The sequence below is a fragment of the Hypanus sabinus genome, unplaced genomic scaffold, assembly GCF_030144855.1.
Source record: "Hypanus sabinus isolate sHypSab1 unplaced genomic scaffold, sHypSab1.hap1 scaffold_419, whole genome shotgun sequence".
NCBI lineage: Eukaryota > Metazoa > Chordata > Chondrichthyes > Myliobatiformes > Dasyatidae > Hypanus > Hypanus sabinus.
Window position 1 is genome coordinate 114,249 of NW_026781298.1, and position 261,880 is coordinate 376,128.

Below are 261,880 nucleotides of genomic sequence, written 5' to 3' on the forward strand. Positions count from 1 at the left end.
TCCGATTCTGTTCCCCGAAAACGTCCGCCCCACCCCCCATACCCAGACGCCACACCGCACCATCCCACGGATGCATGGGACCACACAGCTCCGGGGTCGTATCTCCGTTCTGGACGGTCAGCTCAAAGATCAATGGAGCTGCTACATTTCAGAGTTCACAGTAATAAACCTGGATCACACTGCCCAACGTTTTGAACGTATGCTTCTTCTTTCTGGTGCATAATACCAACATATTCTGTAAAGGTGATTGGGTTGTGGATAAAGCAGAAGACTGCATTAGAATTCAACGGGACATTGATGGGGTGCAAAGTTTTGCTGAGAAGTGGTAGATTGAGATCAATCTAGAAAAATGTGAAGCGGCACATTTTGCAAAATATAAATTAATGACGGTGTACAAAGTGACGGGCAAGATTCTTAGCATTGCGGAAATAAAGCAGAATGATTTTGGGGTGCAAGTCCATGAACCCCTCAAAGTTTTCCTGCATCTGATGGTGGTTAGAAAGATGAGTGGTGTGTTGGCATCAGTTAGTAGGGAAATTTAGTTCAGGAGCCGCAAGGTAATGCTGTATCTCTATAAAACACCGTGCTGTATGCCCAGTACATTAGGATTATTGTTTTCAGTCTGCTAGTCCCAGTACAGGAGGGATCTAGAAGCTTCAGAGAGAGTGCGGAGGAAATTTATTATGATGCTGTACGGGGTAGAGAAAATACCTTGTGAAGAAAGTTTGAGGGAGCTCTGGCTTTAGTCTCTGGAGCGAAGGAGGATAAATTGTGCAAACAATAATAAGAGGTATAGTTAAAGTGGACAGCGAGCGCCTTTTTATCCTGGGATGGACACAGCTGTTATAAGGAGACATACATTGAAGTTTATCGGCAGGAGGAATATGACGATATCAGAGGTAGATCTGTTTTGTGGGATAAGGGCAAAGAATGCACCAGAAGGATAGTTAAGGATAGTTACGTACATCAGGGAAATTTGTGAAACACTTACATAGAGACACGGATGAAGGGAGATTGGAGGGCTGTGTGGTGTAGATGGATGAGATAGACATTGCAGTGGAACAAAGGATGTTAAGACAGAAGAGACAGAGAGTCAGAGAAGATGAACGGGAGAAAATAATTTATTCTGAATTCACACCGTGTGTCAGGGACAATTAAAAATGAAATATTAAAGTGTATTAATTTAATGCAAACGCTTAACAGATAGTGATAGGACAATACGCTGTTTGGGACCCAGGAGGAATCCACGTTGGTCTGTTGGAATAGTAGACTGCTGAGCTGGGTAATGTTCTGCACACGGCCTCAGTGTAGCAGGAGCATGACAGGTGGCTCACTTATAAGTTCCAAACGATAATGGAACAAATATATCACAGATATGGAAGCACTGCACGCAGCACATCCGGTCCAAATATCTGCTAAGTTTCCTTTACCATCACGCATTTCATTCATAAAAATATGGTCTTAGGTGGGGTGATAGAATAAACCTTCTCCAACACTCTCACCATTGCAGTAAGCCGCGCACTGTATCAAATAGGAGTGTTGTTGTCCCCACTCATCACATATAGGCACGTCTGAGGAAAACCTTCTGGACTGTAGGCATACCTCGAGACGTAAGAAGTACATATTAAAGGAGATGGTACACTTGAAATGTGCGTTCAGAGATATCTGGTTGCTACTGCCTCTTCATCACTGAAAGTATACAGAACAGCACCATGGGTGCGAAACTGTTGCTGACTCACTGCACCGCATTCTGCTGCCGTGCTCCGAGCTCAACTTCTTTTGGGATCAACAGTTCATATTCAACTTGCACTCTGTAATTGAATGGTTAAATCGCTCTGTCGAGCAGTACGCTCAGAGAGGTTCGGTGGAAAACAATATTTTTTCCAGAGATAAACCATCCTATGTTTTATGTCAGTAAACCAGTACTGTATCACCGGGCCTTCCCATATTATCTCGCAAATTGCACTTGGACGCATCAAGATATTCCTCTGATCTTCAATTGACAGAAGAAAATTCTTACAATATAGATCCAGTGCACACCTTCATGAAAGAAGAAGAGTGTGATGGAAAGTTTGATCAGAAGTTTCTGATGGAGCAACAAACGACAGGACAGCCACATCACTAAATGCACTCGAAATAAAAGAAGTTGTTCAGTAAGGGAATCGGCAGTTGATGGGCGTGCATCTCTGAAACTAAAAGAATTAAGCTAAGCTGTTTTCAAAAAAAAAGTTTTTTTTCATTTAAGTAAACGTCGATCTTTTTGTTTCAAATAAAAAACGTTTGAGATGATTCTTCAAATGTCCAGTCAATAGCATAGTTGATATCAAGTTCACAGGTTGCGATTTATTCTGATAACTGATTTTCAGAAAAAAATAAAGGACTTTTACATGTTCAGAGAACGAGGTTCGTTAGTTCCGAGAAAGCGTTAAGCTGATTATATTCCAGCAAATAGTGTAGGGGCGGAGCTCACAGAGCACCATTGAGATCAAATTCTTTACTTGGAATTTACTGAACAAAAAACACCTCTCCATGGGTCGTAATGGGATCTCGCGGAATTTACTTGTAAAAAGCAGGAAGGAATCGAGCTCGAAAATACTTTCAAACATAAAATTGAGGACGGCACAGCCCCTGCTGCAGCTGTCGGGACGGCCTGGTATATGATATTTCGATTGACCATCTCCTTACAAACATTTATGCTTCAATGAAGATAATTGCTCGAGCAGAATGGCCATGCGGCTGGCAACTAACAATTGTTCTGTAGCATAAATGCTTGTGTCTAACATGACACCAGCTCTCTCTTCCTTTGAGCAGGGCGTGTATTCCTAAACCAATTCGGATTTGATTTCAGCAGAACCGCTGTACCCTGATTGGAGAAGTGTTTGTTGCAATAGATCACACAGGGCCGGAGTTCGTTGTTTCCCGGATACGCAGATTCCAATTGGATTAAAAATCCCGCACCGAATTGATTGAAGAAACAGGCCCTTCGACCATTCTTGTTGGTGCCGAAACATTTCTCTGCCTAGACCCACTGACCTGCATGTGGGCCATATCTTTCCATCCAACTCTCATCCATGTACCAGTCCAAGTTTTTCTTCAATGTCAAAAGTCAGCCTGCATTTACCACTTCATCTGGCGGCTCATTCCACACTCCCACCACTCTCTCTGTCAAGAAGTCCTCCCTAGTGTTCCCCTTAAACTTTTCCCCCTTCACCCTTTACCGATGTCCTCTGTTCATTTTTTCTCCCCTAGCCTCAGTGTAAAAAGCCTGCTTGCATTCACTTTATCTGTACCCATCGTAATTTTATATACCTCTATCGAAACTCCCTTCAATCTTCTACGCTCCAGGGAAAAAAATCCTAACCTATTCAACCTTTCTCTGTAACTCAGTTTCACAAGTCCCGGCAACATCCTTGTAAACATTTTCTGCAAGCGTTCAACCTTATTAATATCCTTCCTGTAATTAGGTGACCAGAACTGCACACAATACTCCAAATTCGGCCTCACTAATGTCTTATTCAACCTCACCATAACATTCCAGCTCTTATACTCAATACTTTGATTTATAAAGGCCAATGTACCGAAAGCACTCTTTACGACCCTATCTACTTGTGACACCACTTTTAGGGAATTATGTATCTATATTCCCAGATCCCTCTGTTCTACTGTACTCCTCGGTGTAGTACCATTTACCTTGAATGTTCTACCGTGGTTTGTCCTTCTAAAGTGCTATACCTCACACTTGTCTGCATTAAAATCCATCTGCCAATTTTCAGCCCATTTTTCCAGCTGATCCTAATCCCCCTGCAAGCTTTGAAAACCTTCCTCACTGTCCACTAAACCTCCAATCTTTGTATCATTGGAAAATTTGCTAATCCAATTTGCCACATTATCATCCAGATCATTGATATACGTGGCAAATAACAATGGACCCAGCACTGATCCCTGTGGCATACCACTAGTCACAGGCCTCCACTCAGAGTAGCAATCCTCCACTACCGCTCTCTGGCTTCTTCCATTGAGCCAATGTCTAACCCAATTTACTACCGCACCATGTATACCGAGCGGCTGAATCTTCCTAACTATCCTCTCACGTGGGATCTTGAGAAAGGCCTTACTAAAGTCCATGTAGACAAAATGTACTACGTTTCCATCATCCTCTTTCCTGGTAACCTCCTCGAAAAAATCTAATAGATTGGTTGACCATGCCCACCACGCACAATGCCATGTTGAATCTCCCTAATAAGTTCCTGTCCATCCATTTTTTTGTAGATCCTATCTCTTAATACTCCTTCCAATAATTTAGTTGCTAATGACGTCAAATCTACCGGCCTATAATTTTCCGGATCACTCAGTTCAACAATCCCCACCTAATTAATTGATATGTAGTAACAGGAGAACGATTTAAATATACACGCAAAAATGATCATTGGGCTCTCTTCCATGGAAGCTTGGGCTGTAGAGAAGAAAATGTGTGGATTTGAACTGAACAGGGACTGATAAGCTACAGGTTGTGTTAGTGGTCCCCGTGGTTGTGCAGACAGATGTTGTTAAACCTACATATAATGTTGGAATCAGACTGCGGTGAATAAAACCCCTGGGCTGACGAGCTGTACCCTCGGGCCCAATGGGAGTTTAGTGCAGACATTCCTGTGGCCTAGCTAATATTTAACTACTCCCAAGTGCAGGTTTCCCTTATGAGAGGCAATTAGAGAAATCCTGGTGAACATAAACAAGGGATGGTTTATCTCTGGAAATTTTCATTTTGCTCACCGAATAGCTCTGCGCCGAACAGACGAAACCAGTTGTAGATTCTCGACCTGGTCGACACAGAGATTTAACTCATCAGTGGCAGAATGTAAATTCAATATAAACTGTTGAATCCAATTGTCATCACTTGAACAGGAACAATTTCGCATCCAAGTTGCTGATCTGTAAGTGATGAGTAGGGATGACAGATACCCAGATCTCTTTGAACGCCCATTGAAACGACATCATCTCGTTTAATTTGTGTTTCTTCAGGTCTGGATCTAGTTCAAGATGGCGCCGTGTTGCGAGCTCAGTTCCACTTTATACAGCAAATTTCTGCGATTTCCTTCGTTTTTCTTGTTCAAGTAGCTGATCGTCACATCCGATATGATAACTATGTTATATGGCTGTCATGTTGTTCAAACCATTTATTATAATTTACTGTAAGTTGCATATTTAGACAGAGACCTTGCACATTTAAACGGAGACGTAACGTAAAGATTTTTACTGCTCATTTATATGAGGAATGTAAGTAATAAATTCATTTCAATTCAATTCAAACCCTTGCAGCGCAGCTCTCCCTGGAGACTTCCTCAGACGTGTCTGTATTTGATGAATGGAGACCACCCAGCTCCCCAGGATGTTACAGTGCGCTGCTTCCTGTAATGGTGTAAGTCCTCACGCAGACTTATTCCATCACCCCACCCGAGACCACATCTGTTAGAAAGAAATACGCGCTGGTGAAGGCAACTAATTGGGAAATTGGTCCACATTTGATATGTACAAACCTTCCATATTCGTGAGATGCCTGTACCATTCTTGTTTGGAAATTATAACTTAGGTATTTGCACACTTTTGCTTCTTTGAGAGGGTAGTGTACAGCATTACTATCGGACAGCAGACCACTATTCGAACTGCACAATGCCCCTGTACTGACACACACAAGAACGACCTGAACCAGGCCTGGAACTGGTCAGCGAGTGGGTAAGCGTAGTGTGGGGGATGAGGGGGAAATACAGAAAGGAATCACAGAGGTTCCGTCAACCTAATTTTATGGCAGAAAACATTTTCTGACTCGATTCCTTTGTAGTTTTTGCAAGTTATTACAATCCACTGAGCGATGTTGTTTGTTTAATAAATTCCAAGCTGTGAATTTGATCTCAACACTGCCCTGCGAGCTCCGCCCCGATACTGCTTGTTGATGGAATTAAATCAGATTAAATCTTTCTCGGAACAAAAGGAACCTCGCCCTCTGAACTCATGTGAGAATCCTTTAACTATGTTCTGAAAATTTCTAGTTGCAGATATCTCGATATTGAACAATTTCCTTACCCTCCATCCAGCAGCTAGTTCGCTACGTTCCCAACAACTGCCGGTTCCCCTGTCAAACAAGTTGTGTTATTTGCAGCGCATTTAGGGACGTGGCCAACCTATCGTTTCTTGGTCCATCAGAATTTGTAATCAAGGTTCCCCTCATGCTCTTCGCTCGTTTCATTATGAGGTGCACTTGATCATACGAAAACTTTTATTTGATAACTTTTATGGAGTGGGTTCAGAGAAGATTCACTAGAATAATTCCGGGAATGAGAACGTTAACACATGAGGAACGTTTGACCGCTCTTGGAATGTACTCCTTGGAGTTTAGAAGAATGAAGGGGAACCTCATAGAAACATTTTGAATGCTGAAAGGCATAGACAGAGTGGATGTGGCAAAGTTGTTTCCCATAGTGCAGGAGTCTTGTACGAGAGGACAAGACTTGAGAATTGCAGGGCGCCCATTCAGATCAGAGATGCGATTTTTGTTTTTAGTAAGAGGTGGGTGAATCTGTGGAATTTGGTGCCACCGGCCGCAGTCATTCGGTGTATTTAAGGCAGAGATTGATAGGTATCTGAGTAGTCCGGACATTTAAGGTTATGGTGAGAAGGCGGGGGAATGGGACTAAAGGGCAGAGTGGATCAGCTCATGATGAAATGGCGGAGCAGACTCGATGGACAGAATGGCCGACTTCTGCTCCTTGGTCTTATTATCTTTATTTCGTAGCAATTGAAGTTCGTGCGAATATGTAGCTGTTCCAAGTTCAAGTTTCCCCCATGAAAGATATGATGAGAACGTCTGGTGGAACAGTACACATTTATGAACACAAAACAAGGGATGGTTTATCTCTGGAAAAAAATATTTGTTGCCCACCAAATCACTCTGAGCCGAAGTGAGGAAACCGGATGCAGACTCTCCGCCTGGTCTACAGAAAGATTTAACCATTCCGTGGCAAACAGTAAATTCAAAATTGAACTGATGATTCAAACTGTTAACACTTGAAGGAAATTGAGAACGGGCCTTGAAACACGGCAGCGATCAACTGACATGCAGTGCAGTGAGTCAGGAACAGTTTTCGATCCATGCTGTTGAGCTTTAAGTGACGAGGAAGCATAATGGATACCCAGATCAATCTGAACGGCTAAATATCTAAGTTATAGCTTAGATATTTGCACATTTCTGCTTCATTGAAGTAGGGTGCACAACATTACTCTCGCACAGCAGGCCGCTATTCGAACCGCCTGGGGGTATACACATCATAACTTTCTTTTTGCTGTCGATTAGTTTTTGCATTAAATTTATACGCTTTAATGTTCCATATAAACCGGTCGAGCATCCTGTTCTTGACACGCAGGGTGAATTCAGATTTTGTTACATTTAATCCCCTGCATTTTCTCTGCTCTCAGTTACATTTTGAGAATGAGGTTTATTAAGTCCGACACTGCATAGAATATAGCGGAGTATCTGGGTCACGATATTGTGCCGAATATGTACTCTAATGCCAATCTAGCCCATCTATGCCACATAGCCCCGAACTTTCCTTCATCCGTGTGCCTATTTAAGAGGTTCACAACTGTCGCTGATGTACGTATCTTTCGCTAACTCCAACCGCTCTGGTGCTTTTTTTTCCCCGTACCTCACTCTACGGAAGGAAAAATAAACGATCTTCCTTTGACATCGTCCATAATCTTCCTCTCAGTCACCTTAAACGTGAGCCCTCTCCGAAAAGCTATGTCGATTTTAGGAAACAATGCGCCCATGCCCACTATCTATGCCACTTATTATTGTTTATACCTCTGTCATATCTGCGCTTATCCTTCTTCGCTCCAAAGATAAAAGCCGTAGCTGGCTTACACTTTCCTCCAAAGGTGTTTTCTCTCACCCTGCAGCATCCTGATAAATATTCTCTACACTCTTTCTAAAGCTGCTCTATCCTTCCTATAACGGAGCGACCAGAACTCAAATCAATTTCTCGACCTGTCGTCTAATCAGTGTTTTATAGAGGTCCAACATTACCTCGCGACTCCTGAACTACTTTCCCAGTCTAACGAAGGCCAAGACAACGCACACATTTCTAACCATTATCAGCTTGCGTGACATCATCAAGGAGTCTAGGGACTTAGAGCTGTTTCCCGGCGTTACCAAGCATCCTACCAATCACTTTGTACTCTCTCAGTAATTTGCATTTTGCAAAGTATTCTACTTCACATTTTTCCAGACTGATCTCCATCTGTTACGTGCATCCTGACAATGTCCTGTTAAATCCTAATGAGATCGTCTATATTATCCAATCTAAACCTCCTTTGCAGAATAAGTTGGTGTTATGCACAAAACCTCAACGGAGAGCCGGGTAGGGATATTCGTGTGGGGAAAGAATAATAGAGATTGGAAAACTTGATCTTACGTCGTGCATCGACATACTCTCGGAAATATCCTAACACACGAATCACCTTTTGCTGTTAATATGCTTAATGATTTTCCTAAAGCTTTTCCAGAAATAAAACATTTCGTGCCCCGCTCTACCCTTGCAACTACTCGCTAATACTTTCTATACTCCGACAGGGTCTCCTGTGCTTTCAATTCACTGAAACTTTTTCAAGAATCATCAAAATTTCATGACTAAATTTTTCATATCTCTTCTCAAATGCTAGGAGCCCTGTGACAGAGAAATGGGAACACATTGTAGCCCGGCTCACATCTTGTAGCTTTGAAGGATTATCACCTGTTGGGTAAACACTTGCCCGTACGTTGCTGCTCCAATACGACATTAACCATGTTTAATATCGGAGTATTGAAATCGCCCTCACTGCAATTCAGAATGATAATTATTTAAAATTTTAATCCTTTCCATTAGTCATGTGAAATGGCGTTATCTCCAGTGCAGGCACAGTACTGTCCCTCTGAGACTTAATACGTCTACCTTGCTACATCAACATCAAGTCAGACTCTGTCCTGATATGACTATAAGACCATAAGACATAAGAGCAGAATTTAGGCCATTAATCCTATCGTGCCTGCTCTCCCATTCTATCACGGCTGATCCGGTATCGCTCTCAAATCCATAACCTACTTTCTTACCAAATGTTTTGGTTCCCTGCCCGATCAGGAAAGGATTACATTCCATTTTACCAATCATTGAAAACGGAGTGAAGAGTAGCGGTGTCAATACTGACCCATGGCGAACACCACTAGTCAATGGCATCCAACCATAATAGACCTCTTTTATTCCCACTCTCTGCCTCCTGCCTGTTAGCCATTCCTCTATTCATGCTGGCATATTTCCTATAATGCCACAGGACGTTATCTTGTTCAGCAGCCTCATGTGTGGCACCTTATCAAATTCAGGTGAAGGACATCTAATGCCTCTTCTTTGTTCGCCCTGCTTGCTAACTTCTCGAATATGACACGATGGTGGGCGTGTATGCTTACTGGCTCGGGAAATTACCCTGGTCACACTTTCAAGATGTCAGCATCTCTGAAACATTCATCAAAAACAATCCCTGTCACTTTCGCTGTAACTGGAACACTATTACCGCTACTACTGTGTGGGATTTGACAGCACCCACACTTCCTCGCTGCCCCACGGCCAATGGAAACACATGCATTTTCCCAAGCTCTCATTTGTACCTCAGGATTATTCTCATCATGGAACAGCTGTAATGACACGCAGTGTCCCGCGACGAGACGCAAGCGAAGATTGAGTCATGCTACCGGGGCATAGCTCGGTCTGAGACACCAGTAATGTCACCAGTATCCCAGGACAGTGCGCAGAACGGGACACCTGTGATCAAATTCAGTATCCCAGAGAGGGCAATGTCTTTACAAGACGGCTAACCCCAACATTATCAACACTCTTCCCAGACCGTCTGCCTAGCATCGTGGTGCATCACTGGAACTTGTGAATGGGGGTCTGTGGTACAAAGTAGATGTTACACTCTCACAGCGGTGACCTGCAAACTAGTGGAAGAAGGAATGCCTTACACCTCATTTGGTGCGGCCGACGCAATAGCCATTAAGATTGTATTTTGCCGAAAATTTAGAAAGGAACTGTTCTGAGTTTAGTTTACAATAACAGTGATGAAATCTATAAACCGTTGTCCGTTCTTGACGTGGTGTCTAACCTCTGGTGATTTCAGAACGGCACATGTCCTCCTTAAGTTAGAATGTGGGGATCCAGGCTGAAGTTACACCTTTAATAGTCAAAACCCTGTCCCAGGATGTCAGTCTACCGTTCCTACTCCTCTCTTATACATGAACACGGTATTCAGAAAACTCTGTGGGATCACACCTCAAATTCCGACGTCCCAGGGATCTATCCTGTGTTGTAATCTCTGAACATAATGAATTTCTGGGATGCCGGGAATAGCTGGTGAATGCATTCCGAGGCTGGGTCTCTTTCACCTGCCGTGGGTCTGTGCACGGCTCCTTGTACCCGCGGTGGGCAGGCCGAGGATTTTGATCATGGAAGCAGAGGCTCTGAGGTATAGAGTCACCAAGCCATACGGTGTGACTTCATTACCGCCGGAACTATTGCAAAATCGTAGTGCACGTGCCTCCAAATCACTCTAATAGCCTGAAGAAGCGGACATTCAAAGCGTTGGGCAGTGTGATTTCGGTTAATTATTCTGAAATCCGAAACGGAGCAGCTCCTTTGAATCAGAATCAGGTTCATTATCAAGGCATGTGAAGTGAAATTTGTTAAAGCAGCAGCAGTTCAGGGCAATATATAATCTAAGAGAGAGAGAGAGAGAGAGAGAGAGAGAGAGAGAGAGAGAGAGAGAGAGAGAGAGAGAGAGAGAGAGAGAGAGAGAGAGAGAGAATAATAGTAAATAAAATAACGCATAATAAATAAACAAGTAAACCAACTAATTATATAGAAACATAGAAGATATGTGCAGGAGTAGACCAGTCGGCCCGTCGAGCCTATACCGGCATTGTATGATCATGGCTGATCATCCAACTCAGAACCCTGTATCTGCTTGCTCTCCATACCACCCGATCCCTTTAGCCACAACGGCCATATCTAACTTCTAAAATATAGCCAATGAACCGGCCTCAACTGTTTCCTGTGGCAGAGAATTCCATAGATTCACCACTCTCTGTGTGACGAAGTTTTTCCTCATCTCAGTCCTAAAAGGCATCCCCTTTATCCTTAAACTGTGACTCCTCGTTATGGACTTCCCCAACATCGGAAACAATCTTTCTGCATCTATCCTGTCCAATTCCTTTAGAATTTTATACGTTTCAATAACAACCCCCCTCAATCTTCTAAATTCCAGCGAGTATAAGCCTAGTCGATCCGGTCTTTCCGCATAAGAGTCCTGCTATCCCGGGAATCAATCTGGTGAACCTTCTTTGCACTCCCTCTATGGCGAGAATGTATTTCTCAGATTAGGGGACCGAAACTGCACACAATACTCTAGGTTCGATCTCACCAAGGCCTTGTACAACTGCAGTAGAGCCTCCCTGCTCCTGTACTAGAATCTGTTTGCTATGAATGTCAACGGACCATTTGCCTTTTTCACCGCCTGCTGTATCTGCATGCCCACCTTCAATGACTGGTGTACAATGATACTCAGGTCTCGTTGCACCTCCCCTTTTCCTTATCGGCCATTATATATACTAATTGGCTATATTATTCAGATAATAATCTGTTTTCCTGTTCTTGCAACCAAAATGGCTAACCTCACATTTATCCACATCTGCCATGAATTTCCCCACTCACTTAACCTTTGCAAGACACCTTGCATCCTCTTAGCATCCTCCTCACAGCTAACCCCGCCGCCCAGCTTCGTGCCATCCGCAAACTTGGAGATGCTGCATTTAATTCCCTCGTCAAAATCATTAATATATATTGTAAACAACTGGGGTCCCAGCACTGAGCCTTGCGGTACCGCACTAGTCACTGCCTGCCTTTCTGAAAAGGTCCCGTTTACTCCCACTCTTTGCTTCCTGTCTGCCAACCAAATCTCTATCCACATCAATACCATACCCCAATACCGTGTCCTTATGCTTGCACAATAATTTCCTGTGTGGGACCTTGGCAAAAGCATTTTGAAAATCTAAATATACCACATCCACTGGCTCTCTCCTATCCACTCTACTAGTTGCACCTTCAAAAAATTCTATATTCGTCAGAAATGACTTTCCTTTCACAAACCCATGCTAACTTTGTCTGATGATTTCACCGCTTTCGAAATGTGCTGTTATCATATCTTTGATAACCGACTCTAGCATTTTCCCCACCACCGATGTCAGACTAACTGGTCTATGGGATAGATTATTAAAAAGATATGCAAAACAGAAATAATGTATAATATTAAAAGTGAGGTAGTGTCCAAAGCTTCAAAGTCGAGTTAAAATCAGATGGCAGAGGGGAAGAAGCTGGTCCTGAATCGCTGAGAGTGTAAATTCAGGGTTCTGTACCCCCTACCGGAGTGTAACAGTGAGAAAACGACATGCCCTGGGTGTTAGAGGTATTTAATAATGGACTCTGCCTTTCCGAGACACCGCCCCTTGAAGATGTGCTGGATACTCTGTAGGCTAGTACCCAAGATGCAGCTGACTAGATTTAAAACGTTCCGCAGCTTCTTTCGGTCTTGTGCAGTAGCCCCTCCATACCAGTGATGCAGCCTGTTAGAACGCTGTCCACGGTGCAACTATATACGTTTTTCTGAGTATTTGACGACATGCCAAATCGCTTCAATCTCCTAATTGTCCGGGTCCTTGCTGAGGCAGGAATTCAGTCTAGTCATAACCAACCTCTTAAAACATTTCACCACTGTTGATGCGAGTGCTACCGGGCGATAGTCGTTAAAGCAGCCCACATTTTTCTTCTTTGGCACTGGTATAATTGTTGCCTGTTTAAAACAAGTGAGAACTTCTGCCCGTAGCAGTGAGAGGTTGAAAATGTCCTTGATTATTCCCGTTTGTTGGCTGGCACAGGTTTTCAAAGCCTTACCAGGTACTCCATCGGGAGCTTCTGCCTTGCGAAGGTTCACCTCTTTAAAGACAAGTCTAATATCGGCCTCTGAGACAGAGATCACAGCGTCATCTGGTGCAGCACGGAGCTTCACAGCTGTAGTTATGTTCTCCCGTTCAATGCGTGAATAGGAGGCTTTCAGTTCATCTGGTAGTGAAGCATCGTTGCCATTCATGCTATTGGGTTTCGCTTTGTAGGAAGTAATGTTTTGCAAACCCTGCCAGAATTGCTGTACATCTGATATCGCCTCCAATCTCGTTCGAAATTGTCCTTCGCCCTTGATATGGCCCTCTGAAAATCATACCTGTTTTTCTGGTACAGGCCTTGATTGCCGGACTTGAATGCTACAGATCTAGCCTTCAGCAGACGCTGTACCTCCTGGTTCATCCACGGCTTTTGGGTTGGAAATGTACTGTAAGGCTTTGTAAGCACACACACATCCACACAGGTTTTAATGAAGTCGTTAACAACTACACCATACTCCTCTAGATACACAGATGAATCCTTGACTGCAGTCCAGACCACCGATTCAAAGCAACCACGTGGGCGCTCCTGCGCTTCCCTTGTCCTGACCTTCTCGGTCCTCACTACTGGCGCTGCAGTCTTCAGTCTCTGCCGAAACTCAGGGAGCAGACGTACAGCCAGGTGATTAGATTTCCCCAAGTGAGGGTGTGGTAGGCATTCTTGCTGGTGGAGTGGTCCAGTGGTGGACATTTGACATTGAGCTGAACTTGCACAGTAGAACTACGGCCCCTAAGCTGTGGGGAAATTCATCCGTGGGGTGTTGATGTGTGCAGGGTGAGAATGGAGGCCGTTTCATGGAAATGAATCGGACTGACGTGTAATAAGATTTCAATGGCCTGGGATTAAATACACTGTTTTCTCTTTGTTTCATACAGGGTATGAAGCCAGAGAAACTCGACAGTTCCAACAACAGCCGTATAGCCAAAGGTTTGTTCGATGTTTGCAGTCCAGCACTTAATCAAGACTGGAGCGTCCAGGGCGGTGATGGCAATGCCCGAAACCGAAGCGGGAAGGGATGGGGCGGATATGTGGTGGGGTAATGGACATGATAGGCTGTGATGTGATTAATGCTGGAGGAAAGCCGATTAAGTGGCGAGGAGGGCCACATGACGACGCAGAATTCAGGTCACCAACAGAGTCTGTTGGGAGTTCAATTTTCTGCAAAGGAACAAAAAGCTCCTGAATTAGACTGAATGAAGTAGTCTGGTTCCTGATTTGTACACTGTGTCTGGCCTTTCAATGAGCTTGTGGGGGCAGCGGGCTGGGATGAGCAGAGATATCGGCGGGAGGCAACAGTCGCAGATCAACCCCACACTCAAGAACAACCTGAACCTGGCCGGGAATTGTCCAGCGAGTGGGGGATGATGTGAAATACAGAGAGAAACCGCAGAGGCTGTGTTGAGTTTATTCTGTGTCTGAAAAGATTTTCTGTCTGGATATCGTGAGATATTTCCGTGATATTCCATTACAATCCCCGGAGAGATTTTCTTTGTTTAATGAATTTCAAGCTGTGAATTTGATCTCCACTTTGCTCTGTGAGCTCCGCCCCGATGCTGCTAGAGGTGGAATGACATCATCTTTAACTTTTCTCCGAACGAAAGGAGCCTACTCCTGTGAACCCGGACTAAATCCTTCAATTACTTACTGAAAAACACTTTTCACAACATTTCTGGTCGCAGAGAATCTCAGTAAAAATATGAGTAACCCAGGTGGAAGGAAAGAGTAAGGAGGCTGAAGACGCTGTGCCAATTTAGCTTGTTCCATGCCGGATGTTTTCCATTTCTCCATCTGAATCTGGTCACTTCCCTCCATTGTACCTCAGATCTCTCGATTTCTGTCCGACTGTATGCTGCTCTCCTTGTTACGCTCTCGCCGTCACTCCCGCTCTCTCTTCTTCTCTTCTCTCTCAATCGCTCTATCTTTCTCTTTCTCTGTTTCCCCTTTGCGTTCCCTCTTTTACCATAGCCTCTTTCCTCTTTCTCTTTCTGTCCATCTTGATATTTTTATCACTCTCCCATTCTGTCTTTCACTCTCCGCGCGTCCATCTCTATTATCTGTCCTCCACTGACCTGATCTCAATCCCCTCTCATCCATTTTCCTATCCCAGTTTCTGAAACAGAACTCAGACGAAGCCAGAAATCGAAGGGTAACCATGTTGTGACTAATGATCTGAGCTGCGTATATTTCAGTGCAAGAAATATTGAAGGAAATGCAATTGAACTCAGGACATGGATCACCACATGAAATTATGATATGGTAGCCATTATTGGAACTGACTTACAGATAACTGGCTGCTCAATATTCTGCAGTTCCGTTGTTTTAGACACGACTAGCGTCAGGGACTAAAGGGGTAGTGGTGACTTCTCTACTCAGGGCAGTTATCACGGCAGATGGGAGAACTCATCTAGTGAAGCTTTATGGGTAGACCGGAGTAATAAAGATTGTTTGAACATGTTAATGGGTCTGTCTTATAGACCACCCAGGAGTCCACGAGGTTTCGAGGATCAAATTAGTAGACGTCGCAGAATATTGTTATAATTTGTTATAATTTGATTTTAATGTTACACATATGGACTGGAATTCTCATACTGTAAATTGAGTAGACAAACGTCTTCAGAAAAGTTTCCTTCAAATGCGCATTGATGTCCCAGACACAAGGTGTGTGATACTTGATCTCCCATTCGGGAAGGAGACAGGACAAACGAAACAGAAGTCTGTATACGGAAACTCTTTGAATCTTTTGATCACAATGTAATCAGATTCAAAGGGACTATGGACAAAGATAGCTCTGCTCCGTTGGTTGAGAGTTTAAATTATAGAAGGACCAGCTTTGATGGTATCAGAACGGATCTATCTAGTGTGGATTGGGACAGCCGACAGTATGGCAAATGCGTACTTGCTAAGTGGGAGACCTTGAAAGATAAAACTTGTAGAGTTCAAGCTCTATCAGAATAAAACTGAAATATACCAGTATTTGGAAACCTTAATTTTCAAGAGATATTGAGGCCCTTGTAAAGACAAAAAAGGTGCATAATAGGGTTAGGCAGGACGGGGAAAATGTGGTACTTATGGAGTCGAGGAAATGCAAGGTAATAGTGGAGAAAGAAAGCAGAAAGGCTATGAAGTGGCATAAGGTTGTCCTAGCAGACAAGGTGAGGGATTTTACAGATATTTTAATAGCAAAAGTATTGCAGGGGACAAAATTGATCGCATGAATTATCAGAATAGTAATGGATGCACGGAACCAAAAAAGATAGGAGTTCTTAAGTGGACTTTTGTTTCTGTGTTCACTCGGGAAAACAATCTATAGAAGTGAGGCAAAGGAGAAGTGAGGCCATGGGTGTTATACTGATTATGAATGAGTAAGTGTTTGGCATACTAGGCAAGTCCGAGTGTATACATCCTCAGCGAATGACAAGTTGATCCCTCGGACCCCGATGGAGGCGAGTACGGAAATTGTAGGGTCGTAGCCGATATGTTAGTCTTATTCCCAAAGGCAGGAGAGGTACCAGAAGATTGGAGGATAGCTAATTTTGTTCCACTGTTTAAGGAAGCCTCCAAAATTAATCTAGGAAATTAAGGCCGGTGCACCTGATATCCCTAGTGGGAAGTCATTGGAAGAACCGGAATTGGTGCTGATATCCGTTGTTGTTTTACATCTATCTCAATGATCTAGATGACAATTTGATTAACTGGATCGGCACGTTTTTCGAGGTTACCAGGAAAGTGGATGAAGGGAAGGCAGTGGATGTTGTCTGCATGGACTTCAGTAAGGCCTTTGACAAGTCCCGCATGGGAGGTTAGTTAGGAAGATTCAGTCGCTAGGTGTAAGTGGAGAGGTAGTAAATTGGATTAGATAACGGCTCAGTGGGAGAAGTCAGAGAGTGGTAGTGGAGGATTTCTACTCTGAGTGGAGGCCTGTGTCTAGCGGTGTGCCACAAGGATCAGTGATGGGTCCATTGTTATTTGACATCTACACGTTGGAAGGACAAACCAAGGTGGAATGTACAAGGTAAATGGTAGGTCACTGAGGAGTACAGTAGAACAGAGGGATCTGGGAGTACATATACATAATTCCCTAAAAGTGGCTTCACAAGTAGACAGGTTTGTAAAAAAGCTTTTGGTACATTGGCCTTTATAAATCAAAGTATTGAGAATAAAAGTTGGAATGTAAAGGTGAGGTTGGATAAGACATCAAGTGGATAATGTGGGCTCACTTTTGACATTTAAGATATACCTGGACAGGTATATGGATGAGAAGGGTTTGGAGGGATATGGCCCAGGTGCAGGTCAGTGGGTCTAGGCAAAAAAAAAAGGTTCGGCACAGACAAGAAGGGACAAAAGGTCTGTTTCTGTGCTGTAATGATCTATGTTTATTTAAGCAAATCACAAATTGAGATATTAATACTGCTATTGTTGGGAGTTTGTGTTAAAATGAATTACTGGAATCCCACAAGTTCTGGTAGCAATTATAACAAATAGATATTGTGTTTGGAGACTCTAGGAAAATAAATCCTTCTGATATAATTAACTTTTCATAGTTTTGTTTTTCCTGTAATGGAAGTGTTTAAATATAATATTAAACCAACTGTGTTGCCAGTTGAAACCGAGCCTGGATTACTGAACTGGATAGATTTGCATTCAGTAGAAATGGTACTGTCTAATCCAAGGACTTGCTTGCACACAGGCAAGTCCCGAAGAACAACAACCCGCCCTCTAAATCCCCTAAATATCTCTCGCCGGATTCGTTGGAAATAAGTTGGAAGAAAACGACCTGAAAATGTATCCATACGTAGAAAGAACATTCTATTGAGTGGAGAATAGTTTAAATTTTGACATTTCTGATTTTTATATCCAGTAAACCCATTATCTGTGCTTTGGATCAGTAACCAAGAAAGACAGTTGCTCAAATTTAAGCCTCTTTAGCTGATGGTGGTATCTGTTTTCCTGCGGTTTCCTGTCTGCACATTTGAAATATTATATAATTTATTTTAAGATTAAAAGATTAAGATTAAAAACAGGCCCCAAACCAGGGCTACGGTTCGGCCGGCGGCATTGTGGAACGAAAGTCTTGATTTTGCTGTGTGGGGTAGAAGGCTTGATGGGCTGAGTGGCCAATTTCTGCGTGGTACGTTCATAAAAATAGCTTTGATTTCGTAAACCAATTTAATTACAGACCATTACGCATTCAAATTATTTTTCGCTGAACCAAAACCAAACATTGTAGAAATTAAATCATCCAGTTAGTTGACAGAGATGATAGGAAGCAATGAATTAATTATCGATCCATACGGCACTCGTCTAGTCACCGGTCTTCAGTCAGAGAGTCAAAACATCTTCTACAACTTATAGGCTCCTTCTGCGAAGTTGATGCCAAAACCAATTTACCTCCTCATCTAGAATGTGAAATCCCTGAAAATACCTGACTAACTACCCATGTGGATCTCGGAGAAATGTCCTGCAGAATTCTTGTAGAATATTGTGGGATAGTTTTAATCGGGTGAACTAACTGTTGTTTCTCCCAGAGCTGGATTTATCACCCACTTGTGCCACAGGAATCTGTTCTGGAACCCTTACTCCTCATGATTTTATAAATGACCTGGATGAAGAAGTGGAGGGATGGGTTAGTACGTTTGCTGATGACAGAAAGGCTGGGGGTAGTTTAAATAGTTTGGAAGTCTGTCAGAGGTTACAGCGGGACATTGTTAGAATGCAAAACTGGGCTGAGAAATGAAAGATGGAGTTCAACCCAGATAAGTGTGAAGTGGTTCATTATGGTAGGTCAAGTATGATGCCAAATATTAATGGTAAAACTCTTGGCAGTATGGAGGATCAGACGGATCTTGGGGTCTGTCCATAGGACACTCAAAGCAGTTGCACAGGTTGACTCTGTGGTTAAGAAGGCCTACGATGTATTGTCCTTCATCAATCATGGAATTGAATTTAGAAGCCGAGAGGTAAAGTTGCAGCTCTAAAGGACCCTGATCAGACTCCATTTGGAGTACTCTGCTCGGTTCTTGTCGCCTCACTACAGGAAGGATGTGGAAACCATGGAAAGAATGCAGAAGAGATTTACAACGATGTTACTTGGATTGAACATGCTTGTTGAAAACAGGTTGAGTGAACTCGGCTTTTTCTCCTTGGAGCGGAGGAGGATGAAGGGTTACCTGATAGAGGCGGATAAGATGATGAGAGGCATTGATCGTTTAGATAGTCAGAGGCTTTTTTTTCCAGGGCTGAAATGGCTGCCACAAGAGGGAACATGTTTAAGGGACAGAAGAGATGTTAGGCGTAAGGTTTTTATGCGTGGAATGGGCTGCCGGCGACTGTGATGGAGGCAGATGCGATAGGGTCTTTAAGGAGAATTTTTAATAGGTACATGGAGCTTAGAAAAATAGACGACTATGGGTAACTAGTAATTTCGAAGGTAGGGACATGATCGGCACAACGTTGTGTGCCGAAAGGCCTATATTGTGCCGTAGGTTTTCTATGCTCTATGTTTTTTTTTATTTCACCTGTTTGCACGATTGACATTTTACACAGGTTTAGTAAAGACTAAGAACAGCTCTGGAACAATGGCCACCTGTTTCAAAGCAAGGGTGCGGGATCTGCACAACAAACACATATTCCGTTTTCAGAATTTCTAATTTCAGACGAATACATCTATTGTTCTTAGAAACATAGACAACATACAGCACAATACAGGCCCTTCGACCCACAAAGCTGTGCCGAACCTGTCCCTACCTTAGACATTACTAGGTGTACCCACACCCCTTTATTTTTCTAAGCTCCATGTACCTATCCAAAAGTCTCTTAAAAGACCCAATCGTATCCGCCTCCACCATCGTTGCCGGCAGCCTATTCCATGCGCTCACCACTCTCTGAGTAACAAACTTACCCCTGACATCTCCTCTGCACCTACTCCCCAGCACCTTAAACCTTTGCACTCCTGTGGCAATAATTTCAGCCCTGGGAAAAAGATTCTGACTATCCACGCGATCAATGTCTCTCATCATCTTATCCACCTCTATCAGGTCAACTCTCATCCTCCGTCGCTCCAAGGAGAAAAGGCCGAGTCCACTCAACCTATCCTTCTAAGGCATGCTCCCCAATCCAGGCAACATCCTTGTAAATCTCCTCTGCACCCTTTCTCTGGTTTCCACGTCCTTCCTGTATGAGCCGACCAGAGCTGTTCCTGTTGTTTGTGTGTTAAAAGAAGAGCAATATCCAGACTTCAGGATGTCCCGGCGGGTGTTGTAGGGACCGGTGCTTCGAGCCCAGTTGTTCGCAAATTGTGTCAGCAATTTTACTGACAGACCAAATTCCAAATTTATAAGTTTGTTAATGACACAATATTTATATTTATATATTGCTCATGTCAAAAAACTCGATATTTATATTTATATATTGTCACTCACATAGAAACGATATTTTATAATGTTACTGACCGATATTTTGTATAATTTGTGTTCCGTGTGTTATCTGAATGTACTTACCTGTGATGCTGCTACAAGTCAGTTTTCTCTGTACCTGTACCTTCCCGTTCTTGTGCACTTTGCAATAAATTCAACAGGACCCGAGAAATCTCAGTGAAATTTGATTAGTGATGATCATCTGGGCAGCTCGGTAGGTCGAATTTAAAGAGACAGTACACTGTTAAACGTAAAACCATAAACTGTGTTGATCAGAGGGATCTTAGACTCCAAGTTCATCGCTCCCTGAAAGAGACTGCACAGATTGATTAGGTGGTTAAGAAGGCCAATGTCATGCTTGCCTTTATTAGTCAAGATATTGCATTCAAAATTCATAAAACCCGAGATAACCATATGACCATATAACAATTACAACACTGAAACAGGCCATCTCGGCCCTTCTAGACCGCGCCGACGCTTATACTCACAGAGTCTAAGTGGCCCTCCATTCCTGTCCTGTCCATATGCCTGTCAAATTTTACTTTAAATGACAATACCGAACCTGCCTTTACCACTTCTACTGGAAGCTCATTTCACACAGCCACCACTCACTGAGTAAAGAAATACCCCCTCGTGTTACCCTTAAACTTTTGTCCCGTAACTCTCAAATCATGTCCTCTTGTTTGAATCTTCACTTCTCTCAATGGAAAAAGCCTACTCACGTCAACTCGATCTAACCTCCTCATTATTTAAAATACCTCTATCAAGTCCCCCCTCAACCTTCTATGCTCCAAAGAATAAAGACCTAACTTGTTCAGCCTTTCCCTGTAACTTAGGTGGTGAAACCCAGGTAACATTCTAGTAGATTTTCTCTGTACTCTCTCTATAATTCAGTGACCAGAACTGTATACAATACTCCAAATTTGGCCTGACCAATGTCTTGTACAATTTTAACATTACATCCCAACTCCTATACTCAATGCTCTGATTTATAAAGGCCAGCATACCAAAAAAATTCTTCACCACCCTATCCACATGTGGAGATAGGCCACATCTGGAGTATTTCATTCAGTTCTGATCGCTCCCATTCTAGCAGGGATGTCGGGGCTGTGGAGAGGGTGCAGAAGAGGTTTACCAGGATATCGCCTGGATTAGAAGACATGAGCTATAATGAGAGTTTGGACAAACTTGAGTTGTTTTCTGTAGAGCCGTGCAGGCTGGGGTGAGGCTGGATGGACGTTTATAAGATTATGAGAGAAATAGATAGAGTAATGTCTTTTTACAAAGGTAGCAATGTTTAACACCAGAGGCCATGCATTTAATGTGAGAGGGGTCGTTTGAAAAGAGATGTCAGGGGCAAGTTTTTCTTACAAAGAGAGTGCTTTGTCGCTGGAATGGGATGCCTGGAGTGGTGGAATTTAAGGCACATCGGGGACTTCTCGTGGACGTTTTGATAGGCACACGGATGTGAGGAAAATAGAAGGATTGTGAGCATTTTGTGGGCAGAAGGGATTTGACTGGTCAACATTTTGGCAAGAAATTGAATAGTTGGAGCACAACATTGTGAGCAGAAAGGCCTGTCCCTGTGCTGTACTGTTCTATGTTCTGTGCCTGTTGTCGAGAGATTTCAGCGTAACGGAGGCAAAAGGAGTGAGTGGGAACAACAGGTCAGCTGGAGCCCAGTGTGTGAGATCACACAGTTCTGTAGGAGAAACAGAAACACTAAATGGATTAAATGTTGAGGGACTGAGATACAGTGGAGATCAAAAGTACATTGTATTTACTGTAAAAGTTATTGGACATCAGAGTGAAATGACTTTAACAATTATTTATGCTTTGTTGAGATTGTAGCTGGGATATGTTTTTAAATCCAGCTCCCCATACTAACAAGGGTTATACAGACTAAAGAACAAACTGCCGGAGGAACTCAGTGGTCGGGCAGCATCTGTGGAGGGAAATGGACCGTCAAAATTTCGGGCCGAGTCCCTGCCTCTGGACTGAAAGAGGACGGGACATAGTCAGAGAAAAGAGGTGAGGGGTGGGGATGGGGCAAGAGCTGGGGAGTGAGAGTTGGATCGTGAGGGTGGAGGTGGATGGTGAAAATAGTGACAAGGGTGGGAGGTGAGTAGTTGGTGCAACACGGGGCTGCAGAAGTCGGAAATTAATACCATAAAGGATGAACAAAGTGGTTAGAGAGTATTTGTTATAGAGAGTGCAATGAAGAGTCACCTGACTGATCCCTGGAGTGTTGGGAACCTGAAGAAAGATCAAATGTGATAACTCTAAATGTCATTTAGAGAGTCGAGGACTGAGAGGAGAACACATTGAAATTCACAACATCATTACCGGTTGAACCAGGGATTCCAGTCTCTGAAAAAGAGGGTGAATTGTCCGGGACTGAGATGAGTAGAAACGTCTCCACTCTGAGGGTGGTGAATGTCTGTAAATCCCCACCACAGAGGGCGGTGAGGACTCGGTTATCGTCCTCCCATAAAACAGATGCCGGCAGATGTGTGGCGACCGAAGGGATCGAGGAGATAGGGATCGGGCAGAAACACATGGCTGAGATGGGAGAGCAGCCACCACTTGTTGACGGTTAGAGGGGCTGAATGGCCTCCTACTGCTGTTTCTCACTTGATGTTTCAGTGTTCCTGTCCAGTGAGGCCGGAGGAATGTGAATAGAAATTAATGTTTATAAATATAGACTGATTTAAATGAAACCTGCACAATTCTGGCTTGGCTCTGAATTGTGTGCCGGACCGGTATAGAATTCAAACCCGTAACTGTGAGCCGGAGGAGGAATGATGGGGACGGCGAAGATAGAGAGGAATAATTTAAAATATAGCTAGTGAAATGCGGTGGAAGTCGGGCAGCGTGTGAGGGGCGAGGAGCGCAGTCAAGGAGTCACGTGGGAGATCCTCCACCCGTCACGTGATACCATTTTTCCGTGGATCTGTGGCATCTGCAAGGTTTGTTTCCGAGGCCCCGCCCACCGCCCTGAAGCCACGTGGACGACATCGCGCATGCTCAGTCTTGGGTGGGCTGTGTTTCTCGTTCTTTTTTGCAGCGGGTCGGCTGTGGGTTCGGGAGGGGTTCCTCGCCCCCCTGGGGCGGACTATTCTCTGCGGGGCAACACCAACAATTTCCCTTCGGTGAGTGTTGAAGCCTGTCCCGAGCGGGGAGGTCTGATGTTCGGCAGTAAGTCCCTTTAACTTTCCCGAACAAGAGAAAATCTGCAGTTGCTGGAAATGCGAGCAACGCGCACAAAATGCTGGAGGAACTCAGCCGGCCGGGCAGAATCCAGGAAAAGAATACAGTCGACATTAGCGGCCGAAACCTTTCGGCAGGACTGTAGAATAAAAGGTGGGGGTGGGGAGGGAGAGAGAAACACAAGGTGATCGGTGAAACCTGAAGGGGGAGGGGATGAACTTTCCCGAACTGGCGGCCTCGCCTCACTTCCTTCACAGAATCTGCCGGGGTCGGTCCGGGTTGTGAGACCTTCACACCGAACCGTCTGAGATGAGCCGCCCCTCAGCCCCTGTTGTTCTGGTCCTATTAGCAGGATGAAGTAAACATATTTCCATATTGTTACTGACAGAGAATGGTACAATTTATGTTCCGTGTGTTATCTGAATTGTCTTCCCTGTGATCCTGCCACAAGTCAGTGTTGATGATCAGAGGGATCTTAGACTCCAAGTTCATCGCTCCCCGAAAGAGACTGCACAGATTGATCTGGTGGTTAACAAGGCAAATGGTGTGATTATCTTTACTAGTCGAGACATTGAGTTAAAAAGTGGGGACGTTGTGTCGCAGCTTGATAAAACAACTTAGACCACATCTGGAGTGTTTCATACAGTTCTGGTCGCCCCCATTCTCGGAAGGATGTCGGGGCTTTGGACAGGGCGCAGAAGAGGTTTACCAGGACACTGCCTGGATTAGAGGGCATGAGCCATAACGAGAGTTTGGACAAACTTGTGTTGTTTTCTCCTGAGCGGCGCAGGCTGGGGTGAGACTGGATGGACGCTTACAAGATTACGAGAGGAATGGATAGAGTGGATAGACGATATATTTTCCCAAGGTTGAAATACCTAAAGGAAGAGGCCATCCATTTGAGGTGAGAGGGAGTAGGTTAATGGAGATATCAGGGGAGTGTCTGTTTTTCCTCACGGAGTCTGCTGGGTCAGTCACTGGAAATTGCTCCCCAGGGCAAATTCTGATTGAGAAATAATCACTCTGCACATGCTCACAGCCTCCGGATGGGCGGTGGTTTTTCTCCCTGGTCGTTGTTGGAGCGGATCGTCTGCGGGGAAGAAATCAGATTCTTATCAGTGAGCACTGAGACCAGTGTCGATTCTGGAGGTCTGACGTTGGGCACTGGGTCCCGGTAACTTCCCGAACTGTCGGCCATTTACTCATTTACCAACTATCTGCGGTCCTCAAAGACGGACACACACTCACTGAACTCTCCCTGCGAACTAGCAACCCAGGCGTTCAATCTCCACAAAATTAACATGGCGAATTAGTCTCAAGGCAAAAGGACGCCTATTTAAAACAGAGATGCGGAGGAATTTCTTTAGCCAGAGTGTGGTGAATGTGTGGAATCAGCAGAGAGGGATGTGGAGGCCAGGTTGGGTGTATTTAAGAGGGAGATTGGTAGGTTCTTGAGTGGGTACGATGAGAAGGCCGTGGAGTGAGGCTGAGGAGGGGGAAAAAAAGATCACCCTGATTGAACGCCAGAGCAGACTCGATGGGCCAAACGGCCTAATTCTGCTCCTATGTCTTATGGAGCCGGTTTATTGTCGGGGAGACGCGCCCACCGGTCACGGTATCCTGTATTCCGCTCTGATTTTGCCGCAGATCTGCCGCCTGCGGGTTTTTTTTTCCCCGAGGCCCCCCACCCCTTCCGGCTGTGATCTGAAAATCACATCGCGCATGCTCACAGTCCGCGGAATGCAATGATTTCTGGCTGGCAGAGTCCAGTCACCATTTTGGGCTGATGTGGATTTGCAGAACCAACATATTTTACCGAGGGATGGGAAGTCCAGAAAGAGTTCATGTAGGGGAGACTGTTTTCTGTGATGAGCTGATCTGTGTTCCTAACTTTGCAGTTTCTTGCAGTCACGGGTAAAGCATTCGCCATACCAAGGCATGAAGTGTCCGGATGGGAAATATTTTATGATGCATAGATAACATTTGGTGATGGGAAAAGTGTAAATGCCAACGTTCTTACGGTTTGTTCTAGCCTTGCTATTTTGGGATCTTTTATACAGTAGTATTGTGGTGGGCATTTGGTCCATAATGACAGACAAGGCAGCTCATTGAACTCAGCAGTTTTATTGTGATAAACAAAATAGACCAGCCAGCACGACCCGGAGACTGAACTCAACCAGTCTCCGACAGACGGGAGGTGACCATCACACAACCCGGTTACAGTTATGGGGACCCACAAATACACAAGCAAGTAACTGTATAATCCAAGCGAAAACGTAACAATAAATGAACTGGAACATCCCATCATAATCCCACAAAAGCATTTTAACACAAGAACAATAAACAATGATGTTCATTAGAAATGTAATGGCGCGCTGTCGACCACATCCCCTCCACCCCCGCGAGAGCGTCATAGTATGTATCATTAATGCAATATCTGTGCCTAGCTGGAGCACCATCAGTGATCGCCCTTGATCCCTTCTCCCGCCTAGTTCCATCTGCTCATCCCTGCCCATCTGGGTCAGCCTCTGTCCAGTCTGTATCCCATCGACTCAATGATATATATCAACCATCTTTTTCAAACTCTGTCCAGTCTGAATTCCACCACCTCAAAGATATATATCAACCATCTTGTTCAATGTCTGTCCAGTCTGTATCCCACCACCTCAATGATATATATCAACCATCTTGTCCAACCTCAGTCCAGTCTGTATCCCACCACCTCAATGATATATATCAACCATCTTGTTCAACCTCAGTCCAGTCTGTACCCGACCACCTCAATGATATATATCAACCATCTTGTTCAACCTCTGTCCAGTCTGTATCCCACCACCTCAATGATATATATCAACCATCTTCTTCAATCTCTGTCCAGTCTGTATCCCACCACCTCAATGATATATATCAACCATCTTGTCCAACCTCAGTCCAGTCTGTATCCCACCACCTCAATGATATATATCAGCCATCTTGTTCAACCTCAGTCCAGTCTGTACCCGACCACCTCAATGATATATATCAACCATCTTCTTCAATCTCTGTCCAGTCTGTATCCCACCACCTCAATGATATATATCAATCATCTTGTTCAATCTCCGTCCAGTCTGTGCTGCCTGGGGTGATGGTAGTGGCAGGTACATTGGGAGTTTTATTTAGATCAGCACATGAATGCGAGGAAAATGGAAGGATACGGACATTGTTCTGGCAGATGGGATTAGTTTAGTTTATTTGGCCATGTCATTAATTGAATAGACTGAGCACTGTCCTGTACTGTTCTATGTTCTGTGTCTCTATCAAGAGGTTTTGGAGCAATGGGGGCTAAAAGAGTGAGTGGGAACAACAGGTCAGATGGAGCTCAGTGTAGTAAATGTGAGATCACGCACTTCTGTAGGTTGTACTTCTGTTCGAGAAACTGAAACCCTGAGTGCGTTTAAATGCAGAGTTTACGTGCAGTGGGTAGAAACCGAGGTGAAAGTTACATTGTATTTATTGTAAGAATTATTGGGTATAAGAGTGAAATAACAGTAACAATTATTTGTGTTTTGTTGAGATTGTACCTGGAATATGGTGTAAAATCCTGCTCCCCATACTAACACGGATTATACAGACCAAAGAACAAACTGCCGGTAGAACTCAGTGGGTTGGGCAGCGTCTGTGGAGGAAAATGGGCCGTCAAAATTTCAAGCTGAGACCCGCCCTCTGGACTGAGAGTAGACGGGAAATCCGTTCGTTGTTGAAGCATATTGTCAGCGTGATCGGGAGAGGAAATGGGTCCTCCGGGGGAGAGTTCCGATTCCCACCGGTGAGTACTGAGATCAGTGTGGAGTCGGGTGGTCTGATCTTGCGCAGTGAGTCTCGTTAACTTCCCCGAACCGTCGGCCATTTATTCAGTGATTTTCCAAATATCTGGGCCCCTGAAAGATGTAAACATTTCACTTAACTCTCCCTGCGGAAGGTCGCAATCAACAACCCAGGTGGTCAATTTCCACACAATTAAAATAGTGAATCACGCTGAGGATAGATTGGCGTCTATTTAAAAAAGAGATGCAGAGAAATTTCTTTAGCCAAAGTGTAACGAATATGTCAAATTTTAGAGGCATCTGTGGAGGCCAGTTTTGGGGTATTTAATACTGAGAATAGACGGCAAATTGAGAAGATACGTGAGGGGTGGGTGGGTATGTGGCAAGAGCTGGGGAGTGAGAGGTGAATCCATGTGAGAGGCGAGGTGGAAAGGTGGAAGTAGTGACAGGGGGTGGGAGGTAAGTGATGGGGGAAACACAGGGCTGCGGTCATAGAAATTAATTCAATAGAGGATTAACAAAGAGGCTAGACACTGCAATGAAGATTCACCAGACTTATCCCTGGAGTGGGAGGGGGAGGTGTCACCATATGAAGAAAGATCAAATGCGATAACGCTTTCACTTAGAGAATCGAGGACTGAGAGCTGAACATTGAAATGTACAACATCATTACCGGTTGAACCAGGGGTCCCGCTCTGTGGAAAAGGGGGTGAACTATCCTGCACTGTGATAAATTAAATTGAATTGATTTTATTTCTTACATCCTTCATATACATGAGGAGTAAGTATATTATTGTTAAGTCTCCGTCTAAATGTGCAATGTGCAATCATAGTAAGTTAAAGTACTTTATAATAAATAGAGCGGTTAATGTTATATAGAGTAGACTCAAGTCAGCAAAGGTTCATCAGACTGTTGGCATGGTGGAAGAAGCTGTCCCGGAGCTTGTTGGCCCTGGCTTTTATGCTGCGGTACTGATTCTTAGTTAGTAGCAGATGGAATAAACTGTGGTTGGGATGACTCTGGTCCCCAATGATCCTTTGTGCCCTTTGTGCACAATTGTGATGTACATGTCCTGAATAGTGGCAGGTCCACAGCTACAGATGCGCTGGGCTGTCCGCACCACTCTCTGCAGGATCCTGCGATTGAGGGAGGTACAGTTCCCATACCAGGCAGTGATGCAGCCGGTTAGGATGCTCTCAATCGTGTCCCTGTAGGATTGGGAGCCCCATCCCAAACTTCCTCAACCGTCTAAGTTGGAAGAGGTGCTGTTGTGCCTTTTTTCCCCACACAACCGGTATGTACAGACCACGCCCGGTCCTCGGTGATGTGCGTGCCGAGGAAATTAAAGCTGTTTACCCTCTCAGCCCTATATCCAATGATGTCAACAGGGTTTAGCCCATCTCCATTCCTCTTGTAGTCCATAAACAGTTCCTTTGTTTTGGGAATATTGAGGAAAAGGTTGTTTCCTTGACACCACTCTGTCAGAGAGCTAACTTCTTCCCTGTAGGCCATTCCGTTATTGATTGAGATTAGACCAATCAATGTTGTTTTGTCGGCCAATAGAATTAGCAGATTGGAGCTGGGGGTGGTGATACAGTTAAGGGTGTACAGGGAGTAATGGAGAGGACTCAATACGCAGCCCTGAGGGGCTCTTGTGTTGAGCGTCAGAGGGTGGGAGATGAGGGAGCCGATTTTTACAACCTGCTGGAGATCTGACAGTACGTCTGAGATCCAACTGCACAAGGCAGAGTCAAGGCCGAGGTATCTGTAGATTTTTGTTGAACCTGAATGGAACTATGGTGTTGAATGCTGAACTGTACTCCAAGAACAGCATCCTGCTATAAACGTCCTTCTTCTCCAGATGTGTAAGGAAGGTATGTAGAGTTGTGGCTATCGAATCAGTTGTCAATTGATAGTTTCAGACTAAACACATTGATGAAAGGAGTGCCATAGATGTATATGGATTTCAGCAAGGCATTTGATAAGGTACCCCATGAAAGGCTTATTGATAAAGTAAGCAGGCATGGAATCCAAGGGGTCATTGCTTTGTGGATCCAGTATTTGCTTGCCCACAGAAGACAAAGTGTGGTTATAGATGGCTCATGTTCTGCATGGAGGCCGGTGTCCAGTGGAGTGCCTCAGGGATCTGCTCTGGGACCCTTACTCTTCGCGATATTTAAAAATAACCAGGATGATGAGAAGGAGGGACGGTTAATAAACTTATGGATGACTCAAAGGTTGGTCGTGTTGTGGATAGTGTGGAGGGCCGTCAGAGGTTACAGCTGGACATTGATAGGATGCAAATCTGGGCTGAAAAGTGGCAGTTGGAGTTCATCCCAGATTAGTGTGAGATGGTTCACTTTGGTAGAATAAATATGATGGCACAATATTGTATTAACGGTAAGACTCTTGGCAGTGTGGAGGATCAGAGTGATCTTGGGGTCTCAGTCCATAGGACACTCAAATCTGCTATACAGGTTGACTCTGTGGTTAAGAAGGCATACGGTGCATTGGCATTCATCAATCGTGGGACTGAGTTGAAGAGCCAAGAGTTAATGTTGCAGCTATATAGGACCCTGGTCAGACCCCACTTGGAGAACTGTGCTCAGTTCTGGTCGACTCACTACAGGAAGGATGTGGAATCCATAGACAGGGTGCAGAGGAGATTTACAAGGATGTTGCCTGGATTGGGGAGCATGCCTTACGAGAATAGGTTGAGTGAAGTCAGCCTTTTCTCCTTGGACCAACGGAGGATGAGAGCTGACCAGATAGAGGTGTACAAGATAATTAGAGTCATTGATCATGTGGATAGCCAGAGGCTTTTTGCCCAGGGCTGAAATGACTTGCACGAGAGGGCATAATTTTATGGTGCTTGGAAATACGTATAAGAGATGTCAGGGGTAAGTTTATTACGCAGAGTTGTGTGTGTTTGAAATGGGCTGCCTGCGGCAGTGGTGAAGGCGGAAATGATAGGGTCTTTAAAGAAACTCCTGGATATGTACATGGAGTTTAGAAAAAAAGGTAAACCTAGGTAGCTGTTAGGTAAGCACATGTACGGCACAGCTTTTTTGGCCGAAGGGCCTGCATTATACTGGGAACCATTTCAGCCTTGGGAAAAAGCCTCTGACTGTCCATACGATCAATGCCTCTCATCTTCCACACCACAATCAGGTCACATCTCATCCTCCGTGGCTCCAAGGAGAAAAGGCCGCGTTCACTCAACCTATTCTCATAAGATATGTTCCCCAATCCGGGCAACATCCTCGTAATCTCCTCTGCACCCTTTCTATGGCTTCCACATCCTTCCTTTAGTGAGGCGACCACAACCTAGCACAGGCTGACCAGGGTCCTATATAGCTGCAGCTTTACCTCCCGGCTCCTAAAATTAAATTCCACGATTGATGAAGGCCGATACACCATACGCCTACTTAACCACAGAGTCAAACTGCGCAGCTGTTTTGAGCTTCCTATGGACTCAGACCCCAAGATCACTCTGATCCTCCACACTGCCAGGAGTCTTACTATAAATACTATATTCTGCCATCATATTTGACCTACCAAAATGAACCTCTTCACACTCATCTGGGTTGAACTTCATCTGCCACTTCTCAGCCCAGTTTTACATCCTGTCAATGTCTCATTGTAACCTCTGATAGCCCTCCACACTATCCAAGCATTTAGCAATCACGTGGGGGTGGGGTTGGTCAAGAACATTCATTTGCATCACGTTCCAACTTAAGGAAGTAAATTGGAGTAGACAATGACGTTTTGGGAGAAGATGGAATGTGATGGTAGATGATTGTTTCCATTAATCGGTGCTTATGACCAGTGGAGAGCCCCAGGAATGTAGTTGGGTCCGTTGCTGTTTGTCATCTTTGTCAATGTTTGGGATGATAACGTTTTTAGCTTGATAAGCACATTTGCATGTTACACCAAGACTGGGGGCGGAGTTGACAGAGGCAAATTTTCATCGGTTATAGTGGGATCTGGAACAGCTTGAAATACTGCGCTGAAAATTGGAGATGGAATTTAATGCAGGCATGTGCGAAGTGTTGTACTATGGTAGGTCTTACACAGAATTACTTTGTGCAGGGGTGCAGGAACAACGCCGATCCCGATGACTTTAATCAGGTTTACCTCACTAGTGGCTGTCTCATCACTACACTTTAGAACACTTTCTAACATAAGTGACTGAGAAGCCCCAGTGTCACGAATAATTTTCACCTGTACTGGGGTTGTCGCTTCTTTCACTGACACAAACATATTTGACATAAAATGATTGATTCCCTTCATAGCTCGTTCAGACCTCTTAGCCCCCGATAGTGTTTCTTCAGAATGTTCAGAAACCCATGAGTGTTTCAACACGTTGAACGGAAACATCTGGAACTGCCTCCTTTTCCTTCTTTTTCTTCAGAAGCAAACAGTTAGCCATTACATGACCAGCTCTCCTACAATAGTGACAAGTAAGACCAGAATATTTCTCCTTCAATTGCTTTCCTTCACCCTTACTTTTGTCACCAGACCCAAACTTATTTTTTGGTTTACCCTGACCGTCCATGCTGCTCTTTTGTAAGGTCTTACTCGGGGTAAACTTAAATTTGTGTGTTAAGGCAAACTCACCGCTAACTTAGCAGACTCTTGCAAAGTGGCAGCGTCGTTCTCATCCAGATATCTCTTTATGTCATTAAGGACGCACCTTCCAAATGTTTCAATTAGAACCAACGCTTTCAAGTTGTAAAATTATCATTCACACTTTCATATGTATACCGTCGCTGGAAAAATGCAGACATTCATAAGCAAATTCCACATGTCTGATTCACAGTTTTCTTCAACTTTCTAAACCTTTGTCTATAGGCTTCTGGAACCAGTTCATGGGTTTTAAGCAAAGCCTGTGTCACTGTCACATAATTAGCTTCATCTTCAATTGATAGGGCCGAGTAAGCTTGCAAAGCCTTACACTTAATTACACTCTGTAAATGGGGTGTCCAGCATTCGTCCGGCCACTGTAGAGCCTTAGCCATCTTCTCAAGATGCTGAATGGACTTATCAACCTCAGCCTCCATCAATTGGAGGGACCCGTTTAACTTCTTGACTGGCCACAAACGGTATAACCACGTCCCTAGAGCCAGGCGTTTGCCTCCCGAGACCTACCCTCTCTATATATATATCCAACTGCCTTTCTTTGTCTCTTTCTCTATCCTCAACCTCTAATTCGAATCATCTAACTTCATTTGTTCCAGTCGTAACAGGGTCTCAAGTTAACTTTCAGGAAACCTCTCTAACACATCTCCCTCAAGTTCCTCCTTGTGTATGTAGTGCTCAGCTATTATCCACTGAATCTGTACCTTTTTCATGGACCGTTTTACATCAGTAAGTTTTAGCTCCTAAGCAATGGCCGACAATTCATCTTTTTCGGCATTCTATAATATCTCAGGGTCTGGTGTTGCCAGAAATTCCCCACCATCTATTTCTACTGATCTCCACAAACAAGTAAATCAAAAGGAAATGGGTATTTCCCTTTATACTATCAAATAGATATTTAATCTTTCAGTAAGCTACATTTGTTCACATCGTGGACGAGCCCCCAATTTTTGTTACGAATTATAAGGGTTTATAAGAGAATCCGCAGCAATAGGTTATACACTCAGTCAGGTTTGAATGTTCAAACTGTTATATTTATTAGTATCTACTCATAATATAGTAACTTAACGAGATAAACAAAGTTAACAGTGTTATGTGTATATATGTATAACGATCAAGCTTAAGAGCAGTTATTAAAGTCTTAAGGTTCAAATGGTAAATTAGTAAATTTCAGTAATCCACGGATGAACTGATGATTGGAGAGATATTTTGTTATGCAGAGTGGAATGTAGAGAGAGGTTGATTCGCGTCGAGTTCCACAGGTTTCACGTTGGTTTAAAGAGATAACAGTCACCAAAGATTACGCCCGTCGAGTCGCTCCGAATCCCCATACGAATTATCACCAAATGTGACCTGTCACAGGAATATGTCTTTCAGGGGCTGCCACACAACAAACCTAGGCAAGGGTCAACACTCGAGAGATCCCACGGGATATTGGGAAAAAAAAAACACTCGTATGGATTATACGAAGTGGCGGGCACTTTTCCGTTAAATGATCAAAACACCTTTGTGGACATAGGAGAGTTCCAAACCCCAGCTCTTACTCTCATCCTGTCCTTCTGTGTATAATCTGCACAGGCCACGTCATCCTGTGACTGACGTCATAGCCCCGCCTCACTCAGGTGCTCTTAAACGAACAGTCAGTAACGACCATAGGTTCGTAACATTACAATTATCTCAATCAATAATTTAATGGCATATTGTAGACGAGTTCGCAAGAAAATCGATAAGATTCTTATATTATTTATGAGTAGGACATAAATCGAATAGATTCACGCTCTGGTTCACATTAAGGAATGTGTGACAGAATCAGCAAACGTAAGAGAGTCCAGAGACACACGGTGAAGGGCGCAATTTCGAATTGATGAGGGAAATGTATTCATACAAATAATGCTGATACATGAAACAAGCTGCCTTGGTGGGTTTTATTTCAATCAATTTATGGAATTAGTTACGCACTTATTTATTTAAATTAATTAATGCAGTTATTTTGTTTATTTTAATTCAACATTTCAGAAGTTGTGTTGCCAATCCATAGAGGTTTACGGATCAGATGCTGCTCAATTGGCGCTGTGTGGTTTAGCAACGTATAGCATGCAGAATTACGTCGGGCCGAATTGTCTGTTTGCCAGATGACCCTGAGGCCTCGAATGTGCTGCACAATACAACCGTCATTGTTCACCAATGCACTGTCTCTCTCACATTTTTAACATCATCCAAATGCAGAAGGCTATTCTAGTAATATCTCAGTGAATATAGAATCTATTTTAAGAGTATTCACTAGATTGGTGAAACAGCGGGAAAGAAGGAGAAAAGTCCTAGCGGCTCACATTGAGTCAGATATTCACAGGTACGGGACTGAGAAAACATCCATAACGCTGGAGCAGACAGATACAGAATGAAACCCACAGTCTCACACTGTAGCAGAGACTGACAGATACAGAATGAAACCCACTCTCTTACCCTGTAGCAGAAACTGACAGATACAGAATGAAACCCACACTCTCACACTGTAACAGAGACAGACAGATACAGAATGAAGCCCACACTCCCACACTGTAACAGATACTGACAGATACAGAATGAAATCCACACTCTCACACTGTAGCAGAGACTGACAGATACAGAATGAACCCCACACTCTCACACTGTAGCCGAGACTGACAGATACTGAATGAATCCCACACTCTGACACTGTAGCAGAGACTGACGGATACAGAATGAAACCCACACTCTCACACTGTAACAGAGACTGACCCATACAGAATGAAACCCACACTCTCACACTGTAGCCGAGACTGACAGATACTGAATGAATCCCACACTCTGACACTGTAGCAGAGACTGACGGATACAGAATGAATTCCACACTCTCACACGAGAGCAGTGACTGACAGATACAGAATTAAGTGCTTAAGAAATATTCAAAACAATCAAGTAATGATATTGAACCGGAAGATTTTAATGCTAGCAGATTGGAGATTAGGAACGAAATTACGAGAGCCTGAGAAGGCCTTTGCCAGCACTATTAAGGAAAACGTTAAGGCGGTCTAAAAGTATGTGAAGGCGAAGAGGAAAAGATGTTAGAGAATAGTAGCAATCAATTGTTAGCGCGGAGAAGTGTGTATGGAACCGGAGGAGATAGCAAATGTACTTAATGAATACTCTGATTCAGTATTCACTACGGAAAAAAGGATTTTGGCGATTGTAGAAATGACTTGCAGAGGACTGAAAATATTAAGTTTGCAGATGTTAAGGAAGAGGATGTGCTTGTTATAACGAATGACACGAACCCACGTGCAGGGCACAGGCACGGAGATTTATTTAGGATGCAGACGTGAAGGGCAAACAGGAGGGAGAGCTGGTAGGCAGGAGACGTCGGATAGAAACTATGTTGAATCAGAGCGTCGAGAAAGAAACGGTCGACAAAATTCTTCTTAGTACGGAGAGACAGAGTTACACTGAAGTAAAACTTGAGAACACTTATCTTGGCGCAGAGAGGCGGGGTTTTTGTTTGTTATGCAGAGCGGAATATAGAGTGAGGTTGATTCACGTCGAATTCCACAGATTCCACGCTGGTTAAATCAGGCAACAGTCACCAAAGATCGTACCCGTCGAGTCGCTCCGAATCCACATACGCATTATCACCAAAAGTGACAGTAATATCATCTTCCGGGGGCTACCACACAACGTACCTAGGCAAGGGTCAACGCACAAGTGGGCCCACGAGATATTCGCATAAATCCACTCCTATGGATTATACGACGCGTCAGTCACTTTTCCGTTATGCTTTGCGTACCGATGATCAATCGTCATCTGCAGAAAGTGATTCCTTATGCGTCCCATTCCCACGAATAATACCAAATGTATTGGGTGAATCACGAAAAGCGATTGTCAAGGGCTCCAGGGCAATATCAAATATTAAAGGGCTTAAAGGACATCCCTGTCTGGTATCTCGAAAAAGCCGAAAAAAAGTGATCTCTGATTATTGGTAAATACAGCCAAAGATATTATCTAAGATATAATTTTTGGCCTAAAATTAAATTTCACAAGTATATTAAATAAATATTCCTATTCAAGTCTTTCAAACGTCTTCCCAATGTCAAGCGAAATAGCACATTCTGGTGTATTTGATGAAGTTGTGTATGCAATGTTCATTAACCTCCTGACATTAAGATGCGAAAAACGATTTTTAATAAATCCTGTCTGATCCTCGGAGACAATTTGTGGCAATACCTTCACTAATCTAATTGCTAATATTTTGTAATTATTTTTAGAATTCACATTCAGCAAAGATACTGATGTGTATGATGCACATTCAGTGGGATCTTCGGACTTTTTTGAGGAATTAAAGAAATAGATGCTTCATAAAAGTATTGTGGTAATTTACCTACAAATAAAGCGTCTTTAAAATTCTACATAACCATGGAGAAAGTAAATTTGAAAAAAGATTTTAAAAATTCAGTTGTATACCCATCCGGGCCAAGTGCTTTACCAGAGGTCATCGAAAAATTGCTTTCTTTATTTCTTCTAATGTAATGGGTGCATCTAATGCTAAAAGTTCATCAGCTGGTAATTTCGGAATATACAGTTTCCGTAGAAATACATGCATTATGGTAGGATCATCAGGAAATTCTGATTGATATAAATTGCTATAAAATTCTTGAAAGAAATTATGAATTTCATCATGTTCAACCGTCAAAATACCATCCGTCTACGATCTTTGTTAATCCGACGTTTCAGCAAAGCAGTTATCAATTGGTTAGCCAATAATTTACCCGAGTTATTACCATGTATATGAAATACCTCTTAGTTTTAAGTAATTGATTTTAAAACGGGGATGTTAATGACAATCTATTTTGCACCTGAATTCCAATTCTCTGTTTATAAAGCTCCAGATTGGGAGCAACAGAATATTTTATTTTATCAATTTACTTGATATTATCAATCAATGTACATATTGCAATATTAATTCCGTTTTTCAATCCAGCAGAGTATGAAATAATTTGCCCATGAATATATACTTTAAAGTTATCCCATAATGTCCCACTGGAACTTGCTTCCATTGAGTTAGTTGAAAAGAAAAATGCATTTTGTTCTTCAATGTAATTAACAAACTTTAAATAATAAAACAAAATAGAGTTGAAACCTCCACTGTCGATTGGACCTCTGGCGAGGACTAGGCGACGTCTCCACGCGGGCTTTCGAGTGTCCGAAGTTTTCGTATCGGGCGGGTTCGATTACTAGCCTCCACGTTGTAAATTGCCCAGTGTTCCGTTACTAACATGACTCAGTATAAGAGCTTCATCATACCACTCTGCGCTTCTTTACAGCAGCAGTGTGTTGTGGTCACAGAGATGGGGAGGGAGGATGAATATCGTGATGAGTGGTTGGGGAAAGTGAGATCGCGGATACGGTGTGGGAAGGAATTAGGTCAAGTAAAAGGGGAGGCAGAGGTTAGCGAGATGGCACAGGCTGCTTAGGAGGGGCTATAGAATCTAAGCGCTGTAATCCGAGAATGCTCCGCAGGCAGCTAAATCCTCTAATCGCTCAGTGCATGTACGGAGAGTGTTCTCCAACTAACACTTCCCTACTCATCCCAGTCTCTCTCTTTCAACCCTTGGTGTCTATTTCCCTCACTAGCTCTTATAATGTCCCGCCTCTTTGTATTCACCAGTCTCCCGAACCCCTCCGGCTATCAGTGTCTAAACCTACCTCTGTCACTCCCTCCATTCACTCCCCAATCCCTGTCTTTCTCTCCCCACCTCTCCCTCCCGCGTGTTTCTCTCCCTGCCCGCCGTCACTCCTACCCCACCCATCACGCAGCCGCGTCTCCGGTTCTCCCCTTTCGAGTTCTCTTCCAATCTCCCTCCTTAGTCCGATTCCCAAAAACCTCTCCTCACCCCAGATCTCTCGACTTCCCTGATCTCTCACGACTTCACCGGTCTCACTCCCAGACTCTCCCCTCAGTCTCTCCGTCCCAAGTCTCTGCCTCATCTCTCTACACTAGCTCTGTCATACAATTCTCCCTCTACTCCGCCCCCAGCCTATCTCGCTCAGTTTCCCTCTCCCTCTGCCGTTACTCCTCTCCTAGAATCTCGGCTGCGTCTCTCTCTCTTTCCCGTCTTCTTCTCAGACTCTCGCCGCCATCTCTCTACATTCCCCAGTCTCTTTCCCCGCCCACTAGTCTCTCACATTCTCTCTATCCTGTCTCTCCGTAACCCCTGCCTCTCTTTCCCAGCATCTCCCTCCCTACCGACTGCACCCCTCACCCTCTCGCTTTCTACCGACACCAAACTCCAGACTCCATTCTCTCTCCCTATATAAAATCTTTTCACAACCCACGATCTCTCTCCACACCAGATCCCTCGACTTCTCCGGCCTCCCTCCCCATGGTCTTTTTCTACCCTTATCTTTCTCTCGCTACCTCACGAGTCTCTGTCCCCGTTTCTTTCTCCCCAGTCCCTCTCTCCCGTCTCTCTGGCCAGAGTCGACTCCTTTCCCCGGTAATACTTTTTCTCTTCATTGACTGTTCATGGAATGTCATGGAGTGAAGATGGCGTCTGAACCTAGGTGTTTTATCCTCGAAGTAATAAAATTTACTTGCTGATAAGTGCAGATTCTCTATACCTCACTGATCGCTTTTGCAAGGGTTGATTCTTGTCGCAGTGGCGTTTGCCCACCAACAGGATACGTCCTCCATACAGTGTGACCATCGGCGGGGGGTGGGGGGGGGCGGAGATTAATTGTACTGCCTCCGTACAGGGATCAAATTTCACGACGTATCCCTGTGATATGAAATCTAGTTCTGCTTCTGATTCAATTGCAGTGGGGATGTGTCAGTTTGATTTAGTTGAACGTCTGTCAGAACCTCGTGAGACGATGGGCCGTACTGTGCTGTAATATTCTATGTTCTATGCACTATCTTGTGCAGCGTATCTCACTATTTAACTCTGTTGCTTCATCTGTTGTAATGGGGATCTTTCGCCTCGATACTATACTACAGTGGGTTCATTTAATCCGAATCCTATCCTTGGTCAGAAACTGGAGGCCAGAAATACTGGAAGTCGTTGGAGGTTTGGAGTTGTGTTGAATATTAACTCGTGGAGAATACGGTACCTTCTGTGTCTCTTTCTCTGAGAGTCGAAAGGGTTTATTAAATGTTGTATGATTCCAATTACAGATGTTTGTTAACCATTGAACAAATAAGAGCATGTCTTTTTCTGCGATATTTTGAAAATGTTAATGCATTGCTGTTTTAAAATATAGCACGATGTTTGGACATTAGTGAGTTCAAATGCAAGACAAAGAGAAAGATTATGGCCATGAATGGCTTTATGTGAGTTGTGTGTTTCTATCGTTTGTGATGGAGGGGGGTGACTAAATTAATCATTTTCTTCTCTATGCACGTGACAAAAATTTGTGACACCTTGCGAGAAGTGATTTCCAGGAACTGATGCGAAATTCGAAGGATGCATATCTTTCCGAAATTCGATGAAGTGCTGATGTATGCTACCTTCAGCTCCCCACATCTCACACTCCCAAGTTCGTTAGAATACGCGCTGAAGCGTTTTGCTTTGAGAATTGTTTATTCTGTATTCTCCAATTGCCTGCGATGGTGTTGAAGGAAGACAATTGTGAGACCGGTATTTGCTTTGTTCGCTGTGTTATTAGTTTGGGTCGTTTTGTATATTTCATTTATTATTAATTTCAGAGGGAGACACGGATTTCACACCGGCTAAGTGGACTCAGGGTTAAATGGATCGAGGTTTGATCGTATCTATCCCCGATATCAAAACACCACGATTGAGAGGTATTGGGATAAATTGTCATTCTGGAAGGCTGGCTACTTTAATGAGCACCAGAAGCTGTTCTGAGCAGTTTTAAATGCTGGTTTTAAGTTGTAGGTCTCAACTGGAAAGAATTGTTTTGAGGTCATTGTAGCATTTGCCCTGTCATATGCAAATGGCAGGTCAGTTCAGATAATGTGGCGTTGTAGTCGATAGCTCGGCGATTTGTTTACATCATCAGTCCTAATTCAATAAATCATCCAGTTGCTGCTGTGTGGTCAGATTAAGTCGACTACTTCTCGGAGCACAATAACTGTAGAGTCCAATTGTTGTAAAATGTTTTAAAATTTTACAACTTTTGGAGTCTGCAGTTACCCTCCCAGTTATCCTCCTAGCGGGACGCGGCTGCCCGCTGTCTTCCAGCCAGTATTCACTCTATCTACTACATTCTGTGCCTTCTGTTAGGAAGCCAATTCTGAATCAACACAGGGTTACCTAGATCCTATGTCCCTGACTCTCGATGTTAATACACCGACTATTCAGATTCCTCTGTTTGTTTTATTTTCACTTTTACAAATAATTCAATCTGGCTCATATAGGACAACATACCTCTCAAAGAGCCACGTTACCTCTCCGTCGCAAGACTACGTTTCTCCAAATACTCATTAATTCCATCTTCAGTTATCCTTTACAATAGTTTACCCACTACTGATGAAAGACTCACAGCTCTGTAGTTCCAACGAGTATCCCTATTAACTTGCTTCAACAAATGAATAACATTTGCCAACCTCTGATCTTCTAGTTTTACTTCCTTGACCAGGGAAAACACAAATACCCTGTCCAGAATCTCAGCAATGCATTCGTTTCCCTTCCTAATTCAGATGGACTATATCCCTTCCGGCGCCGTGGAATCATCTATCATAATGTTTTCCAAGTTTCCAGCACATCCTCTTTCTCAGCGTCGGCATGTTCGAGCATATCCGCCTTTTTATGCTGTGTTCACATTCCTTAATGTATTCAGTGAGGAGCTTCACTGCCTCCTTGGACTCCAGACACAAGTTTTCCTCTTTTTCCTCTGATCTGCCCACACACTCCCCAGTCTCCTCCTGTTTTTCACAGTGCAACTCGTCAAGGACTTCTCAAGTCCCCTTCTAACTCTTCTAAGTCTATTATTAAATTATCTCCTGTCTGTATTGTGACCTTCCATAATCCTACCTGATCCTTTCTCTCTAAACCTTATGTACCTTTCTTTCTTCCGCTTGACGAGTTGTTACAACTTTATTGTCACCCAGGGTTACCTTATGCGATTATCATTGCCCTGCGACAATGAGATAAGCCCTTAGTGAACCCCATGACAGTGCTCCCTAAACAATCTCCACATATTCTGCACAGTTCTGGTCACCGAATTATAGGAAAGATATCAGCAAATTAGAGAGAGTACAGAGACGATTGACTAGAATTTTAGCTGGGATACAGCACCTTAGTTACAGGGAAAGATTGGACAAGTTAGGTCTTTATTCTTTGCAGTGTAGACGTTTGAGGGTGGACTTTATAGAGCTATTTAAAATAATGAATGGGATAGATCGAGTTGACGTGGATAGGCTTTTTCCATTGATAGTAGGGGAGATTCAGAAAGGAGATGAGTTGAGAGTTGGGGCAAAAGTGTAAGGGTTACACGAGGGGGAATTTCTTTACTCAGGGAGTGGTAGCTGTGTGGAAGGAGCTTTCAGTAGAAGTGGTTGAGGCAAGTTCCGTATTTTCAATTAAAGTAAAATTAGATAGGTATATGGACAGAAAAGGAATGGAGGGTTATGGGTTGAGTGCAAGTAGGTGGGACTAGGTGAGTGTAAGCTTTGGCAAGGACTAGAGGGGCCGAGATGGCCTGTTTCCGTGTTGTAACTGTTATGTGGTTATATGGTTATATCAATCGCGTATTTTCCTGAGTGCATCATTTCCTAAGTTCCTGTCAGGTAGCACTACACGTCGCAGACACCCAATTAAATACATTCCATGCTTCCTGGTCCTATACTTGTGCAAGGTAAATGTCGGGGAGTTCTGCCCTATCGTTCTGAAATGCTGAACCGCGGAGAGATCTGTCACCTGACCGGTTACTTATTTTTGCAATATAAGATCGGGTATGAGCTGTTCGCTAGCCCGCCTTTCTTCTGATAGTGACATAAATTCTTCCTAGACACAACTGAGAAATTATGCCATGACTAAATATTTTACCCTGGGGAGGTACCGAAGAATATTACGGAACTTTCAGTTACCCATGTGAATAACATGGAAATTACCAAGTCCCGCTTCCCGATCGGTTCCTCACTGTTCCCGTTGAAGATTTTTTTTTTGTCTGAGAGGCGGCTGTACAGAATACTACAAATGGGGTGATCACGTTTCTGCGTTCGTCTCACAGTCTATTAACAAAGAACGCTCCACGTTTTCCTCCCTTTCTGCAGCTGCGATACTATCCCTGTTTTCCCATCGCACTCCCTTTAAACTCCGTACCCGACCCTGTCTATTTTGAAACATCTAAAACCCGGAAGGTCGTGCAGCCGTCCCTGCCCTTTGATAGTCGAGTGCCTGTCATCGTTTGGAACATAGTTCAAATAGTGTAACAATCACGCCAGAAGCATTGAGCGTTTGTATTGCTACATACCTGAACTGTATGAAGCAAACAATCTTCCGGCAATTCTGCAATTTCCGAATGACCAGGAATATGATTGTTTGAATTAATGACATATTTGTCAAACCTGCTCATTGTAAAACGGCTTTATTTGAAAACTCAGCTAAATTGCCATTAGATAAGGGTGTTATCTACACAGGTGGACATTTAATGTAAACACATACTTCATTCCATTCCTCAGGTCTTCTCTGAATTTCCTCTGTGTCAGTGTATAGATACAAGTATTGGTGCACACGCTGAGCATTTGCAGCATGAACCCAAATTGCTGTAGGATGTACACCGGGGTACTCAAATATTTGTCCTCGTAAAAATAATTTTGTGCTTGCCATTTCAGGGAATGGACTACATTGGGCATCCAAAGTAATATGAAATTAGCTGATACAGAAAACAACAAAATCATCGATTTTCTGCGTTTTTCCACCTCGGCATCTTTCTGATTGTCGCTGCTGTGCCGAAGCTTTCTGCGGACTCTATTTGCCACAACGATATGTCTTACTAACGCGTTAAAGACCAGGATTAAGCCAATTGGTAGTAATGGTGTTAAAATGCTGTCCAGTAATTCGTATCCTCTCCACACGGGTGAAGTAGCGTATTCATATGTGCCAGTGCACCGCCACGGCGTGTTGTCAATGATGACGTAAGGCTCAATGGCAAAGTAAATCGGGACACTTCTCCCGAAGCTCACTATAATCACGGTCACGATAACCACCGTTGCTGTTCTCTCGGTGCAGTATCGCTCCCGCAGCTTTTGGCAACATATTGCGATGAAGCGATCACAGGTAAAACTGACCGTAAACCAAACAGAACAGTCCGACGTTACCTGGACAAATACAACTGTCAGAGCGCATACAGGAGTGATGAGCAGGGATCTAGAATAAATGTAGATATTGTTGGTCTGTTCCACTAAGCCAAAAACGATAATCACCATCAGATCTGCTGTTGCCATTCCAACCAGGTAACGGCTGATACATTTGGATAGTCCGCATTTTCCCCTAGATAGGATCAAAATCGCCATTAAATTAACTGCAACAAATTGGGAAAAAATGGAAAAATAATTTGAATAAATGTAGATATTCCACTAAAGCAACAACGACAACCACCATCGGATCCGTTGAGGCCATTCCAGCCAGGTAACGGTAAATTAACCTCACAATCGCCGGTAAATTAACCTAAGAAATTGTAAAGCAGAATAGATATATGGTAAACAGCAACTCTCTGAATGCATCCATGGAGATGCATTGGAAGTGGCAAGCGGGAATCCAGTGTGTGCGATCTCGGTCGCTGCACTCCGGCTGGAGGACAATGACGGATGTGAGTGTCAGTGGATTGGCGACCTTCCCACAGTTTAGAGCGAGGCATCCGAGTTCAACGACTCACGGACCGGTGAATGGAAGATTGTAAACAAAACCATTCCCATTATTAGGGGAGAAACATTTGAAGGGATTGTTTGCAACGGTGAGAAAGTGGAATCAAAAGATACAAAACACATTTTCTCATTTACACATTGTATGAACAGACCTACGTGTCGAAAATAGACTGGACCGTCATTTAAATAATCTGCCATGCTGTTATAAGGTCGAAGTGTCTGCACTGATAGAGACTCCGACCTAGAAAAGCAGAGACCAGCATCACTTCAGGAAGGCTCGCATCAATTCAGAAATTGACAAAAATAATTCACGACTATCAAAGTACGAAAATGAAACTAAAACAATCAGATGCCTGAATCCTCCATTCCGGAAACACATTTCAGCCGATGGTAGCATCTGTGCTCAGTAACAGTGCGGATCCCGCAGCAGAGTAACGACGGCACCGTACATAAAGTAACAAGCTCCGGCATCTTACCGGGGACACCAACCGCTACAATTGTGGGATAGAAAACGGCCGCGATGTGGTAAATCGTCGAATATCCCATATTCCGTCAGAAGCAGCGTTCAGTTGTACGGAGCGTTTCAGCTGCTCAGATGGACTGGTGATCGGTTTAGCAGACTTTTATTGAGGAGAAAGCAATTCCACTGAGGCAATTAGTGTGGCTATCACGTCAGGGACATTAGTGACAACCAAATGCACAATTACTTACTTCAAACGATTTAATCTCACTGTCATTAATCTGATACCCCAAGTGATATTGCAATCTATTTACTTTCAAACAAAATACAATGTGAATCGTCCATGTAATTTTCCATGATACCTGGGTTTAGGTGTTTAAATAGCGTATTTGTTAGATCTGTGTTGCTTTTAACATTTGACGAAGCACATTCGCTTCCGAAATTAAGCGAAGGTGATTGTTTTGATATGAAAGATAGAGAAAACTTCTTTATTAAAGGGGAACTTTCGTTCATCGTTTCGTTCGTTCGTTCCAGTCATTCTGGACTGTTTCAGTGATGGAAATCACAGTGACAGCTGACATATGTTACAATAAAATACACTGCAGCTATATTCCTCCAAACACTTTAAAAGATCCACAGCGATATTCCCCAGAGACCTGTGATCAAAAAGGGAGCATGTCTTCGGGAAATTAGCGAGCGCTTTGGATAGTGTATTTCAGCGCACACAATGTCCGTTTGGCAGGAACCTGACCTCTGCCACTGAATGACCTTACCACTCCATACCCGTGACGTGCGATGCATTCTATTTAGCTTTACAAATATTCTCAAATCTGCCACAATTCTACCAGTCTTTCCCATCCATTCGCTCTTTGAACAAAAGTAGCTACTGAAATCTGTGAACCACCCGCAGTTTCCCAGGCTGTTCTGTTATTTGCCACGAAGTTGTATTTTTTATTGCCTTTCTAGCGTCACCATGAGTATGGGCATAACAGCGGATGTGTTCAAGTTCATCTTTCAATCACACTTCCTTCTGCTCCTGCAGTGAACCGCTTCGTGACGATTGTGGTTCTCGTACAGATGAGCGGGCCTCGGCTTATTGGAGAGAGTCTCATCACTCCGTTTCCATTGTGGAACTCGTACTAATGAGCGGCCCTCGGTTTATTGGAGAGAGTCTCATCACTCTGTTTCCATTGTGGAACTCGTACTAATGTGCGGCCCTCGGTTAACTCGATAAAGTATCACCTCCGCCTTCAAATTCATCTTTCCAACGTGAATCACTCCGTAACTTTCCTCGTTGAACACCTGTAACTTCTCAGCGCTGGTCTGCGTCCTGTCACTGTCCTGTTGTAATCGGTACTATCCATAATTCCGCCATCCTCCACATAATCGCAAATACAATAAATCACCCTTCCTCCTCCTCATCCAACTCGTTCATAAAATCCGAGGTTCTCAACTGATTTCTGCAGCACGCCGTTGGTCACCGAATTCCAGGGAGAAAACACTTCATCCACAACTATCCTCTGCCTTCTGTGGGCGTCATTTCTGAATCCACCAGCCAACTATCCCTGGATACCAAACCTTATTTTGGCTAGCATTGTCTTTAAAGTCCCGCTCATCCATTCAGTAATTGCACTCTGTTGTGTTCGATAAGGGACACCAACCTGTGTTTTACATTTTGTATCACATCTTTGGAGTAGCCAGGACCATGAATGATTCTAGAGCTTAGCAATCCCCAAACGGTGGAAATTCCGTCCAAAATAATCCTGGCTGTAACGTCGGCGGTTTTCATCATCTAGTTGGTTAAGCCTCTATCCACTTGGTGATCGCATCCACCATCTCGAGGATATAGTTGATTCCTCCAGGGCATGGGGTTGAAAATCTAACTAAATAATCCTACAAATTAACATATGGACCTTCTACGGAGCGGGTCTTAAAACTGCTTCAATTGCCGGTTTATCTGGGTTATCACTGTTCACAAATCAAACAATTCTTACAATAATGTACATCATCTCGCAGCTTTGGGCACAAACATAGATTCTTCAACTATTCCATAGTTCTAACTGCTCCTGAGTGCCCACGAATGTCACGGTGCTAGTGCATCATCTGATTTATTTCACAATGTCGCACCTCAAATTTACCACTTTCAAGTATAATCCAAATCCGTGCCTGTATCCAACGATACTTCCAATAATCTTCAGAGTCCTCTCCTGTTTATACCTTTGCTAACCCCTGATCCTGTTGCTGGGTCATGACTAAGACTATATCTGTACAGTCTGCTGGTTTTTCTGTCATTCCTGCCTCTATATCTAGTTTCCATTTCACCATACAACTTGATTCTAGTTTGGCTATCTCACCAGCCCTCCCACTCCCTTCCGGGGATGTCTCTAAGTGAGCCTCCACTTTTTTAATCCATCAGTGTTTTCTCTTGCCTTCTCAAATATATACTTCATCAAGGGAACTGATGACAAAGGTTTGCCTTCGATTGGGATATAACGTCTCGATTCGCATAACGGTAAATATTTAGTAAAAGCACATGAGCATCCAGTGAATGAATGGAGATGGGTCATGTGCAGACCTCCAAGTTTAGTCTCATTTGGCATCTTGTTCAGCGCAGGAGTGGTGAGTCACAGGGCTTGTTCCTGTTCTCTACAGTTCCGTGATCCCAACACGTCCAGGTGATGTGTTCACATTTTAATGTCAGTCTATTCATCATCTGCTGTCCATTCACCTACATTCATCTGGTTCTTCTGCACTGACGGGGGTAACATAGGGCACGGTGTCATGCAACACCGGAATAAGCTCTCCCGCCGGCCATGTCAACCTCCTGCTGCAATGCGGATCTTTGGATAATTCCAAACGTCAAACCTTAGCTTCCCTCGCAATCCTGCTCACAAACTCTCTCGGTGCAGCACCGAACAACGTAGTTACTATTTCCTCAATCAAAATGTTTGGCATATCGCAGACAGTCCAGAACTGTCATAAGAAAATCGAAAAGACTCATATTATTTATGAGCGCGATATAACTCGAATAGATCAACGCTCTGGTTCACATTGAAGAATATGTGACAGATTCAGCAAACGCAAGAGTGCAGAGATACACGGAGAAGACAACAAATTAGAATTGCTGAGGGAAATACATTCATTTAAATAATGCTGGTATACTCAATAGGCTTTCTTGGTGGTTTTTATTTCGATCAATTTATGAAATTTATTACGCACTTAATTATTTAAGTTAATAAATATATTTACCTTGTTTATTTTCATTCAACCTTTCAGAAGTTGTGTTGCCGAACCACAGAGGTTTACGGATCACATTCAGCTCAGTGGGCGTTGTGCGTTTTTGCAAAGAATAACATGCAGAATGGTCTGTTTGCCATATGACCCTAAGACACAACCGTCATTATTCATTAGTGCATTGTCTCTCTCACAATTCTAACATCATCCAACTGCAGAAGACTCTTGTTCTAAGAATAGCTCAGTGAATACAGATTCTATTTTAAGAGTATTCACTAGATTGGTGGAACAGAGGGATAGAAGGAAAAAATAAAACATCGGCTCACACTGATTCAGATATTCACAGGTACTGGACTGAGAGAATAACAATAACACTGGAGCAGATAGACTGATACAGAATGAGAGCCACATTCTCAAACTGTAGCAGAGACTGACAGATACCGAATGAAACCCACACTGTCACACGGTAGCAATTGACTGACAGATACAGAATGAAACCACACTCTCACACTGTAGCAGAGTCTGACAGATACAGAATGAGACCCGGATTCTCACACTGTAACAGATACTGACAGATACAGAATGAAACCCACTCTCACACTGCAACAGAGACTGACAGATACAGAATGAAACCACACTCTCACACTGTAGCTGTCTGACAGATACAGAATGTGACCCACACTCTCACACTGTAACATATACTGACAGATGCAGAATGAAACCACACTCTCACACTGTAGCAGAATCTGACAGATACAGAATGAGACCCGGATTCTCACACTGTAACAGATACTGACCGATACAGAATGAAACCCACTCTCACACTGCAACAGAGACTGTCAGATACAGAATGAAACCACACTCTCACACTGTAGCAGAGACTGACAGATACAGAATGAAACCCACACTCACACTGCAACAGAGACTGGCAGATACAGGATGAAACCCACTCTCACACTGTAACATGACCGACAGATACCCGATGAAACCCACACTGTCACACGGTAGCAATAGACTGAGAGACACAGAATGTATCCCACACTCTCACACTGCAACAGAGACAGACAGATACAGAATGAAACCACACTCTCACACTGTAGCAGAGTCTGACAGATACAGAATGAGACCCACATTCTCACACTGTAACAGATACTGACCGATACAGAATGAATCCTACACTCACACTGCAACAGAGACTGACAGATACGGAATGAAACCCACACTCTCACACTGTAACGGTGACTCACAGATACAGAATGAACCCCACAATCTCTCATTGTGGTAGAGACTGACAGATACAGAATGAACGCTACACTCTCACACTGTAACAGAGACTGACAGATACAGAATGAAACCCACACTCTCACACTGTCACTGAGACTGACAGATACATAATGAAACCCACACTCTCACACTGTCACTGAGACTGACAGATACAGAATGAAGCCCAAACTCTCACAGAGTCTGACAAATACGGAATGAAACCCACAATCTCACACTGCAGCACAGATTGACTGATAGAGAATGAAATGCTTACGAAATGTCCAAAAGAACAGGTAATGATAATGAACCAGAAGATTTTAATGCCAGCAGAATGGCGATTATGAACGAAGTTACGAGAGCCTGAGGTGCTCTGCGAAGGCTTTTGCGAGCAGTATTAAGGTGAACCCCAAGCCGGACGAAAAGTATGTGAAGACCAAGAGGATAAGATGTGAGAGAATACAACCAATCAATTGTGAGCGTGGAACAGTATGTACGGAACAGCAGGAGATCGCAGAGTTACTTAAAGAATACTTTGCTTCAGTATTCACTACATGAAGGAAAATGATCCTGGCGATAGTAGATATGTCTTGCAGTCGACTTAAAAGATTAAGTGTGTAGATGTTAAGGAAAAAGATGTTCTTGTTACAATCAATGAGGCGTATGCAAGTGCAGGCCACAGGCACGGAGATTTGGTCAGGATGTAGATTTGAAAGGGTATCAGGAGGGAGAGCAGGTAGGCAGGAGACGACGGACAGAATTTATCTTGGATCGGAGCGTCGAGAAAGAAACGGCGGATGAAGTACTTAGTATGGAGAGACAGAGCTATACTGAAGTAAAACTTTAGATAACTTATCTTGTCGCGGATAGGCTGGGTTTCTGTTTTGTTATGCAGAGTGGAATGTAGAGAGAGGCTGATTCACGTAGAATTCCACAGGTTCCACGCTGGTCAAACGAGATAACAATCACCAAGGATCGTGCCCGTCGAGTCGCTCCGCATCCACCTAAGAATCATCACCAAAAGTGACCTGTCTCAGGAATATCTTCTTCCAGGGGCTGCCACACAACACAGCCAGGCAAGGGTTAACACACACGTGGACTCACGGGATATTCGAATAAATCCACTCCTATGGATTATACGAAGTGACAGTCCCTTTTCCGTTATGCTTTGCGTACCGATGATCAATCGTCTTCTGCATATAATGGTACTTTACGCGTCACATTCCCATGAATTGTCACAGATATATTGGGTGAATTACGAAGAGCGATTGCCAAGGGCTCCAGGGCAATATGATATAGCAAAGGGCTTATGAACAAACCTGTCTAGGACCTCGAAAAAGCCTAAACAAAAAAGGGGGATCTCTGATTATTGGTATATACAGCAGCCAAAGCTGTATGATTTTTCAATTTTACCTAAGATATAAATTTTGGGGTAAAATTAAAATTTTCAGGTATGTTAAATAAATATTCCCATTCAAGTCTCTCAAACACCCTCTCGGCGTCAAGCGAAAAAGCACATTCTGGAGTATTAGATTAAATAGTGTATACAATGTTCACTTACCTCCTAACATTTAAATGTGAATAACGATTTTTAATAAATCCTGTCTGATCATCGGAGGCAATTAGTGGCAATACCTTCACTAATCTAATCGCTAATACCTTGTAAAAGATTTTACCATCCACACTCAAGAAAGATACAGGACTGTATGATGCATATTCAGTGGGATCTTTGTCGTTTTTAGCAAATAAAGAAATAGATGCTTCATAAAAGGATTGTGATAATTTACCTACAAATAAGAAACATCTTTAAAAAAATATACGTAACCAGGCAGAAAGTAAATCTGAAAAATATTTTTAAAATTCAGCTGTGTACCCTTTCGGGCTAGGTGCTTTACCAGAGTATGTCTATAAAATTGCTTTCTTTATTTCCTCTTCAGTAATGGGTACATCAGATGCTAAACGTTCATCAACTAGTAATTTAGGAATATTGAGTTTCTTTAGTAATTCATGTATTATGGTAGGATCATCAGGAAATTCTGATTGGTATAAATTGGTATACAATTCTTGAAAAGATTTATTAACTTCATCATGATCAACCGTCAAGATACCATCCCGTCTACGAGCTTTGTTAATCTGACGTTTCGCCAAAGCAGCTATCAATTGGTCAGCAAATAATTTATCACCATGTATCTAAAATAACTCTTCGTTTTAAGTAATTGATTTTTAATCGGGGATGTTAATGACAGACTATTTTGCATCTGAAGTTCAGTTCTCTCTTTCTAAAGCTCCAGACTGGGAGCAATAGAATTTTTTTTTTATCAATGTCTTTAATCTTAACAACTAATGTACATTTTTCACTATTAATTCTTTTTTTTCCAATCCGGCAGAGTATGAAATAACTTGCGCACGAATATATTGTTACGTACACCATAACTGTGGTGTGACCAGCAGAGAGAAGAATCCATTGCAGTCTGGTGGTATTATATTCAAAAATGTTTATTAGTAACTTAAGCAAAACAATACCAATAATGCAAATATACAAATAACACAGGTTAGCAATAATAAACCTAAAAGTGTGGGAATAATAATAAACAATAATAAACAAGCTCTATCGATGTCTAGGGGTAAATCAGTTTGTCACAGAAAAGTATAAAGTTCAGTTCAATCCATGAGTGCTGAGCTAGATATGGTTATTGTGTTGTATTCGCTAGAGAGAGAGATACAGCGAGCGAGACGGAACAGTTGCAGCAACAAGCAGACCATTCTGTGGCTTTTGATTCCCTTGCACCCTTGTGGTCATTCGGCTATCGCCCCTCTGTCCTTCAGCCAGACTGTTCTTCTGTGGTGGACTCGTCACTCTGGAATGAGCGGACACGCATACAAGTCCCCACCGGCACTGCTGTAACACGGATAGCTTTACTGATCGGATCTCCTGGTTCGTTCTCCGCAGCCCCAACCTTCCCGTGAGGTTTACCACACTGATCAGGGTCCACTGGTGTGGCTGAAGGGTGTCTCTCCAGACCTGTCTTTTATCCCTACCAACGGGGTCTCAGCTCTCCGTCAATTCTGAATGACTGTGTCCATCAAATCATGTCACTCCTGCAGTCCACTGAGGAATGTTAACGAGCAAACTACTGTCCTTTCAGCGAAAAGAAAAATAATCCAGGAAGAGTCACAATGCATTCAATCAGCAGTCTCCCTCTCTCTCTCTTGTCTGTCACAGATGTCCTTGCCTGTTTTTCGTCTCTCTCTCTCTCTCATGAGCAGCATAGTAACAGTAATAGTTCCTGGTTCTCGGGAGGGGGGGGGGAGGTAACTCTGCACCCCATTGTCCATCAGATCTGTTCATCACTCATAACAATATACTTAAAAGGTATCCCATAATGTCCACTGGGAATTTCTTTTTGAGTTTGTTGAAAAGAAAAAATGCAATCGGTTCTTTAATGAGATTAAAAATATTTAAATCCTTAAGCAAAATAGAGTTGAACCATCAACTGTCGATTGGACCTCTTGAGCGTACTGGGCGCTGTCTTCGCGCGGGTTTTCGAAAATCCGTATTTTTCGCCTCTGGGTTGGTTCGGTTCCTAGCTCCCACGCTGTAAATTGCCCAGCGTGTTCCATTTCTAACATGACGCAGTATAATAGTTTCATCATACGCCTCTGCGCTTTCCTTACAGCCGCAGTGTTTTGTAGTCACAGAGACGGGGAGGGAGGATGAATATCGCGAAGACCGGTTGAGGATCGCGGGTACGGTGTGGGAAGGACTCCGGTCAAGCGAGAGGGGTGGGGGAGGTCAGTGAGCTGGCTTGGGTTGTTTTTTTTTCAGATAGACTATAGAATGGAAGCACTGTAATCCCAGAATGCCCTGCAGGTAGGGAAGTCCTCTAATCGCTCAATGAAATTATGGACAGTAGTATCTCCCTCACACTTTGCTACCTCATCCCAGTCTCTCTCTCTCTCTCTCTCTCTCTCTCTCTCTCTCTCTCTCTCTCTCTCTCTCTCTCTCTCTCTCTCTCTCTCTCTCTCTCTCAACCTCCCGTGTCTATTTCCCTCCCCAGCTCTTATAATCACTCTCCCTGTGTTCACCCGTCTCTCGATCCCCACCGTCCACCAGTGCCTAAACCGCCTCTCTCTCTCCATTGTCTCCCCAATCTTGTTTTCTCCCTCCCACCTCACCCTCCCACGAGTTTCTCTCTCTACCTGCCGTCAATCCTACCCTATCCATCAAAGAGCCGCGACTCGGAGTCTCCCCTTCCGAGATCTCTTGTAATTTCCCTCCTCACTCAGATTCCCAGGTAATTCTCTTCACCCCAGAACTCTCGACTTTCCCGGCCCCCTCCCCCTCGTCTTTCTCTAACCCGTCGATCTCTCTCTACTTCACCGGTCTCTCTCCCAGACTCTCCCCTCAATCATTTCTTCCCAAGCCTCTGCCTCATCTCTCTACCCTAGCTCTGTCATAGAATTATCCGTCTACCCCGCCCCCACACTGTCTCACTCAGTTTCCCTCTCCCTCTGCTGTTACTCCTCTCTTAGAATCTCGGCCGTCTCTCTCTTTCTTCCCTCTCCTCCTCCCGTCCTTCTATTCTCAGACTCTCGCCGTCGTCTCTTTATATTCCCTGGTCTATTTCTCCCTCGACCCGTCTCCCCCATTCTCTCTATCCGGTCTCTCCATAACTCAGACCTCTCTCTCTACCTACCTCAACCAATCGCCCTCCCTCCGGACTATCCCTCTTCCATCTGATTCTCATCCAGACACTCTCTTGGCCCCCGGTCTCTGCAAAGTCCCACTCCACGTTTCTTTGTCCCGACTATCCCCCTCTCGTTTTCTACCGACACCAAACTCCCGACTCCGATCTCCCTCCCCATCTAACATCTTTCCCCAACCCCCACTCTCTTTCCACACCAGATCTCTAGACTTCCCGGACTTCTCTCACTTCACCTTTCTCTCGCTACCTCACCAGTCTCTGTCCCCGTCCCTTTCTCCCCAGTCCCTCTCTCCCGTCTCTCTGGCCGGCGTCGACTCCGTTCCCGGGTATTATCTTTTCTCTTCATTGACTGTTCATGGAGAGTCACGGAGTGAAGATGGCGTGTGAACCTACGTGCGTTACAGTTGAAATAATAAAATTTACTTGCTGGCAAATACAGATTCTCTGTTCCTCACTGATCATTATTACTGGGGGTGAGTCTTGTAACAGCTGCGTCCATCATTAAAGTTGCCCACCAACAGGTCCCGCCCTCTGCACAGTGTTACCACCGGGAGGGAGATTAATTGTATTGCTACCGCAAAGTTAACAAATTTGACGACGTATGCCTGTGATGTTAAATCTGGTTCTAATTCTGATTCTGTTGCAGTGGTGAGGCGTCATTCTGAATTAGTTGAAAGCCTGTCAGAACCTCGTGAGACGAAGGGTTGTACTGTGCTGTAATATTCTATGTTCTGTGCTCTATCAAGTGTACCGCATCTCACTATTTAAGTCCAGTCGATTAATTATTCTTTAGTAGTTAATTGTTAATTAACTACCCTCAATAAGCCTGATAACATTGCAGGATAATTTAACAATACGACGTAAATGTGAATGCCGGCCACAGGATGATAATGATAGTTTTGCTCAGAATGGAGTCGTCAACTATTATGCAATCAGGAATTGTCCTCGGAGTTCAGACTACGCTGGTCCTGGGCTATGAAGGGAAGTATCCAGACAAACAGGATCATTAGCGATCGTCAGGAGTCGCCAGCGCCTACTGACTGGGGAAGCGAGAGTGTGGGAATGGCCGGTTGTCTCTGATTGGAGGCCAGTGCCGAGAGGAGTGCCGCAGGAATCGTCGCTGTGTAAGTTGTTATTTGTAATCTAAATCAACGATCTCGATAATAACGTCGTTCACTGGATCAGCAAATTTGCCGATGACACTAACACTATGGGAGTAGTCCACAGCGAGGAATACTACCGGAGCAGGAGGCGGGGTATGGACCAGCTGGAGAGATGGGCTGAAAAATGGCCGATCGGTTTTAGCCCAGACAAGTGTTAGAATTGGCACTTTGGGAAGACCAGCCAGGGTTGGTCTGACACAATGAGAAATGGGGCACTGAGGAGTACGATAGAACAAACGAATCTGGGAATGCAGGTCCATAATTCAATGAAAGTTGTGCCGCAGTTACAAAGGGTCGTAAAAAAGGAAGCATTTCCCACATTGGCCTTCACAGACCAAAGTACTGAGTACAGGCGTGAGGATGTTGTGCTGATGTTGTTTATTGGTGCTTAATTTGGAATATTGTGCGCTGTTGGGCTCAACTACCTGCAGGACAGCTGTAAATAAGTTTGAAAGAATACAGAAAAATATTACACGGCTATTGCCGGGACTAAATATTTTGAATTAAAAGGAAAGATTACATTTGTCAGCACTTTATTCCTTAGCAGGTAGACGACTGACGGGAGATTTGATAAAGGTAGCCAACATTATGAGGAGTATAGAGAGTGTAAATGCAAGCGGGATTTCTCCACATATATTGGGCTAGAATGCATCTGGAGATCATGGGTGAAGAGTGAAATGTGAAATGTTTAAGGGAAACATGAGGGATAACTTCTTCACCCAGAGGGTCGACAGAGTGCAGACAGTGCTGCCAACGCAAATGGTAATTCAGTTTCCGATGTCAACGTTTAAGAGATGATTAGATGATTACATGGTTGAATGGGTAATGGATGGCCATGGTCCGGGTGCGGGTCGATGGGAGTAGGCAGATTAAATAATTTCTCCCGGACCTGACGGGCTGAAGATCCTTGCTCTTTGCAGTGGTTTCCTACAACTGTCTCACTGTCTGTCTGTGTTAGAACTTCAGTGTCTCACAGCACCGACCGATCTAGAAAGACGTTGATACTGTTCGATCCCTCTGTCGTTGCACACACTGAAGCATGGAGACTGAGTAAAATGGGTGGTTATAGCAGGAGAAGAGTGAAGTGCAGATGTGAGATGATGAAGGGATTATCACACTACAGGTAAGGCGGTAGAGACAGTAGTTCCGGGATGGAGATGAGTGTGACAGTGGTCCCAGTACAGTAAACAAATCTGTTGCTTCAGAGGTGGTATTAGGGATCATTCGCCCTGGTACTATACAACAAACGGTCATTAAATCCGAATCCTATCCTTGATCAGAAATTGGTGGTGAGAAGCCCCAGAAGTCGTTGGATGCCTGGAGTTGAGGAGATGTCATATTTTAGTCGTGTTGAATATTAACTCGTGGACGATATATTACTTTGTGCGTCTCTTTGTCCTGGAATCGAAAGGCTTTATTAAATGTTGTCTGCTTGCCATTACAGATGTTTGTTAACTGTGGAACAAATAAGACCATGCCATTTTCTGTGATATTTTGAAAATATGAATGCATTGCAGATTTGAAATGCAGCATGCGGTTTGGACATAAGTGATGTCAATTGAAAGAGAGAGAGAAAGATTAGGGTCATAAATGGCTTTATGTGAATCGTGTTTTTCTTTAGGTTGTGTTGGGGGGGTGATTGAATTAATCTTCTTTTTCACCATACACTTGACAATAAATAAGTGTCACCTTGCGAGAAGTGATTTCCAGGAACTGATGTGAAATTCGGAGGCTGCGTAGATTTCCGAAATTCTGTGAAGTGCTGATGAATGCTCGCCTCAGGTCTCCACATCTCACTCTCCCATCTCCTCTGCAGAATACGTGCTCAGGCCTTCTGCTTTGGAAGTTGTTTATTCTGTATTCTCCAATTTCCTGCGATGGTGTTGAAGGAAGACAAGTGTGAGACCGGGTGTTTGCTTTCCTCGCTGTATTTAGTTTGTGTCGGTTTGTATATTTCATTTATAATTAATTTCAGAGGGAGACACGGATTTCATACTGGCCATGTGGATTCAGGGTTAACTGGATCGAGGTTTGTGCGTACCTACACCCGATACGATGAAACCATGATTCAGGGGTATTGGGGTAAATTGGTGCGTACTTGAATTGTCATTCTGGAAGGTCGGTTCTTTTAATGAGAAGCTGCTCTGAAACCTTTTAAATGCTGGTTTCAAGATGTAGGTCTGCATTGGAAAAGATTGTTTTGAGGTCACTGCAGCATCTGCCCTGTAATATATAAATGACAGGACAGTTTAGATAACTTGGCGGTGTAGTAAATAGCTCAGCGATTTCCTTACGTCGTCAGCCCTAATTCCATAAGTTATCCAGCTGTCGTCCTGTGGTCAGATTTAAACAATTATTTCCCTCAGCCCTATTTCTCGGAACACTGTAACTGCAGAGTTGAAACTTCGTAAATTTCCCGAAATTTCCACACTCCTAGCGGGCGCGGCTGCCCGCTGTCTTCCAGCCAGTATTCACTCTATCTACTACATCATCTGCCTTCTGTCAGGAAGCCAATTTTCAATCAACGCAGGGTTACCTAGATCCCATGCTTCCTGTCTTTCTGAATTAATGCACCTACATCGAGTATTCAGATTTTTCTGTTTGCTTTATTTCACTTTAACAAATAATTCAATCTGGATTATATAGGACGTCATACCTCTCAAAGCCACTTTGTCTCTCCTTAACCAGACTACGTTGCTCCAAATACTCATAAATTCCCTCTTCCATTACAATAGTTTACGCACTACTGATGAAAGAGTCATTGGTCTATACTTCCAACGAGTATCCCTATTATCTTTCTGCAACAAATGAATAACATTTGCCAACCTCTAGTCTTCTAGTTCTACATCCTTGGCCAGGAAAAACACAAATATCCTTTCCAGAAGCTCAGCAATGTTTTTGCTTCCCTTTCCAAATCACCTGGACTATATCCCTTCCGGCAGCGGGGATTCATCTATCATAATGTTTTCCAAGTTTCCAGCGCATCCTCTTTCTTTGTGTCGGCATGTCCGAGCATATCTGACTTTTTACCCTAAGTTCACATTGATCAATGTATTCAGTGAGGATCATCACCGCCTCCTTGGACTCCAGACACAAGTTTTCCTCTTTTACATCTGATCTGCCAACACTCTCTGCCATCTCCTCCTGTTCCTCACAATGCAACTCGCCAAGGACTTCTCAAGTCCCTTTCTAACTTTTCGAAGTCTATTATTACTTTTTTTTCCTGTCTGCATTGTGACCTTCCATAATGCTACTTGATCCTTTTTCTATAAACCTTAAGTATCTTTCTTTCTTTCTCTTGACGAGATGTTCCAACTTTATGGTCACCCAGGGTTACCTTATGCTATTATCCTGTCCTGCAACAATGAAACAAGCCCTTACTGAACCCCATAACAGTGCTCCCTAAAGAATTTCCACATATCTGTTGTGTGTTTCTATAGGTACATCATTTCCCAGTGTACGTTCCTGACAGGTAGCACCATAATTCGCAGACTTCCAATTAACCACATTCCGTGCTTCCTGGTCCTATCCCTGGACAAGGTAAATAGAGGGCAGATCTGCCCCATTGCTCTGAAATGCTGACCCACCGAGAGATCTGTCAACTGATACGTTTCCTTTTCTAATATTACATCCGGTATGGCTAGTCGCTAGTCCGCCTGTCCGCTAGTCCGCTAGTCGCTGTTCGCTAGTCCGCCTGACTTCATATAGTGACATGAAACCTTCCTGGACACAACTGAAAAATTATGCCATACCTAGACATTTAACTCTGGGGAAGTACCAAAGAATATTGTGGAAGCTTCAGATACCCGTGCCAATAACATGGCCGATGTCCAATATCGGCTTATCCAATATCCAATATCCAATATCCAGTCGGCTTTACTGTTCCCGTTGCACTTATTTGGTTGATCTGGTGGGCGGCTGTACAGAATGCTCCAAATGGGGAGATCGCGCCCTTCGTGTTTCTGTGTTCGTCTCCCAGTCGACTAACAACCGAACGCTCCACGTTGTCTTCCCTTTCTGGGTCTGGTTTCCCATCGCACTCCCTTTACACTCTGTTACCCGACCCTGTCAATTTTTCAACATTTAAAACCCTGAAAGCCCTGAAGTCCTCCAGCCATTCCGGCCGTTGTGAGAGAAGAGTATCTGTGATAGTTTGGAACATACTTCAACCAATGTAACAATCAAGCCAGCAGCATTGAGCGTTTGTATTGCTACCTACCTGAAATGTATGGTCAGCAATCTTCCGCCAATTCTGCAATTTCCGGATGACAAGTCATATGATTATTTGAATCTATGACGTATTTGCCAAACTTGTTCATTGTAAAACGGCTTTATTTGAAAACTCCGCTGAATTGTCGTTAGATACGGGAGTTATCTACACAGATGGCCATTTAATGTAAACACATACTTCATTCCATTCCTCAGCTCTTCTCTGAATTTCCTCTGTGTCAGTGTATAGATACAAGTATTGGTGCACACGCTGAGAATTTGCAACATGGACCCAAATTGTTGTAGGATGTATACCGGGGAACTCAAATATCTGTCCTCGTAAAAATAGTTTTGAGTTTGCCATTTTAAGGAATGGGCTACATAGGGCATCCAAAATAATATGAAATTAGCTGATATAGAAAACAGCAATATCATCGATTTTCTGCGTTTTTCCACCTCACCATCTTTCTGATTGTCGCTGCTGTGCCGAAGCCTTCTGCGGACTCTATTGGCAACAACGATATGTCTTACGGTTAACCCGTTAAACACCAGGATTAATCCGATTGGTAGCAGTGGTTTTAAAATACTGAGCAGTAATTGATATCCTTTCCACACGGGTGAAGTAGCGTATTCATATGAGCCGGTGCACCGCCACGGCGTATTATCAATGATGACGTAAGGTTCAACGGCAAAGTAAAAGGGGACACATTTCCCACAGCTGACTATGACCACAGTTGCCATAACCACCGTTGCTGTTCTCTCGGTGCAGTATCGCTCCCGCAGCTTTCGGCAACATATTGCCATGAAGCGATCGAAGGTAAAACTGACCGTGAACGAAACAGAACAGTCCCTCGTTACGACCCGAACTACAAGTGTCAGAGCGCATACAGGAGTGACGAGCAGGGTTCTGGAATAAATGTAGATATTGTTGGTCTGCTCCACTAAAGCAACAACGATAACTACTATCAGATCCGCTGTTGCCATTCCAACCAGGTAACGGGTGATGCATTTCGACAGTCCGCATTTTCCCCGAGACAGGATCACAATCGCAGTTAAGTTAACTGCAAGAAATTTGAAAACAGAATAGAAATATGGTCAGTTCCCTGACTGTCCACATTTTACCGAATCTATGCAGAGATGGTCTGTTTGGAAGTGGAAAGCGGGAATCCGGTCGCTGCACTCCGGCTGGAGGACAATGACGGATGTGAGTGTCAGTGGATTGGCGACCTTCCCACAGTTTAGAGCGAGGCATCCGAGTTCCACGACTCACGGACCGGTGAGCAGTCGATCGCTCCTGTAAACAACACCGTTTCCATTATTAGAGGTGAAATAGCTGAAGGGATTGTTTGTAGCGGCGAGAAAGTAAAGTCAAGGAGATATAAAGCACGAGTTCTCATTTACTGACACAGAAGAACGGACCTACGTGTCGAAAATAGACTGGACAATTATTTAAATAAACTGCCACTTTGTTATAAGTTCGAAGTCTCTGAACTGATAGAGACTAGGACCTAGAAAAGCAGAGACCAGCATCACTTCAGAAAGCCTTTCGAGGTGAAATTATGAATCAGTGACGATATCGGCATCAACTTAATTAGCAAAAGTACAAAACACTGCGATGGAAGTATGGAAAATGGAAATAAAACCATTAGATGCCCGAATCCTCCATTCCGGAAACACGTTTCAGCCGACGGTAGCATCTGTGTTTAGTAACAGTGCGGATGCCGCAGCAGAGTAACGATGGCACCATACATAAAGTAACCAGCTCCGGCATCTTACCGGGGATTCCAACCGCTACAAGTGTGGGATAGAAAATGCCCGCGATGTAGTAAATCGCCGCATATCCCATATTCCGTCAGAAGCTGCGTTCAGTTGTACGGAGCTTTTCAGCTGCTCAGATGGACTGGTGATCGGTTTAGCAGACTTTTATTGAGGTGAGAGCAATTCCACTGAGGCAATTAGCGCGATTATCACGTCAGGGACATTAATGACAACCAAATGCACAAACACTTACGTTAAACTATTTTTACTCACAGTCCCCGTGTCCTTAATTTGACTCCTCAAGGGATATTGCAAATTATGTGCTTTTAAATAAAATATGATGCGAATTTTCCATGTTATTCTCCATGATACCCGGCCTCAGGTATTTAAGTAGGATTTTTTTTTTTTAATGACTGTGTTGCTTTTAAAGTTGGCATTCATCTTGAAGTCGATTTATTTTGTAACATTTGATGGAGCACATTCACTTCTGAAATTGAGGGAAGGAGTTTGTTCTGGCAGGTGAAATGGAGAACATTTATTTATTTAAGGGGAAAATTCGTTCATTCTTTTCTTTCGTTCGTTCCAGTCATTCCAGGCGGTGTGAGTGATGGAATAAACAATGACAGCTGACGTGTGTTACAACGACACGGCACTTATATTCCTCCAAACTATTTAAAAGATCTACAGCGATATTCCAGAGGTCTGTGGTCAAAGAGGTAGCGTGTCCTCGGGAAAATAGCTAGGGCTGCGGACACTTTGAAGAACAATGTTTTCCAACGCACACATGGGCCTTTGGCAGGAACCTGACCTCTTCCAGTGAATGACTTCACCACCCCATACCCGTGACGCGCCATGCAGTCGATTTAACTTTAATGATATTCTCAACCAGGCATAATTCTACCAGTATTTCGCCATCAATTCAATGTTTGAGCAAAAGTAACAGGTAAAATCTGTGAACATTCCGCAGGTTTTCAGGATATTATTTGCCAGGAAGTTGTCTGTTTTTCTCCAGATTTGCTTTCAGGTATATTGTCTTCCATACAAACATAGAAACGTGGAAAACTTACAGCACAATACTGGCCATTCGGCCCGCAAATCTGTGCCGAACAGGCCCCTACCTGAGAAATTTCTAGGATTACCCATAGCCCTCTATCTTTCTGAGCTCCATGTACCTATCCAAAAGTCTCTTAAAAGACCCTATCGTATAAACCTCCACCACCGTTGCTGGCAGTCCATTCCACTCACTCACCACTCTCTGCGTAGAAAACTTACCCCCGACATTTCATCTGCACATACTCCCAAGCACCTTAATACTGTGTCCTCTTGTGACAACCATTTCCACTCTGGGAAAAAAAGCCTCTAACTATCCACATGATCAATGCTCATCATCACCCCGTACACCTCTGTCAGGTCACCTCTCATCCTCCGTAGCTCCAAGGAGAAAGCGCTGAGTTCACTCAATCTGTTTTCTTAAGCAATGGTCACTATGAGTATGTGCAGAACAACGGAAGTTTTCAAGCTCACCTGTCAATCACACTTCCTTCAGCTCCTACAGTGCACCGCTCCGTGCCGATTGCGGTTCTCGTACCGATGAGCGGCCCTCGGCTTATTGGAGAAAGTTTCATCATTCTGATTCTATTGTGAAACTCGTACCAATGTGCGGCCGTCGGTTGATTCAAGAAAGTATCACCTCTGCCTTCAAATTCATCCTTCCAACGTGAATCACTCCGTAACGTTCCGGGTCGAACTCCATCTGTAACTTCTCAGCGCTGTTCTGCGCCCTGCCACTGTCCTCTTGTAGTCTGTGACTACCTTCTATACTATCCATAATCCCATCAACTTCCACATCATGGCAAATACAATAAACCGATCTTCCACTTACTTATTCACATCCTTTTTAAAGCACAAAAATCAGGGGGTCTCAGAACAGATCTCTGTAGGACGCCACAGGCACCAGCATCCAGGGAGAAAACGCTCCATCCACAACTATCCTCTGCCTTCTTGGGCATCAGTCCTGAATCCACAAGCCAACTTTTCCAGGATACCAAGCCTTCTGACGTTCTGAAAGTTCATGGTTAACCGAATGATGACCGTCACATCCTCACAGAATTGAACCAGTCTCATGAGAGATGATCTGCCCTTCACAAAGGCAGACTGAGTCTCCAAATGTTTTACTGCTTCTCGAAGTTCTTGCAGATCCTGATTCTAAGAATGTTCTCCAATAATTTTCCCGTCACTGAAGTAGGACTCATCGCTTCCCGCAGTCACCCAGGGTTTCTTCCGATCACACAAAAGGACTTATCTATCCTAAAAAACAATCAAAAGTTCCAGTACATTTTCTCCTTAACCTCGACATGCTGTCGCAATCGGCCTGTTTAACGCTCTCCTCACAGATGTCCCTCTCACTGGTGAACACTGAGCTGAAGACGTCTTTCAGGACCTGCCCTTCTACCCACCCCCCCCCCCCCGAGTTCAGGGGCCTGTTTCACCTTCTTCTCCCGACCGGTCCTACACTCACTCTAGTCATATTTTTCTTCACATACATTTAGATTGGTTTGGTGTTTTCCTGAAAGTTACTTCAGTCCTTCTGTAGAAGTCTCCAGTTATCCTAATTCCATTCTTCAGTTTGTCCCCGGCTACTTTGTAAATCTACAGTCATGTCTGATCCTTGCTTTCTAATCCTGAGGTCAGCTTCCTAAAGCTTCTTTCTTCCTCTTGACCAGATGTTTCACATCTCTTGACAACCATGGTTCCTTTATCCTACCGTCCTGTCGCTGCTGAATGAGGCAAATCTGTCCTGAACCCCATGTAAGTGCAGCATAAAACACACTGACATTTCTTGTGTATTTTCCAGGACATAACCATTCCCGATTTATGCTTCGATGTTCCAGTTTAATATCATCGTAATTCCAGTTACACATTAGTTACATCGGAAACTGAAACAGGGCTATGGGACAGGACCTGGTAGATTGCTTAAATTGGACCCTGACACGGGTTTGTTGGCAGAGAGTGTGGCAATGCGATGGGTATGGGGAATAACACGAGGTTGAGGGGACACAGCGGGGCATTGAGATTACTTGGTGACTGACACGGGCCTGTGTGATTAGTGTATGTAACCCTTTTACGAAAGGAGGGTGCTGGACACCTTATAATTTGCCTACCGACACAACCGATCCACAGACGGCGCAATGGCCACTGCTCTGCACACCGTCCTTACACATCTGGAGAAGAAGGGAGCATATGTAGAATGCTGTTCCTGGACTACGGTTCAGTATCCAACACCATCATTCCCTCCAGGCTCGACGGAAAGCTCAGAGATCTCGTCCTTGACCCTGTCTCTCAGATCTCCAGCAGGTAATGAGAGTGGGCTCCGTTACCTGCACCCCTCTGACTTTCAACACAGGAGCCCCTCAGGGCTATGTATTGATTCCCTTCCTTTACTCCCTGTATACCCATGACTGTATCGCCACCCACAACTCCAATCTGTTTATTAAATTTGCCGACAACACTACATTGATTGGCCTAATATCAAAAAATAACGAAGTGGCCTACAGGGAAGAAGTTATCTCTCTGACACAGTGTCGTCAAGTAAACAATCTCTCCCTCAGTGTCGCAAAAACGAAGATGGTTGTGGATTATAGGAGGATTGGATACGGGCAAACCCCTATTGACATCAATGGATCTGGAGTTAAGAGGGTAAACAGCTTTAGGTTCCTGGCATCCACATCACCGAGGACCTCACGTGGTCTGTACAGGCCAGCTGTGAAGTGAGAAAGGCACAACAACACCTCTTTCACCTCAGACGGTTGAGGAAGTTTGGTATGGCCCAGAAATCCTAAGAAATTTCTGCAAACGCATAATTGAGAGCATCATGGCTGGAGGCATCACTGCCTGGTATGAGAACTGTACTTCCCTTAATCGCAGTACTCTCCAGTGAGTCGTGCGAACAGGCCAGCACATCTCTAGAAGAAATTAATTCTACCTTGCCCTTAGCCACCTGTATTTATCCGTCAATATATCATTGAAATTAGAATAAAACTTAATCGATCTACTTACTGAACAAATAAGAACCAAGAAACGCAAATAATAACAAAAATGGCAACGAACTCGTGATACCAAGGCTGAGGTATCTAATAGATGACCCTGCATTGAGCTAGAGGAAACGTCTAGCTGTGGAGGATAACCCCTCCTACCTGTGAGTTGAGGGCCCCCAGTGCAGTATTCATAAAAGTCAGTGAACGAATCCACTACACAGAAAAGATTTCCCTGTGTACTCCTCACACACACACATATATATACACACACATATATTACATACATATATACATATTCTCATTTTGGTGGGGAAAAGGGAGTAAGTGAGCGAATAAAGAATAACAACTAAGTAATATAAAATCCACATTATAATAAGTATTTCTCGAAATAGGTATATCACCGTGTACTTCTGCTTCCGTTTAGCTTCTTAACATTTTTAAAGTTAGCCAAACCTTATGGCTCTTCTGAACGGGGTGAGGACTGTCTTTAGGAAACTCCCGGTCTCTTTCTGATAGACTTCTCTCGGCCTTCTCCCGTCTCATGCCTTCTAGATTCTCGCACTATTTCCCAAGCGGAGCGGGATAATTCCTCAGTCAGGCTTTCCCTCGTTTTGGTCACGCTGACGGGCAACCCTCTGTCCTTCATGTCTGTAGTCGCCTCTTCCACTGTCTGGTACAACCGCGTCCCGTTGTGATAAAACACTCGAAGCTTAGCAGGTTACGGAGTCTGAAATCTGATCTTATTTTGCTTTAGTGCTCGCTTTACTTCAGAGTATTCTTTGCGTTTCTGCAGGACCGCGGCGGGGGGGGGGGGGGGAGGCGTAATCTTAGTCGAAATATTTTAATTATCGTCGAAAAACACTTTCTTCTTACCCCAGGACCTTCGTAGAATCTCCGCCTTGGTGCTGTAACGAAGTAATTTAATTATTATTAAGCGTGGCTTTCTATCCCGGGTAGGTTTCTGGACGAGCGCGCGGTGGACTCTTTCGAATTCCAGCTTCATAGCTGAGGGAAGATCCAACGCGTCCCGCAGTAACTTTCCGACAAACTCCGTCATAGACGAGCCCGCCGCTCCTTCGGGAACGTTGTAGATTCTGATATTTTTCCACCGTGATTTTCTGTCCAGGTCAAGCAGTTTACCTTGTTGGTGATGTAATATTTTTATTGCCTTTCTCAGTATACGTTGCACGTTTTGAACGAGATCTTCCTCCTTATCAATTCAAGTCTCTCCCACCGCTAATTTTTGATCGACGCTGGCGAGCTCTAATTTACTAACACGGAGCTGCTGCTTTATATCTTTTTGGACCTCCATTATTTCTTTCAGGATTTCGAAGATATTCGCCGCTTCGCCTGAGCGAGGCCCAGCGTCCGCCTCGCTAGCACGCATTCGGGTTGGAGAGCCACTCGCTGCACTCCTCTCGGATGCAGGCTCCGCAGTGTCGCTTTTTTCATTTCCATTCCTTTTCCCCATTCTTGCCCCACTTTTCTGTTCAAATATTTTTTTTATATATATTACATTGGACGGGTTAGCGGGGCTGAATACGTATTTTTCCGGAGGAGCTAGTGACTTAAGCTGCCATTCACGACGATGACGTCATGGGAACCACCGAACTTTAAAGATATTCTCAAACCTGCAGTAGTTCTACCACTATTTCTTCATCCATTCTCTGTTTGAACAAATATAGTTAGTAAAATCTATGAACAGTCTGCAGGTTTTTTGGCTGTTGAATTATTTGCCAAGAAACTGCCTTTTTTTTCTCCTGATTTACTGTCAAGTATATTTCCTTTCAAGCGTCAGTATAAGTACGTGAAGAACGGCGGATGTGTTAAGCTCACCCGTCAATCAGACTTCCTTCTGCTCCTGCAGTGCACCGCTCCGTCCCGATTGTGGTTCTCGTAGCGATGAGCGGCCCTCGGTTTATTGAAGAAAGTCTCACCACTCTGTTGCCATTGAGGAATTCGTACTAATGTGCGGCCCTCGGCTGACTCGCGAAAGTATCACCTCTGCCATCAAAACCATCCTCCCAAAGTGAATTACTCCGTAACGTTCCGTGTTGAGCTCCAGCTGTAACTTCTCAGCGTTTCTCTGCGTCCTGTCACTGTTCCGTTTTAACCTGTGGCAAACCTTCACACTATCCATTTCACACCAACCACCACATCATTGCAAATGCAATAAACCATTTTTCCACTTCATTATTCAAAACACTTTAATGCACAAAATCCTTGGGTATCAGAACAGATCTACTTTCACCGGCATCCAGAGAGAAAGCACTCCACCCACAACCATCCTCTGTCTCCTCTGGGAATCAGTTCTGAATCCACAGCCAACTCTCCTTGGATACCAAGCCATATTAAAGTCCATTTCTACCATGCCTTGGAGATCTTCTTAAAGCTACAGAAAATCTTCTGGTTGAGGTGAATGCTTACCCTCGACCCCGCGGGAACAGGTCACGGAACGGATGAGAGGCTGCTCTGTACATAGTCCCGGCAAGGTCCCTCTACGTTCGTTCCCTTTGCGGCAGGCCTAAAATGCTAGGCTGGAGCTTGGGGGCATTTTGAGTCCCAGGAGGAGACCAGGCACCCCGGGGTCTTCGTTTCGAAGAGCAGGTAAAAGAGAGAGGAGTGGGGAGCCGGATGCTCCGAGGTAAGGCCGACTACGTCCAGCGCCAGTTTCTCGCTCAGGGAGGGGAAGATGCCTCACGGACACGCCTCCAGCCTGCACTGAGCTCCAGCTGCGGCTCCAACCAGCTGACGGGACAGAAGGCCGCTGTGTTCAAGGACTGCAGGGATCACTCAGGGGCCGAGCCGCCCGGGAACGGCAACAGGCACCGCACAGGGCAGGTAGGGCTATCTCTGCGGAGTGTAGGAGAGAGAGAGAGAGAGTGAGGGTCAGGTCGGAGAGACAGGAAGTCACGGAGGTTGAGATTGTGGAGCCAGGAAGGGAGGGTGAAGCTGGCGAAGACGGATTGGGGAGGGAGATCGCGATACGTATTGGAATGTGTGGATTCAAGGTGACGGGGAGGGAGGGGTCAACCCGGTGGAAAAGTGTGGGTGTTTCACAGGGATTTCTCAATGGTGGGAGTGCAATCCCATAATGCCCTGCAGGTCAGAAAGCCCTCTGTCCTTAATGAACATAAGCCTTTTCACTGACTCACAATGCCCCATGCTCCCTCATCCCAGTCTCTCTCTGTCAGTCCCCAGGCACCCTGTCTCTACCCCAGACTCTTGGTCTGCCATCTCTCTCTCTCTAAACCGTAGTTTCACCCCTACACCTACCAGGCTCGTTCATAATTACTCCTCCTTGTCTCTCGCCCGCTATTCGCTCTCCAGCCCTGGCGTCTCTCCCAGTCACTTCCTTCCTCCATTGTCCCTCTCTCCTCCCTCTCGCCAGTGTCCCACTGATCGCCACTGGTTGTCCCCGAAATGTCTTACTGCTGTCTCACTCGCCTCCCACTTTCCCTACGGGCAGAGATTTAAGGAGCTTGAAAGTAGGTGCAGAAGAGATGTCAGAAATAAGCTTTTACGCAGAGTGTGGCGGGTGCGTGGAATGGGCTGCCGGTGACAGTGATGGAGGTAGAAACGATAAAGTTTTTTAAGAGACTCTTGGATGGTGACATAGAGCCTAGAAAATTGAGGGGTATGGGTAAAGCCTAGGTATTTCTAAGGTAAGGAATGTTCAGCACAGCTTTGTGGGCCGAAAGGCCTGTATTGTGCTGCGAGTTTTTCATATTTCTATGAGTCTTCTAGCGGGAGTCGGTAGAGGGATCTCCCTGTGGCCACCCATTTTAATTCCACTTCCCATTCCCATTCCGGTATGTCCATCCATGGCTTCCCCCACTGTTGTGATCAGGGCACTCTGACTTGAAGGAATGAAACCTTATATTCCGTTTGGGTAGCCTTCGACCTGATGACATAAACATCGATTTTTTTACACTGTCGCCAATGACTCCAGCCCCCCTTCACTTTTCCCCATCCGCTTTTCCATCTCTCACCTTATCTCCTTGCCCGCCTATCGCCTCTCTCTGGTGCTGCTCCCCCATTTTCCTGTCTTCCGTGGCCATCTGTCTCTTTCAGCAATCAATTTCCCAGTTTTGTACGTTACCCCTCCTTCTCTAGCTTTCACCTGTCACCCGGTTTTTTTCTCTCCCATCCCCACCCCCACCTTTTAAATCTACTGCTAGGCTTTTTTTTCCTCCGGTCCTGTCGAAGCGGTTAGGCCCGAAACATCGAATGTACTCTTTTTAACTAAAATACAACCTGGCTTGCTGAGTTCCTCCACAATTTAGTGTATGTTCATCCATAATAATAATCTGGATGCAAAGTTACAGGATAAATAAGCAAGAAAAACTTACTTAATAGATCCATTCCAAATATGCAGAACGTTCTGAATTCAGTAAGTGAAAAAAAAACAGCAGAAATATGAAAGAGGAAATTGCAAAGTTATGTTACTTGAACAGGGTGCACATTGTCCCAATGCTAATATCTGCAACTGTTTTCATACTAAAGTCATTAAACAACAGCATTAAACCGTGAGACCGACACGGTAGTATTTCAGTAAATCTCCAGAAACCTAAAATGATAAACACCACGACAGTGATCAGGAAGAAATCTGGAAGTAGTCATTGGGTTTTCCTCCATACACAATTATGAAACGAATGTACACGTTCTATAGTGTTAAACCTTTCTCCATAATAGATCTATCTCATGTGCAGTGTAAGTTTAACGTTTCCAGTAAATTCGTGCAGACTGTTTTGTTTTTGCATATTCATTTAATTCCGATGCAAAAGACTAAAGTAGCGAATGAGTTGCATTACCGCCGGTTTGGTCTTGAATGTCCCCAGATCCTGACCCGCTCTGTAATTGCCGACAGGGGTGTGGCGGTGACGAGAGCGGGAATATTGTTAAAAAATAAAAATGAAAATTAGAATGAGTTTAATAGTTGCTAGGAGCTCGATGTCTTGAGCTGCAGGTGTTCCCTGCCCTACACCCCTCCCGTGGAACTTCACCATCCACATTCCCAATATCCTTTGATCTCGACAGGTTTACAACGACACAAGAGATACTGCCGATGCTGGAAATCTTGTGCGATACACACAATGTGCTGGGGGAGCTCAGCAAGTCAGGCAGCAGCTACGGCTGGGAACATGCAGTCGGCGGTCAGGCCGAGACCCTTCATCAGGACTGGAAGAGAAGAGGGAAGGACTGGAAAAGGAAGATTTACACACTCGCTCTCCCTCCACATTGGCAAATACCGTACCGTGAAACAGGCTCAGACAGTCTAGCTGCAGTGCCGATAAAAAATTTTCACCCCCGTGGAAGTTTTAATGTTCTATCGTTTGACAATAGTGAATATCGTTTGATTTAATTTGGCTTCTTTGACACTGATCGACATTAAAAAAAGGCTCCTTTGTGTCAAAGTAAATGCAAATCTCTGCAAAGTGATCGACAAACGTTCTTTAAATTATAAGTATAAAGCAAAATAATTGATTGCTTACGGATTTACCGCCTTTAATATGACTCACCTGAATATCACTGCTGTGGAGATTTTTTTTTAGCCAGAGAGTAGTAAATCTGTGGAATTCTCTTCCACAGAATGCGAACGAGGTCAAGTCCGTAAGCATGTTTAAACTGGGAGTCGATTTTTACCTGATCGGTCAGGTGATCAATAGAAATGGCGAGAGGTCAGGTGTCTGGGGCAGATTGGGGTCCAGGATCAGCCATGATGGACTGGCGAAGCAGACCCGATGGGCCTAATGGCCTAATTCTTCTCCTATGTCTTCAGGACTTATGGTGCAGCCAAGGAGTCACATAAGTAGTTAAATAGAGACCAAAGCGTGCAGTCGAGGTGTTTCAATCGATGTTAGTAAAACTGCATTTGCTTTTAGGAGGTCCAGCTGCTGGTGAGCCGGTATCCTGGCAAAAGGTACACCATGAAGACAAAAGGACACTGAATCAATTTCACGGAAAGGTTATTGAAAGGCACAAGTCAGGAGATGGATTGAAGAAAATTACCTGCCGAGTCACAGAATATCACTTGGGGAACAGTTAAGTTAATGATCAAGGATATGGCACAATATGACAGAATATGGCACAGCTGTAAATCAGTCTGGAGAAAGCCGTCCTCAAAAACTGCAAGAAGAGGACAAGTGAGGGAGGTCACCATAGAGGCCTATGACAACTCTAGAGGAATAACAAGCTTCAGTGGCTGAGATGGGGGAAGACTGCTCATTCAATAACTATTGCCCGGGTGCTTCACCTGTCGCATTTTTATGGGAGAGTGGCAAAAAAAAGTCAATGTTAAAAAGAAACTCACATGATATCTTGGCTAGTTGATGGGAGAAGGCATAGAGGAGTCTCTGACGTCAGCTGGAAGAAGGTTCTGGTGAAACACAAATTGAGCTTTTTGCCATCAGACATCTCCATCTTGGTTCCATATCAAAGGTAATGTATCGAAAGGCCGGAAGACAGCTAATGTACTGACGTTATATAAGGGAGGCAGAGGTAAGGCAGGAAACTACTGAACAGAGCTTCTGAATAGTGGAGAGTCAGCTAAAAGATGGGATTCAGGTGTCCCGGATTTACCTGCAGAGACAATTAGTGTCGCCGACAGAGGGGTCAGGTTGACAGTATGGGTATTAAAGTGACATCAGGAATGCAGTTTCTGCAAGTGTGGCAATGAGCGATTAATGTGCAGAAAAGTTTCTAATTTAGGAGAAAATTCAGAAGTAAGAGACACATATGGACTTAAGATTTCTTGCCCTGGATTCCCCAATGACATCTTGCAGGTTAAATCGGTCGTAACGAACGCAGAGGCAAAGCTGGCTTTAAGATGGTGAGAAGGCCAAGTTATCCTTTTAGCTAAGAAAATAAATTAAAGTAGTCTTGACTGTTAAGAATGCTAACGCTTTCTGGGAGAATGAAGTAGACTGGGGTTGAGAACAGACCACACAAAATAACATCGCGGAAAAGCTTGATGTAACGAATGGCTTAATTCTGCCCCTGCATCTAATGCCACTTGATTGTCTAAATTGACTATTGGGTCTTAGCCCCAAACCTTAATAAAGTGCCCATCGGCGGCTTATACAATGTTTCCGTCAATAAGATGCTTTGTTCCTCCTAACAGACACATAGGGAAATAAAAATGAACGGCGCCTTCCTCACAATGCCGTTCAAGCTACCGTGTGAAATAGATTTTCTGTAAATGGTAATTGGACCTTTTCTGAGGCATTCCCAGTGCAGGTAAGCATCGCAAGGTTGATGCCATCCCACTGGGCACAGATACACTCACAGTCGAAGTTAGCGTCTCTGTACAGGTAGATGGCGTGTTGAAGGAAGTGCGGATGTTGGATGAATCTCTTCGCGGCGCTGCCTACTCAATTCAAGTATGGACTAGACCTGATCTGATTCCGGGGCGCTTTGCGTGAATTTAGCCCGATTTCCTTGAGTTGGCAACATTTCCGCAAGGTGCGCCGGTTCCTCTCCGTTACCGTGAAGGAAGGATGTTATAGGTCACCTGACAGATGAGTATTTACGCTGAAGAACGGGATTCCTTATAGAAAGGTCTGTGGCCGTGACGAAGGCCGGGTTATGGGAACAACACAACTAATTGAGAGGTTGAGGTTAACAATTGGTTGGAGGCGGAGGTCGCGGCCTGCGGGTGCCGAAGGGTCGGATCCACTGCCGCGTCTCTCTCGGGCTCTGAACCAGTTTCATTCTCGCCGCTGTCACGTTCTCCGATGGCCGCCAGTTCTGTATTGCCACGATGGAAAACGCAATGACCGCCTCTGATAAGAACTTAAATATTTTGTTTATTAATCAGTTGAATAACTAACGTGAGCAGATATTTTGCTTCTCTGATGAACTGCTCTCTGAACTTAGACTGAGTTATTCCATAAATAAACGTGTCTGTGCAGCAACTTATTCAGAATCGTTGTAATTATTTTGACCGAACCCGGCGATGGTGTAATAAAGGAATTCGGCAACATACACCGACCACAGGATGATGAAGCTTCCGGAGATGGAGAGAAGTAAGATCACAGACCTCCTCCTGCTCTCCATCTCCGGGTCACTGCGGTTCTCCGCCATTCTCTGACACCTCAACCCCTTACGGACGCGACTCGTCACCAAAATATGTCTGACTGTCAGAGCGTTGAACAGTAGTATTAACACCAACGGGAGTAATGGCGTTAGAATGGTAGAAAGCCCGCTATATCCCACCCAGCCGGGATCCGTTTAGTAGCCCGGCTTTGTACGACAATCCCAGGGTATATTGTCAATCACTTTCGCAGGATGAAATATAAAGATGTAGGGCACATATTTAAAAGAAAACAGAACGCTAATTGTTGTCAGAACCACAACCGCAGTTTTCCCGGTGCAATACTTTGCTTTCCGCTTCTGACAACAGATGGCGACAAACCGATCAAATGTAAAAGTGACGGTGAACCAGACAGAACAGTCAGTGTCTGCCAATCCCAGTGCAGCGATCGCGCTGCACACCTGGTTGATGTCCAGGAAAGTCCCGGGGCGGTAGTAATAACTGACCAGCCACGATAAGGCATCAAAAATGATAGTTTGTAGATCCGCCGTTGCCATGGCCACGAGGTAGCGAGTGGTGCAAGTGGAGAGGCCGCACTTCCCCCGGGACAGGGTGACAATCACCACTAAATTCACTGGGGGAAGAACAAAAATAATGAGTTAATTACTGTATCCCCGCAGCTAGGTCTCAGGGCAGATAAGTTGGAAACAAACTTTGCAGACAACTCATTTCTGGTGGATTAAAAGGTGTAAAGCAAGTGTCCCAGCTGCCCTACACGCGTGTATGTTCGGCGAACGGTAACGACACTCAGTAGTGGGAGCGGACTCAGTGATTGGAATGAGGCATTGTTATTTGACTTGGAAAACTAAAAGTATATCACGATTTTGTGATTTATTTTTGGATAATTTTTTCATGTCATTTGAACAATTATCTTACAAATATAATTTACCTTGATCCCATTTTTTAAAATATATTTACAGGTTAGAAACTTTTTAAATACCGTCCTTCCTACATTTCCGAATCTATGCTCTATAGATAGTTTGGAAAAAAATAGTATTAAATCATTTTCAGAAACGTGCAATAGCAACTATCTACAATATAATTACGAAAACTCGCTTAGATGCATTTAATAAAATTTTTAAAAAATGATTAGGAAAGGGAACTTAAATTTACTTCACCTATCGAAAAATAGGAAACAAAGTTCTTCAATTAGTTCACTCATCCTCTATGTGTGCTAACCTTTCGTTGATACAGTTCAAATTAGTGCATCGGGCCCAGAGGTCCAAGGCTAAATGAGCTCGTTATTACTCTCACATAAGTCCAGTGTGTGATAGATGTCTTTCTGAGACCGCTTCTTTAGCTCATATGATTTGGTCATGTTCTGCTTTGAAAAAAAATTGTAAAGATATCTTTGACATTATTTCAACTGTCTTGAACATTGATTTACAACCTCATCGTATTACTGCAATTTTTGGTTTACCAGTGATAGAACCACACTGCCTAAACTCTTCAACGCGTTGGATGAATGTATTTCTTACATTAATGGCTAAAATATCTATTTTGCTGAATTGGAAAGAGATTAATCCTCCCACCATATTTCATTGTTTCTCTCAAACTATGCTATGCTTAAACATAGAAAAAATTAGAAGTGTTATATATGATCCATCTATTAAATTTAAAAAGACTTGGAGGCCTTTTATGCAAAACTTCCATATGATGTGACTCGACCTCTTTCCAAACCTATTCTTGTGTTAATATATGAAAGGAGGTACGGAGTTGATGACACTAATGGTCCTTTTTTTGATGTTGTAAACAGCTCATGTGCTCTTCTGTTCTTAGTTTTTTTTTTTTGGTTAGTATTGTTTAGATTAGTTTTTTTTTGGGAAGGGTATATATTTTGTTTTTTATTTTCTTTTTGGAAATGTTAATTATATATATATATTCTACATTTTACTCGAACATTTTTTGGAAGTCTATTACCTTCGTATTAACTGAATTTATAACTATTAATGTTATGCATTAACAGTGTAATTCTAACAATTGTGTAGCAATACTATTATGTCATATCCATTATCTTGATATTAAATAATAAAAAAGTGATATTAGAGGAGAATGTGTCATTCTCTCCTTGAAGCAGAGGAGCAAGAGGGGCATCACACAGAAGTTGAAAAATCACTGTCGAGGTACATGTGTTCAGTAACGAAACCATTTCACCACATCAGGTGCATCCAATAAGAAGGCAATTTGTTTCCCAGATGTGTACGTTTTAGTGCAAGCTACCGTCGGGTGTTTTCAATTAACCCCCCCCCCCTAGTTACTGCACGATGGTCTCGTAATTTAACCAGCTCCACTTTAATACCCTTTTATTTTTCTGAAACGGGATCCGGACCAGCTGGAAAAATGGGCTAAAAATGGTCGATCGGATTTAACGTAGACAGATGTAAGATGTTGCCCTTTGGGAGCTCAGGCCAGGGTTGGTCTGACACAATGTGAAATAGGGCACTGAAGAGTGCGATCGGACTGACGAATCTGGGAATGCAGGTCGATAATTCAACGGCACAGTTAGACAGGGTCGGGAAAAAAACAACTTTTCGCACACTGGTAACACTGCTATTACCGGGGCTGAATGTTTTGAATTTAAAGGAAAAAATTACATATTTTTGCATTAGTCCCGGGGAACCAGAAGACTGAGGGCAGATTTGATAGCGATATACAACATTATGAGGCATATAGGAGTGTAAATGCAAACAGGCTTTCTTCATTGATGTTGGTCGAGAATACAGCTGGAGATCATGGGTGAAGGGTGAAATGTGAAATATTTAAGGGAAACATGAGGGAAAACTTCTTCACCCAAGGAGTGATCAGAGTGTAGACAGTGAGGGTCGTTGGGAGTAGGTAGTTAAAATAATTCCTCACGGGCCTGACGGGCTGGAGACCCTGTTTCTGTGCAGTGGTTCCCTATGGCTGTCTGACTGTATGTCTGGAATAGAACTTCAGTGTCTCACAGCACCGACCAATCTAGAAAGTCGTTGATACTGTTCGTTCCCTCCGTCTTTGGACACACTGAAGCACGGAGACTGACTGAAATGGATGGTTAAAGTATGAGAAGATGGGAGCGCAGATGTGAGATGATAAAGGGAGTATCACACTCCTTCAGTACCCTACCTCCTCCAGAGGTAAAGACAGTATTTCCGGGCTGGAGGTGGATGTTCCCAGTACAGTGAACAAATCTGTTGCTTCCGCGGTGGTAATGGGGATCATTCGCCCCGATACTATTCAACAAAGGTTCATTTCATCCGAATCCTATCCTTGGTCAGAAATTGGACGTAAGAGATCCTGACAGACGTTGGGGACTTGGAGTTGTGGAGACGTCGCGTATTAATTCAGTTGAATATGTACTCGTGGAAGATACATTAATTTTTGGGTCTCTTTGTTTTGGAGTCGAAAGGCTTCTTTAAATGTTGTATGATTGCAATTGCAGATGTGTGTTAACTGTTGAGCAAAGAAGAGCATGCCATTTTCTGCGATATTTTAAAATATGAGTGCATTGCGGATTTAGAATATTGCACGGGGTGTGGACATAAGTGAGTCCAATTGGAATATAGACAGAGAAAGATTACGGTCATGAATGACATTATGGGAGTCATGTGTTTCTTTAGTTTGTGTTGAGTGCGCGATTGAATTAATATCGTTTTTCACCATACACGTAGTAGAAAATGTGTAGTTCCTTGCGAGAAGTGTTTTCCAGGAACTGATGCGAATTTCGGAGGCTGCATATCTTTCCGAATTTCTATGGACTGTTAGTATATGTGAGCCTCAGCTCCCCACATCTCACACTCCTACGTTCTTTAAAATACGTGCTCAGGACTTTCACTCAGGAAGCTGTTCATTCTGCATTTTCCAATTGCCTGTGATGGTTTTGAAAGGAGACACGTGTGAGACCGGATGTTTGCTTTGCTCTTGGTGCGTTTTTAGTTTGTTTAGCTATGTACGTTTCATTTATTATCGATTTCAGAGCGGGACACGGATTCCACAGCGGCCATGTGGATTCAGAGTTAAAGGGATCGACTTTTGAGCGTATCTACACCTGATACGATAAAGTCACGATTCCCGGCTAAATTGACATGAGGATAAAATGGTGTGTACTTGAATTGGAAATTTGGAATTGGCATTTTGGAAGGCTGGTCCTTCACTTACCTTCGAGCAACTCACCAAAGTATCCTCAAGTCCCCGTCTACCTCTTCTAAGTCCATTGAAAAATTCTTTTCTGTCTGCATTATGACTCGCCAGAACCCTACCCGATCCTTTCTTCCTAAACCTTAAATATTTTTATTTCTTCCTCTTGGCCATCTGTTCCATAGTTCTTGTCAACTAGGGCTACTTCACGCTATCATCCTTTCCCTGCGTCAAAGAAATAAGCCCTTACGGAACTCCATGCCAGTGCTCCCTAAACAATGCCCACACGCCTGATGCGCATTTCCCTGAGTGCATCATGACCCAAAGTACGTTTCCAAGCTTCTGCCAGGTAGCACCATACATAGCAGACCCCCAATTAAACACATTCCATGCTCCCTGGTCCTATCCCTCTGGAAGGTAAACGTCAGGGAGTTCTGCCATATCATTCTGGAACGCTGACCCGCGGAGAGATCTCTCACCTGATCCGTTTCCGTTTCTAATATTAGATCCGCTATGGACTGTTCGCCAGTCCACGTGTCTTCTTATAGTGACATGAATCTTTCCTGGACACAACTGAGAAAGTATGCTATACCTAAACCTTCAACCCTGGGGAGGTGCCAAAAATATTAGGCAAACTTCTATTGTCTGTACCAATAACATGGCACATGTCCAGGATCCGCTTCCACTTCGATCCTCACTGGACCCATTGCAGTTTTTTTCGGTTAATCTGGTGGGCGTCTGCAAATGCTGCTTAGGTGCCCTTCATGTTTCTGTGTTCGTCTCCCAGTCTATTAACAAACGAACACTCCACGTTGTCCCCCCTTTCTGCAGCTGCGATACTATCCCTGGTTTCCCATCGCACTCCCTTTACCCTCTGTTACCCGACCCTGTCCATTTCGAAACATCAAAAACCCGAAAAGTCCTGAAGCTATCCCTGCCCTTGTGACAGTCGGGTGTCTGTGATAGTATGGAACATATTTCAAACAATGTAACAATCACGCCTGCAGCATTGAGCGATTGTATTGCTACCTACCTGAACTGTATGAAGTCAGCAATCTTCCGCCAATTCTACATTTTTCGGATGAACAGGGATATGATTGTTTGAATTTATGACATATTTGCCAAAGCTGTTCATTTTAAAACGGCTTTATTTGAAAACTCCGCTGAATTGTAATTGGACATGGGCGTTATCTACACAGATGGCCATTCAATGTAAACACATGCTTCATTCCATTCTTCAGCTCTTCTCTGAATTTCCTCTGTGTCAGTGTGTAGAAGCAAGTATTGGTGCACACGCTGAGAATTTGCAACATGAACCCAAATTGCTGTAGGATGTATACCGGAGAACTCAAATACCTGTCCTGATAAAAATAATTTTGCACTTGCCATTTCAGGGAATGCGCTACACTGGGCATCCAAAATAATATGAAATTAGCTGATATAGAAAACAACAAAATCATCGATTTTCTGCGTTTTTCCACCTCGGCATCTTTCTGATTGTCGCTGCTGTGCCGAAGCTTTCTGCGGACTCTATTTGCCACAACGATATGTCTTACGGTTAACCCGTTAAACACCAGGATTAATCCGATTGGTAGCAATGGTGTTAAGATACTGTCCAGTAATTCGTATCCTCTCCACGCGGGTGAAGTAGCGTATTCATGTGTGCGGATGCAGCGCCACGGCGTGTTGTCAATGATGACGTAAGGTTCAAGGGCAAAGTAAAACGGGACGCATCTCCCGCAGCTCACTATAACCACGGTCACCATAACCACCGTTGCTGTTCTCTCGGTGCAGTATCGCTCCCGCAACTTTCGGCAACATATTGCGATGAAGCGATCGAAGGTAAAACTGACGGTGTACCAAACAGAACAGTCCCGCGTCACATATTCAAATACAAGTGTCAGAGCGCATACAGGAGTGATGAGCAGGGATCTGGAATAAATGTAGATATTGTTGGTCTGTTCCACTAAAGCAACAACGATAACCACCATCAGATCCGCTGTTGCCATTCCAACCAGGTAACGGGTGATGCATTTGGAGAGTCCGCATTTTCCCCGAGAGAGGATCACAATCGCCGTTAAATTAACTGCAAGAAATAGAAATATAGTCAGCATCAACTCTAAAGATGCTATGCAGTTTATGGTTCAGCTGCAACAGATGAGATGCCCCCGAATCCACATCCCATTCTTCCGATGCTATATGGGATATGGTCTGTTTGGAAGTGGAAAGCAGGAATTCAGAGTGTTGCGGGCTCAGTCTCTACACTCCGGCTGGAGGACAATGACGAACTGGAATGGCAGTGGATTTGCGATCTTCCGACAAATTAGAGCGATGCACAGTGAGCAGTCGATCGCTCCTGTAAACAACCCCATTTCCATTATTAGAGATGAAATAGCTAATGGGATTGCTTCTAGCGGTGACAAAGTGGAATCAAATGATATAAAACACAATTTATCATTTATTGACTTATGTAAGAACAGACCTACGTGTCGAAAATAGACTGGACCGTCATTTAAATAAGCTGCCAAGTTGTTATAAGGTCGAAGATTCTGCACTGATACAAACTCGGACCTAGAAAAACAGAGACCAGCATCACTTCAGAAAGCCTAGCGAGGTGAAAATATGAAACAACGTCAATATCGATACTAAAATAATTCACAAAAGAAGAAGAAAACACTGCGATCGAAGTATGGAAAATGGAAGTAAAACCATTTGATGCCTGAAATCCCCATTCCGGAAACACGTTTCAGCCGATGGAAGCATCTGTGCTCAGTAACATTGCGGATACCGCAGCAGAGTAACGACGGCACCATACATAAAGTGACCAACTCCGGCATCTTACCGGGGACACCAACCGCTACAAGTGTGGGATAGAAAATGCCCGCGATGTAGTAAATCGTCGAATATCCCATATTCCGTCAGAAGCTGCATTCAGTTTTGCGGAACGTTTCAGCTGCTCAGATTGACTGGTGATCGGTTTAACAGACTTTTATTGAGGTGAGAACAATTCCACTGAGACAATTAGCGTGGGATTCACGCCAGGGACATTATTGACAACCAACTGCAGAAACACTTACGTTAAACACTTTTTACTGGCTGTTCCTGTGTAATGAATTTCCTCAAGGGATATTGCAATCTTTTTACTGTAAAACAAAACATGATGTGGATTTTCCATGAAACCTGAATTCAGCTATTTAAATAGCATATTTTTATATCATTGTTGGTTTAAAACAGGAATTCATGCTAGAGTCGATTTATTTTGTAACTCTTGACGGAGCACATTCGCTTCTGAAATTGAGGGAAGGAGTATGTTCTGGCGGGTGAAATGGAGAACACTTCTTTATTAAAGGGGAATATTCGGCAGTTCTTTTCTTTCGTTCGTTACAGTCATTCTGGGCGGTGTGAGTGATGGAATAAACAATGACAGCTGGCATGTATTAGAATAACACTGCACTTATATTCCTCCACAAACAATTTAGAAGTTCCACAACGGTATTCCAGAGGCCTGTGATCAAAAAGGGAACGTGTTATCGGGAAATTAGCGAGGGCTGTGGACAGTTTGAAGAACAATGTTTTCCAGAGCAGACACGGGCCGTTTGGCAGGAACCTGACCTCTGCCCGTGAATGACCTGCCACCCCACACCCGTGACGTGAGATGCAGTCTGTTTAACTCGAAAGGTGCTCTCAAAGCTGCAACAATTCTACCACTATTTCTGCATCCATTCTCAGTTTGAACAAATATTTTAAGTAAAATCTATGCACAATCCGCAGGTTCTCAGTCTGTTGTATTATTTGCCACGAAGTTGGGTTATTTTTCTCCTGATTTACTTTCAGATATATTGCCTTTCGAGCGTCACTATAAGTCTGTGTCGAACACCGGATGTGGTCAAGCTCACCTGTCAATCACATTTCCTTCTGCTCCTGCAGTGCACCGCACCGTGCCGATTGTGGTTCTCGTACCGATGAAAGGGCTTCGGCTTATTGGAGAGTCTCACCACTCTTGTTTCCTTTGTGGTACTAATGTGCGACCCTCTGTTGACTCAAGAAAGTATCACCTCTGCATTCAAATCCATCCTTCCAAAGTGAATCACTTCGTACATTTCCGGTTTGAACTCTGTCTGTCACAGCTCAGCGCTGCTCTGCGTTCTGTCACTGTCCTGTTGGTAATCTTTGACACACTTCTCTGCTCTCCGTAATTGCACCAACCTTCAAATCTCTGAAAATGCAATAAACCACCCTTCCACCTCCTCATACAAATCATTCATAAAAGAACAGCAATCCGGAATTTTCAGAACAGATCTCTGCAGGATTCCACTGGTCACTGACATCCAGGGAGAAAGTTTTCAATCCACAGCAATCTTTTGCCTTCGGTTGGCGTCAATACTGAACCCACCAGCCAACTAACCCTGGATACCAAACCTTCTGACGTTATGAATGGTCCTATCACGGCTAACCTTAACGCATTGTTAAAATCCATTCATACCAGATCAATTATCCCCCAGTTTATTTGCAGAAGACCATGTAACAAACACGTTCTCCCCTCTGTTTCTCTCTTCCATTGTCTCCGCCTGGCTTGAGCGCGTGCAAAGATGTGAATTATCCCCATCCTCCGGGGGCAATCCTCCGGTTACCCTGCTCCTCCATCCACATCGCAGTCAATTATCTGAGACATAACTCTAAGAGGATCATCTCATCTCGGTCCAGGGCAACCCATTGACAATATGTTTTCTGGAAGTCAGTTACTAGAGGACATTGACTATCTCCAAGGGTTTTGTGTTGGTTAACATACCAACTCAACTTGTTTGGAGCGGTCTGGATTCAATATACTGATGGGATTGCTTTGTCAGCGATATCATACGGCCATGCAAATCGTGAAGCTGTAAAGGGGCTTGGCAGATGTAGTGAGTCCCTAACCTTCTGTCTTATTTCCGACTCTCGCTGTTTGTTCGCCCCTCGAAATAAGCTTTGCTTTGCTGTTCCTTCCGTCACATATTATGAGCGGCATCATAATAAGCCTTCTTAATAGAGTCAATTAATTGCTGCTTGCATTTGTCCTTCCCTATTCCATCTTACACGGTCTGTGATAAATCTAGCCTGAAGAGGGATCCTAACCATTTCATTTTAGATAAGATTATCTTTAAAGTTCTGTTCATCTGTTCAGCAATCACACTCTATTGTGGTCGATGAGGGATACCAACTTGTGTTTTCCAAATAGTTTCACATATGGGTGTAGCGGGGACCATGACTGTTTCTAGAGTGCTTTCCAATCCCCAACAGGTACAAACTCTGTCCAACAAAATCCTGGCTTTAACGTGAACGGTTTTCATGATCTAGTTGGGAAAGATTCGCTCCACTTAGTGCACGCATCCACTATCTCGAAGGTATATTTCAGTCCTCAAGAGGATAAAGGTGACGACCCAACAGAATTAGCCAGCAAGTTATCACATGGACCTTACACAGCGCGTACCCTGAAATTGCTTTTCTAGCCGATTTATCTGGGTTCTCACTGGGCACAAATCAAACAATTCTTGCAATAATGTACATCTCCTCGCAGACTTGGTCAACAACTCAGATTATTCAACTTTTCCACAGTTGTATCTGATCCTCGATGCCCACAAATGTCATGATGCCAATACATCATTTGGTTTCTATCACAGTTCCGCCCCTCAATTTTACCACTATCAAGTATAACACAACTCCATGCCAGTACCTCTCGATATTTCCCAATCTCTTCAACATTCAGTCCTCTTTGTACCTTTACTAACTCCTGATCCTTTTGCTGTGTTTAGACTAACTCTATATGTATAAAGTTTGCTGATTTCGCTTTCATCCCTACCTCTACATCTGCATTCCTTTTCACCACCCACGTTGATTCCAGTTATGAATAACTCACCAGCCTTCCTGCTCCTTTCTGGGGATGCATTTAAGTAAATCCCCACCTTTTTAATCAATCAGTGTTTTCACTTGCCTTCTCAAACATTTACTTCAACAAGGGAGCTGATGACAAAGGTTTGCCTTTTATTGGGATATAACCTCTCGATTCTCATAACGGTAAATATTCAGTCAAAGCACTTGAGCATCCAGTGAATGAAGGGAGATGGATCATGTACAGCCATCAGAGTTTAGTCTCATTCGGTATCTTGTTCAGCGCAGGAGTGGTGAGTCACAGGGCTTGTTCCTGTTCTCTACTGTTCCATGATCCCAACATGTCCAGGTGATGTGTTCACATTGTGATGTCAGTCTGTCCATCATCTTCTGTCCATTCACCTACATTCGTCTCGTTCTTCTGCACTGACGGGTGTAACAGAGGACACGATGTCTTGCAACACCGGAACAAGCTTTCCCGCCAGCCATGTCCCTGACGAGCGGGACGTTCCCGGCTGTGCAGTGACGTAGCAGTGACAGCAACTTCTCAGAGTTCATCAATCAGCCGCCTGCTGCAATGGGGAACTTTGGATGATTCCAAATGTCAAACTTGAACTTCCCTCGCAATACTACTCCCAAACTCCCTCGGTGCTGCACTGAACAACGTAGTTACTGTTACGAATTGTAATGGTTTAGAAGCGAATCAGCAGCAATAGACTGGGCACTGAGTCAGGTTTCAATGTTCAACTACTGTATTTATTAGTATCTACTAATATAGTAACTTAACGAGATAAACAAAATTTAACAGTGTTATGTGTATACATGTATAACTATCAAGCTTAAGAATAGTTATTAAAGTCTTAAGATTCAAGTGGCAAATTAGCAATTTTCAGTAATGCACAGAATAACTGATGATTGGAGAAAGATTTTGTAATTCAGAGTGGAATGTAGAGAGAGGTAGATTCACGTCGAATTCCACAGGTTCCACGCTGGTTAAACGAGATAACAGTCACCGAAGATCATATCTGTCGAGTCGCTCCGAATCCACATACGAATTATCATCAAAAGTAATCTCTCAAGGTAATATCGTCTTGGAGGGGTTACCACACAACGTACTCAGGGCGGGGTCAGCGCACAAGTCGTCTCACAGGAGATCCCAAAAAATCCACTCTTACGGATTATATGAAGTTACAGATACTTTTCCGTTATGTACTGCATGCTGATGATCAACCCATGCATATAAATAATGCTAGTACATGGAACAGGCTGCATTGCTGTGATTTATTTCAAACAATTTATGAAAATAATTACCCACATTTATTTAATTAATGCATTTATTTTGTTTATCTGCATTCAACATTTCAGATGTTGTGTTGCCAAGCAATGGATGCTGTTCAATAGGCGCTGTGTGGTTTGGTAACGAATATCATGCAGAATTACGCCGGGCCGAATGGTCTGTTTGCCATATGACCCTATTACGCTGAACGTGCTGTTCAATACAGCCGTCATTATTCCTCAGTGCACTGTCACTCTCACAATTTTAACATAAACGACTGCAGGCGACTCTTGTTCTAAAAATAGCTCAATGAATACATAGTCTATTTTCAGAGTATTTACTGGACTGGAGGAACAGGGGGAAAGAGGAGAAAAAAACCACCGGATCACACTGAGTCAGATATTCACTATTCACAGGTACGGGACTGAGACAACACCCGTAACGCTGGAGCAGACAGATACAGAATGAAACCCACACTTACACAATAGTGGAGAGTGTCAGATACAGAATTAAACGCAAATTCTCTCAATGTATCGGAGACCGTCAAATACAAATGAAACCCATTACTCTCACGCTGTAACAGAGAACGACAGACGCAGAATGAACCCCACACGCTCACACTGCAGCTGAGACTGACAGATACAGAATGAACCCACACTCTCACACTGCAGTTGAGACTGACAGATACAGAATGAAACCCACACTCTCACAATGCAGCAGAGACTGACAGATACGGAATGATATCCACACTCTCACACTGTAGCAGAGACGGACAGATACAGAATGAAACTCGTACTCTCACACTGTAACAGAGACTGACAGATACAGAATGAATCCCACACTCTCACACTGTAGCAGAGACTGACAGATATAGAATGAAACCCATGTTCTCACAATGTAGCAGAGACTGACAGATACGGAATGACATCCACACTCTCACACTGTAGCAGAGACGGACAGATACAGAATGAAACTCGTACTCTCACACTGTAACAGAGACTGACAATATAGAATGGAATCCACACTCTCACACTGTAACAGAGACTGACAGATACAGAATAAAATCCAACCTCTCACACTGTAGCAGAGACAGACAGATACAGAATGAAACCCACAATTTCACACTGTAGCAGAGACTGACAGATACAGAATGAAACCCACAATTTCACACTGTAGCAGAGACTGTCAGATACAGAATGAAGAGCTTGCGAAATTATCATTTCGTAATTGAATCATACCTGGTTCAATAAACAAGTAATGATAATAAGCCAGAAGATTTTAATGCTAGCAGGATAGAGATTAGGAACGAAATTACGAGAGCCTGAGGAGCACTGTGAAGGCTTTTGCGAGCGGTATTAAGGAAAACCACAAGGCTGTCTATAAGTATGTAAAGAACAAGAGGATAAAATGTGAGAGAATAGTACTAATCAATGGTGAGCGTGGAAAAGTGTGCAGGGAACCGGAGGAGATAGCAGAGGTACTTGATGAATATTTTGCCTCAGTATTCACTATGGAAAAAAGTTTTTTGGCGATGGTAGATATAACTTGCAGTGGACTAGAAAGATTAGTGTTGAAGTTAAGGAATAAGATGTATTTGTTAAAACGAATGACGCGAACTCAGGTGCAGGACACAGGCACGGAGATTTGGTTAGGATACAGACGTGAACGGCAAACAGGAGGGAGAACGGGTAGGCAGGAGACGTCGGACTGAATTTATCTTGACTCTGAACGTCGAAAAAGAAACGGCGGACACAACTCTTCTTAGTACGGAGAGACAGAGTTACACTGATGTAAATCTTTAGAAGACTTATCTTGGGAGGCTAGGTTTTTGTTTCGTGTGCAGAGTGGAATGTAGAGAGAGGTTGATTAACAAAGAATTCCACAGGCTTCACGCTGGTTAAAGAGATGACAGTCACCAAAGATTATGCCCGTCGAGTCACTCAGAATCCACATACGAATTATCACTAAAAGTGACCTCTCACAGGAATATCGTCTTGCAGGTGCTACCACACAACATACCCAGGAAAGGGTCAACACACTGTAATACGGCGGGCGTTGGGAGTGGAGAAAATGCAAGGCACAGACACCGAAGTACCAGGAACAGGACTAGGCTTGAGAAGGAAGCAAGGGTAGAGAGGAAGAAAGGACGCTGGAAATCAGCAGGCCGCGGACGAAACAAGGAATCTGGGCCTGGGCTAAGTCTTGACAAGTATAGAGGAACCAGGACATTGAACTGGGAACTAGGAGCCTGGGCTTGGACTCCGAGCCAGTGACTGGACAATGACCCAGAACCTGGGTCTTGACTCGGGCTGGGATTCCAGAACCAGGTGAGGACAAGACGTGGCTACAGGACGAGGAGAGTCAACAAGACTGGACGTGAGAGTCCTGGACAGGACAAGAGAACCCCAGCACGGGACGAGGGAACCCCAGTACCGGGCTGGGCAAGGTATTCCTGGGCTGGGCGAGGCACATGACAAGACGAGAACTCAAAGCCGTGGCTTGGGCAGGACAAGGACCTTGGACGAGATTGGGACTGTACAAGAACCCAAAGCCTTGACTTGGTCGAGGGAGAGACAGGAACGCAGAGCGAGAGACAGGAATATGGAACACATAGCCGGGACCCCTCCTTGGGTACAGGACGTAGTGCTGGGACTCATCACAGATAACACAGAACACAATGAAACAGTTCCTAACGCTAGATAGCGGCAAAATGGCCGGACCTACCTAGCCAAGGCGTGGACTCAGACAGACTGTTCCAAACAGGGCGAGGCTCTAGACACAAGCAAGGCGAGACAAGGCTCCAGGCGAGGCGAAGCAAGGCAAGGCAAGTCTCAGCCAGGCCAGGCTAGGCTCCAGGAGAAAAGTGAAGTGATACAGACAGGGGGTTAGGGCGGGAACAATTCAGCAGCCAGTAACTGAATCCTGAAGCTATTTATGAAGCCAGCCCAAACAAGAATCGGTGCTTCAACAGAAACTGGGGAAACCTAGGAAATCTGGAATAAGGAGCATACTCCGGACCGCGAAACGGAATGCGTATTTCACGGATCAGACCATGACACACACAAGTGGCCCCAGGGGATATTCGAAGAAATCCACTCTGATGGATTATGCGAAGTGACAGTCACTTTTCCGTTATGCACTGCATGTCGATGATCAACCATCATCTGCATATAGTGATACGTTATGCTTCCCATTCCCACAAATAATGCCAAATATATTGGGTGAATCATGAAGAGCGAATGCCAAGCGCTCCCGGGCAATATCAAATAGTAAAGGGCTTAAAGGACAATCCTGTCCAGTACCTCGAAAAAACCTTAAAAAAAGGGATCTCTGATTATTGGTAAATACAGCCGCCAAAGCTATATGATATATCAATTGAATCCAAAATATAAATTTTAGGCTAAAATTAAATTTCTCAAGTATATTAAATATTCCCATTCAAGCCTTTCAAACACCTTCTCGGCGTCGTGAAATAACACATTCTGGAATATTAGATGAAGTAGTGTATACAACGTTCATTAAACTCCTAACATTAAAAAGTGAGTAACGATTTTTAATAAATCCCGTCCGATCCTCGGAGACAATTTGCGGCATACGTTCACTCATCTAATTGCTAATATTTTGTAAAAGATTTTACAATGCACAATCAACAAATATATATGTCTGCATGATGCCCATTTAGTGTGACCTTTGTATTTTTTAGGAATTAAAGAAATAGATGTTTTATAAAAGGATTGTGGTAATTTACCTGCAAATAAAGCATTGTGGCGGCTCATTTCCTAGCGTATTCGAACCGACTCACAATTAGATAGCCTACGGGGGTTTGCGGGCACAGAGCTTTGGAGCCTCTTCGCCATGGGGGGCCGGTTGACAGAGGCTTAAAAGTGAGGCTGAAGTTTTCGAATAAAGTTTTTTTCCTTCGACTGCAGTTACCGACTCCGTGTCGTAATTTTAGCGCTGCGTGTAGCACACCGCTACAATTGGTGACCCCGACGGTCCAAACGATTTTTGGACCAGAAATGACCGACGCCGCCTCTGTTCATGCGGTTTCGTTGAAACTGCCGGGTTTCTGGACACAGCGCCCGGACCTATGGTTCCAGCAAGCCGAAGCCCAATTCCACGTTCGCCGGATCACCTCAGAAGACACCCGCTACTACTACGTGGTGGGCTCCCTCGACCAGGACACAGCTGCCCAGGTCGCGGAGTTCGTACAGTCGCCCACGGCAGACGGCAAGTACACGGAATTCAAAGCCCTGCTCCTCAGGACTTTCGGACTCTCACGGCCCGAGCGGGCTGCCCGTTTACTGCACCTGGATGGCTTGGGCGACAGACCTCCATCGGCTTTAATGAATGAGATGTTGTCTCTGGCCGAGGGACACACAGGCCTCATGTTTGAGCAGGCATTCCTGGAGCAGCTGCCCGAGGACATACGCCTGCTGCTGTCCGACGCGGATTTCAGTGACCCCCGGAAGGTGGCAGCCCGGGCGGACTTGCTGTGGAACGCCAAAAAGGTGAGCGGGGCGTCCATCGCACAGATCTCCCAGCCACGCTCCCAGCAGCAAACCAGTCCAGGCCCGGCCACAGAGCCCGCCAACCCCTGGCCCAATGAACACTGGTGCTTCTACCACCAGCGGTGGGGCGCAGAAGCCCGCCGTTGTCGCCCGCCCTGCAAGTTCCCGGGAAACGCCAGGGCCAGCCGCCGCTGATGGCTACGGCGGCTGGCCATCGGGATAGCCTCCTGTATGTGTGGGATAGAAGGTCGGGACGCCGGTTTTTGGTCGATACTGGGGCTGAGATCAGCGTTTTGCCTCCGACGAGTTACGACACCCGCAGCAGGGCACCGGGTCCCCCCCTGAGGGCCGTGAATGGCAGCACAGTAAGGACCTATGGCACCCGTCAGGTGCAGCTACTGTTCGGCCCCAGCCAGTTCACGTGGGACTTCACACTGGCCGCCGTAGCCCAACCGCTTCTGGGTGCGGATTTTTTGCGAGCTCACAGCCTGCTGGTTGACCTGCCCAGGAAGAGACTGGTACACGCCGAGACCTTTCAGACGTTGTCCCTGGGCGCGGCCCAGTTGCCAGCCCCTCACCTCGGCTCCATCACGCTGTCCGACAACGACTTCACCAGGGTCCTGGCGGAGTTCCCATCGGTTCTGGCACCGCAGTTCACAGCAGCCATGCCCAGGCACGGCGTACAGCACCACATCCCGACACAGGGACCACCCCTCCATGCCCGTGCTCGGCGGCTTCCCCCGGACAAGCTCCGACTGGCGAAGGAGGAGTTCCAGAGAATGGAGGAATTGGGGATCATCCGGCGGTCCGACAGCCCCTGGGCTTCCCCCCTGCACATGGTGCCCAAAGCGACGGGGGGCTGGAGACCGTGCAGCGACTACCGCAGGCTGAACGAGGCTACCACACCGGACCGCTACCCTGTGCCGCACATTCAGGACTTTGCGGCAAACCTGCACGGCGCCCGGATCTTCTCCAAGGTCGACCTTGTCCGAGGGTACCATCAAATCCCGATGCATCCTGACGACGTCCCCAAAACGGCTCTCATCACCCCGTTTGGCCTCTTCGAGTTCCTCCGCATGCCGTTCGGCCTGAAGAATGCCGCACAGACGTTCCAGCGGTTAATGGACGCGGTGGGACGGGACCTGGACTTCGCGTTCATCTATTTGGATGACATCCTCATAGCCAGCGGCAGTCGTCAGGAGCATCTGTCCCACCTCCGTCAACTCTGCGCCCGACTGAGTGAGTACGGTCTTACAATCAACCCTGCCAAATGCCAGTTCGGACTTGATACCATTGACTTCCTGGGCCACAGGATTACTAAAGACGGGGCAACCCCTCTGCCCGCTAAGGTAGATGCGGTCCGCCACTTCCCCCGACCCACCACGATCAAAGGCCTTCAGGAATTCGTAGGTATGGTCAATTTCTACCGCCGCTTCCTCCCTTCAGCTGCCCGGATCATGCGCCCCCTGTTCGCCCTGATGTCGGGTCCGAGCAAGGAGATTACCTGGGACGAGGAGTCCGCCGCCGCTTTCGTTCAAACGAAGGAAGCTTTGGCTGACGCCGCAATGCTAGTACATCCCAGGATGGACACCCCTACCGCCCTCACAGTGGACGCATCAAACACGGCAGTCGGTGGGGTGCTGGAGCAGCTCATCGCAGGTCGCTGGCAACCCCTGGCGTTTTTCAGCAAACACCTGCGGCCACCCGAGCTCAAGTACAGTGCTTTTGACCGGGAACTGTTGGCGCTCTACCTGGCAATCCGGCATTTCAGGTACTTCCTAGAAGGTCGGCCCTTCACCGCGTTCACGGACCACAAACCGCTTACCTTTGCGTTTACGAAAGCATCCGACCCCTGGTCATCCCGCCAGCAACGCCACCTGTCCTACATCTCTGAATACACAACGGATGTCCGGCACGTCTCGGGTAAGGACAATGTCGTGGCGGATGCGCTCTCTCGCCCTACCGTTCATGCCCTTTCCCAAGGGGTAGACTTTGAGGCACTGGCAGAGGCACAGCAGGTAGATGAGGAGATTCCGAGTTACAGGACTGCAGTCTCTGGTTTGCAGCTCCAGGACCTCCCCGTGGGCCCAGGTGAGAGGACCCTACTCTGTGACGTCGCCACCGACCAGCCCCGTCCGGTCGTCCCCGCAGCCTGGCGGCGACGTGTTTTCGACTCCATTCATAACTTGGCGCATCCCTCCATCCGGAAAACTGTCCGGATGGTTTCCAGCAGGTTCGTTTGGCACGGACTCCGCAAACAGGTCAGTGAATGGGCCAGAACGTGCATGCACTGCCAGACAGCCAAGGTTCAGCGGCACACCAAAGCCCCACCGCAGCAGTTCCATCCCGCCTACCGGCGTTTCGACCACATTCATGTGGATATCGTGGGCCCCCTGCCAGTGTCGCGCGGAGCGCGTTACCTCCTGACTATCGTGGACCGGTTCACAAGATGGCCAGAGGCGGTCCCGCTCACCGACACCACCTCCGAATCTTGCGCCCGAGCCCTGATCGCCACCTGGATATCCCGCTTTGGTGTACCAGCCCACATTACCTCCGACAGAGGCGCCCAGTTCACCTCCAGGCTGTGGTCAGCTATGGCCAGCCTTTTGGGGACTCAGCTGCACCACACCACTGCCTACCACCCACAGTCGAACGGGCTAGTGGAGCGTTTCCACCGTCACCTGAAGTCGGCCCTCATGGCCCGCCTGCGAGGAGCCAACTGGGCGGACGAGCTTCCCTGGGTCCTTCTCGGCATCCGCACAGCGCCCAAGGACGACCTGCACGCCTCGTCGGCCGAGTTGGTATACGGCGCGCCCCTGGCCGTCCCCGGGGAGTTCCTACCAGCCCCGAGGGGGCAAGAGGAAGAACCCGCTGCAGTCCTGGGCAGACTTCGCGAGAAGCTCGGTAACCTGGCCCCCATACCCACTTCACAGCATGGGCGGCACCCGACCTGCGTACCCAAAGACCTACGGAACTGTAAGTTTGTGTTTGTACGAAGGGGCGGGCATCGGCCACCGCTGCAGCGGCCATACGAGGGGCCGTTTACGGTGCTCCGGAACAACGGGTCCACGTTCGTGCTGGACGTTGGGGGGAAGGAGGAGGTTTTCACGGTGGACCGCCTCAAGCCGGCCCATGTGGACCTGGCGCAACCGACCGAGTTTCCGGCGCCTCGGCGCAGAGGCCGACCTCCCAAGCAGGTTCTGGCCCAGGCTGTGGACATTGGGGGGTGTATCGCCGGTTCTGGGGGGGGGGGGGTTATGTGGCGGCTCATTTCCTAGCGCATTCGAACCGACTCACAATTAGATAGCCTACGGGGGTTTGCGAGCACAGAGCTTTGGAGCCTCTTCGCCATGGGGGGCCGGTTGACAGAGGCTTAAAAGTGAGGCTGAAGTTTTCGAATAAAGTTTTTTCCTTCGACTGCAGTTACCGACTCCGTGTCGTAATTTTAGCGCTGCGTGTAGCACACCGCTACAGCATCTTTAAAAAATTCTATATAACAATGCAGAAAGTAAATCTGAAAAAGATTTTAAAAATTCACCTGTATACCCATCCAGGCCAGGTGCTTTACCAGAGTTCATCGAAAAAATTGCTTGCTTTATTTCCTCTTCATTAATGGATACATCTGATGCTAAAAGTTCATCAGCTGGTAATTTCGGAATATTCAGCTTGTTTGGAAATTCATGCATTATGGTAGGATCATCAGAAAATTCTGATTGATATAAATTGGTATAAAATTATTGAAAAGATTTATTAATTTCATTATGATCAACCGTCATGATACCATCCCGTCTACAAACTTTACTAATCTGACGTTTCGGCAAAGCAGCTATCAATTGGTTAGTCAATAATTTACCCGATTTATCACCATGTATTGAAAATAACGCTTAGTATTAAATAATTGTTTTTATATCAGGGATGTTAATAATAAACTATTTTGCATCTGAAGTTCAATTCTCTCTTTATAAAGCTCCAGATTGGTAGCAATAGAATATATTTTATCAACTTTTTTTAATCTTATCAACCAATGTACGTTTTGCACTATTAATTCGTTTCCTTTTTCAATCCAGTAGAGTATGAAATAATTTGGGAACCAATACATACTTTAAAGGAATCCCATAATATCCCACTGGAACTTTCTTCCGTTGAGTTAGTTGAAAAGAAATATGCAATCTGTTCTTCAATGAAATTAACAAAACTTAAATCCTGAAGCAAAATAGAGCTGAACCCTCCATTGTCGATTGGACCTCTTGTGTGTACTAGGCCCGGGCGGACTTTCGAGTGTCCGTAGATTTCGTCTCGGCTGGGTCCGGTTCCTAGCTCCCACCCTGTAAATTGCCCACAGTGTTCCGTTACTCACATGACTCAGTATAAGAGTTTCAACATACTCCTCTGCACTTTTGTAACTGCAGCAGTGCGTTGCGGTTGCAGAGACGGGGAGGGAGGACGAATATCGGGAAGACCGGTTGAGGAACGGGAGATTGAGGATACGGTGCAGGAAGGACTGGGGTCAAGCAGGCGGGGTGGAAGAAATCAGTGAGATTGCAAGTGTTGCTTGTTTCAGAGGGATTTTAGAATGGAAGCGTTGTAATCCCCGAATGCCCTACAGGAAGGAAAATCCTCTAATCACAGTGCATTTATGGACAGTATTATCTGACTCACACTACTCTATCTTATCTCAGTCTCTCTCTCTCAACCCCCAGTGTCTATTTCGCTCCCCAGCTCTTATAATCTCCCGCCTCTTTGTATTCACCCGTCTCCGCAACCCCTCCGTTCACCAGTACCTGAACCCGCCTCTCTCTCCCACTAGTGACTCCCAAATCCCGGTCTCTCCCTCCCACGAGTTTCTCTCCCTGCCCGCTGTCACTCCTACCATACCCATCACGCACCCCCGTCTCGGAATCTCTCCTTCCGAGTTCTCTTCCAATCTCCCTCCTCACACCAATTACCAAGTATCTCTCCTCACCCGAGATCTCTTGACTTCCCCGGCCTCTCTCCCTCTCGACTTTCTCTGACTCCTCGATCTCTCCCTACTTATCCAGTCTCTCTCCCAGATTCTCCCCACATTCATTCCGTCCCAAGTCTCTGCCTCATCTCTCTACACTAGCTCTGTCATACAATTCTCCCTCTAACCCGCACTACCCGGTCTCTCTCAGTTTCCCTCTCCCTCGCCCGTTTCTCCTCTCTTAGCATCTCGGCTGCGTCTCTCGCTCCCTCGCTCCCGTCCTTCTCTTCTCAGACTCTCTCCGCCGTCTCTCTACATTCCCCAGCCTCTTTCTCCGCCCACCCGTCTCTCACATTCTCTCTATCCGTTTTCTCCGTAACCGCAGCCTCTCTTTCACCGCCTCTCTCTCTACCTACTGCAAACCCTCGCCCTCCTCTGGACTTCCACTCCGCCATTCTGTTTCTCATCCAGTCACTATATCGGCCTCCGGTCTCCGCACAGTTCCCTTCTCAGTGGCGTTTCTATTTCCCGGTTCCCCCTTCCGCTTTCTACCGACACCAAACTCCCGAATCTGATCTCTCTCCCCATTTAAAATCTTTCCTCAAACCGCGATCTCTCTCTCCATACCAGATCCCTCTCCTTCCCCGGAATTTCTCTACTCTCATCTTTCTCTCGCTACCTCACCAGTCTCTATCCCCGTCTCTTTCTCCACAGTTCCGTCTCTCTGGCCAGCGTCGACTCCTTTCCCGGGTAATACCTTTTTTCTTCATTGACTGCTCATGGAGTGTCGTGGATTGAAGTTGGCGTTGAAATAATAAAATGTACTTGCTGATAAATGCAGATTCGCTGTACTTCACTATTCATTATTAAAAGGGATGATTCTTGTAACAGTGGCGTCCATGATTAAAGTTGCCCACCAACAGGACAAGCACTTTACATCGGGAGGGAGATTAATTGTACCGCTACCGTAAAGTTAACAAATTTCACGACGTATAACGGTGCTATTAAATCTGGTACTAATTCTGATTCAGTGGAAACGGGGATATGTCAGTTTGAATTAGTTGAAAGTCTGTCAGAACCTGGTGAGATGAAGGGCTTTACTGCACTTTAATATTCTACATTCGATCCTCTATCTAGTGTACCGCATCTCACTAATTAACTCTACTCGACCAATTAGTTAAAGCTCCGACGCCTTCCTTTCCAGACGACTCTCAATACGCCTGATAATATTGCACTACTTAACAGCAATAGGCCATAAATATCAGTGACGGTCACAGGATGATATCGATAGCTTTTCTCGGAAGGGCCTCGTCAAGTACTACGTAATGATGAATTTTCCTCGGTGTTCAGACTACGCTGGTCATGGGGTATGAAGGGAAGTATCCGGACAAACAGGAACATTAGCGATAGTCAGGATGGGCCAGTGGGTAGTAGGTCATGTCTAACCAAGCTTACAAAGCTTTACGAGGTAGCTACCACGTAAAATGGTGCTGAAGGCAAGGCAGTGGATGCCGTCTAGCAGGGACTTCAGCAAGGAACGTGCAAGATTTCACACGGGAGGATGTTCGAGAAGGTTCATTCGCTTGGCTTTCACGATGAGATGATAAGATGGATTCGCCATTGGGTATGTTGGGGAAGCGAGAGTGTGGTAATGGATGGTTGTCTCTCTGATTGCAGGCCAGTGACGAGAGGAGTGCCGCAGGGATCGTTGCTGTGTCCGTTGTTATTTGTCATCTATATCAAAGATCTCGATAAAAATGTCGTTAACTGGATCAGCAAATTTGCCGATGACAACAACACTATGGGTGCTGTCCACAGCGAGGAAGAGTACCGGAGCACGAAGCGGGATCTGGACCAGCTGGAGAGATGGACTAAAGATGGCCGATCAAATTTAACGCAGATAAGTGATAGATTTTGCACTTTGTGAGGACCAGCCTCACATTTTCAGAAGGCATTCGATAAGGTGCCACATAGGAGACTGGTGAGTAAAATGAGACCTCATGGCATTGGGGGCAGGGTTTCAACATGGATAGAAAACTGGTTGGCAGATAGAAAGCAAAGGGTAGCAGTGAATGGGTGTTTCTCGGACTGGCTGGAGGTGACTAGTGGGGTACCACAGGGCTCTGTATTGGGACCACAGCTCTTTACGATTTATGTCAATGATTTAGATGAGGGCATTGAAAACTATATCAGCATGTTTGCTGACGATACTAAACGGGGTGCCAGTGTGACATGCGAAGAGGACGTTAGGAGAATACAGGGAGACTTGGATAGGCTGGGTGAGTGGGCAGATACTTGGCAGATGTCATTCAATGTGAATAAATGTGAAGTTAACCACTTTGGAAGCAGGAACAAGAGGGCAGAGTATTGTCTGAACAGAGTAGAGTTAGGTAAGGGAGAAATGCAAAGAGACCTAGGAGTCCTAGTTCACCAATCAATGAAGGTGAATGAGCAAGTGCAACAGGCAGTGAAGAGGGCAAATGGAATTTTACAAGGGGAATTGAATACAAGAGCAAGGATGTCCTTTTGCATTTGTACAGGGTCCTGGTGAGACCACACCTGGAATATTGTGTACAGTTTTGGTCTCTAGGATTAAGGAAGGACATTCTGGCAGTAGAGGAAGTGCAGCATAGATTCACTAGGTTGATTCCTGGGATGGCAGGGCTGTCTTACGCAGAGAGATTGGAGAGATTGGGCTTGTACACGCTGGAATTGAGGAGATTGAGAGGGGATCTGATTGAAACGTTTAAGATAATTAAAGGATTTGATAGGATTGAGGCAGGAAATATGTTCCAGATGTTGGGAGAGTCCAGTACCAGAGGGCATGGATTGAGAATAAGAGGTCAGTTATTTAAAACAGAGTTGAGGAAGAGCTTCTTCTCCCAGAGTTGTGCAGGTGTGGAATGCACTACCTCGGAAGACGGTGGAGGCCAATTCTCTGGATGCTTTCAAGAAGGAGCTAGATAGATATCTGATGGATAGGGGAATCAAGGGATATGGGTGTAAGGCAGGGACTGGGTATTTATAGTGAATGATCAGCCATGATCTCAGAATGGCGGTGCGGACTCGAGGGGCCGAATGGTCTACTTCTGCACCTATTGTCTACTGTCTATTGTCAGCCAGGGTTGGTCTGACACAATGAGAAACAGGACACTGAGGAGTACGACAGAACAAACGAATCTGGGAATGCAGGTCCATAATTCAATGAAAGTTGCGGCACAGATACACAGCGTCGTCAAAACAGCTTCTCACACTTTGGCCTTCATAGAGCAAAGTACTGAGTACAGGAGTTGGGACGTCACAGGAGTCGGGAAGCGGCCAGGTCGCGGGAAGTGCCGGGTGTGAAAAGCGATAATCTTTGGCTCGAGAGTCTTCGGCGTGGAGACTACACCCGGCACCCGGCACAGTGTGCTACGTGCATGATGTGGGAGGTCAGGGATACTGATGGTGGCCCCGGCTGCTACAGCTGTGGAAAGTGTGTCCAGATTCAGCTTCTGAAGGAACATGTTGCAGCACTGAAGAAAGAACTGGATGACCTCAGGTTTATCCGCGAAAACGAGAGGTTTCTGGACAGGATTTACAGTGAGGTCGTTACACCGAGGATACCGGAAGAGAGAAAGGGGGCGACGATGAGGAAGGAAAGGATGCTTGAAGTACAGGAGACCCCAGGGGTTGTACCTTTCGTAAACAGGTTCACCTTCTTGGAAGCTGTCAGGACAGAAGATACTGCCAGTCTGGGAGGCGGACAGGTCTGCGATCCGAAAATTGGTGCAGAAGCAGAGCCGAGGAGTCTGACATCAGGAAGGGCCGTGGTAGTCGGGGAGTCCATAGTGAGAGGAACGGAAAGAGGTTTCTGAGGCAACAGGCGAGATTTAAAGATGGCGTGTTGCCTCCCTGGTGCTAGGATCCAGGACATCACGGACTGATTGCAGGGAATCCTCAAGGGTGAAGGTGAACAGCCGGAAGTGGTGGTGCATGTCGGCACAAATGTCATCGGGGAGAAGAAGAAGGACATTCTGCAGCGTGACTTCAGAGAACTCGGAAGAAGGCTGAAAAGCAGGACTTCCAGGGTGGTTATCTCTGGTTTGCTTCCACTTCCTCGTGCTGGAGAGGGCAGGGACAGGGAGATAAAGGATCTGAATGTGTGGCTGAGGACCTGGTGCAGGAAACAAGGATTTACATTCTTGGACCACAGGGATCTGTTTTGGGGTAGGGATGAACCTTAATAGGCGGGGGACCAGCATTCTGGCAGACAGGTTTGCCACTGCAACACGGATGTGATTAAACTAAGTAGTTGAGGGGGGTGGGGATAAACTGGAAATATAAGGATGGAGTTAAAGGGAAAGTGAAAATAAGAAAAGTTAAAAAGGACAACAGAATCAATGGAGTAGAAAGCTCAAGAAGAGGTCATACTGTATGGCCAAGTGAAATAGGAATTGATATGAAAGGAGAGGGGAGTACCGAATTAAAAGTATTATATATGAATGCACAAAGTCTAAGGAAGAAAGTAGATGAGCTTGAGGCTCATTTGGAAATTGGCAAGTACGATGTTGTGGGAATAACTGAGACATCGCTTCAAGCGGACAGGGCCTGGGAAATGAATATTCAAGGATATACATCTTATCGAAAGGACAGACTGACTGGCAGAGGGGGTGGGGTGGCTCTGTTGGTGAGGAATGATATTCAGTCCCTTGCGAGGTGGGACGTAGAATCTGGGGATGTAGAGTTAGTATGGATAGAACTGAGAAATTCTAAGGGCAGAAAGACCCTAAAGGGAATTATCTACAGGCCCCCAAACAGCAGTCTGGATGTAGGGAGTAAATTGAATGAAGAGTTAAAATTGGCATGTCGCAAATGTAATGATACAGTTGCCATGGAGGACTTCAACTTACTGGTAGACTGAGAGAATCAGAATGGCACTGGATCCCAAGAAAGGGAGTTTGTGGAGTGCCTCCGAGATGGATTCTTAAAACAAATTGTACTGGACCCCACCAGGGAGAATACAATTCTACATTTAGTGTTGTGCAATGAACTGGATTTGATCAGGGAACTCGAGGTGAAGGAAACATTAGGAGGTAGTGACCATAATATGATATGTTTTAACCTACAATTTGAGAAGGAGAATGGAAAATCGGATGTGTCAGTATTACAGTTGAATAAAGGGAACTATGGAGCTATGAGGGAGGAGATGGCCTAGCAGGCAGGACAGTGGAACAAAAATGACAGGTATTTCTGGGAATAATGCAGAAGGTGCAGGATCGGTTCATTCCAAAGAGGAAGAAGGATCCTAAGGGGCGGCCGTGGCTGACAAGGGAAGTAAAGGGCTGTATAAAAATAAAAGGGAAGAAGCATAACACAGCAAAGATGAGCGAGAAACCGGAGGACTGAGAAGCTTTTGAAGAGCAACAGAAGATAACAAAAAAAAGGCAATACGCCAAGAAAAAATGAGGTACGAAGTTAAACTAGCCAATAATATAAAGGAGGATAGTAAAAACTTCTTTAGGTATGTGAATAATAAAAAAAAGTTAAGACCAAAATTGGGCCATTTAAGACTGAAACGCGTGAATTTATTATGGGGAACAAGGAAATGGCAGATGAGTTGTACAGGTACATTGAATCTGTCTTCACTAGGAAAGGCACAAACAATCTCCCAGATGTAATAGTGACTAAAGGAACTAGGGTGAAGGATGAAATTAAGGAAATTTATATTAGGCAAGAAACGGTGTTGGATTGACTGTTGAGTCTGAAGTCTGATTAGTCCCCAAGCCCTGATGGTCTGCATCCTAGCGTACTTAAAGAGGTGGCTCTAGAAATCGTGGACGCATTGGTAATCATTTTCCAGTGTTCTGTAGATTCAGGAACAGTTCCTGCTGATTGGAGGGTGGCTAATGTTGTCCCACTTTTGAAGAAAGGAGGGAGAGAGAATACAGGGAATTATGGACCGGTAAGCCTGACGTCAGTGGTGGGAAAGATGCTGGAGTCAATTCTAAAAGAGGAAATTAAGACACATTTGGACAGCAGTAGAAGGATCAGTCCGAGTCAGCATGGATTTATGAAGGGAAAATCCTGATTGACTAATCTTCTGGAGTTTTTTGAGTATGTAACTATGAAAATGGACAAAGGAGAGCCAGTGGATGTAGTGTGCCTGGAATTCCAGAAAGCTTTAGATAAAGTCCCACATAGGAGATTAGTGGACAAAATTAGGGCACAAGTATTGGGGGCGGAGTACTGACATGGATAGAACATTGGCTGGCTGGCAGGAAACAAAGAGTAGTGATTAAGGTGTCCCTTTCGGAATGGCAGGCTGCGACCAGTCGGGTACCGCAAGGTTCGGTGCTGGGACCGCAGCTGTTTACAATATACATTAATGATTTAGATGAAGGGATTAAAAGTAACGTTAGCAAATTTGCTGATGACACAAAACTGGGTGGAAGTGTGAAATGTCAGGAGGATGCTATCTGAATGCAAATTTCAGAGCGGGACACGGATTCCACATCGGTCGTGTGGATTCAGGGTTAAATGGACCGAAGTTTGATCGTATCTCCACCCGATACGATAAAACCGCGATTCAGATGTAATGGGATAAATTGGTGCGTACTTGAATTGGGAATTTGTAATTGTCATTCTGGAAGGATGGTTATTTTACTTAGCACCAGAAGCTACTCTGAACACTTTACAATGCTGTTTTTAAGTTGTAGGTCTCCGTTGGAAACGATTGCTTTAAGGTCATTGCAGAATTTGCCCTGTAATATGTAAATGACAGGTCAGTTTAGATAACGTGGCGGTGCAGTCAATAGCTCAGCGATTTGTTTACGTCGTCAGCCCTAATTCTATAAATTACCCACCTGCTCCTGTTTGGTCAGATTAAATCGGTTATTTCCCACAGCCCTATTTCTCGGAACACTGCAACTGCAGAGTCCAAGAGTTGAAAAATGTCCCAAAATTTCCACCCTCTTAGCGGAACGCGTTTACCTACTGACTTCCAGCCAATGTTGTCTCTATCTGCTACATCATCTTCCTTGTGTTAGGAAGCAAATCTGAATTAACGCGGTCTGCATTACTCAGATCTCATGCCTCCTGACTTTCTGAATTAGTACACCTCCATCGACTATTCAGATTCTTCTGTTTGTTTTATTTTCACTTCTACAAATAATTCAAACTGGCTCATATAGGACAACATAACTCTTAAAGAGCCAAGTTGTGTCCCCGTAGCCAGACTACATTTCTCCAAATACTCATAAATTGCCTTTTCAATTATCCTCTACAATTGTTTACCCACTACTGGTGAAAGACTCACTGGACTATACTTCCCGTGAGAGTACCCCTATTATCTTGCTTCAACAAATGAATAACATTTGCCAAACTCTAATTTTCTAGTTCTACTTCCGTGGCCAGGGAAGACAGAAATATCCAGTGTGTCTTCCCTTGCCACGGAAGTGGAACTAAAAGATTTTCCAAGTTTTACAGCGTCTTTCTTAGCGTCGGCATGTTCGAGCATATCTGCTTTTTGACGCTGTGTTCACATTGATCAATGTATTCAGTGATGAGCTTCACTGCTTCCTTGGACTCCAGACACAAATATTCCTCTTTTGACTCTGATCTTCCCACACTTTCTCCAGTCTCCTCCTGTTCTTCGCAGTGCAACTCACCGCCTTCTCAAGTCCCCTTCCAACTTTTCTAAGTCCATTATTAAATTATTTCCTCTCTGTATTGTGATCCCTACCAGATCTTTCTCCCTAAACCTTAAGTATCTGTCTTTCTTACTCTTGACGAGTTGTTCCAAATTTATAGTCATCTAGGGTTACTTTATGCTATCATACTTGCCCTCCGTCAATGGGACAAGCCCTTACTGAACCACATGTCAGTGCTCCCTAAGCAAGCTCCACATACCTGTCGCGCATTTCCCTGAGTACATAATTTCCCAATGCACGTTCCCAAGTTCCAGATAGGTAGCACCGTAATTCGCCATGCACTGCTGACCCCAAATTCCATGCAGTCTGGTCATTTCCCTGTGCAAGGTAAGTCGAGGGTAGATCTGCCCTTTTGCTGTGAAATGCTGACCCACCGAGATGCCATACCTAAAACTTTTTCCCTGAGAAGGTGCCAAGGAATATTGTGTCAGTTTCAGTTGCCCGTGTCAATAACATGGCGCATGTCAAAGATCCGCTTCCTGATCGGTTCCTCACTGTTCCCGCTGCGTTTTTTTTCTCTCTGTTAATCTGGTGGGCGGCAGTATAGAATACTCCATATGGGGAGATCGCGCCCATCTAAAAAGGGAGAACAGAAGCAGTGTTCGTCTCAAGGTCTATTAACAAACGAACGATCCAGTTTGTCCTCCCTTTCTGCAGCAGCGAGTCCATCCCTGGTTTCCCTTCGCACTCCCTTTACATTCTGTTCCCCGACCCTGCCCGCTTTGAAACATCGAAAATCCGGAAAATCCTGCAGCCATCCCTGCCCTTGTGACAGTCGAGTGTCTGTGATAGTTCGGAACATAATTCATTCAGTATAACAATCACGCCAGCAGCATTGAACGTTTGTATTGCGACCAACCTGAACTGTAAGAAGTCAGCACTTTTCCGCCAATTCTGCAAATTCCGGATGACCAGGCATATGAATGTTTGAATTTATGACATATTTGCCAAAGCTGTTCATTGTAAAACGGCTTTATTTGAAAACGCCGCTGAATTGTGATTAGACGCGGGCGTCATCTACACAAATGGCCATTTAATGTGAACACATACTTCATTCCATTCCTCAGCTCTTCTCAGAATTTCCTTTGTGTCAGTGTATAGATACAAGTATTGGTGCACATGCTGAGAATTTGTAACATTAACCCAAATTGCTGTAGGATGTATACCGGGGAACTCAAATATCTGTCCTCGTAAAAATAGTTTTGCACTTGCCATTTCAGGGAATGGGCTACATAGGGCATCCAGAATAATATGAAATTAGCTGATATAGAGAACAGCAATATCATCGACTTCCTGCGTTTTTCCACCTCGGCATCTTTGTGATTGTCGCTGCTGTGCCGAAGCTTCTTCCGGACTCTATTTGCCACAACGATGTTTCTTACGGTTAACCCGTTAGAGACCAGAATTAAGCCTATTGGTATCAATGGTGTTAAAATGCTGGCCAGTAATTCATATCCTCTCCACACGGGTGAAGTAGCGTATTCATATGTAGTGGTGCATCGCCACGGCGTGTTGTCAATGATGACGTAAGGTTCAATGACAAAGTATAACGGGACACATCTCCCGCAAATTACTATAACCACGGTCACCATAACCATCGTTGCTGTTCTCTCGGTGCAGTATCGTTCCCGCAGCTTTCGGCAGCATATTGCGATGAAGCGATCGAAGGTAAAACTGACCGTAAACCAAACAGAACAATCCGTCGTTACCTGGACAAATACAAGTGTCAGAGCGCATACCGGAGTGATGAGCAGTGATCTGGAATAAATGTAGATATTGTTGGTCTGTTCCACTAAAGCAACAATGATAACCACCATCAGATCGGCTGTTGCCATTCCAACCAGGTAACGGGTGATGCATTTGGAGAGTCCGCATTTTCCCCGAGAAAGGATCACAATGGCCGTTAAATTAACTGCAAGAAATTTGGAAACAAAACAGTGATACGTTCAGCTTCTTGAATGCCCCCATTCTACCGATGCTATGCAGGGTATGGTCTGTTTGGAAGTGGGAAGCGGGAAATCCAGTGTGTGCGGTCTCGGTCGCTGCACTCCGGATGGAGGACTATGACGGAAGTGAGTGTCAGTGGTTTGGCGACATTCCCACACTTTAGAGCGAGGCATCCGAGTTCTACGTCTCACCTACCGGTGAGCAGTCGATCGTTCCTGTAAACAACACCGTTTCCAGTTTGCATTATTAGAGGTGAAATAACTAAAGGGATTGTTTATAGCGGTGACAACGTGGAATCAAGGAGATGTAAAGCACGAGTTCTCATTTACTGACTTCCAGAAGAACAGACTTACGTGTCGGAAATAGACTGGAAGGTTATTTAAATAAGCTGCCACGTTGTTATACGGTCGAAGTGTCTGCACTGATGGAGACTCGGACCTAGAAAAGCAGAGACCAGCATCACTTCAGAAAGCCTAGCGAGGTGAAATTATGAAAAAATATAAATATCGGCGCCAACTTAATTTACAAAATTAATGAAAGCACTGTGAGTGAAGTATGAAAAATGAAAATAAAACCATTAGATGCCTGAACCCTCCATTCCGGAAACACGTTTCAGCCGACGGTAGCATCTGTGCTCAGTAACAGTGCGGATACCGCAGCAGAGTAATGACGGCACCATACATAAAGTGACCAGCTCCGGCATCTTACCGGGGACACCAACCGCTACAAGTGTGGGATAGAAAATGGCCACGATGTAGTAAATCGCCGGATATCCCATATTCCGTCAGCAGCAGCGTTCAGTTCTACGGAACGTTTCAGCTGCTCAGATTGACTGGTGATCGGTTTAGCAGACTTTTATTGAGGTGAGAGCAATTCCATTGAGGCAATTAGCGTGGCAATCACGTCAGGGACATTAGTGACAATCAAATGCACAAACACTTACGTTAAACTATTTTTACTCACTGTCCCCGTGTCGTTAATTTGGCTCCTCAAGGGATATTGCAATCTATTTAATTTAAAACAAAATATGATGTGATTTTTCCATGATACCTGGCTTCAGCTATTTAAATAGGTTATGCTTTTTTTTTTAATGTCCGTGTTGCTTTTAAAGTAGGCATTCATCTTGAAGGCGATTTATTTTGTAACACTTGACGGACCACTATTGCTTCTGAAATTGAGGGAGGGAGTTTGTTCTGGCGGGTGAAATGGAGAACACTTCTTTATTAAAGGGGAGCATTCGTTCATTCTTTTCTTTCGTTTGTTCCAGTCATTCCGGGCGGTGTGAGTTATCGAACTGACTATGACAGCTGACATGTATTACAATAATACTACATTTATATTCCTCCAAACACTTTAAAAGATCCACAGCGAAATTCCAGAGACCTGTGATCAAAAAGGTAGCGTGTCCTCGGGAAATTAGCGAGGGCTGTGGACAGTTTGAAGAACAATGTTTTCCAGCGCAGACATGGGCCGTTTGGCAGGAACCTGACCTCTGCCAATGAATGACTTGACCACCTCATACCCGTGACCTGCGATGCAGTCTGTTTAACTTTAAAGATATTCTCAAACTTGCTGCAATTCTGCCAGTATTTCACCATCCTTTCTCAGTTTGAACAAAAGTAACAAGTAAAATCTGTGAACGTTCCGCAGGTTGTCAGGCTGTTCTATTATTTGCCACGAAATTGTCTGTTTTTTCTCCTGTTTTGCTTTCATGTATATTGTCTTTCATACAAACATAGAAACATAGAAAACCTACAGCACAATATAGGCCCTTCGGCCCATAAAGTTGTACCGAAATTGTCCCTGCCTTAGAAATTACTAGAGTTACCCATAACCCTCTATTTTTCTAAGCTCCATGTACCTCTCCAAAAATCTCTTAAAAGACCCTATCGCATCCGCCTCCACCACCGTTGCCGGCAGCCCATTCCACGCACTCACCACTCTCTGCGTAGAACACTTAACCCTGACATCTTATCTGTACCTACTCCGAAGCAGCTTAATCCTGTGTCCACTTGTGGCAACTATTTTAAACCTGGAAAAAATCCTCTGACTATACACATGATCGATGCCTCTCATCATCTGACACACCCCTATCAGGTCACCTCTCATCCTCCGTCGCTCCAAGGAGAACACGCCAAGTTCACTCAATCTGTTTTCTTATGCAATGGTCACTATAAGTGTGTGCAGAACAGCGGAAGTGTTCAAGCTCACCTGTCAATCACACTTCCTTCTGCTCCTGCAGTGCACCGCTCGTGCCGATTGTGGTTCTCGTTCCGATGAGCGGCACTCGGCTTATTAAAGAAAGTCTCACCACTCTGTTTCCATTGTGGAACTTGTACTAATGAGCGGCCCCCGGTTGACCTGAGAAAATATCACCTCTACCTTCAAATTCATCCTTCCAAAGTGAATCACTTCGCAGTTTTCAGGATTGAGCACTATCTGTAACTTCTCAGCACTGCTCTGCGTCCTGTCACTGTGTTGTTGTAAACACTGACTATCTTCTATACTATCCATAATACCACCAACTTCCACATCATTGTAAATACAATAAACCACCGTTCCACTTCTTTGGTCACATCACTTTTAAAGCACAGAAATCTGGGGGTCACAGAACATATCTGCAGGACATCACTGGCACCAGCATCCAGGGAGAAAACGCTCCATCCACAACTATCCTCTGCCTTCTTGGGCGTCAGTCCTAAATCCACAAGCCATCTTTTCCAGGATACTACGTCTTCAAACGTTCTGAAAGGTCCTACCATGTTTAACCGTCATGTGACCGTCACATCCTCACTGAATTGAACCAGGCTTGTGAGAGATGATCTGCCCCTCACAAAGCCATACTGCCTCTCCCAAATTAGTTACTACTTCTGGAAATTCTCGTAAATCCTGTATCTAAGAATGTTCTCTAATAATTTGCCCGTCGCTGAAGTAGGACCCACCGCTTCCCGCATCAACTAGGGTTTCTCCCGACCACACAAGAGGACTTATCTATCCTATTTTTTTTTTTCAAAAGTTCCAGTACATCCTCTCCCTTAAGCTCGGTATGCTGTCGCCTATCGGCTTGTTTAACGCTCTCCTCACAAGTCCTAAGCACACACACCACAAAGTTCAGGAACAGTATTGCTCCTCAATCATCAAGCTCTTGAACCTGTTGATTGGCCTAATATCAAAAAGTAACGAAGCGTCCTACAGGGAAGAAGTTATCTATCTGACACAGTGTCGTCAGGTAAAAAAAAAACCTTTCCCTCAATGTCGCAAAAACAATGGAGTTGTTTGTGGATTACAGGTGGAATGGAGACGGGATAACACCTATTGACATCAATGGATCTGGGACTGAGAGGACAAACAGCTTTAAGTTCCTCCGCATCCACATCATCGAGAACCTCATGTGGTCTGTACAGACCAGCCGTGAACTGAAAAAGGGACGACAGCTGAATTAGAGATTGCAAGCTGTTTTGGGCCTCTGATCTTAGAAAGGATAGGCTAACTCTTGAGTGAGTTTAACAGAGGTTTACGAAAATGATTCTCGGATTGAATACCTTATCATATGAAGATAATTTGATGGGTGATACAATTTAAATCTATCGAATGTCCCCTATGGGCTGAATGTGGACCGGATGTGTCCAATGGTGGGAGAGTCTAGGACCGAAGGATACCGTTTCTGAATAGAGGGTCGTCCATTTGCAACGTTGATGAGTTTAGCCAGAGAGTGGTGAATCTGTGGAATTCTTTGCCACAGGCAGCTCTAGAGGCCGAGACTTTGTGCTTATTGAAGACAGAGGTTGATAGATTCTTGACTTGCCAGGACATGAAGGGATACAGGGAGAAAGCTGGAGATTGGGTCTGAGAGGAAAGTTGGATCAGCCATGATGAAATGGCGAAGTAAACTCTATAACCTAACTCTGCTCCCATGTCTTTTGGTATGATCTTGTTCACACACTACCAGCTCTATTGCACTTTCATAATTTTGCACGGAACTTATCCTGTCTAAAGTTTATGTTTATATCTTCAGAATATATTTCTACTATTTAATTAATTCTTCTAACGTTGATGATGAAGGAGCGATCGACTGTGCATACAGGGTTTGTCAACCTCTAATAATTATTATTTTATTTTACTTGTTTCTCAGCTCGAGCTGGTATAACTTGAGGTACATCGGTCGCGAAGCACTCTCATTTCTCAGTCTGCTATTAAATCGTGTTCTCAAATCGCTGGGATGTCTTCATTGGACGGACAAGAGTGGTTCACTTGATCTACCATAGTGACCATTTCTTCATGTTTCTGGATTGTGCTCTCATTTGAGTTTAGTGGTGTGTATTTTGTATTAGTTTTACACATGTCGGCATGCAGTGCTCAATTCTGGTTTCGCTAAGTAAAATATATCCTGAGGAGTTTTTTTAAAAAATTAACACCTCTTTCATCTCCCAGTTTCACCGATGAAGAACCTCATTGTTATTCTTCCTCCCCTGCCCACTACACTTCTTACTCTGACTTATCATCACCTTTTTCAAATAAAAACCCAATAATTCAAGAGTATAGTGGACAGAAGTGAATATAGATGCCATTACTAATGGGAAAATGTGCTTTGGAAGCTGGAACGCCTGGAAGTAGATAAGACTCCTGGACCAGATGATGTACAACCCAGGGTTCAGAAAGAGGTAGTTGAAGAGTTTGTGAAGGCATTAGAGTCATGGAACATTACAACACAGGAAGATGCCACTCGGCCAGTCTAATCTGTGCCAAGCCATTAATCTGCCTAGTTCCAGCAACCTCTAACGGGACCATAGTCATCTAATCCCTCCCATCCATATACCCATCCTAACTTCTCTGAGATTTTGAAAATCGACCTTGCCACCTGCTCTCGCAGCACATCCCACATTCTCACCGTCTCTGAGTCAAGACGTTCCGCCTTATTTTTCTCTAAAAGAATGAGTAATGATCTGTCAAGAGTGTCTCGATTTTGGAATGTTTCTGGCGAAGTAGGAAGTTGAAAATGTCATCCCACTCTTTAAGAAGGAAGGGAGGCGGAAGGAATGAAATTAGAGAACAGTTAGTCAGTGGCTGGATTCCATTAAGGAGGATTTTCGGGGCATTTAGCGCAAGCTAAAGTAGGCCAAATTCAGCATGGTTTTCTTCAGGGTATATATTGCCTGAGAAATCTCTTGGAATTCTTTGACAAAATAACAAGCAGAATAGACAAAGGAGAGGCCGTGGATGTTTTTCTCTTGGATTTTCAGATGGTTTTAACGACTTGCTGCACATGAGTCTGCCAAACAAGATCACAACTCATGGTATTACAGAATAGATACCGGCACGGATCAAAGATTGGTTTACTGGCATGAGGCAAAGAGTTAGAAAAAATGCGTGCCTATTCTGTTTGCTACCGCTAAGCAATGGCGTTCCTCTGGAGTCAGTAATGAGATTGCGTCTGTTCATGTTAAAATGAAAGATTTGGATGACAGAGTTGGTGGTTTGGTGACCGACTTTGTAGTTGCTCCGAAGGGAGGTGCCGGATAGGCAGCTTAGAGTAAAGTGGGCGCCTGCAGACAGGTTTGAAGGACAGAAAATGAAGTGGCATATGGAATACAGTGTAAGGACTATTGTCTTAGTGCGTTTCCCGGAAAGGAGCTCCAAAGCCACCAGACAAAACAAGACCATAAACTAAAGCTACAAGACCTGCACAAAACCGCATAGTTACAACAGTGGAAGCAATAGTATAATTGATTTTTTTTTAAAAAAGGCCATGGGTACAGTAAAAATAGTCCAAAGGTGTTAAAGGACTATAAGTTCAAAATAAATCACCACAGTTTCCACAAGTCCCCAGGGTCCCGATAGACTCGCCATCCCACGCCGGCGGCAGAAGAGAATACCCCAGCTATGGATTTCCACGGCGCCGCCCGACTCAGCCTCGCAGACGCAGCACACAATGAAAGCTCCATCGAACCCAGCCTCGTAGACGCAGCACACACCGACAGCGACCTGCCCGCAGAGGACTCCGAGTCCATCGAACCTCCAAGCCGACGACCATCCCCTCCGGCACAGCTTCTCCGAACGCCATCCTCTGCCCAACGTATTAAGACGACCCTGCCAACGGCCATCAGCAACGCGACCGCGAAGACTGGGGGTCTGTTCTTCCCAGCAGAGGCCCGGACTGCACAGCAGCAGAAGCAACGAAGACTATGCATCATTATCACAGATTAAGGGAGTTAAGGCTTTACTCATTGGAGAGAAGGGGCATGAGAAGGGACAAGATAGAGTTATACGAGATAATAATAGATAAAGTGGACAGACAACGCGTCTTCCACAGGGAACCAGTGCTAAATAGAAGAGGACATGGCTTTAAGGTAAGGGACGGGAAGGTCATAGGGGATGTTAGAGCACGGTTTTTAACTCAGCGCGTGATTGGTGCGTGGAATGCACTGACAGAGACAGTGGTGAAGGCTAATACAATCGTGAAATTCAAGAGACTACTAGAAAGATATATGGAGGAATTAAAAGTGGGAGGCCGGGTTTAAGGGTCGGCACAACTTTGTGGGCCGAAGGGCCTGTTCTGTGCTGTACTATTCTATGTTCTATGTTCTAAAATTAGGCCCCAGTGTGTTCTATTTTTGCTGCTTCTTTTAACCCTTTATGTGGTACTTAACAAAATTGGTGGTTCGTCCGGGATATTAACTAATATTTGGGAGCCATTCTAAATTTGTTGGAACTTAATTTAGTGATTAGTGGTTAAACTTATAGGGGAATATCTCATCTGGTTCCTTGAGTGGGAAATCAGCAGCAATCAGATCAAATCAGAGGGATGTGCTGTTGAGAATTAATCTTAAGTTAAAACTTAAGGTGAGCACTAGAATGAGGAAGTCGAAATGCAGGCGTTAATAGCGGAGCATTATTTATCCAAGGGAGCGTTTGAATTGTATGTTTCGGAAATTGTGTTGAAAGTAAACATACTGAGGCTGATGTTCAGCTTCAGTTCGAAAAATTGAAGAGGGAGAATGAGAAAGTGGTTGAGACCCTTTCAGGGTCTGCTAAGTCAGATACTTAATCCCTGAGGTTAAGTTTTTTTCCTGAATGAGAGCTTCCCAGAGAGTAGCTGGGATAATCAGGGTGAACTGGAATTTGAAATTGGGGCAAGTAATGAAAGCTTAGAAGAGGCAGCTGGCCCGATTGCCTGTGTTCAGGTTGTTGAAGCACCTGTGAATTCACAGGGTACTGAACCTTGTGTTAAAACTCAGATAAGGTCTGAGGTATCTAACTTGGTTCAAAAGGAATTCAGTCCTTTTGTGTCAGATGGATTTGGTTCAGTGAATAATGCGTTAACCTTGGTACGAGTGGAAATTCAGGATTCTCAGTCACTTGAGCTAGACAGTGTTATGAAAGTTGATGATGAGATGAAAATTCGTGAGGTGAATGTTATTGAAGATATTGAGAAGGGTGCTGTCTCTGGACTTTTGTTTAAAATACCTGTGAAGTCTGGGTTGGTTTCAAGAACTTTGACCTTGATGACAGAAACAGCTCTCTCAGATGCTAAGACAGTATACGTTGATTTGTTTAACTATATTTTGAAATTTAAAGATAAACAACTTGGTGATGTTGTTTAAGTTTGTGAATTGGAGAGACAGGGTTCGGAGACTTCTCAAAACTGGAATTCTTTATCAAGGTCCCACATGGGAGGTTAGTTAGGAAAATTCAGTCGCTAGGTATACATGGTTGTAAATTGGATTAGACATTGGCTCTCTGGAAGAAGCCAGAGAGTGGCAGCGGAGGATTGCTACCTTGAATGGAGGCCTGTGACTAGTGGTGTACCACAGGGATCAGTGCTGGGTCCATTGTTATTTGCCATCAATGATCTGAATGTTAATGTGGCAAATTGGATCAGCAAGTTTGCTGATGATACAAAGATTGAAGTTGAAGTGGACAGTGAGGAAGGTTTTCAAAGCTTGCAGAGGGATTTAGACCAGTTGGAGGAATGGGCTGATAAATAGCAGATGGAATTTAGTGCAGACAAGTGTGAGGTATTGCACTTCGGAAGATCAAACCAAGGTAGAACATACAAAGTAAATGGTAGGACACTGAGGAGTGCAGTAGAACGGAGGGATCTGTGAGTACAGATACATAATTCCCTAAAAGTGGAGTCACAAGTAGATAGGGTTGTAAAGAGAGATTTTGGTACATTGCTCTTTATTGAGTATAAGAATTGGAATGTAATGTTGAGGTGGTATAAGACATTGGTGAGACAGTATTTGTAGTATTGTGTGCAGTTTGGGTCAACTAATTACAGGAAGGATATTAATAAGGTTGAAAGAGTGCAGAAAAGGTTTACATGGATGTTGCCAGGACTTGAGAAACTGAGTTACAGAGAAAGGTTGAATAGGTTAGGACTTTATTCTCTGGAGCGTAGGAGAATGAGGGGTGATTTGATAGAGGTGTATAAAATTGTGCTGGATATAGATAGAGTGAATGCAAGCTGGCTTTTTCCACTGAGGCCAGGGGAGAAAAATAAAACAGACGTCATGGGTTAAGGTTGAAGGGGGAAAGGTTTAAAGGGAACATTAGGGGAAGGGGAAAAACTCCACGCAGAGAGTGGTAGGAGTGTGGTATGAGCAGCCAGATGAAGTGGTGAATGCGGGCTCACTTTTGACATTTAAGAAAAACTTGGGCAGGTGTAGGGATGAGAGGATTTTGGAGGAATATGGCTGAGGTGCAGGTCAGTGGGACGAGGCAGAAAAATGGTTTGGCACAGCCAAGAATGACCAAAAGGCCTGTTTCTGTGTTGTAATGTTCTATGGTTCTGAAACAAAGAGAAGTGTTGTTTTGACCAAGAGAGGCCATCTGCAAGTATTCTTATGGAAACATATAGAACTAAAGATCTTGGAGATGGAATTAATGACTTGTCTGGAACAAAGGACTTTTTTTGAAGTTCAGCGAAAAGGCATAGTTTAGAAAACATAAGTGAGGAGTTATCACCTGTGCAGGATAGAATGTAGGCCTTCCTTGAATGCCCTGTTGGAGCTGATCACGTGATGGTTAATTCTCTCTGTGGTAAAGTGGATAAGGGAAAATCGGTGATCAAACGCCATTTTGACGATAATAGGATTTGGTTTTGCAGGAATTTAGTTTTGTAACAAAGTATGTGAAAGGTCAAGACAATACCATGATGAATTGATTGTCTGGGTGTTAAGTTTAAGAATGAAATAGAAACTAGTATTTTATACGCTTCTGTAGTCTGCTATATTTTAATCAAATATGTATTGCTTCATATTCTGTAATCTACATTTGGACAAAATGTTTTTTCCTTCATCAAATTTTTCCCAAAAGGAGGGAGGTGTGATGCGATCCAAAGCATTATTCAATATGGAATGTAGCTCGGAAAAGAGAGAGAGTGTGTGTACACTGATTCAGAGAGAGAGAGAGAGAGAGGGAGAGCACCGAACAGCTCGTAAGTCTCAATGGTTACGGAAGGGCTGTGCTACATAATGTGCAGCTGGCGTTCAGCATGTTTGGGATATATACAAAGTCACCTGGCTTTTCAGACAGACACACGGAACACACGGACAGGAACGCAGAAGAAATAGACACTGGATGAGCTTTCAGTGCGCAGTGAGGAAAAGGGAGGGACGGTGGAAGGCTATCGGTGTGTCAACTCTTGCCTGGATTGAGAGCTTTACAGCGTGAAGACGGAACCATTTTGTATGGTCACAGTTGATAACTTTAACAAGACTTCGGAGGACAACGGAAAAATCGATGACATCGACTGACCTGGAAAACAAATCACCTCTTTCGCTCTCCTCAGTTCTACTCAACTTAATATCACGAACTGAACTGACGTCATTCCTACACCATCGTAAGACTGTATCATTTACCACCTAAGCTTGAAGAAGTTTGGGGTTTTATATTTACACACTTATCTGTGCCTAAACTCTGCTAACATGTTTGATGTATCCGGCTTTATATCATTACATTACGTAGATACTAATAAATAGTGTTTTGTTTGTAACAATACCAGACTCCAGGTGTGTTCCATTTCTGCTGGTTCTTTTAACCCGTTACAGGGTATGTCACAACACCGTTCCAACCCCTACATCACACCGCATTTCTGTAAACCCCTTCGACCCCTATAGCACTCGGCCTCTATGCAAGACCTCCATCATCCACCCTGGTGCATTCAGACGACAGCAGACCCGAGAAAGATACAGTCGTGTCAAATTGAATGGCTCATAAAACACTGTCGGCCAGTAGAAACTACAGTCTGATCAAGGCCAGGGAAAAAAGGCAAACTAGTTATTTCTGTTTCCCCACATTTTGTGGAATATTAAATGATTCTTGCACGGGTATAATTTAATCTGAGGAACTGAATGTGGACACAGAAAGCTTCAGGTAATGATCTGCTAAACCTGAGACCATTCTCAAACAAGTCGCCATTTGTTATGTGAAGGGCGTGGACTCTGAACTGATTCTTGACCCAGGGACAATCTAATCAGAGCAATAAACCTGAGACCATGCTCAGAGGAGCAGCTATTTGTTATGTAAAATGCCAGACATATCAAAGAAGCAATCTCTAGTCTCGTTAGAGTCTGTCTGGGTTGCCTCATTTAACTGGTTTGGAGCAGTCAGGGTGTAAAGATACGAATACGCAAGGATGGGGTAGGCAGAGCCACGTAAAATATGTTGCTTATAGCTCTGTACTATGATCAGTAACCAGGTGACCCAGGTAGGGCCGCTGACCTTAAGCCAATGGATTGGAGATCCAATGTTTCAATTGATGAGGAAATATATAAGATTCTGGAGATTCAAATATGCAGGGGAGATAACTCTCCAGCGAACAGAGACCAACCATTTTCGAAAAGTTGGACCACGCGGACACGTGGAGATCGGGAACATGAGGATCGGAAGATGATGAGAGGCATTGACCGTGTGGACATTCAGAGGCTTTTTTCCCAGGGCTGAAATGTTTGCCACAAGAGGACACATGTTGAAACTGCTGGGGAGTCGGGACAGAGGAGATGTCAGGGGTAAGTTTTTTTTTACACAGAGAGTGGTGAGGGCGTGGAATAGGCTGCCGGCAACAGCGGTGGAGGCGGTTATGATTGGGTCTTTTTAAGAGACTTCTGGATCGGTACATGGAGCTTAGAAAAATACAGGGATATGGGGAAGCCTAGTCATTTCTAAGGTAGTGACATGGTCGGCACAGCTTTGTGGGCCGAAAGCCCTGTATTGTGCTGTAGATTTTCTGTGCTTTCTATGTTTCTATGGAATGCCTTGCCAGCGTAGACTCTTTTCCCGGGTAATACCTTTTCACTTCATTGACTGTTCATGGAGTGTCAGTGTTTCCAGTAGGGTGCACACAGGAAGATTGTGTGTAAATCTACGCGCATTTAGTAGAAGTAATAAATAGATACTTGTTGGTAGATAAATACAGGTTCTCTGTATCTCATTGATTATTGTTACAAGGGATGATCCTTGTTACAGGGGCGTCCATCATTAACACTGCCCACTAACAGGACGTGCCCTCTACACAGTGTTACCACCGGGAAGGAGATACAGAAACCTGAAAGCTCAGGCTCAGAGATTCAGGAACAGCTAGTTTCCCCGCTGCCACCTGTATCTCAGTTTAGTTTTCTCTACATTTATTTATCCTGTATTTCGTTGTACTGCTGCCGTAAAGTTAACAATTTCGCGACGTATGCCTGGAATATTAAATCTGGTTCTGAATATTTAAATGTACCTTTGAAACCTTTGATTCTGATTCAGATGCAGGGGAGATGTGTTAGATCGAACTTTCATTAGTTGAAAGCCTATCTGAACCACATGCATATTCTATATTCTTTGCTCGATCTAGCGTACCGTATCTTGCTATAGTTATGTACGTCTATTAAATATTTAAAGCTTTGACGCCTTGCTTTTCCAGACTACTCTCAATACGTCGGATAATATAGTGCAGGCGAATATCTTATATGTCAGTACCGACCGCTGGATGATCTCGGTAGCTTTGTTTATAAGGGACTCGCCAAGTATTATGGAATGATGAATTGCCCTCGGTGTTCAGACTACGCTGGTCATGGGGTATGAAGGGAAGTTTCTGGACAAACAGGAACATTAGCGATAGTCAGTATGGGCCAGTGCGTAGCAGGTCATGTCTAACCAATCTCACACTTTCCGAGGTAGATACCAGGAATGGTGTGGAAGGCAAGGCAGTGGATACCGTCTAAAAGGGACTTCAGGAAGGAATTTCTCAAGGTTCTGTACTGTTCAGTCACTTGGCTTTCACGATAAGGTAATAAGATGGATTCGCCATTGGCTATGTTGGGGAAGCTAGAGTTTGGTAATAGATGGTTGTCTCTCTGACTGGGTCCTGTGATGAGCAGAGTGTCGCAGGGATCGTTGCTGTGTCCGTTCTTATTTGTAATCTATATCAACGATCTCGATAATAATGTCGTTATGCGGATCAGCAAATTTGCCGATGACAGCAACATTACAGGTGTAGTCAACAGTAATGAAAAATACCGGAACATGAAACGGAATCTGAACCAGCTGGAAAAATGGGCTGAAAAATGTCAGATCGCATTTAACGCAGACAAATGTTAGATGTTGCATTTTGTGCGTATCAGCCAGGGTTGGTCTGACACAGTGAGAAATAGGGCACTGAGGAGTACGATAGATCAAACGAATCTGGGAATGCAGGTCCATAATTCAATGAAAGTTGCGGCGCAGTTAGACAGGGTCGTAAGAAAAAAAGATTTTCACTCATTGGCCTTCATAGAGCAAAGTACTGAGTGCAGGAGTTGGGATGTTACCAAGATGTTGTTTAAGGCTTTATTGGGGCCTAATTTGGAGAACTGTGTGCGAGAAGGATGAAACTAAGATTAAAATAATGCAGAAAAAAATTATACGTATAGTGCCGTAACGGACTGAATGTTTTTAATTAAAAGGAAAGATTACACGTGTTAGCAGTTTATTCCCGCGAGGGTAGAAGACAGAGGGGAGATTTGATAGAGGTATACAACATTATGCGGCGTATAGAGAGTGTAAATGCAAGCGGGATTTCTCCACTGATATCGGGCGAGAATACAACTGACGATCATGGGTGAAGTGTGAAATTTGAAATGTTTAAGGGAAACATGAGGGGAAACTTCTTCTCTCAGAGGGTGGTCAGAGTGTAGACAGTGCTGCCAACACAAATGGTAATTGAGATTCCGATGCCAACGTTTAAGAGATGATTGGAGAAGTACACGGATGAGAGGGATATGGATGGGCACGGTCCGGGTGAGGTCGATGGCAGTAGGCAGTGTAAATAATTCCTCACTGACTGGACGGGCTGAAGACCCTGTTTCTGTGCAGTGGTTTCCTATGGCTGTCTGGCTGTTTATCTGGGTTAGAACTTCAGTGTCACACAGCACCGACCAATCTAGAAAGTCGTTGATACTGTTCGATCCCTTTGTCCTTACAACACTGAAGTAATTTGGATGGTTATTCTGTATTCCCCAATTGCCTGCGATGGGTTTGAAGGGAGACAAGTGTGAGCTTGATTATTGCTTTGCCTTCGCTGCGTTTTTAGTTTGTGTAGTTTTGTGTGTTTCATTTATTATTGATTTCAGAGGGAGACACGCATTCCACACCGGCCATGTGGATTCAGGGTTAAATGGATCGAAATATGAGCGTATCTACACCCGATACGATAAAACCACCATTCAGAGGTAAATTGGCATTTGGATAAATTGGTGTGTACTTGAATTGGGCATTCGGATTGCCATTTTGGACGGCTGGTTCTTGTAGTGAGCACCAGTAGCTGCTGCTGAACACTTTGAAATTCTGGTTTCTCGTTGTAGGGCTCCATTGGAAAAGATGCTTTGAAGTCATTGTAGCATTTGCCCTGTAATATGTAAGTGATAGGTCAGTTTAGAAAACCCGCTGGTGCAGTCAATCACTCAGCGATTTGCTGACGTCGTCCCCCTTAATTCCATTAATCAGATTAAATCGATTATTTCCTCAGCCCTATTTCTTGGAGCACTGTAACTGCAGACTCGCAATAGAGTTGTAAACTGCAGCAGAATTTCGACTCTGCATGAGGAACACGGCTGCGCTCTATCTTCCAGCCAGAATTCACTTTATCTACTACATCATCTGCCTTCTGTTAGGAAGCCAATACTGAATCACGTAGCCAGGTTTCCCTCCGTCCCATGCCTCCTGACTTTCTGATTGAGTCTACTATAGGGAACTGATCAAACTCCTGACCATAATTAATGCAGCCACATCGACTGTTCGGATTCATCTGTTAGTTTTATTTTCACTTTCAAATAATTCAATCTGACTCATAAAGGACAACATGCCATGTTTTCTCTCTGCAGCCAAACTACATCTCTCCAAATACTCATAAGTTCCTCCTTCAATAATCCCCTCCAGTAGTTTACACACAGCCGATGTAAGACTCCCTGGTCTATAATTCCAAAAACTATCCCTATTATCTTTCGTCAACAAATGAACAACATTTTCCACACTCCAATCAACTAGGTCTACTTCCGTGGCCAGCGAAGACACAAATATCCTGTCCAAAAGCGCAGCAATATCCGAGATCGCCTTCCAGAATTACCTGGACTATATCCCTTCCGGCATCGGGGAATCATCTATCATAATGTTTTCCAAATTTCCAGCGCATCCTTTCTTTGTTTCGGCATGTTCTAGCATATCTGCCTTTTGACGCTGTGTTCACATTGATCAATGGATTCAATGAGGAGCTTCCCCTCCTCTTTAGACTCCAGATACAAGTATTCCTCTTTTACCTCTGATCTACCCACTCTCTCTCCAGCCTCCTCCTGTTCTTCACAGTGCAACTTGTCAAGGATTTTTCAAATCCCCCTGGAAGTCTTTTAAGTCCATTGTTAAATTCCTTCCTGTCTACATTGTGACTTGCTGTAGCCTTACCTGATCCTTTCTTCCTTTTCTGTAAGTATCGTTCTTTCTTCCTCTTGACGTGTTGTTCCAACTTTCTTGTCTCCCAGGGTTACTTTACGCTATCGTCCTTTCCCTGCGTCACTGAGACAAGCCTTACTGAACCCCGTGTCAGTGCTCCCTAAACAATCCTCACATATGTGTTGCGCAATACCCCGAGTGCATCATTTCCCAATGTACGTTCCTGAGCTCCTGCCAGGAGTCACCACACATCGCTGTCCCCCAATAAAATAGATCCCATGCTCCCTGGTCCTAACTCTGTGCAAGGTAAATGTCGGTGAATTCTCCCTGTTGTTCTGAAATGCGGACCCGCGGAAAGATCTGTCACCTGACCCGTTTCCTTTTCTAATATTAGATCTGGTATGGAATGTTCGCCAGTCAGCCTTTCTTCTTATAGTGACATGAATCCTTCCTGAACACAACTGAGAATTTATGCCATTCCTAAACATTTTACCTTGGGTATGTGCCAAAGACTATTAGGGAAGTTGCAGTTGCTGTGCCAATAACGGCTCATTTCCAGTTTCCGCTTCCCGGTCGGTTTCTCACAGGTGCCGTTGCGTTTTTTTTTGTTAATCTTGTGGGCGGCTGTACCGAATACTCCAAATGGGGAGATCGCGCCGATTTCAAAAGGAAGAACAGAAACAGTGTTCGTCTCCCAGTCTATTTAAAAACGAACGCTCCACGTTGTCCTCCCTTTCTGCAGCTGCGATACTATCCCTGGTTTCACATCGCACTCACTTTACACCCTGTTACCCGACCCTGTCCGTTTTGAAGAAAGTAAAACCCAGACATTCCTGAAGTCATCTCTGTCCTTGCGTCAGTCGAGTGTCTGTGATAGTTTGGAACATGCTTCAACCAAACTGACAATCACGCCTGGCGCATTGAACGTTTATATTGCTACCTACCTGAAGTGTAGGAAGCAAACAATCTTCCGCGAACTTTGCAATTTCCGGATGAGCAGGTATATGATTATTTGAATTTATGACATATTTGCCAAATCTGTTCATTGTAAAATGACTTTATTTGAAAACTCCGCTGAATTTTCATTAGACACGCGCGTTATCTACACAGATGGCCATTTAATGTAAACACATACTTCATTCCATTTCTCAGCTCCTCTCTGAATTTCCTCTGTGTCAGTGTATAGATACAAGTATTGGTGCACATGCTGAGAAATTGTAACATGAACCCAAATTGTTGTAGGATGTATACCGGGGAACTCAAATATCTGTCCTGGTAAAAATAGTTTTGAGTTTGCCATTTCAGGGAATGGGCTACATAGGGCATCCAAAATAATATAAAATTAGCTGATATAGAAAACAACAAAATCATCGATTTTCTACGTTTTTCTACCTCGGTATCTTTCTGAATGTCACTGCTGTGCCGAAGCCTTCTGCGGACTCTATTTGCCACAACGATATGTCTTACGGTTAACCCGTTAAACACCAGGATTAAGCCGATTGGTAGCAATGGTGTTAAAATGCTCTGCAGTAATGTGTACCCTCTCCACACGGGTGATGTAGCGTATTCATGTGTGCGGATGCACCGCCACGGCGTGTTGTCAATGATGGCGTAAGGTTCAAGCGCAAAGTAAAACGGGACACATTTCCCGCAGCTCACTATAACCACGGTCACGATAACAACCGTTGCTGTCCTCTCTGTGCAATATCGCTCCCGCAGCTTTCGGCAACATATTGCGATGAAGCGATCGAAGGTAAAACTGACCGTAAACCAAACAGAACAGTCCGACGTTGCAACCTTGAATACAAGTGTCAGAGCGCATACAGGAGTGATGAGCAGGAATCTGGAATAAATATAGATATTGTTGGTCTGTTCCACTAAAGCAGCAACGATAACCACCATCAGATCCGCTGTTGCCATTCCAACCAGGTAACGGGTGATGCATTTGGAGAGTCCGCATTTTCCCCGAGAAAGGATCACAATCGCCGTTAAGTTAACTGCATGAAATTTGGAAACAAAATAGAAATATGGTCAGTTCCCTGAATGCCCCCATTCTCCCGATGCTATGCAGGATATGGTCTGTTTGGAAGTGGAAAGCGGGAATCCAATGTGTGGGGTCTCGGTCGCTGCACTCCGGCTGGAGGACAATGACGGATGTGAGTGTCGTGGATTGGCGACCTTCCCACAGTTTAAAGCGAGGCATCCACGTTCAACGACTCACGGACCGGTGAATGGAAGATTGTAAACAACATCATTCCCATTATTAGAGGAGAAACATTTGAAGGGATTGTTTGCAGTGGTGAGAAAGAGGAATGAAAAGATACAAAACACAATTTATCATTTACTGACTTACATAAGAACACATCTACTTGTCGAAAATAGACTGGACCGTCATTTAAACAAGCTGCCGCATTGTCATAAGGTGGAAGTCTAATCACTGATAGAGACTCCGCCCTAGAAAAGCAGAGACCGGCATCTCTTCAGAAAGCCTAGCGAGGTGAAATTATGAAACACTGTCAATATCGGCACGAACCTAACTAACAAAAGAAATGTCACTTCCATCAAAGTACGAAAATTAAAATAAAACAATGAGAAGCTTAAATCCTCCATTCCGGAAACACGTTTCAGCCGATAGTAGCATCTGTGCTTAATAACAGTGCGGATACCGCAGCAGAGTAACAACGGCACCAGACATAAAGTAACCAGCTCCGGCATCTTACCGGGGACACCAACCGCTACAAGTGTGGGATAGAAAATAGCCGCGATGTAGTAAATCGTCGAATATCCCATATTCCGTCAGAAGCAGCGTTCAGTTGTACGGAGTGTTTCAGCTACTCAGATGGACTGGTGATCGGTTTAGCAGATTTTTATTGAGGTGAGAGCAATTCCACTGAGACAATTAGCGTGGCGATCACGTCAGGGAAATTAGTGACAACCAAATGCACAAACACTTACGTTAAACTATTTTTATTCACTGTTCCCGTGTCATTTACTTGGCTCCTCAAGGGATATTGCAATCTATTTACTTTAAAACAAAATATAATGTGAATTTTCTATGATGCCTGGCTTCAGCTATTTAGATAGGGAATTTCTTTAAATCTGTGTTGCTTTTAAATTAGGCATTCATGTTGAAGTCGATTTATTTTGTAACAGTTGACGGAGTATATTCGCTTCTGAAATAAAGGAAAGGAGTTTGTTCTGGCAGGTGAAATGGAGAACAATTCTTTGTTAAATGGGAACATTCGCTCTTTCTTTTCGTTCGTTCGTTTCAGTCATTCCGGGCGGTTTGAGTGAAGCAAATCACAGTGACAGCTGACATGTGTTACAATGAAATACACTGCAAGTATTTCTGCAAACACTGTAAAAGATCCAAAGCGATATTCCAGAGACCTGTGATCAAAATCCGTAGATTCCCAGGCTGTTTTATATTTGCCAGGAAGTTGTATTTTCTTTCTCCTGATTTACTGTCAGGTATATTGCCTTCCGAGCGTCACTGTAAGTATGTGCAGAACAGCGGATGTGGTGAAGCTAACCTGTCAATCACACTTCCTTCTGCTTCTGCCGTGCACCGCTCCGTGCCGATTGTGGTTCGCGTACCGATGAGCGGCCCTCGGCTTATTGAAGAACGTCCCGACACTCAGTTTCCATTGTGGAACTCGTACCAATATGCGGCCCTCGGTTGACCCGAGAAAGTATCAACTCTGCCTTCAAATTCACCCTTCCAAAATGAATCTCTCCGTAATTTTCCGGGTTGAACTCCCTCTGTAACTTCTCAGCGCTGTCCTGTGTCCTGTCACTGTCCTGTTCTAATCTGTGAGAAACTTCTATACTGTCAATAATTCCACCAACCTCCACGTCATCGAAAACACAATAAGCCATCCTTCCACCTCCTCATCCAAGTCATTGATAAAAAGACAAATAGCCCAGGGTACAGAATAAATCTCTGCAGGACACCTGTCACCAAAGTCCAGGGAGAAAACGCTTCATCCACAACTATCTTCTGCCTTCTGTGGGCGTCAGTCCTGAATCCACAAGCCAACTTTCCCTGGATAGCAAACCTTCTGAAGTTATGAATGGTCCTGCCATGGCTAATCTTAGCGCCATGTTAAAATCCATTCATATCAGATCATGTATCCCCCGCGTTTTTTCCGGAAGACCACGGAACAAACACGTTCTCCCATCTGTTTCTCTCTTTTATTGTCTCTGCCTTCGCTCGGGCGAGTGTAAAGATGTGAATTATCCTCACCCTCCGGGGGCAACCTTGAAGTGGTTACCCAACTCCTTCATCCACATCACCGTCGATGGCCTGAAACGTAAATCCAAGAGCATCATCTCATCTCGGTCCAGGCCTCCCATTAACAATATGTTTTCTGGAACTCAGCTACTTACTACAGGACATTGACTATCTCTAAGGGGTTTGAGTTGGTTAATATGGTATCACTCCTACTTGTTTGGAGGGGGTCTGGATTCGATATACTGATGGACTTACTTTGTCAGCGACATCATATGTCCCTGCAAATCGCGATGCTCTAAAGGGCCTTGGCTGATGCACTGAGTTCCTAACCATCTGTCCAATGTCCGACAACAGCTGTTTTGTTCCCCCCTCGAAACAAGCTTAGCTTTGCTGTTCCTTCCGTCCCTTATTATGGGCGGTATCATGATGAGCCTCCTTAATAGAGCCAATTAATTGCTGCTTGCATTTGTCCTTTCCAATAACATCATACACGGTGTGTAACAAATCTAGCCCAAAGAGGGATTCTAACTATTTCATTTTAGATAACATTGTCCTTAAAGTTCTGTTCATCCGTTCAGCAAATGCACTCTATTGTGGTCGATAAGAGACACCAACTTGAGTTTTACCCCAGACAGTCTCACATATGGATGTAGCGGGGACCATGACTGATTCCAGAGCGCTTTGCAATCCCCAACGGGTAGAAACTCTGTCCAACAAAATCCTGTCTCTTTACGTCAGCGGTTTTCATTATCTAGATGGTAAAGGCTCTCCCCATTTAGTGAACGCATCCACTATCTCGAAGACATAGTTCAGTCCTCCAGAGGGTGGAGGTGAAGATCGAACAGAATTAACCAGTAAATTTACAGATGGTCCCTCTATGGAGCGTATCCTGAAACGGCTTTCTTAGCCGATTTATCTGGTTTCTCAACGGGCACAAATCAAACAATTCTTGCAATAATGTTCATATCCTCGCAGATTTGGCCACCAACACAGATTCCGCAACTGTTCCTATGATCTATCTACTCCTTGATGCCCACAAATGTTATGGTGTCAAAGCATCATTTGGTTTCTTTCACAATTCCGCACCTACAATTTACCACTATCAAGGATAATCCAAATCCTTGCTTGTATCCATCGATATTTCCCATAATCTTCAGAATCCTCTCCTGTTTGTACCTTTGCTAAGTCCTGATCCTGTTGCAGTGTCGTGACTAAGTCTATATGTGTAGAGTTTGCTGGTTTTACTGTCATCCCTACCTCTACATCTGCACTCACTTTAATCACCCAGTTGATTCCAGTTATGAATAACTCACCAGCCTTCCTGCTCCTTTCTGGGGATGGTTTTAAGTGAACCACCAACTTTTTAATCCATCAGTTTTTCCTCTTGCCTTCTCAAATTTTTACTTCAACAAGGGAGATGATGACAATGGTTTGTCTCTACTGGGATATAACCACTAGATTCCCATAACTGTAAATATTCAGTCAAAGCACATGAGCATCCAGTGAATGAAGGGAGATGGGTCATGTACATCCATCAGAGTTTAGTCTCATTCGGTATCTTGTTCAGCGCAGGAAAAGTGAGCCACAGGACTTGTTCCTGTGCTCTGCTGTTCCATGAACCCAATATGTCCAGGTGATGTGTTCACATTGTAATATCAATCTCTTCACCATCTTCTGTCCATTCACTTACAATCATCTATGTCTTCTGCACTGACAGGTCTAATATAGGAGACGGTGTCTTCCATTACCGGAACAAGCTCTCCCACCAGCCATGCCATTGAGGAGCGGGACGTTTCCGGCTGTGCAGTGACGTAAGCCGTGTCGGCAATTTCTCAGAGTTCATCAGAAAACCGCCTGCTGCAATGTGGAACTTTGGATGATTCCAAATGTCAAACTTGAGCTTCCCTGACAATCCTACTCCAAAACTCTCTCGGTGCTGCACAGAACAACGTAGTTACTGTTACGAATTGTAAAGGTTTAGAAGCGAATCAGCAGCAAGAGATCATACACTGGGACAGATTTCAATATTAAAACTACTATGCTTATTAGTACCTGCTCATATAATAGTTACTTAACTAGATAAACAAAAGTTAACAACGTTATGTGTATATACGTGTAACTATCAAGCTGAATAATAGTTATTAAAGTCTTAAGATTCAAATAGCAAGTTAATAAGATTCAGTAATGCACAGAATAACTGCTGATTGTAGAAAGATTTTGTAATTCAGAGTGGAATGTAGACAGGGGTCAATTCCTGTTGAATTCCATAGGTTCCACGCTGGTTAAACGAGTCACCAAAGATCATGTCTGACGAGTCGCTCCGAATCTCCAGAGGACTTATCACCAAAAGCAATCTGTAAGAGGAATATCGTCTTCGCGGGGTTACCACACAACATACACAGGCAAGTGACAAGACATTAGTCGTCCCACAGGATATCCCAAAGAATCCCATTTTATGGATTATATGAAGAGACAGTCACTTCTAGTTTATGCACTGCGTGCCAATGATCAACACACGCTTGTGGGCTTGGGAGAGTTATAAACCCCAGCTGCGACAAGCTGAATCTACCGGCTTCCACAGTCCCTCTCTCTCTCTCCCCCCCCCTCTCTCTCTCTCCCCCCCCCCTCTCACTCTGCTTAATCTGCACAGACATCTTGTAACTGACGTCATATTCCAGCCTCACTCAAGCGCTCTGAAAGAAACAGTCTCAGTAACGACCGCAGGATCGTAACACTTCCCTCCAAAAAGGGAAATTTTGATCTAAAAGAGAAAACTTTTAACTGCAAATTACAGTATGAGAGACAGTACATATATGGTAATCATGTTTAGCATACTACCGACCAATAAAATACATAGCAGAAGCGTATACAAATATTATCATAAAAACATTGCGAGCTTAACATCTGGAAGGACAATCAGCAATTATATTATCTTGGCCTTTAATGTGAGTTGTCATCATATCATATTCTTTCAGAATGAAACTTTGTCAACTGTAAGATTGGCCTTCGAGAGCCTTTCAAACAACTTTTCCACCGCAGTGATATGTCTTTCCCATGTGTCACTTCCTGTAATTGTTCATCAATATAGGCATCTGTGTGTTTTATCCCTCGAATTACAAAATGAATCATTCTCTGGAATGTCCGTGGTGCATTTCTCATTACAAATAGCAAAACATTGTATTCATACTACCCAGAAGGTGTTACAAATGCCGGAATTTCTCTACTTCTATCCGTTAATGGAACACACCAGTACCCTTTTAACAGAGCAACTTTTGTAAGAAACTTAGCTTTTCCAACCTTTTCTATGCAATCATCCACTCTGGGGATAGGATAATCTTCTGTTTTTGTTACAGTATTCACCTCTCTATAATCAGTGCAAAAACCTAACACCATCATCTGGTTTAGGTACAATAACACAAGGCGAACTCCAATCTGATTTAGAAGGCCTAATAATACAATTTTTCAACATATACCCAATTTCTTGTTCAGCAAGTTTACATTTTTCCATGTCATGCAATAAGGATGTCGTTTAGTTGGTTTAGCATGACCGACATCGACATCATGGACACCTATTGCCGTTCTCTCTGGGACATCGAGAAATAAATCATAAAATTCTATAAGTAACTGTTTCATCTCCAGCCACTGCAGCGCTGTAAATGGGCCAATTTCTCATCTATCGAATTCAAAATACTCGAGTTCGTCAATTTAGCAGAAACAATGTTCGGATTATGATAAGCCTCAGATGGGTCAATCAATTCGTTCCCAGGGTTGTTAGACTCATTTTTATATTGCACTCTGGTCACAGCTGCGCATTGTTTATCGAATAATGGTTTTACCATGTTTACGTTTAACAGCTGTGTTGGCTTCCGTCGGTCCTGTATTTTGACTAAATAACTAACATCATTGATCCTAGCCAAAACTTCATAAAGGCCATGGTATCTCGCCGGAAGTGGGTTCGTTACAGTCGGTAAAAACATTAATACTTTGTCACACTTCTGGAATGATCTCATCCTGGCTTGTTTATCAAAAATGTTTTCATACTGTTCTGAGAAACTTTTAGGTTTTCCTTCGCTAGGTTACAGGCTTTGTGTAATCTATCTTTGAATTTCAAAACATAGTCCAGCAAATTGATACGCGTGCCCTGATTAATACACTCTGCCTTTAACAGGGTCAAATATCCTCGAACCCTATGACCAAATACAGGTTCAAATGGACTGAAACCTAGTGAATCCTGTTACTGATTCTCTCACCATGAATAAAAGTAAATGAACTCCTTCATCCAAATCCTTTTAATTTTGAGCACAGTATGGCTTAATCATTGTTCGGATGGTAGAATGGAATCTCTCCAAGGCCTCCTGTGCTTTTGGATCTTAAACGGACGACATAATCTGCTTACCACCCAGTTCATAAACTACCTGCTGGAAAAATTCGGGCGTAAAATTGCTTCATTGATCACACTGAATCTCATCAGGTAAACTAAATAAAGTTTAAAAATAAGCTTTATAAGATCATTCGACACAGTTCTGGTTTCTATATTTCTGACAGGTATTGACTCGGGAAATCTGGATGCTCTACACATGATGGTTAGCAAATATTGATGACCAGCTTTAGTTTTTCGGAATGGGCAAACACAATCCACAATAACCTTAGAAAAGGGTTCACCAATTACCGTAAAAGTTTGCAATGGGGTGGGGGGGAGGAAGGGACTGATTAGTTTTACCCACATCCTGACAAGTGTGACAAGTCCTGCAAAATGTTGCGACATCTTTCCGCAAACTGGGCCAGAAGAATTGCTTCGAAACTTTGTTCACACACAGTTTTATTCACACCTGGATGGCCATCCAAGGGCCCGCTACGGGCTAAATTTAAAATCTCATTCCTATAGACATTGGGAACAACATCTTGGTGAATAATTGTCCATTCACCACTTGCAGAAATACCAGGTTGTCTCCACTTTCTCATTAACACTCCTACTGGAAATATTATCCTACTGGCACCTTCCTAATATCATCATCTGAGAGAGCTTTTTTTTAAAATGATTGATTCCCTTCATAGCTCGTTCAGACCTCTTAGTCCCCGATAGTGTTTCTTCAGAATGTTCAGAAACCCATGAGTGTTTCAACACGTTGAACGGAAACATCTGGAACTGCCTCCTTTTCCTTCTTTTTCTTCAGAAGCAAACAGTTAGCCATTACATGACCAGCTCTCCTACAATAGTGACAAGTAAGACCAGAATATTTCTCCTTCAATTGCTTTCCTTCATCCTTACTTTTGTCACCAGACCCAAACTTATTTTTTGGTTTACCCTGACCGTCCATGCTGCTCTTTTGTAAGGTCTTACTCGGGGTAAACTTAAATTTGTGTGTTAAGGCAAACTCACCGCTAACTTAGCAGACTCTTGCAACGTGGCAGCGTCGTTCTCATCCAGATATCTCTTTATGTCATTAAGGACGCACCTTCCAAATGTTTCAATTAGAACCAACGCTTTCAAGTTTTAAAATTATCATTCACACTTTCATATGTACACCGTCGCTGGAAACATGCAGACATTCATAAGCAAATTCCACATGTCTGATTCACAGTTTTCTTCAACTTTCTAAACCTTTGACTATAGGCTTCTGGAACCAGTTCATGGGGTTTAAGCAAAGCCTGTGTCACTGTCACATAATTAGCTTCATCTTCAATTGATAGGGCGAGTAAGATTGCAAAGCCTTACACTTAATTACACTCTGTAAATGGGGTGTCCAGCATTCTTCCGGCCACTGTAGAGCCTTAGCCATCTTTTCAAGATGCTGAAAGGACTTATCAACCTCAGCCTCCATCAATTGGAGGGACCCGTTTAACTTCCTGACTGGCCACAAACGGTATAACCACCTCCCTAGAGCCAGGAGTTTGCCTCCCGAGACTTACCCTCTCTATATATATATCAAACCGCCTTTGTTGTCTCTTTCTCTTTCCTCAACCTCTAATTCGAATCATCTAACTTCATTTGTTCCAGTCGTAACAGGGTCTCAAGTGAACTTTCAGGAAACCTCTCTAACACATCCCCCTCAAGTTCCTCCTTGTGTATGTAGTGCTCAGCTATTATCCTCTCAATCTGTACCTTTTTCATGGACCGTTTTATATCAGTAAGTTTTAGCTCCTAAGCAATGGCCGACAATTCATCTTTTTCGGCATTCTATAATAACTCAGGGTCTGGTGTTGCCAGAAATTCCCTACCATCTATTTCTGCTGATCTCCACAAACAAGTAAATCAAAAGGAAATGGGTTTTTCCATTTATACTATCAAATAGATATTTAATCATTCGGTAAGCTACATTTGTTCACATCAATTTTTGTTACGAATTATAAGGGTTTATAAGAGAATCCGCAGCAATAGGTTATACACTCAGTCAGGTTTGAATGTTCAAACTGTTATATTTATTAGTATCTACTCATAATATAGTAACTTAACGAGATAAATGAAGTTAACAGTGTTATGTGTATATATGTATAACGATCAAGCTTAAGAACAGTTATTAAAGTCTTAAGGTTCAAATGGTAAATTAGTAAATTTCAGTAATCCACGGATGAACTGATGATTGGAGAGATATTTTGTTATGCAGAGTGGAATGTAGAGAGAGGTTGATACGCGTCGAGTTCCACAGGTTCCACGTTGGTTAAAAGAGATAACAGTCACCAAAGATTACGCCCGTCGAGTCGCTCCGAATCACCATACGAATTATCACCAAATGTGACCTGTCACAGGAATATGTCTTTCAGGGGCTACCACACAACATACCTAGGCAAGGGTCAACACTCAAGAGATCCCACGGGATATTGGGAAAAAAAAAACACTCGTATGGATTATACGAAGTGGCGGGCACTTTTCCGTTAAATGATCAAAACACCTTTGTGGACATAGGAGAGTGCCAAACCCCAGCTCTTACTCTCATCCTGTCCTTCTGTGTATAATCTGCACAGGCCACGTCATCCTGTGACTGACGTCATAGCCCCGCCTCACTCAGGTGCTCTTAAACGAACAGTCAGTAACGACCATAGGTTCGTAACATTACAATTATCTCAGTCAAAAATTTAATGGCAAATTGTAGACGAGTTCGCAAGAAAATCGATAAGATTCTTATATTATTTATGAGTAGGACATAAATCGAAAAGATTCACGCTCTGGTTCACATTAAGGAATGTGTGACAGAATCAGCAAACGCAAGAGAGTCCAGAGATACACGGTGAAGGGCGCAATTTCGAATTGATGAGGGAAATGTATTCATACAAATAATGCTGATACATGAAACAAGCTGCCTTGGTGGGTTTTATTTCAATCAATTTATGAAATTAGTTACGCACTTATTTATTTAAATTAATTAATGCAGTTATTTTGTTTATTTTAATTCGACATTTCAGAATTTGTGTTGCCAATCCATAGAGGTTTACGGATCAGATGCTGCTCAATTGGCGCTGTGTGGTTTAGCAACGTATAGCATGCAGAATTACGTCGGGCCGAATTGTCTGTTTGCCAGATGACCCTGAGGCCTCGAATGTGCTGCACAATACAACCGTCATTGTTCACCAATGCACTGTCTCTCTCACATTTTTAACATCATCCAAAATGCAGAAGGCTATTGTTCTCATAATATCTCAGTGAATATAGAATCTATTTTAAGAGTATTCACTAGATTGGTGAAACAGCGGGAACGAAGAAGAAAAGTCCTAGCGGCCCATACTGAGTCAGATATTCACAGGTACGGGACTGAAAAAACATGCATAACGCTGGAGCAGACAGATACAGAATGAAACCCACACTCTCACACTGTACCAGAGACTGACAGATACAGAATGAAACCCACAGTCTCACACTGCAGCAGAGACTGACAGATACAGAATGAAACCCACACTCTCACCCTGTAGCAGAGACTGACAGATACAGAATGAAACCCACACTCTCACACTGTAACAGAGACTGACAGGATACAGAATGAAACCCACACTCTCACACTGTAACAGAGACTGACAGATACAATATGAAACCCACACTCTCACATTGTTACAGAGACTGGCAGATACAGAATGAAACCCACACTCTCACATTGTTACAGAGACTGGCAGATACAGAATGAAACCCACACTCTCACACTGTAGCAGAGACTGACAGATACAGAATGAAACCCACACTCTCACACTGTAGCAGAGACTGACAGATACAGAATGAAACCCACACTCTTACACTGTAACAGAGACTGACCCATACAGAAAGAAACCCACACTCTCACACTGTAGCCGAGACTGACAGATACTGAATGAATCCCATACTCTGACACTGTAGAAGAGACTGACGGATACAGAATGAAACCCACACTCTCACACTGTAACAGAGACTGACAGATACAGAATGAAACCCACACTCTCACACTGTAACAGAGACTGACAGATACAGAATGAAACCCACACTCTCACACTTTAACAGGGACAGACATTTACAGAATGAAACCCACACTCTCACACTGTAACAGAGACTGACAGATACAGAATGAAACCCACACTCTCACACTGTAACAGGGACAGACAGATACAGAATGAAACCCACACTCTCACATTGTAACAGAGACTGGCAGATACAGAATGAAACCCACACTCTCACACTGTAACAGGGACAGACAGATACAGAATGAAACCCACAGTCTCACACTGTAGCAGAGACTGACAGATACAGAATGAAACCCACCCTCTCACACTGTAACAGAGACTGACAGGATACAGAATGAAACCCACACTCTCACACTGTAACAGAGACTGACAGATACAATATGAAACCCACACTCTCACATTGTTACAGAGACTGGCAGATACAGAATGAAACCCACACTCTCACATTGTTACAGAGACTGGCAGATACAGAATGAAACCCACACTCTCACCCTGTAGCAGAGACTGACAGATACAGAATGAAACCCACACTCTCACCCTGTAGCAGAGACTGACAGATACAGAATGAAACCCACACTCTCACACTGTAGCAAAGACTGACAGATACAGAATGAAACCCACACTCTCACACTGTAACAGAGACTGACAGGATACAGAATGAAACCCACACTCTCACACTGTAACAGAGACTGACAGATACAATATGAAACCCACACTCTCACATTGTAGCAGAGACTGACAGATACAGAATGAAACCCACACTCTCACACTGTAACAGAGACTGACCCATACAGAAAGAAACCCACACTCTCACACTGTAGCCGAGACTGACAGATACTGAATGAATCCCATACTCTGACACTGTAGAAGAGACTGACAGATATAGAATGAAACCCACACTCCCACACGGTAACAGAGACTGACCCATGCAGAATGAAACCCACACTCTCACACTGTAACAGAGACTGACAGATACAGAATGAAACCCACACTCTCACACTGTAACAGAGACTGACAGATACAGAATGAAACCCACACTCTCACACTTTAACAGGGACAGACATTTACAGAATGAAACCCACACTCTCACACTGTAACAGAGACTGACAGATACAGAATGAAACCCACACTCTCACACTGTAACAGGGACAGACAGATACAGAATGAAACCCACACTCTCACATTGTAACAGAGACTGGCAGATACAGAATGAAACCCACAATCTCACACTGTAACAGGGACAGACAGATACAGAATTAAACCCACACTCTCACACTGTAACAGAGACTGACAGATACAGAATGAAACCCACACTCTCACACTGTAACAGGGACAGACAGATACAGAATGAAACCCACACTCTCACATTGTAACAGAGACTGGCAGATACAGAATGAAACCCACAGTCTCACACTGTAGCAGAGACTGATAGATACAGAATGAAACCCACACTCTCACACTTTAACAGGGACAGACATTTACAGAATGAAACCCACACTCTCACACTGTAACAGAGACTGACCCATACAGAAAGAAACCCACACTCTCACACTGTAGCCGAGACTGACAGATACTGAATGAATCCCATACTCTGACACTGTAGAAGAGACTGACAGATATAGAATGAAACCCACACTCCCACACGGTAACAGAGACCGACCCATGCAGAATGAAACCCACACTCTCACACTGTAACAGAGACTGACAGATACAGAATGAAACCCACACTCTCACACTGTAACAGAGACTGACAGATACAGAATGAAACCCACACTCTCACACTTTAACAGGGACAGACATGTACAGAATGAAACCCACACTCTCACACTGTAACAGAGACTGACAGATACAGAATGAAACCCACACTCTCACACTGTAACAGGGACAGACAGATACAGAATGAAACCCACACTCTCACATTGTAACAGAGACTGGCAGATACAGAATGAAACCCACAATCTCACACTGTAACAGGGACAGACAGATACAGAATTAAACCCACACTCTCACACTGTAACAGAGACTGACAGATACAGAATGAAACCCACACTCTCACACTGTAACAGGGACAGACAGATACAGAATGAAACCCACACTCTCACATTGTAACAGAGACTGGCAGATACAGAATGAAACCCACAGTCTCACACTGTAGCAGAGACTGATAGATACAGAATGAAACCCACACTCTCACACTGTAAGGCGGTCTAAAAGTATGTGAAGACGAAGAGGAAAAGATGTTAGAGAATAGTAGCAATCAATTGTTAGTGCGGGGAAGTGTGTATGGAACCGGAGGAGATAGCAAATGTACTTAATGAATACTCTGATTCAGTATTCACTACGGAAAAAAGGATTTTGGCGATTGTAGATATGACTTGCAGTGGACTGTAAAGATTAAGTTTGCAGATGTTAAGGAAGAGGATGTGCTTGTTACAACGAACGACACGAACCGACGTGCAGGGCACAGGCACGGAGATTTATTTAGGATGCAGACGTGAAGGGCAAACAGGAGGGAGAGCTGGTAGGCAGGAGACGTCGGATAGAACCTATGTTGAATCAGAGCGTCGAGAAAGAAACGGTCGACAAAATTCTTCTTAGTACGGAGAGACAGAGTCACACTGAAGTAAAACTTGAGAAGACTTATCTTGGCGCGGAGAGGCTGGGTTTTTGTTTGTTGTGCAGAGCGGAATATAGAGTGAGGTTGATTCACGTCGAATTCCACAGATTCCACGCTGGTTAAATCAGGCAACAGTCACCAAATATCATACCCGTCAAGTCGCTCCGAATCCACATACGAATTATCACCAAAAGTGACCTGTAACAGTAATGTCATCTTCCGGGGGCTACCACACAACGTACCTAGGCAAGGGTCAACGCAGAAGTGGGCCCACGAGATATTCGAATAAATCCACTCCTATGGATTATACGACGCGACAGTCACTTTTCTGTTATGCACTGCGTACCGCTGATCAATCGTCATCTGCAGAAAGTGATTGCTTATGCTTCCCATTCCCACGAATAATACCAAATGTATTGGGTGAATCACGAAAAGCGATTGTCAAGGGCTCCAGGGCAATATCAAATATTAAAGGGCTTAAAGGACATCCCTGTCTGGTACCTCGAAAAAGCCGAAAAAGAAGTGATCTCTGATTATTGGTAAATACAGCCAAAGATATTATCTAAGATATAATTTTTGGCCTAAAATTAAATTTCACAAGTATATTAAATAAATATTCCTATTCAAGTCTTTCAAACGTCTTCCCAGTGTCAAGCGAAATAGCACATTCTGGTGTATTTGATGAAGTTGTGTATGCAATGTTCATTAACCTCCTAACGTTAAGATGCGAATAACGATTTTTAATAAATCCTGTCTGATCCTCGGAGGCAATTTGTGGCAATACCTTCACTAATCTAATTGCTAATATTTAGTAATTATTTTTAGAATTCACATTCAGCAAAGATACTGATGTGTATGATGCACATTCAGTGGGATCTTCGGACTTTTTTGAGGAATTAAAGAAATAGATGCTTCATAAAAGTATTGTGGTAATTTACCTACAAATAAAGCGTCTTTAAAATTCTACATAACCATGGAGAAAGTAAATTTGAAAAAAGATTTTAAAAATTCAGTTGTATACCCATCCGGGCCAAGTGCTTTATCAGAGGTCATTGAAAAATTGCTTTCTTTATTTCTTCCAATGTAATGGGTGCATCTAATGCTAAAAGTTCATCAGCTGGTAATTTAGGAATATACAGTTTCCGTAGAAATACATGCATTATGGTAGGATCATCAGGAAATTCTGATTGATATAAATTGCTATAAAATTCTTGAAAGAAATTATGAATTTCATCATGTTCAACCGTCAAAATACCATCCGTCTACGATCTTTGTTAATCTGACGTTTCAGCAAAGCAGTTATCAATTGGTTAGCCAATAATTTACCCGAGTTATTACCATGTATATGAAATACCTCTTAGTTTTAAGTAATTGATTTTAAAACGGGGATGTTAATGACAATCTATTTTGCACCTGAATTCCAATTCCCTCTTTATAAAGCTCCAGATTGGGAGCAACAGAATATTTTATTTTATCAATTTACTTGATATTATCAATCAATGTACATATTGCAATATTAATTCCGTTTTTCAATCCAGCAGGGTATGAAATAATTTGCCCACGAATATATACTTTAAAGTTATACCATAATGTCCCACTGAAACTTGCTTCCATTGAGTTAGTTGAAAAGAAAAATGCATTTTGTTCTTCAATGTAATTAACAAACTTTAAATCCTAAAACAAAATAGAGTTGAACCCTCCACTGTCGATTGGACCTCTGGCGAGGACTAGGCGACGTCTCCACGCGGCCTTTCGAGTGTCCGTAGTTTTCGTATCGGGCGGGTTCGATTACTAGCCTCCACGTTGTAAATGGCCCAGTGTTCCGTTACTAACATGACTCAGTATAAGAGCTTCATCATACCACTCTGCGCTTCTTTACAGCAGCAGTGTGTTGTGGTCACAGAGATGGGGAGGGAGGATGAATATCGTGATGAGTGGTTGGGGAAAGTGAGATCGCGGATACGGTGTGGGAAGAAATTAGGTCAAGTAAAAGGGTAGGCAGAGGTTAGCGAGATGGCACAGGCTGCTTAGGAGGGGCTATAGAATCTAAGCGCTGTAATCCCAGAATGCTCCGCAGGCAGCTAAATCCTCTAATCGCTCAGTGCATGTACGGAGAGTGTTCTCCAACTAACACTTCCCTACTCATCCCAGTCTCTCTCTTTCAACCCTTGGTGTCTATTTCCCTCACCAGCTCTTATAATGTCCCGCCTCTTTGTATTCACCAATCTCCCGAACCCCTCCGTCTATCAGTGCCTAAACCTACCTCTGTCACTCCCTCCATTCACTCCCCAATCCCTGTCTTTCTCTCCCCACCTCTCCGTCCCGCGTGTTTCTCTCCCTGCCCGCCGTCACTCCTACCCCACCCATCACGCAGCCGCGTCTCGGGTTCTCCCCTTTCGAGTTCTCTTCCAATCTCCCTCCTTAGTCCGATTCCCAAAAACCTCTCCTCACCCCAGATCTCTCGACTTCCCTGATCTCTCACGACTTCACCGGTCTCACTCCCAGACTCTCCCCTCAGTCTCTCCGTCCCAAGTCTCTGCCTCATCTCTCTACACTAGCTCTGTCATACAATTCTCCCTCTACTCCGCCCCCAGCCTATCTCGCTCAGTTTCCCTCTCCCTCTGCCGTTTCTCCTCTCCTAGAATCTCGGCTGCGTCTCTCTCTCTTTCCCGTCTTCTTCTCAGACTCTCGCCGCCATCTCTCTACATTCCCCAGTCTCTTTTCTCTCACATTCTCTCTATCCCGTCTCTCCGTAACCCCTGCCTCTCTTTCCCTGCATCTCTCTCTCTACCGACTGCACCCCTCACCCTCTCGCTTTCTACCGACACCAAACTCCAGACTCCATTCTCTCTCCCTATATAAAATCTTTTCACAACCCACGATCTCTCTCCACACCAGATCCCTCGACTTCTCCGGCCTCCCTCCCCATGGTCTTTTTCTACCCTTATCTTTCTCTCGCTACCTCACGAGTCTCTGTCCCCGTTTCTTTCTCCCCAGTCCCTCTCTCCCGTCTCTCTGGCCAGAGTCGACTCCTTTCCCCGGTAATACTTTTTCTCTTCATTGACTGTTCATGGAATGTCATGGAGTGAAGATGGCGTCTGAACCTACGTGTTTTATCCTCGAAGTAATAAAATTTACTTGCTGATAAGTGCAGATTCTCTATACCTCACTGATCGCTTTTGCAAGGGTTGATTCTTGTCGCAGTGGCGTTTGCCCACCAACAGGATACGTCCTCCATACAGTGTGACCATCGGCGGGGGGTGGGGGGGGGCGGAGATTAATTGTACTGCCTCCGTACAGGGATCAAATTTCACGACGTATCCCTGTGATATGAAATCTAGTTCTGCTTCTGATTCAGTTGCAGTGGGGATGTGTCAGTTTGATTTAGTTGAACGTCTGTCAGAACCTCGTGAGACGATGGGCCGTACTGTGCTGTAATATTCTATGTTCTATGCACTATCTTGTGCAGCGTATCTCACTATTTAACTCTGTTGCTTCATCTGTTGTAATGGGGATCTTTCGCCTCGATATTATACTACAGTGGGTTCATTTAATCCGAATCCTATCCTTGGTCAGAAACTGGAGGCCAGAAATACTGGAAGTCGTTGGAGGTTTGGAGTTGTGTTGAATATTAACTCGTGGAGAATACGGTACCTTCTGTGTCTCTTTCTCTGAGAGTCGAAAGGGTTTATTAAATGTTGTATGATTCCAATTACAGATGTTTGTTAACCATTGAACAAATAAGAGCATGTCTTTTTCTGCGATATTTTGAAAATGTTAATGCATTGCTGTTTTAAAATATAGCACGATGTTTGGACATTAGTGAGTTCAAATGCAAGACAAAGAGAAAGATTATGGCCATGAATGGCTTTATGTGAGTTGTGTGTTTCTTTCGTTTGTGATGGAGGGGGGTGACTAAATTAATCATTTTCTTCTCTATGCACGTGACAAAAATTTGTGACACCTTGCGAGAAGTGATTTCCAGGAACTGATGCGAAATTCGAAGGATGCATATCTTTCCGAAAATCGATGAAGTGCTGATGTATGCTACCTTCAGCTCCCCACATCTCACACTCCCAAGTTCGTTAGAATACGCGCTGAAGCGTTTTGCTTTGAGAATTGTTTATTCTGTATTCTCCATTTGCCTGCGATGGTGTTGAAGGAAGACAATTGTGAGACCGGTATTTGCTTTGTTCGCTGTGTTATTAGTTTGGGTCGTTTTGTATATTTCATTTATTATTAATTTCAGAGGGAGACACGGATTTCACACCGGCTAAGTGGACTCAGGGTTAAATGGATCGAGGTTTGATCGTATCTATACCCGATATCAAAACACCACGATTGAGAGGTATTGGGATAAATTGTCATTCTGGAAGGCTGGCTATTTTAATGAGCACCAGAAGCTGTTCTGAACAGTTTTAAATGCTGGTTTTAAGTTGTAGGTCTCAACTGGAAAGAATTGTTTTGAGGTCATTGTAGCATTTGCCCTGTCATATGCAAATGGCAGATCAGTTCAGATAATGTGGCGTTGTAGTCAATAGCTCGGCGATTTGTTTACATCATCAGTCCTAATTCAATAAATCATCCAGTTGCTGCTGTGTGGTCAGATTAAGTCGACTACTTCTCGGAGCACAATAACTGTAGAGTCCAATTGTTGTAAAATGTTTTAAAATTTTACAACTTTTGGAGTCTGCAGTTACCCTCCCAGTTATCCTCCTAGCGGGACGCGGCTGCCCGCTGTCTTCCAGCCAGTATTCACTCTATCTACTACATTCTGTGCCTTCTGTTAGGAAGCCAATTCTGAATCAACACAGGGTTACCTAGATCCTATGTCCCTGACTCTCGATGTTAATACACCGACTATTCAGATTCCTCTGTTTGTTTTATTTTCACTTTTACAAATAATTCAATCTGGCTCATATTGGACAACATACCTCTCAAAGAGTCACGTTGCCTCTGCGTCGCAAGACTACTTTTCTGCAAATACTCATTAATTCCATCTTCAGTTATCCTTTACAATAGTTTACCCACTACTGATGAAAGACTCACAGCTCTGTAGTTCCAACGAGTATCCCTATTAACTTGCTTCAACAAATGAATAACATTTGCCAACCTCTGATCTTCTAGTTTTACTTCCTTGACCAGGGAAAACACAAATACCCTGTCCAGAATCTCAGCAATGCATTCGTTTCCCTTCCTAATTCAGATGGACTATATCCCTTCCGGCGCCGTGGAATCATCTATCATAATGTTTTCCAAGTTTCCAGCACATCCTCTTTCTCAGCGTCGGCATGTTCGAGCATATCCGCCTTTTTATGCTGTGTTCACATTCATTAATGTATTCAGTGAGGAGCTTCACTGCCTCCTTGGACTCCAGACACAAGTTTTCCTCTTTTTCCTCTGATCTGCCCACACACTCCCCAGTCTCCTCCTGTTTTTCACAGTGCAACTCGTCAAGGACTTCTCAAGTCCCCTTCTAACTCTTCTAAGTCTATTATTAAATTATCTCCTGTCTGTATTGTGACCTTCCATAATCCTACCTGATCCTTTCTCTCTAAACCTTATGTACCTTTCTTTCTTCCGCTTGACGAGTTGTTACAACTTTATTGTCACCCAGGGTTACCTTATGCGATTATCATTGCCCTGCGACAATGAGATAAGCCCTTAGTGAACCCCATGACAATGCTCCCCAAACAATCTCCACATATTCTGCACAGATCTGGTCACCGAATTATAGGAAAGATATCAGCAAATTAGAGAGAGTACAGAGACGATTGACTAGAATTTTAGCTGGGATTCAGCACCTTAGTTACAGGGAAAGATTGAACAAGTTAGGTCTTTATTCTTTGCAGTGTAGACGTTTGAGGGTGGACTTTATAGAGCTATTTAAAATAATGAATGGGATAGATCGAGTTGACGTGGATAGGCTTTTTCCATTGATAGTAGGGGAGATTCAGAAAGGAGATGAGTTGAGAGTTGGGGCAAAAGTGTAAGGGTTACACGAGGGGGAATTTCTTTACTCAGGGAGTGGTAGCTGTGTGGAAGGAGCTTTCAGTAGAAGTGGTTGAGGCAAGTTCCGTATTTTCAATTAAAGTAAAATTGGATAGGTATATGGACAGAAAAGGAATGGAGGGTTATGGGTTGAGTGCAAGTAGGTGGGACTAGGTGAGTGTAAGCTTTGGCAAGGACTAGAGGGGCCGAGATGGCCTGTTTCCGTGTTGTAACTGTTATGTGGTTATATGGTTATATCAATCGCGTATTTTCCTGAGTGCATCATTTCCTAAGTTCCTGTCAGGTAGCACTACACGTCGCAGACACCCAATTAAATACATTCCATGCTTCCTGGTCCTATACTTGTGCAAGGTAAATGTCGGGGAGTTCTGCCCTATCGTTCTGAAATGCTGAACCGCGGAGAGATCTGTCACCTGACCGGTTACTTATTTTTGCAATATAAGATCGGGTATGAGCTGTTCGCTAGCCCGCCTTTCTTCTGATAGTGACATAAATTCTTCCTAGACACAACTGAGAAATTATGCCATGACTAAATATTTTACCCTGGGGTAGTACCGAAGAATATTACGGAACTTTCAGTTACCCATGTGAATAACATGGAAATTACCAAGTCCCGCTTCCCGATCGGTTCCTCACTGTTCCCGTTGAAGATTTTTTTTTGTCTGAGAGGCGGCTGTACAGAATACTACAAATGGGGTGATCACGTTTCTGCGTTCGTCTCACAGTCTATTAACAAAGAACGCTCCACGTTTTCCTCCCTTTCTGCAGCTGCGATACTATCCCTGTTTTCCCATCGCACTCCCTTTAAACTCCGTACCCGACCCTGTCTATTTTGAAACATCTAAAACCCGGAAGGTCGTGCAGCCGTCCCTGCCCTTTGATAGTCGAGTGCCTGTCATCGTTTGGAACATAGTTCAAATAGTGTAACAATCACGCCAGAAGCATTGAGCGTTTGTATTGCTACATACCTGAACTGTATGAAGCAAACAATCTTCCGGCAATTCTGCAATTTCCGAATGACCAGGAATATGATTGTTTGAATTAATGACATATTTGTCAAACCTGCTCATTGTAAAACGGCTTTATTTGAAAACTCAGCTAAATTGCCATTAGATAAGGGTGTTATCTACACAGGTGGACATTTAATGTAAACACATACTTCATTCCATTCCTCAGGTCTTCTCTGAATTTCCTCTGTGTCAGTGTATACATACAAGTATTGGTGCACACGCTGAGCATTTGCAGCATGAACCCAAATTGCTGTAGGATGTACACCGGGGTACTCAAATATTTGTCCTCGTAAAAATAATTTTGTGCTTGCCATTTCAGGGAATGGACTACATTGGGCATCCAAAGTAATATGAAATTAGCTGATACAGAAAACAACAAAATCATCGATTTTCTGCGTTTTTCCACCTCGGCATCTTTCTGATTGTCGCTGCTGTGCCGAAGCCTTCTGCGGACTCTATTTGCCACAACGATATGCCTTACGGTTAACCCGTTAAACACCAGGATTAATCCGATTGGTAGCAATGGTGTTAAAATGCTGTCCAGTAATGTGTACCCTCTCCACACGGGTGAAGTAGCGTATTCATATGTGCCGGTGCACCGCCACGGCGTGTTGTCAATGATGACGTAAGGCTCAATGGCAAAGTAAAACGGGGCAATTCTCCCGAAGCTCACTATAATCACGGTCACGATAACCACCGTTGCTGTTCTCGGTGCAGTATCGCTCCCGCAGCTTTTGGCAACATATCGCGATGAAACGATCACAGGTAAAACTGACCGTAAACCAAACAGAACAGTCCGACGTTACCTGGACAAATACAACTGTCAGAGCGCATACAGGAGTGATGAGCAGGGATCTAGAATAAATGTAGATATTGTTGGTCTGTTCCACTAAGCCAAAAACGATAATCACCATCAGATCTGCTGTTGCCATTCCAACCAGGTAACGGCTGATACATTTGGATAGTCCGCATTTTCCCCGAGATAGGATCAAAATCGCCATTAAATTAACTGCAACAAATTGGGAAAAAATGGAAAAATAATTTGAATAAATGTAGATATTCCACTAAAGCAACAACGACAACCACCATCAGATCCCTTGAGGCCATTCCAGCCAGGTAACGGTAAATTAACCTCACAATCGCCGGTAAATTAACCTAAGTAATTGTAAAGCAGAATAGATATATGGTCAACAGCAACTCTCTGAATACATCCATGGATATGGTCTGTTTGGAAGTGGAAAGCGGGAATCCAGTGTGTGCGGTCTCGGTCGCTGCACTCCGGCTGGAGGACAATGACGGATGTGAGTGTGAGTGGATTGGCGACCTTCCCACAGTTTAGAGCGAGGCATCCGAGTTCAAGGACTCACGGACCGGTGAATGGAAGATTGTAAACAAAACCATTCCCATTATTAGGGGAGAAACATTTGAAGGGATTGTTTGCAACGGTGAGAAAGTGGAATCAAAAGATACAAAGCACAATTTCTCATTTACACCTTGTATGAATAGACCTACGTGTCGAAAATAGACTGGACCGTCATTTAAATAATCTGCCATGCTGTTATAAGGTCGAAGTGTCTGCACTGATAGAGACTCCGACCTAGAAAAGCAGAGACCAGCATCACTTCAGAAAGGCTGGCGAGGTGAAATTTTGAAACAATGTCAATATCGGCACGAACATAATTGACAAAAGAATAATCACTTCTATCAAAGTACGAAAATGAAACTAAATCAATCAGATGCCTGAATCCTCCATTCCGGAAACACGTTTCAGCATCTGTGCTCAGTAACAGTGCAGATACCGCAGCAGAGTAACGACGGCACCAGACATAAAGTAACCAGCTCCGGCATCTTACCGGGGACACCAACCGCTACAAGTGTGGGATAGAAAATGGCCGCGATGTAGTAAATCGTCGAATATCCCATATTCCGTCAGAAGCAGCGTTCAGTTGTACGGAGCGTTTCAGCTGCTCAGATGGACTGGGAATTGGTTTAGCAGACTTTTATTGAGGTGAAAGCAATTTCACAGAGGGAATTAGTCATCAGGAACATTAGTGACAACCAACTGCACAAACACTTACGTTAAACTATTTTTATTCACTGTCCCCGTGTCCTTAATTTGACGTCTCAAGGGATATTGCAATCTATTTACTTCAGAACAAAATATGATGTGCTTTTTTTCCATGTTATTTTGCATGATACCTGGCTTCAGCTATTTAAATGAAGATATATTTTGTCATTGTTTATTTTAAATCAGGCAGTCAGGTTGAATTCTATTTATTTGGAACATTTGACGGAGCACAAAATATGATGTGCTTTTTTTCCATGTTATTTTCCATGATACCTGGCTTCAGCTATTGTAGTCTTTCCCATCCATTCGCTCTTTGAACAAAAGTAGCTACTGAAATCTGTGAACCATCCGCAGTTTCCCAGGCTGTTCTGTTATTTGCCACGAAGTTGTATTTTTTATTGCCTTTCTAGCGTCACCATGAGTATGGGCAGAACAGCGGATGTGTTCAAGCTCATCTTTCAATCACACTTCCTTCTGCTCCTGCAGTGAACCGCTTCGTGACGATTGTGGTTCTCGTACCGATGAGCGGGCCTCGGCTTATTGGAGAAAGTCTCATCACTCCGTTTCCATTGTGGAACTCGTACTAATGTGCGGTTCTCGGTTTATTGGAGAGAGTCTCATCACTCTGTTTCCATTGTGGAACTCGTACTAATGTGCGGCCCTCGGTTAACTCGATAAAGTATCACCTCCGCCTTCAAATTCATCTTTCCAACGTGAATCACTCCGTAACTTTCCGCGTTGAACACCTGTAACTTCTCAGCGCTGTTCTGCGTCCTGTCACTGTCCTGTTGTAATCGGTACTATCCATAATTCCGCCATCCTCCACATAATCGCAAATACAATAAATCACCCTTCCTCCTCCTCATCCAACTCGTTCATAAAATCCGAGGTTCTCAACTGATTTCTGCAGCACGCCGTTGGTCACCGAATTCCAGGGAGAAAACACTCCATCCACAACTATCCTCTGCCTTCTGTGGGCGTCATTTCTGAATCCACCAGCCAACTCTCCCTGGATACCAAACCTTATTTTGGCTAGCATTGTCTTTAAAGTCCCGCTCATCCATTCAGTAATCGCACTCAGTTGTGTTCGATAAGGGACACCAACCTGTGTTTTACATTTTGTATCACATCTGCTGAGTAGCCAGGACATGAATGATTCTAGAGCTTTGCAATCCCCAAAGGGTGGAAATTCCGTCCAAAATAATCCTGGCTGTAAAGTCGGCGGTTTTCATCATCTTGTTGGGAAAGCCTCTCTCCACTTGGTGATCGCATCCACCATCTCGAGGATATAGTTGATTCCTCCAGGGCATGGGGGTGAAAATCTAACTAAATAATCCTACAAATTAACATATGGACCTTCTACGGAGCAGGTCTTAAAACTGCTTCTATTGCCGATTTATCTTGGTTATCACTGTTCACAAATCAAACAATTCTTTCAATAATGTACATTTCCTCGCAGTTTTGGGCACAAACACAGATTCTTCAACTGTTCCATAGTTCTATCTGCTCCTTGATGCCAACAAATGTCACGGTGCAAGTACTTCATCTGATTTCTTTCACAATGTCTCACCTCAAATTTACCACTATCAAGTATAATCCAAATCCGTGCCTGTATCCAAGGATATTTCCAATAACCTTCAGAGTCCTCTCCTGTTTGTACCTTTGCTAACTCCTGATACTGTTGCTGGGTCACGACTAAGTCTACAACTGTACAGTTTGCTGTTTTTTCTGTCATTCCTACCTCTATATCTAGATTCCATTTCACCATCCAACTTGATTCTAGTTTGGCTAACTCATCAGCCCTCCTACTCCCTTCCGGGGATGTGTTTAAGTGATCCTCCATCTTTTTAATCCATCAGTGTTTTCTCTTGACTTCTCAAATATTTACTTCATCAAGGGAACTGTTGACAAAGGTTTGCCTTCGATTGGGATATAACCTCTAGATTCCCATAACGTTAAATATTCAGTAAAAGCAAATGAGCATCTGTGAATGAATGGAGATGGATCATGTACAGTCAACAGAGTTTAGTCTCATTCGGTATGTTGTTCAGCGCAGGAGTAGTGAGTCAAAGAGCTTGTTCCTGTTCGCTGCTGTTCCATGATCCAAACATGTCCAGGTGATGTGTTCACATTTTAATGTCAGTCTATTCATCATCTGCTGTTCGTTCACCTACATTCATCTGGTTCTTCTGCACTGACGGGGGTAACATAGGGCACGGTGTCATGCAATATCGGAACAAGCTCTGCCGCCGGCCATGTCAACCTCCTGCTGCAATGCGGACCTTTGGATAATTCCAAACTTCAAACCTGAGCTTCCTTCGCAATCCTGCTCACAAACTCTCTCAGTGTAGCACAGAACAGTGTAGTAACAATTATCTCAATCAAAATGCATGGCATTTAGCAGACGAGTCCGGAATTGTCATAAGAAAATCGAAAAGATTCTTATATTATTTATGAGTGGGATATAACTCGAATAGATCCACGCTCTGGTTCACATTGAAGAATATGTGACAAATTCAGCAAATGCAAGAGTGCAGAGATACACGGAGAAGACAACAAATTAGAATTGCTGAGAGAAATGCATTCAATTAAATAATGCTTGTACATGCAATAGGCTTTCTTGGTGGTTTTTATTTCGATCAATTTATGAAATTTAGTACTCACTTAATTACTTAAGTTAATTAATATATTGTAGCGGTGTGCTACACGCAGCGCTAAAATTACGACACGGAGTCGGTAACTGCAGTCGAAGGAAAAAACTTTATTCGAAAACTTCAGCCTCACTTTTAAGCCTCTGTCAACCGGCCCCCCATGGCGCAGAGGCTCCAAAGCTCTGTGCTCGCAAACCCCCGTAGGCTATCTAATTGTGAGTCGGTTCGGATACGCTAGGAAATGGGTCGCCACATAACCACCCCCCCCCAGAACCGGCGATACACCCCCCAATGTCCACAGTCTGGGCCAGAACCTGCTTGGGAGGTCGGCCTCTGCGCCGAGGCGCCGGAAACTCGGCCTGTTGCGCCAGGTCCACATGGGCCGGTTTGAGGCGGTCCACCGTGAAAACCTCCTCTTTCCCCCCAACGTCCAGCACGAACGTGGACCCGTTGTTCCGGAGCACCATAAACGGCCCCTCGTATGGCCGCTGCAGCGGCGGCCGATGCCCGCCCCTTCGTACAAACACAAACTTACAGTTCTGTAGGTCTTTGGGTACGCAGGTCGGGTGCCGCCCGTGCTGTGAAGTGGGTATGGGGGCCAGGTTACCGAGCTTCTCGCATAGTCTGCCCGGGACTGCTGCGGGTTCTTCCTCTTGCCCCCTTGGGGCTGGTAGGAACTCCCCGGGGACGACCAGGGGCGCGCCGTATACCAACTCGGCCGACGAGGCGTGCAGGTCTTACTTGGGCGCTGTGCGGATGCCGAGCAGGACCCAGGGAAGCTCGTCCGCCCAGTTGGCTCCTCGCAGGCGGGCCATGAGGGCCGACTTCAGGTGACGGTGGAAACGCTCCACTAGCCCATTCGACTGTGGGTGGTAGGCAGTTGTGTGGTGCAGCTGAGTCCCCAAAAGGCTGGCCATAGCTGACCACAGGCTGGAGGTGAACTGGGCGCCTCTGTCGGAGGTATTGTGGGCTGGTACACCAAAGCGAGATATCCAGGTGGCGATCAGGGCTCGGGCGCAAGATTCGGTCCCGCCTCTGGCCATCTTGTGAACCGGACCACGATAGTCAGGAGGTAACGCTCTCCGCGCGACGCTGGCAGGGGGCCCAGGATATCCACATGAATGTGGTCGAAACGCCGGTGGGCGAGATGGAACTGCTGCGGTGGGGCTTTGGTGTGCCGCTGCACCTTGGCCGTCTGGCAGTGCATGCACGTTTTGGCCCATTCACTGACCTGTTTGCGGAGTCCGAAAGTCCTGAGGAGCAGAGCTTTGAATTCCGTGTACTTGCCGTCTGCCGGGGGCGACTGTACGAACTCCGCGACCTGGGCCGCTGTGTCCTGGTCGAGGGAGCTTACCACGTAGTAGTAGCGGGTGTCTTCTGAGGTGATCTGGCGAACGTGGAATTGGGCTTCGGCTTGCTGGAACCATAGGTCCGGGCGCTGTGTCCAGAAACCCGGCAGTTTCAACGAAACCGCATGAACAGAGGCGGCGTCGGTCATTTCTGGTCCAAAAATCGTTTGGACCGTCGGGGTCACCAATTGTAGCGGTGTGCTACACGCAGCGCTAAAATTACGACACGGAGTCGGTAACTGCAGTCGAAGGAAAAAACTTTATTCGAAAACTTCAGCCTCACTTTTAAGCCTCTGTCAACCGGCCCCCCATGGCGCAGAGGCTCCAAAGCTCTGTGCTCGCAAACCCCCGTAGGCTATCTAATTGTGAGTCGGTTCGGATACGCTAGGAAATGGGTCGCCACAATATTTACTTTGTTTATTTTCATTCAACCTTTCAGAAGTTGCGTTGCCGAACCACAGAGGTTTACGGATCAGATTCAGCTCAGTGGGCGTTGTGCGCTTTTGCAAAGAATAACATGCAGAACGGTCTGTTTGCCATATGACCCTAAGACACAACCGTCATTATTCATTAGTGCATTCTCTCTCTCACAATTTTAACTTCATCCAACTGCAGAACACTCTTGTTCTAAGAATAGCTCAGTGAATACAGATTCCATTTTAAGAGTATTCACTAGATTGGTGGAACCGAGGGATAGAAGGAGAAAATAAAACATCGACTCACACTGAGTCAGATATTCACAGGTACTGGACTGAGCCGACAGAAAGATACAGAATGAAACCCACACTCTCACACTGTAACAGAGACCGACAGACACAGAATGAAACCCACACTCTCACACTGTAAAAGAGACTGACAGATATAGGGTGAAACCCACACTCACACTGCAACAGAGACTGACAGATACGGGATTAAACCCACACTCTCACACGTAACAGAGACTGACAGATACAGAATGAAACCCATACTCTCACACTGTAACAGAGACCGTCAGATACAGAATGAAACCCAAACTCTCACAGAGTCTGACAAATACGGAATGAAACCCGCAATCTCACACTGCAGCACAGATTGACAGATAGAGAATGAAATGCTTCCGAAATGTCCAAAAGAACAGGTAATGATAATGAACCAGAAGATTTTAATGCCAGCAGAATGGCGATTAGGAACGAAGTTACGAGAGCCTGAGGTGCTCTGAGAAGTCTTTTGCGAGCAGTATTAGGGTGAAGCCCAAGCCGGATTAAAAGTACGTGAAGACCAAGAGGATAAGATGTGAGAGAATAAGACCAATCAATTGTGAGCATGGAAAAGTATGTACGGAACAGCAGGAGATCGCAGAGGTACTTAATGAATACTTTGCTTCAGTATTCACTACATGAAGGAAAAGAATCTTGGCGATAGTTGATATGACTTGCAGTCGACGTAAAAGATTAAGTGTGTAGATGTTAAGGCAAAGGATGTTCTTGTTACAACGAATGAAGCGAACCCAAGTGCAGGCCACAGGAACGGAGATTTGGTCAGGATGCAGAAGTGAAAGGGTATCAGGAGGAAAAGCAGGTAGGCAGGAGACGACGGACAGAATTTATCTTGGATCGGACCATCGAGAAAGAAACGGCGGACAAAACTCTTCTTCGTACGGAGAGACAGAGCTGTACTGAAGTAAAACTTTAGATGACTTATCTTGTCGCGGAGAGGCTGGGTTTTTGTTTTGTTATACAGAGTGGAATATAGAGACGGGCTGATTCACGGGTCCCACGCTGTTGAAACGAGATAACAGTCACCAAGGATCGTGCCCGTCGAGTCGCTCCGCATCCACATAATTATCACCAAAAGTGACCTGTCACAGGAATATCTTCTTCCAGGGGCTGCCACACAACATACCCAGGCAAGGGTTAACACACACGTGGTCTCATGGGATATTCGAATAAATCCACTCCTATGGATTACACGAAGTGAGTTATTTTTCCGTTATGCACTGCGTACCGATGATCAATCGTCATCTGCATATAATACGTCCCTTTCCCACGGATAATGACGAATATATGGGGTGAATCACGAAGAGCGATTGCTAAGGGCTCCAGGGCAATGTCATAAAGGTCAATGACCTGTCTAGGACCTCGGAAAAGCCTTAACAAAAAAGGGGGGATCTCTGATTATTGGTAAATATAGCAGCCAAAGCTGTATGATATTTCAATTTTACCTAAGATGTAAATTTAGTGTTAAAATTAAAATTTTCAGGTATATTAAATAAATATTTCCATTAAAGTCTGTCAAACACCTTCTCGGCGTCAAGCGAAAAAAGACCTTCTGGAGTATTAGATGAAATAGTGTATACAATGTTCATTTACCTCCTAACATTTAAATGTGAATAACGATTTTTAATAAATCCTGTCGGATCCTCGGACACAATTAGTGGCAATGTCTTCACTAATCTAATCGCTAATACTTTGTAAAAGATTTTACCATCCACAATCAAGAACGATACAGTTCTGTCTGATGCACATTCAGTGGGATCTTTGTCGTTTTTAGCAGTTAAAGAAATAGATGCTTCATAAAAGGATTGTGATAATTTACCTACAAATAAGAAACATCTTTTAAAAAAATACGTAACCAGGGAGAAAGTAAATCTGAAAACTATTTTTAAAATTCAGCTGTATACTTATTCGGGCCAGGTGCTTTACTAGAATACGGCGATAAAATTTCTTTCCTTATTTCCTCTTCAGTAATGGGTACAGCTGATGCTAAACGCTCATCGGTTGGTACTTTCGGAATATTCAGTTTCTTTAGTAATTCATGTATTATGGTAGGATCATCAGGAAATTCTGATTGGTATAAATTGGTACAAAATTCTTGAAAAGATTTATTAATTTCATCAGGATCAACCGTCAAAATACCATCCCGTCTACGAACTTTGTTAATCTGACGTTTCGCCAAAGCAGCTATCAATTGCTTAGCAAATAATTCATCGCCATGTATCTAAAATAACTCTTCGTTTTAGGTAATTGATTTTTAATCGGGGATGTTAATAACAGACTATTTTGCATCTGAAGTTCAATTCTCTCTTTATAAAGTTCCAGATATAGAAATTTTTATCAATGTCTTCAATGTTAACAACGAATGCACGAATTTCACAATTAATTCGTTTTTTTTTTCCCAATCCGGCAGAGTATGAAATAATTTGCGCACGAATATATTGTTACGTACACTGTAACTGTGGGTCAGACCAGTAGAGAGAGAAGAATCCGTTGGAGTCTGGTGGTACTATATTCAAAAGTATTTATTAGTAATATAAGCAAAACAATACCAATAATGCAAATATATATCTAACACAGGTTAGCAATAATAAACCTCAAAGTGTGGGAATAATGATAAACAAGCTCTATCGATGTCTAGGGGTAAATCAGTTTGTCATAGAAAAGTATAAAGTTCAATTCAGTTCATGAATGTTGTGGTAGAAATGGTTGTTGTGTTGTAATCGTTTGAGAGGAGAGAGAGAGAGAGAGAGAGAGAGAGAGAGAGAGAGAGCGAGTTGAACAGCTGCAGCAACATGCAACAAGCAGACCTGTCTGTGGCTTTTGATTCCGTTGCACCCTTGTGGTCATTGGGCTATCACCCCTCTGTCCTTCAGCCAGACCGTTTTCCTGTGGTGGACTCCTCACTCTGGCATTAGTGGACACGCACACAAGTACCCACCGGCACTGCTGTAAAACTGATAGCTTTACTGATCGATCTCCTGGTTCTTTCCTCTGCAGCCCCGTACTTCCCGTGAGGTTTACCACAATGATCAGGGTCCACTGGTGTGCCGGAAGGGTGTCTCTCCAGACGTGTCTTTTAGACAATAGACAATAGACAATAGGTGCAGAAGTCGACCATTCGGCCCTTCGAGCCTGCACAGCCATTTTGAGATCATGGCTGATCAATTCCTAACAATACCCCGTTCCTGCCTTGTCCCCATATCCCTTGATTCCCCTATCCAAAAGATACCTATCTAGCTCCTTCTTGAATGCATCCAGAGAATTGGCCTCCACTACCTTCGGAGGCAGTGCATTCCAGACCCCCACAACTCTCTGGGAGAAGAAGCTTTTCTTTAATTCTGTCCTAAATGACATACGCCTTATTCTCAAACCATGCCCTCTGGTACTGGACTCTCCCAGCATCTGGAACATATCACCTGCCTCTATCTTGTCCATCCCTTAATAATCTTATAAGTTTCAATCAGATCCCCTCTCAAACTCCTTAATTCCAGCGTATACAAGCCCGGTCTCTCTAACCTACCTGCGTAAGACAGTCCGGACATCCCAGGAATTAATCTTGTGAATCTACACTGCGCTTCCTCTAAGCCAGGATGTCCTTCCTTAACCCTGGAGACCAAAACTGTAGACAATACTCCAGATGTGGTTTCACCAGGGCCCTGTACAAATGCAAGAGGATTTCTTTGCTCTTGTACTCAATTTCCTTTGTAATAAAGGCCAACATTTCATTAGCCTTCTTCACTGCCTGCTGCACTTCCTCATTCACCTTCAGTGACTGATGAACAAGGAATCCGATATCTCTTTGTATTACTCCCTTACCCAACTCTACACGGTTCAGATAAGAATCTGCCTTCCTGTTCTTACTCCCGAAGTGGATAACCTCACATTTATTCACATTAAACGCCATCTGCCAAGTATCTGCCCACTCACCCAGCCTATCCAAGTCACCCTGAATTCTCCTAACATCCTCATCACATGCCACACAGTCACCCAGCTTAGTATCATCAGCAAATTTGCTGATGTTATTTTCGATGCCTTCATCCAAATCGTTAACGTAAATGGTAAACAGCTGTGGTTCCAATACCGAGCCCTGTGGCACCCCACTGGTCACCACCTGCCATTCCGAGAAACACCCATACACCGCTACCCTTTGCTTTCTATCTGCCAACCAATTTTCTATCCATGTCAATGCCTTCCCCCCGATGCCCTGAGCTTTGATTTAACCCACCAATCTTCTATGTGGGACCTTATGAAATGCCTTCTGAAAATTAAGGTACACTACATCCACTGGATCTCCCCCGTCTAACTTCCTGGTTACATTCTCGAAAAACTCCAACAGATTAGTCAAGCATGATTTACCCTACCAGCGGGGTCTCAGCTATCCATCAATAATTCTGAATGACTGTGTCTATCAAATCATTCCACTCCTGCAGTCCACTGAGGAATGTTAACGAACAAACTACTGTCTTTTCAGCGAAAAGAAAAATAATCCAGGAAGAGTCACAATACATTCAATCAGCAGTCTCTCTCTCTCTTATCTGACACAGATGACCTTGCCTGTTTTCCATCTCTCACTCTCTCTCATGAGCAGCAGAACAACAGTAATAGGTCGTGGTTCTCGGGGGGGTGGGGAACTCTGCACCCCATGGTCCATCAGATCTGTTCATCACATAACACTATACTTAAAAGTTATCCCATAATGTCCACTGGAAATTTCTTTTTGAGTTTTTTGAAAAGAGAAATGCAACCGGTTCTTTAATCAATTTAACAATATTTAAATCCTGAAGCAAAATAGAGTTGAACCATCCGTTATCGATTGGACCTCTTGCACGTACGAGGCGCTGTCTTCGCGCGGGCATTCGAGTGTCCGTATTTTTCGCCTCTGGGTTGGTTCGGTTCCTAGCTCCCACGCTGTAAATTGCCCAGAGTGTTCCGTTACTAACATGACTCTGAATAAGAGTTTCATCATACCACTCTGCGCTTTCGTTACAGCCGCAGTGTTTTGTGGTCACTGAGACGGGGAGGGAGGATGAATATCGCGGAGACGGGTTGAGGAAAGTGATATCGCGGATACGGTGTGGGAAGGACTCGAGTCAAGCGGGAGGGGCGGAGGAGGTCAGCGAGCTGGCACGGTTTGCGTGTTTCAGGTAGTGTACAGAATAGAAGCACTGTAATCCCAGAATGCCCTGCAGGTCGGGAAGTCCTCTAATCGTTCAGTGAAATTATGGATTGCATTATCTGACTCACACTTTGCTACCTCATCCCAGTCTCTCTCTCTCTCCCAACCTCCAGTGTCTATTTCCCTTCCCATAATCTCCCGTCTCCCTGTGTTCACCCGTCTCTCCAATCCCTCCGGCCACCAGTACCTAAACCCGTCTCTATTCTCCCTCCAATGACTCCCCAATCCTGTTTTCTCCCTCCCACAAGTTTCTCTCTCTACCTGCCGTTACTCTTGCCCTACCTGTCACACAGCCGCGTTCCGGAGTCTCCCCTTCCGAGTTCTCTTCCAATCTCCCTCCTCACTCAGATTCCCAAATATCTCTCCTCACTCCAGAACTCTCTACTTTCCCGGCCCCCTCCCCCTCGTCTTTCTCGAACCCGTCGATCTCCCTCTACATCAGCGGTCTCTCTCCCAGAATCTCCCCTCCGTCCCAAGTCTCTGCCTCATCTCTCTACCCTAGCTCTGTCATAGATTTATCCGTCTAACCGCCCCCACGCTGTCACACTCAGTTTCCATCTCTCTCTCTGCTGTTTCTCCTCTCCTAGAATCTCGGACGTCTCTCTCTCTCTCTCTTTCCTCCCCACCCCCCCCCCCGGCCTATTCTCAGACTCTCGCCGCCGTCTCCCTACATTCCCCAGTCTCTGTCATCCCCCACTGGTCTCTCTCATTCTTTCTATCCGGTCTCTCCATAACACCGACCTCTCCCTCAACCTACCCCAACCACTCACCCTCCCTCTGGACTATCCCTCCTCCATCTGTTTCTTATCCAGACACTCTCTCGGCCCCCGGTCTCTGCAAAGTCCCATTTCACGTTCCTCTCTCCCGACTATCCCCCTCTCGCTTTCTACCCACACCAAACTACCGACTCCGATCTCCATCCCCATTTAACATCTTTCCTCAACCCCCAATCTCTTTCCACGCCAGTCCTAGACTTCCCGGACTCCTCTACCATCACCTTTCTCTCGCTACCTCACCAGTCTCTGTCCCCTTCTCTTTCTCCTCAGTCACTCTCTCCCGTCTCTCTGGCCGGTGTCGACTCCTTTCCCGGGTAATATATTTTCTCTTCATTGACTGTTCATGGAGAGTCATGGAGTGAAGATGGCGTGTGAACCTCCGTGCATTATAGTTGAAATAATAAAATTTACTTGCTGGTAAATGCAGTTTCCCGGTACCTCACTGTTCATTATAATAAGGGATGATTTTTGTAACAGTAGAGTCCATCATTAAAGTTGCCCACCAACAGGACACGCCCTCTACACAGAGTTGCCATCGAGATGGAGATTAATTGCACTGCTAAGGAAAGGTAACAAATTTGATGACCTGTAGTGTTAAGTTTGTTTCTAATTCTGATTCAGTTGCAGTGGGGATGTGCCAGTTTGAATTATTTGAAAGCATGTAAGAACCTCGTGAGACAAAGGGTTATACTGTGCTGTAATATTCTACGTTCTGTGCTCTATCTCTTGTAACGTATCTCACTACTTAGGTCCAGTCGATTAATTATTCTTTAGTAGTTAATTATTAATTATCTACTCTCAATACGCCTGATAATATTGCAGGATCATTTAACAACAATAGAACATAAATGTCAGTTCCGGCCACAGGATGATAGTGATAGTTTTGCTCAGAATGGACGTCAACTATTATGCAATCAGGAATTGTACTCGGTGTACAGATTACGCTGGTCATGGGGTATGAAGGGAAGTATCCGGACAAACAGGAACATTAGATATAGTCAGGAATGGCCAGGCCCTAGTAGGTCATGTCTAACCAAACTTAAAATTTTTCCGAGGTAGTTACCAGGAGTTGTGCTGACGGCAAGGCAGCGGATGCCGTCTACAGGGAATTCAGCAAGGAATTTGCAAGGTTCAGTATGGGAGGATGCTCGAGAAGGTTCAGTCGCTTGGCTTTCACGATGAGGTAGTGAGATGGATTCGCCACTGGCTATGTTGGGGAAGCGAGAGTGTGGTAATGCATGGTTGTCTGTCTGATTGGAGGTCAGTGACGAGAGGAGTGCCTTAGGGATCGTTGCTGTGTCCGTTGATCTTTGTACGCTTTATAAACGATCTCGATAATAATGTCGTTAACTGGATCAGCGAGGAAGACTACCGGAGCAGGAGGCGGGATCTGGACCAGCTGGAGAGATGAGCTGAACAATGGCCGATCGGTTTTAGCCCAGGCAAATGTTAGATGGTGCACTTTGGGAGGACCAGCCAAGGTTGGTCTGACACAATGAGAAACGGGGCACTGAGGAGTACGATAGAACAAACGAATCTGGGAATGCAGGTCCATAATTCAATGGAAGTTGTGTCGCAGTTACACAGGGTCGTAGAAAAATGAAGCTTTTCCCACATGGCCTTCATAGACCAAACTATTGAGTACAGGAGTGAGTATGTTGTGTTCATGTTGTTCATTGGGGTCTAATTTGGAATATTGTGTGCGGTCGGGTGCAGCTACCTGCAGGAAAGATGTAAATAAGTTTGAATGAATACAGAAAAAATATTACACGGGACTGAAAGCTTTTAATTAAAAGGAAAGAATACCTATGTTAGCACTATTCCCGAGGGGCTAGAAGACTGAGGGGAGATTTGATAGAGGTATACAAAATTATGAGGCGTATAGAGAGTGTAAATGCAAGCAGGCTTTCTCCACTGATGTTAGGTGAGAATACAACTAGAGTTCATGGGCGAAGGGTGAAATGTGAAATTTTATGAGAAGCATGAGGAGAAACTTCTTCACCCAGACGGTCGTCGGAGCGTAGATACTGTTGCCAAAGCAAATGGTAATTGAGGTTCCGATGTCAACGTTTAAGAGGTGATCGGATGAGTACACGGATCAGAGGGATGTTGATGGCCAAGGTCCGGGTGAGGTCGATGGGAGTAGACAGGATAAATAATTCCTTACTGACCTGACGGGCTGAAGACGCTGCTTCTGTGCAGTGGCTCCCTGTGGCTATCTAACTGTATATCTGGGTTAGAACTTCAACGTCTCGCCGGACCGACGAATCTAGAAATTCGTTGATACTGTCTGATCCCTCTGTTCTTGCACACACTGAAGAACGGAGATTGAGATCATGGATGGTTACAGCATGAGAAGAAGGAATCGCAGATGTGAGATGATGAAGGACGTATGACACTGCATGTAAGGCAGTAAAGGCAGTAGTTCCGGGTTGGAGGTAGGTGTGACAGTGATCCCAGTACAGTGAACGAATCTGTTCCTTCAGCGGTGGTAATGAGGATCATTAGCCCCAATTCTATACTACAAAGGGTCAATTAATCCGAATCCTATCCTTGGTCAGAAATTGGAGGTCAGAAATCCTGGAAGTCGTTGGAGGCTTGGAGTTGTGGGGTCGCCATGCTTTAATTGTGTTGAATAGTATGCCGTGGACGATATGTTACCTTCTGCGTTTCTTTTTCTTGGAGTCGAAAGGGTTTAAAAAGTGCTATATGATTCCAATTACAGATGTTTGTTAACCATTAAACAAATAAGAGTATATCATTTTCTGAGATATTTTGAAAATATGAATGCATTGAAGTTGTTTTATATATTTATTTATTTATTAAATTTTAGAAAATTACAAAGAATAAATGTGATGATAAAATAGTGAGAAAAGTAATATTAATCCTCCCCTCTCCCCTTAACGCACCCCCTTAACCCTTACCTAAAGAAAGAAAAGAAATAGAGGAAGATTGCCTGGATAACAGAGGATCCCCACATGCTCCATGGAGTTCAAAATAATTTTAATATTTATTTTTACTTTCCCCAATTACTTTATAATTTTATCTTCAAAGGACCTATGTATTGAATCCTATCTTTTGTAGGTATGAGAGCCAAATTTTCAAAAATATATCTCATTCATTTCTTAGATTGTATGTAATTTTTTCAAGTGGAATACAACTATGTATTTCATTATTCCAACGATCCATTGATAAATATAAACCAGATTTCCAAGTAACTGCGATAACTTTTTTGGCTAATGCCAATACAATTTTTATATTTTTTTCTGATACTTATTCAATTTAAGTTTCGGTATTGTCCCTTCAATGACGCCTAATAAAAATAATACTGGACCATGTGGGAGTTGTACTCCAGTAATTTGTTCCAATATTAGTCTTAGATTTATCCAAAAAGGTTGAATTTTAAAACAAGACCAAGTAGAATGTAAAGAAGCACCAATTTCTTGATTATATAAACAAAACTATTTTCCATTGTTAAAAAAGTAAAAGAGGATCTTGATAAATGGATGATGTTACCAATAACATTAATAGGTAGAGTTAATGCTGTAAAAATGAATATATTTCCCAGATTGCAATATGTATTTCAAGCTTTACCAATACAATTACCTCAGAAGTTTTTTCAAGAACTGAATAAATATGTAAGGAAATTTCTTTGGAAAGGAAAGATGTCAAGAATGCATTGCAGTTTTGAAATATAGCACGAGAATTGGACATAAGTGAGCTCAGTTGAAAGAGAAAGAGAAAGATTGTAGCCATGAATGGCTTTATGTGAGTTGCGTGTTTCCTTTGTTTGTATTGGGGGGTTGATTCAATTAATCTTCTTTTTCTCCATACACCTGACAAAAAAAGGTGTTACCTTGCTGGAAGTGATTTCCAGGAACTGATGCGAAATTCGGAGGCTGCATATCTTTCCGAAATTCTATGAAGTGCTGGTGTATGTGAGCCTCTGCTCTCCACATCTCACTCTCCTAAGCTGTTTTTTTTAATGCGCGCTGAGGCCTTTTGCTTTGGAAATTGTTTCTTCTGTATTCTGTAATTGCCTGCGATGGTGTTGAAGGAAGATAAGTATGAGACCGGGTGACATCTTTGCTCGCTGTGTTTTAGTGTGTGTCGTTTTGTATATTTCATTTATTATTAAGTTCAGTGGGAGACACGGATTTCACACTGGCCATATGGATTCAGCGTTAAATGGATCGAGGTTTGAGCATGTTTACACCCGATGCGATGAAACCATATTTCAGAGGTATTGGGATAAATTGGTGCGTACTTGAATTGTCATTCTGAAAGGCCGGTTATTTTAATGAGCACCAGAAGCTGCTCTGAACACCTTTAAAATGCTGGTTTTAAGATGTAAGACTCCATTGGAAAAAAATATTCGGAGGTCATTGTAGGATAAGTCCTGTAATATGTAATTGACAGGTCAGCTTAGATAACGTGGCGGTGTAGTCAATAGCTCAGCGATTTGCTTCCATCGTCAGCCCAAATTCCATCAATTATCCTGCTGCTGTTCTATCGTGAGATTAAAGCGATTATTTCACCCAGCTCTATTTCTCGGAACACTGCAACCACAGAGTCCGAAAGTTGTAATATGCTCCAAAATTTCCGCACTCCAAGCGAGACGCGGCTGACCGCTGTCTTCCAGCCAGTATACATTCTGTCTACTACATCATCTGCCTTCTGTTAGGAAGCCAATTATAAATCAACGCAGTCAGGATTACCTGGATCCCATGCCCCCGACTCTCGGAATTAATACACCTACATCTACTATTCAGATTTTTCTGTTTGCTTTATTTTCACTTTTACAAATAGTTCAATCTGGCTCTTATAGGACAACATGCCTCTCATTGAGCCATGTTGCCTTCTTCGTAGCCAGACTACGTTTCTCCAAATACTCATAAATTCCCTCTTCAATTATCCTCTTCAATTGTTAACCCAATACTGATGAAAGACTCAGTTGACTATACTTTTTAGGAGTACCCCTATTATTTTCCTTCAACAAATGAACAACATTTACCACCCTCTAATCATCTAGTTTTCCTTCCGTTGGCAGGGAAGACACAGATATCTTGTCCAGAAGCTCAGCAATGTCTTCGTTTCCCTTCCAAAATCACCTGGAATATATCCCTTCCGGCACCAGGGAATAATCTGTCATAATATTTTCCAAGTTTCCAGCACATCCTCTTTCTCGCGTCGGCATGTTAGAGCATTATCTGCCTTTTGACGCTGTGGTAACAGTGATCAATATGTTCAGTGAAGAGCTTCACCCCGTCCCTGGACTCCAGACACAAGTTTTCCTCTTTTACTTCTGATCTGCCCACAGTCTCTCCAGTCTCCTCCTGTTCCTCACAGTGCAACTCGCCAAGGACATCTCCAGTCCCCTACTAACTTCTAACTTTTATTTATTTTATTAAATTCTCTGCTGTCTGCATTTTGACCTTCCATAATCCTACCTGACCCTTTCTCCCTAAAACTTAAGTACCTTTCTTTCTTCCCCTTGACGAGTTGTTCCAACTTCATTGTCACCCAGGGTTACCTTATACTATTGTCCTTGCGCTGCGACAGTGAGACAAGCCCTTACTGAACCCCATGTCACTGCTCCCAAAACAATCTCCGCATATCTGTTGCGCATTTCTCTGAGTACATCATCTCGCAATGTTCGTCCCCAAGTTCATGACAGGTAGCACCATAATTCTCAGCCTTCCAATTAAACACATTCCGTGCTCCCTGGTCCTCTCCATGGTGCAAGGTAAATAGAGGGAAGATCTGCCCAATTGCGCTGAAATGCAGACCCACCGAGAGCTCCGTCACCTGATCCGTTTCCTTTTCTAATATTAGGTCCGGTATGGACTGTTCGCTAGTCTGCCTATATTCATGTAGTGACACGAATAGTTACTGGACACAACCAAAAAAATTATGCCACGCCTAGACCATTTACTCTGGGCAAGTGCCAGAGAATATTTTGGAAGTTTCTGTTACCCTTGCCGTTAACATGGCCGATGTCAAATATTGGCTTCCGATCAGTTCTTCACCGTTCCCGGAGCACTTATTTCGTTGATCTGTTGGGCGGCTCCATAGAATACTCCAAACGGGGTGATCAGCTTCTTGTTTGTGTGTTAGTCGCACTATCTATTAATTAGTAAACGCTCCACGTGGTCCATACATTCTGCATCTGCGATACTATCCCTGGTTTCCCATCGCATTCCCTTTCCACTCTGTTACCCGACCCTGTCCATTTTTAAACATCTGAAACCAGGAAAGCCCTCAAGCCACCCCTGCCCTTGTGACAGTCGATTGTCTGTGATAGTTTGGAACATACTTCAACCGATGTAACAATCACGCCAGCAGCATTGAGCGTTTGTATTGCTATCTACCTGAGCTGTATGAAGTCAGCTGTCTTCCACCATTTCTGCAATTTCTGGATTAAGAGGTATATGATTGTTTGAATTTATGTCATATTTGCCAAAACTTTTCTTTTTAAAATGCTTTATTTGAAAACTCCGCTGAATTACCATTAGACGTGGGCGCTATCTACACAGATGGCCATTTAATGTAAACACATACTTCATTCCATTCCTTAGCTCTTCTCTGAATTTCCTCTGTGTCAGTGTATAGATACAAGTATTGGTGCACATGCTGAGAATTTGCAACAAGAACCCAAATTGTTGTAGGATGTATACCGGGGAACTCAAATATCTGTCCTGGTAAAAATAGTTTTGCTTTTGCCAGTTGAGGGTATGGGCTACATGGGGCATCCAAAATAATATGAAATTAGCTGATATAGAAAACAGCAAAATCATCGATTTTCTGCGTTTTTCCACCTCGGCATCTTTCTGAATGTCGGTGCCATGCAAAAGCCTTCTGCGGACTCTATTTGCCACAACGATATGTCTTACGGTTAACCCGTTAAACACCAGGATTAAGATGATTGGTAGCAATGGTGTTAAAATACTGTCCAGTAATTGGTATCCTCTCCACACGGGTGAAGTAGTGTATTCATATGTAGCTGTGCACCGCCACGGCGTGTTGTCAATGATGACGTAAGGTTCAAGGGCAAAGTAAAACGGAGCACCTCTCCCGCAGCTCACTATAACCACGATCACCATAACCACCGTTGCTGTTCTCTCAGTGCAGTATCGCTCCCGCAGCTTTCGGCAGCATATTGCGATGAAGCGATCGAAGGTAAAACTGACCGTGAACCAAACAGAACAGTCCGTCGTTACAACCCGAAATACAAGTGTCAGAGCGCATACCGGAGTGATGAGCAGGGATCTGGAATAAATGTGGATATTGTTGGTCTGATCCACTAAAGCAACAACGATAACCACCATCAGATCCGCTGTTGCCATTCCAACCAGGTAACGGGTGATGCATTTGGAGAGTCCGCATTTTCCCCGAGAAAGGATCACAATCGCCGTTAAATTAACTGCAAGAAATTTGGAAGCAAAACAGAAATATGGTCAGTTCCCTGCATGCCCCCATTTAACCGATGCTATGCAGGGTATGGTCTGTTTGGAAGTGGAAAGCTGGATTCCAGTGTGTGCGGTCTCGGTCGCTGCACTCCGGCTGGAGGACAATGACGGATGTGAGTGTCAGTGGATTGGCGACCTGCCCACAGTTTAGAGCGAGGCATCCGAGTTCCACGACTCACGTACCGGTGAGCAGTCGATCCTCCTGTAAACACACCATTTCCGTCATTAGAGGTGAAAGAGCTGACGGGATTGTTTGTAGCGGTGACTAAGTGACATCAAGGAGATATAAAACACAAGTGCTCATTTACTGACTTACAGAAGAACAGACCTACTTGTCGAAAATAGACTGGACCGTCATTTAAATAAGCTGCCACGGTGTTATAAGATCGAAGTGTCTGCACTGATAGAGACTCGGACCTGGAAAAGCAGAGACCAGCATCACTTCAGAAAGCCTAGCGAGGTGAAATTGTGAAACAGTGATATTATAGACACGAACGTAATTGTCAGAAGATGAAAACACTGTGATCCTAGTATGGAAAATGGATATAAAACAACCAGATGCCCGAATCCTCCATTCCGGAAAGACGCCGATAATAGCATCTGTGCTCAGTATCGGTGCGGATACCGCAGCAGAGAAACGACGGCACCATACATAAAGTAACCAGCTCCGGCATCTTACCGGGGACACCAACCGCTACAAGTGTGGGATAGAAAATGGCCGCGATGTAGTAAATCGCCGAATATCCTATATTCTGTAGAAGCAGCGTTCAGTTATGCAGAAGGTTTCAGCTGCTCAGATGGACTGCTGGTCGGTTTAACAGACTTTTATTGAGGTGAGAGCAATTCAACTGAGACAATTAGCGTGGCAGTCACGTCGGGACATTAGTGACAACCAGCTGCACAAACAATTACGTTAAACTATTTTTACTCACTCTGTCCCCGTATCATGAATTTGTCTCCTCAAGGGATATTGTAATCTATTTACTTTAAAACAAAATATGATGTGAATTTTCCATGTTATTTTCCATGATACCAGGCTTCAGCAAATTATTAAATTTGTGCTTTAAAACAGACATTCATATTGAAGTCGATTTATTTTGTAACATTTGACCGTGCACATTCGCTTCTGAAATTGAGGGAAGGAGTTTGTTCTGGCGGGTGAAATGGAGAACACTTCTTTATTAAAGGGGAACATTCGTTCATTCTTTTCTTTCGTTTGTTTCAGTCATTCCGGGCGGTGTGAGTGATGGAATTGACAATGTCAGCTGACATGTATTACAATAACACTTCACTTAAAACGTCACATCAAACACTGGAAAGGATCCACAGCGATATTCCAGAGACCTGTGATCAAAAAGGGAACGTGACCTGGGAAATTAGCGAGGGCTGTGGACAGTTTGAAGAACAATGTTTTCCAGCGCACACATGGGCCTTTTGGAAGGAACCTGACCTCTGCCAGTCAATGACTTGACCACCACATACCCGTGAACCTGCGATGCAGTCTGTTTAATTTTAACGATATTCTTAAACTAGCCACAATTCTACCAATATTTCGCCATCCATTCTGTTTGAACAAAAGTAACAAGTAAAATCTGTGAACATCCGCAGGATTTCGGGTTGTTCTATTATTTGGTACGAAGTTGTCTGTCTTTCTCCTGATTTGCTTTCGGGTATATTGTCTTTCATACAAACATAGAAACAAAGACCACAAATTTGTGCCGAACATATCCCTACCTCAGAAATTACTAGCGTTATCCATAGCCCTCTGTTTTTCTAAGCTCCATGTACCTATCCAAAAGACTTTCAAAAGACCCTATCGTGTCCGCCTCCACCATCGTTGTTGGCAGCCATTCCACGCACTCATCACACCCTGCGTAGAAAACTTACCCCTGTCATCTCATCTGTACCTACTCCCCACCACCCTGTGTCCTCTTCTGGCAACCATTTCCGACCTGGGAAAAAGCCTCTAACTATCCACATGATCAATGCCTCTCATCACCCTGTACACCTCCATCAGGTCACCTGTCATCCTCCGTCGCTCCAAGGAGAAAAAAAGCAGAGTTCAACAGTTTTCAGAAGGCAATCGTCACTATGAGTATGTGCAGAACAGTGGATGTGGTCAAGCTCACCTGTCAATCACACTTCCTTCTGCTCCTGCAGTGCACCGCTCCGTCCCGATTGTGGTTCTCGTACCGATGAGCGGACCTCGGCTTATTGGAGAAAGTTCCATCACTCTGTTTCCATTGTGGAACTCGTACTAATGTGCGTCCTTCGGTTGACTCGAGCAAGTAATCCCTCTGCCTTCAAATCCATTCTCCCAAAGTGAATCACTTCATAGCATTCGGGTTGAACTCCATCTGTAACTTCTCAGCGCTGCTCTGCGTCCTGACACTGTCCTGTTGTAATCTGCGACAATCTTCTATACTGTCCATAATTGCACCAAACTCCACATCATTACAAATACAATAACCCACCCTTCCATCTCCTCATCCAAATCATTCATAAAAACAGAAAAGCAGGGGGTCTCAAACTGATCACTGTAGGACTCCGCTGGTCACCGACATCCAGGGAGAAAACGCTCCATCCACAACTAGTCTGCCTTCTGTGGGCGTTAGCCCTGTATGAACCAGCCAACTCTCCCTGGATACCAAACCTTCTGACGTTATGAAAGGTCCTACCATGGTTAACCTATCAAATGCCTTATTAAAATTTATTTATACCAGATAAACTTTTCTACCTTTACCGATGTATTTTGTCACATCCTCACAGAATTGAACCAGGCAGTGAGCTATGACCTGCCTCTCCCAAAGACATTCTGATTCTCCGAAATCAGGTTCTCCCAAACCTTGCAAATTCGGTTTCTAAGAAACTTCTCCAATAATTTGCCCGTCACTGAATTAGGTCCCCTATACTACAAATGCAGCAGTGATAACGCAAAGTTAATCGCCAAGTGTGCAGAAATTTCTTCCTCCGCTTCCCACAGAAACCTAGGGTTTCTCGCAACAACACAAGAGGACTTAACTATCCGAATGTTTTTCAAAAGTTCCTGTACATCCACTTTTTTACATCCTCCTCCTATTTTTGCACATCAGCCCGTTTAGAACTATCCTCCCAAATGTTAGGATCGCTCTTACTGTTGAAAATTGAAGTAAAGTCCGCATTAAGGACCTGTCCCACCTCCACCAACTCCAGCCATATGTGGAATCTGCCGACTTGGATTTGTGACGTTTCTCAAGTTTGTTTCATTTATAGATACATCAATATAGAACTCTCAACAGTATTCTTGCTGTTATCTCTCTGGGATACACTGTACATATTGCATTGCCAGCGGGTTTGTGGGGCGTACTGACTCGTGGGTGCGCACTTGTTTGAGTTGTACGTAGATTTGAGGATACATTTGGATTTAGGGTTACACACAATTTTGTGGAGTCGGTAAATTTTGTGGTGCGACGGGGATGGTGCTGCACATGGATTAGGGGAAGTGCACGGATTTCGGGATGTGTGTAGGAACAAGCGGGTGCGCACCAATTTGGGATCAGATCTAGACATAGGTGCGTAGGCTGATTGGGAGCTGCAAACAAATTTCAGGGTGAATGTGGATTTTGACAACAATTTTCTGAACGGTTTTAGTCCTGCTCTGAAATAATCTGTTAGTATGTGCGAGTGTGAGCGTGTCTGAGGTGGGCACTACCTTGGAGACTGCGCACATTTAAGGAGATGTCAGTAAATACTGGGGTGAACACTTGGGGATGCGAACAGATTTAGTGATGTACCCCACACTGATGTGGGGATGTTTACCGGTTTCAGGATTGTCAGAGTTGTGGTGACTGCGGATTTGGCTTTGTGAGGTATCTCAAATTTAATTCATTTATAGATACTGTCAAAATCAGTGCAATTTGAACTTGCAGACATTATTCTATGGCGGAGGCCTGCATTTTTGGAATTGTCGACATGACTCCTGCTCTGGGATACTCGAATGTGCATGTGGGGGAGTCAGCTGGTTTAGGGTGCGCACTGATTTGGAGATCGTGCAGATTTATCGCTGTGTCGGTGAATATCGGTTTTAGCGGTTCACATGGATTAGCGGTTCACTTAGGGATATGCTCTGATTTAGGAACGTGTCCTCAAATATGTGGCTGCGCAGGATTTTTCAGAGTGTTACTGTAATTACAGGCGCGGCGAATTTCGATTGTTTCATTTATAGATATTTATTAATAAATCTATAAATGTACTTTAAACTGAGCTTTGTTCTTGCTGTTTCTTTAACGAAGAGGCAGCTATTTTGTGAATTATTTGAAATTATTTTTTTTTCTGTCGGATAACGGCATGTGCATTTGGGGATCTCAGCACGTTTGCAGCTGTACAGGGATTTGGGGACGTATGCAGGTGTGTCTTTAAATACAGGGACGACTACAGATATGGGGTTTCACATTGCTTGGGGGTGCCGTTGGAGTTGGAGTCGTGGCGAATCTCAGGATTGATTCGGAAACCCCCTTTCTTCACAGGCGTCTCAGGAAACGGCTCCTTCGCCCTCGCTGGCTGTCTCCAACTCAGCGCCGCGAAACCCGCCATTCTCCAAGTTGGTCCGTCTGGAGTTTACACACTCGGTCCCGCCAATCCGCGAGATCCGGATATCTCGCCCACCGAAGCCCGGGTTTGTCTGAACACTGTGTTTTGCTGCCCTGTAACATCGCATCACAGGAAATAACAGATTATCACGGCATACAATTAAAAGAAGTTTATTTATGAGCAGAAGTGCACTTAAAGTGCACAAGTTGGAGCCCAAAACCGATCTGCAGCAGACTCCATCACGCTGTCTCCACCGAATCACGGTCCCCTCCGGATCAAATCATACGCCCTATTCTCTCCAGCTTTCCCACCGGGAAGTAACGGCTTTGTTGGCCTGTTAAACAATGAGCATTTACGTTGGCGTGCGGGATTCAATATCGAATATGGTTTGGCGGTGAAGAGAGTCGACCCTCATATCTGGGACAACTATCTAAACCACACGTGCTCGAGAGGAGGTTCAAACTGACAGCGTCGGAATTTCCCCACCGTGTACTGACATTCGGCTAGCGCCAGGGGGCCCTAAAGAGTCAGCTCGCGGATTTGAATATCAGAAATGTCGGATGAGAATGAAGGCTTTCCTGAAGAATGATTGCCTCCTCTTTCAGAGGGACAAACACTCAATCTGGAAGCAGGTTGGGAAGGAGAATTGAATAGCTGGCCCGAAGAGTTACTAAGCATCTACGTGAAAGAAATGTGAAAGTTTCTTCAGAAAACACCATGACTGAATCCATAGTTGAATAAATCACAATTTGACCGCCCGCTGCATGGGAGATTTTATTTGTTGACCTTCCCTTCTCTGAAAACAAACAGAAGCGGCCCCAAAGCCGACGCCTGCCGAACACCACTAATCAGCTCCGTTTCGTCCCACTTCTTGCATTCTGCCATTCAGCCAGTCTTCCATCCATCACATATTTTTGTATTAAGGGCGTTTTATCCTGTTTAGAAGCCTCAAGCGCGGCACATTGTCAAAGGCCTTCTGAAATTCCAAATAAACAACATCCACTGACTCTCCTGTATGGAATCTGCCTTTTGATTTCCTGAAAAAATTCCAACAGATTTACAAATCTACACATCCCCTTTAGGAAACCACGGTAAAATCCGCCCTATATTATCATTACTCGCCATATACGAGAAACCTCATAATTAATAATGGAGTCCTACATCTTTCCAACGAGTGAGGTCAGGCTATCCAGCATATAGTTTCCTGTCGTTTGCCCACCTCTCTTCTCAGAGTGGTGTGTATTAACATTTGCTACTCTTACTCTTCCGGACTCTTCCGAATCACAATGTTTATTCAAAGTTCACCGCTAATGCCGCCCTCAGCCACGTCTTTCAGAAAGCGCAGGCTGTTGTCATATCCACAGCCCCAGTTTCCCCGGTGCAAATACTTTGCATCTGGCAACAGATGGCGACAAACTGATCAGATATCAATGTTGCAGTGAACCAGACAGAACATTCTGGTCTCTTCCAGCTGGTCCAGCTGATTAGTGCTTCTAACTTCCCGTATTTCAGCCTCTCAAACATCTTCTCCTTAGCAATAGCAACTACACTCACTTCCATCAATAGCAGTCGCAACCTTCTTCCATACTGCTGGTGTCATTCACGGTGCAGAATGATGTGAAATATTACGTTCATCGTTACCACAAAGGAAAGAGGGATTATATTAATTATTGCATTAATGGGCGTGTAGATGAATCCGAGAGTTTGATTAGACGGTGGAATATTAGTGGGTGGGTTGAGAGAGAAGCGAAAAGGATTATATTGGGTACAGCATTAAGGGGCGTGTGGGAAGGATGTTATGGAATTACACTAGGTGAAGTATACAAAGGTAAGTGGATAAAGCGGAATTTGGAATTCTGTTTGTTCGGGTATTAATTCAGGTCCAGTGTGAGGAGGTGACGTGGTGCAGGGTGAGGTATTAGTGGGTGTACAAGTGGGAATAGACGGCGCAATTAAGTTTTCCGAAGGAAGGGCTAGGTATAAGGATAGTCATTGGTGGGTTGTTGGGTGTTTTGAGGGAAGGGAGATAATACTCGAAGTGTGGAGCTAGGTTAGAATGGGTTTGAAATAATGGTATGGGAATCTCTGTGCAGAGGGAGAGAAGGTTGGGATTTGAATGAGGATATTAATGGTTGAATGGATGATGATAATTCGCGCAGTGAACTGGTGTGTGATGGGATGGGAGACTCAATAATGATTCTCAGTCGGTCAAGCAACATCTATGACAATGAATAAACAGTCTACGTTTTCGACCATGGTCTTTCATCAGAGCTTGAAAAGAAAGTAGAAGTTACCAGAATATGAAGGCTTGCAGGAGAGGAGATGAGAGAAGATGCCAAAGTGGCGAAATGAGGAAGAAGGAATGAAGTAGGGAAGCATATCAGATGAATCGATGTTGGTGCCTTTCGATTAGAGGATAACTAGACGGAATGAGGTGTTACTTATTCAAACTAAAAGTGGCCTCATAATGTCCCAAGATGAGGCCATGGACAAACATGTCGGAAACGGAGTGGGTAAATGTATTGAGAATGTCTGGCACTGTGCAGTCCCGCATTTTTGTGGATAGAGCTCAGGTGCTCGAGAAAGTGTTAATCAATATGATCAACAGTTTCCCTGCTTTCAGTACAATTTAACAATTTAGATTTGTACATTGAAGTTTTACAATTTAGTGCCTTACCTCATCACAATTGGGATTTGACTTGAATGACATCGTGTTTATTTTTACCCCAGCTTTTGGAAGACACGTCAGCCTTGTGTGGATCTGAATATTCAAGGTGCTGGAGCGAGTATAAGTGAATGACCGTGGAGATTCATCAGCTCAGAGTTTCTTCAGCGAGATCGCGGGCAGCTGGAAGACAGGGTGAATCTCATACAGCATGATTGAAACATTTTACCATGTGAGAAAGATATGGTACATGATCATTGCCGTTATCGGTGTTCCTGGTAAGAACATGGGCGAAGTAACATTTGCCGCTGTGACATCGCGTTCATTAGACTAGTTCGGTTGTTATGCGGTTACGAGTGCGGTGGAGACATTGTGGCAACGCTCCGTGTTCGGTCGAAAGTTTTTTTTTGCAGTTTGATCCGTGGACTCGGCCGAAAATAGATCGACAGCTGAAACAGATGTCGAGCGGAAGATCGCGGAGACGAATTCATTTTGTGGGTTCATGGCGGGCCGTTTTGATTTATCAATGAAAAGCGTCTGCTAAAGTAAATTCCGATACCCCGGAGCGCTGGACACCTTTAGAGACTATTGGTGTAACTCCGTATCAATACTGTAGCATACTTCAATTTCAAATTTAAAGCTACTGATCTGTGCTTTAGAAATCGATGCAAGTTTGAAGGGAATGCGAGAAGAGAATTGCAGCTGAGATTTCGGGAAGAAACGCAGACATCACTTGTCAGTCTCAAACATCCAGAGTTTCGAAAGATTAAAGAAAAAGTTCTGTGTAGGTCTCGAGTAGCAGGATTTGTTTTATGCCCTGTTATCCGTGAAGTGAAGAGGGAGTGAAGGGACAACATAGCGACGTCTGATGGAGCTCAGCCGGGGTAAGGTCCCTGCGATACTCCGCTCAGGAACAATGAGGTTTGAAGTATTTGGAAAAATCCTGTAGCAGTTTGGAGCAACTCATGACAAGACATGCCAACGGGGGTGTGGGGGGATAAATCTGCTTTTCTAATGGACAGAGGCGGATAGGCGGTGCTTCGCTGTATGAGGAGAGTGTCAGTACATCGGTGACAGAATCGCGACAGTGAGAAATGCACAGGGGTATCCAGACTTTACACATCAGCCTGAAGGAGGACAATGTTTCTGAAGTGCTTATGTTATTCCTTTTTTTCTTTATGTATTGGATGTTCAAAGCACTAACGTACAAGATACCTCAGGCATTCAATGGATCAGGCAAAATTATTAAAATGGGGAATAGGAACTTTCTGGTCGGACACTTTGACCTGGTGTGAAGGACCCCGGGAAGGAGTAGCTGCAGAATTTAAAAGAAGCGAGGCAAGCGGGGCCCCTGCGGGCGGGTGACGAACGGAAATCTAAGAGGGGACGAGGACATGCGACGGGTGGCTGTAAATTTGCTTTGGACTGTGTAAGTGGGCAGAGGGGGAGGGAGCGGGAACGCTGTATCGGGAGAGTGACAGCGCATAGGTGACAGTAACGCGGCAACCATCATCGCTGGGAAATTTGCCCTGGTAGCCAGGCTCCACGTGTCACTCGAAAACCTGATTGCTGAAGATTTACATTAATTTCTCCAAAGCCCTCTCGGCAATCAATTGACAATGCCTTCTTTCCAAACACTGCTCCTCTTCCAGTACCGAGAACCGCGCCGTTTTACATTTGAAAACTTCCAGAAATGAGTTGTCTGCGAAGTTGTAATGTGCTCAATTTCCAGCTTATCTGTGGCTTCAGACTGACGGAACGGTGAGGCAGTAATTCACATTTTAATTTTTTTGCTGTTCCTGCAGTGAATTTAGTGGCGATTGTGATCCTGTCCCGGGGAAAGTGCGGCCTCTCTACCTGCACCACTCGCTACCTGGTGGCCATGGCAACGGCGGATCTACTAACCATTATATCTCGGGTTATACTGTGGCGGATCAGTTATTATTACTTCCCAGGAACATTCCTGGACATCACCCCCGTGTGCAGTGTGATCTTTGCCCTGACAGCTGCAGCCACTGACTGTTCTGTCTGGTTCACCGTCACTTTTACATTTGATCGGTTTGTCGCCATCTGTTTCCAGAAGTGGAAAGAAAAGTATTGCACCGGGAAAACTGTGGCTGTGGTCCTGACAACAACTGGCGTTTTGTTCTGCTTTAAAAATGTACCCTACTTCTTTGTATACCAACCTGTGAAAGTGATTGACAATATACCCTGGGACTGTATTCCAAAGCCGGGCTCCTATACGGATCCCGGGTGGGTGGGATATGACTGGCTTTCTACCGTCCTTACGCCGTTACTCCCGTTCGTGTTAATACTCCTGTTCAACGCTCTGACAGTCAGACACATTTTGGTGACTAGTCGCGTCCGTAAGCGGCTGAGGGTTCACGGCAAGGTGGATAACCGCAGTGACCCGGAGATGGAGAGCAGGAGGAGGTCTGTGATCTTACTTCTCACCATCTCCGGAAGCTTCATCATCCTGTGGTCGGTGACTGTTGGCGAATTCACTTATTATATGATTTCCGGATTGGATCAGAATAATTACAATAATTCGGAATATATATTTGAACAATCGGGATATTTGTTGTTGGCGTTAAGTTGCTGCACAAACACGTTTATTTATGGGGTAACTCAGTCCAAGTTCAGAGACCAGTTCATCAGCGCTGCAATATTTCCGCTCTTGTCAATTATTCAACTGATTAATAAATAATTTATATTGAGTTTTTTTCATAGGCGGTCGCACTGTTTCCCATCTTGACACTGAATAACTGACTGTCACCGGACAATGTGCCAGAGGGGGGAATAAAACTGGGCGAACAGGAGGGGTAGAATTGGCAGCTTAATGCTCCAGGGTTCGGATGTTTCAGACGTGTTAGAGGCAGAGGAAAGACGGGTAGGGGGGCATTGCTAGTCAGGAAAATGTCACAGCAGCACACAGGCAGGACAGATTAGAGGGCTGGTCACATATGTGTGGTGCCGAACAACAGGAAATGTATGACAACACTAATAGGGTTGTATTATAGACCACCAAACAGTATGCCAGAATTGGAGGAGCAAATCTGCAGAGAGATGGTGGACAACTGCAGGAACATAAAATTGTGATAGTAGGGGTTTCTATTTTTCCACATTTTTATTGGGACTCCCATACGGTTAAAGCTCTAGACGGGTTAGAGTTTGTAAAAATTTTTCAGGAATTTTTTTCTAAACCAATAGATAGAGGTACCAACTAGAGAGGATGCAATATTAGATCTCCTTTTAGGAAACGAGTTAGGACAGGTGATGGAAATATGTGTAGGGGAACACTTTAGTTCCAGTGATCATAATAACATTAGTTTCAAGTTGATCATGGATAAAGATAGATCTGGTCCTCAGTTTGAGTTTCTAAACTGAGAAAAAAAAAGCCAAATTTGAAGAAATGAGAAAGGATCTAAAAATCGAGGATTGGGACAGGTTGTTCTCTGGCAAGGATGTGATTGGTAAGTGGGAGACCTTCAAAGGAGAAGTTTTGAGAGTGCAGAGTTTGTATATTCCTGTTAGGATTAACAGCAAAGTGAATAAGAATAAGGAACCTTGGTTCTCAAGAGATATTGGAACTCTGATAAAGAAAAGAGAGAGATGTATGTCATCTATAGGCAACAGCAAACAAATAAGGTGCTTGAGGAGTAAAAAATTGCAAAAAAAATACTTAAGAAAGAAATTAGTAAGGCCAAAAGAAGAGATGAGGTTGCTTTGGCAGTCAAGATGAAGGATAATCCAAAGAGCTTCTACAGTTATATTAAGAGCAAAAGGAGAGTAAGGGATACAATTGGTCCTCTGGATAAGCAGAATCGTCGGCTATGTATGGAACAAAAAAAATAGGGAGATCTTAAATGTTCTTTTTTGCATCTGTAGTTACTAAGGTAACTGGCATGGAGTCTATGGAAATAAAGCAAACAAGTAGTGAGGTCATGGAGGTTGGAGATTGGATGATAGGAAATTGAGAAGGAAGTGCTTGGTATCTTAAGGCTAACCAGAGTAGATAAATCCCCAGGTCCTGACAGAGTATTCCCTCGGACTTTGATGAAGACTGGTGTTGAAATTGCAGGGGACCTGGCAGATATATTTAAAATGTCGGTATCTGCGGGTGAGGTACTGGAGGATTAGAGGATAGCTCATGTTGTTCCGTTAGTTTAAAAAGGCTGTAAAAGTAATCCTGAAATTTATTGGCCGGTAAATTTGACGCCATTGCTATGTAAATTATTGGAAAGAGTACTAAGAGATAGGATCTACAAATATTTGGTTATACAGGGACTTATTAGGCAGAGGCAACACGGCTTTATGCGTGGTAGGTCATGTATAATCAATCTATTAGAGTTTTTCGAGGAGGTTACCAGGAAAGTGGATGAAGGGCAGGCAGTGGATGTTCACTACATGGACTTCAGTAAGGCCTTTGACAAGGTCCGCATGAGAAGTCAGTTAGGAAGATACAGTCGCTAGGTGTACATCGAGAGGTAGCAAAATGGATTAGACATTGTCTCAATGGAAGAAGCCAGAGAGTGGCAATAGAGGATTACTACTCTGAGTGGAGGCCTGTGACTAGTGGTGTGCCACTGAGATCAGTGCTGGGTCCATTGTTATTTGTCATCATGATAATGTGGTAAATTGGATCAGCAAATTTGCTGATGGTACAAAGACTGGGGGGGGGGGGGGTAGTCGCCAGTGAGGAAGGTTATCAGAGCTTGCAGAGGGATTTGGACCAGCTGGAAACTTGGGCTGAAAATGGCAGATGGACTTTAACGCAGACATGTGTGACGTATTGCACTTTGGAAGAACAAACCGAGACAGAACATACAAGGTAAATGGTAGGACACTGAGCAGTTTAGTAGAATAGAGGGATCTGGGAATATAGATACATAATTCCCGAAAAGTGGCGTCACAGGTAGATAGGGTCGTAAAGAGAGCTTTTGGTACATTGGCCTTTATAAATCAAGCTATTGAGTATCAGAGTTGGAATGTAATGGTGAGGTTGTATAAGGCATTGTTGCCAAGTTTGGAGTATTGTGTGCAGTTTTGGGTCACCGAATTACAGGAAGAATATTAATAAGGTTGAAAGAGTGCAAAGAAGGTTTACAAGGATGTTGCCAGGACTTGAGAAACTGAGTTACAAAGAAAGTTTGAATAGGTTAGGACTTTATTCCCTGGAGCGTAGAAAAATGAGGGGAGAATTGGTAGAGGTATATAAAATTATGATGGGTATAGATAGAGTGAATGCAAGCAGGTATTTTCCACTGAGGCTAGGGGAGAAAAGAAAACAGAGGACATGGGCTAAGGGTGAAGGGGGCAAAGTTTAAAGGGAACATTGGGGGGGGGTGATCTTTCACACAGGGAGTGGTGGGAGTGTGGAATGAGCTGGCAAAATATGTGGTACATGCGGGCTCACTTTTAACATTTAAGACAAACTTGTACAGGTACATGGATGAGGGGGTATGGAGCGGTACGTTCCATTTGCAGGTCAGTAGGACTAGGCACAGCCAAGAAGGGCTAAAAGGCCTGTTTCTGTTCTGTAACGTACTGTGTTTCTATGGTTCCGAACCTATGGGAGACACAGCTCCGGAACTCTCGTCACCCAGCCCACGACAACCATCTCCTAGCAATTATTAAACTCGCCTTTCCCTTTGTTTTCATTTATTTTTTTCAATTATAGTCCCGCTCACCCAGCCCACGACAACCATCTCCTAGCAATTATTAAACTCGCCTTTCCCTTTGTTTTCATTTATTTTTTTCAATTATAGTCCCGCTCTCGTCACCCGGCATACCGCTTTCGATATTGAATCCTGCACTCGAACGTAAATGTCCATCGGTTAACTGGTTACTTCCCGGCCAAAAGTCCGGAAAGGACAGGTCGTAGGAGCCGATCCGTTGGGGACCGTGATTCGGTGGAGACTACCTGGAGAGTCTGCTGCGGATCGATGAGTACGGGTTTTGGAGGTTTTGTGCTCCAGCCTGTGCACATTCAGTAATGCTTCAGCTCTAAATAAACTACTTTTATTTGCGAACCGTGTGAATTTGTTGTCTCGTGTGACGAGCTGTAACAGGGCAGCAAAACACAGAGCATTTAGACAAATGCTGAGGCCTGGGTGGGCGGGACATCCCGATCTCACGGACTGGCGGGACCGAGCGTGTAAACCCCAGACGTACCAGGCTGGAGAATTGTGGGTTTCTCGGCGCTGAGTTGGAGACTGCCGGCGAGGGCGAAGGAGCCGTTTACTGAGACGTCCGGGAAGAAAGTGAGTTTCCGAATCAATCGTGAGATTCGCCACGACCTCAACTCCAACGACACCCCCATATCTGTGATCGTACCTAATCTCAAATAGTTCAAAAAATAGTTGTCTCCTCGTTAAAAAAACAGTTTAAATTTCAGTTTAAAGTGCATTAATACATTTATTAATAAAGTATCTAGAAATGAAACATTCCTGAGATACGCCAAGTGTCCAAATGCACCGACACTCTGCAAATTCGTTATAATATCAGAATTGCCGTGAACCCGGAAAGGAAAGGGGAGCAGTATTACTGATTGACAGCAAACTTCTTTGTTGTGAGTTAAAATCTTCATCTATCGTACACGTGAAAGAGTTCAAATGAATGAGGTCGCTAATGACAGGAGGTTTTGATAGACATGGATTGTAGTGTTCGATGTGTCACGTCACAAATAAGAACACTACAGGCAGTTCCAGTGACAAGTCCGCATGACCCAGGTTAAAATATCAACAGGGCAGGAGATAGAGACTGTCGAGACTGACAGGGACACGAGATGAAGATTTGAAACGCCGTGCTGATAGATCAGGTGATCAATGGAGCTCTGGCTGTGCTGTTTGTTATAAGGAATTCTGGAGGCAGCCATTTTGTGAACTGTTTGAAATTACTCTTGCTGTGGGATACTCTGGGATGCTAATGCAGGTATCAGCTGGTTTGCGATGCACAGTGAATTGAGGATTGATTTCGGCGTTCGCACAAATTTGTGGAATCTGCCGACTTGAATTTGTGACGTTTCTCAAGTTTGTTTCATTTATAGATACATCAATATAGAACTCTCAACAGTATTCTTGCTGTTATCTCTCTGGGATACACTGTACATATTGCATTGCCAGCGGGTTTGTGGAGCGTACTGAATCGTGGGGGCGCACTTATTTGAGATGTACGGAGATTTGAGGATACACTTGGATTTAGGGTTACACACAATTTTGGGGAGTCGGTAGACTTTGTGGTGCGACGGGGATGGTGCTGCACATGGATTAGGGGAAGTGCACGGATTTCGGGATGTGTTTAGGAACAAGCGGGTGCGCAACAATTTGGGATTAGATCTAGACATAGGTGCGTCGGCTGATTGGGAGCTGCAAACAAATTTCAGGGTGACTGTGGATTTTGACAACAATTTTCTGAACGGTTTTCGTCCTGCTCTGAAATAATCTGTTAGTATGTGCGAGTGTGAGCGTGTCTGAGGTGGGCACTGCCTTGGGGACTGCGCACATTTAAGGCGATGTCTGTAAATACAGGGGTGGACACTTGGGGATGCGAACAGATTTAGTGATGTACCCCACACTGATGTGGGGATGTTTACCGGTTTCGGGATTGTCAGAGTTGTGGTGACTGCGGATTTGGCTTTGTGAGGTATCTCAAATTTAATTCATTTATAGGTACTGTCAAAATCAGTGCAATTTGAACTTGCAGACATTATTCTATGGCGGAGGCCTGCATTTTTGGAATTGTCGACATGACTCCTGCTCTGGGATACTCGAATGTGCATGTGGGGGAGTCAGCTGGTTTGGGGTGCGCACTGATTTGGAGATCGTGCAGATTTATCGCTGTGTCGGTGAATATCGGTTTTAGCGGTTCACATGGATTAGCGGTTCACTTAGGGATATGCTCCGATTTAGGAACGTGTCCTCAAATATGTGGCTGCGCAAGATTTTTCAGAGTGTTACTGTAATTACAGGCGCGGCGAATTTCGATTGTTTCATTTATAGATACTTTATTAATAAATCCATAAATGTTCTTTAAACTGAGCTTTGTTCTTGCTGTTTCTTTAACGAAGAGACAGCTATTTTGTGAATTATTTGAAATTATTTTTTTCTGTCGGATAACGGCATGTGCATTTGGGGACCTCAGCATGTTTGCAGCTGTACAGGGATTTAGGGATGTTTGCAGGTGTGTCGTTAAATACAGGGACGACTATAGATATGGGGTTTCACATTGCTTAGGGGTGCCGTTGGAGTTAGGGTCGTGGCGAATCTCAGGATTGCTTCGGAAGCCCCCTTTCTTCACAGGCGTCTCAGGAAACGGCTCCTTCGCCCTCGCTGGCTGTCTCCAACTCAGCGCCGCGAAACCCGCCATTCTCCAAGTTGGTCCGTCTGGGGTTTACACACTCGGTCCCGCCAATCCGCGAGATCCGGATATCTCGCCCACCGAAGCCCGGGTTTGTCTGAACACTGCGTTCTGCTGCCCTGTTACAGCGCATCACGGGAAATAACAGATTGCACACGGCATACAATTAAAAGAAGTTTATTTATGAGCAGAAGTGCACTTAAAGTGCACAAGTTGGAGCCCAAAACCGATCTGCAGCAGACTCCATCACGCTGTCTCCACCGAATCACGGTCCCCTCCGGATCAAATCATACGACCTGTTCTCTCCAGCTTTCCCACCGAGAAGTAACAGCTTTGTCGGCCTGTTAAACAATGAGCATTTGCGTTGGCGTGCGGGATTCAATATCGAATACGGTTTGGCGGTGAAGAGAGTCGACCCTCATATCTGGGACAACCATCTAAACCACACGTGCTCGAGAGGAGGTTCAAATTGACAGCGTCGGCATTTCCCCACCGTGTACTGACATTCTGCTAGCGCCAGGGGGCCCTGCAGAGTCAGCACGCCGCTTTGAATATCAGAAATGTCGGATGAGAATAAAGACTTTCCTGAAGAATGATTGCCTCCTCTTTCAGAGAGACAAACACTCAATCTGGAAGCAGGTTGGGAAGGAGAATTGAATAGCTGGCCCGAAGAGCGACTAAGCATCTACGTGAAAGAAATGTGAAAGTTTCTTCAGAAAACACCATGACGGAATCCACAGTTGAATAAATCACAAGTTGACCGCCCGCTGCATGGGAGATTTTATTTGTTGACCTTCCCTTCTCTGAAAACGAACAGAAGCGGCCCCAAAGCCCACGCCTGCCGAACACCACTAGTCAGCTCCGTTTAGTCCCACTCCTTGCATTCTGGCATTCAGCCAGTCTGCCATCCATCATATATTTTTGTATTAAGGGCGTTTTATCCTGTTTAGAAACCTCAAGCGCGGCACATTGTCAAAGGCCTTCTGAAAATCCAAGTAAACAACATCCACTGACTCTCCTGTGTGGAATCTGCCTTTTGGTTTCCTGAAATAATGCCAACAGATTTATAAAGCTTTACATGCCCTTCAGGAAACCACGGTAAAATCCGCCCTATATTATCATTACTCTCCATAGACGAGAAATCTCATAATTAATAATGGAGTCCTACATCTTTCCAACCACTGATGACAGGCTATCCAGCCTATAGTTTCTTGTCGTTTGTACAACTTAGAGTGGAGTGGATTGACATTTGTTACTTCTTACACTTCTGGACTCTTCCAAATCACAATGATTATTCAAAGTTCACCGCTAATGCCGTCCTCAACCACGTCCTTCAGATAGCGCAGGCTGTTGTCAGATCCACAGCCCCAGTTTCCTCGGCGCAAATACATTGCATCTGGCAACAGATGGCGACAAACTGAACAGATATCAATGTGGTAGTGAACCAGACAGAGCGTCCTGGTCTCCTCCAGCTGGTCCAGCTGATTAGTGCTTCTAACTTCCCGTATTTCAGCCTCTCAAACATCTTCTCCTCAGCAATAGAAACTACACTCACTTCCATCAATAACAGTTGCAACCTTCTTTCATACTGCTGGTGTCATGCACGCTGCAGAATGATGTAAAATATTAGGTTCATCTTTACCGCAAAGGAAAGAGGGATTATATTAATTATTGTATTAATGGGCGTGTGGGTGAATTGCAGAGTTTGATTAGACGGTGGAATATTAGTGGGTGGGTTGAGAGAGAGGCGAAAAGGATTATATTGGGTACAGCATTAAGGGGCGTATGGGAAGGACATTATGGAATTACACTAGGTGAAGTATACGAGGTTAAGTGGATAAAGCGGAATTTGGAATTCTGTCTGGTCTGAGGAAGTGACATGGTGCAGGGTGAGGTATTAAGGGAGAGCAGAGGGTTGGAAGAGAAGGCGAAATTATTTTTTTCGAAGGGAGATCTAGGTGTAACAATACTCATTGGTGGGTTAATGGGTGTATAGAGGGAAAGGCTGTTAGGGGATGGGAGATATTGATTGAAGGAAGTTGAGACTGGGTTTGAAACACTAGTGTAGTAATCGTTCTGTATAAGGAGTGGACGTTAGGGGACGGGAGATGTTAATCGGATCGTGGAAGGATGTTGGAATGAGTTTGCAATATTCGTGCAGTAATCGTCGTGTCGGGGCTGCTCGGTGACGGGATATATCACTCGGAGTGTGGGGCTAGGTTAGAATGGGTTTGAAATAATGGCGTGGGAATCTTTGTGCAGAGGGAGAGAGGATTGGTATTTGAGTGGGGATATTAATTGTTGAATGGATGATGATAATACGCGAAGTGAACTGTTGTGTGATTGGAGGACTCACTCCTGATCCTCAGTAGGTCAGGCAACCTCTATGACAATGAATAAACAGTCTACGTTTCCGACTATGGTCTTTCATCAGAGCTTGAACAGACAGTCGAAGTTGCCAGAATATGAAGGCTTGCAGGGGAGGAGAAGAGGTAAGATACCAAGGAGGAGAAATGAGGAATAAGGAAGGAAGTAGGGAAACATATCAGAAGTTAGATAAATCGAAGTTGATGCCATTAGATTAGAGGATACCTAGACAGAATATGAGGTGTTACTTATCCAAGATAAAAGTGGCCTCATAATGGAACAAGATGAAACCATGGACAAACATGTCGGAAATGGAGTGCGTAAGTGTATTGAAAGTGTGAATTCCCGCATTTTTGTGGATAGAGCTGAGGTGCTCGAGAAAGTGTTAATCAATGTGATTAACAGCTTCCCTGCGTTCAGTACAAGTTTACAATTTAGATTTGTACATTGAGGTTTTACAATTTAGTGCCATACCTCATCACCATTGGGATTTGACTTGAATGACATCATGTTTATTTTGACGGCAGCTGTTGGGAGACACGTCAGACTTGTGTGGATCTGAATATTTACCGTGCTGGAGCGATTATAAATGAATGACCGTGGAGATTCATCTGCTCAGAGTTTCTTCAGCGAGATCGCGGGCAGCTGGAAGACGGGCTGAATCTCACACAGCATGATTGAAACATTTTACCGTGTGAGAAAGATATGGTACATGATCATCGCCGTTATCGGTGTTCCTGGTAAGAACATGGGCGAAGTAACATTTGCGGCTGTGACTGCGCGTTCATTAGACTCGTTCGGTTGTTATGCGGTTACGAGTGAGGTGGAGACATTGTGGCAACACTCCGTGTTCGGTCAGAAGTTTTTTTGCAGTTTGATCCGTGGACTCGGCCGAAAATAGATCGGCAGAAAACAGATGTAGACTGGAAGATCGCGGAGACGAATTCACTTTGTGGATTCATGGCGGGCAGTTTTGATTTATCAATACAAAGCCTCTGCTAAAGTAAATTCCGATAGCCCGGAGCGCTGGTCACCTTTGGAGACTATTGATGTAATTCCGTATCAACACTGTAGCATACTTTAAATGCAAATTGAAAGGTACTACGCTGTGCTTTTAGAAATCGCTGCAAGTTTGAACGGAATGCGAGAAGAGGATCGCCGCTGAGATTTCGGGAATAAGCGCAGACATCACTTGTCAGTCTCAAACATCCGGAGTTTCGAAAGATTAAAGAAAAAGTTCTGTGTAGGTAGCAGGATTTGTTTTATGCCCTGTTATCCGTGAAGTGAAGAGGGAGTGAAGGGACAACATAGCGATGTCCGATGGAGCTCAGCCGGGGTGAGGTCCTGGCGATATTCCGCTCAGGAACAATGAGGTTTGAAGTATTTGGAACAAAGCTGTAGCAGTTTGGAGCAACTCATGACGAGATGACAAGACATGCGAACGGGGGGGGGAATAAATCTGCTTTTCTAATGGACAGAGGAGGACAGGCGGTGCTTCGCTGTATGAGGAGAGTGTCAGTACATCGGTGACGGGATCGCGGCAGTGAGAAATGCACAAGAGTATCCAGACATTACACATCAACGTAAAGGAGGACAAAGTTTATGAAGCGCCTATGTTATTCCTTTTTTTTTTCTTTATGTACTGGATATTCACAGCACTAACGTGCAAGAAACGTAAGGCATTCAGTGGCTCAGGCAAAATTATTAAAAGGGCGAATAGGAACTTTCTGATCGGACACTTTGACTTGGTGTGAAGGACCCCGGGATGGAGTAGCTGCAGAATTTAAAAGAAGCGAGGCAAGCGGGGCCCCTGCGGGCGGGTGACGACCGGAAATCTAAGAGGGGACGAGGACATGCGACGGGTGGCTGTAAATTTGCTTTGGACTGTGTAAGTGGACAGAGGCGGAGGGAGCGGGACCGCTGTATCGGGAGAGTGACAGCGCATAGGTGACAGTAACGCGGCAACCATCATCGCTGAGAAATTGGCCCTGGTAGCCAGGCTCCACGTATCACTCGAAAACCTGATTGCTGGAGATTTACATTAATTTCTCCAAAGCCCTCTCGGCAATCAATTGACAATGCCTTCTTTCCAAACACTGCTCCTCTTCCAGTACCGAGCAGCGCGCCGTTTTACATTTGTAAACTTCCAGAAATGAGTTGTCTGCGAAGTTGGAATGTGCTCAATTTCCAGCTTAACTATGGCTTCAGACTCACGGAACGGTGAGACAGTAATTCACATTTTATTTTTTTGCTGTTCCTGCAGTTAATTTAGTGGCGACTGTGATCCTGTCCCGGGGAAAATGCGGCCTCTCTACCTGCACCACTCGCTACCTGGTGGCCATGGCAACCGCAGATCTGCTAACCATCATCTTTCAGGTCATACTGTGGCGCGTCAGTTATTATTACTTCCCTGGAACTTTTCTGGACATCACCCCCGTGTGCAGTGCGATCTTTGCCCTAGGACAGGCAGCCACTGACTGCTCAGTCTGGTTCACCGTCACTTTTACGTTTGATCGGTTTGTTGCCATTTGTTTCCAGAAGTGGAAAGAAAAGTATTGCACCAGGAAAACAGCGGCTGTGGTTCTGATAACAACCGGCGTTTTGTTCTGCTTTAAAAATATACCCTACTTCTTTATATACCAACCTGTGACAGTGATTGACAATATACCCTGGGACTGTACTGAAATACCGGACTACTATACGAATCCCGGGTGGGTGGGATTTGACTCGCTTTCTACCGTTCTAACGCCATTACTCCCGTTCGTGTTAATACTGCTGTTCAACGCTCTGACAGTCAGACACATTGTAGTGACTAGTCGCGTCCGTAAGGGGCTGAGGGGTCAGAGCAAGTCGAAGAACGGCAGTGACCCGGAGATGGAGAGCAGGAGGAGGTCTGTGATCTTACTTCTCACCATCTCCGGAAGCTTCATCATCCTGTGGTCGGTGAACGTTGCCGAATTCCTTTATTACACCATTGCCGGATTGGATCCAAATAATTACAACAATTCAGAATATATATTTGGACGCTTGGGAGTTATGTTGTTGGTGTTAAGTTGCTGCACAAACACGTTTATTTACAGGGTAACTCAGTCCAAGTTCAGACAGCAGTTCATCAGCGCAGCGAAATTTCCTCTTTTGTCAATTATTCGACTGGTCAATAAATAATATATATTGAGTTGTTTTAGAGGCGGTCGCACTGTTTTCCATCTTGACACTGCAGAACTGACTGTCAGCGGACAACCGGCCAGCGGGGGGAATAAAACTGGAGGAACAGGAGGGGAAGGACTGGCAGCTCAATTCTCCAAGGTTCGGATGTTTCAGACGTGTTAGAGGCAGAGGAAAGCTGGGTAGGGGGCATTGCTAGTCAGGGAAAATGTCACAGCAGGGCTCAGACAGGACAGATTAGAGGGCTTGTCTACTGAGGACATATGTGTAGAGATGAGATACAGGAAAGGTATGACCACATTAATGTGGTTGCATTATAGACCACCCAATAGTCTGCGAGAATTGGAGGATCAAATCTGCAGAGAGATGGTGGACAACTGCAGGAACATAAATTTGTGATAGTAGGGGATTATAATTTTCCACTTATTTATTGGGACTCCCATGTGGTTAAAGCTCTCGACGGGTTAGAGTTTGTAAAATATCTTTAAGAAAGTTTTCTAAACCAATATATAGAAGTACCAAATAGAGAGGATACAATATTAGATCTCCTATTAGGAAACGAGTTAGTACAGGTAACGGAAGTGTGTGCAGGGGAACACTTTAGTTCCAGTGATCATAACAACAAAGGGCAAAATGAATAAAAATAAGGAACCTTTGTTCTCGAGGGATATTGGTACTCTGGTAAAGAGGAAGAGAGAGATGTATGTAATCTATATGCAACAGGAAGCAAATAAGGTGCTTGAGCTGCATAAAATTGAAAAAAAAAAACAAAAGTACTGAAGAAAGAAATCAGGAAGGCTAAAAGAAGACATGAGGGTGATTTGGCAGTCAAGGTGAAGGATAATCCAAAGAGCTTCTACAGGTATATTAAGAGCAAAAGGAGCTTAAGGGATACAATTGGTCCTCTTGATGAACAGAGTGGTTGGCTATGTATGGAACAAAAAAAAAATAGGGAGATCTTAAATGTGTTTTTTTTTAAACTGTAGTTACTAAGGAAACTGGCATGGAGTCTATGGAAATAAATCAAACAAGTAGCGAGGTCATGGAGGTAGTAAATTGGATGATAGGAAATACAGGAGCAGGTGTTTGGTATCTTAAGGGAAATCAGAGTAGATAAATCCCCAGGACCTGACAGGGCATTCCCTCGGACTGCTGTTGAAACTGCAGGGGCTCTGACAGATATAGTTAAAATGTCGGTAACTGCGTGTGAGCTACTGGCTGATTAGAGGATAGCTCATGTTGTTCCGTTATTTAAAACAGGCTCTAAAAGTAATCCGGAAATTTATAGGCCGGTAAAGTTGACGCCATTACTAGGGAAATTATTGGAAAGAGTACTAAGAGATAGGATCTACAAATATTTGGTTAGACAGGGACTTATTAGGGAGAGGCAAAACGGCTTTGTGTGTGGTAGGTCATTAATAACAAATCTATTAGTGTTTTACGAGGAGGTTACCAGGAAAGTGGATGTAGGGAAGGCAGTGGATGTTGTCTACATGTACCTCAGTAAGGCTTTTGACAAGGTCCGCTTGAGACGTTAGTTAGAAAGATTCAGTCGCTAGGTGGACGTGGAGAGCAAGTAAAATGGATTAGACATTGGCTCAATGGAAGAAGCCAGAGAGTGGTAGTAGAGGATTACTACTCTGAGTGGAGGCCTGTGACTTGTGGTGTGCCACTGGGATCCGTGCTAGGCACATTGTTATTTGTCATTTATATCAATGATCTAGATGATAATGTGGTAAATTGGATCAGCAAATATGCTGATGATACAAAGATTGGAGGGGTAGTGGCCAGTGAGGAAGGTTATCAAAGCTTGCAGAGGGATTTGGACCAGCTGGAAACTTGGGCTGATAAAGGCAGATTGAGTTTAATGCAGACATGTGTGACGTATTGTACTTTGGAAGAACAAACCGAGGTAGAGCATACAAGGTAAATGGAAGGATACTGAGGAGTTCAGCAGAATAGAGGGATCTGGGAATACAGATACAAAATTCCCGAAAAGTGGCGTCACAGGTAGTTAGGGTCGTAAAGAGAGCTATTGGTACATTGGCATTTATAAATCAAAGTATTGAGTATCAGAGTTGGAATGTAATGGTGAGGTGGTATAAGGCATTGGTGAGGCCGAATTTGGAGTATTGTGTCCAGTTTTGGTCACCTAATTACTGGAAGGATATTAATAAGGTTGAAAGAGTGCAGAGAAGATTTACAAGGACGTTGCCGGGACTTAAGAAACTGAGTTACAGAGAAAGGTTGAATAGGTTAGGACTTTATTCCCTGGAGCGAAGAAAAATGAGGGGAGAGTTTGTAGATGTATTTAAAATTATGATGTGAATGTAGATAGAGTGAATGCAAGCAGGTAATTTCCACTGAGGCTATGGGAGAAAAAAAAACAGAGGACATGGGTTAAGGGTGAAAGGGGCAAAGTTTAAAGGGAAGATTAGGGGGGCTTCTTCAAGCAGCGAGTGGTGGGAGTGTGGAATAAGCTGGCAAAATAAGTGGTAAATGCGGTCTCACTCTTGACATTTAAGAAAAACTTGTACAGGTGCATGGATGAGAGGTACATGGAGGGGTATGGTCCATTTGCAGGTTAGTAGGACTAAGCAGAAAAATGGTTCAGCACATCCAAGAAGGGCTAAAACCCCTTTTTCTGTGCTGTAATGTTCGGAACTGTCGTCACCCAGCCCAAGACAACCGTCTCCTACCAATTATTGAACTCGCCTTTCCCTTTGTTTTCATTTATTGTTTTTCAATCATAGTCCCGCTCTCGTCACCCGGCATACCGCTATCGATATTGAATCCCGCACTGGAACGTAAATGCCCATCGGTTAACAGGTTACTTCCCGGCGAAAAGTCCGGAGAGGACAGGTCGTAGGATCCGATCCTTTGGGGACAGTCATTCGGTGGAGACAATGTGGGGAGTCTGCTGCGGATCGATGAGTACGGGTTTTGGAGGTTTTGTGCTCCAGCCTGTGCACATCCAGTAATGTTTCAGCTCTAAATAAACTTCTTTTATTTGCGTACCGTGTGAATTTGTTGTCTCGTGTGACGTGCAGTAACAGGGCAGCAAAACACACAGCATTCAGACAAATGCTGAGGCCTGGGTGGGCGGGACATCCCGATCTCACGGTCTGGCGGGACCGAGCGTGTAAACCCCAGACGTACCAGGCTGGAGAACTGCGGGTTTCTCAGCGGTGAGTTGGAGACTGCTGGCGAGGGGGAAGGAGCCGTTTACTGAGACGTCCAGGAAGAAAGGGGGTTTCCGAATCAATCCTGAGATTCGCCACAACCTCAACTCCAACAACACCCCCATATCGGTGACCGTACCTGTATTTGACGACACACCCCGAAATGCATACATTGTTAAATCCCTGTACACCCGCAAACGCGCTGACATCCCCACATGCACACATCGCTGTCCGAGTGAAAAATCATAATAATCTCAAATAGTTCACAAAATAGTTGTCTCCTCGTTAAAGAAACAGTTTAAAGTTCAGTTTAAAATGCATTTATACATTTATTAATAAAGTATCTGGAAATGAAACATTCCTGAGACACGTCACGTGTGCAAATGCACCGACACTCTGCAAATTCGTGCGCAACCACATATTTGACGACACGCCCATAAATCAGCGCACATCCCGAAGTGCTTGCGCATCCTAAATCCGCGTACACCCGCAAACCTGCTCAAACCCCCAATCTAATATTTCATTATCTCAGAGAATGTGTCATTTCAAACATTTCACGGAATTTCTGCCTCCATATTAGAGACGTACACAGAACAAGTTTCAGTTTAAGCCTATCTATTATGAAAATACCTGTAAATGAAGTAAGTTCGAGACCCAGGTCCACTGGCAATCCCAAATCCGTGTGCATCCATATGCGCCAATAAATTCCTAAATCTGCGCACGGACTCCCACATCCGAGTGCACACTAAATTCCTCTGGCCAATATTCCCCAACACACTCCATAATCTGCGCACATCCCTAAATCGATTTGAAACCCAAATCCGTCGCATCGCCAAACCAGTTGACACCCCACATGCACATTTGTTTATCCCAGAGCAAGAAACCTTTCAAAAAGTTCAGAAAATAACTGTATCCACATTACTAATACAGCAAGAACAAAGTTCAACATTGAAAGTGCATTCATTGCTTAGGCGTCTATAAATGAAAAAGCCTCGAGATTATCATATCTCCAAATCAACCGACATACACATTTTTGCAACCGTTTTTCACCAACACACCCCTAAATCTGTGCACAGCCCCAAATCCGCACGCAACATCAAATCAGTGTGCAGGCCCAAATCCATGTGCACCACCAAGTACGCCTGAACCCCACAAATTAGTGTGCAACTCCACACACCCCGACAGACGCAAATCTCCGCACATCCCCGAAACTCGTTTGCAGATCCAGAGAGGCTGACACACGGTTAAATCAATGAACATCCCCAAATTAGTGAGCACCTCCATATTGACGGACATATCAATAAATCTCAGAGCAGGAATCATTTCAAACAGTTGAGAAAAAAATGACTGCCTCAACATTAAAATTCCGCACATAACATAACATTGCTTTTCAGCTCCAGATCCGGGTGCACCCCCGTTTTCCAGATCACACCCCTAAGACTGCGAGCATCCCCAAATCCGTGCACCCAGCGAACGCTTCCGCGCTCCCACATTTGATGTATACACCTAAATCTGTGCAATCCAACATTCAGTATGTAGCCCCGTATTAGAGAAAACACCCGAAATCCGTCCGCATCCCCAAATCCGTGCACCCAGCGAATGCTTTCCGCGCTCCCATATTTGAAGCACACACCTAAATCTGTTCGATCAAACATTCAGTATGTCGCCCCGTATTGGAGACAACACCCGAAATCCGTCCGCATCCCCAAATCCGGTCAGCTTTGTGGTGATTGCTGCGGACTTTAACCACACCAGCTTAAAGACTGTGTTCCCCAAATTCCTGCAATATTTGGATTTCAAAACCAGGGCAGACAACACACTGGTCTTGGTTTATACCAACACACCATGGGCATACAAAGCAGCCTCCCGCCCCCATCTTGGCCACTCTGACCACCTATCTGTCATGTTAACACCAGCATATAAACCAGTGCTTAAACGTGTGAGAGCAGTGAAAAGGGGTCTGGCCAAAAGGAGCAGCCTCAGCACTACAAGACTGTCTTTTGCACACAGACTGGGACAAATTCAAAACAGCAGACTCCTATGATGACCATACAGGCATTGAGGAGTATGCGGAGGCAGTAATCAGCTACATAGCCAAATGCACGGAGGATGTCACTGTGATGAAAGTCTTCACCGAACGTGGTTATAAAAAGCCATGGATGGCAACAGAGGTGCGTTCACTACTGAAGGCCCGTAATCACCCTACAGATCGGGGGACAGGGGTGCGCTTCTCTCAGCCAATTCTGCGCTTTCACCAGGGATCAGGAAAGCGCAAAATGCATGGACACTTCTGTGACACAGGTGACACCAGACGGATGTAGCAGGGAATTAAAGCTCTGACAGACTACAAGATCAGGCAGAAAACCGATGACAACGCCGCCTCTCTTCCAAACAGGCTTAACAAATTATTTGCACCCTTCGAAGCATTAAACACTACAACATGTGAGAGAACCAATCCCTTCTTACCATCTGACCCGCCGGCTCCAATCATTGATTCAGAGCACACACAGAGGACCCTTGCCATGGTCAACCCACGAAAAACTGGAGATCCCGACAACATCCCTGGAAGTGTGCTCTAGGAATGTGCTGATGTCCTGACAGACATTTTCAACACCTCCCTTCGTCAAGCCATTGCCCCAGATGCTTCAAAACCTCCACAATCATCCCTGTAACAAAGAAATCTGTGGTAGTCTGTCTCAATGATTACCGTCACGTCGCACTGACCCCCATAGTGATGAAATGTTTTGATCGGTTTGTCAAGCATATCACAGCCAGCCTTCCCTCATCGCTGGATCCTTTACAGTTTCCTTATCGTCAAAATCGCTCTACGGATTTCCACCACACTGCACACAGTTCTCTCTCACTTGGACAACAAAGACACCAGAATCCTGTATATTGATTTCAGTTCAGCGTTCAATACCATCATCCCGCAGAGACTAGTGGTGAAACTGTCGCTGCTTGGGTTAACACTGCCACGTGTCGCTGGCTTCTGGATTTCTTGACAGAGAGACCACAGTCTGTACGTGTTGGCAGGAGCATCTCTGACTCCATTACAATGAGCACTGGAACCCCACAAGGCTGTGTCCTTAGCACTTTGCTGTTTACACTGCTAACACGTGACTGTGTAGCCCATTCAAGGGGAACCTGATCATTAAATTTGCTGATGATACCACAGTGGTGGGGCTCATAAGCTAAAATGATGAAACAATGAATAGGGAGGAGGTCAAACATCTAGAGAGCTGGTGCAGTGACAACAACTTGATGCTTAATGTCACTAAAACCAAGGAGGTGATCGTCGATTCAGACGGTCTCAGCCTGAACATACACCCCTCAGCATCAGCGGCTCCACAGTGGATAGTGTGGGAAACATTAATTTCCTAGGGGTGCAGATCTCGGACAATCTCACCTGGTCCAGAAACACCACTGGGATTGTGAAACCGGCCCAGCAGACTTTGCACTTTCTGAGGAAGCTTAAACAAGCTTCACTCCCCACTAACATCCTAACTACATTGGACAGAGGCGTTGTTGAGATTGTGATGACGTCTTGCATCACAAAATGGGACTCCAGCTGCAGTGCTGCCGATAAAAAGCCTTGCAGAGAGTGGTTAAAGGAGCAGAGAGGTTATTGGGGTCTCCCTACCTTCCGTCCAAGACCTCTTTCCGAGTCGATGCCTCCAGAAGGAACGGTACATCATTAACGTCTCGTCACACCCTCTCCATGAACTGTTTGCTCTTCTGCCATCAGGCAAACGTTACAGGAGCATCAAAACAAAAACCACAAGGCTACTAAACAGCTTCCTCCCACAGGCAGTCAGACTGCTAAATAGCTACTCTACCTGACTCTGCTTTGAACAATTGTAACTTGCACTGGACACTTATAACTTGTTTTTAACTCACATGTGGCTGTTGTGTTTTACTATTTATTGTTATGTTTATTATTTAGTGTTGCTATTGTTATGTAATGATTGCACTGCCACTGGGAAACGCTGTCTCATTCTGCCCTGCAGAGCTGATGTACGGTTAGAATGACAATAAAGTTTTTGAAACTTGAATCTTGCAAAAATCCCATCATGAACACTAGCATGCCTATCATCCGGGATCCCTTCGAAAGGAAACATTAAGGACACGCAACCACACATGATAAACCCTCTTCTCATTAATACCATTGGAGAGGCGGTACAGACACATGAAGACACACACTGAACTTTTACGACCAGCATGTCCCCCTCCAGCATCAGCTTCCTGGCCGAGCAGGAAGTATTTTTGGTTTGGTGCTATTTATCTATCTATCTATCTATCTATCTATCCATCTATCTATTTATTTATTTATTTGTTTGTTTGTTTGTTTGTTTGTTTGTTTATTTATTTTGTATTTTTATATTTTATGTTAATTAGGGCATCAGTTAATTTGGGTAGCAATTTATTTGGGACAACTCTTGAAGAATATAAACAAAGTGGTTAAAATGTCCGGAAACTCCCTTCATTTATTGAGGACACTATGCCGCTTAATTGAGACCTTCATCTATCTTTGTATCATCGACAAATTCAGCTACAATTCCATTAATCCCATAATTCACATCATAGACATAAAAAGGAGCGGGTCCAACGCAGACCCCTGTGGAACCCCATCGGTAACCGACAGCCAGGCAGAATGGGATCCCTTTATTCCCACTCCCTGTTTACTGCCGAGCAACCAATGCTCTACTGATGCTAGTAACTCCCCTGTAATTCGATGGGCTCTTGTGCTGATAAGCAGCCTTGTGTGTCAAAGGACTTCTGAAAATACAAGCACACCACATCCACTACATCTCCTTTGTCTACCCTGTTTGTAATTTCCTGAAAGAATGTAGTAATTTTAGGACACCATGCTGACTTTGGCCTATCTTGTCAGGTGCCTCCAGGTACTCTGTAATCTCATCCCTAAGAATCGATTCCGACAACTTCCCAACCGCAGATGTCAAGCTAACGTGTCTATAGTTTCAGTTCTGCTGCCTCCCACCTTCTTAAGTAGCGGAGTAACATTTGCAATTCTCCAGTCTTTCTACAGTTACTGGAAGATCATTGTTAATGCCTCCGCAATCTCTCCAGCTACTTCCTTCAAAACCCTGGGGTGCATTCCATCAGGTCCAGGTGATTTATCAAACCCCAGACCATTAAGCCTCCTGAGCACCTTCTCAGTCGTAATTTTCACTCCACATACTTCACTTCCCTGACACGCTAGAATATCTGGTATACTGCAGACGTCTTCCAATGTGAAGACTGATGCAAGATACTCATTCATTTCTTCTACCATCTTTTCGGCTCTCATTACAATAAAGCCAGCATTATTTTCCATTGTACCTATTGCTACCATTTATATCTTATCTACATCTATCTCTTTTACCCTTTATATACTTATACAAAAACTTTCCTATCTTCTTTGATATTAGACGCCAGCTTCCTTTCATAATTTACCATTTCCTTCTTAATGAACTTAGTTTCGTTCTGCAAGTTTTTAAAAGCTTCCCAATCCCCTATCTTCCCACTAACTTTGGCTTCCTTGTATGCTGGCTCTTTTGTTTTCGCCTTGGCTTTGATTTCATTTGTCAGCCACGGCAGTGCTCTTCTTCCATTCCATTCTTTCTTTCTTTAAGTCCAGTTTGTGTTGTTTCTATTGTAACTGCACCAGGCATCTATTGTCCTGTAACTCATCCCACTGGCCGTGATTATGCCTCATCTCCTGCCTGTCCTTTCTGTCATCTATGTTGCACACTATCTCTGATTTATTTTAGTTTTCCCCTTCCTCATGCCATCACTCCGGTTCCCATCCCCCTGCCAAATTTGTTTAATTAAATTCCACTGGTTAACGTTTTCTTCCATAGTGATGTTTCATTTTTCTGAACTGGCCTCTGATTTAAGTTTTCTGGTCTGTATTTCTTAGCAGACTTCCATATACTCTCATGGAGTGCTGAATCCTGTTTATTTTTTTTATTTCCAAGTACATACTTTAGAAGTGTTATCAGACTGTTGGGCGTTTTTTTAAAGTCTGTATAGCTTTTCCTCCTTCTGTCCTCGGTAGTGTTAATCTGGGGGGGGGGGGTTCATTGCAAACAGTGTTTTTTTTTTTAAATTTGTCATTTCAGTTCCTATTGTTCATTTCTAAAGTTTCCAGATCGGAATGGGACATAGTAAATTTTGCCGAAATAATGCTTAAACAATTGGTGTAGCAGAAGTGTTTATTGCCTTTGATGTATTTGCTATACATTGGAGATCTGCTTGGCAAATGTTCTTAAGCCTTGCAGTAAATTTTGTCATGTTTTCCCTTTATCGCACTACTTTATATTTCACTTGCCAGTTGGCATTCCAGAAACCCGCGTATCAAGATTTCTGATGAAACGTCTTAGCCCAAAACTTTGATTCTCGTCCATAAATGCGGCCTGACCTGCTGAGCCCCTCCAACAGGTTGCGTGTATTGCTCTGGATTCCCAGCATCTGCAGTATCCAGCACATCTCATATGTCCCATGTACTTGTAAGTTTCTAGAAAGGATGCGCAGGGACGCGGGAAAGGTTGCATAGCTCTGTTAGTGAAAAAATAAAATCAAATTTTAGCGTTCATTTCAAGAGGACTTGAAGATAAAAGCAAGGACTTAACATTGAGGCTGAATAAAGTACTGGCGAGGTTTCACTTGGAATACTGTAAGCAGTTTTTGCCCCTGATAGACAATAGACAATAGGTGCAGAAGTAGACCATTCGGCCCCTCGAGTCTGCACCGCCATTCTGAGATCATGGCCGATCATTCACTATCAATACCCAGTCCCTGCCTTGTCCCCATGTCCCTTGATTCCCCTATCCATCAGATATCTATCTAGCTCCTTCTTGAAAGGATGGGCTAACATGACGTGAGCTTAACGGAGGTTAACGAAAATGATTCCAGGATTGAATATCTTGTCATAAGAATAGAATCTGATGGGTGGCAAATTGAAACCTATCTAATGTCTCGATGGATTGGATGTGGAGAGAATGTTCTATGTTGGGAGAGTCTGGAACCAGAGGACACAGTTTCTGAATGGAGGTGCGTCCTTTTGGAACGAAGATGAGATTACCCAGAGAGTGATGAATCCGCGGAATTCGTTGCCAGAGGTAGTTGTGGAGGCCAGTTGACTACGTTTATTTCAGACAGTGTTTGATAGATTCTCCATTGGTCAGGAGATGAAGGGATATAGAGAGAATGCAAGAGATTGGGGCTGCGAGGAAAATTAGGTCAGCCATGATGAAATGGCGGAGCAGACTCGATGAACCAATAATTGCTCCTGCGTCCTATGGTCTCATGTTTCATGCTCATCTCTTCGTTGTGTTGTATCTTGCTGATTCTACCAGCTCTATTACAATTTTCATGCTTTACTTTGCTCTGTACTTATCTTGTCCAATGTTCGTGTTTATATCTTTATATATAAATTCTATTAATTAAATTAATTGCTCTGCCTTTGATGATGAAGCAGCGTTCGTCCGCCTATGGAGGATTTGTCAGCCTATAAAAACAATTATTATATTTATATTGTTTCTCAGCTCAAGCTGGTAAAACTGGAAGCCCGGGCAGAGCGAAATGGACTCATTTCTCAGTTTGCTAGGAACTTGTCTGCTCATCTCCCCGGGATGTTTTCAATGGAGGGTCATTAGACGTTAACTTAACCTTCTATAGTGACCATTTCATCATTTCCCTGGATTGTGCTTTCACTTAAGTTTATCTGTCTATACTTATTATTTTTACACATCCGTCATGGAGTGCGAATCCTGGTTTCCACCAGTGGCAGAGAAACACCCAATCACCCCTCGCCATCCGTAAATCCATTTCAACCACTACATCACTCCCCATTTCTGAAAAACCCTCCGACCCCTACAGCACTCGGCATCTCAGCAAAACCCACCAGCATCCACCCTGGAACATTTAACGACAGCTGACCCGAGAAAGACACTGTCCGTGGCAGAAGGAAGGGCTCATAAAACACCCTGCTGACTAAAAGAAACTACTGTCTGATCAAGGACAGGGGAAGCAAACAAACCAGTTCTCTCTGTTTCCCCCGCGAGTTTGTCTACTCTTGGATAATCTAATCAGAGAAACTGAATGTGGACACAGGAAGCTTCAGGTGAAGATCTGCTAAACCTGAGACCATTGTCAAACAAGTCGCCATTTGTTATGTTAAGGGACTGATTTCTCTAACAGCCCCCCCACACCCCTAAACCATTTTGTGGACTCTGAACTGATTCTTGCTTTTAGATGATCTAATCAGAGTAACTGAACTTGGACACAGGAAGCTTCAGTTGACGATCTGCTAACCCTGAGACTACTGTTAAACAAGTAGCCTTTTGTTATGAAAAGGCTCTGATTTCTCTACCAACCCCCCCCCCCCCCCCACACACACACACCATTCTGTGGAATCAGTCCAGATTCATGCTCTTGGATAATCTAATTAGAGCAACTAACCGTGGTGGAAGGTTCAGGTAATAATCTGCTAAACCTGAGGCCATTCTCAAACAAATAGCCATTTGGATTCTGAACTGATTATTGATTCTGGGGCAATCTAATGAGAACAATAAACCTGAGACCATTCTCAGAGGAGGAGCTACTTGTTATGTAAAATGCCAGACCTACTAAAGAAGTAATCTGTAATCTCGCGAGACTCTGTCTGGTTTGCCTCATTGAACTGACGTGGACCAGTCAGAGTGTAAAGACACAAATACACAAGGCTGAGGTGCGCAGAGCCATGAAACAATGTTATCTGTAGTCCTGTACAATAACCAGTAACCAGGTGACCCAGGTAGGTCTGGTAACCTTGAGCCAATGGGTTGGAGATCCAATGGTTCAATTGATAAGGAGCAATTTAAAAATCAGGAGCTCCAAATATGCAGGGGAGATAACTCACCTGGAGAAGGAGGACCCCACGGACACGTGGAGATCGGGATCACGAGGAAAGCCTGACCAGTATGGGCGCCTTCCCGTGTAATACCTTTTCTCTTCATTGACTGTTATTGTACTGCTACCGTAAAGTTGACAAATTTCACGACGTATGGCTGTGATATTAAATCTGGTTCTGATTCTGATTCAGATGCGGGGTGGGGGTGTTAAATTGAAATTAAATCATCGGTGATTGGTGATTAAATGATCGGTGGCAGGGCAGACATCAGTGAGACGGAACTGGTAATGCAACAGAGTGGGTAATGTTCCGTCAGAAAGCGGTAAAACATCATTTAAATTAATTTTAATTCGGATTTCCAGTATCATTCTTTTATTTTTCATACATCAATAAAACTTCCAGGTAGAGATTAGTTAGATGTAGAGAGACAAAATGAACAAATTACTTTTTCCCGTGGCTCTGGAAGTTGATTAAATTTCAGCGTACATTGATTATCAATATAAATATATGTTCCTGTAATGAGATTTACTTTGATTAGTACGCGACCGAACGAAAGGTGTGGTCAGAGAGAAACAGAGAGCAGAGGGACACAGAGGGAAAGAAACAGACTGTGACGGGGCCTCGGGATGTGAACAGAGATAAAGCCGGAGAGATGCGGGGACAACGACGGAGCAGATCGGAGATGGAGATGGAGTTGAAAAAGAACGAAAAGAACCCGCACACGCTCTGTTCCAGCCCGATCATGTCTCCCTCACGATGAACCTCACTCGTCTGCAATGAGATTAAATTCTGTTCCGAACGTGACCGAACGTGTGGACAGAGAGAAACAGGGAACAGAGGAAACAGATTTTCACAGGACCTCAGGATGTGAACGGAAATAAAGAGGGAGATAGGAAAGGACGAAGCGGAGCAGACTGGAGATGGAAAAGGAGTTGGTAAAGTAAAGAAAACACACACACACACACACACACACACACACACACACACACACACACACACACACACACACACACACACACACATACACACACACAGACACACACACACACACACACACACACATACACACACACACCATCGCTAGGTGTCAGTCTGATCACGTTCCCCTCACCGGCGTGGGGGAAGGAGTGAGCGAGGACGACATGAGAGATATTGGGCTAAAACACCGTGAGCGTCACTGAAAAGGGCGGGACCTGACTATAGACCCTCCATCGGGGTGAATATTTGATGGACACCTTTCACCTGTATGGGGTAAACAGCGAGTGAAATATATCATCACAAAACGCATGCGCATTTCAGAACGCTCAGTTGTTACCCGTGGTTCCACATATCGGCAAGTGGATAGATTATGGAGGAAACATGGCGCTTGACTGAAATCTCCGGCAGAAAGTAACTAGTCACTCTAAGATTTAACGAATTTGGCTAACAGTTTCAGCGAGTATTTCACCGCGTTCTTCATCTCCTCTCTGAACTTGCTCTGAGTCACGGCGTAAATACATATGTTGGTGCAGGAGCTGAGGATCTGCAGCATCGTCGCCGTGGAGTCTGCGATATACATCGGATCAGCGACCGTGTAACGAGGGTTGTTTACTATCCGTGCGTAAATATAAAATACTACCAGTGTTAATCACAGACGTATAAAACTACCGGTTACACTGAATAGCAAAACCACAGATTTCCTTCGGTTCTCCATCTCCGGGTCCTTGTCATTCTTTCTGTTGCTGCCGCCTCGGAGCCCCATCCGGACTTTATTAGCGGACAAAATTCGTCTGACCGTAAGAGTATTGAACAACAAAATCAGAACAAAGGGGAGACAAGGCATGAAAATGCGATGTATCATGCGAGGTGCGGTCCACAAGGGGGACGTAGAGAAGCTCTCTTTGGTCGCACAGCCATAGAAAACTCCATTAATTCTCATCAAAGGCTCCAACGTAAAGTAGAAAGGGATACTTCCTGAACAGCCCAGAACACTCACTGTCCCGATAATCACAGCCGCCGTTCTTTCGGTGCAATATTTTGTTTTAAGCTTTTCACAACAAATGGCCACAAATCTGTCACCGGTGAACGCGACTGTCAGCCAGACAGAGACGCCGGTATTTGCAATGAGCAGGCAACGGGCGAACCTGCAAGCGGGAGTCCAATAGAGGAAAGAAGAACTAAAGTATATGTAAACAGTCCACTTCAGCAGAGGGTCAGAGATAACGACCAGGAGATCGGCCGCTGCCATTCCCAGCAGGTAGTGAGTGATACATTTGGAGAGACCGCCCTTTCCTCGGGACAGGATAACAATCGCCACCAGGTTAACTGCAAGAGAGAGGGAAGGAGGTAGGGACATTACTAACTAGTCAGGAAAATCGAGCCGCAGTGTGATAGAATCAGATTAGATCTTGTGTTTTGTTATCTGCCTCAGAGGGTGGAAACCGGACCGAGGACATGTGGAGCGACTGAAAGTGGCATTATCGGCGTGACAGAGACTTCCTGCGAGTTCTGATGAATCTGGGTGAATTTCCAGGACTGACGAACGATGAGCTGCTGAAATGCTGCCGCGGCCGCAGTAAGGGATGGGCATTAAATACCGGCATCACTGGCTCTGCGCAGCACAGGAATGAAAGGAAATCCACATCTGCAGTTCACTCTGCTCACATTTCTCAAATAAATGAGCTGCTCGCGTCGTTCCGTCACCCAGTCTCGCAAATTACAGACGATTCATAGGGACATGAAAGAAGGACGGCTGTTCCCCACGGATGCAGTGTCGCCCGGTGTCCTCGTTTTCAGACATTTCAATTCACGATTATTCCTCCACATCAAGGCAGCGAGAGGATTTCTGTCAAAGGCAGCATCTCGACTGCAATACAGAGCACTGTCTGCTACGAAAGCAATGGGATTAATATTGTCAGCGCCTTCTGCCCATGACTGAAATGAGGGGACTGAACAGGTGGCTGTGGAAACAAGTAGCGAGAAAAACACTTCGGAACATCGGAGTTAACTATCAGTTTCTGCCGTTTGCAGGAGTGACAGCGGCTTACCGGGAATTCCAACGGCTGAAATAACTGGGTAGTAAATGTCTTCTATCCGCCAGATTACTGGATATCCCATTTGAGTGACGCAGTGAACGAGATTGCTCTGAATTCCACAGCTCGGCAAGACACTCTGGGCTGACTTACTGCAACAGGCTCTGATTTATACAGGGGCTCGATCTCCAGTGACAAGGTCCCACATCTGACCATTGTCATTGAACAAACAAATTGCATCACCGGCAGTGTCTCAGGTGCAGGTGTTTTGGGCATGTAACACAAACACAATAATACCATTGGCATTCCCTCAGTCAGATCCCTCTGCGATCTCTCTGCGATCTGACTGAGGTGATGCCAATTGTATTAATGTGTTACATTGTGTTACATTCAATTCTACCAAAATGTGCAATGAGACCAGTAAGTGAGCAATGATCGGCTCTGTTTACAACATTCCACAATAGTGTTGGCAGCGGTCACGGCTGTTCCTATTTTCCTACATGAAACTTTCACTTCGGTTCTCTTTCCACGAGCAATCGGGAATCGGTGTGTCCGGCATTTTTGGCAATCTTCACTGTCATACCTATTGTTTAATCTACAAATAGACCTGGTTTCTCCCCAGTGTGCTCCGGATCCAGGGACACTCTCAGTCTCCCTCTGCAGACTTTCAGTTAATGTTATTCACTTTGTGTTTATTTAATTCAGCAGCTTCACTTTGACCGCTCAGCTGTTAAACCCACCACACCACATCCACTTATGTGCTCCCGGATATAACTCATCTCCACTGTGTACACAGACACTCTGTCCAGTTCTCCATCAGCCCTGGGCGATATCGATGTTTAGTTAGTCTGTTTCTGTTAGTCTAGAGCTGTCGACCGTTCTGTCCATCTGGTAACCTATATTTTCCACATATTTTTAGTTTGTGTGTGTGTGTGTGTGTGTGTGTGTGTGTGTGTGTGTGCTGAAATACCTCTTATACATCTTATAATGTATGTGAATAAAATTACCTGCTCGTGCTGTCCATTTTGAAATGGTAAAGTGACGGACAAAGCCGCTTTTGAATCCACTTGAAGAACAGTTTGATGCTGAAACACTGTGGCGTTCAATTAGCTGTAGGAATACTGTCATGGGCTGATAATGCTGGCATTCACTGCCCTTGGGTTACAAGCACAACCATCAACACAATTTCTCTCTGGTGTAAATACCGGCACGATTTAACAAAATCATGTATAGATTCCATTCCGATATGATCTCATGTTTTGTCATAACAATACCAGTTTCTTTGGCATTTCCTTTACAGTGCCCTTCGCTGGGTCGATAAAGTCTCGTCATCACATAAAGCCATATGAAAAAGTATTATCAACACACACACACAAACACACTGAGAGATACTAACATTCTCGCACACATGCACTCACACAGATACACTGTCACTCACATACACAAACGCGCAGACAGATAGACTCTCTCCCTCTCTCTCTCTCTCTCTCTCTCTCTCTCTCTCTCTCTCTCTCTCTCTCTCTCTCTCTCTCACACACACACACACACACACACACCACACCCTATCTGTCCCATAGATTGTGTCCATGCATTTCATACTGTACATACCGGTTTCTCCTCCAGTGTGAGAGAGTGAGTTTCATTTTGTATCTGTCAGTCTCTGTTACGGTGTGAGAGTGTGGGTTTCATTCTGTATCTGTCAGTCTCTGTTACAGTGTGAGAGTGCGGGTTGCATTCTGTATCTGTCAGTCTCTGTTACAGTGTGAGAGTGTGGGTTTCATTCTGTATCAGTCAGTCTCTGTTACAGTGTGAGTGTGGTTTTCATTCTGTAACTGTCAGTCTCTCCTCCAGTGTGAGAGTGTGGGATTCAATCTGTATCTGTCATGCTCTGCTACAGTGTGAGAGTGTGGGGTTCGTTCTGTATCTGTCAGTCTCTGCTACAGTATGAGAGTGTGAGTTTCATTCTTTATCTGTCCGTCTTTGTACCGTCTGAAAGTGTGGGTTTCATTCTGTTCTCTCGGTCTCTGCTGTAGTGTGAGAGTGTGGGTTTCATTCAGTATCTGTCACTCTCTGCTACAGTGTGAGAGTGTGGGTTTCATTCTGTATCTGTCATTCTCTGTTACAGTGTGAGAGTGTGGGTTTCATTCTGTACCTGTCAGTCTCTGATACAGTGTGAGAGTGTGGGTTTCATTCTGTATCTGTCAGTTTATGCTACAGTGTGTGTTCATTATGTATCTGTCCGTCTCCTTTACAGTGTGAGAGTGTGGATTTCATTCTGTATCTGTCAGTCTCTGTTACAATGTGAGAGTGTGGGTTTCATTCTGTATCTGTCAGTTTCTGCTACGGTGTGTGTTTCATTCTGTATCTGCCCGTCTCCTTTACAGTGTGAGAGTGTGGGTTTCATTCTGTATCTGTCAGTCTCTGTTACAGTGTGAGAGTGTGGGTTTCATTCTGTATCTGTCAGTCTCTGCTACAGTGTGAGCGTGCGGCAACCCGGGCGGACTTGCCCGACGGAGGTAACGGATACGAAGGGGCAGAATCCTCGCCAGACAGCGGCAGACCGGCCAGAGCGGCCCGACGGAGGCAACGGGTAGGAAAAGGTAGATGGGTGGAAAGGGCAGATCCCCCGCCGGGCAGCGGCTGTCCGTCCGGAGCTGCCTGACGGGGCCAAGGGATCAGAAGGAAGCTGGGTCCAGGGTGAACAGCAGGACTACCGTGAAACAACGGTACATTGGGAAAGACGACCGACAGCGTGACAGCGCGAGCAAGGAGAATAAGGCGGAACAGCGGGACCAGCGCACTTGAGAGAAGCAGCGGAACAAGACCAACCGGTTGGAACACATACAGAACAGGCCGGCAACCCGGCAGAGCAGGATTCCTAGCAGGGCGGCAACCAGGGTAGAACAGGATTCCGAGCAGGGCGGTAACCAGGATAGAACAGGATTCCGAGCAGGGCGGCAACAAGGGCAGAACAGGATTCCGAGCAGGGCGGCAACCACGGCAGAACAGGATTCCGAGCAGGGCGGCAACCAGGGCAGAACGGGATTTCGAGCAGGGCGGCAACCAAGGCAGAACAGGATACAGACAGGATTCCGAGCCGGCGGTCCAGGTACAGTGCGGGTTAAACCGGCTTCGGAGCAGGACAACCCCACAACTGGACTCAGTCCCCGAGCCCCTGATAAACACGATCCCCCTAATAGGCAACAGGTGTACATCCTTAAGGCCAGATGATCCACTGGCTCCGTGTGATAGGAGAGCTGGCTGCAACGCCCGGAGTCAGGTATCCTCGGACCGGAGGAAGACCCGGAAGGCGGGCTCCGGACCGGACCCCAACAGGTGTAAATACTGGCATGATATTTTCTGTTATTTATAGATTCAACTCCGTAAACAGATGACTTCATCTGCTGCTTTAACATAAAATACATCTGTATTTGGGATTACCTCCGCAGTGCACTGGTAGAACTAAATGCAGAATCGCCAATTAAGGACACACATTAGGAAAATTCAATTTAGAATCCATTATCACCACATTGAATAGCTGCACCATTACCTCTCGCTCTTAAACTCAATCTCACAATTGATGAAGGCCAGTACACCGTATGCCTTCTTAACCATAGAGTCAACCTGCGCAGCTGCTTTGAGTGTCCTATGGACTCTAAACTATGGACTCGATCCCTCTATTCGTCCACACTGCCAAGAGTCTTGTCATTAATACTATATTCTGCTATCATATTTGACCTACCAATATGCATCCTATTAGTGTCCAGCTGTAAACTCTGACAGCCCAAAACACTATCCACAACACCCCCAACCTTTGTGTCATCAGCAAATTTACTAACCTATCCCTCCACATCCTCATCCAGGTCAGTGAAAAAAAACACAAAGTATAGGAGTCCCATAACAGATCCCTGAGGCACACCCCTGGTCACCGGCCTCCATGCGGAATATGACCCGTCTACAACCAAACTTTGCCTTCTGTGGACAGCTAGTTCTGGTTCCACAAAGCCATGCCCACTTGGATCCCATGCCTCCTTTCTTTCTCAATAAGCCTTTCATGGTGTTTCTTATCAAATGCCTTGCTAAAATCCATATACACGACATTACAGCTCTATCTTCGTCAATGTACTTAGTCACATCCTCAAAAATTCAATCAGACTCGTAAGACACGAACTGCCTTTGACAAAGCCATGCTGAATATTCCGAATCATTTTATGCTTCCCCAAATGTTCATAAATACTACCCCTCAGGATCTTCTCCATCAACTTACCAACCACTGAAGTAAGACTCACCAGCCTATAATATCCTGGGCTATCCCTAATCCCTTTCTTGAATATGGGAACAACATCCGCCACTCTCCAATCCTCCGGAACCTCTCCCCTCCTCATTGATGATGCAAATATCATTGCCACAGGCTCAGCAATCGCCACCCTCGCTTCCCTCAGTAGCCTGGGTGTACATCCCGTCCGGTCCCGGAAACTTATCCAACTGGATGGTTTCCAAAATCTCCCGCACATTCTCAAGCTTTTCAGTACACAGCAAGACATCCCTACAATCGCCAAGATCCTTTTCCGTAGTGAATAATTATTCTTTAAGTACCTCCGTTATTTCCACGGGTACCTTAAACACTTTTCCATTCTCACACTTGATTGGTCCTATTCGCTCACATCTTATCCTCTTGCTCTTCACATACTTGTGGAATGCCTCGGGGTTTTCCTTAGTCCTGAATTATATGTGTTTTTGTTTTCTTTAAGCGGGTTCTTTGCTTTGTGGCCGCCTGCAACAGGACGAACCTCAAGGCTGTCTGCTGTACACGTACTTCGATGGTAAATCTGCTCTGAACTATGAACAAGTTGAGAGCAATGTTAGGAAGGCCTGCTGGCCTTCATTTGACTGGAATCGAGCTCAAACATGGTGAGAAAATGTTGCAGATCTGTAACGCACAGGTTCGACCCCACTTGAGATGTTGAGCTTAGGAAGACGGTGGAAACGTTAAAGGGGGTGAAGAGCAGATTTACCGGGATACCACCTGAGCTACACACGCGGTGTTGTACAAACATTAAGTGATTGTGATTGGAAGGCGCTGCCTGTTCCTGTGATAGAGATGGGGTCACCAGATGTCTTCAAATGTAACTGCACACACAGATGACGGGCGATTCATGTGCAGATACCGAAACGACACAGGAAGCAAAGTTAACGAGACGGCTCATATAACGATCAGCGCAAAGCAGTTAAGGCCATAAGGACATTAAGAATAGGAGCAGAATTAGTCAAGTTAGTCTCTCGAGTCTGCTCCGCCATTTAATCATGGCTGATCCAATTTTACTTTCAGCCCCAATGTCTTGTTTTTTTTTTTCTATCCATGACCTGCAGAATGAAGAATCTATCACTTTCCGTCTTAAATATACATAAAGACTTGGACTCTGCAGTTGCCCGTTGGTATGAATTACAGGATTCAGCCCTCTCTGGCTAACGAAATTAGTTCTGTTTGCCGTTCTACAAGGACGCTCCTCTATTCTGAGGCAGCGTCCTCTGGTCCTAGACTCTCTCACCATAAATATTATCCATTCTACATCTATTCTGTCAAGATCTCTCACCATTCAATATTTCCAATGACGTCACACCTCATTTTTTAGTTTTGCAGTGAATTCCGGGCCAGAACCAACAAACCGTCTTCATATGACAAGCCGTTAAATCCGGAAATCATTTTCGTAAACCAGGACTGAGCACTCCCTAGTTTCAGCACATCCCTTCTCAGCGGAGGAGCACAAATCTGCTCACAACACTCAAAGTGCAGCCCTAACAGTGCTTTATAAAGTCTCAACGTTATATACAATCGGGCGAGTGACCACCTTCCATAGCGTTCTCTGGGTTATTTCCGTGGTGGTCAAGGCTGCTGGTTTTCCAAAGAATGGCCCTCCCTCTTTCACTCCTTTCCCCATTCGGTATCAGATGATTCTCGTCCTTATCGCTCTACTAAACCTGATTGCGCTGATGCAATCAACGTTGACTTTTCCTGCCCACGGGAAACTGCAGAATGACGCGCGAAGCATCACGGGTTCAAAATGCCGAAAGGCATCCTCCCGAGGATTCACAGATACTGGATCCCGAGGGAGCAGAGTGTTCAGTTAAATGACTGGGGGTGCGAATGTGCTGTGCGTTGCTGTTCTTGTGGATCTTTCTGGTGGGTGGTGGGGTTCTGTGGTCGTTGAACAATGGGCGTCTGTTGAGCGTGAGGAGTCAGATGGGTGCTCTGGAAGTGGCTGATGTGCGGTTATGAATCAAGATTAGATACACTGATCTTGATTTTCTGGTCAAGCCAGTGCGGAAGTGGAGATGCAGTCGCGCTGCTTATGGGGGAGGTGGTGTATGAGGACGGCTTCAGTGTCTGACGGGTGAGGTATGAGCTGGTTGGTGCTCGATAGAGGCCCGAGGTCAATGTCAGATGCTTGGGAGCTGTGGGGTCTGCTGGGGAGGAATAGTCGCAGTGTGAGCTGACGGGGAGGTGTGGAGTCAGCGAGAATGTGGGCGGTATGTGGGCATTGGAAAATGGGGAGATAGAGTCAGTGGAAAACAACGTAGTGGGATTTGTGGTCATTGGGGCCGTATGGGCGGATCACATTGAGTGGGGGGGGGGGCTGCTGGACAGGGTATGGCAGCTAGGTGACAGTTCTGTAATTTCCTTTCTGCTGCCTTCCTCCTTTCCTAAAGAGAAGAATAACGTTTGCAATTTCTTAGTCCTCTGGCATCATGACAGATTTCAATGATTTTGAAAGGCCATTCCTAATGCACCACAATCTCTAATGCTACCTCTTTCAGAACCCCAGAATGCGGTTCTTGTGATCCGTGTGACTTATGTAACTTTCTGTCTTTCAGCTCTATGGGCACCTTCTCTCTTTTAACAGTAAATGCACACATTTATCTTCCTTCACACGCCACAACATCAGGCATACAGCTAGTATCTGCCACAATGAACACTGGTGCAAAATACTGATTTAATTCATCAGTCATCCCTTTGTACCCCGTTATTATTTCTCCTGCCTCACTTTCTAGCGGTCGAATATCCATTCTCATTTCTCTTTTATTTTTAACAGACTTGAAAAATCTTTTGCAATCCACTTTGATATTATTTGCTGCCTTGCTTTCATGTTTTGTCTTTTCCCTTTTAATGATCATTTTAGTTGCTCTCTAGGTTTAAACAAAACTTCCCAATCCTCTATCTTCCCACAAATTTTTGCTTTGTTGTTTGTCCTTTCTTTTGCTTTTACAAGAGCCTTGACTTCCCTTGTCAACCATAGTTGTACTATTTTACAATTCGAGTATTTATCAAAATTTGAGATACACATGTCCTGCACATTCCTCATTTTCACAGAAACAATAGACAATAGACAATAGGTGCAGAAGTAGACCATTCGGCCCCTCGAGTCTGCACCGCCATTCTGAGATCATGACGACGTTTCTGCTCTGCTGATCTCCCTGCCTGTAGCTCCTTCCAATCGATTGTACTTTGACCAGCTACTCTCTCGTACCACTGTGATTTCCCTTACGCCAATGAAATACCGCTACGTCAGACTTCACTTTCTACTTATCAAATTTCAAGTAGAACACAATCATATTGTGATCAGTGGTTCCTAAGCGTTCTATTACCTTAGCTGCCAAATCGACTCACGTAACACCCAATCCAGTATACCTAAACCCCGAGAAGGTTCAACGGTAAACTGCTCTAAAGCGCTATCTCTTAGGCATTCAAAGAAATCACTTGCTTGAGATCCATTACAAAACTGATTTTCCCAATCGGCCTGCATGTTAAAGTCACCCATGACTACCATATAATTTTCTTTTTATTCGCCTTTTCTATTTCCTGTTGTAACCTACGGTCCAGCTCCCAGCCACTGTTGGGAGGCTGTATAAAACTGGCATCAACATTCTTTTTCCTTGCATTTTTCTTAACTCATCCCACAAGGATGCAAGATCTTCCCATACTCGATCACATCCTTTTACTGATTCTAAGGCATTCTTTCCCAGTAGACCCACATCATCCCCTCTACCTAACTTTCTATCCCTCCGATATAACATGTAACCTCGGACATTCAGTTCCCAACTGCAAACATCTTCCAGCCGCATTTCAGTGATGGCTACAACATCATGTCTGGCAATCTGTAATATTGCCACAATATCATCCACATTATTTCTGATACGAGCGAGCATTTAGATTCAACACCTTGAGTACCGTACTTGCTGTCCTTTCTGATCCTGCACACTTAATGATTTGAGACTCAACCTTTTGGCTGCAAATAAGTCCCATCACCTGCCTGCCCTTCCTGACAACGTGACTGCATGCTATCTTCACTTATACCTCCCTCCCCAAAAATGTTGTGGACGCGATTCTAGCCGTCCCATCCCTGACACCTGGGAGGCAGCATACCTTTCGTGTGTGCAGTTTACGTCCACAGTGTCTCCTGTCTGCTCCCCACACTATCGAATCCTCTATCGCTACAGTTCCTTCTTCTCTCCCTTTCCCTTCTCCGCCACCGTCCCATGTTCTGTGCCTGTAACCAGGTTGCCGCGGCATTCGGCCAGGAGGTCATCCCTGACAAATGTATCAAATCGGTATGCTTTCTTTTCATGGCAATGTGTCATGGCACGGTCCGTGAAATCCGCATTCCGGTTCACTGTCCGGTCTACGTACCTTATTCCAGGTTTTCCGGGTTTCCTCAGTTTCTGTTGAGGCAGCTGATTCTTGTTTGGGCTGGCCTCATAAATAGCTTCAGGATTGCGCCTCTGGCTGCTGGATTGTTCCTGTCTAAACCCCCTGTCTGCATCCCTTCCCTTCACCTTCCTCCTGGAGCCTCTTGCCCAGATCCCCCTGTCTGTATCCCTTCTCTTCACCTTCCTCCTGGAGCCTGGCCTCCCCCTGCCTCTGCCTGGAGCCTCGCCTGGCCTCTGCCTGTGTCTGCAGCTTCGCCCTGTTGAACTGTCTGTGTCCACGCCTTCGCTCGTTCGGTCCGGCTGTTTTGCCGCCAACTAGCGTTAGGAACTCTCTCGTCGGGTTCTGCGTTCGGTGTGATGAGACCCGGCCCTAAGTCCTGTACCCAAGGAGAGGTCCCGGCTCAGTGCTCCATGCTCCTGACTCTCCTTCGTCCAAGGCTCAGTGTTCTGCGTTTTTGTCTCTTCCTCGACCATGTCAAGGCTTCGGGGCCTCATCCAGTCCTGGTCACGTCCAAGGTCCTTGTCTTGTCGAGGCCACGGCTTTGTGTTCACGTCTTGTCATGTGCCACGCCCAGCCCAGGAGTACCTTGCCCAGCCCAGTGCTGGGGTTCCCACGTCCTGTCCATGAATCTCACGTCCAGTCCTGTTGCCTCTCGTCGTCCTGTATCCTCGTCATGTCCTCGCCTAGTTCTGGGGTCCAAGCCCGAGTCAAGACCCAGGTTCTGTGCCCTTGTCCAGTCTCTGGCTCGAAGTCCAAGACCAAGCTCCTGGTTCCCAGTTCCATGTCCTGGTTCCTTATCCTCGTCATGTCCTCGCCTAGTTCTGGGGTCCAAGCCCGAGTCAAGATCCAGGTTCTGTGTCCTTGTCCAGTCTCTGGCTCGAAGTCCAAGACCAAGCTCCTGGTTCCCAGTTCCATGTCCTGGTTCCGGTGTCCTGATCAAGTCCTAGCCCAGGCCCGGAATCCTTGTCTTGTCCAGGGACTGTACCATGTCCAGCGTCCTTTCTTCCTCTCTTCCCCTGCTTCCTTCTCACGCCTCGTCCTGTTACTGGAAGTTCAGTGTCTGTGTCATGCATTCGGGTCCGGTCCCAATGCCACACCTTGTGACAGAATGGCCACGGTGTGTTCTGTTGTAACTGCCTATTACCATTTCTCTTGACGGGCACCCAACTAATCGACTCCTGCAACTTAGGGGTGACTACATCCCTGTAACTCACTCTCCCGCACAAGCTGAAGGTCATCCCGTTTCCGATCCAGATCCCTAACACGGTCTTCATGGAACTGCAGCCGGATGCATTTCATGGACACCCTGGGAGCACCAGTTCTCCAACATCCGGCACGAAGAGAACACCACAGGCGTTTAAATGGTCCAGTGACAGAGGGAAAAATAACAAAAATGGAACGTTACAGACGGTTTACACAGAGGTGACGGCTCCTCCGAGCCGAAGGCTCCTTTGAGACAAAAACTGTCGCTTCTACTCTCGCCGACAAGCCTACATGTGTACAATGGCCGCTCCGCTAATGGCCGTCATTGCGCATGGGGATTTAGCTTATCGGTGGACAGTTTGAGATAATTTATTAACAAATGCACTTTCAATCTTGTACTTTATACAGGACCTGTTTGGTTGTTTAAGTCGATTTTGTGATCTGCTGGAAATGTTTCTTGCACTGGGATAATCTAATGTGCAAGTGCGTATGTCAGCAGCTTTGGGGGTGCATACGGATTACGTCGTGCCCACATATTGATGAGAATGACGCCGAGTATATGCGCACAGGGATTTTAGGGGTGCGTGCGTGTTTGTGGTGCACGCGGTTTGGTGATGTCCGCAGGTTTAGGTATCGGTCGGCGCATATGGGTGCACATGGATTTGAGGGTGCCAGTCGATTTCGAGCTGTTCAAATCTCAAAGTCGTTTCATTTATTTGAGTTTTAATAACAACTGATCTTTAAACGTTGAACTTTGTTCCAGCTATTTCTTTCAGGTGAAGGCTGCTATTTTGTGAATGATTCTTTTGGGGAAATCGAATGTGCACCCCTGGGTTTCAGTCGGGTTGACGGTGTACACGGTCTTCGGGTGCTTACAGATTCCGGGATGTGGTGTATTTGTGGTCGTGTCGAATCTCAAGCGCGTCCTCACGGATTTCTGAGCAATTGTGGATTTGGAGTAATGCCAAATATCAAGGTTATTTCTTTTACAAACACTTCAATAAATAATGCACCTTAACGTTCCATTTCGATTCTTTGCTGTTGTGAATGTGGATTAAGCTATCTTGTGAAAAGTTCGAAATGATTCTCGCTCTGGGATAAACATTTGTACTTATAGGGCCGCCTTCGAATTTGGAGCTGCGCAGAGACTTGGAGATATACGCGGCAGGTTTGGGTTCACGCGAATTTGGTGATGTCGGTGGATCGTGATGTGTGATGAATCTCAAGGTCGTATCGTTGATAGATATATTCATAATAAGTGTACATAGAGCAAAAAGTTCTAGATTTTGGACGTTGAGGCAGCTATTTTGTGAAATGCATGAAGTGACTCTTGCTTTTGCATAATCCAATGTGCATGTGAACCTATCATCGGGTTTGGCATGCAGATGGGTTTAGGTGTGCGCTCTCATTTCGACATGTGCGCAGTTTTATGCATCTTGTGTCGAACATGGAGTTACACACGGATTTTGGGTTACACCGGGTTTCGGTGTTTCGGCGGATTTGCAGTTCCAGACGGATTTGGGATGCGTGCGGATTTTTATTCTGGAAACAGTCATTTTCTGTGCCGTTTGAAATGAGTCCTGCTCTGAGTAATCTATTATGGATTTTGGAGTGTCAGCCTGTTAGGATTGTCAGCCAGTTTTAGGGCGGTGTTGGCAAATGTGGGGATGCACGTTGGTTTAAGGATGCGAACAGATTCAGTGATGCAACCGCCAGTATGAAGGTGCACGTCTGTGGTGTCAGCGGATTCAGAGTTGTGCCGTATCTCCAGGTTGTTTCATTTACAGATATCCCCAACCTCAGCAATGGGACGCTCGGCTTGCGGTTCACCACGCTCGCCTACAATATCCTCCCCATGGGAAGCGTGGAAACACACTGCCCCCTGTACAATCCTAACCCCGTATCGTATTTACTTTACCAGACACGGGCTTAGACACACAACCCACTGGAACAATGCAGAGTAATCATATAAGCCTCGAACAAAATCAATCCGGGAGGAGCCGCAGAATCAAAACGCGCGGTTTCCTTTGCTGTACAGGTGTAGGGAAGACAGTCTCCGTTCCCGCCAAACGCTTGTGATTGAGACAGCTTTCCCGCCCTAAACCCCGGTTTGTGTGCATACCGTACATTGATATCGTGTTAGAAATTATTGACACGTAATTACAAACTGTACCCGGCGTCAGGACTGGAGACAGATTTAGATGTTGGGTGAAGGGGCGGAAGAACCACATGTGGATGCGTGAAACCGGGATGGGGGCAGTGGTGAGGTAACGAGCTGGGAGGTTAAAGGGCGGAGAAGATGATTCTAATAGGAGAGGACAGAAGGCCATAGAAGAAAGAAAAGGTGGAAGAGGACCAGGGGGTAGTTAGTAGCAGGGGCAGATAAGGTAGGAGAGGGCAATAGGAATGGGGAATGTTGCAGTAGAGGAACATTGCAAGAGCTTCGAAAAATCGATATTCCTGCCATCTGGTTGAAGGCGACACAGGCTGAATATAAGCTGTTGCTCCACAAGAACAATGAATGTGGCCTCACTCCGACAGTAGAGGAGGCCATGGACAGGCAAGTCAGAATGGGAATGGGAAGTGGAATTTAAGTAGGTGGCTACTGGAAGGTCCCGCTTTTTCTGATGGACGGAACGGATGTGCTCGGTTTAGCAATTTCCCAATCAACGTCCAGTATCACAGATATACAAGAGGCCACACCGGAGCAGCAGGTACAATTAATGACCCAACAGACCCAGAGTTGAAGTGTCGCCTCACCTAGGAGGGCAGTATGAGGACATGAATATTAGTGAGGGATAATGTGCAGGGTAGGGTGTATCAATTGTTCAGATTGCAAGGTAAGTGCCAGGAAGGAGATCAGTGACGACAGTCGCGTAGGAAGAGATCCCTGGAAAGCGCATACTGGGAGTAGGGGAAGGGAAGATGTCCTTGTTGTTGGGATCACTTTAGTAATGGCGGAATTACAGAGAATTATGTGCTGGGCGCGGTGACTGGTGAGATGGCAGGTCCCTATCCTTAGTGAGGTGGTGGGAGTTTGGAGTGAGGACAGACCTGTGCGAAATGGAAGAAACGACTTTGAGGACAGCGTTGATGGTGAAGGGAGGGAAGCACCCTTCACTGAAAAAGAAAGAAACATCTCCGTTGTTCTGAAATGAAACGCCTCAGGCTGAGAACGTAAGCGGCGGCGGAGGGAGGAGTTGAGAGAAGGGGATGACATTTTTACCAGTAGCAGGATGGGTGAAGTATAGTCCAGGTAGCTGTGTGAGTCGATGGGTTTATGATGTACGACAGTAGATAAGCTGGCTCAGGAGACAGAGAAAGGGAGATTGAGAAGGGGATGACATTTTTACAAGTAACAGGATGGGTGATGTATAGTCCAGGGAGCTGTATGAGTCGATGGGTTTATGATGTACGACAGTAGATAAGCTGGCTCAGGAGACAGAGAAAGGGAGATTGAGAAGGGGATGACATTTTTACCAGTAACAGGATGGGTGAAGTATAGTCCAGGTAGCTGTGTGAGTCGATGGGTTTATGATGTACGACAGTAGATAAGCTGGCTCAGGAGACAGAGAAAGGGAGATTGAGAAGGGGATGAAATTTTTACCAGTAACAGGATGGGTGAAGTATAGTCCAGGTAGCTGTGTGAGTCGATGGATTTGGGATGTACGACAGCAGATAAGCTGGCTCAGGAGACAGAGAAAGGGAGATTGAGAAGGGGATGATATTTTTACCAGTAACAGGATGGGTGAAATATATTCCAGGTAGCTGTGTGAGTCGATGGGTTTATGATGTACGACAGCAGATAAGCTGGCTCAGGAGACAGAGTAAGGGAGGAGTTGAGAGAAGGGGATGACATTTTTACCAGTAACAGGATGGGTGAAGTATAGTCCAGGTAGCTGTGTGAGTCGATGGATTTGGGATGTACGACAGCAGATAAGCTGGCTCAGGAGACAGAGAAAGGGAGATTGAGAAGGGGATGACATTTTTACCAGTAACAGGATGGGTGAAGTATAGTGCAGGGAGCTGTGTGAGTCGATGGGTTTGGGATGTACGACAGCAGATAAGCTGGCTCAGGAGACAGAGAAAGGGAGATTGAGAAGGAGAGTGAGCTGTTGGAAACGGATCAGGTAAAACAAAATGCGCAGGAACGGCTGGGATCCATGGGAGTGCCCATGGCTACAAGGGTCTTCAAAGTGTGGGGAGGGGGATCGGTGGGAAATGTTAATATTTTTACAGGCTCTGTACCTGTCATCCGTTCAGCAGCAATTGCCAGTTCAACACATTTATTCGAATCAAATCTGAGTTGGGTCTGGATAAGCACTGTCACTACTGCCTCTGATATCTGCGAATCATGTTTAGCAGTATGGTTCAGCTGACGGACGTGTTTATATTCAGATATGACCGTTATGTTTGCGATTGACAGGATAAGGAGCGACACTCTCATTGTGAACAATAAAGTGAAGCAACTGCATGAGCAGCTTAATTAATGTGAGGAAATGTCACCACTAGTAGAACGATGTATGTGTCAGGAGAAGACTCGGTCACATCAGAATCCTCCAAGTATAAACACGATACAATGTGATACTTAAAAATAAAACAGCGAGCTTTACTGTCAACTGTTTGGGCTATTCCCGGTATTATTGCGATCAGAATAACAACAATTAATGTTAAATGCGTCTATCTTCCTCCGTCTGTGTGGCCACTCGATGGGGCCCTTGTTCAAAAATATCTCTCCTCCAAACTCGATAATATCTATCTCATAACAGCTTTCAGGAGAATTCTGTCATCGGCAACAGTAACATACTGGTCTGACAGGGATTGTAAATGACATCATTGAAGACAATGGGTTTTGACGATTGTAACTGGATGGAGTATCAGCATTTTATTTCTTGCAAGTCAGCGGACATTGGAAATGCAGTGTGTCGCCAGTGTGATCTCCGTTGTCCTTGAATAACCAGTACCTGCTGGAAATAATGTCTGCAGTATGGTTACAGGAATAAGGGAGACTTGTGAGCACCGCTGGTAAACAATGGAGACGCGCAGTGGACGATCAGCAGAAACCGGAGATGGGGGAGGAGAAGTTGTGCCTGGTGGTAGAGTGGCTATGGAGATGGTCGAAGCTACGGTAAAATTTCTTGCATGCGGAGGCTCGTGGCGTGTTACCTGAGGACAAGGAGACCCAATCTCTTTTATTATTCTGGGTGGAATGGAGTGATGTTACCTGAGGGAAATGCGTCAGAGAATGGAGATAGAAGCATCGATCGTGGTGGAAGGGAATCTCCATTGACTGTAAAATGTCTGGAGATGAAATTCTCATCAAAGGAAATGATAGAATGGAATAGCACTTTTGCAAGTGTCCGTTTTTCAGTTGGTATCTTCAGGATAACTGTTAGAGTCAGTTGCATGGCTTTGGAGAAGATGTCGGTAGATAATCTCTCCCTGGAGTTGGGAACAGAGATCTCGAGAGACAAGAATGGTGTCAGACCGGGTACAACCTGATCTGCGGGCGGTGTGGCAAATTGTAGGCCATGTACATGAGAATGACGAGCTCAGCGTGGCTGCAGGAAGAGGCACCAATTCATTTATCAATGGACTTGTAGCATCAATTCAGCCGCCACTGTCGGGAATGAACGGGTTGTTTCGGGGACGCTGATGCCCTCGCAGGAATATGGCCTTGCAGCTGGACCAACGTATCGGGAGAACAGAGGAATGTGCGGTGGAACCATGGGGCGAAATGCACTACAATCAGTAGGGCAAAGAAGGGAAATCAGCCAGCGAATTCGGGACCAGCATTGCGGCTGCATAAGGGGCTTGTCAATGCAATTTCCGCTTGTGAGGTGTGATAGGAATAAAGATACGCTAGGCTAAGAGGGACAGAAAGTGCCCGCAATATATAGAACCTCGTGTTATCTGGACGGGCGACGCCACTAAGTCAAGACTTTTTCGGAACAATGAGGGCAAGCGGAGATTTTACGACATTCTTTAGCTGCTTCCTAAACTTGGCCTGTGTAACGGCGTAAAGGGCCGTGTTCGTACAACAGCTCAGAAGCTGCAGAATGATGCCCAGCTCTCGAAGGGAATCTGGCGGAAGCAAACGTATGGGAAGATAATACAGCCGATCCCACGCAGAGAACACACTGAAAGGTGCCCACAACAGGATGAAATTACCCGAGACCATCAGCAATAAAACGAGGGATTTCCTGCGTTTCTCCATCTCCGGGTCTCTGGCACTCTGTCCGTTACCGGGAACCCTGAGTCTCCTGCGGGCTCTGCTTGTGACTAAGACGTGCCTGACAGTGAGGCAGTTCGTCAGCAGAATCAGCACAAATGGGAGTACAGGGGTGAGGAAGGAATAAAATAGGTCAATTTGATTCGTGAAATTTAAAAACTGATATCTCTGTTGACAAATGAAGGGAGCAATTATCCATGTGTATTTCCCTGACAGTCGAAAATGCCAGTAAATATTCTTTAAATTGCTGATCACAGTCACTGTCCCCAAAACCACGGCCGCGGTTTTCCGCGTGCAATAGTTTGTTTTCAACTTTTGGCAACAAATGGCGACAAACCGATCCAAGGTGAACGTGACGGTGAACCAGACCGAACAGTCGGTTGCGGTGTAAATCAGAGCAGCGTGGACATTACACACCTTGGGCATTGAGCGGGTGAAATCGGAGTACTGCATGTACGTAAGAGGAATCTTGCTCAATATCAGGTCCAGGATAAAAACCAGAAGATCCGCCACTGCCATGGCAACCAGATAGCACGTGACCACTCTGGAGAGGCCGCACTTTCCCCGAGACAGGATGAATATGGTCACCATGTTCACTGCGAAGTAGAATAAACCATCAGGGTAAATACAACAGGAAGAGTTCTCTTAAAACGAGTGTAATGTGTGTCAATGATTGAGATGAGGGTGTCGGAAGGAATAATGTAATCGTAGCGATTACCAGTTGAATAAAATTGAACCATTTTGCAAAGTAGTGTAATCTTAGCGCAATCTGTTCGATCGAATATCATCAACGAAACGGAAAGCGAAGAACACAGATAACGACGGCTGATGATTGTGGAATTCGGTACATGCTGAGGGGAAAAGGTCCGAATGATGCTCCGTGGAATCTCAACTGTCGTGAAATAATTATCCTTGACACCCACCATCTCTGTCTGAGGGGCAGATTTCCGACCCGTTCCTTAGCCAGGGCTTCTGAATTTGCAGATGGAGTTGTAGTCCAAAACCTTATTTTTGCGCCTCTCTTCCTGTTTGCCAATATTGAGGGAGTATTACCTTGAATTCTTGTCATGAGTCTGACCAGCTCCTCTTTGTACTTCTGTCTTTACAATCCTATGCCAGTCATTAATGTCTCGAAAATGCATTCTTTTTCATCAACAATGAAATTAATTTGTCACCATAACAATAAGTCATGGTCAGCACTTTACGAACTTACAGTGGTCTATCATGCTTTCAGAAATCAGTCCTTAGGCTTTACACCCTGTCAAATGCAGCTGGCGTGGAAATATATACTAAAGATCATTGCATTTTACAATGTTTGGGTCCCAATCGGAAAATGCATTTTATGAACACAGTGGGCAGGAGGGTGGCCAGAGTCAGAAGAGGCAAACAGTGATTATATTCCGGAGACAATGCTGCCTTTGCTTCAGTGGTACCTCGGTCAGCACATGGAAGATGGAAAGGAACTAACGGATTTATTAACTTTCTCATCCGACCGCTGTTGTTGAAAATGATCAGAGAGAAATGGAGGAGGGGTCGTCACACTAACGTCATTCTTTCTGCGACAGCCTCACGCTGTCAACTGAAACGATAGCAAAAGAAATGTGGATACAGAGCTGGCGAACGCAAAACGCGCGGAAGCGGAGCCATTAAGATAAATGTTCAAAGTTTAGAGAACGTATTGCCACTGCTGAACGACAGCCAATGTGGAAATGTGAAGAACGAACGACGTTTTCTAAGGAACTCCCGCAAGCCTATACAGCTGGATAGGAGCCAAAATACGAAAGACACTTCGTTAATGTGGTCGGCACAACCGAGGGTCCTGACAACGGAGGGACCTGGTTAAATTCACGGGAATCCTGGACTACAGATGACCGATCAGACCGATTAGTCATGGAAAGACTAGGGGTTGGAATCCAGTTTAATTGCAGTTGACCCTCAAATGAGGGGTGTGGGGGAAACTTGATTCATAGCAGATATTCTCGTGGCGAGGAGAAAGCGAATGGAAAGCGGGGATCCATTTTAATATGTAATGTTTCAACGTCTCGGTGGTAGGCTGCTGTGCTGAGCGACTGTCAGTAAGTTCACTCGTCAGAAACGTAACCATTACACCCGGAGCATTAACTGAGCCAGCCTGACCGCGCCACAGGACCAGAAGCTACTCAGTCAGGATTGACGTGTTTCTCTTCCAAAACGGTCTTCTTGACTTCTCTGCATGAACATTGATGTCTCAGTTAACAACCGCTTAAATTACGCGAATACGGGCACAAGGCCATCAAACGCGCCTCATACGTGAGATCGTTTAATCGCTGGACCATTCTCGTAAACCTGCTCTGGATCAACACCACTGCCAACACATATTCTCTTGAACAGAGATCGTCAGGACAGAAAACCACCAAAGTGCATAGGAAAAAGGTTTGTTTAATTAACACATTGTAGTGCGACAGCATCATTAATTATTATAATGAGAGGTACACGTGATAAGGAAAATACGGTGACGTATTAAAGAGACTCACCAGGAAGAGCAATAATGGCGAGGACGGGGAAGAAAACCACTTGAATGGCGAGGAGAACATATGCAATTGGAAAATCGACCGGCACCCAATAGTCTGCAGAAATATATGGAATCATCCAGAAGACACTTCTTCCATTTCCCGTTATATTCCAGGCTGCGCTTCCCGGATTCCGATCCATGACAGAACGAGCCAATCCGTTCTCACTCTCCCTGACACTGCAGCTCCGGTTATCTGTCCGTGGCAGGTGAGGCTGCTCTCGCTGAAACTGAGGGAACCGGGTGAACGGGGCTCTTATTAAACAGAGAGAAAAATAATCTCCGGTGACGTCAGCAGCCTACCCTGAAAGGACTCTATTTATATTCCGTAAAGCTACAGGAAGAGTTAACCCTTGGTCTACCAGGTGGCAAAGGAAGAAATGTGCAGATAAATGCTGCTGTGGCCACATATCCTGAAATTACTAATATAATTTTTAAAAATACCTCACTGCAACTGGTTAACACAGTTTGAAGTGGAAATAAGACAAAAATGAGCAAACATATGCATTTTCTTTAAAACACCTGGGTTAGCAAAGCGGTAAATTAGTCAAAATCACATTTGATCCATCTTGGCTGGTGTAAGATGAATGGAAGAAAACAGCGGTTCTGACAGAGAGCGGCATGAGTTTGGAAAGTAGAGGTTTTATGAGCGAGAAAAGGGCTGTCAGCCCTCTGTGCAACTGTGCTCTCATGTTCGACAGGCGTAGCAGGTGAACAAGAAAGGCAGACAAAGGGAGGAAGGGAAGAGTGAGAGTGAAAGAGACAGTCAGAGAGAGAGAAAGAGAAAGGGAGGTAGAGAGAGTAAGGGTGAGAGAGAGTGGGGGAGAGAGACAGAGAGACAGAGAGAGTGAGAGAGAGAGAGAGAGAGAGAGAGAGAGAGAGAGAGCGACAGACAGACAGACAGATACAGCGACAATAACGATGGAGTTAACTGTCGGCAACTGAGGTCCCTCCTGCGCACTGCGGATCAGATCACTGAGTGGTCAATAAGTATTCTTTGCAACTGTCTGTCTGTGGTTTCACAAGAGGCTGATTATTATTTTTCATGTCATCCTTATATACTAGTAGATTACCAATCTTCAACATGGGCACTGTGTCTCACTTTCCTGTAAAATCCTGCTGCTGTTGAACCAGAAATTAGCAGGAAAAACCAAGTCGTTTCCTTACGGTCCATAAGCCTCCCCACATCGCATTCAAAGCCCAGGCCGCAGACCTACAGGGATTTCCCTGTGTGGCAGTCGATGCTGCTCCGCTGTGTGCAATGTGTCGGTGTGAGAGGATGCGCTTTAATCCGGGCAGAATCAGCATTTTTCTATAAAGTGACTTTGTATTTGTTGGCAAGCAAACGTGCCGTTGTAACTTTGTACAATTTACCCTTGATTGAAGATCACACAGAAATAAACATCCACCAGTGCTCTAAATCTGTTATTCGGTTTATTCTATTATTTTCCCTCTTTATTTGGTTCCTTGGAATGTTTCCTCTCACTTGAGCAGTGTCCGCAATCCTATAGTATTTCAACAAAGTCTATGGAAACCAGAATTGTTTTCATTTTCCACAGACATGGTATATGTGTAAGCCTGCAAAGGCTGAACTAAAACTTCTCTTCCTGACTTTATTTATCTCTGTTGCATTTGCAATGAATTCCCTTAGAATTCAGCTTAGAGATCTTGAAGCACGTTTATTCGAATTGTCGATAGCAATCAATTTGAAAAAATGTGTTTCAAGCTGGGAAATTTTTGATTTAATGTATATATGTTCTATTAAACATATTTCTTTTCCACAAAACAAAATCAGGCAAGCACAGTCTTGTAACGTTCAATAATCCATTGCAGAGTAAGTGCCGAAGAAATATATCATTGCATGCTCCTGTAGGCACCCTTACGTCCAGACATTGAATACAAACGGCAGATGATTATGTAACTTCAGGTTCTTTATATGCTAATCAACTGAACAGTAATCACATTTAGATTTGACGTATTAATCCCAAATTTCTTCGGTGTGTGTGCAAAGAATCCCTTTAGTCTTACGGATGTGTAACCCTGTGTGGTAAGATCATGGAATAGTACAGCACATTACAGGCCCTTCGTTGTGCCGACCCTCAAACCCTGCATCCCACATAATCCCCGCCCCACCTTAGATTCCTCTATATACCTGTCTAGTAGTCTCTTAAACTTCACTAGTGTATCCGCATCCACCACTGACTCAGGCAGTGCATTCCACGCACCAACCACTCTGAGTAAAACAAAACTTTCTTTAATATGCCCCTTGAACTTCCCTCCCCTTATCTTAAAGCCATGTCCTCTTGTATTGAGCAGTGGTGCCCTGGGGAAGAGACGCTGGCAGTCAACTCTATCTATTCCTCTTAATATCTTGTACACCTCTATCATGTCTCCTCTCGTCCTCCTTCTCTCCAAAGAGAGAAGCCTTAGCTCCCTTCATCTCTGATCATAATCCATACTCTCTAAACCAGGCAGCATCCTGGTAAATCTCCGCTGTACCCTTTCCAATGCTTCCACATCTTTCCTATAGTGAGGCGACCAGAACTGGACACAATACTCCAAGTGTGGCCTAACCAGAATTTTATAGAGCTGCATCATTACATCGCGACTCTTAAACCCTATCTCTCGACTTATGAAAGCTAACACCCCATAAGCTTTCTTAAATACCCCACCTACCGGTGAAGCAACTTTCAGGGATCTATGGACATGTACCCAGATCCCTCTACTCCTCCACACTTACAAGAATCCTGCTATTTACTTTGTACTCTGCCTTAGAGTTTGTCCTTCCAAAGTGTAACACCAGACAATTCTCCGGGTTGAACTCCATCTGCCACTTCTTAGCCCACTTCTGCATCCTATCAATGTCTCTCTGCAATCTTCAACAATCCTCTACACTACCAACCTGTGTGTCGTCTGCAAACTTGCCAACCCACCAGCCTGCGCTTTCTCCAGTCTGTTTGGTCTGTTACCCCTGCCCACTATAATGATAAAAATTAAACACAATGAACGTTCTTCCGCAACAACTTCAGTGTTTACTGATATTCTTGCGAAAAAAAACAGCATATCATTATGATGTTTAGGGTACAGGAAATCCCATCAATGATGTAAATGCTGAGGTGTTGACTTTTGAGTTTGTTTCTCACTGAACAAACAGCTTTTATATTTGCTGGCGTGTGAGCGGCCATTGATATTATGAATATTGTTACACCTGTCCTTCGTAACCTGTGACAATGCAATACTCCGCTAGATGTCATGTAGTAAATGCTGATTATGATTGATCCGCTGCATATGCTTCTGGTAGACAGGTAGAGTATTAAACATCGTCTGCGTGGAAGCTAAAGTTGAACTGAGTAACGTGTCTTCACGAAACTGCATTATTGCGATCTTAAATCACTTCGGCTCGTCGCCCGTTCTGTAAAAAAAATGAACTATCTTTTGATGTGCATTTGATATAATTTCCAATCTAGTGCGCAGTGGATACCTATACTGCATAATAAACAGACCAGATGCAATTTGACAAATTCCAATCTTTTAGCATTATGATATCGCTATATGAACTGCACCTTGAAGGGAAAATCCAGTGCACTGTGTAGGCGGTGATCCTGCTTTAGAGATTAGCGGTGAAGCTGCAGGACAGTAAGCTGGAATAATTCTCTACCTGTGCTGCTAGTTCCGCTGTCATTTTTGAGCAGTATTGTCATTGCGGTCCACACAGTTAAAAACGAAACGAGTAATGTACAGAAAACAGGATTGCACTCTGCTGATCACTTTCATCTGGAGAATCGAAAATCAGCTGGCTGCAAGGTTCACAAACAGCAGTGAATAAATCGCCAGTTGAATTTTATGCATTGAGGAGCAATTTCAAACATTGGTGTCTTTGGAATGGAGTTCAGCGAGTGACCAGGAATCGCAGTGACATCATCACTGTCATCAGATTTAAGACTCCAGGCACAACAACATGATTAACATGGTCAACGATGGGCGTGAAACAGTAACGACGTTTATCCGCGAGGCCACTAGTGAGATCATCAACTCAGTCGGCTGAGGTTGAACAGCAGAGACGGTGATGTAATTCAGGCAATGATAATTTCAGTGTGAGCAGCGACCTGTTTGAAAGTGTAGGCTATTTTACTTATTGAAATAAAGAGCCCCTGATCATTACGACATTCCATTATTACACTCTGTTTCCCGCAACACACAGACAATGCCGGTGGAATGCAGCAGGCCAGGCAGCGTCAGTAGGAAGAAGTACAGTCGAAGTTTCGGGCCGAGAACCCGTCAGGACGAACTGAAAGAAAAGATAGTAAGGGATTTAAAAGTGGGAGGGATGGGGCAAATCCTAAATGATAGTAGACAGGAGGGGGAGGAGCTGGAAAGTTGATTGGCAAAAGGGAGAGGGAAAGGATCATGGGACGGGAATCCTAGGGAGAAAGAAAGATGGAGGGAGCACCAGAGGGAGATGGAGAACAGGCAAGGCCCGAAACGTCGACTGTACTTCTTCCTATAGATGCTGCCTGGCCTGCTGCGTTCCAGCAGCGTTTTGTGTGTGTTGCTTGAATTTCCAGCATCTGCAGATTTCCTCGTGTTCGACTCTGCTTCCTGTCCGCTGATCTGTAGTTCCATTCCAGAGAATGGCTGTTCATAGAGTCCCAGAGATGAGTCTGATTTTAATCGGCGAAGATATCAGGCAGATTGATCAAGACCGTGTTTCACATCCGTCCCCTTTTCCAAAGAACTTTGTCTTGAATGTTCACTCCCATTGGAGCAAACATTTCTAATTATTGCAAAATCATTATCAATAATGTGTGTTATTTCATTCTATACAAACCCGTGGTGTTGTCTATATTTCTGCATGTGCTGAAATATAAAGCGTTAGCTATATCTATTTTTGACCGTAATTAATCTGATATGTGATGTCAATAATTCTCTTTCTCTTTGTGCATAGCCTGGTTGAAACAACTTAAACATAAACATTTATTTGCAGTATTCATAATATTTTAAAATTATATTAAACGTATCTTCAGAGAATATATGTTAACAATTATATTTACTACATTATTGACAGCTTTGGGCATCAGAAAAAAAATACATCTGAAGAAAGCTGTAAGTGAAATAAACACTATCCACACCATTGAAAACAAGTTGCACCGTTTTCATACTTTAGTTTCTTTATCCGCTTCTGCACTGAAAAATGCCCAGAGATTTTTTTTTTCTGAAGATGGACCAAATAAAAGAGTTGTAGAGATCTCCCTTCCTCCACTGGACTGCAGGTCACATTTGAACAAACATGGTTCGCAAACCTGCTTAGCGCACTCCCACCCTCCACCCCACCGATCGGGGTACGTGCAGTTATGTGAGTTGGTGGAAGATGGTCGTATGAGCAGCTGGTGCCTGTCACAGGACCCGGATATGCGACCATCCACTAACGTCGGACAGATAATCTTTGAAGTGTGCTGATTGTCGTTTGGGTAATTGAACACAGGGACGATTTATTGTCGTTTTAGTCAATTGACATTGACGACTAGAATGAGATCGTGTTGCAGTTTCTGGAGGAGAATCTGGAGAGAGAACGATCTTTACCAAAGGGACGGGTTACTCTTGAATCAGAGGGGTCTAATGTGCTGGCGGGCTGATAGGCTGGAATTTTCTGGGGGGGGGGGGGGTTTAAATAGAATTGCATTCAGTCGGATAAGATGGAGCGGAAAAGGCGAGAAAAATATGAATGGGTGAATACTGGACTGAAGGCGTTCTATTTGAATGCACGTAGTATACTGGGCATGGTTGAAGAACTTCTCGCACAGTTTCATATGGGAATACGAGTATAGGATGCTGTAAGAATCACTGAATCGTTGCTGAAGGAAGAATATAAGCGGGAGCTTAATGTCAATGATATACTTTGCAGTAAAAGGCTAGCCAAGAATGGAGAAGAGGCAGGGTTGCTCTGTTGGTTAAATGTTAAATTAAATCATTTAAAAGAGGTGATATGGGGTTACAAGGTGTTGAATCCTTGTAGATAGAACAACAAACTGTAAGGATAAAACCATTAAGTGAGTTATATTTACAGACAACCCAAACCAGAATACGGATTTGGTCTACACAATATAACATGAGATAGAAAACGCCTGCCGAAAGGGCAGTATGATAATCGTCATGCTGGTTTAAAATGTTGCGCAAGACTGGGGAAATCATGCTGATCCTGGACTCCAAGAGACAGAATTTCGGGAATACCTGCGCGGTGGCTTTTTAGAGCAGCTCGAGGTTGAGCCCACCGGGAGATACTGTGTAACGAGCCGGAATTGATCAGAGAGCTTTGGTGAAAATGATCACGATATGATCGAGTTCACCCTCAAATTTGAAAAGAAAGGATACATCAAAATTACAGTGTAGAGGGAATTACAATGCCATTTGAGAGGAGTACGCCAGAATCGATTGGAAAAGAATTCAGGCAGGCATGACAGCAGAACAGCACTGTCGGTAGTTTCCGAAAGGAATTTCTAAAGCACACAATATATTCTTACTAAATTGGAGATGTGTTATAAAGGAAGATGATACAGCCGTGGCACAGAACACTATTCAACGCCAACACCATAGACATAGAGAAGGCATGCAATACAATAAGTATTAGCGGGAAGTTAAATGATTGGGAAATTTTATATGCCAGCAGAAGGCAAAATAAAACTCATTGAAAGTTGAAGAAGGAATACAATATAATGCTAGCCAATATGATTAAAGAAGATATCAAAAGTTTTTTTTGTTCAGATACACAAAGTATACGAGCGAGGAGAAAGTGGAAAGCGATGATCGAGAGACAGTAATAGGGGATAATAAAATGGAGGACGCACTGAATAAGCATTTTGCATCAATTTTCAAGTCGAGTCAAGTCGTCACTTTTAACTGTCATTTCGACCATAACTGCTACTACAGTACATTGTAAAACTGAGACAACTTTTTTCAGGACCATGGTGTTACATGACACAGTACAAAATCTGGACTGAACTACGTAAAAAACAACACAGAAAAAAAAACTACACTAGACTACAGACCTACCCAGGACTGCATAAAGTATACAAAACAGTGCAGGCATTACAATAAATGATAAACAAGACAGTAGGGCAGTACGGCATCAGTCCAGGCTCTGAATATTGAGGAGTTTGATAACTTGGGGGAAGAAACTGTTACATAGTCTGGTCGTGAGAGCCCGAATACTTCGGTGCCTTTTCCCAGATGGCAGGAGGGAGAAGAGATTGCGTGAGGGGTACATGGGGTCCTTCATAATTCTGTTTGCTTTGCGGATGCAGCGTGTAGTGTAAATGCCCGTAATGGCGGGAAGAGATGACCTTCTCATCTGACCTCACTATCCGCTGCAGGGACTTGCGATCCGAGATGATGCAATTTCCGAACCCGGCAGTGATGCAGCTGTATATTCAATACAACCTCTGCAGAATCTGATGAGGATGGGGAGTGGGAGATGGACTTTCCTCAGCCTTCGCAGAACGTAAAGACGCTGCTGGGCTTTCTTTGCTATGGAGCTGATGTTGAGGGACCAGGTGAGATTCTCCGCCCCGTGAACACCCAGAAATTTGGTGCTCATAACGATCTCTACCGAGGAGCCGTCTATGTTCAGCGGGGAGTGATCGCTCCGTTCCCTCCTGAAGTCAACAGCCATCTCTTTTGTTTTGCTCACATTCAGAGACAGGTTGTTAGCTCTGCACCAGTCCGTTAGCCGCTGCACCTCCTCTCTGTAAGCTGACTCACCGTTCCTGCTGATGAGACCCACCACGGTCGTGTAATTGGCGAACTTGATTATGTAATTCGAGCTGTGTGTTGCAGCACAGTCGTGGGTCAGGAGAGTGAACAACAGTGGACTGAGCACAGCCCTGGCGGGGGGGGGGCGTGCTCAGTGTGATGGTTCTGGGAATGCTGCTCCCGTTCCGCCTGACTTAGGTCTCCCATTCAGGAATTCTAGGATTCTGTTGCAGAGGGAGGTGTCTGAGGAATTGAATGAATGTCGGATTTTTTTTACTGTATTCTTAGATAAAGGTTGGGAGGCGATAATACTCGCTGCTATTTAGATCAATGAGAGGAGACTTTATCCGCTTGTTTACATAAATGAGTTGAGCGGTTGCTATTCAAACGTAACATAACGAGACATCTTGACAGCAATGTGGACAATATGTTTGCTGTTGTAAAGGAAACTCAAACAGGTGAAGATACACGAGATTATTTTTACGAGGGGGAATAGTGTGTCTTTGGAATTCTGTTCCTCAAAGGAAAAAAAGAAAAAGCAGGAGATTTTTTTTTTATGTTTAATTCCGTAGAACGCAGTCAGTTTCTTGACAGGCAATGGAGTGACGTGTTGCAGGCTGTGCAGGCTTGGGCCGCTGAGATCAGAGTTCAGTTGGGGTCAGAGAATCAGAGAATGGTGGAACAGAACTGAAAGGCCGAATGTCCTGCTACTAATCCAATATGCCAGCAGCAGCCTCCGCCAAATAAGAGTCCCAGTGAAATTAATGTTCAGAGATTTTTCCATCCGTCACTGATAAAAAAACGTTTGATCTAGGTGTAAATTAAATGCGATGTCAGGCAAATTCAGCAGCCGGGAAATGGTCTAAATTTTATATGATGGCGCTGTAATCCAGCAATTTGTTTCCAGTCAGTGAACAATGAATTGAAGGAGAAGGGCATCCTTGTCTTGCTGTCGGCTTTAACGGGTATTTATCTCTGTAAGATGGTAATGCTGGCACAGCCGCTCCCGAGTTGCCCATTACCAAAATGTTACAACTGCGGAGAACTGTTAAAGATGGCTTTTAAAAGGACCAACTTAATATCAGTGCATGTCCAGGCTACGGGGGCACAGTTAAATCTGGAGAAAGGGGATGTCCGCTGATCGAAAGAGAACACTATTTCAAATGCATAATATTCCATCAGAGTGGAGAGCGTCCTTCCTTCTGCTGTCTCTGTGCAATAAACCCTCAGCGATCTTTGCCCTGAGCTGACGCTGGAGTTTATAATCTGACAATAAACTGGTCACTGGGTGAACAATAAATTCAATGTGACAGCACCAACCAAACGGAACCAGGATGCGGGTTATGATTCCCCTATGGTGGTGGTAACATGTCGCGCACTTCAGTATTAATTCTGCTTCGGACCACAAGTTAGAAAGACTAATTCAAGCAAGGTGAGTTTTTGTGTGGTTTAACACAAGCGTTGTGGAACAAAGTGTGGCGTTACATGCTGAATAGACTGAAGCTCAGGTTTATGAGCGAGTTATCAACTGAACATTGCTCAGGGTGTGTTCACATACTGTTAGGGACATAAAATTCAGATACTTGGATTCGGTGAAACCAGACCCAGGTGTTCTGCATCAGGTAGGAACATGGACTGTATTCGGGAATGTTATGGTGTTTTAATAAGCCTTCTTCTAACGGCAGTAGTTCTAATATTTCTAGCATATCAATATTATCATTGAAAGCGCACGGCTTTACGGATCTGTGCGCTCGATTATTCCGTAAGTGTGTTTTTTACAGAAGACGAGGTAGATCTGGCAGTGATATTTATATTAACAAAGATTGTGGTAATTCTCACTGACGGTAGACAAAAACAGCAAATTCTATACTTAGTGTGCGCTTCACTATGTACCTCCTGTACCTAATAATGTGGCCACTGAGTGCATGTCCCCTCTGTTGCTGTTCCCCGTCCGCTTCAACGCTGACCTCTACTCTGTGTTCGCTGTAACTCGATTAAGACGGGGACTTGAACGTAATCTCTGTGATTTGGATGAAGGAGAGGAGATTGTTTCTGCTGATGTTTAGATAAATTAATTGAGCCCTTGTTGTGAGCATCACGCAGAGTCTGGACAGGAATGTGGGTGGCAGGTTTGCCACTGTAAGGGGAGCTGAAACAGATGAAGATAGATGAGGTTGTTTTTATGAGGTAGAAGTCATAAGGAGAGTGAGCATCACGCAGAGTCTGGACAGGAATGTGGGTGGCAGGTTTGCCACTGTAAGGGGAGCTGAAACAGATGAAGATAGATTAGGTTGTTTTTATGAGGTAGAAGTCATGTGTCTTTGGAAATCTCCCCCTGAAAGAAAAAGATAAGCAGAGTTTTTATTTTTCTTTTTTAATGTGTTTAATTCCACTAAACACAGATTCTTGACAGGCAATGGAGTGAAGTGTTGCTGACGGTCGCAGGGACGTGTCACTGAGATCTCAGTCCAGCTGTGATCATAGAGAATGACGGAACAGGACTGAGGGTGCGAATGTCCAGATACTAATTCAACATACAAAAAGCAGCACACTCTGACAAATAAGAGGCGCTGTGAATTTAATGCTTGCTGTTTTTCCACCCGGCTCTGACGAGGAACGGCAGATGTATCTGTAAAACAAGTACAGTGCCAGACAAATTCGGCAGAGGGAAATGATTATAATTTCATATGATTGTTGCTGTGAAGTGGTAACTTGTTTCCAGTCAGTGAGCAATAAACTGAAGGAGAAGGGCGTCCTTATCTTGATGTCGACTTTGACTGGTTGTTAGCTCTAGGGGGTGGTTATCTCGCTGCAGTTGCTCCCCAACCGGCCTATCACTGGAACGATCCAACTACCAACATCTGTTAAAAATGGCTCTTTACAAACAGACTGACATCGAAGTCAGTTCCTGACAGCTGGGGCACAGTTAAATCTGGAGAGAAAAATGTCCATTCTTCAAAGGAAAAAAAATATACCAAATGAATTACATTTCATCGGAAACACGAGTGAATCTGCAGATGCTGGAAAGAAATAAAAACACAAAATGCTGGCAGAACTCAGCAGGCCAGGCAGCATCTATGGGGGGAGGTAGTGACGACGTTTCGGGACGAAACCCTTCATCAGGAGTGAATTAACATGGGGTGGTCGAGGAGGGATAAGAAGTTGGTGGAGGGATGAAGTAGAGAGCTGGGAAGTGATAGTCTGGATGGAAATGTGATGGTGGAAGGTGGAGAATTATTGGAAATAAATGAGAAAGAAAGGTAGGGCTGGGGGGAGGTTATAGTGGGGAGAAAGGGAGAGAAAAAAACTAAAATTATAGATAAGGATGTGGCAAGGGGGCAGGGGTATCAATGGAGGTCAGTGAGCTGAATGTTCATGCCGGCAGGCAGGAGACTACCTAGGCGGGAGATAAGGTATTGCTCCATCGAACTGCGTGTGGCCTCATCTTGACGGTAGAAAGACATATCCGAGTGGGAGTGGTCTGTTATGTCCCCTTATTGTCCAATTTGGCTTTTTGACGTGTGAGGGACAATTCCAGATTTGTCCACTGAGATCTTTATATTTGTCTTCAAAATTTGTATTTCAGTGTATTATGTGTTTCGCAAAATTCAGCGGAAATGTTCTCCTTCGGATTGTTAAAGTGTTTCATTATCTCTCTAGTTAACGTTAGACTGCGGTGAGAGATTTATTGGAAGAAATGCCCACAACTGGAAATAAACCACGACTGAGAATGAGGGAACAGCAACAAGTGAACCAGCCCGAGGATTGAGAGCACCGACTTTAAAGAACCTTTCTGACTCAGAGTTGCCATTGATTCGTCAAGTGAAAGTTTGGTGAGTCTCATTCACTGAAACACTGGTCCTTCAGACATTATGTATCTGTACAATGCAAGATGGGAAGTTTTTGGGGTGAGGTTGAGTGTGCCTGGAGGTATCAGTATGCCTCTGTCCAAACAATTTCTATCACTGCAGGTTTGGCAATGTGCTTCCAGCAGCCCAGCTCTTTAAAGCACTCATATTCCCTCATGGTTGCTAATTTCAAATCTTGCATCTTCTTACGTAGCTTTTGCTCAGTTCCAACGCCTCCTTGCTTATCTGTATTACATCATAATCATCTCAAAATGCGTTGACAATTTATTCTCTTTATGTCGCAATTGCTTCGTGCTGTAGTGATTTAAGTAATATGGAATTACCATGAACTGCAGTAACATGTCACTGATCGCTCTGATTGTTGCAAGCTGTAATGATTTACCAACACTCGAGTATATTGCCATGGAAGCCTCTGCTGAGACAAACCTTTTTGAAGCAAAATGTACAAACACCACAGTTCATTCAGTTCTGACAAGCAAATGCCAACCAATAATTTTCATTTACCTACCCTGGCTTCATCATGTACGTTTCTACTAATTACATTGTCAGAACCTGTGAACCAGACATTAAGCAGAGGTGAAAATTCTAAGTTATTTTCCCATGGATGTTTATATAGGACTTCATGAAAACCTTTAATAAGGTCCCACGTAGCAGCTTGTTCTGGAAAATTAAGCCCCATGCATTCCAGAGAGAGAGCAAGTTAGATGGATTCAACATTCGCTTAAAAGTAGCAAGCAAAGAGTAGTGATTAAAGTTTGCTCCTCGTAATGAAGGCGAGTAACTAGTGATGTGCCGCCAAGGCAACACGTCGGGGCCTCTTAATGTACGTAATTTTGTAACAGTGATTTGAATGGGAATGCAGAAAGTTTGACTGATAAGTTCGCGGATGACACAAAGTAGTGGATGGTGCTCACAGTAAAGCTTATCGCAGTTTGTAGGTGATCTAATTGGGAAGAGGCGTTGCAAATAGATTGCAAAACAAACACGAACAACAGCCGTTCCATGCAGAGGCTGGTGATGATGTGGAGGGACCTGCCAGAGGAAGTGGATGAGGCAGGCGCAATTGTATAGCTGGGATGTGAAGATGGAGTGACGAGGCCGGTTGGAACTGGATGCATCAAATAAAATTGGGACCATCTCAGTGGGCACTATGTTGGCATTGCCTCGATGGGCTGAATGGTCTGTATTTGTGCTCTGTTGCTCTGTGACCCTATCAGTAGATGCGCCAGGTATCCATGGACAGACATACATAGTCTGTATGTTGATGGAAACGGGGAATGTTTGGTGTCTAAGCTGCTCTGATACAAGGGATGGTCCTACTGTCATATTCGCAAAGTAATCATTCTCCGATTCACTGTTTGTTTGTTGTGTAATTCACAGCATCACCAACAGGTGGAGATTCCCTGCACCGGAAACAAAGTGTAAACAAGACGACGACAATCAACAATCGTCAGTCAGAATCAGAATGGCTACAGGTATGTTCACTGGGATCTTTATAATTGAACTTCTGTCCTGTTGGTGCACAAGAGTTCAGATGAAGAAACTAACACAGGTCTTAACAGTGCACAGGAAAGTTTCACCAAGCAGGGCCATTGATCGCACTGGTAAAGCGTCATTGTGTAATTGATCGATCTAGCAGTTCCGGCGCAGCGACCTGATATCGGTAATGGTCAACACTCCGCTCATCTTACAAAGATTCACCTGACTGGAAGGAGCAGAAGGCCCTGAGTCAAGTGGTTGTGAGTGAAACACAGGAATGCGACAGAGGGCTCAGGGTCTGTTTCACCTCTAGACAAGCCTTGACGTGTCAGACATCTCCTACTTTCATTTTTAAAGCTCAAGGCCAGATGATTGGAACATTTCCGCGAATTCAGAGATGGTGTGTTAACACAGTATTTCAGGTTTTGGAAGGGCAGCTATCAACACCCTTTGGGTTTTCTTGGCTACAGCGCAACGTAGATGAGGGGAGTTTTCGAAAACTATTTAGTGTAGCCATGCCGGGAACATTACCAATGTTGGGAACGGCTGACGATCAGGAGACAGTTCATTGTAGATAAACTTGTGGTCTGTTTCGTTGTTTTATTAAACCAATGAATATCTGCGCTGCGAACAAAAGGTGAATGTGGGTTTCTCAAAACAGAGATTTAAAGTGCAGCGGACAGTGTGTTGCACAGTGAACGGAGAATGTGTGATCTAACTGATCGGGCAGAGTGTAATCCAATGGCTCGCCTGTGTGTGACACAGACGACTGGACAGCGTGATCCCCAGGGATAGTTTTGCTTGTGGAAAATAATCTCAGTGATATTTCCCGGTGTCACCCGTCGCTGTTTCATTAAGATTTGCTGGTCATCAGCGCGAAGCCACTAATCAATATTACTGTGCCTATCCTGTTCTCCTTCTGGGAGGGCATGTGTCCAGTCTCCGGCTTATCAGAATAGTCACATGGTAGGAAGTGCAGTTCACATTCACCAGCAGAGTCCCACTCCAACTCTGGTCAGCCGGAGTCTCGGCTCCATTGCAGACACCCATTGTAAATCCTTGTTCTGCTCAGCTCTAAATCACTCCAGTATAACCTGCAATTCATCATTTATTTCAGGTGGGAATTGGTTTTGGAGAGCACTCAAGAGGTTCTTCCCAGGCAGCGCATCCAGGGAAGATGATGAGGACACGGGAAGCAAGGTACCAAAGCAGCGTCGGATCGAGAGCGATGTGCCAGGAGAATGCAGTCCGGCCGCAGAGAAAGGGGAGCAAAGTCAGTCCAGAGACAGTGGCGTCAGGGACACCGATCAGGACCCTGGAACCGGCACAAGTCAGCTCGGAAGCTCATTAAACACGGAATTGACAACTCCCCAACAAGGAGTGGGTGAGTGAAATATGAGGCTGATGAGTTCATAGAATGTGGCAGGGAAGAGGGTAAAGGTGTGGCCTTGTTAGAGGGTTGGTCAGAGAGGGGAAATGTGTGGGCGTGGTACATGTGGTGTAGTGGGCACCCGCTACCCTGCTACAGGAAACTTACTACCTTTTCCGAGGATTTCCAGGGTGACATTTGGAGGAAATGCAGCTGTCAGGATAAGAGAGTGTTCCCGGGATATGCATTAAGGGAAATGTATTCGCCAGGAAGGAGAGAGTATCGTTGGGAAGCGACTATCATTGACAGTCCCAACATTTATCGCCCATCCAAATATAGGTGAGAGGATGGGCCGGTGGGTGGACTGGTTTTGTATTAAATGTGGTCCTTCTGGTAACATAATGCCTAAAACATTGTCGGGTGGGTTTTATGGCCAGTGTTGTAGACTGGGAATAAATCTTCTTTTGTGGCTGAAGGTAGGTCCAAGACGATTTTTTTGTTGAGTTGGGTGAGAGCGGTGGAGACGAGGGATATTTGAGTTCGTGCCGACATTCTCTTTTTATATTCACAGAGCCAGAGTTTACAATCTCCAAGCTGCTGGCACAGGGGGATGAATATCTACTGTTCCAACTGACAAAGTTTTACAGGGACAGACTCAAACATGCGATTAAAGAAAAGGTTGAAAGACTCGGTTGGATGTTGACAAAGCAGGGACATTTCAGTAGAGAAGAAAATGAGGTGAGTCTATTTAGTGTATTGTCACCGAACTACTGGTATGAGAGGGAATAGTGATCGATATTAATCTCCTTCACGTTCTAGTAGTTCTACATGACAATGGAGAATTTCATCTCTGACTTAGGGTAGCAGTGAATGAGTGTTTCTCGGACTGGCTGGAGGTGACTAGTGGGGTACCACAGGGCTCTGTATTGGGACCAGAACTATTTACGATTTATGTCAACGATTTAGATGAGGGCATTGAAAACTATATCAGCAAGTTTGCTGACGATACTAAACTGGGTGGCAGTGTGACATGTGAAGAGGACGTTAGGAGAATACAGGGAGACTTGGATAGGCTGGGTGAGTGGGCAGATACTTGGCAGATGTCATTCAATGTGAATAAATGTGAAGTTATCCACTTTGGAAGCAGGTACAAGAGGGCAGAGTATTGTCTGAACGGTGTAGAGTTAGGAAAGGGAGAAATGCAAAGAGACCTAGGAGTCCTAGTTCACCAGTCAATGAAGGTGAATGAGCAAGTGCAACAGGCAGTGAAGAGGGCAAATGGAATGTTGGCCTTTGTTACAAGGGGAATTGAGTACAAGAGCAAGGATGTCCTTTTGCATTTGTGCAGGGCCCTGGTGAGACCACACCTGGAATATTGTGTACAGTTTTGGTCTCCAGGTTTGAGGAAGGACATTCTGGCAATTGAGGAAGTGCAGCGTAGATTCACTAGTTTGATTCCTGGGATGGCTGGGCTGTCTTACGCAGAGAGATTGGAGAGATTGGGCTTTTACACACTGGAATTGAGGAGATTGAGAGGGGATCTGATTGAAACGTTTAAGATAATTAAAGGAATTGATAGGATTGAGGCAGGAAATATGTTCCAGATGTTGGGAGAGTCCAGTCCCAGAAGGCATGGATTGAGAATAAGAGGTCAGTTATTTAATACAGAGTTGAGGAAGAACTTCTTCTCCCAGAGAGTTGTGGAGGTGTGGAATGCACTGCCTCGGAAGACGATGGAGGCCAATTCTTTGGATGCTTTCAAGAAGGAGCTAGATAGATATCTGATGGATAGGGGAATCAAGGGATATGGGGACAAGGCAGGGATTGGGTATGGATAGTGAATGATCAGCCATGATCTCAGAATGGCGGTGCAGACTCGAGGGGCCGAATGGTTTACTTCTGCACCTATTGTCTATTGTCTATTGTCTAAAGCAGAATCCACATACGGCTTTGCTATAATGGGTTCAACCATTTTGCTTCTCTCAAATGCCGTCTCATTGGCATTGTATAAATTCCCTCACTTGGGATTCAGCACCGACCTGATTTTGCAAAGCCTGCCGCATGTTGAAATTCTCCATGACTATTTTAGCGTTGACCTCTTTACATGCCGCTTCTCTCTCCCACTGGAATTTGTAGCCCACAATCTGTTTACTGTTCTATTTGGGTTATTTTTTATGCAGTTTCTTAACATCTACATCGTCCAATCCGATGTCACTTTCTTATAAAGACTTCTATATTTTTCTATGAGAACGGAGTCAATCCAACTCTTTCACGTATCCTTTCGATTAGATTATTTATCCATAGATGTGAAAACCCAACTGGGATTTTCGTTTAGCCACGACTCAGTGATGCCTGCCAGCCATTTTTTATTGCTCTCTCGCTGCCCTCTCTCTTCCGTTCTTGTTGTCGCATCTTTTTGATGTAATGTTACACATTTATGGACAAGTAAGTTAATCACATTGAATATACTGCATGATGTCAGTGAATCCTTATTCTTACACAATATTGATTTAGAATTTCCTTCAGTTTCTGTTTCTCTGTTAATGACTGAACCCAGGGAGGATGAGGCAGCAGCCCAGTGACTGCATCTGTTCTGAAGCTACTGGGACCATGAACAGATATTTTCCTGCACATTCTCCATGTCTGTCTGTCAGCTCCACAGTAAATTCATTGTTTCCTTTTTATAGAAAGTCACTGAGCTGACAGAAAAGGGAAAACGGACAGAGAGTTCCAGACTCTTCCTCAGTTTGGTGATGGACAAAGGCTCCCGGGCCCGGAGAGTGATGTGGGAATCCTTTGTGAAATGGAGGACTGAGTTACCGAAGCTGGACAGAATATTGAGGGAAATACAGGAGCTCGGTACGTTAAAAACACACTCTGAACACAAAGGCATATTGAAATAAACAGTTTTAATTATTTTAGCTCTGTTTTCATGGATTTGTTTTTAAATTATTTAAACAGGTCCCGATCCACTGGTATACATAAACATCACCCAAGGGTTATCTGAGTTACCCTCTCAACTGATAGGTGAGTGATGAAATGCTTAATTCAAACCAGATCTCAAATGCTTGACTGTGACTTGGTAGAACCTGGGAATTGTAATTCACCATTAATCACTCGCTGATCTTTGGTTCAGGTTAAAATTCAGAGAATCTCTCGTTGTGACCTGAATATTCTACAATGTATTCTTCTATTAATCCAGGTGTTGGTTCTGCTGAAGCCTTCACTCCAGGTCCTAACGCTCTGGAAATGCCCACACACCCCAGACAGGCTCCTAATAAATGGTATGACCCAGTCCAGGTGACTTTTCAATCTTCAGACCTTTCATCTCCCAAGCCCCTTCTCCTTTGTGAAGCAGCTACACTCAATTCTGTCTGCTGATGCTCTTTACATTTTGTAATTCCCTAGTGAATTCCACAGAGTTTGTCTGCCATTTCCTTTTCACCCACTACTACATCCACAACATCATTTTCAGCAGTCCGATATAGAACCTTTCACTTTTTTTTTACTCTTTATATATCTGGGAAATAAAATAAATACTTTGTTGTCCTCTTCTATATTATTGACCATACCCCCGCATTTACCACACATTTCATGTGTATATCTAAGAGAATATATATCATAATTGCCTCCGACATGACTCACGCAATAAATTCCAGGCATCCACTACCACGTGAAAAAAAACTACCCTTGTGCTGTAAATTTACCCCGTCTCACTCTAACCAAATGCCCTCAGGTACTAGACACCAGTCATATGTGATTACAAAACAACAAAATTCAGGCTACCCAAAATCTTATCTCTCTGTTTTATACACCTGTCAGATCTCTAGTCTAACTCCAGAATAAACAAACCAAGTTTATCAAACCTCTACTTGTAGCACATGCCACTGAATCCAGGCAGCACCCTGATGATCCTGTTCTGCAGCCTCACCAATCCTTCCAAGAGCTGGACAAAGAGAAGTGAATACAATACTCCAGATGCTTGCTAACACCATAAGATCCAGGAGCAGAATTAAGCCATTCGGCGCAGTGAACTTGCTCTTCAATTCCTCTCTACCCCATTATCCCAGTAAACGTTGGCACTCTTCCTAATCAGGAACATATCAATCTGCATTTTAAATATACCCAAATACTTGTCTTCCTTAGCTGTCTATGACAATAATTTCACAGATTCACCACCCGCCAGCGAAAGAATTTTCGCCTAGTGTGCGTCCCCGGCAGCCAGGACAATTCACAAAGTTCTCCAGCACGTTAATATTCTGTATGAGCCTCCGATGTGGGATCTTGTCAAACACCCAACTAATATCCAAGCAGACAATATCTATGTGTAATTTCATCCATCACCTTTGTCACCTCCTGGAAGAACTCAATCAAGTTAGCAAGACACTAACCGCGCCTAAGGCCTTGATGCTGAACCCTAAACTACCTCAAACATTTCCTCCTCCATACTCCCATGGGGCAGTAAATACAAAAGAACATCTTTAATTCTGCATTTATAAGACTATTGAATGGTCATCTACTATGTTATTACTGACTTCATAATAATAAGACGATTTTATATATAAAATTGTAACATCGTGCATCTCGTAAATAATTACCACTTACTTAGATAACCACAATAGATATTTAGAAGAGCAGTAAGAATACAGTTTGGGTATGAACGGATTTAAGGATCAACTGATAATAGATTAAGTAATTCTACAGCAAGATCTGGGGAAAGCAGAAATCTTTCAATATTATACTGTCAATCAGAAAATATTTGATTCTGTCACTCGCGTGTTTAAGAGAAGTTCCTAATATATATAAGATGCACCTAAATCAATGTGAAATTTCTAAACATCTGATGAAGTATTGGCGTACAATAATCGCCCTATTAACAACCACTGTTTTCAAAATAAATGGAGACATTTTCCAGAGCGACTTACAAAGCCCACTATGGTTTCGTCTAGTTTTAAACCCGCGTTCTAATTTACTGAAACGGAGAAAAATCAGGTATCAAATCAGAATAAATGTAATAAAGGAATTATACTTTGACACAGCTATACAGGAATGATTGGAAATTAGCTGTTCTTGCATCAGTAAAGCTAAATCTACTAATTCAAATAATAGAACTAATTTCCAAAGAAACCATATATAATAGATATAGCTATGCAAGTTCGTGTGATTCAATAAAATATTAAATTAAATAAGTTGTGTAGGAATAGAAATAAAAAAAATATAGATTAATGAGTCACTATCGATGAGTTCAATGTCCATTCGGAAATTGGATGGCAGAGGAGAAGTTGCTCCTGAATTGTGGAGTGTGCGCCTTACTCCGATCCTGCACCATAGTCCCCATGAACCAGACGGTGATGCAGCCAGTTGCAATGCTATCCAGGTTACATCTGTAGAAATATTCGAGTGATGTTGGAAACTCCTGATGAAATATAGCCACTGTTGTGCCTTCTTTGTAGCTGCATCGATGTATTGGGTCCAGATTAGATACCCGGAGATATCGACAGCCAGGGAATTTGAAAATGCTCACTGTCTCCACTTCAGATCTCTTTATGAGAACTGGTGTGTTGTGTTCCCTCATCTTGCCTTTTCTGAAATCCACAATTAGCTCTAAGGATATAGTTTCATCAACGCAAGGAGGATTCAGCACTCCGTACAAGCATATGCAATTCTGATAAAGGGTACACGTCACTGAATGAAAATGAAAGCAGAATCCATAAAAATGAAGAAACTATCATAAGAGAAGAAAATTAACCAATGGAAGAGTGTCCTGGCTTGCGTATCTAGTCAGCTGGGACGCAACATCAATGGTCGACTCTGATAGGCGGAGGCATCATAATACAGAGTCCCACACTCCACCTGGCAGACTGATCAGTAGCAGTTGCCAAGACTTCCCCACCCTCTCCACACACACGATGTACACCAGTGAGACGCTTATGGTCTCTGCCATTCACGGAGATTCCTTTCCATATTTTCTCCGCTCTTCCATCACTGAGACTGAAAAATACCCATTTTCATACTTGTCGTTCCGATGGGTTATCGATCTGATTCTTCCCCAGATGCTGCCCCAATTGAGTATTTTACGCACATTCTGCTCCTGTTTTGATGCAAGAGCAGTGGGCACTGGTGACGCCCCAGTGTGCAGCTTTGCCAAAATGCAGAGTGTCCTGCTCTCCACATGTCCACACCAGATCAACATTAACATCGTCTGTTAATGAGGCAAACAATGCTTTAAATATTGTGAAATGCTGTTCTAACGAGAGAGCAGTCAGGATTGGAATAGGATATCAGGGGAATGTTCAACTTCACAAGTAATTAGAGTCAGAATATGAGGATTGCACATTTTCTGGGACTTTAATCACTGTCAATTCCGGTGTCTGTGAACAGAATTTTACTTTGCCCTAATATCCATGGAAGTATGAAACTAATTCGTGTAATCTCAAACACTGAATTTTGAATGCAGTTACAAAGTTCTTTGTCAGTTGAGCCATTTGTTATTTTGACCATGTTCTCTGTTCCCGTGGAAGATGTTCAACAGAAACACAAGGAGACTCTGCGGGCACAAACTGAAACACTGAGAGTAAAGACGATCCTGATGAGGGAGAAGGTGAAGGTTTTCCGGCTGTATGATCGATGCGCTGAGCTCACAGTCATTTCTACTGTTCCAGATCGGAGACTGGTGCAAAATGAGCTGCTTGCAAGAGGCAGACACCATGAAGAATTGAGAGAGAAACATCTCCGCAGAGAGCTGGATAAAATCCGGACTGATCAGTTGCTCCAGAGCAGCTTTTCCCGGAGTGAATCCAAATCTAGGAATTCAGCAGCAGTGTCTGGAGACCCAGGGATCGGGAAAACAACAATGGTACAAAAGATTGTTTATGACTGGGCCACGGGGAAAATATACCAACAGTTCCAGTTTGTCTTCAGTTTCAAATTCCGCGATTTAAACAGCATTAACTGTAGAATAAACCTGAAGGAACTGATTCTGGATCAGTATCCTTACTTTGGGAACATCCTGAGAGAGGTCTGGAAGAACCCAGAGGGATTGTTGTTTATATTTGATGGTTTGGATGAATTCAATGACACAATTAATTTTGCTGACAGTCAGAGAGACACAGAATCTCAGTCCACATGCACAGATCCTGAATTCAAGTGCAAGGTGTCTGACATTGTGTACAGTTTAATCCAGCACAAGCTGCTCCCAGGGTGTTCAGTGTTGGTGACCACCCGTCCCACGGAGTTACATTTACTGGAAAAGGCGAATATCAGTGTCTGGGCTGAAATCCTAGGATTTGTTGGTGAGGAATGTAAGGAGTATTTTAATAGGCATTTTGAAGATCAGACGGTGGCAGCAGCTGTTTTCAAACACGTGAAGGAGAACGAGATCCTGTACACCATGAGCTACAACCCCTCCTACTGCTGGATCCTCGCTCTGGCACTGGGTCCCTTCTTCACACAAAGAGTCAGGGACCCCCAGCAAGTTCCCAACACCATCACCCAACTGTACTCCTACTATATTTACAACATCCTGAAAAACCACGGCCGTGAGATTGAAAACCCCCGTGATGTGTTACTCAGGGTTGGTCAGATGGCCTTCAGAGGAGTGTCCGAGAGGAAGATTGTGTTTACAGATGGAGATTTGATCAACTACAATCTACAGCCTTCCCAGTTCCTGTCCGGGTTCCTGATGGAGCTTTCGGAGAGAGAGGATTCTGCCCAGAGCGTGGTGTACACATTCCCACACCTCACCATCCAAGAGTTTGTAGCTGCAGTCGCACAATTCCTGAATCCTCATCCCGGGGAAATCCTGAAATTCCTCACTGGAGCCCACAACACGACAGATGGGCGATTTGAAGTATTTCTCCGATTTGTTACTGGTCTCTCCTCCCCAATGACAGCTCGGGGCCTGGAGGAGTTTCTGGGTCCATTTCCTCATCAAACAACCTGCCGGGTGATTGACTGGGTGAAGGAGGAGGTTAAACGCCAGAGTAGAAACACATGGAGTGAAGCTGGTAAAAGGAGCCTCCTGAACACATTGCACTACCTGTTTGAGTCTCAGAATGGTGGACTGGCTCAGGACGTACTGGGATCTGTGGAAACACTTTCATTCAGTGGAATGACACTGACCCCGATTGACTGTGCGGTCCTGTCTAATGCTATCGGACTCTGTGATACAATAAAACACCTCGATCTGACGGGCTGCCACATTCAGTGTGAAGGAATCCAGCGGCTGGGACCCGGGCTGCACAAGTGCCAGGAGTTGAGGTAACTTGATATATCTCTCACTGTGAATTGTGAAACTGTTCCATTGTGTTGTTTCAATGTAAAGGGATTTGGGGAAAACTAGTAAACACGAAGGTGAAGAATTATGACAAATGCCTTCCCCGTTCATCCTGTGCGGTCACTTTCCCATCCTTATTCCTCTGTGGGCGCTCTCTTCCCCATCTCCTTCCCGCTTGTTGTCTATCTTCCCCAACACTATTACTCCTGTGGGATCTCACTTCCCAATCGCCCTTCCTCCTGTGGGTTCTCTCTTCCCCATCCGCCTTCCTCCTTCAGACTCTTTCCATACTTTTCCTCAGGTAGTGTCATCTGCTCCCGACATCTCCCCATGCAAAAATCTTCCTCACTGTGGGACTTTCTCCCCATCAACCCTGCCCCTCCCGACCCTCTCACATCAGGAACACTTTTCTAACCACCGGGGAATGAGACAGAATATGTGGAATTTACAGGGTCACATATACAGACTAAATTTCTGACGTTCGGTGAATTCCCTGGAGCTGGTCAGTAAGGGACATTGACAGTGATGGGAACTCCGATCAGTGATTTACTGAACAGTTTAATGTTTCCTGAAATATCTGAGAGAGAAATTCCCTCAGACCCACGGTTTGAATCACTTTGTTCATCAATTTGCCTGTTTGTGTTTAGACTTGGGGAAAATAAACTGGGAGATTCAGGAGTAAAGCTGGTGTCTGCGGCTCTGAGGAACCCGGAGTGTAAAATACAGAGACTGTGGTAAGTACCAGACTATGGGAGATTGTGTTTACAGTCACTGGGTGTCTGGCACTGAACATTCTGGTGATCGGTAATTTTGTTACTGTTAAACACTGGGGATTTTTACCGTCTCCCGTGTCTCTGTGTCCTTCACCCTCACTCTCTCTCATCTCCAGGCTGCGGGGTGTCGGTCTCACAGATTCCGGTGCCGCGGATCTCGCCTCCGCTCGCAGAACAAACCCATCACTGACGTGGCTGAACCTGAGTGATAATAAACTGGGAGATACAGGAGTGAAACTGGTGTCTGCGGCTCAGAGGACCCCGGAGTGTAAAATACAGAAACTGTGGTAAGTTACGGACTGTGGGAGATTGTGTTTACAGTCACTGGGTGTCTGACACTGAACATTAATGTGAACAGTAATTGTGTTACTGATAAACACTGGGGATTTGTACCGTCTCCTGTCTCTCTGTGTCCTTCACCCTCACTCTCTCTCATCTCCAGGCTGAGGGAGATTGTGTTTACAGTCACTGGGTGTCTGACACTGAACATTAATGTGATCAGTAATTGTGTTACTGATAAACGCTGGGGATTTGTACCGTCTCTTGTCTCTCTGTGTCCTTCACCCTCACTCTCTCTCATCTCCAGGCTGAACCGTGTCGGTCTCACAGATTCTGGTGCCGATGATCTCGCCTCCGCTCTCAGTGCAAACCCATCACTGACGGAGCTTTACCTGGGTGAAAACTCTCTGACAGACCGATCTATCCCCGCTCTCCGCCGCCTCATACTGACCCTCCCGAGTCTGAAGCGGATCCTGTGAGTGTTTGTGTTAATGTTCAATGTGATAAAATATCAGCGGATCCGCGGGTTTTCTGGTGATATTTGTCTGTGAGTGTTGTTGAAACATTAACCCGGGTCCCCTATTACTGACACTGTTGTGTGATCTGTTTATTTCATCTTTATTCTCCCATCTGTTTCAGGCTGTGGAAGAATCCGTTCAGTGAGACAGGGAGGAAGGAACTGAGATCTCTGCGTGAACACAGACCCGGACTGACAGTGTGGATCTGAACATCTGAATGTGTGAACATCCCGCCTGCGGGATGGGGACATTTTAGCCGATTACTCAAACCTCTCCTTTAAATCACCCCTCTCCTTTAACTCGCCCTCCCCTTTTACGGCCTCCTTCACTTTTAATGACCCCGCGGCAGGTTTAATTGCAAACACTTCGCTCGGAACCGGCTCCACTCCTGCGCTCTGCTACATCGGAAGTGGTCCCGTAGGACGTACTTCCCCCTGTTGTCCAGCGGCTCCGCATCCGCCGGATGTGAGGGTCCGGGAGTCCCCCACGTGAGATCCCGGGGAATTACACAAATACGAAGAGCCCGGGTCCGGGGCTCAGTCTAGGTCACCGGTGTCCCGGGGTAGGATTATCACGGGAGAGAATCCTTTTGCCCCCTTTGCTGAGGACGGTGCATTTGGCAGTCTGGCCGATATGATGATATTAAATGGACAAATCCCTCGGCAGTGACCCTGGATCTGCAGCGATCCCGGACACGGCCCTGAAGTGTGATTTTATAATCATCGGTTCCCCGATGCAGAGTGACGGTGAGAAACGGGACTGATTATTCAACCGGTCACTCCTTGTCGCCGGTCAGTTAATTGTGTGTGACTGTGAGCGAGTCGGGAGCAGCTTATTTATTCCCGCACGTCAGCAGCTCACACATTGTTTAATTTACGTTTGTCATGATGAAATCAATAAACCGCTGTAACTTCCTGTCCTGGTGTCGGACTCGAGTTTTATTTGAATTTTCTGTTGCCCCCCGCACCTGTGCACTGCTACAGTGGGTCGGAGCTCCTCACACTGATACAGTAGCGTTTCAGCTTCAGGCTGAGGGAGGCCGGTCTGGCAGAGTCTGGGTGTTTAGGATCTCATTTCCACCTAAGCCCCTTCCGAGCTAACTGTTCCTCCGTAGTACTGGAGGCATGGGGGATATAATACCGGTGTCAGACACATAGTGAATCCCCCTCCATACCGTCCCATCACACACTCCTGGGGACCGGCACAGAGTGAAGCTCGGTCCACACCGTCACATCACACACTCCTGGGGACAGACACGGGGGGAGAAAAAACGTCTCTGTAGTGTGAGATATATCAACTGGGTTCTCGAGTTGAAACAGTTTACAGAGGAGACTCTCATTATGTTCAGCTTGGAACTGTAGCACAGGGAATCACACACACACAGAGACACACACACACACACACACACACACACACACACACACACACACACACACACACACACACGAGACGAATATAGGTAGAAGTTGTCACAGAGACGGGGAGGGATGCAGTGTGCACAGAGCAGGAGAGTGTTGAAGGGGGCAAAAATGGGCAGGGGAGCACAGAAGCTCGAGAAGTAGCCCAGGATAAAATCGAAGTTGATGATAAATTTTCAGATCGAGTCTCCACCCCTTTCCGCCTTCTCACACTGGACACCGTCGCTTCTCGTCCACTCACACCGACCGCGATCTCAATCAGTTGCCATTCTTTCCCATTCATTCCCACCATCCGCACTCCCAATGACACCACCTCTTCCCATTCACTCCAATCATCCGCATTCCTAACGGGACGCACCCCTACCCATTCACTTTCATCTGTTACGTACCCTGTAAGTGGGTGTCTTAACAGCAAAAATAGAAGTGTCCGTCGGTGTCTGGTTCTATTTTCCAAACAGTGCTTATCAGTAAAATATACAAATCAATATCAACAATACAAATATATAGATAATACATGTTAGCAATACTAACCCGAATAGTGCGGGTATAATAATAATAATCAATAATAAACAATCTCTATCGTTTTCTGGGGGATAAGCAATTATCATGGAAAGTATGAAGTTCAGTTCAGTTCATGTAGACTGAGGTAGTTGTTGGATCTTTTGTTGTAACCGTTGGAGGGGGAGAGAGAGAGAGAGAGAGAGAGAGAGAGAGAGAGAGAGAGGGCGAGCAAACAGTGACAGCTACAGTCAGTCAAACCTTCCTTTACTTTCTTGATCCGTGGATGTGTTGTTGTGGCCATTCAGGTATGACCCCTCTGTCCTTTAGCTAGACCGTTCTTCTATGGTGGACTCGTCACCGAGGTAAGGGTGGGCACACACACAAGCCCCCACCGGCCTCGCTATAAACGCTGTGAGTTAAAATTGACCGATCTTTCGTTCGGTGACCGATGACCCACACTTTTCTCGTGGGTTCTAACACTTAAGCAGCGCTCACTAGTGTGTCTCATGGTGCGTCTGAGTGGTGTCTCCCCAGACCTCACTTTTATCCCTACTCACGGGGTCTCAGGTGTCAATCAGTTTTGAATGGCTTAGCCCATCAAACCAGCCCACTCCGGCTGTCCACTGAGGAATTTTAATGAACAGAATGGTACCAAGTAAACAGCCCTCTCTGGAGCCATAAGTATTTCACGAGTCATAATATAGTGGGTCAACAAGTCTCTCTCTCCCGGTGTTATATCTCCCTTGTCTGACGCAGATGTTCCAGTCCCAGTATGTTTTCCCTTTGTCTCTGTACTCTCTCATTAGCAGCGTGGTAACAGTAACAGTTTGTGATTCTCCCGAGGGAGGGGGGTATATGGGCAACTCAGTACCCTTCTGCCCATCAGAGTTGTTCGTCCTTCATAACACCCCCATCCTTCTAGGAATTTTCACCAAAGGGGAAAATGAACTAATACAGCGTCTTACAGAATTACAGAATCTAACAAAATACAGAAGTGTTTTTAACTACAAAGCAATACAGATAAATCTTCTGTGAACCAGGAAATTGGCGGGGACGACTGAATTACGTGTTTGATAGAACTCACGTTTGCGTTTTGGGAACTTGACGAGAATTCCGATGGTTTATTAGTTACAAGTCGAGGGTCGTGTGGATGTTGACGACTTTGTAAAACTGACATGGTTCTAACTTCTGGCGGAGACGGTGGATATGATCGGACTTCAGGAACTTCGGCAGGTTTTCCCGGTGGGGGTGGAGCGTCTGAGAGAGGGTTATGGTTTCTGTGTCCCCACGCCGGGAGATTCATTGCTCCCCGTTCCCGATGTCCACATAGCACACAGAAAGTTATACAGGGCTCGGTTTCCGGTTTCCATATCCCAAACTGGGAATTTTGCAAGGCACGGTCCCCGATCTCTGTCTCCACACCGAGAGTTTTACTTCACACGGTGTCGGGTCTCTGTATCGACACCGGAAATATCCCCGCACACGTTTCCTGGTGTCTGTATCCTCCTCTCTCCATGACACTCGGAGTGATGACGCACAGGATCCGGAGATGAGGATGTCGGATCGGTCTCTATTGTTTGCGATATATTTATTATTTGTGATAAACAGTCAGCGCAATCGAGTGGAGGGTGGTCGAGAGTGTCTGTCGTGCGAGGGGCTGCTGAATGAAAATGGTGACGAGGGAGGGAACGACAGAAGGATTAGAATGGTTACTGGGGACAGAGTGAAAGGTTGACTGAAAATGTTCTCCGGGGAGAAAGTGATGGGCTGTGTGACAATGGGCGCCATGGAGGGGGCGATGGACGAAATTAAGATGACCGTGGTCACCTTGTTTCTCATGGCCGACAGAGAGGGAGTGATACACTGACAAGAGAGTGGGAGTGGCTGGCAGAGTTAAAATGAACAACAGGGTGGGGATTGGGCACTGACTGAAAATTTTCACGGGGGGGGGGAGGGAGTTATGTGCTGGTTAAAATTAGGATTCTGGATTAAAGCCAGAATATAAAATTATAACTAGGGAGAGAGTGACGTGCCGGCATAACATTATCACCAGGGAAGGAGGGATGCTCTGGGACAAAATGGACGCCAGGTGGTTACTAAACAGAGGGAATGGCGGCCCGACCTGAAATAGTCCCTGATTCCTTTCTTACAATGGCCGAGAGGGAGAGAGTGATGGACAGAATTCAAATGGCCGACAGGGAGGGAGAACATTGAGATGGCGGGGGGCGGTAATGGGTCGATGTAAGATGATCTAGTGGGAGAGAGTGAAGCTCTGGCGTAAAATGGCCTCTGCTTCGCGTAAAATGTCTGACGGGAAAGTTTAAGCTTAGCGATACGTTGTTTAAAGTGAGCGCCGGGAAGGGAGGGTGTGAGACGCCGATTGAAATTGGGCGTCACCATCGTCAGTTTCGTTGGGGAAAAGGGAGAGATGTGGTGACTGAAGGAGACCCCGTTCGGCCGGGTTGAAACGGGAAGAAGCAGGGAGCGACGCCTTGGTTAAAGTGAGCAGCAGAGAAGGAGTGAAGGGCACGTTGACAAGAAATGGCTGACGCTTCACTTGAAATGGCCACTGGGGAGAGAGTGACGGCTTTGGTAGAAGTGAGCACAAGAGAAGGAGGGTCGCGCTGATTTAAAATGAGCGAATCCCTGATTAATGTGGCCGCCAGGGATGGAGTGAGACACTGACTTACAATGGCCACTGTCGCACACAGAATCTATGGCGAAGGAACATACGGTACCCATATATGCAATCCCGGGATCGAGTGTGTCATTGATTGTAATAACAGTATTTTAATTTGTGTTTTATATCGTCTTGGGCATTGTATATATGATTTAATTCTAATGATGTTGTAATGGAATAAACTAATGTATATATCTCAGATATCCACACATACACATATACATGTGGGTTTCGGGGAGGAGAGGTGAGTGGTTTGGGAGGAAGAGGAGTGACCGGACGAGGAGTGGACTGATGAGACGGTGAGCGTGGCAAAGTCACTGACTCAATAGGGGACGGAGAGGTGGGGGGCGGAAGTTCCTGTCTCAAGGAGGAGGCCGACATGTAGAAGATAAAGACGGGATGAGGAGGAGTGAAACGACAGGAAGGGAACGGGAGTGATGGGACAGGGAGGGAGTGAAAGTGATGGGACGTGGAGCAAGGGGAACATGGGATGGGAAGGGACGGGATGGAGTGTCTGATGTGGCGACCAGTGCTATCATGTTTTCTGTTGTGTGCTGGGGCAGAAGTTTGAGGGTAGCAGACACCAACAGAACCAACAAACTCATTCGTAAGGCCAGTGATGTTGCGGGGGTGGAACTGGACTCCTTAACGGTGGTGTCTGAAAAGAGGATGCTGTCCAAGTTGCATGCCATCTTGGACAATGACTCCCATCCATTCCATAATGTACTGGTTAGGCACAGGTGTACATTCACCCAGAGACTCATTCCACCGAGATGTAACAATGTGCGTCACAGGAAGTCATTCCTATCTGTGGCCATCAAACTTTACAACTCCTCCCTCGGAGTGTCAGACACCCTGAGCCAATAGGCTGGTCCTGGACTTATTTCCACTTGACATGATTAACTTATTATTATTGAATTATGTATGGCTTTATATTGCTATATTTCTACACTGCTCTTGGTTGGTGCGACTGTAAGGAAACCCAATTTCCCTCGGGATCAATAAAGTTTGTCTGTCTGTCTGAGAACAAAAGGAAAACAAAACGTGCAGCAATACCATTGATAATAATTTACCTGTATAAAAGCAGGATATCAAATTGTAACATCATGCATCCCACAGCATTCCCAATGCATTCATGCATTCCCAATCTACCAGTATATTGAGATCGCTCACGATGACCGGAACATTGCCCGCTTGGCATGTATTTTCCATTCCAGAAATTCCCCCTGTTCGGATCTGGCACCAACCTCATTTTCCCAATCTACCTGTATATTGAAATCGCACATATTCATCGGAACATTGCCCGCTTGGCTTGTATTTTCTACCTCCCGCTGTAATTTGCAAACCACATCTTTACTCTGGTTTGGACGTCTGTATATAACTCCCATCATGGACTTTTCTTTATTTTCGCAGTTTGTTAGTTCTACCCACAATGATTCAACACCATTCAATACTATGTCACCTATTTTTTTATGATTTGATTTCATTTTGCTTTTACCAACAGAGCCACACCAACCCCTCGGCCTGTCTGCCTGTCAATGTGAATCGCTCCCAGTTAGAATCTTCTCTCAGCCACTGTTCAGTGATGCCCACAACTCCATACACGTCAATCTGTAGCTGTGCTGCAAGTTCATATCCCTTATTCCTTATACTGTGCGCTTTCAAGTATAAAACCTTTAGTCCTGCATTCACCCTTTTCGATTTCGTCCACCTTTTGCATTGCAACATCCTGTTGATTGCAATTTTGCCCTATGATCAGCCTCTCTTTGTTAAGAAGTCTCTCCACCCACTGTCCAAAGCTTTCAAAGTCCATTTAGGAATTAGATGGCAGAGCGGAAGAAGCTGTTCCTGAATCGCTGAGTGTGTGCCTTCAGGCTTCTGTATCTCCTCCCTGAAGGTAACAATGAGAAAAGGGCATGCCCTGGGTGCTGGAGGTCTTTAATAATGGACGCTGCTTTTCTGAGACACCGCTCCCTAAAGATGTCCTGGATACTTTGTAGGCTAGTACACAAGATGGAGCTGACTAGATTTACAACCTTCTGCAGATACTTACGGTCCTGTGCAGAAGCCCCTCCACACCAGACAGTGACGCAGCTTGTCAGAATGCTCTCCACGGTTCAACGATAGAAGTTTTTGAGCGTATTTGCTGACATGCCAAATCGCTGCAAACTCCTAATGAAGTATAGCCGCAGTCTTGCCTTTTTAATGACTACATCAATATACTGGGCCCAGGTTAGATCCTCAGAGATCTTGACACGCAGGAACTTAACGCTAGTCACTCTCTATACATCTGAACTCGTTCAAATTTCTACATGCTTTCATTCTCACAATCTGCTGGCATGTTGGTTCCACCGCATTTGGGTCTGTCGTGGTCTGTCACGGGTCAGGTGCCTGACAACTGGCTGGTTGCTAATGTATTCGGTTACTTAAGAAGAGCTCTGGGGCTAAGTCCTTGAGCACGACGTCAGAAGTGGGTACATTATTAGATATTCTACGGGATCGTCTATGTAAGCATTTGGTTAGACTGGGCCTTCTTAGGTCTGTGCGTGTTCGGTCGTGCTTCAACAATCTTACGAAGTTTTCGCGGAGGTGAACAGGAAAGTTGATGAAAGAATTGCAGTGGCTCATGTCCGCCTGGACTTTAGAAAAAGCCTTTGTTAATGTCGGGCCTGTGAGGTTGGTCCGGCTGTTCCGTCTTCTGGCACTGTGAATGCGGTAGTAAATTGGATGCAACATTGACTTACAGCAGGGGTTCCCTTCTTTGTATCCACGGACCCCTCGGTTAATCGTAGGGCTCCATGCAATAAACATATTGGAAACCCTGTCCTAGGGACAGAATCCAGTGGGTGGTAGTAGGCAGTGGCCTCTCTAACTGGTCCTGTAGTTACCGGTGTACCGCAGGTGTTGCACTGGGTCCATTGTTGTGTGTTATATAGATCAACAATCCGACCGCCAGTCTGATAAATTCACTCTGCAGATTTGCGAATGACACCAATATTGGAAGACTAGCAGACAGCGAGAGTGGCAGATGGTCTGGAATACAGGTAAGTGTGTGGTGTATCACTTTGAGATGACAAGCCATGACACGATTTACACTTTAAAAGGGAGGGCTTTGAGTACTGCGGTATTACAGAGGGACCTGGGAAGACTGACCCATAATCCCTTGAAGGTAGCGTCGCAGGCAGATAGGGTTGTAAAGTGAACTACAAGCACATCGGCCTTCAGACATTGAAGCAACGAGTACAGGGGTAGTGATGCTATGCTGAAGCTGTTATAAGACGTTGGTAATACCTAATATCGGGTATCGTATGTGTTCTGGTCACCAAATTGCATGAACGATATCAATAATCTTGACGGTGTACATAGAAAAATTAGAAGGATGATGCCGGGACATGAGGAGGGCAGTTGGAGGGAAAGATTGAGTAGGTTAGGAATATGTTTGTATTCCTCCAAGCATTGGGGTAAGAGGGAAGGATTTTAACAGATGTTGCAATTTATGAAGGGTTTAGATATCGTAAATACAAGCAGGACAGTTGCCTTCTCGGGTCGAGACACTTTGTCTTGACTCTCCATAGAATCCATGCTATACAGATCTCCGAGGAGGGGATCTCTGCGCACAATTAACCATTTTATCCTCATGCACATAGAAAGTGGTTCGAAAATTAGTGACAGGATCCTCCCTGATTTACCATCAATCCACTTTCCCCGGCACTCAGATATTTGCGCAGCTCTCATCTGAAGCCAGTGCACGCCCGAAAGCTGTTATTGATGCTGGTTCTTAATGCGGCGTTCTTTCCAATGCGTCTCTCCATTGACCGTCACTCTGTTCCTGATGTGCTGTAGCGGAAGTGACGCAATTTGCCTGTTGTAAGTCATGTTTTATGAAATGCCAAAGAGCCCCCGGCCCACTGCTTCTCCATGTTTCTCTATTTAAACACGAGAACAGGAATAGATGGGTTTAATTATCCCGATGCTTTACTGTGTCCGTGTATTTATGCCCCATTACGCAGTTCATCTCTGTTTAGCAGTTTAATACACACTTTTTTCCTGAATCAATTTCTTTCTGAAATTCAACTTCGAATATCATCTAGCAACTCTGTAACATATTTAATATCGTCAGTGCTACTTATTTGCATTAAGACCGGTGTTGACACAATGTTTTCTGTTTTACTCTGTCTGGTACAGCAGCGGACAATGTCTGTAATGCTAGGGTCATTGGTTTGCATTTTGCGCCGCATACTCGCCAACATCTGTGTTTGCGACTGACTCCGGGAACAGTGCAAACAATGAGGGTCTGCGCCAGAAATCATTCATGTTAATGTCCAGTAAAAAAAAAAATCCCCGCAAGCAAAGTGACAGTGAATCACATGAAAGGTGCGTCATCACGGGGAAGTAACAAGCAGAGACTCCACTCGCAATGTGAGAGTGGAATCAGCGCTGATGAGGTGGACTCCCCACAGGATTACAGACTACTGTCGTCAAAAGCGATGCGCAGATAATGTCCTGTCATTACACGGAGTAGTTTGACAGCATCATATTTGGTGTTGCGAGCCCAGCATCGGCCGTCTCTTGAGGCTTCATGATAGGTGATGCGTTCAGTTCAATGAAGTAAGACGTGTTATTTCCCCACTGGCATTACGGTTCGTTAGAACAGAGATATTTTTGCTATCTACCGTTAATTAGCACCAGTCACTGTACAAGTTGTTTTCATTATTGGTGACCGATTTTTCTATAAAAGTACGTCATTCTGTGCTTCAGCTACATTGAGGACGGAAACATCCAGACGCGGTGGACTCTCAACAACGTGTGATCCGTGAAGAGTTTAACCCAGTAGCCGCAAAGGAAACTTGCTCTCCGGGCTTTGTTATAACTGTTTGAGTTCATTTACTGGCTATTTACAATTTCTATGACATTTTGCAATTGGGAACATTCCAAACGGAACAGCCTTGGATTAACAATGTTTCTAGAGAGGGCTATTTGTTACACAGTCATTGTAATTGTCGGTATCCCGGGTAAGTACCTTTCGAATATTTATACGAAAGCAGAGACCTCACGCCGCTCTCAGCTACTGCTGATGTGATTTTAATCGGTGATTATTAAAAATCCCTAAAATGCTGTTCCGTTCATCTCAACCTCCTGCCCTGTTGTCGTTTTAACCTGGGTCGTGCAGACTTGTCACTGGACTGCTTCACCAATCCCACCCGCCAAAAACAAATTCTCTTCCCTCCTTCTGAAAAGTAAACTCATATTTCCCTCTTCTCTTTCTCCAGGCACTGTTCAATTAACGGCCAATCTGTTTTCTATTCTTTGACTATTACCATTTTTTTCCCGTCACCAAATTCTGAGCTATGTTCCTTGGTGTCAGCACAGTTCCCTCTAAAATGCGGGGGTGCGCAGCCTCGCCATACTCCCCCGCGAACATGGCATTTGCGGACAAGCAGCTGGAATTTCTTTTACACGATGCTAACATGATTTTGAAATTATGCGAAAATCTTTCGAAATCGTTGGTAATATAATGATGAATTTAACTGTATTCATGAATATAATCCATAAATGTGCTAAACACTAAACGTACCACATTTACAGCGAAGCATTTTAGCTTCAGCGTACGTGCATTGTCATTGTTTGAAGTTACAACACTGTCACAAATGGTCACAATGAAGACAGAATGGAAGTCGGTCGCTCACTGTTCAGAAACCACCATCGCCGTTCCGTCAGAACATTTCACTGTTGCATCCTCCCTGTCAATTGCGACTGCCTGACAGTGTTTACGTGTTGTGTGTTATGTTTTGTCATCGTTTCACTTGCATATTACAGATTTAAAAAACATTACAAGTGCCGAGCACTTTTAAGACCGGGTAACATTGTTCTGCTGAGAGCAACGGTTTGTCCCCGAAGCAGTAAAATAAAACAGAGGGAAGGTTGCTGCGGTGCAAGATCTTGGTTTCAGAATCTGACCTTGCAATCGAATCAAACTCAGACTTTCGGAAAGAAGCGTAGATGCGCACTTCAATTACACTACCCCTCTCCTTGGAGATACCGCGCTTGGAGTTCTGTGAACAGTCTTGGTCGCCCTGTTATAGGAAAGGCAGAAGTCCGCTGAAAATGGTGCAGACAGTATTCACAAAGATGCTGCAGGGACTCTCGGGGTTGAGTTACAGGCAGAGGTTCGGCCGAGTGGAATTTTATTGAGGGCAGAAATGTAGCTGGATTACGATCGACGTTTCCTCACATAGAAGTTGCTCTGTGTATTGAACAGCCTGACAAAGGAAATGGGAGCAACAGAGTCGTTAACAATATTTAAAGTGCACATGGACAGTTTGACTGATCTGATCCAGTCACGAACAACTTTATCAGCTGGCCAGGTTTGTCGGCATGGAGATATTGGGCAGAAGGACCCGTTTCTGTGCTCTATCATTCTTGGACTCTGCTCATCGCTGCTGCATCCGTGAACGTGAAGAGATTAATGTGAGCATGCGCTACTGTAAAACGCTTTATGCCGCGGTCACACATTCAACAAAGAAAGTATCTTTTTACTTCCACTGACAGTGTCCACCAGAGATGAACGATGGATTTTATTTCAAGAGAACAATTGACGGCTGTATTTCTACAAAAAGAAAAACGATTGGATTTCTTTATTCTTATTTTTGATCATTTTTGCTTCACTGCAGTTAACCTTGTGGCGATCATCATTCTCAGCCGCGGAAACTGCGGTCTCTCCAAATGCGTCACGCGGTACCTGGTGGCGATGGCTGCGGCGGATCTAATGGTGGTGATTATCGAAGTCCTGTTCTACCAGATGGGTCAAGCATACGGATTTCATTCCGGAATCCTGGACAACGCTCCGTTCTGCCTTGTCCACTACGTCCTGTGTCACGTGACCGTTGACTGTTCCGTGTGGTTTACTGTCGCTTTCACTTTCGATCGCTTTGTGGTCATTTGCTCGCCTACTTTTAAAGCAAAATACTGCATCCCCAGAATTGCGGGTATGGAGATGGGCGCACTATCTCTCGGCTTCTTTTTTAAAAACATACCATTTTATTTCATGTATATGGAAAGAATAGCGTTGTTGGTGAGGGGTAATTGGATTTGTTTCAGTAGACCTGTAGTGCCTTTCTCGCCATCGTTTGAGGGGTTTTATTGGGTGGACCGTCTGTTGAATCCGCTACTTCCTTTCTTCCTCATTTTGACCCTCAATGCTCTGACCGTCAGACAGATACTGGCGGCGAGCAGGGTTCGCCGGGGGCTGAAGGGACGGGGAAATTGCGGGAAACACCGGGATCCGGAGATGGAGAGTCGGAGACAATCCATCATTCTGCTCTTCAGCCTGTCGGCGAGTTTCCTTCTCTGTTGGGCGACAACCACTCTGGTCTTCATTGTCATGCGATGCCTCTACACAGACCTGGAAACGTCAATCCGGCTTTATCAGGGACAGTTTTGGGGCTCTACTATTCAGAATTTCAGCAGCTGCACAAATACATTTATCTACGGAGTGACCCAGACCAGATTCAGAGAGCAGGTGAAAGTTCTTCTGCTTTCCCCAGCTGTGTTAGTCTTGACATGTTTTAGAAGCCTGTACCGCTCAGTTGAAAGGGTCAAATAATTAATGAATTCCGAAGTATAATCAGACTGTGCGGTGATGGAACTGAACTGTGAGCTGTTTGCTGCGTCCGGTGTGGCAAGGTGCCGGGTTGTAAGCAATCACTGGGAATTGATATCTCTGGGTATCAGCAGAACGAGCGGGGATTTGATTGAAACCTTTGGAGTGCTGCAATGCCCTGACAGTGTAGGTATGGAGAGGAGATTTCCAACAGTGGTGACCCTAGACCGGTCCTCACGGCTTCAGATTGAGGGACCTTCATTTGGAACACAGATGAGGATTTAATGTTTCATTTCGCCAGGGGGCGGAATTCATTGGCACAGCCGGCTCTCCAGGTCATGTCATTAGGTACATTTAAGCCGGAGATTTGTAGCTTCTTGGTTAATCAGGGCGTCAAATGTTTTCGGGAGAAGGCAGGAGAATATATTTGAAAAGGATAATAAATCACTCTTAATGGAATCGTGGAGCGGAATGGCAAGGGTTTGAATGGTGTGTTCTGTTTCAACGACACACCACATGTTTGGTAAATCATCCAGACTTGTTTTTTAGAGTTTAAACTGTAAATCTAAATTCAAAACACATGATTTCTATCTGACGTTACTGCGGGAGTGAATATATAATTAATAATTCTCCATTTTTTAACCAAGATTCCGTTAACAAGTTAATTAAATATTCCTGTGTGATTCTGTGTGACGTGAATTTCATCATTCATTTTTCAAAGCTCGATGTCTCCCTGTCGATAAATAGATTGCAATAACCAATTGAATCCGGGCATTCACAGGAACTGCGGCGCCACAGAAACAAAGTCAAACCACAAGATGTCGCTGTTACTCCGGACTGGTGAAAGATTTACACTGAACTTCCTCAGATGTCAGTAGCAAGAGCGCTTTGTTTTTCATAAACATGAACGAGGAGCGGAAGGACTTTGGGGTATCATAACCGTGATATAGAGGAAGGTTAAAATAATATCGGAAAATATGGCAGATTAAATTAAATACTGAAGATTGTGACTCCCAATAATAAAACACGCCTCGTGCACAACATTCTTGCACTTACTCCACGTGTCTCCCAGTACCAACTGGGACCGAGTTTCAGCATCTCCTAGTTTCCACAGACACCACAACTCCGCCTTTAGTCGCCCAGCGTCTTCCGTACGAGCTGTACCAATTGATCCCCATCAGTCCACCACTGGCCATTCCCCCTCACCTTGTCCCAACAATTAGCAGCCAGGGGCTCCTATAAGCAGCTGGCTAGCACGCTGAAAATTCAAATAAATGATGCCCACAAAGTAGGAGAAGGCTATAAGAAAATAGCAAAGCCTTTCCAGGTAGCCGTTTCCTCTGTTAGTAATGTAATTAAGAAATGGCAGTTAGACGAACGGTGGAGGTCAAGTTGTGGTCTGGAAGACCAAGAAAATTTTCCGAGAGAACTGCTTGTAGGACTGATAGAAAAGCAAGTCAAAACCTCCGTTTGACTGCAAAAGACCTTCAGGAAGATCCAGCAGACTCTGGCGTGGTGGTGCATTGTTCTACTGAGCAATATATGCAAGACGGCCCAAGAATTTTACAGAACTAGGAGCCTTTTGCAAGGAAGAATGGGCGACATGCCCCACACAAGGATTGAAAGACTCTTAGGCGACACGAGTGAATCTGCAGATGCTGGAAATAAAGAAAGACTCTCAGCTGGCTACAGAAAGCGTTTACAAGCTGTGATACTTGCCAAAGGGGTATGACGAAGTAGTGGCCATGCAGGGTGCCCAAACTTTTGCATCGGGCCCTTTTCGTTTAAAAAAAAATTGAACTGTAAGAATGGAAATAAAACAGTAATCCTGCTTAAAATATTAAAGAAATGTGTCAATTTTAACTTTATGTTTCTTTTTTTTTTTGGAAATCAAGTCATCCTTTCCTCGCTTAGCTTTTCACAGTGACAGAGACTTTGACCAGGGCTGCCCAATATTCTGCATGCCCCTGTAGGTTGTTGCTTCTCTACCCTGACGGTGGTCTCATCAGGGAAGAAGAGGAAACTGCGGAACAGGAATAGGAATCGGAATTAATATATTTGGACTGGGGGAAGATCTGTTTTTGGCGGATGGAGCTGTGCTGCTAAACGAAATGGTTCCCAATCAACGATGAGTCTCGCCAATGAAGAGAAAGCCGTTTCGGGAAGGTTGGACACATCGACTTCCACAGTGGATTCGTAGGTAAATTGTTGTCTCACCTGGAAGGGCTGTTTGGGGAAAGGACTGGTGGTGAGGTTGGAGGTGGACGGGCAGGTGTAGCACTGCGGCCGCTTGCAGGGATGTGCCAGGAGGGAGATCAATGGAGAGGGACGGAAGAGAAACGGAATAACGGAGGAAGCGATCTCTGTGGAAAACGGTGTGTGGTTTGGGGACGGTGATGGGGTGGTTACAGTAAATTTGTTTGTACGATCTCTTTAAAGAAGGCGGAAGCTGCAAATTGTGATTTTTTTGGGTGCAGAACGTCGTGGGGTGGTAGGTTAGAGCAAGAGGAACTCCATCACCGATAAACTGATGGAAGACTTGGTGAGGGCGGATCGGCTGATCCCACTTTTAAAGCGATGCTACCAACAAAGATATCACTACCTCCCGTCCCCATCTCTCCGCTTTCCGCTGTTTCATGCAGCCCTCCGCAGCTTTCTCCCTCGCGGTGCATATCCCTGCAAGCACCCAAAGCGTTATACCCGCACATTCATCTCCTCCCTCACCATCAGTCCGGGCTCAAACAGTCTGCCCGGTAAGGCAACACTTCACCTGCGAATCTGCTGTGGTCGTCTACTCTGTCTGGAGTTTCTGGTGGGCACTCGTCTATATTACAGAGTCCCGGGATAAAATAGGCTCATTCTGTCGATCGCCACCGCTCCATCCATGAAAGGCGGAGCTTCCCGGCGTCCAAACATTTCCTTTCTGATTCCCATTCCCGATCCGACATGTTCGGCCCATCGCTTCCTCTTGTGCCACAGTGAGGCTGACCTCAAGAGGGAGGAGCAACAACTTACTTTCCGTCTAGGTAACCTCTAACCTGGTGTCATGAATGTCGAAATAAAGATACCTCCCCCTCCGCTCTTCTTCCATTCACCACTCTGGTTCATACTTATTCTCACCCGCCTATCACCTCACACGGCGTCCCTTAATACCTCCGGTTTTCCTGTACTCCACGTTTCTCTCTTATCAGATTCCTTCCGCTCCAGCCCTTCGTCGTTCGCCTAGTTTAACCTCTCACCTTTCCCCGCTCACGCCATTTTATTCTGGCGTCTTCCCCCTTCCTCTCCAGATATGAAGAAAGATTTCTACCCGATACATCGAGCGCTTATTCATTTCCATAAATGCATCCCGCCCTACTGCATTCATCCCGCAATTGTGTGTCTGTGTCTGTGTGTGTATGACACTTTGTGTGTGTGTGTGTGTGTGTGTGTGTGTGTGTGTGTGTGTGTGTGTGTGTGTGTGTGTGTGTGTGTGTGAGAGAGAGAGTCTGTGAATGTGTGTGAGTGTGTGTGTATGTGAGTATCTGTGTGTGTGAGTGTGTGTATGTATGTGTCAGTGTGTGTGTGTTTGTGTGTGTGTATGTGTGAGTGTGTGTTTGGGTGTGTATGTGTGAGTGTGTGTATGTATGTGTCAGTGTGTGTGTTTGTGTGTGTGTGTATGTATGAGTGTGTGAGTGTGTGTAGATGAGTGTCTGTGTGTGTGTGTATGTGTGAGTGTGTGAGTGTGTGTAGATGAGTGTCTGTGTGTGTGTATGTGTGAGTCTGTGAGTGTGTGTAGATGAGTGTCTGTGTCTGTGTGTGTGTGTGTGTGTATGTGTGAGTGTGTGAGTGTGTGTATGTATGTGTCAGTGTGTGTGTGTGTATGTGTGAGTCTGTGAGTGTGTGTAGATGAGTGTCTGTGTGTGTGTGTGTATGTTGCCTTGGATTTTCAGCATCTGCTGAATTAGTTGTGTAATAAAATTTGAAAAGGATGGAGACGCACACGAGCGAATTATTCAGAAATAATTCACGCGGTTCGTGTTTTCGGAGAAAATGTGAAAAGAAGAAAATCATCTCTACTCACAATCTCAGCAGGAATAAAATTCAGCACAAACATAAACAGAAATGTGTTACGTGTTCTGCTCCTAATAGTGATGTTCTTTACACGAACGACAAAATACCCTGTAATAATGCAATATCTGACAACGGTGGTGCACCTCAAAATAAAACAAAAGCTGTCACGCTATACCAGTCCAGGTTATTTCAGCTTCCGGAGTGGTAAAGGAATATCGTAAGTGGCGTGCTAGGAAGCGGAGGCGAGGCGAGAGGGCAGGAGTCCATGCCAGGAATAAAAACAAGCCCTAGCATTCCGGCTCTCCCGTCCATTCCGCTCTCAAATAGACATTAAATTAACTACACCCGTGACTCCGCGGGAGTACAGAAGCGGACCGATTCCGGGCGCCACCATTCAACTGGATTTTTTCTGTAACAGATTTGCCCCCAAGCCATCCGACTACCAACCTACTGACCTCTGCTCTGCCTATTGTCTTGTTTATATTTATTGCAATGTCTACAATGTTCTGAGTACTTTATGCAGTCCTGGGTAAGTCTGTAGTCTAGTGTAGTTTTCGTGTCGGTTTCCGTATTTCAGTGTAGTTTTTGTATTGTTCATGTAGCACCATGGTCCCAAAAAACGTTGTCTCGTTTTTACTCTGTACTGTACCTGCAGTTATGGTCGAAACGACAATAGAAAGCAACTTGAACTTGAAATCTACAAATTTATAATCACAGAGCAGGGTAATCGGATACGAATGCAAACAGCTGGAAACAAGATCAAAGGCGAAACAGCAACACATCCCAGCAAAGAAGCAGCGCCCAGAGAGAGCAATGCGGAACATGCTTTTGGCATCTTAGGCTCCAGCACCGCGGGCCGATAAAGCGTCTGCGGTTATGGAGCATTTGAGTCTGGATTGGCCACGACCATAATAAAGCATCATGGAACCGGAAACAGGAATGTGTTGTGTTGAAGTGCCAACGCATCTGAATGTTCCTCATTCATCCCCGTGCCGCTGAGAACCTGGATCAGAGTCCCACATGGCGGATGGTTCTCTCCCGGCCACTGGCGAGAGTAGCACTGCGCTCAATTCGGATGGCCCATTTAGAAAATAAATCATTTCGAAAGTAATACCTGGAGTATGCGGGAGTGTTTTCCGCAACTAGAAATTTCAGCCAATTTTCCAGAGTGCGGGGAAATATTTTGCAACAGTAAATGTAAATTATGGGTAAATCTCCCTGAGGTTCGCATGCACAAGTTAAAATAATTTGCATTCGAGGTTAAAATTTGCAAATCACTGGACTAGTAACTTGGGCAAACAACCAATCTGGATTGTAATCCAGATTAAACCGTGTCACGAATACAGTTAATTTAACCACTTCCGCTGTAACGACGAAAGATACATGAAACAGGGAGCAAATGAAAGGGTTGCATTGGAACCAGTTGGACTCTAACATAATACCTCAATGTCCAGGCCAAGGGAGCCGTATTTTCATTATACTAAATAGTCAATCAGATATAGGTTTGAGTGGGAATCTCTTCACTGTGTTGCACTAACGGGAGCACCATATTTCATACAGTATTCCTCACAAGGGGTCCAGAGATTTCTGTTTTGCCCGATTAGTTGCGAGGGTTGAATTGTCCGCCCTCCGAACACCAATCACACTAGTTTTATCACGTGATGCCCGAACTCAGGCGCCCGATTCAATCACTGAGTGGAACAGCACGGCTTCCCCCATGTCTACACATTTCAGAAGGTCGACTGTTCCTCTGTGGCTTTACTGTACTTTCACATTCCACAATCCCGTCTCCGAAATGGACAGGATTTCCTGAACCACCGGATCTGCCGGTCGATTCCTTGTTTTCCTGGTCACAGCCTGTAATTCAGACAGTATCCTGGTAAAACCCTCTTTCAAAAGCTGCCGCATACTCATTTGCCATAGGAGTCGAACCAGACGACTGCAGGTTGGCAAATGTGATTCCTCTGTTCAGGGAATGGGAAGAAGATAGTACTGAGAATTACAGACCACAGTCTTACTTCAGCGGTGGCTGAATTATTGGTCAGAAAGGGTTTACTAGTATTTGGGGAAACTTAGTCTGATTGAGGATAGTCAACTTGGCTTTCTGAGGATCAAGTCATGAATCACGAGCCGAACAAATTCTGTGACGATGTGACCAAGCACACTGATGAAGGTAGAACAGTGGGTGTGTTGCAGATGGACTTTAGTAAGGCGTTTGATAGGGTTCTCCATTGTAGGATCATCCATAAATTCTGGGGGCATACGAGCCGGAAAATGTGGCTGTGTGAATACAGAATTAGCTTTCACAGAGGATGGTAGTATTTGGCGAGTATTCCGCTTGGAGGTCTATGACCATTGGTGTCTTCAGGGAAGTCTGTTCCGAAACCACTCTTGCTTGCGACTTTTAAAAATGGTTTGTTTGAGGTCTTGGGGGCGGGATTGAAAGTTTTCAGACGATGCGACAGTTAACTAAGAGGTCGTTAGAGTGCAGGATTTTTATTTAGTTGGACCAGAACATTGCTGATCGGTAAGAGCATCTACGGATATGGGGAGGAGTCAGGCGAATGGGGTTGAGTGGGATCTGGGATCAGCCATGATGGAATGGCAGGGTTCACGCACTGAGTTGAATGACTTGATTCTGCTCCCATGTCTTATGGTCTGATGGTCTATTCGAGTTTGTTGGAGGCACGGTCGTTGTACAGAGAATGGTGGAATGCTCCGATAGAGGCGGATACACTGGGGGCATTCACAAACTCTTATTTAGGCACATTGGTGATATAAATAGCAGGCTGTGTTGTAGCGGATGTTTAGATTTATCTTAGGGTAGATTAAAAGGTCGGTACAACGTCATCGGCCGATGCGCCTGTATTGTGCAGTGATGTTCAATGTCCTATCCTCCCGGTAACTGTCATTGAATTCAAAACTGTAACTGAAATACTACCGGAGGTTTATATGAATTACTGACTATTCCTCTCACTCGTCTTCCCACTGAAGGCAAACATGCCACATACGCTTATAACACCCTGCCAGCTTGCATACACACTGTCAGTGAACTCTGTATTTCGGCGGACAGATTACTCTGTCAAGCAATAGTGGACAATTCTGTTAACCGTCTGTCATTGATCGCATACCTTCACTTACAGTAGAACTCCAAGGACAGCCCCCGCACTTCCCTGAACTCAACTCCATCAGGCACGTCCATCACTGATCTTTATTGTCCAAATGCCACGGCAACTGGTTTAGCATTTTGTTACCCGTTCTCCCCCACACAACATTTATTAGCTAAGTTTTTCTTTCATTTCAGAAATATCTGCTGACCTTATTTTTTTTAATCCATTTGATGTAATTCACATGTTCTGTGTGCTCCTGTATATCAGCTCCCCGCTTTCTTCAGTGATTACGAAAGGAAAGGAGAGGCAGGCAGAACCGAAGAAGAGTGCACGAGCAGTGTCTCAAAAGGCATCACATGCCTACGTTAGCATTCGTTTCAGTAATGACTGTTCATTGCCGGCATGCATAGTCTTTCAATGCCAGATCCGAAAAGCTCGCTATAGTTCTAATTTCAAGCTCCTTTTTTTTCAATGTGCACGGGCTATTTCTAACGATCTGCCTTTCAGAGAACGCGGTGTCAGTGCAATTCAATTAAAAGCAGATGTTAGTCAAAATGTCCTTTGTTCATGAGTGGCAGACAATTGAAAACATTCAACATATTTTCTGCTCAATTCAAACCTACATTTTGAAAAATATCGCCCTGACTCTTCAAAACCCAAGCAAATTACAGGTATAAAGGGATTGTCCTTGAAAATGAAGAACTCACAGATTGCGGTATCAATTAAATTAGCAAGGTGGTTGTGTTCTGCAAGGGAATAGTCAACGTTTCGGGCCTAGACACTTCATCAGGAGTGAAGAAGGAGGGTGCAGGGGCCCTATAAAGAAGGTGGGGGGAGGGTGGAATGTGCCAGGTGAAAAACCAATCAGAGGAAAGATCAAGGGGTGGGGGAGTGGAAGCAGTGAGGGGATCGGCAGGAGAGGTGCAGAACATATCTAAAGCAAAAGCACTATGAGTAGTAGAATAAGGCAGAATCATGAGAGAGGTGATGGGCAACTAGAAGAGGAGACAGAGTGAACATGGGATTGAGGAAGGGAATTACCGGAAGTTGGAGAGTTCGATGTTCATAACAAGGGGCTCGAGGCTACCCAGACGGTATATGAGATGTTGCTCCTCCAGCCTGAGTTTGACCTCAACATGGCAGTAGAGGAGGCCATGTATGGCCATATCCAAATGGAAATGTGAAGCAGATTGAAGTGAGTGGGAACCGGCAGATCCTGTCTCGACTAAGCGGTCCCCAATCTGCGTCGGGTCTCACTGATGTAGAGTTGGCCGCACCGGGAGAAACGGATGCAATAGATTACCTCAACAGACTCACCAGTGAAGTGTTGCCTCACCTGGGAAGACTGTTTGGGGCCCTGAATGGTGGTGAGAGAGGAGGTGCAGGGACAGCTGTAGCACTTACACTTGCAAGGATAAGTACCAGGTGGGAGATCTGTGGGGAGGGACGTGTGGACCAGGCAGTCGTGGAGGGAATGATCCTTGCGAAAAGCAGAGGGGTAGAGAGGGAAAGATGCCCTTAGTGGTGGGCTCCTGTTGAATGTGGCAGAAGTTGCGGAGGATAATATACTGGATCCGGAGGCTGGTGGGGTGGTAGATGACGACAAGGAGACTCAGACCCTGTTATAGTGACGGGAGGATGGGGTGAGGGCCAAAGTGCAGGAAATGGAGGATATGCGGGTAAGGGCATCATTGATGACGGCAGAAGGCAAACCACAATTCTTAAAGAAAGAGGACATTTGAGATCACCTGGAATGGAAAGCTTCATCCTGGAAGCAGATGCGGCGGAGACGGAGGAACTGGGAATAGGGAATAGAATTTTTGCATTTGGCAGGGTAGGAAGAGGTATAATCTAGGTAGTTATGGGAGTCAGTGGGTTTATAGAAGATGTCAGTTTTCAGTCTATCTCCAGAGATGGAGACCGAGAGATCGAGAAAGGGGAGAGAAGTGCCCAAGATGGACCGAGTGAATTTGCGGGCTGGGTGCAAGTTAAAGGCAAAGTCAATGAAATTGACAAGCTCATTATGGGTGCAGGAAGCAGCACCAATGTAGTCGTCAATGTATCGAAGGAAAAGTTGGGGAGCAGTACCAGTATAGATTTGCAGCATAAATTGTTGCACATAACCCACGAAGAGGCAGGCATAACTGGGGCCCATGCGAGTTCCCATAGATACACCCTTGGTCTGAAGAAAGTGGGAAGAGCCGAAAGAGAAGTTATTAAGTGTGAGTACCAGTTCCGCCAATCTGAGGAGAGTAGTGGTGTTGGGGAACTGGTGAGGTCTATTGTACAGAAAGTAGCGGAGGGCTTTGAGACCTTCTTGATGGGGAATGAAGTGTATAAGGAATGGACATCCATGGTGAAAATGAATTGGTCAGGACCGGGGCACTGGAAGTTATTGAAGAGGTGGCGGACATGGGATGTATCCCGGATGTAGGTAGGGAGGGACTGAACAATGGGTGACAAAATGGAGTCAAGGTAGGCAGATACAAGTTCGATGGGACATGAGCGGGCCGAAACTATAGGCCTACCAGGACAGTCAGTCTTATGGATCTTGGGGAGGAGGTCAAAGCGAGCGGAGTGTGTGAATTATGAGTTTTTTGGCTGAGGATGGAACGTCTCCGTAGT

The 261,880-nt window shown here is 44.6% G+C and overlaps 1 protein-coding gene and 1 long non-coding RNA gene across 2 annotated transcripts; both read left to right on the top strand.

The window, feature by feature from the left end:
• The first annotated feature begins 23,560 nt into the window (after positions 1–23,560).
• Positions 23,561–34,275, top strand: LOC132388826 (uncharacterized). The gene is made up of 3 exons (XR_009510351.1): positions 23,561–23,631; positions 27,243–27,494; positions 34,151–34,275. It is a non-coding gene; the product is annotated as an uncharacterized LOC132388826 (long non-coding RNA).
• A 33,156-nt stretch (positions 34,276–67,431) lies between these two features.
• LOC132388825 (NACHT, LRR and PYD domains-containing protein 3-like) lies at positions 67,432–240,102 on the top strand. The gene is made up of 14 exons (XM_059961248.1): positions 67,432–67,638; positions 165,191–165,339; positions 199,372–199,485; positions 200,148–200,233; positions 201,647–201,806; positions 228,581–228,675; positions 229,797–229,952; positions 230,620–230,786; positions 232,736–232,907; positions 233,010–233,075; positions 236,570–238,307; positions 238,971–239,057; positions 239,683–239,850; positions 240,015–240,102. Exons 1-14 carry the CDS (start codon positions 67,432–67,434, stop codon positions 240,100–240,102), a joined length of 3,453 nt encoding a protein of 1,150 aa, XP_059817231.1.
• Positions 240,103–261,880: the final 21,778 nt, after the last annotated feature.

What these genes read in the sequence shown, in the direction of transcription:
- LOC132388825 (XM_059961248.1), top strand. Translation starts at nt 67,432, where the DNA reads ATGCTCCGAGGTAAGGCCGACTACGTCCAGCGCCAGTTTCTCGCTCAG. An exon ending in GAGGGAAATACAGGAGCTCG is followed by an intron (nt 232,908 to 233,009) that starts GTACGTTAAAAA and finishes TTATTTAAACAG; the next exon opens with GTCCCGATCCACTGGTATAC. An exon ending in GTTACCCTCTCAACTGATAG is followed by an intron (nt 233,076 to 236,569) that starts GTGAGTGATGAA and finishes TTCCCGTGGAAG; the next exon opens with ATGTTCAACAGAAACACAAG.